The sequence below is a fragment of the Paramisgurnus dabryanus genome, chromosome 14, assembly GCF_030506205.2.
Source record: "Paramisgurnus dabryanus chromosome 14, PD_genome_1.1, whole genome shotgun sequence".
Lineage (NCBI taxonomy): Eukaryota > Metazoa > Chordata > Actinopteri > Cypriniformes > Cobitidae > Paramisgurnus > Paramisgurnus dabryanus.
Genome location: NC_133350.1, coordinates 23,707,122 through 23,995,479, shown reverse-complemented (window position 1 = coordinate 23,995,479; position 288,358 = coordinate 23,707,122). Strand labels below are relative to the sequence as shown.

Sequence of the window (288,358 nt, the reverse complement as noted above, 5' to 3'; positions counted from 1 at the left end):
CAAGACTTCCTTCTTTCATTTGGTATGAGATTTATACCATTTTGATGTATGGTGCTCAGTAAATGTTAGACAGTGTGAAAAGTGTGACAACATACCCCGCTCTCCCCTAATATGGTCTATGTGTAATATGTTTTTTTTTTATATTTGCTACTTACCTGATGAAGTGTTTTGTATAGCCTACAGTTGATGTCTACAAGCCACGTCGGCAAATAAAATATAACACACAATAAAAATAATAGCAACTTGTACCTCTTTGATCTGTATATGTATACAGGAGTTACCAGGTAACTCTTATATTTGCGGGCTGTAAATTGAAGTGGGGCTTATTCCCCGATTGTTCTGTGTATGTACCAGGTAACTCTCATATTTGCGGGCTGTAAACTACTTTGTTCACCTCTTGTTATAGGGTAAATACCATAAACATACAGAATATTGTTATTTTTATTTTAAAACAACTTATTTCAAAACATCTTTATAATTAAGCCAACACTTAATGTTTATTATCACATAACTTTTATTTAAAATAAAAAGTCATGACAATTTTTCATTGTTTTTGCGGCTTGGCTTCCTCTGTTGGTGTTCTTGTCCACTCGGATGATGAGTTGATGTCGTCTCACAAATGCTGTTCTGCATTACATATAAAAAACATAAATGAAAGCCTTCAGTAAATGTTTCTTCACTGTGCCTTGACAGAAACAGAGTTTTCTAAGCCAGTTACGTTTATAAATTTTAGGCTTACTTATGTGCTAGCTAACCGGCTACCGTTAGCTAGCAACTTTCTTGAAAAACATTGTTTGAAATGCGTGAGTCATGTATTAACAAAACCAGTCACCTTATCCAGCATGCGGATCCTGCTCACATCACTCGCAGCCGTACTCCACAGTGTAGAACGTTTTTAAAACCTCTTAAAGAAATTTCACCTCAGGATCGCGTTCCAGCAAACCTCCTGCAGACGGCCGCGCGCTCTACACCTGCGCACTAACCTACGCATGTAGTCGTCTTTTGCTTTAGCGGGAGCTGATATCTGCTGTTGTTTCATTCTGGTTTGCCATTTCATAAATTATATTTGGCTAAAATACTTGTGTTTACAGTAAATAAATTGCAAAGCACCACTTCAAATATGTCCGATATAGGAGTTTCCTGGTAAATAGGGAATAAGTTGCTATTTGTATTGTACTTACCTTAAAAAAAAGATAACCACATTAAATCAGCTGGACTTTTGTTATTAAAAGCAAGTAATATAGGCTACTAAAATAAAAGTGATTTGCTGTTATATTTATTTGCCGATGTGGCTCGTAGACATTGACTGTATACAACATTCAGTAGTCAATATGAAAAATTCTCAATAAAAAATAAATAAAACATAATTTCCCCATAGACTTGACTAAGTCATACATACCACGTAATATTACAATAGGAACCCTGTTGTTATAAAATACTTAGAGTATAAATAATTTAGAATTCTTCATATTCTTACCCCCTTATTACCCCAAACTTAAAATATTATTCCCTTATACCTACAGGTTACCTACCCTGTTGTTACAAATAGATACGCTGTAAATTCGGTTTAATTACGCGGTACTTTGCGGGTCGTAAAATAAAGTGTTACCCGCCTATATTATAATTTCCTTTTGGATATGTGAGTTCCTGTGAATCAGCAGGTGGTCAGCGGCGTAGACACCGACGAGGGCAGCCTTATCTCGGCAAGTCCTTCTGAAATTTGCCGCTATCTCAGTGCAGCTGCTCTGTCCTCTGGTGTCTGATGATCAAACATAAAATAATCCCTTTGGATATATCTGCCATTTTTTGTCTCATCAATTTATTTATCTTTATTATTCATATGAAGTCTGTTATTTGTTATACTTTTAACTGATGGTAAAGTTAAGTTTCATAACTTTAATCACATATATTTTTATATAATCTTAACACTGTAGTAAATTACTGCGCTTTACTTTAACTGGATGTTTTTCTTGTGTTTATTTCATGTTGTACAATCGTATATAGTGTAGTAGTATTCAATTAAATGGTTTTATAAATAAATAAATAAATGTGTTTTATATCATACTTCATTTTGTAATAAATACATTAAAGCTAATCAGCATATTCACATGTGGCCTTAAGCACATATTAGGGTTTTTGCATTTGATATATTTCATAAAAAATTAATTCAAAATAAGAATTGCCAGGACTCTTCTTATTGGTTAGACTGAATGACGACCTCAAGTACTCTGCTGTCTGATCTTGCAAGTCCGAACTACGAAGGACGCAAGTCCGAACTTGGCGTACTTGGTATTGAGAAACGGCCAATGTCAAGGAAGGATCCTCGTTGGTGACCCCAGAATTACGAGGAACGTCATCGGCATCCGTCGAAGGACTGTTCAAATGTCGAGGAACCTCAGAATTTCAACCAAGGACTGAGTCCGTCGTTCGAAAAATATCGCATATACAGGAAAGGATGCATATGTCATACGCTCTTAAATCAACCACAATCCTTTGCGCGCAGCACCAAAAGCACACCTTTTCACTGACATAATGACGCAATGACGTGCACTTGTTAGCCTTTCCATTTACCAGTTCTCCGAATGCTAAAGAGGAGCCTCGCCTAGCCTCCGAAGGAAGTGACTTGGAAGGACCAGTCCTGCCAAGTAAGGATCCTTGACATTGAGAAACACCTTGTGTATATTTAAACTCATTCATATTGCGAAGTATTGTCAGTTTATCTGCGTACCGAGCTCATAGCCATTGCTCCATGTTCAAGTTTGATGTTACGCTCTTTTTGCCTGGTTATTGGATTACTGCTTTTGGATTACCCTTTTGTCTTATCTGCCTGGTTGTTTTTAATAAACAAAGTGACCATTTTTTATCTTTAACAACATGTATAGTGACTAAAATAAGTCTTTTAACACACTAAAGTGACTTTTACTTGTAACTTCTATTTTTATTCTCTCTCTTTAAACCTGTTTTTCTCAAAATGGCATTCCTGAAAACACAGCGATCAGCCGATTTCAGATAACTATAATTTTTGTTTTAGACAAGCTATGAAAGAAACTAATTTGGAAATGGCTTGAATCCACTTTCATATGATATCAAAACCTAAAATTTCACCATGTGATGGGTTTTCCCAGATTGCATCACATTTGTCCACTTCAAAAGTGCCTTCACAACATTGTGGATATTCAGTTTGTGAGGCTTAGTTTCACTTAGTGCACACCAAAACTTTTAAACGCGGCTAAAAACACCTGGAGGACTTTGAATGCCAGCTGTTTTTTCAGCTGAACGGCAACTTTCTTTAGCTGAGTGCTTTTGTAGCTGTGATACTTAAGCTGTGAGCTGGTTGGATGTTGTGATATTTTTCCCACCCTTCCTCTACTGTGATTGAATGGCCGTGTGAGAACTGACATTGAGGAGTGGAGCTTTTCTCCCAGAGCTGAATCTTTTTTCAACTTTCTGTGCTTAGCATTGAATGCGGAAAAAACACTGAACCAGATGCTGGCTGTTTTGAAAAACGCTGTGCTTCCATTGGAAACAATTGAAAACATGCGCCGGCCGCGGGCGTAAAAGCTTTGGTGTGCATGCGCCCTTAATGTACACTGTCAGAAAAAATTGTCAAAAATGGTCCTTAGCTAGGGGTGGTACCCTTTAAAAAAGTACACCTCTGGGTGATTCTCACAAAATCCAGATTTAGAAGGTGTCCAGCATCAGAATTTTTAAAAAGCCCTTGAAGCCATTTTTTATTTTTGCACATAATATGTATAAGATTAAGGTCTGAACTTACTATAACCATTATTTTTACAGGATTTAAAAAAATATTTCCTATAGAATTATAAAAAATTTTAGATTATCATTATCAAAAATTATCATTAGCGCAAAATGATATTACATTAAATATATGCATTTAAAAGCTCATGTTTCGGTAATGAGAACTAAAAAGTTGTCTAGGTACTATGACAAACAAAATTTCAACTTTTATCTGGAGAGAAAAAATAAGAACTGCTTACCTGGTAGCCATCTTGAGTGTCACAGTCAATTATGTCCCTTCCAACTATTTTTTTTTTTTAAATTTGAGTTCCTTGAGGGCTTAAACAATGATTGAAAATTGTTGCGGAGGATGAGAAAATTGGTCTTGGACACATTTATATTCCTTATTTTTGTCTCTACATTTACCAATGATCACCAAATACCACATGTTTCTTTACTGTAAATGTTTATAGTATAACATGCACTGAAGCTTTTTATTTTCTAGATTTTTAATTATAAATATTTTCATGTCAAAGAACCCAAATCCAGTCATGGACACGTTGCGGTAATGAAAATTTCCCCCTTAAATGTGGAAAAAACAACAAAATTATTTAGTATGATGTCATTTAAAATCATGTGCAAAATAGTACATGAAGAGATGTTTGTAACTGTATGCTTCTTATTTTGATACTCTTACTTTGCATTTACTTTTTTTATCAAAATGTTTCATGACACCTCATGAGTCTAATTTCGCGAGAATCACCCATCTGCACCGAAATGGTACTGCCCCATTGACAGCTGGAATAATGTTTTGTCTATTTTTTCTGTATGTTTTAGGTTTTGTGTGTTCATGTTTATAGTATTGCACAATAAAAGATCAATAAAATATATATATGTTTTATGATATGACCACGTTAACAAAAAGACATTCAAACCATTGAGGATTCCAGCTTTTTATTAAATATGAAAACAGCTTTTTAAAATCTCTGAAATTTTTATCAAATGAATAACTGCACTTCATATAGTGAATAAAACAGCACCAAGTCCATTTTTAAAGCATCTAAAGAGTCTTGAATACAAACTAAAAATCTTACCATTGAAACTGGGCATACTTCACAAAGACATCTGTTTCACTGAATGAAGATGTGAAGATTTACTCAAGAACCTTATTGGATACACAACTATGTGTCTCCTGGGTACAACATAAAACTCCTTACGTGACAGAGACGGCTGGCTTCAGGAATCAAGACGCATTTATCAAGGCTAAGAAGACAGCAGCTCTTGCCGACAGGAGCAGACAGGAGGGGCGTCTTCCTCCTGACCGCAGCAGTGCCTGCTGTTGACAGTTTTGTCACCTTATGGAAGATGAATAGGTGAAAGGATTTGAGGGATGAGGGAAGAAGATACTGGAAACATACAGGCCCCAGTAGAGTTCCTGACAGGACGTAATTTGTTCATCAGCAGGTCAACCTTCATTGTTTTAGATGGTGACTAATGCCAAACTTTATTCTCAGGGACAGTGTGAGAAACTTTCTCTCCCTCCTGTCCTTCAATATTAACCATACAAAAATGGGTAAGTACCCTTTAAAAGGTCCTAATATGTATAATTGTGTATACATTTTATACCAATATGTAACTCCCTTTGGTACAAATGTGAAAGGGTACTGCCTATTTTTTCAAAGTGTAATGCTGATCATGTTAATATTTGGTTTTAAAGGTGAACATTGAAAAGCATGTTATTACTTAACTCTCTATGCATTATTAATTTTCATGCTGCCACAAAGAATTATGGGAAATGTAGTTTGGTCAAACAAGCCCCCTCGTAAACCAGCTTTCTCTGCCAAGCTTTATTGAAACCACACCATCATCGTCAACATATTATGATTGAAACTACTTTGGCTCCAAAAGTCAAGGCTTAAAGACATTGCAAACTTTCCTACTGGTAATCTCCTGGTAATTATGTTGGCATTCACGTCCACTCAATATAAATAAAAAAGACCAGTCTGACATGACTTGAATGCACCGTCATTAACGAAAACCGCAGAAAGCAGGTGCTCAAAGGGAACTATCCATCACGGGCATATTTTCAGAGAATACAAAAGCTAGTTAGAGGTCACTCGAGGATCCATCAGGCATTAATTGGGCTGCATTTTATTGTGTTTCGGGAGGAAAAAGCTCTTTCGTCCAATCGGAGCGTTGAAAAGGCCCTTGAGTGTGATGGGAATGGCAGTGGCTCTCTAGAGCTCTGAGAAGGAAACAGAATGATAAGTGGAAAAGCGTTGTCCGTTCGGCCCACTGTACACCTTACAAGTGCAACCAATTAGAGTAATTGAAAACAGGAGACATGTCCAATTAATAGTTCGTTCGGAGAAAGCAAAAATGGGGTAGAGTGGTTTGCGGCGGGGCAAAAACAGGAAGAAAATTGGCAATTATTTACGTCTCACATGCCAACGCCATTATCTGCCCATTCGCTCTCAACAGGGATTCCTGTAAATAAACAAAGGAGCGGGCAAAAAGCGAGGGCTGCTGCGAGGGCAAAATACAAGCAGTGGGGGGAAAAGGCACTCGTGACCGAAGGCGTTCAACCATAACTTTGCATAATACACCTTTAGGTAAAATCGCCAGGCTGATGGGCACCCGGACCGCGGGCATGCCTAACCAGCCAATGGAGCCATTAGGAAGGCCCGGTGCATGGGTTTTTTCTTCACATGTCAAATCATGCATGCTCACTTTTCTTCACCAGACAACACATCAAAACCTTTTCATTTCCATCCTTTCCATTCTGCCAACACCGCACATGGCAATTTATATTGATCACTCTGACATCCGGCACCCGTGAATGCGAGCGTTCGACGGTGTGGTAAGATTCGGGCAGCACTTACGGCTTCCAGGAGATGTGCCATAAGTAGTTTGCACGGTGGGGGGAGAGCGTACCGCTACAAATTTTTATGCGTGTTTTTGTGTATTATGGGCAAGGAGGAAATTAGCATATAAAGTATTCACTTACTAGGTGATTTTTTGCTTTAGTGCACCCAGTCGGAGCGTTCTGCTGACCTTTAAACACACCTCACAAAGTCACTGTAAAATTGTCCAAAGTTAGTTTAAGAGCTTTTCGACTGGCTTTCGAAGTACTTTGGGGTATAACATGAAACAAGTAAGCAATGGTTAAAGGGGTGTTTATGTTATTTTAGCTGCTTTACAGTTACAAAGCTACAAAATAAAGCATAGGCTACACAGTAATAAAATATCATTGTACTGTAATGCAATGAAAATAAAGGTACATGGATAGAAAAAATTTAATTAAATCAAACAAATAAACATGCTCAGAATGCAGATATGCATAACCTCAAAGATTTCACAAAGACTTTAGCAAAAACAGAAATACAGAAGACTGTACCCACACAGCTCCTGTCAGAGATTGAAGAGCTGCATCGTGGGGCAAAAGTTGCCAACGATTGCCCTCGGTTTGACCTTTGCTTTGAGGAGGTGGCAATTGCTCAACACCTAATTCTGTGACAAATGTTATAAAGATGTGGATGGAGATGAGTTTTTGAGCGATCAGTTTGTTCTTATCGTCAGTAGCTAACGACATTCTGAAGATCATCATCATTTCCTCGGCAAAGCCTCGGTTTTCCCGAGAGGCTGCGTTAAATGAACCTCGCTCAGGCCAAATCAGCTTAACTTCCTCTCAGCGTGATAACGATACCATCTCTTGCCCTCGGGATGATTCTCTCGGTGGGTGAGTTATGACAAACACCCCCCATTTCCATCACCCACCGCATCAGTCCCAATCTTCCAGATAAACGAGAGGAACTACAATGGCGGAGTTTTATATCTGCATAAAAACAACAGTCGACGAGAACGAGTTTTTTGAGAACACTTCTCTGTTTTGGTATCGCGCTGGGGCTTCAACAACAAGTCAATAAAATGGACAGTATAAATCCTGGATGATGAATTGTATTATTCATGAGTCTTGTGTTTGTGCATGGAAAACTTTTGTCAAGTGAAAAAAAATGTAAAGTAATAAAAATAAAACCTGTTTGCAATTTTAACTGTTATGTTGTTATAATGTGATTGTTATTCTGCAAAATTAGCCAACAAGTGATTATTAAATACTGTTTATATTGTTTAAATATTTTGTGAAACCTAACAGAAAGTGATCACAATATTTGTTATTAAACATTAAATTAACCGTAATTAAAACCTGAAATTCATAAATATAAATTTGGACAAATCAAACTATGAAGATTAATTCCAGTATGTGTTAGATTTTTAGGATTGTCTTTTTTTTTACATAACATTACACTTATATTGTGTTTTGATAACTTTATTTAAACCCTAGGGGAGATCGGGGTAAGTTGTCACACTTTTCACACTGTTTAACATTTACTGAGCACCAAACATCACAATGGTATAAATCTCATACTGTACCAAATGAAAGAAGGAAGTCTTGGGCACATATGTCGCATTCATAAAATTTTCATCTCATTATGGATTTGTAGACTAATGAATAGAAAATGTTTACTTGTGACAATTTGCCCCATCGGCGGGTAAGTTGTCACACTAGATTATCTAAAAGAAAGAACACAACTTAATGGTGATTATTGATTTTAATTTTTAAATTCAAACCAGAACTGGAAATATTAACTCTACACTCAAAAAAATGATTCAAGCCCTTCTTAGAGATAACACATTAAAATTGTGTTCAGTAAATGTAAAATACCTCATTAAGAGCAATAAGTATATATATTTAATTAGTATAACAGAAAACAAATATGTACTATAATTTATTGATTTCTTTTTAATTGCGTTAACACAATTAGTTTGAGTTTGTGTTCTGGAAAAATAATTTCCCAGCATGCTTTGCATGCAACTGCTTTTGGAGAGTAATTTTTTTAATTAAGTGTTATTTTATGCATTTTTAGGTAAAGAGAAAGACTTAATAGTGTTAAATGTCTGTTTATCTTATTGATTTAGAAGCGTTTGTGTTATACTTTTTCAAATTTTTTGGTTACCATCGTGCAGAAGAGTGGCACTTGTGGTTAGGTTGTGGATGACATATTTCTCTCAATAAGCACTGACTGTGTTAATGCCTGTTTGGAGATCAATCTCTTCTCACATGCTCATCCAAAGTATCATATGTTATTATTATTAGCATGCTAACATGTGCTTATGCTAATTAGTATGGTATAAAAACGTTTTATATAAAATAACAGAATTGAGTTCTTCAGACTACACTACATTGAGTTATTCAAACTACGCTAAATTGAGTTATTCAGACTACACTAAATTGAGTTGAGACAACTAATTGAGTATTGACATTTACTTTAAATTGAGTTAGACCAACTCAACATATTTTTATTGTGTAAAGCAGTTTTTTATGAGTTAGGGGTACACATTCATATTAGATGGAAATCCTGCCCACAATTTTATTGAGTTAATCCAATGAATCATTTTTTTGAGTGTAGGGCTTTTCACACTGCGCTTAAGGATCGTTTCACACTTGTAATTTATAAAAGGGGTTTTCCCTGAAATTACCCAAGGTTATCTCTTAACCTCTGGTTAAATACGAACAGTATGAAACGTGAAACAGATAACCCAGGATTCCCTCATCCTGGGGTTTAGAATTTGTGAAAAGTATGTGACAACTTGCCCCAAACTGACGTGTGCTAATGTCGACCACATCTTAGGGTTAGCTCAACATAGCACGTCAGCTAAAGTATCAAAAGACAAGTTATTGTCTCCTCTATTTTGTGCAAAATATTAATTTTGAACATTCATACCTAACAAAGTCGTATTGCATAAAATATAAAGTGCAATTTTTTTTACTTTTTATGCCAAAAATAAGAAAATTGTCCTAAGACTACAGTAATATTGACCACATCTGAACACGAAGTTGACTATAGAAGTCATCACACAAAGTGGCTATTTGATTTTTGAGAAGGAGCCTCTAGTGTTGGAGTTATGAACAGTGTGACAACTTACCCCGCTCTCCCCTTCTGCTGCCTTCAAACTGTATAAAGTAACACAGTCTCACCCCATTTCGTCAATATTTGACGACACTTGACCATTCGTCATATGTTGACGTGAAGGGTATACCTTTCGCGTCATTTTTTGACGAACTGGGGACTTCAATACTATTACGTCCGTTGCATTCTCTTTCCTATTTTATTACCATTTGCGCGTCGGTTTAGGGTTAGATTACGCAAAATTAAACAGTGTACGCGAAATTAAACAGTGTACGCGAAATTAAACAGTTGTCACCTGGCGTTGGGGTTAGAACCAGTTGTCACCTGGCGTTGGGGTTAGAGTTAGGTTTGGGTAGGGATGTCATTATGTAAATCTAACCCTAAACCGACGCGCAAATGGTAATAAAATAGGAAAGAGAATGCAACGGACGTAATAGTATTGAAGTCCCCAGTTCGTCAAAAAATGACGCGAAAGGTATACCCTTCACGTCAACATATGACGAATGGTCAAGTGTCGTCAAATATTGACGAAATGGGGTGAGACTGGGTTATAAAGCAACCATTTTAGGCCAAGGACCCCTAATGGATAGAGAGGAGAAGCAGAGAACCCCACTGCATTTATCAAATTAAGACAGTATTTATTATTATTATTATTATTATTATTATTGTTTAGTTACAAATATATTAAAATAATATTTTTTTGGGTCACACTTTATTTTACGGCATCACTGTTACAGTGTAATTATACATTTAAGTACTAAGTAATAATCATTAACAACATGTACTTACTATAGGGTTGGGGTTATGATTAGGGTTTGGTTTAGGGTTAGTTGCATGTAACTATGCATAATTACCTTTAATCACTATAATAATTAATAATGTAGCAATGTGTAACAAAGAAACCGTAAAATTGTTACCTTTTTTGCATACACTGAAAAAAATTATTAATTCAATTTAATACATTTTTGTAAGGTAAGTGTTTGCTTTGAATTTATTTAAGCTACATTTAAACAAAAGTTTTTTGTTTGGTTTTGCTTTTCAAATTTTTTTTGTTTAAATGTAGCTTAAATAAATTAATTGCAACCACTTACCTTAAAAAAATGAGTAAATCGAATGAATATTTTTTTTCAGTGTACTAAATACTATTTTTATTGAACTAAATATCAGCCTTTTAATCTGTTTTTGTTTAATTTCACTTTTCCAAAAATATTATTTTGCATTCAAACTATATTTGGTGACCCCTGGTAATACCACCCTGGACCCCCTTCATACCTGTCAAGTTTTGGATTTGAAAATAAGGGAAATTTTCCGGCGCCCACCGCGAACAGTCCCACCACCAACCCAAACAAGCTCCAGTATTCCTTACATTTTAAGACTGGTGAGGGCCGGATAATATTTTTTAAACCTTAGTGCTGATAATTGTGTTAAAATTAACTAAACAAACTAATTCATTAGCAAGAAAACTAGTGAAACACACAGCTCTGTGAAAACTACATTTCTTAAGTCACACTCATACTGTACATACTATACACACAAATTTGCATCTGTACAAAACCCACTGGCATTAGTTTGAAAAGCCTTATTTTAACTTCTTTTGCATTATACCTTAATGCCAAAATTATTTATAAACCATTCACGTTTCTTTGTAATGAGAACAGTCATTTAGAAAATGAAAATGCTAGATGGGGCAGTGGCCCAAACCAAAAAGGGCACTACAGGGGGTGGTACTATTAGTATGGTTTTAATAAAGTATTATAAATAAATGATGTGTTACTATATTACTAGCATCAATTTAGACAAGTGATTACAAGTGATTATAATGGGAAAATATAATAACAAGAATTAAAGTGTGACAATAGATATTCAATATGATTTACCTGCTGGCTTGATGGAGCTTTGAATTAATGTTTGCAATGTTGAACTGCCTTTAGCAGCCTCTCTTTCCGTTCTCTGTCTTTATTTTGTGAAGCCATTGGTGTTTTTGGTATTTTTTGTCTACAAAGTGTGCCAACAACAGCAAATGTAGTGTTTATGTTAACTTAGATCTGACCGGGAACATTTAATGCATTGTAACGATAATAATCTGGATATTTTGTTGCTGTTTGCTTGCTAACTTGTTAGCACTTTTAGAACACCGACAGCAAATCATTAACCAAAGAAATACATAAACAAACTTCCAAATTAGTAATTCTGCGGTTTAACAACTGATATATTATGTAATAAATCTACCTGTTAATGCAACAAACTTCAGACAGAAACTGTCGTCTTCGCTCTCCAGGCAGAGAGTGCACACAGAGATGCTGCGGAGCGGGTGGGAAAACACGAAGTGGATTAGCGGAATTAGTGGATCTTTAGCGATCTGGGATTGGGAATGTTTTTTTTATTACTCCGCCCGGGCATTATTATTTTTGTAATAACGCAGGTTAAAATACGGGAGATTTACGGGAAAATACTAATACGGGAGGACGGCGGGAAAGAAGGGTAAAATACGGGACTTTCCCGGCCAAAACGGGATACTTGACAGGTATGCCCCTGTTGAAGACCCATGGTATAAGTATAAATCACTACAAAAAAGTTTTCAGTCAACTTAATTTTTTTTAATCTGTGGTAAAGAGCATTCATAGAAAAACTCATGTAATCATTTTCATTAAAAAATATAATAATTATAAAATTATTTGCAGCTAATTCTTTCCTTTTAATAATTTTTCTCTCTTTCTTTCATTGATGTCATGTGATGTTGTGTGTGCAATACCGCACTTGCTGAAAGTTCAGACAGGCTTGAAGATGTCAGTAGCAGCGCTGTGGAGACGCTCATTCTCGATGTTTCTTCTGACAGAGTCAGCGAGTCGATGGACTGATGGGGTATAAAACCAGAAAGATGAATGGATGGCAGAGAAGAGCGAGAAGACGGATAGCAAGCGAGAGGAGAAAGATGGATAGATGTCTAAGCTGTCAAACATGTGATGTGTGAGAGCCGTCATTCGTAAATGGAGTCCGAGTTCAATCAATCGCAGCAGAATGTTAAGCGTTCAAGCGTATAATCTTTCAAAACTGCTGGTTTTTGCAACGTAAAGGTTCTTATTGAGGCTTAGACACGGTGTTGCCATTTGCGTCTGCAAAATGATAAAATACGAAAGTAATCGCAAATTACTGTTGCAGTCATACATGCATTTTTCTTTCTTGTAAGTCTAACCCACCTGTCAAGTGCTCATACTTTAGTATTCGATTTCTGAAGGCCTGTACCGCTTTGGTCTGGGTCATGAGGAGAGGCCCACACTTATCCAAACCTTGAGGAAAGACTGACAGCACTTCTAAAGGGAAACTCCAGCAGGGGCTTTGTATCCCCACTGAGAGTGTTGATGGCTCCGGAGAGCCGGGAGGACAGGGGTGGGTATCCATGCAAACATACGGAGAGCCAACAGGAAAAAGCATCTGATAAACACCCCGTCTGAGTACAAATCAATTAGCAGAGAGCGTCCAAATGTTGACGCCGAGTGCGTTCGGAAAAACGTTCTGCAACGCACCCTACAAAACCATTACAAGAAAAAATAGGCGCATCTTGCTTTATTACATTTTCAACACACAGGCGGGAACAGTGGGCACAGCGCAGGGCTTCCATCGGCTTATATGAATAACTTAGAGACCACCGACGGCTGCTCCTGATAGCTGAAAAACTCATGATGGCTTTCAGTGAAAACTCCAGGGCGGAGAAGTGATCACAACATGCATCTCTGAACTGTTGTCAAACTGCTGGTGGCAGCACAGAGCTGCTGCAGGGCCGGCGGCGAACGGGGCAGAATTGCCACAGCCTGGTGCCGCCATCAGACGCAGAGGAAGATGGAGATGTGCCGTTAAGAGCCTCATTTACGGAGGACACAGATGCTCCACCTGCCTCCCATTGTGAATGTTTGAGAGAGGAAAGAAAGAAGGGAGGGAATTTTCACTTTGGGCAGCCACAAGTGATTTGTAACTCGCGTTGTTGGGAAGCAGTTATCTGAACCTTGTGATGCCGTTAACTTAAAGGGACAGCTCGCCCCAAAAATGAAGATTTTGGTATTTGCTCGTGCCCAAATCGTTCCGAACACTGTATGGTTTTCATTCCTCTTCAATCCTCCAACAAGAAAGGAGACACTTTCTTATAAATTTCTTTGTTCTGATGAAGGAAGATATTTTGAGGAATGTTTGTAGAAGCCCCATTCACTTACATGTTATTATTTTTTCCCATTAAAGTCAATTGGGCTTCAAATTGGTTTGGTTACAAACAATCCTCAAAATATCTTCTATGAAGGTATGCAGCTGGAAACTTGTTATTGGCTGTTGTAATTGAATAAATAATGAGGTAAGCCTAAGAAAGGACTACAGGGGCTAGTTTGGGGATGTTTTACTATAAATATTATTTTGTTTTATATTGTTATGTTTTATAATATTACGTTAAATGTAATAATGCGTTAAATTATCTGATTTAAATTTTAAAGATAATTTAAAGAGAGCGAGAGAGAGAGAGAGAGAGAGAGAGAGAGAGAGAGAGAGAGAGAGAGAGAGAGGGAGAGAGAGAGCATGTGTTTGGGGGTGCACTGCCCCCTAATGCCCCCCCCCCATTGGCAACAGGCCTGATGGTGCCTTTCTTTCATCTAAACTTTCTTTCTTACTTTCTCTGTTCTCTATCCTATCAGGTTCTTTTACCGATTGGAAATTGGTTATTTGTTCATGGACACTGAAAAAAATGATTCATTCAATTTGCTCTTTTTTTAAGGTGAGGTAAATGGTTGCGATCAATTTATTTAAGCTACATAAATTATAGTACTGTTATTAAACCTTTTTATTTATAAATCTGTTGTTTATTTTGATTTAATGTTAATCCTTAAACTCTACCTGTTGCAAAACAATATAGGTATATTCTAGCAATGCTCTCCCATATATTTTGCTATCATAACTGCGCTTATTTCCGTATGAGTTGCAGAAGGGTGGTAATTGACAAGAAATACTGTTTTACACCATCATGCTGTTGGTTTCTTCAGTCATATTAGCATTCCTACGGCTTGAACTACTGCAGTAAATCCTTTGATGGGTGAACTATCCCTTTTATGTTGTTACGCAAGTTAACTTTAAGGTAAACTTAATTGTTTCAATGTAAAAATAAACAGTGCTTAGCAAATTTATCAGACCACCTGCCTTGTTTGTCTCAAAGACCATTGAGCATCCTGAAGTGCTTTAATGCAGACTCTTTCCTTTTCAGAAAGTTTTTACCGTTTCAGCATTTTGAACAGTGAGGAATGTCAAATGAATTCGTGTTTTATACCTGAATTTGAGGCGGCACGTTAAAATCTGAAATTAATCAAGCATAACGGACAATTTTTCTATTAAGTACTGCAAATAACTTACTGTTATTGGGCATCTGAACAAAAATATTAAAGTGCTTATAAAAAAAAAAATCGTCCTTTCTTGTAAAACAATAAATTCAAAAATTCATGAATTATATTTGAGCATTTGAGAAATAATACTGTGAGTAAAGGGCTGACACATACTAGTGGATAATCATGTTTAGAAAAAAAACATATTTTGGTTTTTGAGTTTTCCTGTGTCAGATGGGTCAGGATACACAAACAAACTCAGTTTTAATAGAAAATCCTCTTTTGATCTGCTTATATATAATTAAATCTGGACAATGATAAAGAAAAGTATTTCTCTTTTCTGAAAGTGAGTAAAAAGACGCATAGTGGCCAATTTATGGGTTGTTGGCTAGAAGGGATAGAGCAACGACCAAAATCTCATGAAATCTCGCCAGACAAACACTGTTTTATCCTAATCCTACTCCCAAACCTATCACAAAACACAACATTACACAAGATTTAGGCCATAGCTGTATTCCGTCTAGCCAGAACCGCTGTTTTCATGCTAAACTAACCCTAAAGCCCATGCTACAGTCGTACGTAAGGTCTACGCCGTAGGTTATCCGTAGTCTGAGATTAGCTTGACGTACACCTCGCACGTATTTTTATCAACGCATCAGTTCTACGCAGACCACAAGCACTGTGATTGGTCCACGAGAACCCCTCCCATCAGGTAAAAAACTGCATCATAAGTATTTTCGTTTGAGAAGGGTGAGAACAAAGATGGGCCAAGTTGAGGAGTGATTTAACTCAAACTGCAACATAAGTCGCTGTTTGTTTACTTCCATCACTGCTGTTCTTCTCAAAACATACACAGCAAGTTGCTGTTTCTTCTTCGCTTGTGGGTTAAACTGACCAAACTGCTTCTTCATTGAAGGTCGCGCTGCTATACTGTGGTTCCACACGTAGATACTGCCTACCAGCGGTCTTGCATGTGTGTTTGCATGTCGACGCGGATGGCGACGCAGAAGTATATATGAAAACCGACGCGTAACCGAAGTCGTCGCGGATATGCCTTAGGACCTACGCACACCTATAATAAGCCCTCTAATCAAACATTTGTGAGATTTAGGCTGGAGCTGTATCCCATCTAGCCAAAACTCTGCATGTAACTCATCCCATTGATAAATAGTCAGCTATTCAACTACTACAACTTGCTCAAGGCCACCTCAGTCTGAGAATCGAATCGGCAACCTTCGGGTTACAAGCCCAACTCTAAAACCACTAGGCCAAGGGTGCTCAAACTTTGTCCTGGAGGGCCAGTGTCCTGCAGAGTTTAGCTCCAACCTTTCTCAACACACCTGCCTGGATATTTCTAGTAATACCTGCTTCAGGTGTGTTCGATTAAGGTCGGAGCTAAACTCAGCAGGACACCAACCCTTCAGGACCAGGATTGGGCACCCCTGCACTAGGCCATTGATTATTCAAGATTATAGAGCTTAATTTTTGTAACAAGACATAAAACTTCAACATTACTTCACTAAGCGGAGCCGTCGTCCTTCATTGTGCTGCTAATAGGGGCCATCTGATTGTGGGTGGTGTTCACCTGAGTTGACGGCATTTGCCAGATTCACACACGACGCGTCTTGACATGGGAATATCCGATCTGTCCGCTTACATTGTGGATGCGAATGCATGTATATGAGGCCTGAAACCGATATCGGAATCTATGCGCTCTTTTCCTGCTGACACGTTCGTGGGTTAAATCAGATCTGTACCACATCAGGAAAAAAACTGGAATGGAGTCACTTCAAACATGTAAATGCATCCATTTGCGTTGCGAACCCAATGCACCACCAACTAAGCTTCTGAAAGTAATCTTCATATTAGTTTAAACTGGATTAAACAGATTAGCTTGATCTAATTGCTTTGAACAGAATTAAGTTGATAAACAGTGGACAACAAGCTCTTCCATGCACAGCTGACTGATAATGAGCATCCGAGCGTTACCTGAGTCGTCTGGTTCAGTCATTACAGGCCTGCTGAGGGACTTGCCACCGGACATCTAATTACACACACAGGACTGCAGTGTCACTCCTAAACTCCGCTGTCATCGGACACAGATGGGGTTTGATACCTTTAATTAGCGCGCGACGCCTCGCCCGGGTGCTAATCAGAGACAACAGCACGCAGTACATCAACATATGACCCCACCGCGGTCACACTGCGCCCCCGCCGGGCCTCATATGGCAGCGGAGACGCGGGGGAATAATCTATTAAATACTCGACAGGAAATCGAAAGAGATGAGAGGAGAGATGATGGCTTGAACTGTGACCAGAGGAGCATGAAGGAAAAATGAAGGCCCACAGCTCTCTCTCTCTCTTTCTCTTTCTGGAAGGAAGAGATGTTAAAAAGCAATGGGGGACGAGTGAGATGTTGAAATTGGTGCGATGTGTTCATGAGCGTGTGTGTATGTGTATGCATGAGGATGTCATGTGCATAGGCGACACGCATGAAAGGCTACGCTGCAGGTGTGACCGGGCCGAAACGCTCAACGTTTCTTCGGCACTGCTGTGCGTGTCAAGAATAAAGAGAAAAAGATGCAGTGTTTAGTGTAAATGTGTGGGTGTGTTATAATGAGAAAGCGTATTAGGGAGAAATGGCTGCGGTGCACGGGTGAACTGAACGGAGGTACCTTTGATCAATGGCTTGTTTTGGTATTCATCAGGTGCTGGTTGCCCTCACGGTGACACAGATTGTACAAAGGGGGTCTACGATAGCTGGAAAGAGCTGTTTGTTAACATTCCCATGCATCTCAATTGCACTTGCCCGGATGGTGATGGACTCTTTTAAAGACTCACTGAAGTGTCTTGAAATTTGCAGCTGTGTTCAATGCATTGGTGTAATTTCAACATGATCTCACGGCAAGTCGTGTTATAGTCTTTTTCGAGTCAAATTTCTATGAATAGTTTTTTGTGTGTGTGGCACGACTTTCTTTTTCATGTCATTTTATGTATTGTTTTGAAATGAGATTTGAAATGTGCCAACTTTGGCACGCTGTGCCCAACTCGATTGGCTGGTGACACACAGTCTAAAACCTTTTCTAGTGTCTAGCAACAGACAGGGAAACATATAAATCTGTGTAAAAAGGGTACCATTTACTATAATAGCATATCTAATTGCTTGCAAAAATAATGTTATTCAGCATATATTGCTATTTTTAATAGCTGTTGATTGAAGAAGATGCCTTTATACATTGCATCTGTCAGCAGGGGTTAACTGGCCGGTACTTACAAGATAAATATTGACCTCCTTTGACCCTGACCTGGAAAATTCCAAGAAGCAACTGCAGAAATATTAAAACACCAACAGGTTTGTCTGAAACAGGTGGTTTTATGTTTTTTTTGTGAGGCAGAAATAGTGATAACATACAAGCTCATGATTTCATTGAACTTCATTTCCATTTCTTTTTAAACGTGAGAACAAGTGACTTTAATGAAAATGAGGAACAAACAGCCACTTTAGTGAGATTTTTTGTCTTTTTTGGTCTTTGATTATGCCACCTAAAAAAAATTTATTTGGGAGTTGTTACACTTCTGATTCTGTTGCTTCTGTCAATCTTGTGTGTTTTAGCTTAAATGATGCAAACACTAAAAAAAGGTTTGTTGGTTCAACTTTATAAAGTAAGCTACTTGCACTGTAAAAAAATGCATGCAGCATTAAAGGGGACGTATCATGAAAATCAGACTTTTTTATATTTAAGTGCTATAATTGGGTCCCCAGTGCTTCTATCAACCTAGAAAATGTGAAAAAGATCAACCCTTAATTTTGGAAACCATTCTCCACAAGCATTTGAAAAAATAGATCATTGAAATTTGGCTCCCCTTGTGATGTCAGAAGGGGATGATACCGCCTCTTTATCTGCACTATCAAACCGCAGCACTACTGCATCTCAAATGTTTGCTCACACCTACAAAGTGGCAATTTTAACATGATATAATAAATTATCTATATGATATTTTGAGCTAGAAGTTCACATACGTACTCTCAAGTCAATTGAACCTACTATTCTAAGTTTTGACTTGTGATAAGTTGACATAACTTTTAAAAATGAGATTGTTTAACTTAATGTGTTGATTTTTTACAGTGTAGAAACATCTTCCCGTCCCTTTGCATTTTAAGAGGTTAAATAATGCACTAATGTTGCCCTTTACAGTTTTGCTGTAAAGTTAAAGGTGCCAAAGAATGCATTGAAAAATATGTTAAATTGTTCTTTGATATTTACATAGAAGGTGTGTGACTTTATTAAGTGCAAAAAATATCCAGAAATGTTTTTACATGTCCATTTACAACCCTATGATTTGTCCCTAGAATGACATTTTGCCCTATTTGGAAGAGTCATGAATAATAATGTTGAGCTCTGCTCTGATTGGCTCATGCCAGTAGCTCACATTAGTAAACAGATCTCATATGTTTGCACCTGTGTCAGACGAAAATACAGATTTTGAGGAACAAGTAATTGTTTGGAGATTGTTATTGGACGTTTCTGAATGGTAAGTTTGTGTTTTTTCAGTATGGACCTGCAAAACATAACTATAAAGTCAATAGTTGAACTTCAGCCTAAACGCTAGCATATAGCATTAATTAGCATGTAGCGCTAACTCAGCAGTCACATTTGTTTTTAGCATTGTAACAACATTGTAATTAATTAAATGTGTAATAAAAATTTGGGGGCAAACATCTCAACTGTAACGTCACAGTTGGCCTGTTTTCCAGCACTCTTTTGCATGCATGAGGTTTGCATAAAAATGAGAAAACAAACGCGTTTAAGGCTCACGATATGTCATTATGTACACAGCTCTTAATATTCATCTATGCCTAAAGTTTTTTATTCTTTGGCACCTTTAAAATTTTGCATTTTTTAAAGTGGGAAACCCTATAACTTTCATAAAGCTTCTGTGACAACTTGACAACCTCTTCAGCAACTTATACAGTTACATAAACTCTGTTGAACATAAAAGTTCAGGTTTTTACTCTAAACTCTGCATAAAATGTGCACCAACCAATAATCTCTAAGCAAACAAGACTCAGTGGCCTATTTATACCTGTTATGATCCGCAGAAATGCAGCAGCAAACTTTCACACAACCTTCTCCCAACCCAAATGACTTTTTCATGAGCCTAATAAGAAATTATGGCTCATTATATTCTGCCGGCTGACACCCCGGTTATAAAATAGCTCAACACAAAGTACTGGGAGAGAGAAAAAATGAGGAGAGGAAAAATGTGCCACTTTATTTTAAAAAGAATCACATTCCCTAATTCATTACTCTCCCAAGAAGCAATATACACCTCATTACATGACAATGAATGGGGGAAAAAAAATTCCCCGCCTTATATTTGCTCATGACTCTGACCTAATCCTCAAGGCCTGAGGGTAACATACTCTACACCCACCTCCCTATAAAATCTCATCTGCCCTTATTTGCCTCTAATTCAGCTTTCTGCTCAAGTTTAACCATCCATCTGCCCCTCTCAGTCGACAGGGGATGAAACATTATAACAAAATATATACCTAGTTTTACAAGATTTAAATCATCTACATTTGTTACTTCTGTTAAAAGTCTCTAGTGCTTCTTATTCTTAACAGGCACAAATAAGAAACTACAAAACGATTCTTCGCTGGCCAGAATTTAAAGAAATAGTTCACCCAAAATGAAAAAGCAAAATGAGTCGTAAGACTTGTGTGCTATAATCAAGCACCAATCACGACACGTTCAATATTTATATCCGCTTTATGTGCAAAACCATTGACTTTTAGAGTCTCCAGCGGGAAAAAATCAATCAGGCGTATGGGTGAATAAATGAGAAATTATTGAAATTAAATATTTGATAATAAATGCTCCAAAGTCGCCATTTTAAAACTTCAAGGGGCGGTTTCCCAGACAGGGATTAGATTAGTCCAAGACTAAATACATGTAAGAGCTTATCTTAAAATACATCAGTGCTCTTTGTTTTGCATAGAAATGTAAGTTACACAAGTAATGTCTTTAGTAAAGCATGTTTGTTTAAACTAGTTATTTTTCCTTATTATAAGGTTTTTTTAAGATAATCCCTGTCAGGGAAACCACCCCCCCAAAGTGGTTTTACTCTCTGTATAAAGTAACAACACTCCCTAGATTCCACACAGCTTTGTTGGAAGAAAATATTTCATTAACATGTTGAACCTCATGATACTGGATATGGCCATCTTGCTCCAAAGAAGATTTTTGGAAGCATCTCTTGGAAAACTGTACAATTTTCCACATTAATTGAGAGTGTCTCAAGAGAGAGAGAGAGAGAGAAAGGAAGAGAGGACAAATTCATTAGCTCTTTGTTGACTGATGGAGCTCTTTTTCTTGAATTTTTTTCTTCTTTAGTTTCCACTGCTTTTTGGATTTTAAAAGTGTGGTTTGTAGGATTGTTCTGGCACTTCAAAGGACGAATGTGAGAGATTTTAAAGCAATCTGCTTCTACCAGAGAGAACAATATTTCTCTTTTAACTCTTTTTTATTTGTGCTGGCTTTAATTGTTGTCTTAATTATATATATTTTAAAACAATTAAAGAAAAAATATATCGTCGCTGCCCGATGAAACTCATGTATGTCCAAAACGGTTACTTTTCAGGAAGTGAAAAAACAACCGTATTTCAAAAGCAGTTGAATGTAGCGTTGTCATACTTGATACGCCATCTTTACATGTAACCATAATCTTGCCAGTGTAATGATATAATCCACATTTGACCAAAATTGAGTTTAAATGGACATACGTGCATATTTTACAGTAATGGTGGTTTGATACGCGTTCTTCCGATCATTAATTAGAAGGGCCAAGTCACGTTTCATATTGACAGATGAATACGCTCAGTTTATTAAATAGCTTATGTCTTTGTTTATTAAATACGCTTAGTTTATTTAATATTAATTATACATTTATTAAATGTCTCTTGCAAACTATGAAGAGACAATGAATCAATACACTGACATGGTAATGCTAGACAGACACTTTGTTTGCACAGTCCTACCGTAATTTTGTCACTCCTAGACATACATCCGGTGTCAGGGGGGAAACGTTTACCTCAATAAAGGAAAGTCATTGTCTCACCAGGCTATGTTTATTCGGCTATCCAGTGCTGAGCTTCGATGAAACTTCACGAGACCAGCGAGATGCTTCCACAGGGCAGGAGATATGTGGCGTGATTGACAGCTTTGACACCAAATGGATATATACGTGAAAATCAGATGACATGATTTCACAACTTTTCATTGGCCATTTAGATAGCTGTCGACCGAAATGATCCTGGACATTTAATCCGTCGAAAAATCCCAAAATCTGCAAACTGGACATACGTGGTTTTCATCGGACAGTGACGATATATATAAGTGCGTGGTCATTTGAGTGACAGGTGTGATTTGCCATTGCTGTTACTACTGTAAAGCTAGGTGGGCGTGGTTTCAGCAACCAGGCAACTCAGCTTCACCCACGTCTCGCCTCTTTGCCCAATTTTGATTATCCAGGAGTATCGCGTAGTAACGCACTGCTAAGATGGTGATGTCGGCTCCGCCCACTTTGGTCTTCGAAAGTGCTCCTCAGTACCCTACGTCATGTTTTATACTGTTTATGGTTACCACACAACACAAATATTAAAGGTGCTGTGTGTAGATTTTAGTGGCATCTACAGGTGACATTGCGCATTGCAATCAACGACTACGTCGACACTTCTCCCCACCCTTTCAAAATGTATAGAGAAGCTACGGTAGCTTCCACAGGACAAACATGTCATCGTCTGAGACAATGTAGGAACAAAACTCGCTATAGGCGTTTTCATCGGGCGCACGTCCAAACTTTACTTCCGGTTTTAGTTTTTTTAATGGTCTGACTAGTTGCTAAACTGAACTCTTGAACAAATACCTCGTTGAAAATAACAAATGTTTTGGTTTCTTAGGTAATCTATGTGTTGTTTATTTAGCTTGTTATATAAATAAACTACGTTTAAAGTACTTTGTTGTTGTTTATTCTTATCGGAGTTTACCAGAAGTTACGTGTTGACCAAGAAAGCCGCTTGTTTATGTTGTTACTGCTGAAACCGTCTATAGAGCCGTTTGTCTGATTAGGGCTATTGTAAAAACATGATGTCGACTTCTATGTAAGGGGACCTGCGGTGTACGTTGATAAAAACGACTCATTCTAAGGTAATAAAATTAGTACAGTTCATTTTATAAGCTCTTTATACATTACTAATAATATAGTTATGTAGATTATAATGCATTTCTGTCAAGAGATCCTCCTAAAAGTTACACAGTGCACCTTTGTCATATTAACAGAATCTGATAAACTTTTATCTGGGTTTATTTAACCCCATTTCATTTTAACCTCGTCTCAAACATCCAACCGTGTAAAACAAGAGCAAGTTCAAGAGAGCCACAGAATAAAATCACCAGCTTGAATTGTACTCTTGAATCTCTCCGAACTGTCCGTCAACCTCATAGGGAACATGGTCCAATAGATGTGCGTGGTTGGCGGGGGGGTGTTTAGTGAAGGATTATGCAAATGAAATTTGGTAGGAAAAAATCCTGTCCGAAAATGATTCGGGCGGAACGCTCGCTCTGGCGGGGTGCTTGACTAGCATGTGTGACCGAGTCGGCAATGCCCACGCTTTCCCACAATCCAGCTTAGTCCACTGGCATGTCACAGCGAGGACGCAGAGATTCTGGCTGTTGAGAGGAGGAAGAAAGAATACAAAAGGAACAAAGGCGAGGGTAGATAACTAAGACAGGATTGTGGACCATCTTTCCATCTCATTTCGGTAAGATTTACTATACTGCATAAGAGACACCCTTGGGGAAGCAGGGCTCAATAGCTGGACTCGAACCTGCACAATCAGGGCTTCAGAGATGCACGATCATGCATTCTTTTCCATTAACTTCCTAAAGTTTCCAATAAACTGGCAAAGTTGCAAGCCAACAATCAGAGGCGATTATTAAAGGTCAGATGGTCCATTAACAAACTGCTCTGAAGGGGAAACGTTTGAATTCCCCATGGCCGAACCAGAGAATGGCTATGCTGTAAAATCTAATTGGTTGACCTAAATGTACTTATTTGGCTCCGGTAAAGTGGACTTAAGACTTGCATTGCTTTCTCTATTGAAGTACTTGTGTCATCAAGTTTAGTTTAGTGCTCTTCTAAAAGAAGTGATCATTTAAGTAAAGTTAACTAGCTGTACGTAGCCTCAGTCCTAATTCACTTTCATTGGAAACAAAGAGCAGTGCCAGCATTCTTCGAAGTTGAGATGTTTCATTAAAAGAAATTCAAACTAGTGTGTACTGTCAAACCAAATGGCCAGAAATGGTCCCTAGCGGTACTCTTTATAAAGGTACTAATATGTACTATTATGAACTCTTTTAGGTACAAAAGTGTACTTTTTAAAAGGGTACCACCAGTGCTGGCCGGTGACATCTTAATTAAGGGCGCACAATGCGAAGCTCATAACAACATTTATTTAGCCAGTCATGTGTGTGGCTCGTCATTTCAAATATGTGTTTTGCGCGTCATGTAAACTTGTGCATCATGTGTCATGTCAAAATACGCTTTTAAGGGGTTTATGATTAAAGAGACGCTCACGTTTGCCAGATACTCGCTTAATCTCATGTGTAATCAGAGTTTACTGTTAAGTGAGTGTCTGGCGAGTATTTTGTGAATGTGTGCGTTTATCATAAACCCTTTTGACGCGTGTGCATCAGGCTCGTATTTTGACATGATGCATGGTTCACATGAAGCAACAAACAAATATTTTGACACGACGAGCAACACATTCTTTTCACACAGTGTGTATATTTACATTAACATTTATGCATTTGGCAGATGCACTGTAATGCTACGTACACACCATTGCGTTACTCGCTCTAGATTACTCACTGGATTTAACTTTGTGTCATGTGTCAATATTTTCAATTTGAGGCGAATAGCACGCCCATATAGCGTAATTTGCATCGCCCCACGCGAGGACGCATCTGATCGCGTCTTTGAATTGACTTTCTATGTAATCTACTAGCGCAAATCGTTGAACTCGCGTCTGGTGTGAACCCACAGTAAGGGACTTGCATATTGCAATGTTATAATTTAGTAGGGCTGGGTATCGATTCAAATGTTCCAGATCGATTCGATTCACAAGCTATCAAATCGAATTAATTTCGGTTCTTGGTTCGATTTACGGTTTCGATTCTCGGATCGTTTTTCATAGTTGATTCTCGATTCGATATGAATACTATATTTATAAAAAGAACAGTGAACATAAGTTTACAAGTGGGTAATTAATAAAAAGGAAATAATAGTCACAAACATGTATATAAAATTATTTTATTTTAGGTACACTATGGTACATTAAAACATAACCTCTCTAATTTTCAAATGCATACAATTATGTTAAATACAATACAATTTTGATGCAAGATGAAAAATGTATGTAAAAGCCCTATAATTTAGTTTAAAAAAATAATTAAATAATTTGTTATAAATGTGACCCTGTCGACACTGTTGGTTCGACTTAAAAAGTAAGTTACCTGTTCCCTTAACATTTTGAATTAATTCAACTTAAAAATATTAGTTGACACAACATATTTTGCACAACTTTTGAGCTAACTAATATTTTTTAAGTTGAATTAAATCAAAAATTTAAGGAAGCCAGGTAACTTGAACAAACAAATTTTTTTTTACATATTTTTTGAGTCTAAAGTCTCATAATCTAATTACACAAATACATTCAAATAGTATATAGTATTAAAGGCGGGTTGCGTGATTTTTGAAAAACACTTTGGAAAAGGGAGTTGGGCGAGTACCAAAACACACTTGTCCAATCAGCAGTAAGGGGCGTGTCTACTATCCGACACCGTTGCCTGGGTTGCATATGTGTGGGGTGGGTCTATCAAAAGAAGGTCCAGATTCTATTGGGATAGGGGCGTGTGTTTAGGTGATTTCAAATGTCAACATTGGCTTTAAGAGATCATGCACCCTGCATTTATTGTTGTGTTGTTTTTAAATAAGTGGAAGGTAAGGTTTGTGGGACATTTGATATCACATATTGTCCCATAAAACAACAAAGCACACAAAATAGAAATAAAAGAAAGTATGGAGGCCTCTCATCTGACAAAATGACAGAACAAATAATAGAAAAAACAGTGTGAGGTTTCATTCTGCACTTTTGAACTTTCTGGGTCGAGCCACTGAGTGGAAAATCATTTATCAACACAAGAGTGACCACAGGGAAAATCACGGCCCCACACCAGCACCTCCAAAAAAGAGACAGCAGAAAACATCTTCCTGGTCCGTACGATCGTCGAAGATAAGAAAACGTTTTCCGATTGATTTACAAAATGACATGAGCAGTTTGGAAAACGATCTCCTAAAAAAATATCATCCACTTCATCTGCAGGAGCCACAGGTGAGCCCTCAAACTGATGTCAATCAGCATCACAACACAATGCAAAAGCTCCAGCTTCAGAGGAAAATAGCGTGAAACTTCCAGAAGGAATATTTTATGCTTGCTGTGCAGACAATGGACAAATGGTTGAGGAAAGCCAGAGCGACTCAGTGGGGAACCAGGAAAATCTCCACACCGGCCTCCGGATTCCAGACAAAGAGGCACAAAAGGTAATTTTTTATCTGCCGAGCGGCATCTAAAAGGTATCAAGCGGCCGCTGCTTTTCACGGATGGGAGAACAGATGGACTGCTGAATCAAGCTGGGATGATCATCAACAACACACCACTGCTCCTCTGCCTTTCAAACAGTCCGAGCGTAGCTTTTCACTAAGTTGGATTTTCGCTTTTCTTTCTTTTTCTTCCTTCGACTGAATTAATCTCTCTGCTTGCATGGGTTTTCCTTAAACTGGGAAGTCTTAGCCATTGATTTTATTTCCTTTCTTTTTAACTATAATTTTCATTAATTCCTGTTGTGAAAATCAATAGCTTTTATCGTGTGTTTTTCTTTGTTAGGTTGTTTCCGAGCATTCTTGAGGTCTATAAACTGCTTTTGACAAGAGGAAATGACATCGAACTGGCACTCTTACAGGCTTTTTACAAGAAACGATGAAATACAAACTGGAAAAAAAACAGAAGTTATGTTGCAAAAGACTTTTACTATAGGCAAATAAATTGTGCATGTGGTTATGGTGAATATTATAAGAGTTGGATCAAAGTTACCTGTTTGTCTTAAAAATATTGAGTTAATGCAATTAAAAAATATGAGTTGACATAAAAAATTGGGTAAAAATAGTTGTTGTTTTTTTTTAAAGTTGAATAAACAGCATTTTGTATGCAACCAGGTGACTTACTTTTTTAAGCTGAACCAACAAATCTTTTTTAGCGTGTAGCCTACACTGAAAAAAATAAAGGCTGGATTTACTTAAAAATACAGTGCATCATTTTTGCATCCTTGCAATTGCTTGAAATTCCACGTGAAACTTTTTTGTGTGTGTATCTAATGATGAAATTAGGATGATCAAAGTTTGATTTTAATAATTGATTTCACTTTAATTTCCATATTTGACATGACTGTACTCAGTCAAAATTAAAAAAGATCAAGATTATATTTTCACAGCAAGTTCTTTACATAATGCAGGATGACTTTATTTAGTAAAGAGTACATCACAAAAAATGACTTTACCCTGGGTTTCAGAGACACATAGTGAATTATATTTTGTCACATAACTTAATATTAACATTTAAGTGTTTCGAAAAGCTGACTTTTTTCCACAAAAGCCAAACCCTTTCTTAGCATTCAGATTTTGAATTTGTTTTTAACCGAACTCAATATTGCATTGATATTTGGCTGTCAGGGTTGCACATAAACAGTTGGTCGATAGAAACTAAATAGGTTTCTGAATGTGCACATTAACAAGTGAACGGAAACTGACATCATCAACCACCCGTCATATCAATCTGCACTAATGATTATTTCTGCTTGTACCTATTTCAAGCATTTGTACTGAAGGTTTAAGTGGTTGCACATGGCTGAATCATGAGCCAATAAAACTCCTCTGTTATTCCAGCATAATTATGTTTATAATTTTAATTCCCTATGATATTTAGCAGTTTCAATGGTTCAGAGGGCAGGAACGAGGCCAAGCTCAAGCTATTGGGCTTCTCGCTGCTGTTCCCCGTAATAGTTTACAGTTTGGTCTATTAGATAGATAGATGGCGCCATCTAGTGGACACGTATGAGTCATTTCTACAAACATTAAGGTAGGGTGAAAATAAATGTTCGAGGGGCTTTCAGTACCACACTCATGAATTGAAATAATAAAAACACTGACAATTTTAGTCATGTGTAGGTTCCTTTGTACATTGTAGCAACTCAAAATGTAATAGCTGCACATTAATTAAATGTTCATAATGTAATAATTGTTGTCAAAAAGTAATAACATTTTGAGCTCATAATGTAAAATTTTTTTTGTTTTCACGAGTTTCCACAAACTTAAAGAGCACCTATTTTATTGCTAAAACAATGTTATTTGGTATAATACAATGTGTTTGCGTGGTTTATGGATAAAAAAAGACATTATTTTCCAACATACCGTACATTTTTGTAGCTCCAGGTTTCACTCTCGATCTGAAACGCATGGATTTGAAAAAGTTCTGTGTCCCTGATTGGCCAGCTAATCTGTATGTTGTGATTGGCCTGAATACCTCTGACGTCAGCCGGAAATGTGACTCTGCTTACCATGTTTGAAAGATTCGTGTCTGCATGCGTCAACAGGTCCAGGAAGTAAACTGTTGTCTACAATCTGTGTGTGTGTTTGTTTGTTGTAGTCCAAGAAAAGAGATTTACGTTGGAGATGATAACTCACGTCATCATTTACTTTGGGGTTTGTACCTTTTGCATATCATTAACATTTACTAATATACACTTACACAACAAAGGAAATGTAAAATCGTGACTTGGAGGATAGTTGCCCAATACTTTAGGTTTATTTCCATAACCCTTTAATTTCTGAGGGTTTTTTTCTTGTCATTGATATTTAATCCCCGTTTTCACATTCCTTACTGTTGTGTGCGGGTGAAAAAAATAAAAGATTTAGTTTTTTGCTTATTTATATCCAAAAAGTAATGTAACATTTTCTAAAGAAAATGTGAAGCGGTGCTTGCCATGGCAAAACTCTTGTTTGTTTACATGTTCTGATACAGATATAGGTCGCGCTTAATAGTTGCTGGGGTACAGAGAATTGGCATCCACCAATGATTATGCTAAGTGAAACAAGCCCCTTCCCATGTCTCTATGATGTGTAATAATAGTGATGTTTTGCATAAATGCAAGCACCGCTGCAAATAAGCTTGCATATTTAAAATTATTACAGTTATGACAATATTTTTGGTGAGTTTACAATTTTTCATAATATAATTTTTATTATATTATGAGCTTAAGATTTTATTACGGTTTGAGAAAATGATTACATCATGAACATTACAATAATAATGTAATACTTCAATATGAAAAACATTTAACTTAACAAGTATGAAAATAGAGAGCATAGTTGAATTTAATAAATTACAAAAGATCGCAATCAAATTTGATTACAAAAACAGAGACAAATGTCAATAGAAGGCACAATTCAGAAACACAAGACGTATTGATACAGCAATACTTCATGCATCAGAAAATTCAGTAAACCCTCCAGTATTTATTAGGTATAAGGAAAGCCTTATCATCAATGCATCTCTCTGTACAATAACAAGCCTCATGATTTTCAAGATATGAAAGTGACAGTGCTGCGACTGACCCATGTATACTTGCTGAATTGAAAAGCCTGCCACCTTCGCACAATTACTTACAATGCATTTCCTAAAAAACTTGTTGGTTGAAAAAACAGCAGTTTTACAGTGAGACCTCACTTGCCATAATCCTATTAATAATAACTGTAGCTTTTATGTGCTGAAAAATAAATACATTGGAATCTAAATGAAGAATATGGGAATGTTTAGTTTTTAAAAACAAAAAATTGAAATGGATATGATGAAATTTTGGTCAGGAGTGTTGCCTTGATTGTCACAAATTATTATGACTAGCTGATGCTATGTTTCTGCTAGTTTCTCTCGTTTAAGAGAAACAACTAAACCCTCAAACCCTAAAAATCAAAGTGCATCCCCTATATATGCTGGTATTTGGCAAACAAGTCATACAAAATAAATCTGTCAACTTAGCACATTTTTCAAAAGTCACATCTGAAATCAATATCAAGTATAGTGCATTTTGTAGCATGAAAAGAAAGAGTTGAGAGTAAAGAAAAACATTTTTAAAATAACTTTTTGTACATCTAAAACAATAGGAAATGCACAAAGTCCAAACAACATTACAGTCTTATAAATTAGACATCTGTCAGGCTGTGTAGGGTTTGTATTTGAAAATAAGGGGCGGATGTTTACAAAGTAAATTTTTAACAGCCAAGACCCCTAAAAACATTATGCATTAGTAGCTTTGGCACAAAACATCCCGAAATAAATTGATCCTCTAATAACCCACACCAAAACAAAAAGCATGACTTTCTTTGTAATTTCCAAGAAGATCTATTTGGTCACATCAGTACAGTATATAAAGATCCCACAAATTTCTGGAAAAAAGCATCCGGGTATTCGGACTGGATCCTCTTACGGCTGTTGAATATGACAACATCCAACAACCAACTGAGTGGAAATAATGGGATTGTCTTCATCACATTCTTCTGTCTTAAAGCATGAAATACTCCCAGAGACTCATCTGTTGACACAAGCAGATCAGTCAGGAATTATTATATAGATTTCCAATAAAAAGCTTCATAATAATCTCAGTCCAGTGTTTAGACTATAGGGCATCCTAAATGTTTTGACACTGATTGATAAATCTATTGTTTTACCTTCTCAGGGATTGTGCTTCATAAACAGTGTTGTCATCTTCATCGCTTTCCAAATGGCCCATCTCCATTGTGTCATCATAGTTTGACAGTAGACCATATTTCTTTCTCTGAACAGTTTTTTTCTTCATACTTAAAAAAGGGGGCACAAATGCGAGCAATTAAACACTTAAAACATAATTCTCAAGATCCTACTAAACTGTTATAATAAAAATGGTTAATATAACCTCATGGCACTCCATATGAGAAAGTCTGTCTCAACAACACCCGTGACAACCAATATGTGGGCATCACTTTGCGCTTATTGCACTCATCATGTAATGCTCTAAAATGTGACTTTAGTTAGGTTTTGAGATATTTCGCCTACATGAAGGCTAATGTGAAATGTTTTGTATGTTAGACTCACCGGACAGCTCTCATTAAGAAGTACAGGACTCCGATGGCCGTGATGCCGATGAGAACATACAGAGCTCTCTGAATCATTTCATGATCGTCCGAGTCGGGGGTTTTTGCTTTAGGGCCGGCGGTGGCGCGGATTGTTACATGAGACTCGGCTGTTTTGCTGATGATAATGTCAGTTTTTTCTGCGGGTGAATTAGTGGTGTTGGTGGTGGGCTCAGGTTCGTCACGATTCTGTTGTTCGCCATTGTCGGCTAAAGAAACAGTCCACAGTGCCAGAAACAGAAGAGAAAGTCTTAACGATGTCATGGTAGATAAATTCCTGTTTTTGAAGCGCGTGACGAAGACACTCCAACACAAATATAAAGTTGGATAAAGTGACAGGCGAGTTCCTGTTCTTGATTGATGACGACAGCACGCGCGGTGTTACGGACAACTGTGTCCTGAGGGAAACAACAACAACGTTCATGTTTCCCTTGTTTTTCAGCATAATCTAGTTTTTAAAACTGGTAATTTAGTCACCACTGGAACAAGTAATAATTTAAATGATAAACAATAAAGATATTTTAAAAAAAATTGTTTATATGAGGTACTCATATCATTAAAATGTATTGTGAATCATCAAGTGGATCAAAACCTTTCATGAAAATTGCCTTAAAATTCCCGTTCTTGACTTAGGACAACGTTTATGAACTTTTTTGATCCACTTCAAATGTTTACACGTGTATTTCACATGAACCATATTCATTTTTTTTAACATTTTTGTATCTTCTGAACTATATTTATATACAGTACTGTGCAAAAGTCTTAGGCCACAATGCTACCATTAGATTTGTTGTTTATGCAATGTTATAGTGATCATAAATAATTGTTTTTGTCTCTTTATTAGAATACAAGAAGAAAATACAGGAAATGTGTATGTAGTATGTAGTATTAAAAACTGTGTAGCCTATGCTACAAGTATAAGCTAAAGTGTCAAGTATTTAGGGTAAACTCCCCTTCTCTTAAACCTAAAACCTGAAATTAAATCCTCATTTCTAATTCTAATCGAATGACTTCAGGACTTAAGTCTCATCAAAAAAGCTTAAGATGTGTTTCGTACCAAGAGAGGTCACACTAAATACTAACTAATGCCTGAAGAAGACATTTAGTCCTGAAAATTGTTTTGTTTTTAATTATGTGTACATTTTTCCTGTATTTTCTGTTTTTATCTTAATAAAAAGAGTGAAAAATAAATAACGATGGACATTAAAACTTTCCTAAAACAACAAAGCTGGTGGTATAACATTTATATTCTGGACAGCAAACATTATTTTTTTCCATATGGGTTGTAAAATTAGAAATGTATTTGTGGCTCCTGAAATACATTTTGAAATATACTAGTCAACGTTTAAAGTGGATCAAAAACGTTCATCAAATTTGTCCCAAGACAAGAACGGTTTTGGTTTTGAGACAACTTTTAGGAAAGGTTTTTATCCACTTCAAATGTTGACTAGTGAATATGTTAATATATGATCAAATACATTTTCAAATTCAAACATTTATTACAGCTTTACGGTCTACAAAATGTAACTAGCGTATACTTTTTTTGCCGTATGGGCATTTATAAAATCAAGCGTTTGTAACAGTTAACTTCAATGCACCATGAAAAAACATGCATTAATTTTTGTTAATGTTAATACAGTTATTTTTATTTAAAAACTATGTTGTTCATCATTTGTTCATGTAGGTAAATGCATTAATACAAACCTATGATCAAGGGTTACCTATAGGCTTTGTTTTAAACCTTTTTAAATGCATATGCATATAACATGTATTTTTCTTACAACATGAATAAACATACAGAGTTAAGCAAACAAGAATTTATTGAAGGTAAATACATAGAAAAGTACAACTAGGAATGTCATGAAGCACATGATAGACTATGAAACTGTAATCCTGATTGTAGCTATTTTAATTCTTAACTATATTTTTTGCATGCTATTGATCCTTAGCTGTAATATAGCCAAAATATACATGTTTCAAACATATAAAAACCTGTAACTTTTAACATTGTGATACAAAAATAGTATTTACACCTCAACTACAAGTAAAAACAGTTAATCTAAGGCAGATATATCAAGGGTTTGTAAATGTTGTGCAAGGATGCATAATCAGGTTTTGTCCAGCCACTGTTAAGAAAACATTTCTTTTGTTTTACACTTTCAACAATTCTTTTCATTTTTTTTTATTTCCACTGAGCCAAGTACTTAACTCTTTTTAAAGCGCCTGTTTCCTCGGCCTACATTGAGATTGGTCCCACACAAATGGGAAATGTCTAAATAACGAAAAAAATAGCAAATCCTATTGTTATTCCTGTATAACGTCTGGTCCGGATCAGTGCCAAATTTACATCACAAGTCTCTCAGTGGGCCTAATAACCCTAATATCATTTTAAAATCAATGCAGCATAATGTCTCTAAGGATGGACTGCTACACATCTACCAGGACATTGAGCATTTAAAAAAAGGCACTTTTCATATTTTAGTTTTGGGACAATGAAGGCCTTAAGTCATTATTTACAGAGGTCATTGAAGGCCATTGTGTCTGATCTGTTAAGACTTGTGCACTGTGCAGCAGGTGTGATAATGATCAGACATCTGCTGACCGGGCCAACTCACCTGCACAGCCGTTTCCATAACACAGGTGTTCACTACAGAGAAACATCCAGAGCGCTTGGGCACTGAGAGGACAAGTTTCTACAAGCCAATCTGAGGCTATTTGTGTCAGGATGTCCCCTATGAAGGTAAAAAGCGTAAAGACTTTGGTTTTGAGCTGTAGTGTACACGCAGGTACGTGAAAACAAAATACATTGGGCGTTTAACTAGAACAGCTTAAATATTCTGCTATATCGAACATTAATATGAAGCCCAAGAAAACTAAACATCTATTCGAACAATAAACAAGACTGACCACAGCCAACATGCAATGGCCCACAGTATAAAACAATACAAATCTAGACTTCACTATTGGATGGATACACAAACGATTGCATAAATTTGCTTGTAAACAATCTATGTCTAAAGATACAGTATAAATGCTAAAGCTAGAAGATATAAAGAGTATAACTCTACTGGAAAACACAGGATGCAGAGTTTAAGGCCTGTACCATCAGCCGGAACTGATACACGTCTCTTGAGAGCATGACTGATTGATTCTCGAAGGCATGAAATTGATCGCAAACTACAGATTTGCAAACATTAGTTGCAGGTGTTTCGCTGAGGTTCTGGGGTAGTAAGGCACAAAATGGTACAGATTGTGGAATTAAAGGCCTATGGTGGTTCACCTCTGCATCTACATACAGTAAAGCACTTGTGTCTAAAGTTTAAAGAGTCCTAAAAGTGAAAGAAAATGGAGTGACATACAGTTGATGAAATGATACAAAACAACATTAATGAATTTGAAGTATGAAGTTGTGGGCCACACTATTGACAACTGTTGATTAAAATATTTGATAAAAATGTAAATACATTTAAAACCACTAAAAATGCCTCTTAAATAAAATAAATGGAATGATGGAAGTGAGCTTTGTATTTAAGACTCATTAAAGTTTAAAAATAATGGGCAACTTTGGTGCCCTTTAGGTCTGCTGTTTGTTTCAAATGGTGGATTTAGAGAAGGAAACCCTAAGATGGTGGTTTTCTCCAAGGTCATGATTGTGAAACTGAATAAGAGACTCGATTGCTTCCTCCACCGAACCCATCTGAATCAGAGCCATCTTGCGGTCTTTCCTAAAAACAGATTTAGGAAAAGCGTTAGCAAAAAATGGTTAACATTCTAAAGCAGAGGTCTTCAACCATTTTCACTTCATGTATCACCCATTGGGGGTGGTTTTCCAGACAGAGAATTATTAAATAACTAGTTTTAACAAACATGCCTTACTAAAAACATTATTGTGTGCATTTTGAGGCAAAAAAAAAGGGCACTGAGGTATTTTAAGATGTCATTGCAAGTTGTTTTCAGTTTGGGCAGCTCTTACATTTATTTTAGTCCAGTAGTTTAATCCCTGTCTGGGAAACCGCCCCTACATTTAAATACTTTGCTTATGATGATTATGTTTAAAATAATAATTTTTGGTCTACAGTCACATACTGTACTACATAACATTTTAATAACATTTAATAATAATAATAATAATAATAATAAGGGCTGGGTATTGATTCAGATGTTCCGGATCGATTTGATTTCGATTCATAAGCTATCGGATCGATTCGATTTCGGTTCTCGGTTCAGTTTTTATACTCGATTCTCGGTTCAACTCAATGAATATAGATTTAATACAAATACTTTATTTATAAAAACAAAAACAGTGAACAGAAGTTTACAAGTGGATAATTAATAAAAAGAAATTAAGAGCCACTAACTTGTATATTACACTTTTTTATTTTAGGTACACTTGGGTACATTAAAACAGAACCCATCCCAAATTTTCAAATTTATACAATTATGTTAAATACAATACAATTTTGATGCAAGACCAAAAATGTATGCTAAAAAAGTCAAAACAGTCGCATTCCTTGATCAAACAGGATCAGGCAATTTATATATATTTAAAAAAAACACGATATGTGGCCTTAAAGAATCGATTTTTAATCGACCATGTTTAAAAAAACGATGAATCGGAAAATCGATTAATTTTGCCCAGCCCTAATAAGGGAAGGGCACAAGTACTCGATTGCTCGAGTACTCGAACGTGGCATCGATGATCGATCACGAAAACGATGATCATGTGGGTTTTTTTATTTATTTATTGTGGATATGGCGGCATTTGGATGTCTGGTTAGCGTTACAAGCGCATGTGTTAGTAAAGACTGGGTCTGGAGATGCGTGTTTGACGTCGTGTCGAGCTACACAGACCGACGTATGACATCAGTAACATTACCATGCGTGATTCAAAAACAAACAGATAATTCCACGCGACCGCGCCTGGCGCGCAGCAGGAACCTGCCGATCCGCGCAATGCGCAGCAGACTGCCATCACTGAGGCACTATGGTTTAAAAGGATGCCATGATTTTCGGACATACAGTCAGTCAGGTGCAAAATGTATAGCGCCGTCAAAAGTTAAATGTGTTATCATCTCATATTTAAACATCAATTGTGAAGAGATAGCAGAGAGCCATACAGCATTACCATTACATCTTGACTGAGGTAAGAGGACGACACGACACAGCTAAACGCTAAAATGATAGCAAAACACTTAAAGCTGCTTAATGTTGTGACGCTTGAACTTTGACTGGACGTGTTTAAAAGTGCGCTGTTTATGATGCACATCCACAAAGGGAGTTAAACTTTCTTTTTTTTAGATAACTTAGTTGAAAACTTAGTTGAAGTCTTGCATTTTATGCAGATAGATGCACGTTGTACATTTATGTTGTATAAAGGCTTAATATTATGCAGAGTGCGTCAAATAGAAAGCCATTCGGTTTGTGTTTATTAACCCTTTAGTTTCACTTCATCACGCAGCTTTTCCTGTTAGAGGTTTCTGTTAAAAACATTTAATTCATAAAAAATCTAGTATGTGTTCATTGTTCTGTCATAGTTTCTTCAAATTAAGTTTTATTTGAGTGTTTTTAATAAAAATATTTTCATTTCACCATGACGTGTACGCCCCGCCCCTAGTTAATCGAGTACTCGTTCTTCAGACCTATGGATTAATCGAAATGAAAAAAATGACATAAATGCACATCCCTAGCCCTAATAATAATAATAATAATAATAATAATAATAATAATAATAATAATAATAATATGAAGCGACTAAAAGACTTTGTTTGCAAAGAAAACAAAACTAACGATTTTATTCAACAATTTGTTCTCCGCCTTGGACTTTCAGTGCGCATTCACAAGCAGAATATGTAGTTGTCAATTTTTTTTTCCTTTTTTTATTTAACCTCCTAAGACCCGAGCTTTGGTTTGGCTTGCATTTTCCAGCTATATTGGGTTAAGAAGAACCAATAAATATAAACCCAAATATTTTTCTTTGAACATTAAGCAGTCTAATTGTCCACGTTTGTGTAGAACAGGATCCAGTTACACAGGATTAAGAATTATGGCGCAAACAACAAAAAAAGTGATGACACCAGGTCTTAGGAGGTTAAGCCATTATGCAAACATTGTAAACAATACTTGCTTTACAGCCTGTAGAAATGCACAAATTACTGGCTAGCGTATGCTATGATGTCACCAGGTAAAGTCAGCCAAGGAGGACCAAGGAGGAGAACAAATTGTTGAATTAAATCGTTGGTTTTGTTTGTGTGTGCACAAAAGTGTTTCCGTCGCTTCATAATATTATTTTTGAACTACTGATGGCACATGGACCTTTTGGTAATGTCTTTTTTTCTTTTCTGGGCTTGATTGTGTAAATAAAACTGCCGTCTATGGGACAGTCACAAGTAGGGCTGTGACGGATCACAAAACTCACGGTTCGATCACATTACGGTTTTTGAGGCACGGGTCGGATCATTTTGTGTGTATGTGCCCTGTCAAGAACAGAAAGATTTCATGCTAACTTTTGAAACGCATCTCTCTGTATATGCACTACTGAGGGCACTTAAACGCGTGATCACACACAGGCGGAGTGCGAATTTCAAATGGCGCTTCAGGAAGAAGATGCAGCATAAACAGTCGCTTCACATAAAAACGTTACGTTGTTTTTCATTGCTCTATTCAGCAAATGTATGTTAATGGACTACAGTATGAGACACAGTAGAGCAATTCTCTCTATAGTTCACACATGAGGAGTTCTGATCTTTGAAAGGAATTGCATCTGACTGGAGCTGGACCGGACACATTTAACCGCATGTACTTACAGAAATCTGCTCACTTTAGCACCTTTTTGCTGTTAAATTGTTTTAAATCACTTGAATATTAACATTTGCAAGCCTTAGAAACATGTGCAAATGATAAACTTTCCCTATTTAAATTTGCATATTAATCCGTGAATCGCATGCAAGCCGAACCGCAGGTCGTGATCCGTACGGAACAACTGCAATCCGTCACGGCACTAGTCGCAAGCCTCACGGTTTTCATAAAAAATATCTAAAAATGTGTTCTGAAAGCAATCGAATGACTTGGTGGTTAAATACAATACAGGGCTAAGTGATTTAATTTGTATTATTATCCTAATGCATTTTAGTTAAAAAAGTAAAAAATTATTTTTAATTCAAAGAACCCCAGTAATACCACTACGGAGCCTCAAGGGGTGCGGACCCCCTGCTGAGGACCCATGTGCTAAAGATATTAAATAGTCTGTGACAGTATTATAATGGCACAGCCAAACAAACACTTACTGAAAGAACTTGAAGTTCTTGACCAAAGCACCATTGCTAGTGAAGAGCATTTTGAGTTCATCTTCAACAACAGAGGGTCTGTAAAAAACAGATAAACTAGGGATTAAGATTTGTTTTTAAATAATAAGTAACGTGTAAATAATATAACGTGTATAAACTTACGGTATGTTTGAGAGGTGGAGAGTGGATGATGGAGGAAAGATGTTGGAGTAGTTTTTGGACCCTGGCTTCTTAAAGCGATGGAGAGGAGAGCTACTGTAGTCTTTGGTGAGCCCTTGGTCCTCATGTCCCTCTCGTGGCATCTGGACAGCCATGTGTTTGGACAGCGTAACACGCAGGGGCCTGCCATACAGCTTCTGCCCGTTCAGATGGCTCATTGCTAAAAATACATTAGTATTTAAACATTTGCCCACATATACTGCACCATTCCAAGTGAATATTATGATTTTAAGACCGTTTACCAAGCTGTGCCTGTGTCCCATCAGACATCTGTATGAGAGCATTCTCTTTCTTGTTGAACATGATTTTGACTCTTAATACATCCCCATATACACCTACAGTAAAACAGAAAAACGGTAAGGGTGATGTCTCATACTCACATGCAGTATTGCTATATAAAGTCACACCATCATCAAACCAGCTTTGTACAAAAACTTCAGTTCACAATCAAGATACTCCATTATAATCACACCGTCACATGCTTGTTCCTTATACCGGAGACGTGTCTAAAAGCAATATTATCTGGGGCGTTATACTGTTAAAAAAAAAGATGCAGCATAAGAATTGCACTGTAGACTTTTAAGGAAGAAACTGCATTGCATAGAAAAATTGAGTTAAGTGGACAGTTAAAGGGGATATGCAGCTCTTCAGTTTATATTCAGATTAACTGATCGATTGAGGGATAAATCATAACATAAGAATCGAAAGCGAAAGTTTTAAAGGGGGATGAAAATGATATCTTAACAAAAAAACAGGGATGAACTTATAAAATAGCAGGAGTCTTGACTATTAACCAAGTATTTTAAATAGCTTTTCACCAAAGTCATGCAATAAAAAGGTAGTGGAAAGTTTTTCAAAGCATGCAACATTTTACAAGGTGCCAATTTACTTTGTTGCATCATTAAAAACTGCAGTCTCCGTGAAACGCAGAAGGCTGCAGTTTTTCAAAACGCCTCTCATCTCACCACACCAAATACAGCAGAAAACAAGTGAGGCACTCAAAGATTTAGGAAATTAAAACTAATTAAATGAACAAAACAAACGAGTGACAAATAAAGATGCTAAAGGATGACATACCGAAGAGAATAAAGAGGCAATGGGGCGTAACTCTCTTTAAAGGACAGCAGAGGGGGGCAGCGGAGGAAGAAGAGACAGGTAAAGATCGGAGGCAGAGTGGAGGTTCAACATATCCGAGGCAGCGAGGCAGTTCCACAGGAAATGGCAAAAAACGATGGTTGGATCATGAAGATGGTTAATGGATTGGGAGCAGGAGAGAGGGGGTTGGGAGAGGGGAGGGAAAGATGTTCGTGTGCGTGTTTGAATTGATGTTGGTGTGGTGTGTGTGTTTGTGTGATCATGAAATGATGTTGGATGTGTAAGTGTTCAGTAAAGAGAGACATATGGTGCGTGCAGCCAGTTGGCAAAGAGGAACGAGATTTCAAAACAAAAAAGAGGAATGGGATGAGGGGAACGGGGAGGGAGAAACAGGAGAAAAAAAGGAGGTAAAAAACAAGGTCAGTATACACAAAGAAATACAAAAGTAAATATAGTGCTAAGTTAACAGAAATTTCACCAGCAAAATAAGTTATTCTTTAGCAATTAGATACAATGTAGCAAGTTTTCAATGTGAAAAGTTAAATCTGTTTAACATTAGACATTATGCAAATGCATTTTCGCCTTGGTCTGTTGACTTGACTAATCAGTCCTTCCAAAAAAACACTTCCAGAGTTTTTTCGTGATTGTTGCGGGCAAAAATCCTTGATCTTGTGGCACATTTTCTTAAAAAATGCGATGGAGTATGCGGGATATCTAGCAATTTTATTAAATGAAATTGCGGGAACTTGCCAAAATTGCGGGAACTTGCCAAAATTGCGGGAACTTGCCAAAATTGCGGGAACTTGCCAAAATAGCGAGGAACTTGCCAAAATAGCGAGGAACTTGCCAAAATAGCGAGGAACTTGCCACAACTGTTTGCAGCTTTTCATTGATGTTAACGGTACGTAATTTTGTCACATCCTAACATTCCCGTCACAGCGGGTGACATGTCTGCCCATATGTGAAGTAAATGCAAAATTTTTCAACTATCTGCTAAGATATATATGACTTTTTGCTACGAAAATGGGGGGATTATGAAATCATTCAAGCCCTGCATATTTTGCGAGTAGAAATCAGCAATTTATGCTGTGAAAGTGCAGCGTTTTTTAAAAATGCGGCCCCCGCATAAATATGCAGCCTTTGGCTGATAATGCATTGAATCATGCGATCGCATAATCGCGTTTTTCTGGAGGGACTGACTACTAAGTAAACTAAAATTGCTACATTCCTTGAGAACTATTACATTTAATAAATTGCATTAGTTGGCAAAAGAACCAAAGGTATTAAGACATAAATTAACAGTACAGTAAAATAACTACTAATTAAAAACTATTAATTAAACATTGGTTTTACCATGGTTAAGGGGCTTATAGAAAAAGGCCAATAATACCCCTTACCATGGTAAACTCCTTGATTATCTTGTTTATTCATTTGGAGCAGACCATTTCTTTTTAACGCTTAATACAACAAGACCAACAGGAAAATACAACAAGAAATACAGAAAAAAAAAAACATTTTACTATGGTATAATATTTGGAAGAGATGAGTGGAACATGAAGTCAAGCAGCAAAATATTTAAATAAAAGCAACACAAGAAAACAGAATGAAGCTCAACTGAACTGCATTTCCTTTTTATGCGAAACCTCACAATGTTAGAGGAAGAAAATGACAAAACTGAAGTACTGGAGGAGGGGTGAGGACACTTGTGTGAATAAAGAGGCGGAGCTTCTGTTAATGGAAACTCTAAGCAACAGTCTTTTTTTAATTTATTGACCCAAAACTAAAGGACTTTTAAAACGCCATAAAGTATTTCATATTTAATAAATGTATTTGATATCTTTAATCTTTCGCATTTTAACCTAAAAAACAATATTGCCAGTGGCCATGAACTAAATCTAGCTCAGGTGAGGTGTGAGATCTGCTAACCTCAGGGTTCAAGTTGCTGACCAGCATGACGCAGTGGCTGCCAGGGAGGGCGGGGAAACCCAGTCGGCTCGCAGCCGCGGCGGCCGCAGCTGCTCCGGGATTGGCCAGTGAGGCCAAAGCTCCAGGAAACCCATGAAGGGTCAACCCTGATAGATAAAATAATTTACAATAAATGATTTAATCCATATATGATTAACAAAGGTATTGTTCATAGATGTATGCAGATGCAGTCATACCTGTGGCCTGCTGGATGGCGAATGCTTGTGGAAAGGTGTGAGCTCCAGCATATGGTGAGGCGGAGATGATACCAGGTGTTGCTGCAAAAAACAGGACATGAAAAGTTAATTCTTACTAGCGAAGTGCCAAATTTTTTTATATAACTGCATTGAGGAAGGATTTGTTGCTGTACCAAATGCAGAAGTCATTGCGTGATGTTCAAGAGAAGGCTGGCTGTCTCCTGTGGGCAGGTCTGGCCGCGTGTAGTCACGGCTCTTGTCGTTGTTGTATTTCACATTCAAGCTGGTCAGTTTAGAAAAGCTGATTCGCAGAGTACAGCAACCGTTGTAGATGTTTTGTCCATCTAGGGCCTGATGGGAAAATAAAAAGTCCAGATCAAATAAGATACAGTAGATCGTTTATCAGTCTCCAAAAGCGAGCATAATAGGTGTTATTACTGATAATGACTGATAGATGGCGCCACTCACCAGCTTTGCGTGTTGCGCAGTCAGACCGTCAGCAAACTGGAGGAGAGCTTGAAATTGGTTGTTCTTTGTGAAAGTGATCACCTTTAACACTGTGCCAAACTTGGAGAAGATCTGCCAAGAAACCATTCAGCATATTTCAATATCTACCAACATTCTAATGTTTCATCATCTTTGATTAAGAAAACTGAAGGAAGTTTATACCTGTTGAAGGACATCCAGGGTCACAGGGTAGAAGAGGTTTTCAACTATGACCCTAAGCACAGGGCTGGGGCCAGTCATACCAGAAGGGTCAACAGTAGCTAGAGCCATGCCACCGGTCTGAACGGCATTCACTGCCTGCAGTGCAGCCTGTGCCCTCTATAAACACATAAAAAAATGAAGTGTTTAATATGATTTAAAAAGTTAACACCTCTGTTATTTTTCCCCGCTTGTTTATAGAGATCACATTCCTATATATACACACACATATTCATAGACGGTCTTTTAGCAGACAAAAATTCAAACTCGGATTGTGCTGTGTGAAGGCCATTAGCTACATGTTGTGTGTTTACTCAAACAGAAACATGCAAAGTGAATTAAGCAATCCTCCAAACTTGTGCTGATGGGCTACAGCTGTGGAATTTGCTGTTTAAGGCCTTTACAGGCATATAAACAGTTTAGAGAGTTTATAGAGAAAAACAAATGCACACTTATATCTACCATCAAATGCACATCTGTTCCGAATAACTCATCATTAAGGTCTGTCTCTATATTTACATAAACATTTATAAATGCATAAAGCATGTATTTGAGGATTTAGAAGACACAGTGCTGAGAGTTTAAGTCTGCAGGGAAGGTGAATGGAAACAGAGGGTCTTTAAGCACACACCACTTGATTTGGTGAGTTGTCTGTTTTGAGTTCTTTGTGGTTGGAGTATTGCATGAAGATTGGATGATTTCTGATGACTGGTGTTACAGATGAGTAGTACGTGACCATCGTCTGTGCCGCCTCTTCTGAATTCATCTCCAAGAAAGCCTGAGTGGAAAAAAGCATGTTTGTACGCATATATTTTTTGAGGTAGGCAGCTAAGAGTTAGGCCCAATCCATTTTCTCTGTCTTCCCCTTAGTTTCTCACGTTCTCACTATCCCAATTGGGCCTTACTCTCACGTGAATGTGCAAAACTAAGGGGAAGGGGTAAGACAGAGAAATGGGATTGGGCCTTAATAGTGACACGAATGGTACCTGGTTCTTTCCCTTCAACATAAGGAGATTGGTGACTTTGCCGAATGGAAGGCCGAGGGAGATAACCTCAGCTTCGTTGATGTCATTGGGGAGCTTGCGCACATGTATAACTCTAGAAGGCGCACTGGGACTTCTGATGTCCCCTTTGAACTTCTTGCTGTCGTTGCCGTTGGCTGTAAAGAGAACGGAGTGTCAGGTTTGCTCGGACAAAACTTGAGAAGGTAACAATGAGAGGAAGCCTACCTGCTGAGCTCATGATATAGGGCCCGCTGGAAACACAGGAGAACAGCTCGTCAGATCCTCTCTGGAAAAAAAGGAAAGCTCGAGATCAAAGTGTGTTCAAAAATATTTTATTATTTTGTGTACAAGTTACAAAGTTAGAGAAATCAAGTAGATCAAAACATTCAAACTTAAAAGGGACACTCTACTTTTTTTAAAAGCAAAAAAGGCACATTTTTCAGCTCCCCTAGAGGTAAACATTTGATTTTTCACCATTTTGGAATCTATTCATCTGATCTCCAGGTCTGGCGGTACCACTTTTAGCATAATCCATTGAATCTGATTAGACCATTAGCATCACGCTCAAAAATGACTACAGAGTTTCGATATTTTTCCTATTTAAAACTTGACTATTCTGTAGTTACATTGTGTACTAATAACCCAAAAAAGACCCCTGCTATTGAAAGTTACCAAGGGGACAATTTTTTATTTTCCTTTTGTCCTCAATAGACAATGTAACTACAGAATCACGTTTTAAATAGAAAAAATACTGAAAGTCTTTGGTTATTTTTGAGCGTGATGCTAATGGTCTAACCAGATTCAATGGATTATGCTAAGCTATGCTAAAAGTGGTACGCCAGACCCGGAGATCGGCTGTAAGAATTCCAAAACGGTAAAGATTAATTGTTTAACTCTATGAGAGCTGGAAAATGAGCATATTTTTAAAAAAGTGGAGTGTCCCTTTAAATTGGGTACCACCCATAAATGTCCACAAGTAGTGAAAAGAAAATATAACATGAAACGAAACACAGAAATAGGACAATATGACGACATCCAGCATTCCTGTAAAACGGCATAGCCTTAAGGCTAGGCGAGGTTGGAGATCAACCAGTAGACAACATCCCCCAAAAAGCAATAGATCTCAGCAGACTACGGGGAGGGGGTGGCTTTATGTTTCTGGGTTGCTGATCAAGAGGAATCTAAAAGGTTTTTACAGAGGTTCAGCCAAGATTTAAAAATACACTCTAAAAACAGATGTGTTCAAAGCTATTAACATACTAAGTGTGTTGTCCCAAACTACACACATCTCTGTTATTACTGAAGCAACACATTTTGTGTTATTTTTAACACGACTTGAGTTGTCACTTACTTATTTTAACAGAAAATGACATGTAATGTGTTAAATAGCATAACACTTTTTTTTTTTTTTTAAATGAATACATCCTTTTTTAAATCTCACTTCTGCACAAAATGAGACTTTGTCCGATTCAGCTCAGACAACTGAAGACAAATGTTTGTTTGTTGTCTGAATTCGGACAACACTGTAACAGAAGATCAAACTACATTGCGATTGTCCAACGCTCTACAACCACAGCAAGGATAAAATCAGAGCATTCAGCAAAAAGAAGTCCTGGAGCCCACGTAACCACACGCGGTTCTGCCCACCACATATTAACATTCCACAGCCAAACAACTCAATGAGAACCACATGTATACCAGAGGGGGGTGACTATACAACAGGCATCTGGTACGACATCTTAACGTACCAAGTCAAGCTTTTTTCTGTATAAACAACCATTTTGAGAAATAATCTTATAATAAGCTTAATTTGATCTCAAGAACAACTTCATGACCTCTACAGAAAATGTTACTTGCTGCTCTTCTCAACTCTGTGCTTAAACTAAACCCCATCATATTCTATTTTGTGTTAATACAACTCAAGCTTTATTAAAAGGCACAAATTAAAATAGTGGCTTTAAATGCCGATCAACATTCACAATGAAAAATGTCTGTAACTGGGCTGGAGCTCAGGGAGCTCCTCACTATCCATGTTAAAGCTGAGCTCATTCCCCAGCATAACAGTTTATCATCTAACCATAAACACAAATGCATGCACATGGTTTTTCGATAGAGAAATTGCAGATAATAAGCAAACTTAAAAAAAAAAAGGGCTACCAAGTGCATGATTTCAAAACACAATACACATAGTCATGCGTCTTTACGGATCCTTATGAAATGCGTGCAAACACATGCACAGATTTCAGAAAATAATTGATAGTGTGAATGAACCAAATCAAATGACCCACGGACAAACTTTCTGCGTATTTTCAGTAATCTGTGTTAGTGTTGGGCGATACGCCCCATTTTGAGATCGTCCTATCGTCAGCCTGTGAGATTGCCGATATATGATAGTATCGGGGAGGGGGGTTCAGTAGTTCACTCATTTATTTATTTTTATATTTTTTTACTTATTTATGACATGTCACTTTATTGGTGGTCAAAAAATAAGCAAGGGCAATACGGTCATAACTGCAAACGCTTCTTAACACTGATGCCATTATTCCATCCATGTCATTAAGTCCAGGCGCTCTAAAATATCCTGCGTGCCAGGGAGTGGGAACAACAAACTCGCTGGTTTTAACCCTCTGCACACCTAACAACCTCTCTAGTAAAAGGAAATGTCAAAGCTGCGCGTATTACAAGTTCAGGTGCTAGAAGGGGTCGCGTGCATTCAGGTCCGAGCAAGAGTCCAAGACGCCCGCATTGAGTCCACATGCGTGCGAGAGGGAATCTGCATGCATTAAAAAGCTCTCCCTAATCTGTGTGTGAAAAGGGCTTTACAGTGCATCCGAGGTAGATTTTAATATTGTGTGTGTTCACTAGGGATCAAACCCATGATCTTTGCGCTGCTAATGCAATGCTCTACTAACTGAGCTACACTATAACCTACAGCAAACTTTACATTTCCACAAAAAAAAAATTTATGATTTGTAAACAAAAACAAAAAGCATGTAAAACCACTATATTCTTTGGTTAAAATTATGGGTAAAGGTGGGTAAACTGCAAACTTTTGCAAACGAACAGTCCACTGCAATAAATGATTTTGAAGGGATGTACAGAATGTTCGTGAAAAAACTATTTTACATAGCAACCAATCAACCACCATCGAGTGAGAGGCGCACACGTTTTATCTAGAAAACAATATTTAAAAAAATGATTGTTAAATTATCTGTCAAATAAATATAGTAAAAAGCACAGTCTTGATTGTCACTTATGGAATGGTGAAAAAAATAGTTGGGAAAATGGAAAAACATCTTTAGTTGTTTGGTAGGGCTGGGTATCGATTCAGATGTTCCAGATCGATTCGATTTCGATTCACAAGCTATCAAATCGATTCGATTCCGATTCTCGATTAAATTTTCGATTACGGTTCTCAGGTAGGTTTTTATACTCGATTCTCGATTCAACTCAATGAATAAAGATTTAATACACATACTATATTAATAAAAAAGAACACTGAACAGCAGTTTACAAGTGGGTAATTAATAAAAAGAAATTAAACGCCACAACACGTCTTCTTTGCGAAATCTGAAATGCTTCAATTCCTCCGTTCAATGTTTGCGGAAATAAATATGAAAAAAAATCATCGATTCAGCTCTTTGAGAATCGATTTTTAATCGACCATGTTTTAAAAAACAATTAATCGAAAAATCTATTTTTTTGCCCAGCCCTATTGTTTGGTATTCGGCCTTCGGCTAAGCATCTCATATTCGGCTTCTGACAAATATTTTCCTTTCGGTGTATCCACCCTATTTTTTGTGCTTGTATTTAACGGTGTCCCTATAGCTCAATTGGTATTGCATTGTGGGTTTGATTCCCAGAGAACACACTGATAAAAAACAGATAGTCCATTTGAATAAAAGAGTGTGCCAAAAACATAAATGTAAATGCGACCGAGAGACACATGTAAATTATTTTCAGAAGAAACCAGCTGAGATAACTTCAAACCCGTATCCTTTAATTCAAGCCTGCAGACTATGTTACACAACAACACAACTCTGCGTTTAAGCCAGTTAAAGGAGCATTTCACCCGTAGAAACATTAATCTTTATTGAAAGTGTGTCATATTTGTAGTCGAAATGTAACATACATTTAGAATTTGGTGCCTATTTGACCGAGAAAAGGGGGTGTTTGTAGTCTCAGCCCCTCAACAAAGATATCGGACTTCCTTCTTTCAATGATGCAAAATGATGATTTTTACATCATTGAAAGAAGGAAGTGCAACACTGTAATCTGTATTTCTCCTGTCTCAGTGGCAACTGAGGAAATCATGCACGACCATTCAAAAACATGACTGGGGTTCTATCTATACAAAGGTTAATGCAAATGGGTGAAGTGTCCCTTTAATCAAGCATAATGAATACAAACATGCAAAGTGTTAAAATGTGTCGGTGTTGCATGATGGGATACTGGGTTTAACAGATTAGAAAAGGTGTGAAAAGCGGGGAGGATGGGCTAAGACCGAAGCAATTCACATCTTAAAAAAAAAAAAAACGGGGCCCGTTGCCACGGTAGCTTTGATTGTAATGCGCTCACCATGGAGATCTTGTGTCTGCGCTGCAGGTAACTGAAACCCAACCCAGAACTGAATACACAGAACCCATTATCTCTATACGCCCAGGTGTGCCACATACCCACAATTACTGTTCAAACTAGAGCTGTTTACCACACTAACCATACAGGTTATAAGCAGGTCTGAAACCTCAGTTTTACATTACTGCATGCCATAATAGAAACCACCAACTCCATGTACATACAATTTGCGGATTTGTTTGACACTTCCACTAAAAACCAGTCACAATGTGTTAATGGTTAGGTTAAAACCTGCTGGGAATGTTGTATATTCCTTTAATCAGCATGTGTTGCAAACAATCTTTCGACAAGCAAAGATACCAGGATAGAGAGAAAGAGCGACTGATAACATCAAGCAACCCCATGTGACCTCTTAGCACCTCCCCCAGGCATCTTTTCTCTGATCAGCCCTGCTGAACAAACACAAGAGCTACATGTGTGTGCTGAGTGATCAGGCAAACATATTTGCATTTGATGAATGGCCTTCATATCAACAGCCTGAACCAATCTCTCAGGAATGTCTCTGAAACAGGTCCACTTAGAAATCTAACCAAAAGAATAGAAGAGCTCCTCACCTGTATGTACAACAAATGTGACCATCGAAACCCCCAAATAAGCCAATTATCATTATAAAGAGGACATAAAAGCAATTTTAGTCCATTAACTGTCCTTATAAATGGCTCAAGTTGTGTTGGGCACAATATTCTAAAACAAAACAAAAGTTTGGGGGTATATTTTGTCATGATCCAATCAGTAGGTACCAATGAAACCAATATATAATATCAAGTCATGGAGAAATTACTTTTATTTGCTGTATTAATTAAGTCTTATAAAACAAAATGGACCGTTTCACAACACTAAAACTCTGCCTTTGCTCTGTATGAGGAATAAAAAAAACCCAGACAATTATATACTATTATTAGGAGCAAACTCTGAAAAAGTCCCCATCCAGTTCAGTAATCCTCCCTTAAATGCAGTCTTCATGCTCCATACGTTTCTGCATGACCTAAAATGTGTAAGTTTGTAACTTAAATGAGGCCCATGAATGAGCCTTTTGTTCCTCGTGCTCCGGGTTCCTCCTCACAACTCACATACCACAGGAAATAATCTTTAATAACAAAGAGGACTGTTCATGTTGTGGCATTGCAAGGGCTAAGCCCAGCGGTATGTTACGTATTTCTCAACCTTGAATTTCACAACGGCCACATATACAATCAACGGAAATATTGCAAACAAGAATCATGTTTGCATGAGTTAACCGAATCAGTACAGAGTTAAGAGTCAACTTTGTGGTAAATAAAAATAAACTGCATGATGGTGTAATGACACATCTGTTCTTGATTTGCCCTAAAACGATTCACCTCTTTGTTGACAGGATGAATCATATCTAAAAGGGGTGATAGCACAAGGTGTGGACATACATAGCAAACGCCGCTTGAATTTTTTCCAATACGGAGAGCCGTTACATACACAAGAAAATGAAGATAAGGGAATGGATTTGATTTACTGAATCAGGTCAAGCTGTAAAGTGTATGAATGTCAGTTGTACATGCTGGTTGAAGTTTACAATGGGATTCTTACCTTTGTACCAACTGCAATATCGTGAACAACGCTGTTAAAAGCAGAAAAAAAGAAAAATCAAGAGCACGAAACAAGAAATAAAAACAGAATTAAATTGAAATTAGAAAAGGAGAACAGAGTATTAAATAAGCTTAGCGTGTAGCCCAACCTATCCCTCATTCAAACCAACAAGTTTGTAATAAGTTTAGGATGAATGAAAGATAAGAAAACCTTAAAAATTGAATATAATACTTAACTTTAAATAACAATCAATAAAATATAACCACCTTTAGGCTGTAAGCAGTTATATTAACATGGCGTAAATTGTATTTAGGTGGAGCCTATGAGCCATTCATTTGGCCTAAGTTAGTCAGATGTTTATATCCATTAAAGGAATAATGATCATAAAGAAGATTAAAACAATCTAGTTTTTATTTCCCACAGATGCCTCTTAGAGCAAGAAATATGAGTGGTATTTTGGGTCAGTCAATGGTTGAACATTAACCCCCACATCCTGTTTCACATGAACTCACACTAAACCCAATGCCAGAATCAGTTCTCCGTCTCAGATCTTTAACAAGCCCTAATATCAACACAGCACACGGGGCAAGCTTTTTAGTTTGAAAGAATGAATAGTGAAAGAAGCTGATCCAAGTTCTGATACATATTCCCAAGAGGAAATAACAGCATGTAAATAGGTGCGTGAGCTCAAACAGGGGGGCCCTGTGGTCACTGTTTTCATTAAACCAGAGGTGTGGTTGAACTCTTCAGTTTCTGTATATCATGTTACATAGCCCATGTCCTATGCGTCTTTCTGGTTTATCCAGGTCTATCAGTTAGATTGACTGGACAAGCTTTACAGCCACTTACAATGCTACAACTGTTACCATAGTAACAACCTGTAATAAAACTGGTAACTACGTTACTCTGGCGGAAACCATGGTTACCATGGGAATTTCTGTAAGATAAATAACGTGTTTCGAGACGAAATTTGGACCAAACAACTAATACAAATGCAAAGAGCGGATTAGAAAGAAAAGCTTAAAGATTTAAGGAAAGACAAAGTCACCAATTGTTAAACTTTTTAATCACCTGTGAGCTGTAAAATATCAGGTAAACTTACTCTAATTCTGCGTAACTTGATCCCATAGGATACAATTCAGTCTCTAGGCGGCTGCACAGGGAAAAAAATGTCAATGCCATCACACAAACCTAACTATCAATTCTAAATAACCTTACTAAATCTCCTATTATATATTTTACGTTAGTTTATACTTTATCGACGTTTGTTTTCGCGTATTTATAAGTTTTAAAGTATGCTACTCACTACTTTCTGTTCATTACTATTCAGATATTACTGCACACGCGACGCAAGGCATTTTGAGGGAAATCTTGCTAAGTTGGAGTGGAAAGTTGAATTAGTCTAATTTAGTAAGTCTTAAACACGGGCCACGTACAAACAGAAATAAAAAACATAAGGAATTAAATGTTATTATAAAAACTGCGAGCATCAGACAAAAACATGACGTACGGATAAACTACGGGTTTGTTTCTTCGCAACCGATGATGAAAAAGCTCTCGCTGACCAATCAAACAAAAAAGAAACGTAGTTTAATAAACCTTAAGTTAATTTGTGCGGTCATGAAAAATGCTTATCAACAACACTCCCGACTTGTTATCCATTCATATTATTATAGTAGCATCACTTACCCGTCCATTGCACACCGAGGAACAGCAGCTCTGATCTGCAACTTTGTTGCTTGGCTGAGTTTTCTTAACGCGCTACAAAATGGCGGGGAGCGTTGAGTGGCGCCTCAGCGAGGAGCTCGGTGATTGGTCAACTCCTATAAACAATGGAAGAGTGAGACACGAGCTGGATTCTTATTGGATAAGACGAGTTGAAAGCGAAGGGCGGTTACGGTTAAGGGAGTGTAGTGTGTCTCGCGCATCCGAGTATTGTCCAGCGTGTTTGGAAGAAAAGAAGTAGCACACGTTGTAAAAACGAGCATTTGTGAAGCATGTTTTTTTTGTGTGTGCAATTAGTAGGCTAGTATTTTTCCATTCAATTTATAATTGTACAAATTAACACGATTTTAGGTCCCACTATAATGTTTAATAAAGTTGATTATTCTTGCACATTTTGATACAGCACAGTCTGTAATGGTTGGTTGACTGTGGACACAACACAACAGCAGACTGAAAGCTAATATGGCTAGTCACACCAACTTATAAATATTTTAAGTATTGCAAGCCTAGCAGACATCCATTATGTCTGATTAGTGACTTATTGCCTATAGATTGGTGCAATCTAGGCCGGTGTAAATAAAGGGTTGCATCACAGATCACCGGCTAAAGTAGGTTGGATGAGAATGAAAATGATATTTAAGAGTACTTTCAGACAAAAGCACAGTTTGTTTCGCCAGTGCAGACAGAGGGTTCTGATCAGACTTCTGTTTAGTTGAATTGCTTAAACCCTGCTGGCATCAAAGGCTCTCCTTGATGTTTGAGAAGGAATCTCTCGTGGCCACCTGGTTGAGGAGAGTCTTTACTGTCATTTCACTCTATTCACAGACCGTCAAATACAACTTATTTCTGGTTTAGTGTGACAGCCTTTATGTTAAGGGGATTGAAAGGGCATACTTTCATTTAAGGCATATGTGTAATTTAAGGATTAATTCGTCTTCTGGGTGTGTTTTGTCCATAGAAATATTTTAAATAGGCTACACCATATCTAGAATAACAGTAGAAATCCTTTAAAGTTTCTACAGACTTAAAATGCATTGTCCAGACGGACTATAGGAGCAGGAGAACTAGGACTCGGGTATCATCATCAATAATTACCTGTTTATCACACTTAGGAAATGACTTTTCTTGTGCCATGGGAGACACACCTGCTTGGCTAAATAATAGATGGGGGGCTGCAACAGAAACTGAGACTCATTGTCTCCAAGGTAGCCATCTAAATGCATCACCTGATCTGACCAGGTAAATAATAGGCCAGAGCAGAAACCAAACTATCCATTAGGGTTAAACTGAGGAGATTACAGCTGTCAGAGAATTGTTTTTAACAATTAATTAGTAGACTGAAGACTAACATAGAAAGCAACATACATATGTTTTGTTTTTCTTAATACTAAACCTAAATACAAAAATGTTAAGGTTTGTGTTTGACCTATCCTGTGTTATTTTTTATTAAGTGCTTTTATTATAGGACTAGGACTCCTTTGCAAGAACTTGTTTTAGATGAGGTGACACCATGTGGACGCTTTTGGACATTACAGATCAGACATCTGACCAATTGTATCATATTCACGCAAATCAGCAAATAATGTAAAATCTAATCCTCCACAAATACTGCATGATGTAGAGAAGGAAACGTAAGTCAAACCCATTAACTGCCATAAATATTAGCCAAGTCATAGACTAACCAAAAATATTACTTATTTGAATAATAAATTATATTAAAAAATTGTCACCATATGCTCTCTGACAATAAAACATGTAAGGGATAATGTAAGGGCAGCCGGTAGTTTTCGGGAAAGCCCCTTCAGTGTGATACAAGACCCTCCGCATCACACTGAAGGGGCTTATATTCCCGATAACTACCGGCTGACTCTACATTATCCCGCTTATTACACGGCTACTTGCCACATAAGAAAAAAAACTGGACATGAATATGAATTTGAAACATTTTATCGGCATATTTGTTTTAAATTAACATTTTTATCCTTCCGCGAAACTTTGCACAGATGCATAAAATGAGCGTAATACCTTATTAAGATCCTCTGCTTCATACTTGTCTGTCTCCATTTTTTCTGTTTTAGCCAGTCTTTGAGAAGTTTTAATGCCCATTCTGTATTCTGTTTTTCAAATTCTGTTTTTCAATTAAATCTTATTTCATGCACTACTAGAAATCAGTGGAACATTTAGGAAATCATATATAATGTCAATATACACTATATGTCCTCATATAATGTTCATTCTCTTAAATGGCTTCATGTCTTGGGTTCCTGCCATATAAATAACTGCAAAAAAGCAGAGGGAATACTTAGCAGTTCCATAAATTTACACTATATGGTGTATACATTCAATATCATTAGTCCAATGGATGTATTTACAGGCATTTTGCTACTGTTCTGCAATACTCACAGGATTGGGCCAGCACTTATGTAACTAATGCCACCGGAGAGAAGGAAGCACAATCCAGCAAACCAGTCGAGAGTCAGCGGGTAGATGGAGGTGAAAAAGACATTAGACAGAAGTTCAGTCACAGCCAGAACCAGCTGGAGCAGCCCAAAGACTCGGCCTATAACACAGACTCTTGTTTAGTAAGGAAAACATCAAAAGACCAACACTTTGGGGTTTTCCGATTGCTTTACTACACACTTAAAATAAAGGTGCTAAATGGGTTCTTTGGATAATTTAATCAACCACCTTCACCAACTACCAAACAGACAATAAATAGCATAAATCAGCTTTTTTGCATTTCAAAATACATTTTTCTTCTTTTATTTAGTTCATTTTTAGGAGAAGTTGTGATATTACCGTATTGCTGAGGATGCAGATTCTTGGACAGCATTGCTCGCAGTGTTGGCATGGGAACACAGGCTAACATCATGATTCCTCTGGCTGTTTAAAACAACACATCTAAATGCACAAACATGCCAGAAAATCTAACAACTTCAAAAAAGTGTTAGAAAGTGTTTAATGTTATGAGTTACAAAAAATCACCACCCTCACAGTTGCCATGAAGTACTAAATTAAACATATTTGTATAAACATAAAAAGTTAACATATTTTCTACAGTAAAGTTGGGAATTTTAACATGGAAGTCTATGGGAATTGACTCCCTTTTGGAGCCTGCCTCTAGCGGCCAGTCAATGAACTGCAGTTTAAATCACTTCCATATTGGCTTCATCAGAGAGATCCCTGCCTTTTGTATACTTTTGTAAGTGTAATTTATCAGTACACAGTTTCAGTGACACCTGGTGGTTGGGACATTTAATGCATGACATTTAAATATATCTTATATATAAGTGTAAATATATACTGTATATATTTTTTCTCATTCCTGATTCTTAAAAATCTTCAAATGGACTTACCCAGGAAGTAAACCCAACTATCAGTGGCAAATGCCATGATAGCCATCCCAGTACAGTTGGACACAATACCCAAAAGAGTGAGCGCTGTGTCCCCTAACACATTAAACAGAACCAGGACCCCTAGGAAGCTGCTGAGGTACATGGCACTGGTGGCAGCACGGCCATATCCTGCCCACACCGAATCCCAGCTGAGAGGAGGCTTTAGCACATACAGCTGGAGTACATTCTCCGCTCCGATCATGCCTACCATAAAGACCATCATGGCCACCATCAGCATACCTACAGAGATTTTGTCCATCCGGTTCACGCTCTCAAACTGAGACATCAACGGCTCACTCTCAGACTCAGAAGATCTCACATCAGAGAGGAGAAACACGGAGTAAAGCACTGCCACCACACTGAGCAGAATCGCTATAGAGAGGAGAACTGAGGGTCCTATCTGATACAGATACCCAGACAGGAGACCACCCACAACCCCTGCAACTCCAAAACAAAAGTCCACGATGTTCAGTTTAAGAGTGCGTTTGCCCTGCTCCGAACTCAAGGCCGCCAGCGCAGCCACCCCGGCCCAGAACATCGGTCCACCTCCACTCAAACCGTGCAACAATGAACCCAAATAAAGAAACTCCAGAGGAACCTCGCTGTACATGAAGATGAGAAGCATAAACATGCCCAAAACAGATCCTATCTGAGAGGCGACCAGGAAGAATTTAGGCCCGTGACGGTCAGCGATACGGCTCAGGGGTATGATGGACAGCATGGCAGCCACAGAGGACACTAAACTTTGAATAAGAAGGAAGCGTGAGGATAACATCTGTGCACGATCGCTGTCTCCATCTGTTGTCTTCAGCGAGTGGTTGTATATGGTCTGTGTAAAGGCCATCTCGAAAAAAGAGGTCCCCAGTTTATTAATGACCACCACTGGCTCCACGAAAGTCAGAATGGTTCCCATTTGATTTGAAGACATGGAGCTTATGTCTTGAGGATGGGATTGTTTAACCTTTAAAACACATATACTTGCATGTTATTATGTACAGTATAACTTTTGTTGGTTTAAATTTTTGTACTTTTTCATTATTAGTTTAGCATTTTCACTTGAAATGCAAATGTGACCCTATCTATGAAATCCAGGCTAAAGTCTGAGATGAGGAGCATCAAAGTTTATTTTCCAAATGACCCGGCATTGGGTCAAAAAGGGAATTTCACCCATGCTGGGTTATTTCAACCCAAAATTCTGGGTTATTTGAACCTATTATTGGGTCAAATATATAACAATTTAAAGTCAACTGTAACCTAGCTGCTGGGCTTGTGTCTTTTTGACCCAATGCTGAGTTGAAAATAACCCAAGATGTTTTAGAGTGTAACACCTAAATAAATGTAAGCTTTATCAACTTAAATATTTTACTTAAAGTCAGAAAATTTAAGTTGGAAAAAAAATAATTTTCTAGGGTTACCAATTGACGTCATTTTGTTTAAAGTTAATCCAACGTTCACTTTTTACAGTGTAATATAAATAGAAATGTATAAATATTGAATACTTACCTACAGGATCTTATCTACAGAAATATATTTTAAATAGCAGTAAATGTGTGGAAAGTCCCGCTTGGCATTGAGCTAACTTTGAAACCTGATAGAAGCTGTGGATTGAAGGTGAAAGTGATTTTAATGGAAAATTGTTGATGCTTGTAAATGCTTCAACAGGTAGTTTACCATGAGATTGGTGATGAGAATGGGACCAATTCATTTTAACCTTTTAAATACACAATTCACAGGTGGGGAAAGTGCATGTGTAAACAAAGACTCAAACCTGGAGGAAGCGTCACCCAATGAGACACAAATGTTCAGCCAAATTGTCTTCCTGTATTTAAACTTTCTCAAAGGCATTACTACGATCATTACTATCTGCATACCCCCATAGTGGATAATAAACTTGAATAACTTTTGAAAGTAGCCCAGCTAACAATATTTGTTTCCCAAAACGTTTTCCTGACGTTAGTTTTTTTTCTTAAAACGTTCCCCTAACGTTAGTTTTGGGATCCCAAAATTTTTTAGGTTTGTTTTTGGTTAGCCAGGAAAGTTATGATAACGTTAGAATAATGTTAGGGGAACGTTATTTTTAGGTAAGTTTAACTTTTTTAACGTTACACTAACGTTAGAATAACGTTATGGGAACGTTATTTTATGGTTACACAAATAACCAAAAAATAACCATTAGAGAACGTTCTGTATAATAAATTTTTAGGTTATTTTAAAAATACCCACCCTTCAACGTTATGGGAACGTTATTTTATGGTTACAAAAATAACCAAAAAAAAAAAACATTAAAGAACGTTCTGTATAATTTATTTTTAGGTTATTTTAAAATAACCACCCTTCAACATTATGGGAACGCTATTTTATGGTTACAAAAATAACCAAAAAAAAAAAAAAAACATTAAAGAACGTTCTGTATAATTTATTTTTAGGTTATTTTAAAATAACCACCCTTCAACATTATGGGAACGCTATTTTATGGTTACAAAAATAACCAAAAAATAACCATTAGAGAACGTTCTGTATAAGTTATTTTAGGTTATTTTAAAATAACCACCCTTCAACGTTATGGGAACGTTATTTTATGGTTACAAAAATAACCAAAAAATAACCATTAGAGAACGTTCTGTATAATTTATTTTTAGGTTATTTTAAAAATAACCACCCTTCAACGTTATGGGAACGCTATTTTATGGTTACAAAAAAAAAACCATTAAAGAACGTTCTGTATAAGTTATTTTAGGTTATTTTAAAATAACCACCCTTCAACGTTATGGGAACGTTATTTTATGGTTGCAAAAAAAAAAACCCATTAAAGAACGTTCTGTATAAGTTATTTTAGGTTATTTTAAAATAACCACCCTTCAACGTTATGGGAACGTTATTTTATGGTTACAAAAAAAACAAAAAAATAACCATTAGAGAACGTTCTGTATAATTTATTTTTAGGTAATTTTAAAAACAACCACCCTTCAACATTATGGGAACGCTATTTTATGGTTACAAAAATAACCAAAAAAAAAAAAAAACATTAAAGAACGTTCTGTATAATTTATTTTTAGGTTATTTTAAAATAACCACCCTTCAACATTATGGGAACGCTATTTTATGGTTACAAAAATAACCAAAAAATAACCATTAGAGAACGTTCTGTATAATTTATTTTTAGGTTATTTTAAAAATAACCACCCTTCAACGTTATGGGAACGCTATTTTATGGTTACAAAAAAAAAACCATTAAAGAACGTTCTGTATAAGTTATTTTAGGTTATTTTAAAATAACCACCCTTCAACGTTATGGGAACGTTATTTTATGGTTGCAAAAAAAAAACCCATTAAAGAACGTTCTGTATAAGTTATTTTAGGTTATTTTAAAATAACCACCCTTCAACGTTATGGGAACGTTATTTTATGGTTACAAAAAAAACAAAAAAATAACCATTAGAGAACGTTCTGTATAATTTATTTTTAGGTCATTTTAAAAACAACCACCCTTCAACGTTATGGGAACGTTATTTTATGGTTACAAAAAAAAAATAACCATTAAAGAACGTTCTGTATAAGTTATTTTAGGTTATTTTAAAATAACCACCCTTCAACGTTATGGGAACGTTATTTTATGGTTACAAAAATAACCAAAAAAATAACCAGTAGAGAACGTTCTGTATAATTTATTTTTAGGTCAGTTTAAGAACAACCACCCTTCAATGTTATGGGAACGCTATTTTATGGTTACAAAAAAAAGAAAACATTAAAGAACGTTCTGTATAAGTTATTTTAGGTTATTTTAAAATAACCACCCTTCAACGTTATGGGAACGTTATTTTATGGTTACAAAAATAACCAAAAAAATAACCATTAGAGTACGTTCTGTATAAGTTATTTTAGGTTATTTTAAAATAACCACCCTTCAACGTTATGGGAACGTTATTTTATGGTTACAAAAATAACCAAAAAAATAACCATTAGAGTACGTTCTGTATAATTTATTTTTAGGTAATTTTAAAAACAACCAACCTTCAACGTTATGGGAACGCTATTTTATTGTTACAAAAAAATAAAAATAAATAACCATTAGAGAACATTCTGTATAAGTTATTTTAGGTTATTTTAAAAATAACCACCCTGCAACGTTATGGGAACGTTATTTTATGGTTACAAAAAAATAACCATTAGAGAACGTTCTGTATAAGTTATTTTTTAGGTTATTTTAAAATAACCACCCTGCAACGTTATGGACACGTTATATGGTTGCAAAAATAAAAACTTAAAAATAACGTTCCCGGGACGTTATTATTTGGTTCCCAAAGTAATACCAAAAGTTTACCAAAAACTAACGTTAGGGGAACGTTGTTATTTTAATGACATTCAGCAAATACGCTATTGTTCATTTCTATATCAGATAATTACCACGCTATTCAAGGGATTCGGAATCAAATCAAATGAATTTATCAAATGAAAGAATATGTTGTTGTTAACACATTATACGAAATTACAACCTGCCAACCAATTAACAAATGAATGAATTCATATTTAATATCTTCTTGTTCTAATATTACTAGGGCTGTGACAAATAATCGTGCAAATTTTCTCAATAAATGGCAGGTATTTTTAATGGGGAACGCGATCGTCACAGCCCTAAATATTACAATAAGATTAGATTGACTAGAACAATTAGATTGTTTTACTGTTGATTATCATAACATTAGGCCTATATATTTTAGATGTTTGCTTTACCCACATATCAAATAACTATTGAAACAAGAATTGAGTGGTGGTCTGTCAATGTTGATTTGCTTAGAATTAACGACAAAGTGATTTGGAAAAAATGCTGACATTTTATCAAAAATTCAATTGTTATGTTACTCATCATATTTGCACAGTCAAATAAGGTTAACTTAACTCAGTAATGTAAAAAGCAAAAATCCAATGGCATGGCAAGAACTGAGGATCTATAACAAGCATTAACACAGTCATACTCCAGAGGGCGCTGTTGTGTCACGACAGAGCACGTGACATTTCAAAGAACTGCATTGGACTGAGAACATCAGAATATCATTAAGTATTAATTCTTTATAAATTATTATTGCACATGTGTTATCAGTTAAATGATTGAAGTGTATAAATATGGAAGTATGTGAAATGTTGTGTGGATTTAACAATTATCTTGACAACAATACATGAGTTGATATTTAAACAAACAAAAAGAAAATACTAAGACTTTGTATTGCACATTAATCTTTGCTATTTAAAAAAATAAATGACCAAACTTTGTTACATATATCACTGGGATAAAGCTTAAATCGTGAACGTGAAAATAAACGCTAAGACAATGTAAAAAGCATTATTTTTGTCTAAATAAAAATCATGTGCACAATCATAAATATTTTAAAAGACTTAAACCTTTTGTAATATTAATTTCCAACTATCAAATCTTAATATAGATTGTAATATTTTTATGTACACTTCCTATTAAAAATACACCAAAATATAAAAATTAATATTTTATGTTTGTCATCATTCAAACTGTTCTCATCAACATTACTTAGTAGATTGTTAGAAGACCATACTTCAGTGTTATGAGTTGTTCACCAGGTCCAGACTTTGCCAGCTTTATCATCATATTGATGTTGTATTGTCAGGTGACAGACTTGCATTGATTCATAAACTGTGTTTTATATTTTTCATGAGAAAGCAGGTGTGCTGTTTTATATGACATGGTGAGTTAAATGTTAGTTTTTAGTGGTAAAAGTATAAAGAAAATGTCAAAATAGTTCTTCTCTACAGAAGTGAATTTATATCAAATGTCCTCCACACCTGCATCTACTTCCTCCACTCCATTTGTCCCTGAACAACCACCCAAACTGTTACATTGTCCGTGAATGAAACTTTGTGAGCATTGGTGAATTTAACCCAGCTCCACAAATTCTTCTTCATGTGTGATGCTGTTATTTTAGGCCTCCTCGTTTGCATACACGCCAGCCTCCCACTGCAGAGCTCTGCGGTTTTTATGCCTTGTTACACGGGTGGACCCTACGACCTGTGGAGAAACAACAGTTACACAGCGGGATCAAACTGGATCCATTTCAAAATCCAGTAAAGCATGCAACGAATTCAATATCTCACCTCATTATTAATGGCATCAATGGGTTGTATCCCTGCATACTGTGAGACAATAAGGAAAGGGAAGTTACAAACAAATCCATTCCCAGTCCCATTTCTTATCACAGTTTTATCTAAGAATGGGCTAATGCCTGTGTTTCCACAGTGTGAACCAGCGATTACTTCCTAAAAATTTGAAATGAATCAGAGTGAATCACTCACCGCACTTTCCTCCAGCTTTAGCTTGACCCGTCTGTCCTCAAAATCTTTCAGCAGTGTCTCAGTGAGACCTTTCTGAGAGAGAGGCGAGGACACGTCAGCATGCAGGTTTGGGGGTTTGATTGGGGTTACCCGTGGAACAGGGGAGGTGGGGGTTAAGTTGCCCCATGGCTGGGGTGTCATGATGGACACAGAGGGCAATCTGAAACCTAGAGATAAATAGACAATAGTATTCAGTCAACAATGGCTCAATGAGTTATAAAACATGCACCTGATATGCACTTTTGTCTGTGTTATGTTTACCTGATAAAAGTGCAAACCATATTATCTCAAGTATAGATAAAGATACTGAGTGTATTTTGACCTAAATTTATGTGACTTCTCAGCTTTTTAAATTCAGCACTGGTACGACATAACATACATACATTACGGTATCTAAGCAGCGATCTTTAACGGTAAATGTGCATCTATAAAGTGAATGATTAATAGTTTTTCAGTGAAGCAGGATGTCATGCCATGGCTAAAGTTCAGACACTAATTACGTTGGCATTCCTTCTCATTCCTAGGTGCTGCAGACATCCATAAACATTTAACACAAACGTTAATCGGTTATCTATGAACACAAGACGGTTATGAAATACATTTGGCCAAAATATTATACAAGATTCTCACTTATACAAATAAGGACAAAACTGTCAGTGTATCTCCCTTTTCCTGTTTCCTGTGGGTTATTTTCAACCCAGCATTGGGTCAAAAAGGAACAAGTCCAGCCATTGGGTTAAATGAACCCAAGAAATGTTTATATTTGACCCAACAATGGGTTAAACCAACCCAGCATTTGGGGTTAAACAACCTAGCATAGGTTAAACTGCAACTTAAGGCACTGGGTTCGTCCCTTTTTGACGAAACTCTGTATTGAAAATGACCCTGCATCTGTGTATGTTTAGATCCAAGAGACTGATGAGTTTTACCTGGCGTGGATAATCTGGAGGAAGTGTCCTGATTCCAGGAATAACGATAACTATCTGTCTTCAATTTATCTGAAGGTACGCAATCCACTTCTATCAGGTCTTTCTGTGAAGATTGTGATGTTTCCTCACTGGAGGTTGTTGTGTACTTAAGATCCTTATTTGGGTAGTTGTCCAGGTCTCCGTTTGATGAAAATGATTGGCTCCTGTACTCTCTCAGCTCTTGAAGCTCCTGTTCTCGCTTGAGATCCTGTTCGATATCTTGACGGATGTTGTCTGGTAATTGGGATGTAGGATATCTGCTTTTTTCTGACATGCTGGTGCCATTTTGAGCAATCCAGAACGACTCTTTATTTGTTCTTTGAGTGTCGGTTGGGGTCTCAAAAATATTTTCTTTATAAAACCTTACTTTAGAATGGATGTTTCCCATAGGATAATCTATGGCATTGTGGTTTCCAAACCTTCTTCCCTCAGCGTGGTTTCTCTGAAGTGCAGATTCATCTGGATGTCGATGAGGGCAACAAGGTGAATAAGTTTCTTCCAAGTCACAGAGATTCTGTTTATCTTTCTGTACAGGTTCCTCTGCCATGTCCATTTCCGTATCCAGATTGTTTCTCAAAACTGTGACAGAACCTTTATCTGATTGATATGCTTTATCAAATGCCTTCAATTTCCCTTCTTGCTCTTGATGCACTTGGTTATAAAGTTTTGAAAGCCTCTGTTGCCGTTTCTCCAGTTCAAGCTCTCTCTGAATGAGAAAGCTCACTCTGTTTGTATCTTTGGCTTTCAGAGGCTTAATTTGTGGAGACAAATTAGTCAGAATTGGCTTGGCCCTGATCTCCACCATCTCTGAATTGCGTGTGTGCAGGATTCCTCTCGATCGCCGTAGGTTCTCTTCCCGTTCTTGGTTGATTCTTATTTCTCTTTCGATAGGTGTCTCCCCCTCCACTATCTCTGAAACAGAAGGATCATTTGTGACAATCCCATCATTAGTGTAACCTCCACTTCGGTCACCGAGCCCAGAATCCACATCGTCTATAGCACAACTCTGAAGTCCATCTTCTGGTTCCTCATCAAGTTTGATTTGATTCTCCTTAAGGCTTACTTGTTTTGCTTGAAAGATGCTGGCCATTGGGGAGAGAGTCCTTCCTCTCAGTTTCGGGGAATAATGCTGAGGACTCTGCAGGAAGGGATTCGGCTTCGACTGCTCCAACATTAGAAACTGCTTACGTGCGGCATTAAAATCAATTTGCTCATCGTCTATAGTGCCTGCCTCAGCCGTAGCTTCTTCAATCCTTGAACTGACTCGGGTGTAACGCAGACTCAACCCTTCCAAAAGTTTTTGGGGAGTGCGACTAAGGTCCAGATTTTCCAAGGCACTCCACTGTTCTTTGAGAGCAAGGCTTTTTCTCGGTGCCTGGTTCCGGATTATCTCTGTGCGATCCGCGTTGTCCGGGTTATCCTCTTCTTCATTCACTTTGGATGGATCCTGAACGCTGTAACGTTCATCACCGTTAGTTTCTTCAAACAGTCTTCCAGGTTTTCTTTCTTCCACATATCTCTGAAGCTTAAAGGCGCTCTTCTCCTTTAAAGTGTTCAGTTTAGCCTGTCTCTCAGGCGAGAGCATGTAGGCCTCATTCATCTCTGCTTCTGGGCTGGCCGGGTCATCTACGAAGGAATAAAACCCAGCACGTGAGCCTGTGCTGCTTGGGGTTCCTGGGCAGTCTTCAAAGTCACTTCCATCTTCAGACACAGCCACCTGACGAGCCCGAACCACCACATCTGGTGTGCTTTCATTACTTTTGCATGATTGCATCACAGTGGGCTGCATGCCTGTTATTGATATGCTTTCGAATTCGAACTTGAGAGAGTCATCGTCCTGACTGCCGCTCCATGGGTCTGGTGACAGTAAGTAGGACTTAGTAGGGCTCAATATAGAGCGAAAATCGGACTGCTCTAGCTTTGGGGACAAGGGCTTAATCACCCAGCGCTTCGGTGTACTGGTCATTGGGACTCTGGGTGGTGGATGGTTGAGGGCAGGCTTGAGGTGAGGACTCAATGAATGTTGGGAATGGATTACGGCCTCCTCCTCTTCTGAGAGATGTGCACATGCATCAGATATGCTGTCTTTCACAATTGATGACCTCTGGGTAACGAAAAAAAAAGACAACAGAGCAAAAATTTAAAATTTTGTCTTAAATATACAATGAAAGACTATTAGAAATTAAAAAGCTTTAATTCCTGACTGACCATCATATACTGCATAATATTTCATAGTATTAGTAGAATTCTGTTTTACTAAAAAAAGCTAAATTTAGCTTCAGTAACTTTAACATATTTACATTGATCCATTTGGCAGACACTTTTATCCAAAGCGACTCACAAGGTATACATTTGATCAACGTGTGTTCCCTGGGTTCGAACTAGAGGTCTTCACGAGTCCATTTAGATCCGAAAACCTGAGGTCCGACCTGAGGGTCTAAAAGTTTCACGTGTGCCTCGAACATGGGCCAGGTATAATAATAGCGGCATCGGGTCTAGGGTAATTTAAAATGAATGTGTTTTGCCGAAAGGACCCGAGATGACCCGAACTTATCTTTCATACTAAAATTTATTTTAAATCTATGCAAAAACATGAGATCAACTCAGACCACACATATGCAATAACACACATATATAGGGCTCTTTTTCCTTGTTCATGGTTATTGCATGTGGTCTAAGTTGTTCTTACGTTTTTGCAAACATTTAGAATAAATTTTTGTATGAAAGTTTTTGTTGATTCATGATTTGTTAGTTAAAACGTCCGAACGCACATTTCAAGAACAAATTCGTGCATACGCATGCTTAGTAAATGAGACCCATAGTACTGTCAGAACCCTGCCATACTGAACTAGATATTAATACTAAACAAGAATCTGGCAGGATCCTGACAATATAGGAGTGCTAGCATTTTTATTTTGTAACTTATACAGTGTCAAAAGTTAAAACTGCTTTACCTAAAAAACATCAATTGGTAAAAAAATTACATTTTATAAACTTACATGTTCTCACTTCAAGTATTAAAATATTGAAACATTTTTAATTTTAAAATTTTTAGGCATTGCCATTGAATTTTTTAAAGTTGATAGAACTTTTTTATTTTTTTTTGCCTTTACCTGACAGTGATTAAGGAGAGGACAGGAAAGTACAGGGGTATGGGATCAGCAAATGACCACGAGCCAGGAATCGAACTCGAGTCGCCGAAAGTGTGAAAATACCACATGGCGAAGCGCTGCCCCCTACACCATCGGCTCCGACAAGTTGATCCAACTTTTATTTTTTACAATGCACTTACATTTACATTTCTGACTGTCTGTGAAATCTAATTTTAAGATCAGGAGCAAGTCTGATTTCAATAATTGCTTTTACATTGCTCTTTGACATGACCTTACTCAATATTAAAGGGGTCATATTATGAGATTTTTTTAAGATGTAAGTTAAATCTTTGGTGTCCCAAGAGTGTGAAGGTGAGGATTTTACTCAAAATACCCCACAGATAATTAATTACAGCATGTTAAAATTGCAAATTTGTAGGTCTGAGCAAAAGTGAGCCGTTTTTGGGTGTTTCCTTTAAAATGCAAATGAGCGGATGAAGTCCAAACACTGATCACGATGATGGTGATTTGTTGTAATTGAAACTCAATTGTGCTGTCAAGTCCTTCTTTTCTCCCTCTTACTCTCTGAACTAAATGGCAGTGCTGTGGTTGGATAGTGCAGATAAAGGGGGCGGTATTATTATAATTCGCCTTGCTACCTACCTCACAAAACAGGCGAAATCTGAACGACCTAATTTTTCACATGCTTGCAGTAAATGGCTTACCCAAACAAAGTTACTGGGTTGATCTTTATCACATTTTCTAGGTTGATAGAAGCACTGGGGACCCAATTATAGCACTTAAATTTGAAAAAAGTCTGATTTTCATCCTATGACCCCTTTAAAGATAACAAGGTTATATTTTCACAATATGTTTTTACATAAATCACAAAAAGCTGGGTTTTCACAGATTGGGCCACAAATGTTTAAAGACATTCTGCTTACCTGTAAAACATTTGCTATAGTTATGCAGCTGGTTGCCAGTAACTTACTGTGGATTTAAATTTATGTTATTTTCTTCGCAACAGTTTGTTCAAAGTTAAATGAACATTAAACATTAACAAGTCTTTGTCTTTAAAGAATAAAACTATAAAATAACAGCCTCATGCAAAACATTCTGGGAAATAGAAATCCTCATCAACCTTTTTTTGTTTATTTCCTTCAAATTTTGGTTCCCAGAATGCTTTGCATGAGGCTGTTATTTAAGTTTGATTCTGTAAAGATAAAGACATGTTAATGTTTAATGTTCATTTAACTTTAAACAAACTGTTGGCAGTAAATAACACAAATTCAAATCTACAGTAAGTTACTGACAAACAGCTGCCAGTCAAATTCCCTCAAAATGGGTAAAAACGTGCTGTGCATCAAAACAATAGATAAGACGGTCTGCCCAATCAAACAGGCTTACGTAGTTGTAAGGGAGTTTTCACTCATAGACTGCCTGTCAGTGGGTGCCCATGTGTGACATGGTGCACTGTAAACCCCTGATAAACTCAAAGCAGCTCAGTTTCCTGGAAAAAACAGCACTCATGTTGCTGATTGGCTCGGAGTGTTGAAGGGGTGTCCCTAAAACACTACTATGGCTCAATTCTGACACATGAAAAACATGAAACAAGTCTCATGGAAACTAAAGACTTGTGTCGTATGTGCGCAATAATATGATAATATTTAGCTGTTTTCATTAATATGGTTTAAATCTGATTTTGTTATTATAATTTTTAAAACCTAGACAGCTTGAAAATACTAAACATTAACATTAAAGGTCCAACGAGTAAATAACACAATTATTACTAAAATACTTTAAATACTAAAAATACTTTTTTCATTCCTTGTCTATCGATATTTGCCTCTAACAGAGATTTTGAACAGAAAGCAAGCATCACAAGATAGTTAAAATGTATGCAACCTTTAGCCTGCTGTGACAATAAAAAGTTACAGATTTGAAACTTCCCTCTTATAAAGAGATTTTTGTTATTCCCAATATTTTCCAGAAGCTGAACGTTCAACATTTTGTCAGTCTTTACTATTAAACTCTACGCAATAGAAGCAGAAATAATACAAACTTTATCAAAATACTCCAATCCAAGTTTATACTCAGTCAAAACCTCTTGTCTATTACTTACATTCATTCAAGTTAACAGCTAATACATTTACCAAACAAGCAAAGCTAAATAATATGACAAACACTCACCCTCAGACATTAGTAATGAAGACACTGTAGTATCAGATGCATCTGTGAGCACCTCTGTTTTCACTGCACTGACTTTACAGACAAAGTTCAGCTAATATCACATACAGACACACCCCACACCCAGACTGACTAACAGAGTGCAAAATACAGATAGATGGAGGATGGAAAAATTATGACAAAAAGACAACTAAAGCATATTTTAAATCGTTTTACACTCATCCTGTTTTGAGAAAGAATAGGAACGACACATTCATTTTAAAGGTCAAAAACAAACTGTAAATATATTTAATGGACCTGAATAGATTTATTAAATATGTATGTTATAGTTTGGATTTTTGTGAAACAAAAACTGCTGGGAATGGTTGTCAATCTCCCTTTCTCAAAAAATATTTATGTGAAAATATAACTAAATGTATATCATTATATATGTAAATATATATATATATATTTATTTATTTATTTATTTTTTATTTTATATATATAATTCTGTATATATACCTTAATGCAGCACAAACATTCACTGAAGTAAGAGTAACTACAAAAGCATACTTCAAATTAAAGTTTAAGCCTCACATGACCTGATGAAAATCATAAACAAAAGTACAGAGCATGACACTATTTCATCACATTTCTAAGTTTATGGTCAACCCTCTGCAAGTGTTTTTAGGATCATCTATAGTAACTGTTTAACTGATTGTCTTGTTAACAGTGTCGATCCACCTTTTGCACAAATGTTTTGAGGGATTTTAAGGAAACCAATTCTGACATCTAGTGGACATAACCCATAATGGAGGTACGTTTACTGTGCAAGATGGTCCGGTTTCACACACAAGTCTTAGGTTGTTTTCACATATAGTTCATTTTAAAAGAACCAAACACAGTTCTTTTTTTGGTTCTCTTCAAAACTAAAGTGATCTCACACAGTGTTCACATCACAAGAACTCAGGCCCCAGCTTTCTGTGCAGCAGTTAATTTTGAAACACGTCAAAACGACACACAAATGATACCGGGACCTCATTGTTTTCACATGTCAAGAAATCAAACCACAAAAGAATCCAAAAGTGAACCGTACTCGGACCACCTCTGGACATGGTCTGAGTACGGGGTCGCTTTTGGGTTCTCTTAGGGGGGTCTGAGGTCACTTGATTTGTTGAACTGCTCCGAGAGCAGTTGGAGGGCTCAAACAAACTAAGCCAGGATTAGGGCTTCGGTAAATTAGGATTTGTACTATTTTATAAATATGATTTAAAAAAAAAAATTTACTGCACTGTAAAAAATTCCTTGTTGCACTCAAATTTGTAAGTTTAATCAACTTGAATTTACAAGTCATTTCAACATACAATTCTTTTCATGAGTTGCGGTAATTTAAAAAATAAAGTTGAATTAGCTTAAAAAATTTCTACAAAATTTTTATAATATATAATAACTCATACCTGGTCAAGAAAGTTTAAATGAATTATATTTTGAAATAGATCAACTTAAAAAATGTAAGTGCAACCAAGAATTTTTAAAGTGTGCATCTTAAGAGAAAATAATAGTACTGATACATTTTAAGAGATATCAGGGTAAGTGGTTTTTAGTTGGGACAGCTCATACATGCATTTTAGACTTAAATCGGGTCTGTGAAACCGGGCAAAGTTATTTTTTTAATAAACTGTTCAAAACTACAGCTGAACTTGATCTTCAAACTGATCGTTAGATAAACATGTTAAAAAAATTACCTTTATATTAATTGTGCTAAACCTAATTATCAAAGATACATAGATACATTTCTGGAAGTTCTATTAAAAACGCACTTGCCCTAAAAATCTGAGGGGCACATTTGGGCGTTTGACCCCTGGCATAAACACACTGACAAAGGACTGGGATATTTAGATACTGCTGAATTGTATTTCTTTACAAGAGTACATCAGTCTATGTATCAGTCAGTATATTGCCAGGCTGGGTAAATTAACTCCTTAATCTTTTAACAATTTCAAATTTCTTTAAAGCTAGAACACACAAACATTGTGGTTTCCAGGTTTTGTGGGTTACTTCATAGACATAATGTTTTTTATACTGTACAAACTGTATATTAACTCCCACTTACTCCAACTCTTAGAGAAAACTTACTTTAGATTTCCAATAAACCCCATTCTGTTTTATTTATAAGCTTGTTTCCTCATGGGGACCTTGAAATGTCCACACAAGGTCAAAAATATTTTGGTATCTTTGTGGAGACTAGCATGATGATTACCAGCCCAGGTACACACACACACACACACACACACACACACACACACACACACACACACACACACACACACACACACACACACACACACACACATAATTGTACAGTACCTGACAGCAAACTTACCTTAAAACCACGATCCAGAGTGTTACATAGCACCTGCCAGGGAGGAGTGTACTTGAACATGTCTGTCTTGTGTGCATCTGATCAGTGTTTTCCTGCAATATTACCCTGTTTCACAGGAAAACACTAGCATCCCATTAACTCAGTCCTGGTTGATGAGTCCAATCTGAAGAAGATATACATGTTATATGTAACCTTTTAACCTTAATACAGAACCACCACCACATAAAAAATGATTTAATTACAACTAAATATCAATAAAATGAAACACTTCATTGGATATGCATTAAATACAGCACTATTGGCCTCACCTCATTTTCTGGATGCCCACAGAAGACTGTCTAATACTGAGAGTGCAGTGAAAACCAGGCCCAGCCCACCCCTGCAGTACAGCTACAGGTGTCAACCTGGTTCAGACATCAACCAGTCGCGACTCAAATCCTCACCCACCGCCCATAAAACCTGTGTTGTGAATTCAATTGCTCTGGCAAAGCCCCACCTCCAATATGGCTGCATGCTTGTGCTGCTTACAGTTCCCAGCCAAAACATTTGGTGCAAGAGGTATAAGCTTAGAGATAAAAAGGCCAAAAAGATGTTTTGTTTTAGCCTAACTTTCAGTGGAGGCATGCTTGTTTAGGTGTGTGAGTGTGCTGAGGGCAGGGATATATCAGCCTGGAATCCTGCTGTCATCAGCAACCCTGGAACAAAAGCTGAGAATACCCCTCTACTATCCCATAATGCACCTCATAGTTGCTGTGTATCCTTGTCATTTAGTTTTGACAATAGCAGGGACAATATGACAGTGGCACACCGATTAGTTTTGTATGGCCGTAGTGGTGTTCCACAGGTGTTTGTATTAGGCCCAATACTCATTTCTACCTTTGTAGAATTCTGATGTGTGCATGGATCTTAAAAAGCTGTTATAAAGAAGACAACACAGAGGCAGCGGTTTCCATAAAGCACATCACATTTTAATGTCTGTTTCCAACTTTTTCTACATCTCTGTCAGGTTGGTAAAAAGCAGACTGTCACAACACACAGACAACAGTGGCAGTAAGAGCGCATACACACAATTTCAGATGAACTAATGGAAGAGGACCTTTAAGAAAAATAGCAATGGACCCCATCAGGGCTGCCAGTTATAAACCTCAGTGCTCTCATAGAACCAAGTTAGATGTTTTTACACTGTCATACTATGCCTTTGAAACCTACCGTTACAGCAACGTATCATCAAAGGTTTGGGCATGGGGTCCAACCCTGTTCCTGGAGGGCACCTGTCCTACAGATTTCAGTTCCAACCCTAATCAAACACACCTGAACCATCTAATCAATATGTTCATGGCTACCTAAACATTAGAGTCAGGTGTGTTGGAGTAAGGTTAGGGGCCAATGGGTTAGGGGTTCAAGCACAGGGACATAACCTTACATGGAAATGGATATGCATATGTAGATATATGATTTATGTATCTATAAAAGCATGCATCTATACAAAAGAGATACACCAGGCTTGGAGCCAGGCAACAAGGCATTCAGGGGTGGGGAAAATGTCAGAATTGGAATGTTAGTGCTGAATGACAACAGGATGTGCAGGAAAGTGTAGAGCAACAATGAGACGTACAGTGATGGAAAAAAGGGGCATTTATGGACAGTTGCTTGTATAATAGTTGCTCCATCAAGAGAAAGGGAAGAAAGAAACTGGACTATGCGCCCACATCACAGATGCTGCTATGCACCTGATACAAGTATATATACATGGATGTGTATGTGTGTGTATGCAAGAACATGGTAGAAGAAAAATTAAAAGGGTCCAGACTGGAAACCAGCCACAACACGCACAGATTTTCATAAACTACTATGATTGAGATACATAACCTATATAACAGACAATGAATCGATCATGAGCAAAACCACACAGACACACTAGAACGCGCACTTCATCTAGCATGCTAGCACCTCTACGCCAGCCATCAGCACCGCCGAATAAACCACAACGTAATTTAACAGTACATTTCAACACTGAAAAAAAGTTGGTTCAACTTAAAAATGTAAGTTACCTTAAAATTTTGAGTTAATTTAACTTAAACACTTAAACAAATGTTTTAAGTCGAATTAACCTAAAATTTTAAATATTTTTTAATTAAACCAACAAATCTTTTTGTACAGTGCATCTGTTACGGAAAACACGAAGCTAAAATGAAAAGGTTAACACACGTTTTCAATCAGCCATCCACAAAAACAGACTGCTACCAAATGTAGAAAAATCCTGAACGATTTGGCATCTTAGCTACTTTAAGGACAAATCCAATACATCTTTAAATGGGATTAGTATGAAACTAATACTCTTGCAATAGTTACACTTCCGTAATTTCATTACTGGTCAAATAGCAGAGGAAGGGTGGATGTTGTCCTTCCTGTCTTTCCATTCTGTTATGATTGCTGTGTAGGAACTGAGACAGCGTTGCTTATTCTGACTGTAGTTTACATGCATGAGAGCTCTTGCATAGGATTGGCCGCAGCGGTTTGGGGATGTCACTTGATAGGAATGAGCTGTCAGTCACCCTGGCTGATGGCATGCCATCTACGAATACCATCCTGATACTGCACTGCAAAAAAATTATTTTCAAGAAAAAAATTCTTAGTATTTTTGTCTTGTTTTCTGTAAAAATATCTAAAAGTTCTTAAATTAAAATGCCTTTTTCTTGATGAGCAAAACGACCCAAGAAAATAAGTCTAGTTTTTAGACCAAAAATATCAAATTTAAGTGATTTTGTGCATAAAACAAGCAAAAAAACCTGCCAATGGGATAAGCAAAAAAATCGTAAACATTTTTCTTAAACATTAAATTCAAGAAAAAATCCAGAAAAATTAGCTTACCCCATTGACAGATTTTTTTGCTTGTTTTATGCATAAAATAACCTAAATTTGATATTTTTCGTTTAAAAACTAGACTTATTTTCTTGGGTCGTTTTGCTCATCAAGACAAAGCATCATAATTTAAGAATTTTTTGATATTTTTACTGAAAACAAGACAAAAATACTTAGATTTTTTTTCTTGAAAATCATTTTTTGCAGTGTACCCCATTGGCAGATTTTTTGTTTGTTTATAATTTCAAAATCACAATTTGATATTTTTGGTCTAAAAACTAGACTTATTTTCTTGGGTCATTTTGCTCATCAAGAAAAAGGCATTTTAATTTAAGAACTTTTAGATATTTTTACAGAAAACAAGACAAAAATACTAAGAAAATGATTTCTTGAAAATCTTTTTTTGCAGTGTGCAAAATTGACTTTCTTACTTACTTAGGCTTTTTGTATTATTTTCAGTAAAAATATCTAAAAATGCTTAAATTAAGATGTATTTTCTTGATGAGCAAGATTACCTAGGAAAATAAGTCTAGTTTTTAGAGAAAAATATAAACATTAAGTAAATTACTGCTTAAAACAAGTAAAAAAATCTGCCAATGGAATAAGAAAATTTTTCTTTTTTACATAAACACTCAATTCAAGAAATTTTTTCTTATTCCACTGGCAGATTTTTTTGCTTGTTTTAAGCACAAATTCGCTTAAATGTTACATTTTTTCTCTTAAATCTAGACTTATTTTCCTAGGTAATTTTGCTCATCAAGAAAATACATCTTAATGTAAGAATTTTTTGATATTTTCACTGAAAACAAGACAAAAATACTAAGTAAGAAAGTCATTTTTTGCAGTGTGTACATCAGATCAAAGCTGGCGAATGACGTTATTATAAGAAGACTATAAGGCTTAATCATATCATACAGTAGTTTACAGTCATTCTTTACTCTTCATATCTACATCAACGAAGAGCACTTCAGGTGGGACTACATACCATAACAAGCGTATCAATCATATACACTCGGGTGTACAATTACAAACAGATATGCAAGCTCTTATCTGGGGCTGACTATGGGTTACCCTCAGCTCACCTGTCCTAAATTTCAATATGAAAGAGTGCAATCTACTAAACTCACAAGGAAACAAAGATAAAGAACATAGATAAAGAAAAAAGCAAGTTGTTTTATGACTGTGTGTGTATGTCTATGAGTATATGTTAGGGAGTATGAGAAAATAGGCGTTGTAAAAAAAAACGAACAACAAAAACACAAAAAAAATTGATTTAAAACAGAGGTCTTGTATTTAACAATAATCTTCCTTAAAAATGGCAAAACTGACCTGTGTTCTGTAAATCCTATGGTTTGTCTTACTTCCGGATAAAACAAAATAACCCTAACCGAATACTTCCCACAGCTTTATCAGCAATAAATACAGCACAATTTTCAGTGTTTTCAAGTGAGAATATTTTGCACACAACATTATCATGCTTTAAAAATGTTTGGGAAATTAAAATAAAATAAATAGTTTTCAAAAAATAAATGGCTCAGATATGTTAAACAGTTACACGGAGTCTCACATATGCGAGGGTAATGGGGCGTACACACCAAGCGCGAATTCAGCAATTTCCGAGAGTAAATTAGATATTTAATGCTTACTCACGTGGGGCAATGCGAATGAGGCAATTTGGGCGGTATGGTTGCCGCAAAAACATGCGCTATTCACCTCAAACGCGTCTTCGCGCAAGTTGAAAATATTCAAAATTTGCATGATATAAAGTTAAGTCTAATCTAAGAGCGAGGAACATGATGCTTCGTGTTTGGTGTGTACGCAGCATAAGTCTTAAACTAAATAAAGCTGAATGCTGAATAAAGGGGCTTGTTGGACGTTGATCAAATCAGTTCAGTTAAAGGGTGTAGAGAAAGGGTCTTTCATCGTCATACCTTTCTCAGAAAAATGTTGCCACTAATATGATTTATATGACATGATTCTTATAATCCAGAATAAAACCAGATAATAAAAAAGTAATAGAATGCATCAAATTGAAATGTGGTTAGAGAGTATCAAGGGCAAGAAATAAAGTAATATAGAGAATATAAAACGGATAAAAATCAATACGGGAAACATCAGCTTTCTATCAAAAGATACTGAAAGTTTATTCTTCTTTGCCTTGCTGTTGTTTTCTTCATTTGTTCTTGCATTTCATCAGTAAAGTCCGTGTGTTGTGTGTTGGCTCACATGATGGTGCAGCACTTGCAGGGTTTTTTATCCTTGGTTTTGTCCTCAGCAGCGCCCCCCTCTGGCTGCCCTTGTTCTCCTGCTGCTTCGGGGTCTTCAGCTTTTGGTGGATCTGCTGGGCTGCCATTAGGAGGCGGCTGTTCCTGCTTTGTGTCTGTGGTGCTGGTGGTGGTCTTGGCATCTCCATCCTCGATGACCACCACCTCTGCCTTCACGGTTGTACTCTCCATCCCCAGAACTTTCTTTGTTTCATCTTCATCTTCCACGTTCTGATAACCCATGAATACCATGGTAACCGGATGGTCTGCACTGGCCCCGCCCACTTCCGCCTGGGGGGGCGCAGGATTCGCTTCTACACCGGTGATCTCCTTCATGGCGGTGGTGCCAGACACAGCCGGGACTGCATCTTTCATCGCCTTCTCGGTTCCTCGTTCCAGCTTAGGTGTGGTCCTCTCGCTCATGGTCACCTCATCAGCTTTGTGGAGGAGCTCTTCCACCTCTGAGGAGCTGAGCTGGTGAACACCATTGGTTACTGCTCCATCCACAGCATGCACCACTACATAGAGAAAAAGAAGACAGACACTTCTAGTAACGCAAGCTTATCTTTACACATTGTGCTGTGAATGTGTCAGATGAGCAGTAAGTAGGCTGCATCATTCTTAGCGTTGCTGCAAAATATTCATTATGCTCAGTTTTCATACTGGGTTTGAAAACCATCAGGGTAAAAAAAATATGTAAGAAGCATTGGCAAAGGGTGGCAGAGTAAAAGGTATTAAATACAAGGTGGCCAACAATTGTGGCAAACGTCTATTGGAGAAAAATGTATTCAATAATGAGGTTCCCATTCCCCCCATTTTCAATTGTTTTCCTTTAATAAAAATTTAAAAGCTATATGTTTGTGACTTTTTATAGGGAAGGTCGCTTAAATATAAGAGTATGCATCATTATAATGTAAACCTTAACAAAAATAGTTCACAAAAAAGGGAAGGGTTTATAATGAAGTGACTTAAAAAATGATCGTGTGTACCCACTAGCAAAACGCAAGTAAAGCATAGTTAGTAAAGGGTAGTATTTCAAGTGCACTTCACTTGCAAGAAGTGGTCACTTGATTCATAAACTGAAAAGTGTGACAGGTTGGAAAACAAAGCAGAAAGCAAGCATACAAACACAGTGCTTTACTGGTGTTAGTACTAGCAGCCAGTAACATTCGCATTACAAAGTGCCAGCCATCAGTTAAGCAAGTATTTTGTGTCTATATAGACCTTTGCAGGATATACAGTTTGATTGCATTTAAAAGTGCAGGTGTATATGTTCAGAGTCACGATAGCTTGGTGACAAAAAGAAGCAGCCAAGTTTAAAAGTTGCAGGGTGACCATACTGTATGTCAGATTAAAGCGAGACATTGATCGAGTTCAGTGTATGTTATAGAATGGCCAAATGATAGTTTATTGCGGGACATTGCAGGACTTTCATTCGTTGCCAGGAAATGGAAATAAGAATCATTGAAATATCTAAAGCCATGCTTCCATAAATGTTTTCCTTTACGAGAAGTGAGCAAAGTTTGAAAACTTTAAGTGCATTTTGTTGGATTCATATTTCAATAATAAGCTCTAATAGGTTGGTAGAATAGAAGCCAGTGTTGGTTCCCATTAAAGGCATAGTTGATCCCCAATCATTTACTCACCCTAATGTTCCAAACAAAAAACTATTGTGGAATACAATATGAGTTGTTAAGCATCAGTGATCACTCATGGTGAAGCTCCAGAAAGGATAAAAAATAAATAAATGTATAACATTTGCCCTCATCTTCAAAAGGTAACTAAAATTAGTTTTTCACAGAAAGATTGCATACACAAAAATATCCAGTCTGAAAGTAATCACGTGAGGTTTGACGACGATTGTGAATAGCAAATGATTTTACGCGCATTTTATAGTGTTGCATCAAAAACGAAACGTAAAATTTTGAATAAAAAACCCTTAATTCGCAAAAAACTTTTTACGCTCGCTTGAGGTTGTTTTTCACTTTTGCAAAAAAGAGTAAAAATGAATAATGCGAGATGGAAACGCATTTGCCGAATAAATTCTGATGTAGCAAACATTAAACCCACGGGACTGACCGTTTAGCTGTTTCTGATGACGCTGTCTTTACCATATATGGGTCTCGACCTCATCTTAATGCCCTTGCTGCTAGTGCCTGCATCAAAAATGCTGCATTCCTTCTTCTGTGAACAGCATTCAGTTTGATAAATTACAAACTGAACTGCTAGTAAATTTAATAACTTGCCCCATCTTGGCTACATGCAGTCCTGTCTCTATTTTCCAAGGTTGCTAGGTTACTAATACCACCAGAGGCGTCATGCCCATTCAAACTGAGGGGGCACGTGCCCCCATGGTTTTTTGAGCCAAATGAATTTTGCATGCAACCTGAAAATCAAACAAGCGTCCATCAATTGGTAACTTGTCTTTTAATCTGTTTAATATGCACAATATTATTAATTCTGTGCTGCATCCTTGTCACTTTTCTGAGATTTTTGCCGTTATGATAGTGTTTTGAACATGTTACATTCCCTGCGTCCCAAACAGCATACTTCCATACTATATAGTAGGCGAAAAGCACTACTTCTCGTACTCTTTGCATACTATATAGTATGGAAGTAGGCAGTTTGGGACGCACAGATTACTTTCTGGTGGCAGCGCTGCAGTCAGAGCAGCCGCAGACGTCATCAGCGTGAGCGCGCTCACGAGATTTCATGTTGCTGCTGCATTTGGCTATCTGAGGAATTAAAACGTGCAAGAAACGCTCACAACATTTTCAAACCCCAGTACGGTAATGTGCAGTTAACCTCCTCTGTGTAGAAAATGTATGGTTTAAAATGTGACCGTCTCGACGTTATATTAGTAGAGATTTCTAGATTCATCTTCTTGGCACAACGCCAAAGTTCGCCAGAGTTCACGTGGGCGCGGGATCACACATGCTCACATATGAGGTAAAATTTAAGGCAAAAATTCGTTCCTCCAATCATTTTATCTAAACATATTTTTTTAAATCATTATTGAACATTAAAATCAATGACGTTGCTATAGCTTATGTCATTTTCGTTGTTTATATACTTTATGGATTTAAAATGACATTAATTTCATAATGCAGTTGTTGTGCAAAATGCATTAATGAAACAATTAAACAAGTCATTAAACAAAACTTAAATAAATAAAACATGTCGTTTCTGTTTTAAATGTGATACCAATATCATGTTATTATTCCGATTGAATAGTATTTGATATGAAAGTGAGTCAATACTTTTATTTTGGAGTTTTTTACATGAAGGCAGGGGCGCTCATATTGTTAGAAATGTAAGTGCCATGGAAAAGACTGTAAGCTCTATAATATATTTCGTTTGATGTATGTGTATGCACAAATTTCTGTGAACTGTGCACACTCTGCCTGCCCCCTTAAAAAAAAGTGGTGCATGACGCCCCTGAATACCACTGTCATTCGATCAAACAACGTTATTTGCATTTGTTTGTTTATCCTTTTTGCTAATTTTGAAAAGATTCACTTCATTTTTGGATGGAAACCCAGCTGAATCACCTTAATTTCTCAAAACCTCCCATATATCGCAAAATAAAAGTTTTACGCTCGCATGGTATTTCAGACAATTCGAAATTTCACAAAAATGCAATAGAAAAACAGCTCATCTGATTTTCAGGTCAACTGATGTATGTAATTCACATAATCATTATTTGAAGATGACTCGCTCGGTATGTACTAAAACGCCCCAGAAACACTTCATATGTTTTTTAGCTCCCAAGTACAAGAGGCTTTTCCTTGCCAATAATGTTTGAAAAACACTAATACATCTCATTTACTTTAAAATAATGTACTATTACCTCAAAGAAACACCTTGTATTTTGCCGCTCACAATTTTAACATGCTTTTCTTGGCATTAATGTTTGGATAAAACTCCTACGTATCCTTCGATTAAAACAATAGCTCAACATCCGTGGATTGGATGATTGAATTATCACCAGAGGAAAAACTACGTATTAGTCGCATATCATTGTTTAGTGGAAATGCCGTCATTTCAAAAACGTTTTTATTGGCATTGAGAAAACATTGCATAAGTTTTGCGCAAATCTGTAATGAAAACACATAGATTTTTGGAATTAATTTGTAATAACACGAGAGTGAGTTAACAATAATATTATTTCTATTTTTGCCAAAATAACAAGATTTCTATACATATTTGGCCTCAATCACACATATGTGACCCTGGACCACAAAATCTTAAGTCGCATGGGTCCTTTTGTAGCAATAGCCAACAATACCGTACATTGCATGAGTAAAAATCATTATTTATGCCAAATTATGCCAAAAAATCATTAGGAACTTATGAAGATATTTACATTTAATAAATTTCCTACTGTAAAAATATCCAAATGTTATTTTTGTGAGTGGATGCAGTTGCTAAGGATTTCATTTGGACAACTTCTCAATATTTTAATTTTTTTGCATCCCTCAGATTTTCAAATAGTTGAATCTTGGACATATACTGTCCTATCCTAGTTTTGAGGTCTGGTCACATATGGAGAATTTTCTCCTAATAGACTTCTCGTAAAGCAGGCATTATGTAGCAAAGCCATGCGCGCCTGCTCTATAAGCCACCTTTTCGGTCATCCTCATAGACCTTAACCCCTTGCTGCGAGAGGTCTTTGGGTAGCAGTGTGTTAGTGGACAGGACTTTGGTCTTCCCAGTCACCCGGTCCTTCTCAACAGTAATCTCTACGGAGTACATTGCTGCAGTGACAATAAAAAAACATTATCATCCTGCAGTAGTACAATGTCACCGTCACAACAACTCTACAATACAAACACACACATACACACAATGCATGGGCCAACTGCTTCTAACCTTCACATCCACCCCTGTATACTGCAAGCTGGAAGTTACGTGGTTATTGTTTAAACAACATACTGTGATAATGATACAGGAGTGAGGAGCTGAATTATAGGCATTAAGAGTGAAGGTTACACAATAAATGATGGGTATTATTCATAAAGTATTACATGTAAAAAATATACAATGATTTGATAAAGGTAGGCTGTGACTACATGTCTGAATTTCTGATTTGTTATTATATCAATCTTGATTTATTGCTTTGTTAATTCTAGCATAAAAAAATCCATGGTATCATTTCAGAGAAGCAGTGTAACCATGGCAACAGGATATTTCCTAAAAGAAACGTCAGAATAATTTCTAAAAATAATCATTTTTTTATTAGATGATACTTTGCTTTTCAACTTGATTCATGGGTGAGGGATGATCCAATGTGTACTGTACAATATGTCAGACATGCAAAGACACAAACACTAAAACACACTTTAACTAAGAAAACAGAGAGAATTAAATAAAAAGATTAGATTATATCAGCACAGGATTATTAGCTAACAAGTAAAAAACAATGAATTAGGATATCTGTATGGCTTTCTGTCATATATTTTAGTTCAGAAAAACATACACTCTCCTATCCAAACAGAGAGTCCACGGTTTCATGTGTCTGTAAGTATATTTATTATTTTAGCACGTAAAAGCCAGCAAGCTTCTTTTTGTAAAATTTTTTTGCTTGAAAAGTATGCTTGTGCTATCTTTCATGCAGCTTGGTTTTGTTTGAATTAATTCAGATCCACCCCTATAGTTTTAGTGTCTCTTGAGTGTCCATATATTATTGGTGCCAAGGCCAAGTGGTTATAATCTCACAAAAGAGCAAAACTACTAGTAAACTTGACTGGGTATAATGTAAAGAACATTCTGTGAAAAGAAAACTTGATATCTTGATGTAAATAACTAAGATCAGACTGGTTTAGACTGGATTTCACAGACAGATAAAAATCCCAGGAAGAGTGTGTGATCTCTGCGTGAGCCACGGCTGGACCAACACTCACCTGTTTTCATCATCTCAAAGTCACCTTCGTATTTCTCCAGACGAGGGCTGACGTGAACTTTGACCTCTAATAAGGGTCATAAATGATAATATACAAAAAAGATAAGGGCAGAGAATGATAAAAGTAAGAAACAGGAGTGAGGAAGAGAGAAACAGGTGAGAAGATGTATAGGAATGTGCTAGATGCTTCAAGACTAACCAGCAACATCCTAAGGTACAAAAACTTTTGAATTTGTTTTTAGGGATTTAAAAAGGATTTCATTGTACCCGAATTGCTGTTGTTGTCACATTGCAAAATTCAAATCATCACTCAAAACAGTACTAAAAACAAAGAAGAAAAACCATGTACCCTACAATCAACTTATATGCACACCCCAAACTTGCTTCATCATCATGGATTACTCAAACAGAATACTACACTGTAAAAAACATATTGTGAAATTCACAGTAATTAACTGGCAGCAATTGACAAGTAACTTACTTTAGAAAAAGCACAGTAAGTTACTTGTCAATTGCTGCCAGTTAACTACTGTGTTTTTTTTCTATAGTAAGTTACTTGTCAATTGCTGCCAGTTAAATACTGTGATTTTGCCGTATTGTAAGTTACTTGTCAATGGCTGCCGGTTAACTACTGTGATTTTTCCGTACAGTAAGTTACTTGTCAATGGCTGCCAGTTAAATACTGTGATTTCTTTTCCACAGTAAGTTACTTGTCAATGGCTGCCAGTTAACTACTGTGATTTCTTTTCTACAGTAAATTACTATTGTCAATGGCTGCCAGGTAACTACTGTGATTTTTTTCCACAGTAATTTACTGGCAGACATTGACAAGTAACTAAGCAGAGATTATATGTTTTTAATATATAGTCCATTGTGGTTTTCCCTACAGCATTTGATTGGTTAGTTATTTTCTGTAAACATTCATCAATGTTAAAATAAAGTTGTAATGGCCAGCCTTAAAGGTTGAGTTACAATTATTTAAAAACTCAAGACTGTTAAAAGAAGGAAATACAAAAAAACAAATCTAAAACAATATAAAAGTCCAAGCGTGTTAAAAGTCCAAATGTGCAAAGTTTCCACTGTGTATATAAAATCCAAGAAAGTGATATCCAAAGTCCATAAAACGTAACTGGACAGGTACGCCCAAATACACATACTCCACACACCAGCAACCGCTTGTTTTAGCTATAGCGTCAGCTAACCATGTGCTCCTGCTCCTTCCTTTTATACAAAGTTCCATGTCATGTGACCCCTCACATGACAACCAGACGAAGCAAAATAAAAGACATACACACATAAAATAGCAAAAGGATAAAATGGCAAAGAAAACATGTAAAACTAATTTAAACTCAAATATACATAAGTCACAATATAATGAGTGGTAAAACATGTATCTTGTGTGATCATGTCACAACGTTAATGATCTAATTTAAATATGCTAAATTACAAAACAATACAATAAGTTTTCTGATTTGAGGGAAAATGCTACTGTTTCACAAATACGTACTAAATTATTTTTTTATTTTTTACAGTCAAATACATTCAAGAAATGCATGCTAACATTTGTAAAATAAAATTTTAATTTGGATGAAAAAGTATGAATTCCCAAGAAATGTATCTAAAAACATCTTAAACTTTTGTTACAATCTAAAAATAACTAAATATAATTCAGTACAATCTGTAAATAAAACAAAATAATTAATTATCAATCAAATGTACACTAAGTAAACTGTAAGTTTCCTCCAATTCTTATTAAACACAATATTACTGTGAAGTATAATAACTGAAATGCAAAACAAATTTATGTCTACAATATTTTCACTCCAAAATAAATAGTTCTAGTGCACAACACAACCATTGATTCTAAAAATGATTCTAAGTTCAGAATCCTAATTTTACAGTGTATAAGTAACATTAAAATATGCCCAAAAAGGTCAGTAAAACCATACCACAACAGACAATGTTAAGAGATTGAAAAGCTATTTTCATTTAAATTGCTAGTAATCTACTGGATCCTACAGTATGAATACACATATTTACAAGATTTATTAAAAGTTAGAATTTATGTTTTAATTCTATTCAACATGCTTAAACACATTATTGTTTAATTTACATTAAACGTGCCTGTATTGACATTTAAGTACGAAATAATATCAGCTTTGAGTGGACTAGTTATCAGATGTTTAAGTGAATCATCAAAACGTGACTCCAAACAATGGACCTTTTCCTATAGATTATGTATCATATATGTGAACAAAGTTATTTATTAAGTTATTTATACACACTTCACTTTGATGAAACTGTGCAATTTTATTTTCTGTGTGCAGGTTTAGCCACTGGTAAAACTCTAATGGGCATGACTGCTCTCCATTCAGAGGCTTATGTGTTTTCATGTCTCACCAGCATATGGCCAAGATGATTTCAGTGTAATACTGTTTAAAGTATCTATTAGCCTACCATGTGTATTTTCTCTAAAATTAAATATTTTAGCAGCAAAAGAAGTCACAGAAGAAGAAGCTAAGCAAGTTAACCCACAAACAAAGAAGAAACAGCAACTTGTTGTGTATAATTTGAGAAGACCAGTAATGATGGAAGTAAATAAACAGCGACTTTTGATGCAGTTTGAGTTAAATCACTTCTCAACATGGCTCATCTTTGTTTTCACCGTCACAAACGGAAATACCTATGACGCAGTTTTTTTTTACCTGACGGGAGGGGTTCTGGTGGACCAATCACAGCGCTTGCGGTCCGCGTAGATCTGACGCACTGTTAAAAATTTTGTGAGGTGCGCGTCAGGCCTCGCAGAGCTACGGACCTACGCACGACTATAAATCGCCCTTTAAACTGACATACTGGGTGCATCCCAATTCAGGGGCTGTGGCCTTCCAAGGCCGTATCTGAAGGCAAATGACATCACCGGGCTGTTACGAGGGCTGTCACAATTCGAAGGCTCATTCATATAAAAGCCTCTTACTGTGGCCTTTTCCCCACTGAAACCGAGTTAGGGCTGTAACACTATAGCTTGTCCCATTAAAAAGACCTGCCTGATTATGCATCAAAAATCATAATCATTCAAAATAAAACAAAATCATTCAAAATCATTCAAAATATTCTTTATTATCATGAAAATACCTGAAACTATTTGAAGAACAGCAATATAAATATTCCTGTAGACATTTCCAGGAACAGCGTTTGCAATGCTAGCCTACTTCTTCTGTGGCACAAAGGGAGTTTCTGCACGAGAGCGCCCCCTGGCTTTTGGATGTGGCGGCATTTCACCGTAATTCATGCAAATTCATTAATTGACAAAACGCGCATTTGCACGATAAATCGTTACAGCCCTACCGAGGATCCATAGATGTATCCTTCACAGCCTTGGCTATCCCAAAATTCAATATGAAGTCTGGGTATTTTGAAATAAACATTCAAAACTGTAGTTAAATAAAAGTGTATATTTTGCTAATTAAAGGTCCTTGTGTCTGTTTTACTATTATAAATGATGTTTTAGTGATGTAAATTAATATTATTGCTGCAATGTTGTGTGTTGCGTTTTGCTTTTGTATATTTCTAAGGTTGGTGAATTTTACATACTGTTGGATTGTTTAATCTGCATCAATGTGTTATATTTTCTAAAGTAAAATAAAAAAATCTGCCACCATATTTATTTTTAAAAGTCTGGTCTCAGCTTTTGTGTCCCAGTGACAAGCGTAGTGGGCGGGAAAAGCAAGTGATGTAGGCTAGACCGTCTCATTTCATTTCACTTCGTGGCGTTTAGAGGCTGCTGCCTTCAAATATTGAGCCTTGCCTTCAAAGTCCGCGGCCTTTTAAAGGATCCAGACCCTGAATTGGGATGCACCCTTAGTTTGTTCAAACTAAACCAGTGCTCACACAGCAGTCATTGGCCAGTTTACTGAATGACAGTCATATTAACCAATTATACTCAAAGCAACATGACGAGTCAGCCAATACAATTTGGTAACACTTTTTTTTCGATAGTCCACTTTAGACGTTTTACTAATTATAAGTAACTTTGCAACTATTTATCCTACCAATATTTACCGTATTAGTAGACTGTCTGCTTAATATCTATTCACACTTTATTGTGATGATCCCTCAACAGACATTCAACTGACTATAAGTATCTTTGCAGGTGCATGTCAACTTATTCCACTAACCCTAACCTCTTCCCTAACCCTAACAGTCTACTAATACTCTAAGGACAGTTAGACAGTTAGTTGAGATATAGTTGCAAATTAGTGAAAGTTGGTTGACATAGTTGAAAACTTATTTATAGTTGTATAAGTATTAAGTGTAACCTACAATTTATTTTAGTGTGGTAGCATATTTAATGGAATGTTGTGTGTACCATATTGTAGACAAAACAATAATCATAGTGAACTTTCTCCTTTAAAGAAATAGAAAATAAATCTAATTTGTCATTATAGCATAATACTCAAATATAATATAATAAATATACTTTAAAATGTATTCCCAACAAAGATTATTGAAGAAATAATTTTCTTCAATTTATTTTGTGTATCCTGAATAAGATTAGACATCAGCATGTTGCTAACAAAAATTGTTGTTGACTGGACTTAAATACATTTACAGAATGTAAAATGTGCTGCTGTAACACATCATGAAGTTTGATTTCTCAGAGTTTTTAAAAATAAAAGAAAATCGGGTTTAAATGTCAGGAGTTCCTGTCGGGATGAAAGTAACACTTGTTACTCTTCTACCACTGCCAATAAATACTGTTGCATTATGTTGAAAATGTATTTGTTTTTTTATTTGATTTAATTTTATTGTTATCTTGTTCTGTTCTCTTACTTTTGAGCCACCTGTGTGTTACTTTCGTCCCAGCTGACAGAGTCTAAGGCCATTTTGTTTCCAAAATTTCACCTGGAATTCATAGTCCAAACTTGAGTTACTGATCACAGCAAAAATATATCTGTCTAAAACTTTATCTTTTAAAATTAAGTTTTGCTCACCCCTACTGTGAGTCTCTACAGTACAATGTTGGTTACTGTGAGTCTCTACAGTACATTGCTGGTTACTGTGAATCTTTGCAGGATATTTTATTTACTGTGATTTTCTACAGCACATACCTTTTTACTGTGATTTTTACAGTTTTAAAACACTACTGTGATTTCACACTGAATGCACTGTAATCCACTGTGAACTTTATTACAGTTATTTGCTGTGCATGAACACAGTTAATTACTGTAGATTTCACAAGCATTTTTTACAGTGTATTTTCTAAACACTACACAGGGGAAAAGCTTATCCCTTAAAAGACTGCTTAAATGCTTTCTCCATTTATTAAGATGGTACAGGAGTTTGGTTGCAGTGTATTTTGCAGTACATGCAATTGCGGTTTACTTACAATGTACTTACCCAAAAAATACTGGTATCTACATATGAGGAGCTCAGATGCAAAAGCCTCCAAACTACAACTCCGTCAAAATTTTTTATAATGATATTAATCGGATGCTCCCGGCATGTGTTATACGTTCATCAAATACTTTTGCCTCAAATCTGCTTAATCCCAGCCTCAGGCCATTCAAAATTCCAGTTTGTTGGCAAAATCCATTAAGAGTCTGATAGAAAATGCTAATTTACAAGAAAATATGTCAGAGGCACTTAGAGGGTTTTGCATCTGAGCTCTTCGTATACATTATATGGGTTAGAGTTAGGTTTTGGGTTAGGTTCCAGGTTGGTCACTAGATATCACACAGTTACACAGGTAGTACATTCAATAGTATGTACATGACTGTAAAAAATAAAGTGCTAGCCAAAGTTTCCAAAATTTCAAACGCATGTTACCTTTAACAGAGTCTGTCACCACCTGCAGAAAGGAGAGAGAGAGAGAGAGAGAGAGTGTGTGTGTGTGTTTTACTTAAAATGTGTCTATTTATATAAAAAAAGGTAACACTTCATTATAACTGTCATTAAGTGTCATTTGTTTATGTCATTTTTAATGCAAAGATGACATTGCTTGAGATGTCTTTGTTATGACAACAAATATAAACCAATACGCACAACCGGCGCAATGTCTCTGAACAGGTTCACGCCCACTTTTGGGGGAAAACAAACTAGACCTCCTATTGACTTTCATACAAAATAGCGGAATAAAGCAACGTTCGTACACACCCGGCAGGCGTAAATAACTTAAGAAATCACTCAGATTAAACATGACGAGTAATTATCTGTCCACCCTGCCTGCCATTGAGCGCGAAAGATACATTAACACATTTAATTTGGTCATTATAAAAACATGTCTCTTTCATTCTCACAGCGTCAAATTTGTGTAACAACGCTTCCCATTGGCCAGAGGTGTCTTACCCGGATATTTACTCGTACCTCATTGGGTCAACAGGGAAGACAGTAAATGATTTTACTTCGTATTTGAAAGTTACTTCGTATTTATATATTATGTCTTTATATTTAGAGACCTGAGTAAACTTTTCCGTCCAGCCATACAACTAACTGGCTTAGCAATATATTTCCAGCAATCACTGGATGGCGTTGTTACACAAATTTGACGCTGTGAGAATGAAAGGGACATGTTTTTATATTGACCAAATTAAATGTGTCAATGTATCTTTTGCGCTCTATAGCAGGCAGGGTCGACAGATAAATACTCGACATGTTTAATCTGAGTGATTTCTTAAGTTATTTACGCCTGCCGGCTGTGTACAAACGTTGCTTTGTTCCGCTATTTTGTATGGAAGTCAATGGGAAGTCTGGTTTGTTTTCCCCCAAAAAGGGACGGTGACGAAATTTACAGTCAAGTTCCCGGATGTGCCGGTAGTCTGTATACATCATAACTTGTCATGAAAACTTGACATTACCAAGACAACATAACTGACCACTTTTTACCAGCAATACAAATTGAATTTGTCATTTAAATGTCATTAAGTGTTAATACTCTGTCAAATAGTTTTATAACAACATCATGAATATTTTTCTTGACCTCAACTACAGTGATACAAATACAGTAGAATTTGTCATTAAAATGTCATTAAGTGTTAATACTCTGTCAAATAGTTTTATAACAACATCATGAATATTCTTCAGATAATAAAGTTTTTTTAAGTTTCCTCCAGGTGATTAAGAAATAAAATCAAACATTCAATAATAATAATTAAAATTGATAAAATTATATTTTATTGCATTTGAAGACAGATTCACCTAAAATTAAATGAAAACAGTACAATAATAGGTTAAGCCATGCAGCGTTGGGTCCATATCGCTGGAAAACAGTTAATTACATTAAAGGAATTAAATGTTTTGTTAGTTTTTTCTTCTATATTAGAAAATTTCAGAACCCTCTGTGTGAGGAAGAACAAGTTCTGTTAGTTGTACCACTGTTGAGGTCAAGAAAAATATTCATGATGCTGTTAGAAAACTATTTGACAGCGTATTAACACTTAATGACATTTAAATGACAGTTTAAGGTAATGTTAACCCATATAGCTAGGTAGTTTCTTAAGTTTGATCATTATTCTGCTATGTCATGTTTATGACAGATTTATGATAAGTTATGATGTATTGGTTTATGTCAAGTTGTCATAACAAATACAATTCAAACAATGTCATCTTTACATTAAAAAATGACATAATTAAACAAATGACACTTAATGACAGTTGTCATAAATGTGCACAAAATCTCCTTTATGTTCATGACAAGTGTCATGTCATGATTATGAAGGTGTCATGTCAGTCTTATGCACACACCTTCAAGTAAAGTGTTACCAAAAAACTTCATGCATTTGATTATAAAATATCTAAATAAATACATATATAAAAAACAATGCATTTCTTACAAGAAACAATTTTACAGATATTTTGTTTATTTTAGTCCTTTACACTCTGTTTAAATAAGCCAGCATACATTAATTAAAATCCAGTGTTTGGGTTTGTCTATATTTAACAAACCTGCACGAATTAAAAACAACCCAGCATTTTAAAGTTTAAATTTGATAAGGTTATGCTTTCATGTCTTGAAAATATATTTCAAAATCAATATAGCTTGTCTAGCTGTCCTTATTATGTAACACCCTCTTCATGACATACTGACCAGCACAGAAAAGGCCAATGAGAGAAACGAAGGAGATTTTCAGCAGCATCTTTACTGTTACTATGGTTTTAACTCTGAAAGTGGTGAAGAATTCAGCAAACTAAAGCATTCGTTGAAGGCAACAATCCGTCAGTCCCAATTCTTTAGTACATGCATGGCTGCACTGTTAGCAATGAGATCCATCGCTTCCCTTAATCAAAATGGCTTTTGTGTGGCGGGACATGAGATTGTACCCCATTGTGCCAGGCTTGAAAGATTTAATCGCAGCCTGCCGCCCACCCTGGTGTTAAGTTGATGTGTGTGTTTGAAGGTCTTAACTTACCTTTGTTTCAATTATACTGGTGATGTCTTCCTGTACCGCATCTGACAGGTTCTCTTTGGTGGATGTTGCAGACACACCCGTCTCTAGCTCCTCCAGCTCTTTCTCCAGTCTGTGAGAGAGATTAGAAACTGTTCTTTTAAAACACACATAAACAAATGTCTCAAATTTCGATGATTGACATTTGGAGACATTTGGAAACAGAACCTCTAAAGCAGAGCTCCCAAACTGGGGTTCGTGAACCCTGGTGGCTCGTGGGGATTTGCAAGGGGTTCGTGAGTTGATGAAAAATGTATCAATTACAATTAAATCATAAAATGTAAATAAATAACTGTCAAATTAAAAAAATCTTATTACTAAATATTAAACGACGCCCCTTTGAATTATTCCACAATAATGCACACCCAAGGTAGTTATGCGGCACTACGCAAACCGTTACACCGCAAGCATACATTACTTTCAATTATTACACTTATGCTTATTTGGAGACATTGGACATGTCAAGTGTGCATTTATTTAAAAAAATGCATACACGTGAAAAATTTCTCAACCAATCAGAATAAAGCATACAACAGCACCATGGTTGAACAGGTTATAATAAAAATAACTGCAATACTACTGATAAAAATAAATGTTTTTGAACTTAAACATGCAAATGTGCTATAAAATATTTACTTAAAGGGATAGTTCACCTTAAAATTAATATTCTGTTGTCATTTACTCATCCTCATGTTGTTCTAAACCTGTATGAATTTCTTTTTTCTGATACATATAGAATATTTTGGAAGTATTGTGATAAATGATGAAGATATTTTGATAAATGATGGTAAGCACACAGTTGACAGGACCAGAGTTGTATAGTACTTACTTAAGTATGTTTACCTTCTACATAAAAGAAAACATTTTCAATAATTCGTATTTTATTAGTGTTTTTCTTTGGAAAACATACATTCCAAAACATATTATCATAATTTTTACTCCACTACATTTCATAATTTCAAGTTTTTGGTTTATATTTAATATTTAAGTACATTAAACATCTAGTAATTTTTTGTACTTTTACTTAAGTAAAAAATTTTTCGTACTTCTACTCAAGAAAGTAAAAGTACAAAATTTTTATGTAATTAGGCATTAAATCAATTTTAATATGCAATATAAAAGGAATATTATGATTCTATGCTTTAGAATGTAGTGAACATTTTTTTAGTAAAGAAAAGTAATTTTTTTCCCAAGACAAACACTCTGATAAAGCACAGATGCTTGCAAAATGTAACTAAAATACTAAAGTATTACCCCCCTAGAAATTTTACGTTCCCATAACGTTCTCAGAACGACCCTGATGGTGTTAAGGACGTTGCCCAGTAAAGTTCCCAGAACGTTATGAGACGGACGTGTTGTGGAGTTCCCTAAAGGGTTGGAGGACGTTATTTGGCAGACCTCCACGGAACATTCAGGACGTTCTGGAAATGTTAAGGGGACCAAATTTTATGTACACTTTACGTTCCCATAATGTTCTTAGAACGACCCTGCTGGTGTTAAGGACGTTGCCCAGTAAAGTTCCCAGAACGTTATGAGACGGACGTGTTGTGGAGTTCCCTAAAGGGCTGGAGGACGTTATTTGGCAGACCTCCACGGAACATTCAGGACGTTCTGGAAATGTTAAGGGGACCATATTTTATGTACACTTTACGTTCCCATAATGTTCTTAGAACGACCCTGCTGGTGTTAAGGACGTTGCCCAGTAAAGTTCCCAGAACATTCCGAGATGGACGTGATGTGGAGTTCTTTAAAAGGTTGAAGGACGTTATTTGGCAGACCTTCACGGAACATTCAGGACGTTCTGGAAATGTTAAGGGGACCATATTTTATGTACACTTTACGTTCCCATAATGTTCTTAGAACGACCACACTGGTGTTAAGGACGTTGCCCAGTAAAGTTCCCAGAACGTTATGAGACAAACGTGTTGTGGAGTTCTTTAAAAGGGTGAAGGACGTTATTTGGCAGACCTTCACGGAACATTTAGGACGTTCAGAAAATGTTAAGGGAACCATATTTTATGTAGAAATGTTATGTTCCCGGAACGACCCCACTGGTGTTAAGGACATTGCCTAGTAAAGTTCCCAGAACATTTAAGACAGAAAATAGCCATAACTCAAACAATATATAATTATACTGTGAAATTGATACGGTTGGTGTGGTGGAAGATAAAGGAGGAGATGGAGATCATGATGAATCCAAAATGATAATCTTTAATTAATATAAAACAAGGAACATGGAAACTGGTACAGCAAAACACACAACACATCACTATAAACAAGAACTGACCTAGACAAACGGAAAAGTGGGGTATTTAGACAATGGAGTGATGAGGGGGATGACTGTCAGGTGAGGATAATAACAAACACAGTTCAGGTGAGAGAGTGAAAAGGATTATGGGAAATGAAGTCCAAATGGATGATGAACGGGGAAACATGGAGAAACAAGCAGGAACAAATTGGGACTGTGACAAAAATGTATCATTGAAAAACACAGAAAATAATTGAAGTGAGATTACAGGGAAAACAAATAGAAGGTCAAAATCTGGCAAATTAACAGAAAGATAATAAAAACAAATAAATAGCCAAAAAATACAAGAATAACATAAAAGCTAACAAAAACCCACATTAATTAAATTGTTTAAAACAATAAAGATGCAATTAAAACAAAACATTTACAGTTGGAGTGCATAACATGTAATAACAGATTTCAATATACAACAACTGGTTAAATAAAATTTAAAAATAACCCACAAAATATTAAATTTATGTTTACAGATGTGCAAATGTGTATTAGATATATAAATGTAAAAAAATAACACCATGCAATAAGGTCACAAGCTTGATAAACATCAACCTTTAGGAACTTCAATCTCCAGGTCTGGAGCCTGCAGAATAAGAGCATACAAATACAAATCCAGTTAAAAATACATTTACATAAAATGCATAAGTAAGGGCAAAAACACATATTACAAAACATCACAAATCCAAGAACTTTTTTTAACGTTCAAATCGAGATGTGAAAAAATATGTTGGAAGATGTCAGACTTCCAAAAAGATTTTCAAATTACCAACTTAAAGAAAAAAGCAATTACAAACTACAAAAATGTTAAGCTCCAAAACTTGTTGGTCAAGTATTTTTTATTGCTGCTTCATTATTTGCCATTATTCTTTACTACTTTAAACAATCCAAGCCCCAGTACCTGAAACATTTTTAAAACATGCTATCACTTTTAAACCAAAACACTTGTGCTTTTGTATCTAATACTAATATTAGGCAAATTAACCCATACAAGAAATTACCTCATACAAAATTTAACAAATTCAATACATTCAATATTGTAATTTAAATCAAATTACACAAAGATAAATAATGAACATGACTGTTATGTTTTTAAATAGTGTATTAAAGTTACACCTTCTTTACCCAGATTGCAGGAAGATACACTTCTTCAGGTTTGACAATGTGTGGTACATGACTTCTGCAAACAAAGCACAATAATCATTACATTTTTTTTTGTAAAAAAAAAAAGTAAAATAAATGGGTAAGACAAACACTAATTTATGATTCTTAGGTATTAAATTCCTTTACAAAAGTATTTCCAAAAAGTGTCGATTTTTTTGTTTTGTACACAAAACATTTGATCTTCGGTTGGCTTCTTTGTGGGCTGAGCATTAATTAATTTTGTAAAGATCGAACATCTTAAAGATTTTTTTAACATCCTCTTTATTAAAATTGTTTAGCTCACTGTAAGCCTGCATGTTTATCGTTATACTTTAAATGGCAAATAAGAATATATAGCCTAACATAGAAATAAAAAACATCACAGAAAAGAATAGCAAATAAACAGAAAAAACATTCATGTAACTCGCTGTAGAACAACTAGTTAAATCTATGTAGGTTTAAAAAGAAAAGTATCTTAACTTACCTTACAGTATTATATAAAGACAAAACAAAGATCACGCGTCGTCAAGTGTGGCAGTTTGAATTTCATGCGACTTCCGGGTCCTTTTGTAAGCTGTAGCATTATGGGTAAGGTAGTCCTTTTCATAAAGCGGATTGAACGCTGTTGCTGGTAACGGACTACTGTTTCCAAGATGCATTGCCTTCTACATCATCATATTCAGAGAGTACAACATAATTCATATTAGTATAGTATTACTTACTAGTATTTTTGTGCTTGTTAACACAATTTAATGTAAAGTCTTATTTAATTGCTATTTGTCTTTGTCTGATGTAGGATAGTGCAGACTGAATCACTCGTTTATTTTTCTTCATTCTGAAATCATTTATTTATTACTTTGTTTGTATGGTCCACTGCACATTGACACATCCTTTGTATTAACTGCCTATAAAAATAAAATGCTCTAACTGTAATTTCATATTTTGTCCTCCTAGTGATATCAGGAACATTATTAAATGACCAACAGAGGACCATGTGAGAACATTCTAATAATGTTCCAAATGTCCTCTTTGTAACGTTGCCATGTGACCACAGAATAACCAATATGGGACGTCCCCCTAAAGTCATATCTGGAACATTATTATATGACCAACAGAGGACCATGTAGGATGGTTCTGTAAATGTTCCAAATGTCCTCTCTGTAACGTTCTTATGTGACCACAGGATAACCAACATGGAACGTCCCGCTACAGTCATATTGGGAACGTTATGATATAACCAAAATAGTACCATGTGGGAATGTTCTGTTAATGTCTCAGGTGTCCTCTCTGTAACGTTCTTATGTGACCACAGGATAACCAATATGGAACGTCTTCCTACAGTCATATCAGGAACGTTATGATATGACCAAAATAGTACCATGTGGGAATGTTCTGTTAATGTCTCAGGTGTCCTCTCTGTAACGTTCTTATGTGACCACAGGATAACCAATATGGAACGTCTTCCTACAGTCATATCGGGAATGTTTTTATCTGACCAAAATAGTACCATGTGGGAATGTTCTGTAAATGTTTCAGGTGTCCTCTCTGTAACGTTCTTATGTGACCACAGGATAACCAATATGGAACGTCTTCCTACAGTCATATCAGGAACGTTATGATATGACCAAAATAGTATCATGTGGGAATGTTCTGTTGAGGTTCCAAATGTCCTCTCTGTAACGTTCTTATGTGACCACAGGATAACCAATATGGAACGTCTTCCTACAGTCATATCGGGAATGTTTTTATCTGACCAAAATAGTACCATGTGGGAATGTTCTGTAAATGTTTCAGGTGTCCTCTCTGTAACGTTCTTATGTGACCACAGGATAACCAATATGGAACGTCTTCCTACAGTCATATCAGGAACGTTATGATATGACCAAAATAGTATCATGTGGGAATGTTCTGTTGAGGTTCCAAATGTCCTCTCTGTAACGTTCTTATGTGACCACAGGATAACCAATATGGAACGTCTTCCTACAGTCATATGAGGAACGTTTTTATCTGACCAAAATAGTAACATGTGGGAATGTTCTGTAAATGTTTCAGGTGTCCTCTCTGTAACGTTCTTATGTGACCACAGGATAACCAATATGGAACGTCTTCCTACAGTCATATCAGGAACGTTATGATATGACCAAAATAGTATCATGTGGGAATGTTCTGTTGAGGTTCCAAATGTCCTCTCTGTAACGTTCTTATGTGACCACAGGATAACCAATATGGAACGTCTTCCTACAGTCATATCAGGAACGTTATGATATGACCAAAATAGTATCATGTGGGAATGTTCTGTTGAGATTCCAAATGTCCTCTCTGTAACGTTCTTATGTGACCACAGGATAACCAATATGGAACGTCTTCCTACAGTCATATCAGGAACGTTATGATATGACCAAAATAGTATCATGTGGGAATGTTCTGTTGAGGTTCCAAATGTCCTCTCTGTAACGTTCTTATGTGACCACAGGATAACCAATATGGAACGTCTTCCTACAGTCATATCGGGAACGTTTTTATCTGACCAAAATAGTACCATATGGGAATGTTCTGTTAATGTCTCAGGCGTCCCCCTAAAGTCACATAAGGAACCTTGAACTGCAAGACTTTTATAACCAACAAAGGACGTTTTAGGAAGGTACCTAATGTTCTCTAAAGGTTCAGGTCTTTTCATCCTCTTTAGAGAACTTTAAGGGAACGTTGCAAAAGGTCGTGAGAACGTCACCTTCTACGTGGGTATACACCTCTGGACAGGACCCATTAAATTCCATCTCAATTACATTTTATTCCTACTATGGAAGTCAATGGTCACTATCTGCTGTGTGTTAACTGTACCATCATTTCTCAAAATATCTTCTTTTGTGTTCATCAGAAAAAAAAAATTCATACATGTTAAGAACAACATAAGGATGAGTAAATTATGACAGAATTGTCATTTTAGTGAACTATCCCTTTAAAATCGCAAGGGGTGCTTCAAGTAAATAATATAGGTCAAGGGGTTTCTAGACCATTTCCATGTTCTGCATCTCAGATTGCTCTTCTAAGAAAAAGACCCACAAAATGTCCCAATTCTTATCAAATTTAAGCCAAATTATCTGCAATATGCAATTCACATTACTTTCTTTATGTTAACAATTATCTCATCTTTTTTTGAATTACTTATCCAGAGTCAGTAGAATCGGTAGAAATAAGGATCAGTTCTCACATATCTAACATTTGATTATTTTCATAGGCATGGTATGAGCTTTCCTGGCAATGCTTTCTTTGTATTACTCAGTGTTTGGCATGCCAGCATTGCCTGAAGCAGAGATTTAATGAGAGGATGGAGAACCAGACTGACCTGCCAGCTAGCAATAAGACGAATGTCACTTTTTCACCATCAGAATAAACAAGTCAGATAAGAAATGTCATATCCAATAGTTTCAAGCTACACAGCATGGACTAACAGATCCCACGTTAGGGACTGGACTGATAAAGCCTGATATCACAGGGTGTGTTTAAATGAATAGCCCTTCTTAGTGGCTCCTTTAAATTGATGTACAAAACAATACCTAAAGTCCAAAATCCCTGGTGATTAATTCATTAGTTGTCTCTGAAGCTCTGATGTGAAAATCTGTAGTGGTTACCTCATTATAGTTTCTTCAAGGCCTCTAGTTTTGGCTTCGTCCTCACGAAGCTGCTTTGTAGTTTCATCTTCTTCCGGTCCTGCAGTGGGAGCACCATCCAGCAACCATCTTTCCCTTAGTGACTTTGACTACAAGAACAAACAGAAATATGAAATTATATTACTGTAAACAGTATACTGTACATACTGTACAGAATAGTGTATACTAAAATGCAATATGACGAAAGAAATATAAATTGCAGTTTTCTGTAGAAAAATCAGACTGACAAAATCACAACTGGTTACCAAAAACAATAGACAATAGTGGATGATTTATAGCGTTAGGGCTAGGTGTTTGCAACCAATTGTGATTCGTCTTTCTTTATAGGGTTTCAATTCGATTTAGTCCAATATTTGATTAAAACTGTAAGGTTTTGCATACATGGAATTTATTTGGTGCGCTGTCACTTTAAGACCTACATGTAATGCTTGGACCCACCCAATATATGGTTACGCATGTGTTTACTTACTGCATTGTTCACATTTACACAACATACTATGTTTACGAGAATAATCACAACATTTTAAAATCATTTAGTGTAGATATGTCCATTTAAGTGCAAAGAAACGTGAAACCAGTATTTGCGGGCTGTCTGAAGCCTTAAAGGGACACTTTGTTTCAAAATAGGCTCATTTTCCAGCTCCCCTAGAGTTAAACATCTGATTTTACCATTTTGGAATCCATTCAGCTGATCTCTGGGTCTGGCGGTACCACTTTTAGCATAGCTTAGCATAATTCATTGAATCTGATTAGACCATTAGCATTGCGCAAAAAAATAACCAAAGATTTTCAATATTTTTCCTATTTAAAACTTGACTCTTTTGTAATTACATTGTGTACTAAGACCGACTGAAAAAATAAAAAGTTGTGATTTTCTAGGCAGATATGGCTAGGAACTACTCATTCCGACGTAATAATCAAGGACTATTGAAAGTAACCAAGGGGACTATTTTTGGGCGCTGCGTAATATCAATGCGCCTGCGGCTGTAGGGACGAAATGCGCTCTGTAGAGCAGTTTTCTGTTTAGGGCTACTGTAGATGACTGTGATTTCAATGTAAGGAGACCCACGGAGTATAGATAAAATAGTCTAAGGTAAAAAAAACAATACAGTTAAATACGTAAACACCACTGATAATATATGTATATTATATTGTATTTCTGTCAAGAGATCCTTCTAAAAGTTACACATGGCACCTTTAAATTGAAAAGGCCTAAAACACGTGTAAATTTTACAAGTGACTGTCCCGAGCATCGTTCACGTTTGCCTCGAGCTATTATACAAGCAATACCTGAAGTAAAGCATGCACAAGCACGAATCGATTCAGGGATTCACACATCGTTTTTTTTTTGTTCTATTGAGGATCGATTAAAATCGCAAATAAATATTTTTTTATATAGCATGCCATAAAATATAGCAAATATTGAACTGAAGATAAATCTAAACCATGCATTAGAACAAGACAGATGGTCCACACATCGCCCAAAAGCCTTTTATTTCTCATTTTCCAGCCTTTGGATATCTCCTAAAAGAGATCATTACTAACCAAATAATCACTCTGTCCCTAAATTATTCAGATAATTGACACTAAAATCTAAGTGTTGGCACCAACACATACATTGCTCAGAGTTATTCTTTGAATTTTCTTTTTACTCTTAATAGCTTAAATTTGATATAAGTAGCCTTATACTGTTAGTGACAACATGGTAACTGGTTAACATTCAAAACCATAAAGAATGTGTGCCTATTCCCAACCCAACACCAGCAGTCACTGTGCTGAGCACAGTTACAATAAACCTGCAGGGTGCTGAAGATTTACTGGGGGGGTTAACAAACCTTTAACCAATCCAACATCACAGCTGACCCTTAAAAAGTAAGAGTTTTGCAGTAAGTGTTTTATTTATTATTATAAGATCACATCCAAAGTCAAAAGACAATATGTCATAAATTACATTTTGGGGTGTATTAGGACTAGCATAATGCAATACTGAATAAGAATGCAGTAAGAATGAGATTTTTAGCATTGGGGCTGTTGAGTTTGGATCTTTCAGTAAAACGCATGCATATTTGATATCAGCTTCAGCAAGTGCTTACAAAAACAACAAACTTAGAAATGTATGCATTGCACAGAGAAATATTCTGCATTATGAAAGTGTGTTTTATCTGGCAGTTGTCCATCCCCTAAAGGGCTTTTGGCATTCGCTTTCCAATGCACTGAAAGCTTAGGACATTTCAGCTGTTTCTAATCAAGCTTTTGAAGATGCCCATCTTGCCTCTTTCTCAAGTCCAATAATATTACAGTATTAGAGATTTATACATGCATGCACCAGTTTTTATGCATACCAGTTTTGTCCAAAGAATGAATGCTACTTTTGTATATATTTGTATATTTTGTACATATGAAGAGCTCAGATGCAAAAGCAGCTAAACGCCACCTCCATCAAAAGTAAGATAATCATATATGATCGAATGCTCTCAGCACATGTTATATGTTCATTAAATACTTTTGCTTCAAATCCGCTACATATACAATAGTGACCTGCATGTCTTTGGACTATGGGAGGAAAGACCAGTATGTAAACTCACACTGACACAGGGAAAACATGCAAACTTGTGTAACATTTGCAGAACTTGTGTTTGCAGGTTCTGTGTGGACTTTATTAAACCACACCTAACCAATCAGCATCATTAACTTCCTGATCCAATCACCCATGATACATCCTTTAATCAATCTGAACTGAATGAGCCAATCAAAACAAAGGAAACTTTGGAGCCAAAATACTTCGGTGTTAAGTTTACTCTCTTAGACAAAGAAAAAAGTAAAGATATCTAACATATTTTGTACATTTACATATAGTTCAGCAAAATTTGGCACGAGGACTGAAACCGCAGAGCTTCATGCCTCGCGTGGTTTGAATTGTTCTGTATTTGAGAAGAACACTGTAGTCCTTATCTCAGATGCACAAAAGCGTGCTCATATATCAGACAGCATGTGTTTTCAGAGCTAGAAGAGGCCCTCCAATAATTTAGCGGCCCACCATTCAATGGCCATTCATCTCTCTTTCTTTCACTGTTTTGCTGACTCTGAATGGAGGCTCCATAGAAACTGCTAATGAGGAGAGTTTGTGGATTTTATCTCTAAGCCGGCACCGCAAAGTCCCTTTCACTCGCAGCTGATCTGTAACACGTATAAGCTATGAAAACACAGAAAGATCTTCGAATTCATCTCAGTTTCCAAAAATAATTGCAAAAGCATCTAAATGCCACACTGAAAACATGTGAAATGCACTTAGAGGGTCTCTGAAACGTACACATCTTACAGTACAATCTGGCCCATTTGTCATACTAGAAATTACATAGTGTTCGTACAATACATACTTTATTCTACAACAATAGTACAAGTAGGATGATATTTCAAACATAGCCAGAGATAATAAAATGCTTTAAAACGTATACTAAAATTCAGAAAAATGGCTCTCTGAACCAAAACAATTGTGTATAGCTGACCTGGGGGCCACTGAGACAATACAACATATATTTAGCAGAGAGAACCGTTTCCCTTCACACACAAACAGGACGTCCTATCACCCCCCCATGGCAGATTCTTTTTCCTGTGTCTGACAGTGTTCTTGGCTCAGTCTGCACCCTTGAAGTAAGAAGAGGTGTCCAAAAAGACACCAAACAGCAGTGGACTGGACAGCACACCATTAATACAAAGCACCCATCTTATTATTATACTTCTAAAACTCAAATGGCTAAATGTCAAGTTAACAAAGTAATATACTAGCAAGAAAAAAGCTCGCAAAACAAGGCTGGATGTTAGTGTGCCACCTGTGCCAAAAACACAATAGTGCTATGGCTCAAAACACCTGTTCATATATTTACTGAGCTTATCATTGCATAGCACCGATTCCTCTGATTCAAATCCATTTATTTGTTTATTAATGTGGGTAATAAACATACAGTACAATACTGATAAAATACATACCTTGTGAGTCATTTTGGATAAAATAATTTGCCAAATGCATCAATATAAATGTATTTTACATCACATTGTGAATTACATAACATGCCCTTTGTGTTTTACCTTGAGGTGTTGAAGCTGTCGTCGATCATCCTCTAGTTGTCTTTTCTTGTTTTCTATTTCTGTCTGTCTTTTCCTTTTCTCCTATAAAAAGACACATTTTGGAGGCTTTGTTTTTACTTTTTGCAAGTTAACGTCTGCATTTCACTGATCTCAGAAAGTGAATGCTCATATTAACATGTAGACATTTTAATAATCAGTACCAGTGATACACGGGTTGATCCGAAATGAGCGAGTGATTGCGGTCACCCAGGTTACAAGTCATTCAAAAATATTTTTTATGATATTCGGGTCGCCGTCGTTTGGGTTGTTTGAAATAAAGATGCCAGTGAACTATTTTAAACAATACCTACTTTTAAAAAATGCGGGCCAAGAAGCGTGTCAGGTACACTATACATTTTTTTTTTGCGGTCCGAGATTCGGGGGGTTAGTTGAAAACGTCGCTCGGGTGCGGGTTGTTTATACATTGACCCGCGCATCACTGATCAGTACTTATTTTTTCTCAGACACAACTAAAACATTCTGGCTTTTGATGACTACAGCTTCAAGTGCTGTAAATGAACCCTCAAGAGACAAAAATGTGTATATGCTTTGTGTTTTTTAGAGTGTTTTCACATAAGTTGGTGCGCACCTTGGTGCAGCCTTGGAGCGCACCAAAATACATTGTATAATTTTTCAGTTAGTGCGGTCCATACACCATGTGACAACAGTCAGCGCTGTGATTGGTCTCTGACAGCTCTTACCGTCTCATGACCACCCCCACATTTCCACGACAACCAGCCTGACAGGGAGAGCGCAGCTATCAAGATATGGAGATAAACGATGCACGTCTTTGCTAAGTTTCTTTGCTTTAACGCGAAATTGCGTAGCTGTTCTATTAAAGGCTTTTTTCACGGAGCCGTTTGCTAAAACGCCCGTAATGTCACTATTTGTGTGTGGAGGACAGCTATGCATTTATAAAATCATCAGCTCAAACGTAAAGGAGACAGCGAATCTCTGCAATGGACCAGGATTGGCTTGTTTGTTGTTAACCCACAATATAACACCTAGCTTACGTCACGACGGAAGCCCAGTGGCTCAAACATGTGCAGAACTTCCTGTATTTGGTTTGGCCCGAGATCCAGCAGTGTTCACACCACATGTGGGTCACCCCAGAGTTCGGCGACAGCCGCTCCGAGACCACCTGTTTAGAGCGGTCTCGGAGCGGCCGTTTAGTGCGCACCCAAGTGTGGCTGTTGGGTTCACACTGACCCAAACGAACCGTACTCAGAGCGACACGTCATTTGGGCCGACCTAAAAAGTGTATATGTGAAAGCACCCTTAAAATGCCTTCTGGTTTCATGTGATAATAAGTCTTGTTAATTTTGTGTGTTTTAAGTCTATGGGCTCTATCTTACACCCGGCGCAATGTGTCTTCTGTGTCTGTTGTGAACCGCGTGTTTTCAAAGATGAACGGAGTTTGGACTGAGATGAGCATGAGTCATTAATGACATTATTTTCGTTTTAGGGTAAACTATATCTTTAATGAGTTTTTCCACAATATTTTTGACATCCCTATTCAAAAAATGTCAGGTGGTACAACCAATCATTGTCTATTCACCAGATAAGTTTTAATGCGCTCCCTGTGTCATGTTGGTTGTTTATTTATTTGATAGTGGGCTTTAAAATTATAATCCTGCAAATAGTATCATTAAACTAACAGTTGAGAACTATACATTTAAAAACAACTATTTAAAAAAGTATAATAACTATTAAAGACAACCTTAGCTTGCATTTATTAAAACTATTAGCACTTATAAAAATTATTAGCTAAATTATTAGCTTATTAAAATGATTTAGATTGATGTTCTAAGGGGCATTGATAGCAGTTGCACCCTTTGACTTTCTAGTTGCACCACCTGACCTCTGCAATGAATTTACATTTAACAGATTTCTACTTGGGATGCTTTCAGTTTTTGGCTGTGATTTCAAATTCCTAAATATATATTTTAATGTGTTGGATAAAAAAATCTAGTTTTACATTGGTTGTTCCACCTGACTGACACAGCCTGCCCATTATATAACATCCAAATTGTTGGACAAATGTTTTATCAATTATCCTAACATCTAAACAACTACTGATATTCGTGAAATTTGTTAATAGGAAAATTTTCGACCATAAAATAAGTATCTTATTTTTTATTTATTTTTTAATAATTTAAACAGTTCTCTTAAACTGCTAATTAGTACGGACAGTTGCCTCGCCTGCCATTTGGCAATCTTGAGATGCAATTGTTTTTATATTTATTATTAAAAAAACACAGAAAAATGTATGCAAACTTTCTAAGTTTTATAGAATAAAATGACACGTCATAAATGTATCAAGTTATTTATATAGTACATAATGTCAACAGACACAAAAATATGCATGTCATGTCATTGACCCACTGGATAATGAGTACACTAAAACCAGTTAAGCTACTGTAACACTACTTTAAAATGCATTTTAATGCAAGTTTATAGTGTCACTACTTGTAGTTTATTCCTAATGCTGGTAATGACATTAGACGGGACAGTTCTGTGAGTGTAAGTACATGTGAGTATAAGTATTCTGGTGGTGAGAGCAAAAAACTTAATCTTTGCTCATTTAACACACCAGAATGTATAGATTAAACATGACAGTATGGATGTTTTTTGAAAAAAATAAAACATTTATACAGTGATGTATGTCCTTTAGAAAAAGCTTGCTGGCTGGTTTAACTGTGCTGCTTTGCGCTTCAAAACACAGTTCCTAATGGCCAAAATTAATACTTAAGAAATAAATGTCATAATCCAACACTCTGGTGCATTTTAGACACAGAAAGCCAAACCATTTAACAAATCAGTTGTATAGGTAAAAATCTGTGACCCAGTTTGTGATTTATGAAATGGGTTCAATAGGTGGGTTTAGGATTGCCAGGGGAACATGTGGTGGGAGAATCTAACTTACTGCAATAGCCTGGAGCCGCTCCTGCTGTGAGACTGATTCTGACATCCTGTGGGAGAGAGAGAGAGAGAGAGAGAAGAGAGAGAGAGAGAGAGAGAGAGAGAGAGAGAGAGAGAGAGAGAGAGAGAGAGAAAGAATACATAAGACAACAATCGCATACAAATGACAGATTTATATCCTGTTCTGGCATCTTGACCTACTGTAAATATTTCTGCAAATTGAGAGGACTCACATTTCCAAAAATTTCACTGTAAAATTTCATAGTTATTAATGCTGGCTTCAAGTTATGTTGCAATGATGGTATTTATCGATTCAGTGCGCTTAAACGCCACCACAGTGTTGATATTACAGCAGTGTTTATATTACACCACACTGCTGATATTAAATGTTTTCTTTGATCCACATGTTTCAAGAAAATCAATGTTAGGTTTCATTAGAGAACAATTTTTTAATTGTTAATGTTGATACTAGTCCAATGTAGTTGACATCAGATGACATACTTTTGCCAAACTACACTTCCCATAATTCTTGATGAGAAAATCTTCAAACTTAATTCATCTTTGTTGCAATAGCACTTACAGGCACCCTGTCTTTGTCATGATATATTGTAGAGAAGAAATATGGCTTTCTCGTTGCTTTTGAACAATCTGGAAAAGTTTAGAAATTTGATCATAGAGGCAAAAATCTGTTACTAAAATCTGTTAAACATCTCTGAAAAAGGTCTGCCAAGATCCAGGTGATGTAGTGCGTATTTTTAAAAAGAAAGAAGGGAAAAGTTTAGAAAAATAAGAGCTTTCTGAGATTTCTATCATGCTGCGTTTGATTGAGCAAGAGAAAATATTCAGCTCTGCAAAAATTCCTCGTACGGTTTCTGCAAGCGATTCCAGGAAGAACATAAAACTGCTGTAGATCTTTGTTAAGGTTGACCACAGCATCTGAGGATTACAAAGAAAGATCTACTGTATGGACCACGCCAATATGAATATTCTCTCTAATGACAAATTAAATCTGTTTTTCAATTAGAAACATCTCATTTAACTCCTTCATATTTCATCAACACACACACAAAAGACCCTCCAGACAGTAAGATTGGCTTCCCACTGTTAGTCCTGTCTGCTGAAGGACGCAGCTGTGCCGGCGGGCCGTGTGCGGAGCTCTTGGAAGGTGAGGTGAGATTCCTTTAGGGAAAAGAAGAATGTGAGGACTGTTCCTCCGACCCACCACACTGACAGACAACTTACATCCCCCAAGACGAGTAAAACACAGCACCTGTACAAACAGCCTGTTCTGAATCAATGACACAGCAGCTAAGAGCAGAGAGAGAGAGAGAGAGAGTGATGCTAAATGACTCACTATATGCCAGAAATAGGTGATTATAAACAGTCTTATGGAGGGGAAATGTATAAAAAAAACTGTAAGATTAAGCTGATATATCACAAACATTTATTAAAGTTTCAAAAATGTTATTAGTCAAAACTCATCTTTGAGCATCATAAGAGGATATGTAATGTTTTACCTGTCACAGTAATTTCTATATGCTATATACCCTGGCTTTATTTAATATACTCGGATCCATGAATATGCAAATTAGTCCCCATCTCCACTCTTTCGCACCACCTCATGCCATAGATATATATGTATATAGATGCTACATTTGGTAGTGCCATACTGCAATTAATCTACTCTATACGGTGAATGTACAGATCTCAGATACATTTAAAATTGTTAGTTGTGTTTGCAAAGTAAGACGTTTCTTAATAATGTTTTACAAATCTCTTACCATTAACCATTGTGTCCTAACCATTGTGTTTGATGAAGGCCACCTCAAATCATGCAGGATATGAATGTGATTACTTTCTGCAATAAAACTCTGCAGACCTTCAGCATCCAGCAAAATAACTGATTTATATTTGCATTCAAATGATAAAATTTAAATCTGTAAAGATTATAGCCTTTTTATGTCAATTATCTTAATAATACAGTAATAATAAAGTAATACAATAATAAAAACAATAATACATATAATAAGTAATTGAAAGCATCACACTCACAACAAAATGAATTCATAAATAAATAAAAGGAATCAATAAAGCTTGTCTACACTACACTGCAAGGAATATAGTTTTGTTTTGCACCTCTCACTTTTAGTGCAGTCACCTAATTTCATAATAATAAATAATGAGAGCATTCGTTCTACAATATAACACAATGCAATGTTGCATTGTGCCTAGTGATAGAGATTTTGTCGAGGAGTGTGTCTCCTAAAAGCACCATTAGTCAACTATGTTCATAATTTCCAGCTTAGTTCAACAATTCAGTTGTTTCCTCAAAACCATCGTTCCAATGAATGTTCACAAACTGCATCTTAAACTTGCGTGGTTGTAACTACAGCTTTTTTTTAATTTACCAAGAGAATTAAAGCAGCGCTTTTGAAAAGTGTGCATGTGAGAACGTAAGCGGGAAATTGCAATTGAATGAAACTTAGGAAATAAAGCGAAATAGCAAAAAGATTAACAAACATTGAGTGTGTTACATGAACAGAATAAGACGATAATTATCAAAAATCTGCTTATTATAGAAAACTGTTTCATGCGTTTACATGCAAATCAATAAGAATACTGCGTTAACATGGGATTTGAAGATTTTTTCAGGTTTCTTGCAGGCAGTGATCAGGGTTTCCCGCAGCACTTTTCAGTTCGGGCGGCCCACCTAAGTAAGGGATAATGTAGAGGCAGCCGGTAGTTATCGGGAAATAAGCCCCGACAGTGTGATCAGGACCCGACACGAAGCGGAGGGTCTTGTATCACACTGAAGGGGCTTATTTCCCGATAACTACCGGCTGCCTCTTATCCCGCTTATTACACGGCTACTTGCCACATAAGAAAAAAAACTGGACATGAATATGAATTTGAAACATTTTATTGGCATATTTGTTTTAAATTAACATTTTTAACCTTCCGCGAAACTTTGCACAGATGCATAAAATGATCGTAATACCTTATTAAGATCCTCTGCTTCATACTTGTCTGTCTTCATTTTTTCTGTTTTAGCCAGTCTTTGAGAAGTTTTAATGCCCATTCTGTATTTTTTTGTGTGTTGGCTTCGTAGCTGTCATGCTCTATTTTGTCAAGTTCAGTCTCAGTAAGCTCTCTGTGTCTTGTGGTTGTTCGTTCTTCTATCCACTGTTTAAATGTTTTGTTTTTTCCGTACATGTTAAAATTATGGTTGTCCAGTGTTTGTCACAAGATGGCGCCAAACAGCTAGTAATCTTTATTGGCGCGGAGCGATTTTAATCGTAAAAGTAGTACCGGCTATGCGTTGTTACTTTGGAGCAGTTATTATTTGAAAAGAACGAACCTGCAAATGTCTCAACTGACCAATCAGAATCAAGCATTCCAGAGAGACGTGTAATAAGCTGGGATACCCTACCACCTTAACTAGGTCATCCAAAAAAAAATTCCACCAAATGCCACATGGCCGAAATGAAAGAAAGACATGGTCCGTCACTGTCTGAAGGATAACTAGCCTGTTGATAAAACATTTAATTCATTAATAATCTAGTATGTAGGGCTGTCACTTTTGTGAAAAATCATTTTCGATTTTTAATATATAAGTGTTCATTGAATCGATTGTAAAATCGATTTTCCATGTCTAAAAAAGACGTTTCCATTTTCAATGCCAAATAACAGACAAATGTAAAGAGAGCGCCTGAAACGCACAAGTCAGCAATATTTCTTATTCATTGTCATTAAGTTTCGTGCAGAATAAAAAACAGCAACAGTAGTGCAACATTCTCTAAAAAAATATGCAGAGTGGACTGCTGCCATAAATGAAAAACATTACTGCGGGCTTCAACCGGCTGCTTTTATGATTTAGGCAATTCAAAAATTATTTTAAATAATGATTCGATCCATTTCAAACAACTGTTCAAAAATGAAACTTTAAATAGACTTACTTGAAGTTGAGAACATGCTGTGTATTTTTTTATTAAACGTAACCGACACTTAGGCGGGCGGCACTAGGCAGGCATAATAAAATGCGCAAAAAAAAAGACTAGGGCCATTACAAATTATTGGTCAGAAAAACAAGTCAATCAACATTTTAGGGGTCAAGAGCAGAGCGCTTTTCATTCACTATATGTCCATCTGTTGAGAAGACGCACTCCGACCGCACTGATGTCCCAGGGAAACTCGGGTACTTCGTTGCCAGCTGCGTATTTCGTACTGCCAATCTTCCATCACAAAAGCGGGTCGCTGTCAGCTCGCAAGGGTGGCTCCTTGTCATAACTCATAATCTCCTGTTAGGTCACAATTTCGACGCTCTCTCGTGTTGCACAGGTTTATTGACGTTGTCCTCCATTTTCTTTGCAAAACACTAGATGCAGCGATTGAAAGCGTGAAACTATGGGTGCGTAAAATTGCTGGGTATTTTCTGTCTAGCTTTCGCACACCTACTGCACTTTCGGAATTCTTTATTTTCTTTTTCTGCTTATTTGTGAGTTTTGTTACATCTATATTTTAACTGTTTAATTCTTTTAAAATTAATAGTGTACATATTTGGTTAAAATCGATTGCCTATTTTCGTTTTCGAAACTTTTTTTGGTTGGTCCGATCGATTGTGCAATCGATTTTCGAACGAAAAGTGACAGCCCTACTAGTATGTGTTCATTTTCTGTCATAGTTTCTTCAAAATTGAGTTTTATTTGAGAGTTTTAAATAAAAATATTTTTATCATGACGCCCCTTTGATTGTCACGCCCCCGGCCCGCCCACCTGCACAACCCTACCACCTTAACTAACAAATTTTCTGCGGGAAACCCTGAGTGATGTCATCGCCTATAGTACATAATAGTCGTTCAAAAAGCCGATGAGAAATCTGTCTTAAGATTTATTTTGTTGTAACTCTTCTCATGTCTGCAAAACATGTAAATGTAACATATGCTTTTATTTTCGCAGGTTTCTCTGCCAACTGCTTGAGTCGAGACTTTTATGCGTTACTTTGGGCTTACTTGAAAGAAACACGTCACACAAGGACACATGCTCACTTGAACAACACTGCGAGAAAGTTGTTTACATGCAACGCAAAATAGGGGTAATGAGCAAAAATTGCCAGTGCCGATCAGTTTTTGCTTACACTGTTAATGGGCTTTCCCCCGATAAAAAAAAAAAACATTTTATGCGTTTACATGACCTCACATGTTTCAATGTATCAGTTTATTAAGCATAATCGGCGTAAGACTGTGCATGTAAACACACTCATTATTACTTTACCATCTATGTGACGTCATTAACCAACGTGGTTCAATCGATTTTCGAGAAACAGTCTTGACTAGCTAGTAAGTTTCTCCAAAACACCTAGTTTAATTGTTGTATGGGAAACATGTTGTATGTCAGTGTTTAAACTCTTTTCCCGCCAATGATGAGTTATCTTGTCAATTAAGAAAAAACGCTTCCTGGCCAATGATGAGTTTTTACGGCAATCCATATATCCGCTTTTAGGTGGCACTCTTACCCACCTTATAAACACTAAAGCATCCATGGTTTTCAAAACAGTAAAATCTCTGTGTATGTTTTGATCAGTGTTTTGAATCTGAACTCAAACAAAAGTCCTTTACAAACATGCAATTATCTCAGCTTTGCCTTTTTGCTCAAAATTTTGTATTTTTGAAGAAACCTATACCCATATTTGAGAGGTGATCAAAAGGAACAGATAAAGATAGGATAAAACCATTTTTATTTTAAGCAAAAGGTCTGTTCTTTCATTTGATATATTTGTATGTTTATATATTTAAAGAAGAACATTTTCTGGAAGGCATTAAACTTTTGTGAAAATCATAAAAAATGCTGGTGCTGGTTTGAAACTTTAAAAAAACTAGCGAGGAAAGAGTTAAACTGATGTTTGCACAGTCTCTAAAAATCGTCACTAAAAACCTTTATTGTAGTGTAGACAAGGCCACAAATCAATATGAAGCCAAGTTGGCAAGAAACTTTCACAAACTGAAAAAGAGAAAGGATTCCCCTTTACAATGGTAAGTGTGGCATCATTATCAAGCATAAAATTACATAATAAACCAGGACAGTCATAACCTTGTACTAGAGATACACTTTCATAAACCTGTATACAGCTGCAGCCAGGTTCTGTGCAAGCTGTGCAAGCCGTCTGTAAAGTAAGGGTCATATGTCTGGCTATTTCTCCTTGCTGTCACATGCTTATCAGCCATAGCATTAACAACAACATGATCTCAGAGCAGCATGCCGCATATAGAATCAGACTACATTTCTTTTACTAGCTTAACTTTAATAGCTGTCAACAGCATGTCCAAGTTGTCTTGCAATGTTATGGATGAGCATTTCAATGCATGACACAGATTTTTCAAATAAAGGCATGATGGAACCGAGGAATGATGGATGTGACACTCAATAAAGTATGGATAAAAGTTTGAATGAAATATTGAATATGTCAACATACAGCATGTGTGTGAACTATATGACTATCCATATTTCATGCTTCACACTATACAGAGACAATAACACGGCACAAGGCATTGGAGGTAGTGATGCACTGATGTATCGGCCGCCGATATTTATCGGCTGATTTTTGATGAATTTGAAACCATCGGCATATCGGCAATAGCACGAGAAAGGCCGATACCGATTGTTTATTAAAGGGCCCATGTCACAGGACTTTTTTAAGATGTCAAATACATCTTTGGTGTCCCCAGAGCACATGTGTGAAGTTTTAGCTCAAAATACCATATAAATAATTTATTATAGCATGTTAAAATTGCCACTTTGTAGGTGTGTGCAAAAATGTGCCGTTCTGGGTGTGTCCTCTAAAATGCACATGTGCAGATCAAGTGCAAACACTGATCACAATGATGGTGGTTTGTTGAAATTGAAACTCAATTGTTCTGTGAATTATTTTCTCTCTGCACTAAATGGCAGTGCTGTGGTTGGATTAAGGGGTTGGATTATTATAATAAGAGCTCCTTATGACATCATAAGGAGAGCCAAATTTCAACGACCTATTTTTTCATGTGCTTGTAGAGAATGGTTTACCAAAACTAAGTTACTGGGTTGATCTTTTTCAAATTCTCTAGGTTGATAGCATCACCAGGGACCCAATCATAGCACTTAAACATGGAAAAAGTCAGATTTTCATGTCATGGCCCCTTTAATTAAATGCATAAAGAAATCCATTATATGTAAAAAATGAGTTAATGTTGTTAATAAAATTAATGCTGAATACCCAAAACCACCTTTGAAGGTTGTCATGCTGTCTTTTTATATTTGTTTTAGCTTAATTTGTGCCTCTCTTATTATGTTGGTCAGTTGAATGTTAATTAGATCCAATCCATGTTCAGTAAAACATAATTTGATGCAGAAATAAACTAGCTAATAGACCAACTGTATAGTATTGTATACAAGTGTTTAATATCGGTATCGGCATCGGTATCGGCCAGAAGTTGTCTGTTTAAATCGGTATCGGCCCAAAAAAATCCTATCGGTGCATCCCTATTTGGAGGCATCAAAACGGCACAATTTGGTCTGGTATAAAACAATGTTTATAGTCATTTTCACAGATCTGTGTGAATAGTTTTGACAACACTATCATCTATAGAGGGTTTCATCGGACACATGTGCGCTGACGCCATACATGTCTGGATCCAAACTTTACTTCCGGTTTTGTTTGTTTAATGGTCTGACTAGTTGCTAAACTGATCTCTTGAACAAATGCCTCAGCGAAAATAACAAATGTTTTGGTTTCCTATAGGTAATCTTTGTATTGTTTATTTTGCTTGTTATATAAATAAACTAAGTTTCAAGTACTTTGTTGTTATTTATTCTTAGCTGAGTTTACCGGAAGTTACGAGCGGACCACGACAGCCGCTTGTTTATGTTGTTACTGCTGAAACCGTCTATACGCAAAATTTGAAAAAACAATGCTGTTCCGGATTTTTTTGTACAACCTAAACATGCCATACATCTTCACTGAAAAAACTGTCACTTGTAAAACAGTAACTGTATCTAAATTTTGTTCTCTTGGCTGGAAGCGATACAATAATCTGATAGAGTCGAGACTTTATTTATGAACACCACTCCGGGTCAGGCCCTATTACTCAACACCAGCATCTGACCTCAGATGCTTTTGCATCTGAATGGGAACAAATACACATAACATCTAATGGAAAGACTTCTCCGAAAAGTAGAAACTGTTGTAGTAGCAAAGGGAGAGATAAATGTCCATGGTTTTAAATTAAATGTGCAACAAGGGCACCAATGTTTTTTGAGTATCGGCATACTTTTGGACATGTAATGTATTTCAGGCTCTCTTCATTGTTAAACGAATCACATCTTTCACAAATTAAACTGTGTTTGCACCACTGTTCAAAAATGGCCTAGGGACAAAAAGGAATTCCAGGCATCTATTTCACCCTAAAGAAATCACATCAGACATGCAGGAGAACTGAAACAGATGTTTTTCCACTTAATAAAGCACCTCATGTCAACCAACAACACAATCTGAATGTTCTTCTAACAGTTCCAGCCATTAGATCATTTCACGTCTCCAAGCTGAAATGTCTTGAGGTTGTGTGGATGAGCGAAGAAACCTGAGATACAAAGAGCAGCTTTGAGGCCTCGTGACTGCAGAAGCACCCTACAAATAGTGATGTTAAGAGGACCATTCAGGCCAAATTTTGACCCTGGAACTAACTTTAGTACCTTCTTAATGTCCCTGGGTTAACATCCATGTTTCCTGTCTGTAAATCTCACCTTTAAATCTGTCGTTTTGAAGTGCTTTAGGAACAAATTCAGGAAAATCAAACTCAAACTGGGCAAGACTGATATTTGTTGCATAAAATATCATATATCATTTCATTTCAATATATTTCTGCACCAAAAAAGAAAAACATTTTTCCCATTTTGGACCCAAGGAAAAATTCTCCAGAATAAATCATGGACATCATCCCTATGAATTACTACAGAATGGTTCATATGATGAACCAATGAAATGTCATAAAAATGTACGCACCTTTGTACCTAAAGAGTGCATATTGGGTGCATATTGGTGCCTTAAAGGTACCTTTATCTATACCTAAATAGTACATATCAGAACCATTCAATGGGTACCCATTTCATTGACAGGTTTTGTACTATTTATTTAAAAGTGCATTAACTCAAACAGAATGACAATGTTGATGCTGGTCTTCGTCGTACCCAAAGAAACCCAATCAGTTTAATGACCCATGCTCCTACAGTATAATGGTCCTACAAAACTAATAACCATAATTCAGTAAAACGCACTTAAATGTCATGGCAATGTATTAAAACGCATAAAGATTATTGGTTTAACCTTTCTACAGTTGCTTGTGGTGGAGAAGAGCAGTGGTAAGCAGAAGAGAGTTCATAATTGTTAATGTCCTGTTTGGGAATTATTACTTCCGGGCTGCCATGGGTGACTGGGTTATGTTTCAAATGTCTTTGAATCAGCAACTCATAAGTAACACAATGCATTCGCACAACTGTCATGTCTGATATATAAAGATCTCCATTGAAAAAAAATGAGACTTAACAGTGGACTAGGAGGTCTCAAGGCCAGGGAAATTGCATGCTGAGCCTGAGGCATGAGCACAGATTTATAATGCACATCTAAGTGAGGGGGCTATTTGTGCTTAACACAAAAAATGTGACGTCTAATGCGGCATACACACCAGACGAGTAGCATCGCGTTCCTCGCTCTAGATTACTTGCGGGATTTAACATTTTATGTCATGCAAATTTTTCAATGAGTTAAATATTTACAACTTGCGCCAAGTTTTTCGCAGCAACCGCACCACCCAATTCGCGTCATTCCCATTGCCCCACGTGAGTTTATGTCTATTCGCATCTTTGCATTAACTTTGTATGTAATCTACTTGCACAATCATTAAATTTGCATTTGGTGTGTACGCCCCACACGAGCCCCATAAGAAATGGATTTTACTGATGCTGCTTAATTGGTCAGAGAGAATTGTCACTCCCAGTGTCATTGTACAAAGCAAAATTTGCTTACCCTCGTGCGCAGTTGAGCAAACCAAGTGATGATCCCAAACTCCCTTTATAATAATGTAAAACATCCACATGCTGAGGATCATGAACACCATTCCATCGATATGCTTCATTGCTCCTGTGTTGTGTGTTTGATTGTGTTGCGTTTAGGATGATGTCACGGCAGTAGAGGTGGCACAATTGTAATGATAATATACCCAATAGATTATTGATCTATAATCCCACCCACTTGGAAGCGGTACTAAACTGCTGTGGGACAGCAAACCAAAGTAAAGCCAAAGTAAACTGAGCTGAACCACTTCGTGTCAAGCCTATTTGTGCCATGCAGTGGAAAAGTGCAAAATAACATCATGTGAAATCACATAACTGTTACTAGCAATCTCTATTTTGCTCATACTTAAGTTAAGGATATGATCAACAACAATGACAAAATATGGTCCATTTTAACACATACGCAAAGGTCCGCATACAGTGCACGTGATGCAATTTTTGTCATCAGAAAAGTGTGCGCATACTGTACGTGCACCGCCAGATTTTTGAAACCCTGTGTATATTGTACGCATAGGTCGTGCATGCACATATAGGAGAATGTAGTATGTAGTCCAGGAGATGAGTGGCATTTTGTCGCAATGCACGGAAAAGTGTGCTATTACATTAAAGGTGCAGTGTGTAAATTTTAGGAGGATCTCTAGAAATGCTATATACAGTCCTTCCAGAAAAAAATAGATTTTTTGTGATTGTTGTGAGCAAAAATCCTTGATCTTGCGGCACGTTTTCTTAAAAAAATGCAATAGAATATGTGGGATATTTATGCAATTTTATGCAATGAAATTGCGGGAACTTGCAAAAACTGCGTAAACGTGCTAAATCTCTTTTCAACTTTTCATTGAGGTTCACGTCGCGTAATTACGTCACTTCCTAACATTCCCATGACAACAGGGGATATGGCTGCGCATGTGTGACATAAATGCAAAATCTTTCAACCTTCTGCTAAGATATATAAGACTTTATGCTACGAAAATGGGGGGATTATAAAATGATGCAAGCCCCGCATTTTTTGCGAGCAGAAATCTGAATTTTTAAAAAGTGCGGCTCCCACATAAATATGCAGAATTTGGCTGATTATGCATTGAATCATGCAATTAAATACAGAACTACATTATCAGTGGTGTATAAAAACCTTACATAATGAACCGTTATGTTTTTATTCCCAGGTGAAAAGGTAGTACACTTCCATAGTGTACTTAAAGTGCTTTATTTTCGCACACTATTTTTGTACTTAATATACTAAAAATTCATCTTTAGTACTTCTTAAGATGTTCTTAAGATCATCTAAGTGTACTTCACTGTGCTATTTTGAGACACCATAAAAATTAACTAAAATGTGCTAAAAATGTATTTTAAAAATGTATTTAGGTACCACTTGTAGTACACTTTGTATGAAAGTTGAGTTCAAGTTTAGTAAAAGTGTTAACTAAATACATTTTTTAATACAGAGATAGTATGTTAAAAGCGCATTTTAGTTCATATTCATGGTGTCTCAAAATAGCACAGTGAAGTACACTTAGATAATCTTAAGAACATCTTAAGAAGTACTAAAGATTAATTTTTAGTATATTAAGTACAAAAATAGTGTGCGAAAATAAAGCACTTTAAGTACACTATGGAAGTGTACTACTTTTTCACCTGGGTTACCCTTTAGAATGAGCCGTTTTTATCTACATTCACATGGAAGTCGCCGTAATGTTTCTACAGCAGCCCTAAATGGACAAACTGCTCTACAGAGCATATTTTGTCACTATGTTGTCTCAGACGATGACACGTTTGTCCTGTGCTGGCTACAGTAGATTTACTATGTGTCTGGAAAGGGACTTGGTTGCAATTCGCACTCTCACCACTAGTTGACACTAAGATCTACAAACCAGCACCTTTAAAAGAGAGACTCAAGCCACATCTTGGCACCAGGAAACTTAAAGGAGACAGAGAATGAAAAAGCATTTTTACCTTGTCTTTGTTGAATAATGGTAGTCTAGCCGCATTCACGAACATACAAAAAGTGCTAGACATGCTAAACATCTCAGTCTCATTCCTCTTATAGAATTGTCAGCCAGAAAACAGCCCAATCTGAAAAACTGATGCTTATGACATCACAGGCATCTCACTGCCCCTCCACTTTAAAATAATTGGCTACATTTTTTGAGTGGCAGCAAAGTCAGCCAATCAGTAATGAGATTGCAAGTTAAGCCAGTAGGTTTAAAATCCCCCACCCTAATAGAGCTATCTGAGAGAGGTTTTTAGGAAGCTTCTAAGGCATTACAGACCCAAACAAAAAAATTGTCTACATGTCACATCACAGAACAAGGATAAACACCCTGTTCAATCATTTTATGTCACCTTTAAGGCTGTGGGCTATTTTGACTGGTGTCAGTACGCAACCACCTAGAGACCACTATGAACACCCTAGAATCTAGCAATGCATTAGCAATAACCCAGCGCCCCCTTGTAACCACACGGCAACCATCCGCCACATGTAGTTTCCTTTTGTAATATCAGCTTTGCCAATAATCCTGTAATCCCAGAAAAGAAATACAGATTCAGGCTGATATCCATATGAAAACTTGCAGGACTGAAGTCAACACTTCTGTTCAGGGAAACAAACACATCTCGAAGGATTTACTCCTAAACTGCTCACCGAGTTTGACGAATACAGTCTAATTTACATGACCTCACCCCATATTACAAGAAAAAGTAGGCGGCCATGGGAGACAAATGAGATAAAACATGATGTCCCAAGGCTTCTCTTGCAACACTGGTAAATGATAAAAATGAAGATACATTAAAGATACATTATTTTGACTGAATCATTATATGAAGGTGGGATGCTGTTTTGATTTGCATCGGTTCTCTCAGCATTTCTATCTTATGTCTTTAAAGAACCCTGACCAAGCTATTTCTCGACCGTTCATTACAGCTCAGCTCACACACCTATTCAGACCAATCCTTTGAAGCTTCCCAGCATTCCTCAGCACATGTGGCTGAAATCAGCACTTCATAAGCATAAGAGAGAGTCGGCAGGAGGGAAACAGTACACATGCTGAGTTTCAAAGCAACATCAACAGGAACTCATGTGCCCATCAACCTTGTTTGCTTTTCCAGCATTTTCATGAGAGCCAGAGGTCAATAATGCTTCAACTTGACTTTACACTAAAGTGAAAAAGAGCCTCTGGAACAATTCGATTTTTGCTGCAGTGCGTGCTCATAAAAATTAAACCATCCAGCGGCCAAAAAAAATAAAAATACAATCACCAGCACGTATTTTAGGGCTAAAATCTCCTCGGATCATATTCCAGTGAGGTTATTTTCATTGTGCCAATAGAACAACGGCAGATTTTATCCTCCCCCGAACCAAGTGGACATTTATGGGATTTCAGAGAGACCCCAGCGAGTCACTAATGGAGAGGCATGTGTTATCCGATATGGGCAGGGCCCATCATTCAGATTCCAGGAGCAACTGTCAGTCCACTCATATCTCTCTGTCTCTCTCTCGCTCTCTCTCTTTCTGGTGAAGTACATTAGAGTAATTAAGTCTGCCAGCAGTTGTCTCTACTCTTCTAGCTAAAGGTCTACTCATGATGTATGTGTCCTCTCAGAATCACATAGGAATGGAGATTATTATTATTATTACACAAATGAGTACAGTTTACTGCATCCTTACAAATGGAATATAAGGAATTTGTGTGTTAACAAATAAATAAAATGTAAAATGTGTAGCTGAGATTGAAAACACCCTATGAATTGCATGCTCCTGTATAGCTCAGTGGTCATGAGTACTGACAAAGTGCATATCTTGTAATGCACTTTGCTTTGGATAAAAGTGCCTCCCAAATGCATTTGTAAACTCAAAACTGCCCCACTCCAGTCACTGACAAAGTTATCATCCCTCCCTCTCATGGTTTTTAACATGCAACCAATACAATGTATACAAATGTAATACAGAAATACAGTATTGTACAATGGCATGGCATGTATTACATCATGCGTTTTTGTGCGCATGCTAGTGAACATGTTTCTAAGTTTTAATCATTTATTGCAATTATATAGCTTAGATTTCAATAAAAAACAACTGTTTCCAGTGTATACATGTACTGAGAGAGTCAAAGACCTGTTTCTGTCAGTAGTGTACAGTGTGTGTGGCGCGTGCTGATGCTACTCACCGCTGGATGTGATACCGTTACTCCGCGCGCATCGACAAAATATTACAGTACACCGATATACATAGAGAATATATATAACATATATACAGTATATAACATTATTATAGCCACAGCACCGTTATTCATGTGTGAAACTGGCAAAATCAACACAAAAACCATCGCCTTGGATAATACAGATGACCATCGATTTGCACAGATTTGATAAACGCGCGAGCTATAAATTTAAAGCAAACTTTATTTAAACCTCATTTGTAAGCCAAACGCGTTTCTCCACCCGACTGCCTCAATCATAACGATATGCACTGACCGTCTCTAGTCTATCACACACACATATTCCTCCTCTACGTAACATAAACAATCATTTTCTTATAAATAACAATCTCTCTACGCATGCTTTTAAAATAAATGATATAGGTAGGCTATACAGCGCAAGCATGTATGAATAGCAATGACAGGAGAGCAGAGCATGGGATCTTTTGCAGGTGTGGCTCCGTTAACTCATTATACAGCAGGGCCAGAGACAAGCTGGCCTGCGCTGCTATTAGATGAAGTATAGTTAGTATACTCACTCCATAGTGTCCCAAATACTGTTTCCCTCAATTGTTGTGTTTATTCTCCGGGTATTTTATAAATGAAAGACGCCGCAGCATCAGTTTTCAGTCTTGTGTCCTGTCCCTGTGTGTGTGAGCAGTGAGACCGGGAGCTGCTGCTGGCGTCCCTCCCCTGATTCTGCCTCTTTCTCTCTCTGACAACCGCAATCCTCTGAAGAGAAATACATTAGGCAATTGAAAACATTAAAAGCATTTTACATTGCATTTAAAAGTGTGTGATAGCTCGTTTGGTATACATGTGCGGTTTAAAGATTTTATATTTTTATTTTAGAATAATTGGCCCGGTTTGAAAATGTAAAGGAAATATGTCTCCCCCGCGTGTATGTGCAAGGGAATACAACTCATTGTTAGAGCAGAGGAAAATAAACAGACATACTTTTAATGACAAGTTGCGCTATTTTGTTAATATATATAAAACAGATATTATAATGTGACCTTGAAATATAAGTCTTACTGTGTATTCTAAAATTATTCATTTTTTCTTTTGTTCAGACAAAATATTTATTCTTGTTTATTGTGTATCAAATATAATCTTAGGTTAATCTATTAACCTTCCTGCACTTTAATCAAGGAGCGATAAAATATTTTTCTATGCAGTTGAATGTTAACTTCAGTGTTTCATAATTCATTTTTTATTTTATTTTTAGTTTTTTCTAAACCACACATTTTTTATGTTATAATCCCGTGGTTTTAGGCAACATGTACCTTATAACGATGCTTATGTACTGTAGTGATTGTATTATGGCAGGAGCATTGTTGCTTGTCTGTGTTAGGAATGCAGCCTGTAGATGGAGTACCTGACCAGCTCTTACACTAAAAATACTGTACTATATATACTGTACCAGTTACTATAGAAATGTTGTCATGACCACCTAAGTGATTTTATGACTCAAAGACAGTTAGCTTACTATTACAGAAATGTGAATAACATTTTCAATCATGAAGAAGTCTCTTAAATCAATAATAACGTTAATTACGTAAAAGGATAGTTCACCCAAAAATACCCCAAAATAAAAATTATTTACTCATCCTTATCTTGTTCTAAACCTGTATGAGTCTATTGTATGAGTCTATTCTATAACACAAAAGAGGGTATTTTGATTAATAATGGCAAGCGCACAGTGGACGGTACCATTGACCATAGTATTTGTTATTCCCAGTGGCGGCCAGTGACTTCTCTTCCGAGGGGTGCGAATTCAAAATATGTGTTCATTGCGTCATGTGACTCATGTGCATCATGCTTCTTCTCAAAATACGTACCTGCTGCACACGTCAAAAGGGTTTATGATAAAAGAGACGCTCACGTTCAAGAAATGAAGAGTTTGGTCCCAAAAAATGCGATCAGTATTGATCAGTATTGTATCAGTTCAGTATTAAAAAGTCAAATCTTTATTTTACGCAAAATCTGATATTCGGTGTGTTATTCTGTCATCGTTTCTCCCTTTTTTCCAAACCGTGACAAACGCCAGTCCTTCTCTGCAGAATGCAATAAATCCGGTTAAGCGCACCATTCCATGCATTGTAAACAACAAGGGTTTCGCATTGCTTTGAATACACACAGAATCCTAGTTTTCCTCATCTACTTTGTATTTCGTGATCAACAAACAAACAAAACAAAATAGTAATTGTGATGGCATTGATAAACCTGTGGTTTTCTGTGGCAAGGAAGAAATGTAAGCCATCAAAATCGAAGATGACAGCAGCAATGACAGTGTTCTTAATATGACAAAGTAAGTGTCTTGTTAATGCCATTAATGTTATTTTTTTTAATCAGTGTATACCACTAGTCAACTAAATGAATATAACATGACAAAGATGAATGCACATTTATATATTGATTCAATAGATTTACAGTATTTGAAAAAAAACCGTAAGAAAATCAGTTTTTATAATAAATATTTGAAAAATCAATTTATGTATTTGAATTTTTATGTTTTTATAACCTAAAGATGCTATGTGAAAGTTTGTAGTGGTTTTTCATCTTGTCACTTTCTTGGTATAGAAAACACATTTTTACCCAAATTAGTCAAAATGGATTTATTGCGTTTTGGAACCAAACTCTTCAAATACTCGCAAGACACTAACTTAACACTAAACTCTGATTAAGTCTGGCAAACTCTGGCATATCTTTTATTATAAACCCCTTTGAAGCATCTGAAGCAGGCTCTTATTTTGACATCACGCTTGATGAACATGACGTGCAGAACACATATTTTTTGAAGTAACGAGCCACACACATGACGGGCTACACACATCATCTGACGAGTTTCGCATCGTACGCCCTCGAAAAAGAAATCACCATCACTGGTCATAATCATAATCATAATATTGAGAAAATCGCCTTTAAACTTGTCTAAAAAATGTCCTTAGCAACACATATTACTGATGATAAACACATTTTTGACATAATTACAGTAAAAGTTGACATAAAAAAAAAATTCATTTTGACCTATGCAAAGTGTTTTTGGTTATTGCTACAAACCTGTGCTAACATTACTAAATACAGAAAAATCAAGAAACATTGAAGGCATGGCACAATATTGATGCAACGGGTCTTGGTGCTATAATGGTTCAGTGAGCGGTTGGACAACAGTCAGCCAATCAATCACTGCATCAATACTTACTTACCTTATTAAAATTTGATGCACTTTGCACAGTCGACAAAACTTTTTTTGTTAATCTTAAGTTTAGTTTTAGCGTCTAAAATAAATCTCTAAATTGTGAATATGTTGGCAGACACGTTAACTAGAATAAAGTATGCTGTTTGCTTTTGACAGACCGATCTGAAATCATTAACAGCGACTTCTGACAATGGGATGTGGGCGTGTCAAATGACACAACAAAGTTTTAATACAAAGACAGAGTGTTAGTTTATATGAATACAAAGCATTTTTTCAAACAACAATCTAACTTATAAAATGATGTGTGGGAAAATAAAGAAGTCTTGGATTGTAAAAACATTAAACCTGACCCAGAGCTTGAACCATGGAACAAGATAACCCATGATTACATATAGGCCTTCATATGGTTTAAATGGCACATATTTTAAGGATTTCTGCAGCATTTGGGAAACATTGGTACATATGTGACTTTTTGAGCTTATTTAACATAAGCATCCTTTTCCAGGCAAACCTCACATTTTTAAGGAATATTGACACCCACACAGCTACACACAGCTCCACCCTGATGCTCTATCAGTTAGTGCTTCAGCAGTCTGCATACAGAGCTAACATACTGCTGGCCTGCCAGTTGCCGTGGTAACTTGACATGTCTCCATTTGCTCTGATCAATGGAAATGTTGCCTTTGCTGGGGATTGGAGGGCAGCCATCTCTCTCTCTCTCTCTCTCTCTCTCTCTCGCTCTCTCTCTCTCTCTCTCTCTCTCTCTCTCTCTCTCTCTCTCTCTCTCTCTCTCTCTGAGATGGATGACAAAAGAAATGGAGGCAAGTGAAGAGGTGTGGTGGTGTGTGTAAAATGCCAGCTGGGTTAGTTTCTTGGCCTCTTGGTCAGGGTTAAATGATCACTCATGTCGCCAAAGAGCGCTTTTTTTGAGCGCATCAATTCTCTAATCAAAGAAAACAACCATTTGACTTTATATTTCTATTAGGGATACAGTAGATGAGATTAGCTGTGGTACGTGTTATTTATATAATATACTTTTTAACTTTTTTATATTATATATATATATAAACTACAACATTTACAGGTCAGTAATATGACAACATTTTTTTAGTAATGTATGGTAACTAAAATTCCATACATTCTTAAATGAATTTACTCATAATTTTAATATTATTTTCTAACTGAATAAAGTTTTGATTGTGTTCAAATAGCTGATCTCTAGACGAAGGTGTTATTCAAATATAGCTGAGGAACCCTAACAGCCCCTTCACACACAATCATAACACCTTAAAATGATCCTCATGGAGATTAAGGAGGTCTGGGAAAGCTGTTTGGCATTCATCTCTTAATAAGCTAACCAGATAAATATGCACGCAAAGAACGTAACTACTGTAGTTGTCAACAAAACATATTGTAATTTGTTAAACCAACAGAATTGAATTGAACCAGGTTTTATTTGCACTGCAGAGTAGGTTTACTCTTTATAGGTCTGGAGAAAGTGTGATGTTTGGCTATTTAAAGATAGTGAAAGAACCAAGGAAAAGTGCTTTGTAAAATAAAAGCTTTAACACCGTGAGCAGCTGAAGCACCTGCAGATCAAAGGGCCACAGTCTTCATTAAACCTTGTGAAAATTTAATCAGCTTGAGTTTAATCAGGATGAGTAAACTAAATATTAGGTGAGGATGAGGGGAAAGTCTTCTTGGGTCTAATTTACACCAATACCAAAATTGCATTATTTGTTTATTTTCTATTCCAGATTTAAATCTTTCTATAGCCTTTAGGAAGCAAAATCTTACAGCTGAAATGAGTAAACAATCTAATTTCAAGGATCTTGTCTTTCAATAGCATTCAGTGTAAGTTAATGAAGTGAATGTCTATGTAAATGTCTATGTGAGCGTAGTAGGCCCGCCCCCAACATATAGTTCTCATTAAAATGATAAATTGCTTCACACACCGGGTCCCCACTGCTCAGCTCCAGTCACCATAGCAACAGCCAGATCTCTGTTCGTGCTTTTCCAGACTTCACGATTGTTGCTGTAGATAGTGTGGCCATCGCTGATGTTTGAAAAGTGTACTGTTTAGATGTTAGAGTTCCCTGGGCAAAAGGATCATATTCACTGAGGCCATGTTGAACTTTTGAGACCATTGTGGGCCTTTGTAAATCATATTTCAGTGAGAGGTTGTGAATAGAAACAGATGGTTTGGGTGCAGGTGTCACACATCATTACCTGTATACAGATTAGCATTACTGTGCAAGGATCATTTAGGAATGGGTTAATTCCAGTAATTGGGATATCTCTGGCTCTATTACTGTGATTAAGTATTGATTTAGTGGGCTACATTTCTAAAAATATAGGTGCTTCACAGTGCCATAGAAGAACAATTTTGGCTGAATGTTTCTGTGGAAAAACCTTTAACATCTGATTAACCTCTCTGTTACAGATTCTTTGTAGTGAAAAAAGGTTAGCTTATATTAAGATAAAAAGGATTTAAAGGGGAGGGGTCATATGATGTGATTTTATGTTTTCCTTTGTCTTTGGAGAGTTAAAAGCTGTTCGTGCAGAAGATCTATAAAGTCGCAAAGATTAAAGTCTCAAACCCAAAAAGATATTCTTTTTAAAAGGGAAGGCTCATCCACGCATGTCATGTCATGGAGCCGACTATTTCTGCTTGGATGCTTGAGGTATTTGGCCAATAAAAACACACTGGACCCCTTTTTCATTGCTAAAAACAACGTTATTTTGTGTATTTGGTATAATACAATATGTTCGCATGGTTTATGATACAAAAAAACATTATTTTCTACATTCCGTATTTTTGTAGCTCCAGGTTTCCATCTCTCCTTGAAACGTGCAGATTTTGCAGCGATTTTTGTGTGAGCATATCAGTGAACGCCCCTGACCACTCAGTGAGTTTCACGTCTTTGTAAACGAAAGTTTAATGCATTTTAGGAAGGATTGTTCCAGTGCACCATTAAACCCATTGTAAAGGTGGGAGGTGAAACACAAACACCACAAAATTCTCGGGGCAGATGCATATGTCCAAATTTCAGTCAAAACCGTTCTATTTCATCATAAACAATCTGAAAACAGGGCTTTAAGTGTAAAATACCAAACTTGTCCTTTAACAAAAAAATGTCACACTGTAAAAAGTGAAAAGTTTGATCAACTTAAAAAAAAAATCAATTTCAATTGGTTCTTCAACTTTTCACTTTTAACATTTCCACTGTAACATTTATTTTTTATTTTTTTTATCAACTAATTTAACTTTATATTATTTATCTTGACAAGACATGATTTATTACAACTTATTTAAGCAACACCAAAGAGTTTTTTTTCCTTAAAATAACATTTCCAAAAAAGTTTCAGTTGTTCATCCACTCAAAACAGGGTGAATGGCACTTTCACATTCGCTTTGCAGCTCTCTATCGGCCAAAACCGCACTAAAGAAGTTTCCAACCGTCGGGTAGTGGTCCTGTAGTTCGAGTGAAAACTACAAAAACTTGCTTTACGGCAGACCTACAATCCAATCAATCTCTAGTCAAGATAAATAATAGGATGTTAAATTACTTAAAAAAACGAGTTGATTAAACAAAACAATTTAAGGGCAGCAAACAATTTTTACAGTGCAGTGAGCTAAGACAAAACTCCAAAAAAATCCAAAGTCTTATTTTAAGGGTGGAAGTAAGAGGATTTTTACAGTATCAGATCCAGAATTTATCTGAATACATTCAACTCTAGTGTGTTTTTAAAATCTGAATATGTTATAGTTAAACAACTGGCCCTTAATTTGGAATGAAGGCTGACAGGATGTTAATGGAGGAGAACTGAAATAATATCCTTTATATATCTCTGCGGTAGAGCATTGCATTACAACAGCATTAAATCTAGGGCTGTGCGATTTAGGGAAAATATCTAATTGCCCCTTTTCTGCCAGGAATTGCGATTGCGATTCGATTTGCGATTAAATTTTGTAGCAGATGCAATGTGGATCTGCCTCTTTAGATGGTTAGATCTTACTGATACTGCTTATGGGTCTGGTGATTTAACTGTATTCTTATGTTTTTTGTTTGTTTTGTTTTTTTTGTGAAAATAAGGAAACAAAAACAAAGAAATTAAGAATATAATTAACACTTCTTATTGTATGAAATTTAAAATGGTCTTTAGCTTGGACTAACACTGTAACAGTATTTAAATAAGTGAGTTCATTATAGCTGCAACTTAAGTTAAAATATTAAAATGGGTGACTGAGTTTTACTAGAAAGATTTGAATGCATGATTGTTTTTTGTAAACAAAGAACTGTAATACTCAACTTCATAACTATCAAAATATTAAATAGCTACATTTGGGATTTTTAAAATGAATATAAAATCCAAATGCGTTCAATGTCATGTCATTTCATTCAAGTACGTGAGATTAGCAACCCGGTTAAATTGTATTTTAGTTTGTTTTAAATACGGAGCCAGGCTTGTAAGCATTGTTGGGCGTGTGTGTTTGTAAAGTTTTATCGCATCATACTTTTTGGGAGATGCGGGCGGGAAGACTTGCGATGCGGACTTGCGGAGACAGGCGTGAGTATTTAATAAGCATAGAGACACAGGCTGCGCGTGTGCGTCAAGTTTAAACACATTGTCTGTTGTGGAAGACGCGCGCGCAAAGTCTTGCAATGCGGAACCAGGCACGAGTATTTAATAAGCATTGAGAGACACAGGCTGCGGGCATGCTTTAAATTGAAACCCCTTGTCAGTTTAGGAGAAGCGCTGTTTTGGTTGACGTGCCTCTCACGGAGAAAGCACAGCCATACTTGCACTCGCTCAGACTGTCACAAAGCCTCTCTGCATATTTCTCAAATCGCATCATATCGCATCCTTTCGCGTTGCACATCGCGATTGCGGTTCGATTTCGATTAATCGCCCAGCCCTAATTAAATCCCACCTAAAAAAACACCTAAAAATCTAAGCTTTATCAACTTAAATTTTTCATTTAAAGTGGGAAAAGTAAAACTTAAAGGCGTTCTAAGTGAATCTGCGAGACGTTAGTTTTTGTTGACGTTTGAATTGTTTTCAAACAGACAGAGCGTAACTCCTCCCCCTCCCTTCCGTGCTTTCATGAACGCGCCCAACCCCCACCCCCAAATCAATTTTGTCGTTTATTGGCTGGAACACTTTGTTTTGTTTTGTGGTGCTAGGTTTGGCCACTGTGTTGTTATTGCCATTTGTGAAGCCTGGGCTGTCTACAGAGATCGCGTTTTTTTACAGTTTAATCAGCGGACAGGCAGATAGTGAGGAGATGTTTGTATGTAACAAAAAAATTTTTATGGTCTAAAACGCGTCAATTCGCTTAGACCACCTTTAAACCTATTTTTATTATAAAATGGGTCTATAGCAGTTGTTCTCAAAAATGTTCCGCGTAGGGCCCCCTTTGTGTACGGTGCTTTCCTTCGCGGCCCCCCAAAGAAAATTTATGACAAAAACTGTTCTAAAATTTATTTTTTAATTAAACAAAACATATTAAGTTATACAAAGTAGTGCTGTTGGTTAGTAGCCTTATTTTTATTAGGTTTAATTAAACAGAATTCATGATAAATGAATGTATTTTATAAAATTTCAAAAAACTGGGGCCCCCCTGGCACCATCTCGCGGCCCCCCTGGGGGGCCCGGACCCCAGTTTGAGAACCACTGGTCTATAGATTTAAATTGTACTCAACACTCTTTGGCTATGATTATATTCACAAAATAATAAACAAGGTAAACAGCATTATTTATATTAAGTTTAAAATATATTTGCTAATGCCTATGTACCTGGTGAGGGTAGTTGACTAAGGAAAAGTTTTGCTAGTTTAATTAGTTAAAAAGCCCATTTATTGTCATCAGCATCCGTAATTTCATAACTGGTTATTTGCCACACAAGCAAATATTAAGTTATATGTTTAGAGATGCTCCGCACTGCCGGAGCTTTACTTTAATCAGCTAGTAAGTTAACCTCTGCAACATCGTCTTGTATATCCTCTGGACTTTAAATGATCAGCGGCAGAGAGATTTTAAAATCAATTTATTAAAAAATGCTGCTATCAAAGGTCCCAAAAGAAATAAAATGATATTTGAATCAAACTTAAAATTAAGTTTAGTCAAAACACCTAATTCTTTGTTTTTCTATCATGGTGGGGATTTCAATTGCTGTTTTTAAAATAATAAATGACTAATAATATATTTTATTCCCAGACCTTAAAACTAACTATTATATTAACCTTTTAGCATTTTTAGATGATCTGTACACCAATATTGATTGTGTTTCTTAAAGCAATAAGAAGGCTATATTGTGGAAAATAACCATGGCTGAAACGTGTTGCCAAAATGCAAAACCATAAACTGGGTCCATTAATTCATTAAAAAAACATTTAAACAAAAATAGAAATCAGATTAGGTTGCATACAAATAGTGATACTAATAGTAGCTGAAGAGGTCACAGCTGTGCTTTAGCATCAATAAACCACAACTGTTGACCAGTCAGACGACCAGAACAATTAGAAACTTGAGAAACTTTCACTGTAGACAAACCTGAACCCACAATGACACACACGCACCAACAGCTATTACTCATCCCGTTAAACAATAATGTGTCCATCATTTAAACCTATACCTGTTGTCACATTACAATACACTGAGGCGAGTAAGGCAACTAAACCCATCATGTACAAACACTGCACACATTCATCTTCTTTCACAGCATCTTGTTTATTATTATATTTTGTCATGTATTTTGTTTTTTCATAAACTGCATCAACGGCACAAAGCATCCATTACGGACAACCACTTAAAAAAATATTCTGGAGCAGCCCGGAGCACCGTGAAGAGAGAGCTGATGCACACAGATTTCAATCCGCCCTGACAGCTGCACATTTACTTTATAACACATTTCAAATTTTACTGACAAGGCCGAAGTTCCACCTTGACAACACTGACGTAACATGCATCAAGTCCACCTGGGAAACAGCATGACAAAACGCTAACTATTACATATCAATCCCAGAGAGTTTATAGAAAGAGTTCATCTGTGAGTTACACCAGAAAAATGGAGAAATATTTCTCACTGTGACACATAAAAGTGGGACCCGCAGTGAGTTTTTCATTGATCGATTGTTGTTCCATTATAAGGTACATGATCAACAAATCCTGTGAAAATACTTTCCATAAAGAGTACCAGTTCGGCTTTTGATAACAGACAGAGATTGAAAGACGAATGATTTATAAGTGCTTACTTGAAGTGCTTCCATATATTCCACCACACCGTAATCTTCAGTAGATGTCCATACGTGAAATAAGAGACATTTCTCAAAGCAGTTGTTCCCTCCTTCATAAAGAGCCAACGAAATATTCACTGTGTTACTGCAGACAAGGCCATAAAATATTTTCTAATATCATTGTATCACTACAACACTTAACAATCGTGCGTGAACACACATACACATAAAATCAGCTCAGCCACACGTTTAGGTTCCTAAAGTCAAGTATGAACTGAAAAAAAGAGGTACAAACAAAACCAAACCTTATTTTACAGTCTGCCTTGCACGTTTGAGAATATGAAGATTGTGTGAATGCAATAAACACTTTGATAATGTAGTTGTGCTCATGTTTAAATGGTAAAGCAGCATCGTCTTTGTTTAATAGGTCCAGTCATCCCAATACTGAGTCAAGAATGATGCATGATGTCCACCACGCATCTGCAGTTGTGCTCTTAAATGCGTTTCGAGTGCACCGTCACTCTTTGAAATGCCTGCCGCTTTGTATCTTTTTGTAGTAGTTGTCCTGTTCAGTGTGGTTTTGACTGCTCTCCCTGTCCAGAAGAACCAGAGGGGTCTTACGGCGCAGACTGCGTCCTTCTGACGTTTGGCCCATGGGTGGAAGTTGAGGAGGAAGTGGAGGCTGGGGTGGGTGAGGGGGCTGTGGAGGAGCACGGTCAGCGTCGCTGACGGACGAACAAGGAGAGCCGCTCCTGACGTGACGGTAACTGCGGGAACTCTCACGGTTGAGGTTTTTAAGCTCGTACGAGTCGGCCATGCTTCCGTCACAAGATCCTCTCCACTCCCAGGGGTTGTTGGGGTTAGAGGTCATACGAACTACGGGGTGGTGGGGGGCGTGGGCATCCACGGTGATGATGTCACGTTCTGAAGGTGTGCGATTGGGGGGCGACTCCGTGCCCGTGACGGATGACGTGCCAGAAGAGGATGATGTCTCGGAAGATTTGGCCGATCCAGACAGAAGTCCCTGTTGTTTGGACATGGCGATGACCTGCATGATTCGGGGTTGATTTCCTCCTTTTATAGCTGGAATATTAGCACCGGTCTTTTCAGTGATGGACAGCCATTTGGCCCGGGTGCTGGCGCTTTTCGGGGATACGGGTGGAGGGACAGAAGGCTGTCCTGGGGGACGAGGAGGCATCACTACTTTAGCTCCGGCTGGTGGGTTTGGTGGTTTGGGGTGTTGTTGCACAGTTTGATAGATTGATGAATGTGCACTGTCCTCTTCCGTGGTGGTATCGTCATCGCCGTCTGATCCCTGCCCGCTTGTATCCTCATCAGGCAAGCTTCCACCTCGCATCTCCATTGACTTTTGCTTCCATTCAGACACCAGCTGCTGCGATCGCATGGGGTCCATTGGTACAGGTACCGTCACCAAGCGTCTGGTTGGCTCCTCTGGAGCCATAGCACGGGGCAATGTGTTGCTAAAAGTAACCATGGTCTCCTTACCCATAGGGCTGCGGGGTGCAAGCAGTTCCACATCCACGCTGGCCCTCTTTAAGCTGCCCAGCGAGGTTTTCTCACGCTGTACTGGTCGGTTCAGCCCATCTAGAGATGCTGGCGATGTTATTTCCTCATTGCTCTCAGAGGCGTGTCCCTTGTTGTAGACAGAGTCATGACCCCGCTGTGCCAGAGCCCTCAAAGCATCCTTCTGCAATGGAGGTGGTTGCGGGACGACAGGGTCCTCTGGGGATTTGAAGTTGGCAACGGCATGGAAAGCCTGTGAAAAGTTTAAATTGATACCAACATTAAGGCTACAATGACAGAACCATCAGTATAAAACATGACCCTGCCTGTGAAGGCTAAAGTCTTATAATCTAAATGTAAGATTATAACCAACAAAGTCCTAGTCACTCACCAGGTACGCAGCAATACCAGCGCCAATACAGAACCCAACGTAAACATCGATGGGGTGACTGCGGTATTGCGTGATTTGAGTGAGACCCGTCAATGCAGCAGCAATGGCAAAGGCAAACACCAAGACAGGTTTTAGCAGCTTGGTGCTATCTGAGATTGTTGAGTTGAAGTACATCTAGAAGAGCAGACAGCAGCAGAGGTTTTGTCTTGCACAGATTAATAACACATTGCAGCTACTGACAGCCTGACAAGCGCAAGGTGGGAAGCGGCAACAACTTCTCTCTATGCCTGTCGCATGAAGCGGATCCTGCCAAGTACCTAGACATGTAAAGTGCCTACCTATAATTAGACTTTCGCTAATCCAGAGAACAAGTGCAGCTAAGCATTTCAATAATCACAGAATAATACGATAAAATGATGCTATACATCCTTTCTGTCTGCATCTAAACTGTAGTACACTTGTGTTAGCATGGGTTCAATCCAATGTACTGTATGTACCGTAACATGCTTTGGAAAAAGCGTCAGCCAAATGCAAAAAATGTAAATGTAATGCAAATGCAGTAATGTGTTGGTTGTTCACTGTTTCGCAAGTTCTTTGCAGCGATCCATAGGTAAGCAATAAGGTACGAGAGGTTGTGTTATATCGTAAATAAGTCACGGCTGAAGGGCATTGTTAGGCACGACGTTAAGTGAAGGCACGTCATGAAGCAATTACTTATTCTTCACGATACAACACTAGCTTCGAGCACCTTCTTGCTTTTATAAAACAGTTATCACACAATACTAATATTAAAGGAACACTCCACTTTTTTTAAAATATGCTCATTTTCCAGCTCCCCTAGAGTTAAACATTTGATTTTTGCCGTTTTGGAACCCATTCAGCCGATCTCCGGGTCTGGTGATACTACTTTTAGCATAGCTTAGCATAATCCATTGAATCTGATTAGACCATTAGCATCGCACAAAAAATAACCAAAGAGTTTCGATATTTTTCCTATTTAAAACTTGACTCATCTTGATACATCTTGTACTAAGACTGACTGAAAATTACAAGTTGTGATTTTCTAGGTAGATACAGCTAGGAACTATACTCTCATTCTGGCGTAATAATCAAGGACTTTGCTGCTGTAACATGGCTGCAAGAGGCACAATGATATTATGCATGGCCGAAAATAGTCCCCTGCTATTGAAAGTTACCAAGGGGACTATTTTCAAGCACTGCGTAATATCATTGCGCCTGCAGCAGCCATGTTACGGCAGCAAAGTCCTTGATTATTACGCCAGAATGAGTTCCATACAGATCTGTCCATTATACTTATATACTAATGTTGTCTCATTGTTTCTAGTAGAAACTTTAACACAATAATCTTAGCTATTCAACAATCTACTGTAAATTCTTTACTGAGAACAGTCCAAAACACACACACACACACTGATAGGGTGCCGAAAAAAGACTTACTGAAATATAAACAGCAGCAAAAGAAGATAGGGTTGCATGCTGGGAAGGAAAGGTTTTCCTGTCACAAAGGAAAGCAAACATCTAGAGTAAGTCTAGACAAAATATACAACAGAAATTAATATCATTTAAATAAAGGTGAGTACATAGTATCCACCAGAAGGGAGAACAAAAATAGTGACTGTACAAGGTTAGTTTATATCTTCTAACAGATTTAACATGCTATTACCTGGCAGACAGAATGGCATGTTGATCCTGACCAGAGCAGATGTCTTTGGTGATGTAAGGGTTCTTGTCACAGGACACACCTGGGATGGTATAATTGGGTTTGCACACTGTAAGAAAGAACGGCGCGTGATAGCCGGTGGCCAGCTGAATAACATCAGTGACCAGTGCTGTCGCACAAAGACCAAAAACATGGACACCTAGAAACAGACAAATCAGGAGGAGTGAAACCTCAATGATTCATTTTAGCAGCTCCATGTATCACTTTGTGGATGACTCATGTTGCATAACCTTCATCTGCACCATTTCTGCTCAAATATTTAGTTTTGCTGTGTTATTGCATCTCTGGCACTTTTCCACTCATATTTTAGCTTGACTCTCTGGTTGCTGTAATATAAAATTGTAGCCCTAAACTGATAACAGAGTTACATACCGACAAAGCGAACGGTTCTCCGTAGGAATGAGTTGAAGTTACAGCCGCCAGCATTGATGCTGCCCTCATTGCCTGGACGGACCTTTAGTTTGGACTGCATACAGTACAGCAGACCTTCACCCATCATGATCTGACAGGACAGCAATAGAAGAGCACATAAAATTTAGCATCAAAAATATAGATTTTGTTCAGATGAATAAATACAATACACCAGTTAAGAAACATATACATTTTGGAGCTGGTTTAAAGATGCAAAGTTTTCTGACCCAACAGCTTAACTTATAAATTATTATAGGGAGCTCACAGAGGCAGCAGGGCCAGCGAATGCCAAACTCAGAAGCATGAGCAGAGGTATGATCTCATCACCGCTGTCCACAAATGGCATACTGAGAGAGCGGTCATGGCACCGAAATCCCACCTGTGCCGGCTGGAGCACATCCGTAAGCTCCAGGAAATACAGTGAAACCATGGAGGATGCCACAATAGGCAGCTGTGGGCCAGAGGAAAAAACGTGTGAGAAAGTTTTGTAATTACATTGTAACGACTGATTTATTACAATGTAATAAACAACAGTCTTTTTGAATAAGCTGTCTTTTTTCTTTCCCTGTCTTTTCCATATGCAAACTGACATTAAAGATTCATAATTTCACACCATAGCAAAATCAGAGCATAGATTAATTACAGTAGAGTGACTTGAGTTGGCAGATGGCTGTTAAATGTCAGGAACTGTAGTTTCGGGGCTGACAGTGTGCTACACACTCAAGCTGACTGTTATTTGTCAGGGTTAGGCAAGACAAGAACCCAAGCGCAGACGGATGTAACAAAAAACACTGATGACTTTAATAAAGAGACAAAAACAGAAAAAACAAAACCCACGAGGGGGTAAAACATCACAAATACAAGATAACAAAAACACTACTAAACTAGAAAGACTTACAAACAAACTCTACTAAATAACAATAAACTAGACAGGATACACTCAGCACAGGAAACTCTTAACAAGAAATACAACGCACAAGCAAAGAACATCAAACACAAGGACTTTAAATAGGGACAAAATAAATTACATACACCTGGAAATCATTACAAGTAAGGGATCGGGGAAAAAGTGACGAGACCCGGGAAATGCGTGGTCAAAGTAATACACCACTAAAACCACACATTTCCCACATAGAACATGGTACTGTCAGGACCCCGCACACAAAGACTAGATATAAAAGACATGATTCTGACGGATCCTGACATTATTATGTATTTTCAATTATGTCTTCAAAAGAAACTGAGGAAGCCGATTTGTTTGGAGTGTGTAATATAATTATTTGAGACATTAATTGCTCTGTTGAAGTATTAAACTGCTAGTAAATAGTGCCACACATACCTCTACGAAATAAAAGCAGGGTAGCAGCGTCAGGCTGTCTTTGGGAGGTTTCTTCTTGATTTTTTCACATGCAGAAATCATGATGATCCTCTGAAGTCACAACACAGATGTTTATTTTAATTGGTTTAATAGGAATTCACCAAGTAGGAGACATCATTTTTGATCCTGGAACAACATTTCTACTAACGAATCAGATTGCGGGAATAGGTATAGGGTCAAAATTAGACTTAGGTTTAATGCTGCGTTTACACCAACCGCGTTTACCGCACCTAGTTTGCCGCTTGAACAGTTTGAATGCATTCACGCTTGTAGAGTGAAGTAGAAACGCGAAAAAGCAAGCATTTGATGCGCGTCAGAGACAAAGTCCGCTTGTTGTGGGAGGGGCAAGTGCTATGCGGTTGTCTGTTTGCAGGATGGCTGATGTTGATTGTGCATTTATCGAGAAAGTTACCAGTTTGTATTTAGTCACCTTACTATAGGGGGAAAATAAACGTCACGGGTCGATAAACGTCACGTGACTCAAAAGTAAAATGTGTATTTACAACTTACCAGGTTGCCCAATGTCCTCACTGACACTCTTCCAAGCAAGGTCCTATTTATTTCTGTCTCTATATCCGCCAAAGCTCAAATTTTTCTACTCGGTGCCAGCCGCAAATTCGCCTCAAATGCAAAATGCACAAAAAACACCTTTTGTGCATACCGCGACATACGCTCAATTTGCACCATTTGCGTGAACTAGACGTGCAAATGAGGCGGAATTGCGTCTACGGCGCCGCGAGACCTCCAGACGCGCGTCTTCACATAGACTTAACATTGAAATCACTCATGCTTCACGCCTCTACCGTGGCTGGTGTAAACGCAGCATAAGACTGGGTTACAAGCTTGCATACAACACTCTAAAAATGCTGGGTTGTTGGACAAACTGTTAAGTTAAACTGATTTAGAACATTTTACCCAACCATCGGTTTAATCAATCAAGCATTTTGGGATGAAACAACCGAGCACAATGTTAGAAAAAAATGGCACAAATTGGTCCCAAGCTGTCAATGTACCCTTTGAAAAAGTCCTAATATGTACTATTTAGCATTAGATATGTATACATTTGGTAATATGTACCTTTGAGGTACTAAATAATATGCACTCTTTGGTACCAATATGTACCTCTGAGATACTAATGCTGTATGACCTCTTTAGGTGCAAATATGTACTTTTTGAAAAGGTACCGCTACTGGCCCAGGGACAGCTAGGGACAACTTTTGGACCATTTTTCTGGCAGTGCAGAGGTTAATTTAACAGCTGGGTTTGTCAATAGTTTACCCAACCATGAAACAACCCAGCATTATTTAGTGTGAGTGCCTGTTTATCAATATTGTTTCCCTCTGTTTCAAGGCCTACATTATAGGGTTTGAGTTGTAGGTAGGGTTTAGGTTGTTGGAGTATCTTTTTGGGATGCACAAAATGTTTGGCAACCGAAATGACACTTTTAAAATGCTGGGTTATTGTTAGCCCAGCATCGCTGTAATTTAACCTATGCTGGGTTGTTTTAAGCCATTGTTGGGTCAAATATAAAGATTTTCTAAGTCATTTTAACCCAACGGTTTGTCCCTTATTGACCCAACACTGGGATAAAAAATAACCCAGCATTTTTTGAGTGTATCTGGCAAAAAAGCATCTTGCTGTAGTTATAATGCGTGCACACCTCTTACTCTACGCTGGTTGCTATTTGATCGCGTCAAGCTTCGGATGCCGAACATTTGGTGCTTCCCAAGTTTCTTTGACTAGAGATGTTGATCCAAGCAAAATCACAGTGACCAATTTTTGACTTATTTCCTATTCAAACAGGAAGTTGGTGCAACACAACAGAAAAGCTTGATTCTTTTGTCTATATAGGCATGTATAAATATAATAAATACATTTAGTTCACATCACAACCAAAACCTTTCATTTTCTTCCAGTATTACAGAGGACATTTTTATTCTAGAAACACCTGTGCATGCAACATGACTCATAATTATTTATTTATTTGGTCAACTTGTAGGAATACATTTGCACACAGATGGCCTTTAAACTAACAGGCATGCACTAAAGTCTACTGCTTTGTAGTGCAGTAATTGTTGTGAAGCAGAAAAATGGTAAGTAGTGGTCAAATGCTTGCACAGGAAAGGACAACATGCATGAGAAAAATATGAAATGAACATCATCTCTCAAAATATCACATAATGAACAAATGTTGATGGGGGCTATTGTTCAAGCAGGCAGTAAGAGAATGGTGTTTCGTGCTCTCTGCCAAATCAACAGTGACTAAACAAGGCATTTGTCCTAAAGACACTCATCCAACTCTCAAGTGGGAGTGAGCGAAGCTTTGCTGAAATTAGCAGGGAGCCCATTTTCGAAACTAGCTCTGTTTATCTCCAAGAGCCGCATATGCCCCACAGGCAAAACATTTCTGTTTGTGCTTTCACTGTGTATGTGATTTTTGGTTTTCATGGGTGCTTTCTTTTCAATATACTGTACTGACACCTTCATACAGCGAGAGCCTTTGGAGAAACTTAATGTGCTCTTCACACCAGGTTGCTCTCTGTGGGGTTAAAGTGTGCAGTGTATATTCAGGCCCGGCCCAATGTGTCAGAAAAGAAAAGATCCATTCAAATTAACCCACGACACTTCCGAACAATACAATGGGTCGATATGAATTTCAAGCCATGATAAGCAGTCAAGGCAAGTCATTATACACTTGAAGTTAAAAAACCTGTAAAAATCAATAATGTAATCAAAGATATGAAAAAAGGCAAATGTCAGCCACTTAATGATCACAGGGATGATGAGGATTAGATAGATAGATAGATAGATAGATAGATAGATAGATAGATAGATAGATAGATAGATAGATAGATAGATAGATAGATAGATAGATATTGATCAGCTGTCCGTTCAAGAGAAAATCATTGCACTGAATCGATATACACATGGACTATCCTGTGGGTTTTATGTGGGTTTGAGGATCATCATTGAATCGCAAAATGATCACATGGGTCCAAAAGTGTCAAACTAATAAGCCCTGTTAATTCATTTGCCAATCTAAAATCATGTTTGAGTGTCTCTGTATCTGTACACTGTAATGCAGTCAGTGAGAGGCTGTTTGTTATGTCAAACTATCATTGCTGCTGTAAAGGAGCGTCAATGCGACACTCTCAGTGATTATATACAGTCATATCATATACACTGAACGCGACGCGACCAGACCGCCCATATTATAACCACCAAAGCTTAATCGTCTGCGCTTTGTCCAATTTTAACGGAGGCGTTCCAGTCGTGTCGCGTGCAGTGCAGCGTTTATGGACCTGCTGCTGTTTGTCATGCAGGTAAAACGGAAGGAAATCTCACCTTGTGTGTAAAACCAGACGATTCCCTGAATGATCCTGAGTGATAATTCCACGCGTTTTTAATATGGATGAATGATGAGGTTTTTCTTTCTCACTGCGATTTAAATCATATTCCTCTTTCTGCTCACGTTTTCCACGGAGCGATCACGCATCCGTGGACGCGTGTGAGATCCCTGCTGAATCCACGCGCCAAACAACTCACTGAGCTTAGTGCTCTCTGTCAGACATCAGCTTCCTTCAGAAAAAGACCAGAGATGTGATGATGCTGTATAATGTTTAAGATGAGTCCATCATCATCCTCCTCCTCCTCAGTGATGATCAGCAGGTGTGGCAGCATTCCTGAGCATCTTCTTCATGATCTACTGCTGTCATCTCCTCTGCATGTGTGCGCATGTACTGTACAGTTGATGTGAATGCACAGGTAACGTGTGTTTAGATGAGGTGGGCTGAGCAGAGCTTTACTCGGGGTGGATTTTGACTATGGGACTTGAAGGAAATTTAAATACATATGAGGAGAACAGTCATATTATTTAATTTATAATATATTTTTGATAATAATAATTATTATATTATCTAATTATTATTATATAAAAAATATGATTAAGATAATCAAGTCAAGTTTATTTTATAGCCCTTTAAAAACAACATAAATGATGACCAAAGTGCTCCACAACATGAAAAAAACATCCTTATACAAAGAAATAAACATTAAAGGGGACATATCATGAAAATCGACTTTTTCCATGTTTAAGTGCTATAATTGGGTCCGCAATGCTTTTATTAATCTAGAAAATGTGAAAGAGAACAACAAAGTAACTTAGTTTTGGTAAAACCATTTTCTGAAAGCATGTGAAAAAATAAATCATTGAAAATTGGCTCCCCTTGTGATGTCAGAAGGGGATTATACCACCCCTTAATCTACACTATCCAATCACGCTACTGCCATTTAGTGCAGAGTTACATTAATTTGCATATTAAAGGACACACCCAAAAAATGGCACATTTTGGAAATTTTGGAGTTCCATAGCTTTGGGCAGAGTACTGAAAAAGCCCTGTCACCTTTGGATTTAAGTTCTTGGATAATGTGTTCTTTTGGATCTTTAAACAACATCTATGTGGATGATCTAAGCATTCTCTCGGGAGGGTGGAGATGGAAAAGATCCAAAGTATAAGTAGGGGCAAGACCATGAAGTGATTTAAAAAAATACTAAAACCTTAAAATTAACTCTGAATTGGACAGGTAAGCAGTGAAGAGATGCTAACACAGGTGTAATGCTTTGTTTCTTTTTTGTTCCCATTAAAGGGACAATGTGTAGTTTCTTATGTATTTTATTATCAAAATTAGGGGTAGACGATATCTTGATATTCAAACTATGACGGTATATTTTTAAAACACGAAATGGATTTTGACATATCGTATATATCGATATAATGTTTGTACTTAATTCTGATTGTCTCATTTAACATGGCGGCACCCGTCACGGATCAACACCGGCCACCACAAATAGATCTTCCATGATTCCCATTTACATGTATATTTTACTGTTTAAAACGGCTTAAATTCATTGTTTAACTCCAACCCAGGTTAACTCCTAGGTTTAATTTTTTTCCGGAGGTTTTTTTAGGGGGCCTAAAGTAGAGCTTAAATTTGTTAAAAGGTGTATAGAGCTGAACAACATAACTTCTGTCTTTTTCTAATTTAGCTGAAGTAAGTTAGTGTCCATCCAAACCTTAATGTCCTCTAAACAGGCTAGCATTGAGGACACTGAGTCAGTGCATGATTTTAAAATAAAATAGAGCTATGTCGTCAGCAAAAATTTTAAATTACACTTTATAGGATTCAAAAATTAATCAAACAGGCAGTAAATAAAGAGAAATTAGATTGGACCCAGAATTGAGCCATGGGGAACCCCTCAAGTGATTTAAGGTTCTATATTGCTGCAGTAGCCAGGCCTAGTGATAGTTTTGGTTTTATCATAGTTTAGTTTATCCAGTTTTATCCTACAGTAAGAACAGAAGGGATTTTGAATTTGAAAGTGAGATAAACGGGTCCAAAACGGACTAGGTCCTGATAGCAATAAGCTCCGGGACGGATCCGCAACGGATGCAGACCGGAGCTACTGACTTCGGAGTGGTTCCGTTATGGATCCGCCCCGGAGCTTATTGCTATCAGGACCGGGTCCGTTTTGGACCCGTTTATCTCACTTTCAAATTCAAAATCCCTTCTGTTCTTACTGTAGGATAAAATTCGATAAACTAAATGATAAAACCAAAACTATCACTAGGCCTGGCTACTGCAGCAATATAGAACCTTAAATCTGCATTGCCTTGTATTTTTAACCTAACAATATTGTAAATAGGCCTAACAGAAAAGTTTCACTAAAAGATATCAATTTAATGTACAAAAGTAATTACTACTCAATGGAAATATAAAATTGCCATTTACATTTATGGACAGTTATAGGTTATAGCGTATTTTGTTTTTGTTAAAAAAATATTATTTTTGTGGTCAAAACCTAATTTAGTTATGTATAGGCCCGGGTCAATGCAAACATAAAATACTTGATCTATTAGGCTACAACTTCAATGAAATTCTGCACTATGCACAGCTAAAACATCTGACAATGAATAACTGCAGAAAGACAAGTTGTTCAACAAAAATGTTTTTATTATTTAATCATTTCTCCCATTACACGTCTCCTCGTTGCCCGATCTGTTGCCAGGTTGAACACAGCACCTGTAATCAAACAGACAGATGTTTATGGTAGCATCCAAAGTCAAGTATGCTTATCATAGTAACGCCACCGAATGAAGTAAAAGTACAGTTTTTTCACTAGAAATGTACTTGAGTAAATGTATCCTTAAAAATCACTTTAAAAGTACTAGTTACCCAAAACTGTAAATGGAATTCGTTACACACCTCTGGTTAAATCACCCTGTTAATAGACGCTCAAAATAACAGACGAGAAGATTGTCTTTACCAACCACAGTCGCTCTGACCTGCATTGATTAAGTCACTGATTAGGTCACATCTTGCAGTGTGACCGTGAGTCTGAACCAAGTCAACAATGATTAAATTGCCATTAATTTTCATTATAAAGAAGATGGCAGATACACTACACCAAAATTGCCCAAATGTAAACTTAATAATGCTAAACCATTATCCACGACCACGAGTGAGCATGCTAAAGTTTTCCTAATATCAACGTCATTCCAATCATCAGGATGATTAAAAAACAATGTTTACTGCCACAATTATATCAATAAATCAATACTTACTCAAAAGAGGGTTCAGCTCAACCGTGTCCCAGCAAAGAAAGTCTCGATTGACAGGTGTGCATCGTTTAACCGTTCAGTAAAGGCGCGTCCGAGGATCCGACATGGGTCCGTTCAGGATCCGCTGTTTGACAGGAGAATTTACGGCGCTGCCGGAGGCGGAGCTTATCCTCTGTGCGGCTCCAAAACGAATGTGACAGTCACGCGGGTTTGGCGACTTGGACACGGATCCGCATAGGAGTCTCCTGCTGTGTGGGGTGTGTAATGATCAGAAGCTAAGGGTACAGAATAAGAGGAATTGAAAGTTTTGGCCATGACATGTCACATGTTATACGAGTAAAAAGATAAAACACATGACCAAAAAAAAAGAACAAATAAAAGCCAATACACACACACACTTACCATAGCAATGTATATGGCTAACTGGAAATGTATTATAGAACAGCTGTCCATGAAAATAATAGAAAACAAGCAACAACAACATTTTAAATTTGGGGCAAGCATGCAACCTGTAGTGCTTTTGCTTCTTGGGATCCATCTTGCATTTGCTGGTAAGTAGAAGTTTTTAAGTTGATCCCACATGAAAAATACTGTAGCCTGAAATATTTTTGTATTTACAATAGTAAACTGTGGTATACTGCAGCATATTAATGATTGTATTTTATAAATGTATACTACATTGTAGTATTTTCTACAGTAAATTGTACAGACAGTGTGTATAGTAATTATTGTAGTAAAACTCAAAGGTATTATACAATATTTTTCATATTGGCTGGTAGGCAACTTTTCATTGTTTATGCCAATATCGTGTACTGCTAATACCCTTACATAATATTTTACTACAGTTAAAACAAAAAACATGGTTACTGTAGTAAAACCATGGTAACCACAATAAAACCATGGTTAATTTTCATAAGGGTAATAATGATAGTACACGTAAGCCATATATTTACTTTTAATAAAAAACTAAACACAATAAACATAAATTTATAAGCGAATAAGTCTCAGAATTAAATGCATTTTCTGTGCCATTGCCTTGTTTCAAGATGCACCAGTATTGTATGTTATAAGGTTTGTAAAACTACTTAATATAACTAAGGCCTAGACCTGCATTTATTTTAACCCTGTCTGGGAAACTTCCCCATAATGTAGTTTTTAAGATATTTAATTTTAAACAGGGTTGATTTGAGAGCTATTTGCCATTATTTAAGGGAACATTCTTTTTTTTTTTTAAACGATATCTGAATAGGTATCTAAAAAGTTTTTGCAGCCTAACCCTTTTGTTTTTTTCCTGAAAAAGTGACGTCTACTCTGAGACTGATGATGATTTACGGGACAAAGTAGCGAATGTCTCGTTAATCATCATCAGTCTGAGGGTAGACGTCACTTTTTCAGAAACGAAAGTGATAGGCTGCAAAAACATTTTAGATACCCGTTAAGAAATCGTTTAAACAACTTCCTTACAGTGCCCCCCCCCCCCCCCCCAAAAAAAAGTGAATGGAAGAACTGTGAGCTTTCTGCAGAAAATCACAATATAGGTCAACTAATTTCAATAGTTTACAATCTTCGTGGTGTACTTTATTTTTTAAAATAAAGAATTGTGAAATTTTGGAATTTTTTTATTGTGGGGACATCCCTAATGTAACACATGCTGAACTTGAGACTGAACGAGTATTTGATTTGAATCATTGACCAAAAAACCTAAAGTTATATAAACCTAAAGTTGTTTATGGAAATGTTTTTTTTCTGTCATGATTTAACTATCTTTGTCTGCAGGTCAAAACACAGCTTTTTCCCACAATCCAGTGACACAGGGCAGTCAGTCTGTTCACCAATAGAAAATACAGATATATTCCAAAACAAACAATAAAGGATAATATGATAATATGGATCCAATAAAACATAAACAGTTACGGTGGTAAGGTTTTTGTAATGGGGTAAGAAAGTTTTTAGGTTTTTGCGATATGGAGAAAAGTGTTATACAAACGTCTTTATGTCAATAGGTATAGCAACAGTAAACATCATATGAACCTTAAATGGGCTAAATGACCTTTTTATTGTCTGTTGACAGGAACCCACTCTCTTCAATACCTCTACACCCTGGTTTCTGGAGACATTAATATCCCAGAGTTCACAGTGGTTGGTCTGCTCGATGAGGAACAATTTATGAACTTTGACAGGAAGACAATGAAAGTTGTCCCAAAGACAGACTGGAACAATGCAGATCAATGGGACAGACAGACTCAAATTGTTCTTGGTCACTATCAGGAATACAACTACAACATGCAAATGATAAAGGATGTATTTGATCATTCCATGTCAAAAGGTACATTGATACAACCCAACTTGCATGTATTTAAAGAATGGACCAGTATGAGCATTTAGATACACAATTCAGACACAAATGATATATGACTTTATTTGTTTTTTATTGTCCTAATGTTCAAAGTGAGGGTTTTGTATATATACAGTAGATTTAGACAGTCAAACATGGTTTATTACATCTTATGTTGTCTCTTCTCAGGAGTTCACACTCTGCAGGTGATGTACGGTTGTGTGTTGGAGGATGATGGTACCACTCGAGGATACTATCAGTTTGGTTATGATGGAGAAGATTTTATCAGCTTTGATAAAAACAACCTCACTAATATTGCTGCTAATCCTCAAGCTGTTATCTTTAAGAAAAAATTGGATCTTAATAGAGCTAAGGCACAATACTGTAAAGCATACCTGGAGAACACATGCATTGAGCGTCTGAAGAAATACGTGAGCTACAACAAAGACACTCTGGAGAAAAAAGGTTTCTTTTTATAACATTTGTTGTATTTTGAGCTGCCATGAAAAGTTTTTTGTTAGCAGGCAATACAAGAATATACATTCATAAGTTTCATCATTTGTTTCAGATGTCTTTTGGGCCCAATCCCATTTCTCTGTCTTAACCCTTACCCCTTAGTTTTGCACGTTCACGTGAGAGTAAGGCCCAATTGGGATAGCCCTTTCTCTCTTGTGAACGTGCAAAACTAAGTGGTAGGGGTAAGGGTAAGTGGTAAGACAGAGAAATGGGATTGGGCCCTTGGTCTTCTTAGCTTTCATAAGGAAAGGGGAAGCAGTTACACATTGTATAGTATGAAACAACAAAATAAAAATGTGACTTAACTCCCCGTCAGCATTTAAAAAAAAAGTTGCCAGCCAGCGTCAGCATGTTTAATGCCTTCCAGGAAGTGTTCCTCTTTAAATATATAAACATACAATATATCAAATGAAAGAACAGACACTCTCCTTTTAAACAAAAAAGCTTTCATCCTACCTTCATTTGTTCTCTTTTATCACCCTGTTAAATATGTGTAGGTTTCTTCAAAAATTTTGAGCAAAAAGCTGAAAAAATTAAATTTTTGTGAAGGACTTTTATTTGAGATCAGATTCAGAGCGATCCTCAAAACAACAGAGTTTTTACTGTTTGGTCTTAGGGGTTGCTTCCAGGTTTATAATTTTTATAATTTGGGTAAGAGTCCTACCTGGTGGATAATAGCGAGATATGGATTGCTGTAAAAACTCGTCATTAGCGTAATTCTTGCCGTTGTTTTAAATAGGCTTTACACACAAATGATTGCTGGCTGCCAACAAAATAAATGTGCCTGTCTTATCAAAAATCGTTTGTCAAATTTATTTTTCTTCATATTTTTAATACTGAGTGAATAAGGTCATGTCAAAGATTGAAATCATAATAAAATGAACGGCTAAAATCAGACTTTGATGCTCATTATCTCAGAATTTGATTTTGAAAATATAAAAAAATGTTTTGTCATAGTTGTGCTGCTTTTTCTCACATATTTAGACATTTGTATCCATTTATAATTGAACTATTGTTAGAAAAGGTCTGGATGAATGAATACAGTGTGGATACCTGACTATTATAGACAGATATATAAACAATATCCACTTTAAGTATATAGATAAAATAGTATTGAAATATTTGCCTGCAAACTTAATTTTTAGCAAGTGTTACAACTAACCCCCTGCCTGTGACCAGTGTTGGGTAGGTTACTTTTAAAAGTAAGTAATGCATTACAATATTAGGTTACTCCCCCAAAAAAGTAACTAATTGCGTTACTTCGTTACTTTACATGGAAAGTAATGCTCACATTACTTTTAAGTTACTTTCGCGTTACTTTTTCTTACTTGGCTGAGGCTTGGGCTGTTTCTCAATATGCGTTCTTCAGCGATCTTGCGTTCTCGTGTCCTTGCTCTACATCATTAACAGTCGAAGTTCATTCCAATTCTCAATAACGCAAGTACAGATGATACGAGGATGCATCGAATGCAGACTTGCGCGCTGAATTCGCTTCACGCCACAGAAGTCATTGTGGCAAAACAATGGCGGAGGTCAGGTGACCAACGGGAAGATCGCACACATCTCAATTCTCATAAGTGCGTTCTTTGTTCTCGCGACCAGTTCAGAATGAGTCAGAACAAGTTCGTTCTTCCGAGGTCGCCTGGCAAGTTCCATCTCCACGAGGACGCAAGTCCGTTCTTTGCGTTCTTGGAATTGAGAAACAGCCTTGATCTCATTCAGGCCTTGCAGGTGGCTTTTACGACTGAGAAGTTCTGCATTCAAAAATTGCATATTTCCAATCGCAAAAATGACAAGCTCTGCCCTGCCATCTCCATTTCTGACTGAAACTGTTCCCGCTCAGGCGCTTACGCATAGAGTGCGTAAATCTACGTTAATACATTCAGTTTAATGCAGTACATTGCTTTTTTACATCAAATTAATTCAACTCAAAAGTAACTCGCATTACTTTTTTCAAAAAGTAACTCAAATATTAATATGTACATTTATAAAGTAATGCGTTACTTTACTCGTTACTTCAGAAAAGTAATATTATTACGTAATGCATGTTACTTGTAATGCGTTACCCCCAACACTGCCTGTGACAATTAACCTCACCTATGGGGTAAGTTGTAACGTTTGCACTTCTGTCACGTTTGGTGTAATTGTCTAAGAATGGTAAATACTAGAAACAAACTTCAAATGTTCATTTGTAGCAGAGATGTGTGTTGCTTGTGTAAAAATATAATTAATCAAACTCAAATATTTTTTGAATGATTGAGCCCAAACCAAAAAGCATTAGGTTGTGCCCCCTCTCCCCTACTACAATCAAATACTGACACAATGTTGTTGTCAATACATTTGAGGTTCATTCTTCAGTTATCACTCAGTGATACTGTGTAATTATGGTAGATTAGTGTTAAATATGACTTTCTTGCTTCCTCTAGCTCCATCTCAGGTGTCTCTATTGCAAAAGAACTCCTCATCTTCAGTTATATGCCACGCTACAGGTTTCTACCCTAGACACATAACAATGACCTGGATGAAAAACCATGAAGAGCTTCATGAGGATGTGGAGGTCAGTTCAACTTTACCAAATGCAGATGGATCGTTCCAGAAGAGCATCAGTCTCTCAGTCAATCCTGAGGAGTGGATGAATAACCCAGATGTCTACAGATGTGTAGTTCAACACATGGAAACCGAAAAGGAAATCATTGTCTCTTTGATTAGAAGCACAATCAGGACCAATAAACGCAATGGTATGAATTCAGGAGTTAAATCATGTATTTTCAAATTTGATACAGTATTGTGTATGTACGCTTAAGTTTGTATAATTTGTTAATAGTCTATTTTTATCATGTTGTTCATAGAACTTAACACTGTATATTACTTTCTGTTAAAAAAGTGATATTTGGTAATTATGATGGTTAATTGCAGATGACGACATCATTGCAGTTGTTGGATGGGTGGCTCTCTGTGGTGTCTTAATTATCATAACTGGACTCATTTTGTGGAAAAAGTCCTGGCAGTTTATAAGCATATTAAACAGGTGACGTAATGCATTGTTGTTCTGAACTACTTTGGTTTATTGTAATAATTTTTAATGCACATAATATTTCTTTTTTGTAACAGGTTATGTAAAGGGCAGGAGTAAGTAGGGTTGTATGGTCTACTGGTGCTACTGCACTGTAAAAAAATATTTTACTGCCTTAAAATTTTTTGTTGAATCAACTTACTATTATTAATCTTGACTAGTGATGGGTTGTTATAACTACAGATGAGTTGTTATAACTTATAAAATATAGTTGAAAAAGTCAACTTCATTTTATAAGTTGTAACAACTCATCTCTTGTCAAGATAAATAATAGTAAGTTGACAAGACTGAAAAAAATTTAAGGCGACAAATAGGGATGCTTAACGATTAATCGCGATTAATCGTTAGCAGAATAAAAGTTTGTGTTTACATCATATATCTGTGTGAACTGTGTATAATAACTTTGTATAAATAAATGTACACACATGCATGTATATGTTTTAGAAATGTTTACATGTGTATATACATTTGTTTATTTATGTATAATTTATATTATATTTAAATATAAATACTTAATATATAAAAATTGTTTTCTTAAAATTATACATGAATGTGTTCATATTTATATATATACATATTTATTATACACAGTTTACACACATATGTGATATAAACAAAAACTTTTATTCTGCTAACGATTAATCGCGATTAATTGTTTAGCATCCCTAGCGACAAAGTATTTTTTACAGTGTGTAGCATTGCGATGCCAAGGCTTTATTGTTCATTATTAATACTTGTTATGGGTCTGCTAGGCCTGCTATTTGGACATCTAAGCATAACCCTGCTTGGATGTCATTATGCAGTTCAACATTTGAACGTCGGACTTCACTGTAAAAAGTATTTTGTGGTGTTGCTGTTTCAACTTAATTTTTTAAGTAGACATAACTTGCAATTTCTGAATTTGTTCATTCAACTTAAAAAAACATCTCAACTGCACAAAAAATGCTTTCTTTCACTAAAATAATGTTTTCTGTCATCCAAATAAGTACTTAGGGTAATGGTTCACATACATATTTATAACTTGAACCAATGAAAAATAAACAACTTGCCCTAAACAATATCTTCTATGAAAACCTGGCAAACATATATTTTTCTTGTTGAAAAAAGTCCATTAAATGTAATTCTAGTCCAGTTTTTTATTGTTTTATGAAAGTTTTTGTGTAAATGTTAAAGGAATGTTACATTTTATTATTTTGAAAATATAATGAAACATTATTTCTAAATGTTCTGAAAAATATTGCTGTACTAAACACTATTCTTGTACATACTTATGATGTTTAGTTGTTGGTTTTGTTTTATTTAAAGGCACCATCAGTGCCGGCGCCAGCCGAGCGCTGATGAGGGGGCGTCTAAAATACCAGAGGGGGCGATCACATGAATGCATATAATTCCCCCAGCTAGAAAATACATAGGTTTGGTACATTAAGTTTTAAAGTGTTATAAACAAACATCTCTGTAATACAACCACAAAAACTACAGCTATAGTGAGCAACGTACAGAGCTCTGAACAATACAACAACAACAAAAAAACGCATACCTAACGTCACATATTAGCACAACACTACTCATTAGAAGTTCAGACCCAGAGGTAGAAATAAATTTTACGTAATGGTGGGGGGCAGTGTTGGCAAATAGAGTTGATGGTTTTCAGCCCAAAAACGGTCCAAACGCAACATTTTATCAACATTTTGGTTCAATTTGATCATATAACGTAGTTATTTTAACTGCCACAAGTAATGCACCAAGCTAGCGATTAAGCAGCTAGAGAACCACAATAGCAAAATGGCAATAACTCGTTTACATATACAGCTATGCTGTAGGATAGGCTTATTCAAATTCGTTAATTATAAATTTAACAATGTCTGTTTTTTATCTATTTACTCCTGATAAACAGGTGTGTGTGAGAGAGAGATCGTACAGGCTTACCTTTAACGTTAAATGCAGAACAATAATAGGCTGTTGGTTGTACGTTGACTTGCAAGGATGCTGAAGAACATGAACATCTGAACTTTTCAAAACTATGTACAGTCTGGCTGAAGTTCATGGTGCCCGAATTGACTTAATGACAGCCGAATATTTGGATCTTTGCACCTGAAATGCTCCGATAATTCATCCACGCCACGGCATTAATTGATGTGTGACAATCCGGAGTCCGGTTTGTAGAACTTCCAATGCTATTTTCCATATATCCATTGCTACAGGGCAGGCCCAGGTCACTCTCACACTCCTGTCTGTAAATTTTTATATAATTTCCCACTTCGACATCTTGATTTCCCTCTGAGACTCAGAACGCGGGCTCATTGTCGGCGTGCCTCAAGCCGTCAACACAAACTTGTTCAACTTCAGGCGCGGCTGCAAGAACCAACAACCACATGACGTCAAAGTACCGCGAGAACGATTCGAGAAATCATACTAAGTGTCGTTTCGTCTCGCTCTCGCGCCATTTTGACGTCTTCGCCTGATGAATTCGAACAAGCCTATAGGCTATACATGAGTGGGCGTGTGTCACGGTAGAATACATGCACACTTGTTTTTTTGTTTTGTTAAATAATTAGACTTTAAAATTCCCTTTAGGAAGACAATACACAAGGCAAACGTGATTTTTAAATAGCGCATTTTATCATTAAAATCCCATTCAACATTAATGGTGATCTGAGGGGGCGGGATAGTGCCAGTGAGGGGGCGACGCCCCCTCACGCCCCCTCGTGGCGCCGGCCCTGGGCACCATTATGGTGATCAGTGATTGTTTTAGTTGGACACTTGACTCTGAGCTTGTTAGCGTTTCCTCTGGCCGCTACAACTTTGTGTTTAAAACATGTTTGTTGTAGTAAAAAGACTTCAATAATGTAATAATCAGTGGTGGTTAGTATCTGATGCTTTAGATAATCATCTAGTAAGTTGATTTATTTGTTCACTGTTTAATCAACCAAAAGTATATTTATCTGTTATTATTACACGGCTCTCTGGAATGCTTGATTCTGATTGGTCAGTTGAGACATTTGCAGGTTCGTTCTTTTCAAATAATAACCGCTCCAAAATAATAACGCATAGCCGGACTACTTGCACGAGTAAAATCGCTCCGCGCCAATAAAGATCAATAAAGATTACTGTCTGTTTGGCGCCATCTTGTGACAAACACTCGACAACCACGACAAGACACAGACAGCTTACTGAGACTGAACTTGACAAAATAGAGCATGACAGCTACGAAGCCAACACACAAAAAATACAGAATGGGCATTAAAACTTCTCAAAGACTGGCTAAAAGAGAAAAAAATGGAGACAGACAAGTATGAAGCAGAGGATCTTAATAAGGTATTACGATCATTTTATGCATCTGTGCAAAGTTTCGCGGAAGGATAAAAATGTTAATTTAAAACAAATATGCCAATAAAATGTTTCAAATTCATATTCATGTCCAGTTTTTTTTCTTATGTGGCAAGTAGCCGTGTAATAAGCGGGATAATGTAGAGGCAGCCGGTAGTTATTGGGAAATAAGCCCCTTCAGTGTGATACAAGACCCTCCGCTTCGCGTCGGGTCCTGATCACACTGTCGGGGCTTATTTCCCAATAACTACCGGCTGCCTCTACATTATCCCTTACATAATGTGATACTACAGTAGAAGATCCAGCACTCTCATAGCAGTTTATAATACTGACAGATTTTAACAATGGTGACAAAGAAAATAGGAAAAAGTAAATTTATTCACATCGCAGTACATGCTGGGAATCCTGTATGTGATTTGTAATTTGCTGATACGGAGGTCCAAAGAACGTCAATACTTCAGTAGACGTTGGAAAAAAGACGTCATCTGCCGTCACAGTGTGCGCCTTCAGTGGATCAAAATTGGACGTACAAAAAGATGTTCTTTGGATGTCACTTTGCGCAGCGGGATGTGTTTATTTTCAAAAACCTTCTAGGGCCTTGACATTTTCCCCCAGATTCATAAACTTTCAAGGACCCCAGGGAATCCTTTACAATAAAACTGATTAAGAAATTAATAATGTTGGTTGGTATTATTATAATAAGATCCCCTTCTGACAAGGGAGCCAAATTTCAATGACCTACTTTTTCCCATGCTTGCAGAGATTTGTTTATCAAAAATAAGTTACTGGGTTGTTCTACTTCACATTTTCTAGTTTGACAGAAGCGCTGGGGACCCATTATAGCACTTAAACATGGAAAAAGTCAGATTTTAATTATGTGTCCCCTTTAAGAAGCAACCATGACTTGCAAGAAGGAGCTCTCTAAAGATATCTAATTAAGAAACTAGAATTATTTGAGATCACATTTTATGGCAAATCACAGCAGAAATCCAGTTAATTCCTAGGGGTTCACAAACTTTTTCTTGCCACTGTACATAGCACATTATAATTCTTGCAGTTCAGATCTGGTTAACGTAGTGGTCGTATTTATGTAACCAACACCTGATTTAAACAGTAGGAGTGTATATAAATATGCCTGATAGATATTTGAGTTAGTTTTAAAATCTAAAAGCAGAAGTGGCCAGGGGATGCAGAATTGCTTTACAAAGCCCTCTGCATTTAGCCTTCAATTATTTATTATACTACAGAGGCCTGCTTGTTAAATTTATGGTACATTAAACTCAATCTAATGGGCTGGTGTGAGCACAAACAGTTGGGCACCTGTTGTCTCTACTGGTGTGACACATAAACCCCAAAAAAGAGTGATGAAGATAAACGTGACTGAGATTATAAAGTGTATGTCCTTATGGGTGTCAGCGTTTTTATAAAACTGTTTATTTAAGTACTACAAGATTACAAAACAAAATACATTGTTCATATTTACAACAGCACAAAAATATCAGACAAAACAATTACTCTTTTAAAGGAATATTAAAGAAATGTTTGAATGGAATAGTTTTATGGCCGTGTTTAACAGATGTTGGGATTGAAATCTGTACAGGTATATGTGGTCATTATGTTAGTGTGGCTGGGATTTTTCTCCAGAGACCTCCACACAGACAGTTCTTGATCCAGCGCTGCTCCCACTGTCTCATGGCATTGGTATTATTTGGGGATCTCAGCATGGTGGCACATCCACATCTGAACAACACACAGAGCTTACTGAGCAGTCTGGATATATTTAGATATTGTGTAACTAAATGCCAGCATTTCTTAACCAAGCAAAAGGTCAAATTCATCCTTGAGAGCATACTACGATACAAATACTTTTTTTAAAAGTGATTTTCATTTATTCACTAAATCTGAGATAAAGAAAAGCATGTGTGTACCTGGTGCAAGCTTTACTGTCCTCTGTAGGAGTGATGCCTAGATGTAAACATCGCAGGTGGTCCATTCTCTGAGACGCTGGACTTCTGTTAAACAAGACACAAATTTGTTACATACTGACAGCTTAAAGGAATAGTCTACTCATTTTCAATATTAAACTATGTTATTACCTTAACTAAGAATTGTTGATACATCCCTCTGTCATCTGTGTGCGTGCAAAATAAAACGTAGCGCTTTTCTAAGCGGATTTAAAAGAGGAACTATATTTTATGGCGTAATGGGAGTACTTCGACTCGGCGCAGTAACACTCTCCCTCTCCCATTATGAGAGGGAGAAGGGGAGCCGATTTTTCAGGCGAGTTGAAGTACTACCAAAAGTGCTATTACGCCATACAATATAGTTCCTCTTTTTAATCCGCTTAGAAAAGCGCTACGTTTTATTTTGTACCACCAAACTTGCTCGTATAACTACTCGTCTTAAATAGGAAAAACGTTGATGTGTTTGGTCACTTCTAACTTTATCTCTGTTTGATACCATTGAATGAATGGGGCTAAGCTAAATGCTATCGAAGTGTCGCAGCGCGCCTCAGCGCTTACGTGCACACACTAAGATGATAGAAGGATGTATCAACTCTTCTTAGTTACGGTAATAACATATTTTAATCTTGAAAATGAGTAGACTATTCCTTTAATAAACGTTTAACCAAACTTTCATAATGTCTCACCTGAACACCTCCACCTGAGCAGTGGGGTTTAGCCCAGGCAGCGTGTACGGTTTGCCGAACTGCAGTCTTAATGGGTGTTTGCTCTGCATCTTAGTGATAACGCCGTCATTGATGGGCAGCCAGTCCATGTTGGGTACCAGAAGCTGACTGGGGAGCAGACAGCACTCATCAATCAACGTCTCGTCCGGGTCCTGTGGGTGACTTTCATCTCGAGCTGCCGGCAGAGATAAAACAGCAAAACAGACTTGTTTTTAGAAAGCTTTATAAGCATTTAGGGCTGTTTCACAGCATCAGTGTAGGTCCAGAGAGTGATGGAGGGATCGACTCACAGCACAGCCAGAGTTTGGTGAGCAGTCGGAAGAGCAGAAACATGCTGTCCTGGTTGTCAGATGTGGCCGTGAAGATGGGTAAACAGCCGGGCTTCAGCAGGCCCCAAATACGAATCATCACCAGCATCTCTCTGAGCATGCCCAGAGACGCACCGTCCCGCAGGAAACCGAACCCTGGACGCACGATTGAACCCTGAAAACGGAAAATGCAGGATGAAATATTAGATATGCTTACAGGGTTCCCACACCTTGGTTAACTTCAAATTCAAGGACCTTCCAGGTCCAATAACCTCAAATTCAAGGACATGTGGGGACAGATTTCAAGTGAGAGCAAGATGGCATTGTGTTACTTTGAAGAGTCAAGTTTTAAATAGGAAAAATATCAAAACGCTTTGGTCATTTTTGAGTGCGATGCTAATGGTCTAATCAGATTCAATGGATTATGCTAAGCTATGCTAAAAGTGGTACCGCCACACCCAGAGATCAGCTGAATGGATTCCAAAACGGTAAAAATCAAATGTTTAACTCTAGGGGAGCTGGAAAATGAGCCTGTTTTCCAAAAAAGTGGAATGTCCTTTTAAATGCGCTGTGTGTCATAAGGCAGTCCACGTGAGCTTACCTGGTTAGGCAGGTTAGCCAGCAGGTAAAGAACAAAGTCGCCCACCCACTGAATAAGCTGCTGTAAGGACTGAAGAGGAGGACCATCCAGAACAAACTCCTCCGTCTTCAGGTTGATCATCACTTTATCAATATCTGAACGCATGGATCACATATCTCTATTAGTATCAAAACAACAATGAAAGGAGACGAAAGGCTGGATGTATGGATGTTACCCGTGTCAGTGTTTTTGGCACAGATCTCTGTAAGCCTGTCTCCAGGACTCTTGTCAGGCGTGTTGAGCACATGGGGTCTCAGGAGAGATTTCAGCGTTGAGCTGATCGCAATGAGCAGCAGTTTAGCGTGAAAGTCACAAGCTCTCGACGCAGTGGCAGATGAAAGCTTACAGAGAGACGCCTTGACCGCTACTATACGTGTGGACAGAACCTTCATCATAAAGAAAATAGATTAAAAACACATTTACAAATGAAAAAAAATTACACATTTTCAGGGTGATTTACCTGCTGCAGTGCCTGGTTTTGTCTCATGTACTCCTCATGAAGCTTCTCCAGAAGGTTATGGACCATGCCAGGCTGTGCGTGCAACAACACATCCCACCAGTCGTATCCCGTTACCATGCAGTACTCCAGCAGAAACAGGAGGTGCCGGAGGAGTGTGTTCATGTCTAACATCTGGCCCATAGATGGAGATACTCGAAGCATGTGAAGCTAGAGTCACGGACAGAAAGGATAAATTATCAAATGAACTTTAGGAGGTAATTCTTGCTCTCACCCTTCATACCTTTCCATGAGTGTCCACGCCCACCAAAGCCAAAGAGGTCCAGGAGAATTGTAGAGCTTTGAAGTGCAGCGTCGGGCCGGCCGCTCTCTGCCGTTTAATGGCAGGTTCCTCTCCGGCACGCTGAGAGGAACCGGAGGAGCCGTAAAAGACACCCATTATGTGCAGGGAAAGGCGGTGGAGAATCTGAATGCTCCCATCATGGAAAGCGAGAGCAAGACCTGTACACAATTAACAAAATATCCATCACTCATAGAGAAAAAATTTTGGTACTTATGTAGTAAACGTTTTTTATGAGCAACAAAAAAGTCATACCAAGGCCTGGGAAGAACTTGGTGTCTGAGGCGACTTTAAGATCAGTGTTGGAGATGGAAATTGGAAGTTTAGGCAGAGCGATAGCAGACACGCGATCCAGGTCATTGGTGGCAGAGAGAATTCGCCACTTCAGAATCATCGGCTGCTTTTCACCCACTGGAGATGGCAAAAAAAGTAGGGAAACATTTGATTTATGATGACAATATGGACATATAAAGAGCTCAGATGCAAAAGCTGCTAAACGCCACTTCTGTCAAAAATTAGATAATGAAATTAATCAAATGATATCGGCACATATTATACGTTCATCAAATACTTTTGCTTCAAATTTGCTTAATCCAGACCTCAGCCCATTCAGAAACACCTGTATGTTGGCAGAATCCATTAAAGGATTAGTCAATTTTCTTAAAAAAAATCCAGAAAATGTACTCACCACTATGTCATCCAAAATGTTGATGTCTTTCTTTGTTCAATCGAGAAGAAATTATGTTTTTTTAGGAAAGCATTCAAGGATTTTTCTCATTTTAATGGACTTTAATGGACCCCAACATGCAAGTTTTGCAGTTTTAATGCAGTTTAAACTTGCAGTTTCAACAGAGTTTGAAAGGACTCTAAACGAGGCAAAAGGGTCATTATCTAGCGAAACGATTGTCATTTTTGACAAGAAAAATTTTAAATATGCACTTTTAAACCACAACTTCTCGTCTATTTCTGGTCATGTGACGCGCCACCGTGACCTCACGTAATACGTCATCACGTCAACAGGTCACAGATGACCAATGCGAAACTACACCCCAGTGTGGAGAAAGAGGACCGTTCCGACATTGTTGTATATGGAATCATACTAATTAATGTCTGTGTCAGCTTACTGTTTAAAATGGTCCGCAAATGTGCGTTTCATATATGTAACACGTGACCTTTCCACGGCATAACACAATTACGTGACTTCGTGCTGGTGCGTCACAGGACCGAAGATAGATGAGAAGTTGTGGTTTAAAAGTGCATATTTTTTATTTTTCCTATCAAAAATGACAATCGTTTCGCTAGATAAGACCCTCATGCCTCGTTTGGGATCATTTAGAGTCTTTTGAAACTGCATTAAAACTGTTAAGTATTGGGGTCCATTAAAGTCCATTAAAATCAGAAAAATCCTGAAATGTTTTCCTCAAAAAACATAATTTCTTCTCGACTAAACAAAGTAAGACATCAACATTTTGGATGACATGGTGGTGAGTAAATTATCTGGATTTTTATTAAGAAACTGGACTAATCCTTTAAACACAACTTCGATTTTTCAGCAAAGTGCATGGAAGACGAATGTGAATCGACCGTGGAACACATTCAACTTGTAAGTACTTATACCTGAATACAACTGAATATGGCGGCCACATGGATCAAAGGTCCGTGTACTTGGCAGCCAACGGATTTTCCATTTTTTAAATGAGAAAATCAAAATCAGAAATCGAGTTGTTTCATGACTGTCATTTAGAAATAGGACCAAAAAATTCTGTTTCCAGGTTTTTTTTTTTGCAATAATTATAGAAAAAGAAAAAATACCCGTTGTCTGATTTTTGCCGCTGCCAAAGTGAAAGTGACGGTATCATTTTTTGTTTATTATCACAGTTTCTGTGCAGAATTAATTGACTGTGGAAAGCACTTTGGTCAACAAGCGTTGTTTTAAATAAGCTGAAATAAATGTTGTTATTGAACCTAAATATAAGAGTGTGATAAAAAAATACTTATTTATAAGAAAACATGTCAGACACACTTAAAGGGTTTTGCATCTGAACTCTTCAAAAGTATTCTAAAACTAAGTAACTAAAATGTAACAAGTAGTTGTTTTAAAAATTTTGTTTTCCTTTTATGTCAGGACTGCTTAAACGTACCCACGGGTGAACGATGCTGAAAGATGTTATTAACAGGAAGACCCTCCTTACGCAGAGACCAGCACTCTACAATGCTGCCCATCTGACTTGATGCACAAAGTAGCACCTACAAAAACACAGAGATACAGTAAAATTCACGTTAAAGTAAAATAAAGATTGCTGCAAATAAATTAAGCATGCAACTTACAAATTGTAAGTACAGTTTTATGTATGCTAATTATTTACTTTAATAAAATGACAAACAAAATTGAATTTAACACAACAGTTTTTGACATATATAAAGATATGTCATCAATGGTCGCTCTCTCACCTGCTCCGAGTTTTCCCTTGTGAGAAATTTAAGGTGCGTGACGGCAGGGTACTTGTCCCTTCGGACTGGGTCTGTGGTGCAGCGCATAAAAAGCGAAGGCAGAAGTTCGGTGTCGATGCGACACTTTTCATTCACCACGCTTACGCACACTTTATAAAACTGCACCGGAGAAGAGCTGCTGCCATCTGTGGCCGCCACCACGATGTTTCCTCCACCAGTAAAGGCGATGTCAGCCAGAGCCACACGACCTCTCAGCCTGCACAGACTCTCACTTGCTGTCAGCAGATTACCGTTGGGCTTTAACAACGACACTGTGACCAGCCCGCTCACCGTCACTGCCAACCAACCCTCCATGGGCTTCCCGCCAAACAGCGTGAGAGAGGGGGAGAACTTCACCCGTGAAAACTTCTCCCCAAAGTTTGTAGAGCCCGACTGTTGAAAGAATGGAGACATGAGCTGTGTTACCAATACTGGTGTGGATCTCGAAACAAAACAAAGGCACTTATATATTTTCAGATATGTCGGTGTGAGTTGTGGTAAATGAAATATTTATTTTCTTGCCTTTTCAACATGCAGGGCCAGTTTGACTCCATTATGTAACCACGATAGGGCTACGATCGGGTCTCCGTCCACTGAGCTGGTCTGTGTGCACTCCCAGCTGTTCACCAGATGCTCTGTCATACCCCAACACTTAATCTGCCCATCACCATCAGCTGACAGCAGCCTTGAACCTGGAGTACATCAAACCATTACAACTGTGCAACAATCGAGCATAATTTTATCCCTACAAGTTAACCAACAAATTCATGAATAAATGATAAAATTCCACCTGACTGGTCCCATTCCAAACAGGAAATGATCTCAGCATGACCAGAGTTGATAGAGTAAACATCCCAGGGGTGATCACTGTCAATGATGTGTATCATATGACTGAGATCTGCAGCAGAAAATGAATTAGTTTGTTTCCTGAATGAGGGCTTTTTTGACAAAGCTTTAATCCAAATTCGATCTAGCAGCAATTTATGTCATGTAAATGCATACAATGGTATCCATGTTTTAATTTATTACAGATAAGAGGAATATATTTTTATACAGAATCATCAGGTAGCTCACAAGTTATTTGGTAATCTTCTTAATAAGATCAGATTTCCATACCTTTGTCATCTTCCTCGTTTTTCAGATCTGTTGTGAATGCTATGAGGTTTCTGCATGACCAGGCGCACACCAGAGGGATTGACGGACAGTGGTTGCTCTTTGGTCTCTTCTCCCACTCGCAAACATAAGCGATCTCCATCATATAATGAATTAAACTACGGGTCAACGCACATGTATCCACCAAAGTTCTTTAAACGTGTAAATAATCACTGTGAAGGCAGTGGGTGTTCATCAAAAATGATTTAGCTTCCCTGCGAGACGAATACTCAACAAATATGGTACGATGAAAACATTGTTATAAAACTACATGCTGCTGTTTGTTAAGTTGAAATGTTTTAAAGTAAAACTCGACATTGAGAAACCTATTTTAACTACAAAAATGTTTTAAACCAGACGGTTACTGAGCGGCTTTGTTCGTCGATTGTTTCCACATTCAACACTCGATGATCACTGCCGCCCCCTGCTGGACTGGAGGAAGGTGGAACAATTTCAGCATTTCTCTATTATGTACAATTATGCATTAAGTAGTTTTATTTTCAAAGCGACATATTAGGTATAAATTCCATCAATCCATGCACCCTGAAGTTTTAAAATAGATTTAAAATACACCGCATATTTCATTTGCATTTGCTCATCCTACCACACCATGGCGCTGTGAATGACTACAGTGGTGCCTTCACCAGTGACATATGCCGTAGATGTTTTACTGACTAGCCAGTCCACTTTATATTTAACAGTAACATACAAGTTAATTTAATTTACACCAAATGAAATATTTTCTCTACTAAATCATGCTTCTAAACGTATTTTATTAGACTAAAACTGTATTTTAATAAAGTGAATTAGTTTTATTTTTGTTTTTAAAAGAGGCCCACGTTTGTTTTCATTTTTGCAAATGCCTAAAACATCGCATCGCTTGAAAAAAATAAACACATGAGTCATTTGTAACATGAAAATATAAAAGATTGGGACCAAATCTTAAAAGTGAAAAAGAAAATGCATGGATAATAAACTAATAAACATATGAATGAGAACCACATAAATTATAAATTACACCTCCAAATTATGTATATTAAAAATACAGAAGAAAATGTATTTGAGTTTTAAAATGAAGCAGCGTAGACCAGTCAGAAATCATGTGACTCAATGTCAGGTGACTGAACACGGAAGTGACTGAAGAGTGGAAGCTTTTCGCTCGGTTAGAGCTTCATAAATGCTGCTCCCAAGTCCGCTCCACTCCAGAAAATGGTCGTGTAAACAGATGATCGGCAAGACAGGTTAGACGCATTTCTCGGGAAATAATCCAGTCCTGAAAGCATTATTTAATCGACGAGTGTCTGTGATATTGGAGTTATTGTTTGTGTTTATCGAGAAGTAAACGAAACATACGGGTCCCTCAGAGGAAGCTCAGCTAACCTGTTAGCATACCACTGTTAGCAGCAAAAGTAGACGTGCTGTTCCAATTTCAACATCCAGCTACTCTAACGTTATCTGACCCAGCTTTCATTTCCAAACCTCGGTGACTGTTATGAAACTGAGAAATCAGCTGGTCTATAATGTTAGACTTGTGCGTTAATAAGTTTGCGCATTTGGTCGAGTTTCCAGTGGAGTTGCAGGAGGCCTGAGTCACATCTGGAGGACAAACAGAATCTTAAACGCACTTTATCAGCCTGACATGCGTATCTAATCTCTCAGTATATGCTTTAGATGACAACCAGATGTGTCAAATGCTTGAAAAATCTGTTTGTTTGTAAAGTCAGTCATGACATGGTAGATGCAAAGGCTACGTTGTCTTCCAACATCCTTTCAAAATACAGCAAAGTTTTACCGGATATCTAAACATCAGTCCGGTTCTGGAGACGTGAGACTATCAACGGTATGTGCTAATGTTGTGTGACCGGCCTGCATATCTGGATTTGCATAAATTGACATTCCCCTTATAAAGTTACTGTACTGCGACCACCATGTCCGACAACCAGGGCAATCTAAACAACAACGTCCCGCTAAACAACAATAATGGAGGACCGAACCGGATCAGAAACCCACCAATGAACCAAAACCCCCTGATCAATGTGAGGGACAGACTGTTTCATGCCTTGTTTTTTAAGATGGCAGTTACATATGCCAGGCTGTTCCCACCATCCTTCAGACGAATATTTGAGTTCCTGGTCTTATTAAAGGTGAGATTTGCTTTGTGCCATTCTAATGTTTGTGTTGTTTGTCTCAGTCTGATATTGACATCCAGTTGCTTGTAGATAATTGCTTGCCATTAGCGTTGTATGTTTGGCAACCATGCCTTGGAGCTCTTTGTTTTGTTTGTCTTTTTTAATGTATTTATTTAACTGTATTGACTTTTAAAAGACATTTAGGTGATTTTGATGACGGGCCATGTAGGTTTCAATCCTTCACACACCAGTCACTTTCACGTTTTATCCAAAGCGACTTACAGTCCATTCATTGAATCTAAACACTTTTATCAGTATGTGTACTGTATGTGTTCCCTGAGTCAAACCCATGACCTTTGCGTTGCTAACACAAAGCTCTACAAATTGACCTTCGCTTTAAGAATGCAACATGACTTAGTCAAACTCAGGAATAAGTCACATTACAAAAGAAAATTGATTTATTTAAAATTAATACTTCTAAAAATGTATTTTTTCAGTTTTTAACCCTTATGTGTTGTTGGGGCCATTTTTGGCCTTTTTTTGTCTTAATTTGGCCACAACTTTCTCTTTGTTTGAGAGAATGGAATGATTTTTGGTGACAAATCTCATATTTAAACACATTTTAAGATTTTTATCCCCCCAAAAAACTCAACAATTTACCGTGGGCAAATTTACTACACTTTCATGTTGTTAGTGGCCTGGACTGGATTTTATTTGAACTTTTTCACAGTCTTGTCGTTATCAAAACTGGCAAACCTGTCTTCAAAAGTTTGCATTTTTAGGCCCCCAAAACACCACTGTCTTGTAAAGGCAAATGTTGCTGTCCATTTGGTGTCCTCTTTGCAAAAGGATAAACCACCAACAATCAAGAATGTATGATAATAAGGTTTCATGGCTCTGCAAACCAAAAATGTTGTTATAATGGAAGTCAATGTGGCAAATATGGCCATGAACCATAAATGAGGGAGAATTTTTTTTTTAATCTGATGCGGCACAAAAACTAAAAATGACTGATGCCAGTGTTTTTACTAATCTTTGACATGCCCAAGACTGTGAAAAGGGTCAAAAAACAGTCCACAATCACTTTTAATACTGAAAATCAGTCTTTTTTTTGCCAAAATCAGTGACATCACTTATGAACTTGGCAATTAAAGAGTTAAAATCATGGAGTTTTTGTAAACATTTGGTAGTTTTCATCAGTACTGAGGTTGATTAACACATTTATGCCAAAAATTTGGAGGAAAAATTAATCTGATACATTTTTAAAACAGTTACTACAGTTTAATTAATTGTTTTTTTTTTTTGGCCACTAACAACACAAAAGCTTAGTAAATTTGCCCAGGGTATACCCACTGGAGTTTTTTTTATTTTTTTATCTTAAAATATGTGTAAATATAAGATTTGTCACCAAAAATCATTCCATTTGCTCAAACACAGAGAAAGTTGTGGCCAAGTTAAGACCAAAAAAACAACAAATGGCCCCAACAACACATAATAATATATTTTTAGAAATAATTGTATTACTCCTTTTTTTGGCCACTAACAGCACGAAAGGGTAGTGAATTTGAACAATGCAAAAGGGTTAACAGCAAAACTTATTGACAATGCTGTGTTAGACTTTGTAACTGAAACAATACATCTTTGGTAAAGGTAATTTTACAGTGCTTTTGTTAAATGTAATTGTTATAGTAAATTATGCATGATGACATCCAACTAACCCTAAAGCCCAATTTATACATCTGCGTCGATTGTACGGCATAGCCTAGCATGCATAGATGCTTAAGCGCTCATTATAGTTGTGCGTAGGTCCTACGACATAGCCTCGATGGTAGGGATGTGACAGAATTTTCCCTTTGGTTAATTCAAATTTAAAGTTTTGCTAAGGTGTGCGTCAAGCTATGAATAGCCTACAGCATAGAAACTGCGCAGGACCATAACTTGGGCTTTACCCTAGGGTGAATTATAATTCCTACGTTGTACCTTCTACGCAGGTTATTTGCGTCAATGTGCTATTACACATGCAGATCGCAAGTAGCCAATGTCCTCGGGCATGCTAAGGGAAAAGCTGCAACAAAAATTAAATATCACTATGTCTGGGCCTTTCTTTGTTTTTACCATCGCAAACAACTCAAGCTGCAACACAAGTTGCTGTATATTTACCTCCATCACAGCTGATGCTTCTCCAACAATGTACACAACAAGCTGCTTATTCACCAGCTTTTGCATTAACGTTAGGGGTGTCACGGTTCTCCAAATCCTCGATTCGATTACATTTTTGATTCTAAGGAAAAATTGTTTCTAAAGTCTCGATTTTTAAAATGCTATGTCATTTTTAGACTAGACTTTATGAAATATAATATCCGACCTTGAACCTGGAGATGCCCTGCCATGTTAGTCGTGCACCCAGTGGAAAAATATGGTACACGCACATACCCGATAAAACCAAACTTCCTGTCAGATGAACATCTGTCAGTACTTTGCACCTTAAAAATGCGCTTTTATTACCGTCAGACAAGATTGTGAGACTATATCCCAATAAGTCATGTTTAAATCCTGTTTTTATAACTCCTAAGCAACGGAAATAATTTGTTGTGAAACTTAAACGGCCAGTCCTGTCACAGACGCCGTTCTGCTGTGCACGTGCTCCGATTGAGTTCAGCTGAAGGCAGGAGGCCCTTGCTGTTTTTTGTTTCCCATGTAAAGAGCAGCTTGCATGGTGTCTCCTGCATCTGCCATGCTATCTTTTGACTGGCTAGCGAAGTTGGAGGAGTTTGACCAGCAGGACTCAACACGTGTTTTTTTTCCCCACTTGGCAAGCTGACCAGACTTGACATGGGGGCGTGGCTGCATCGAGGATTCCATTTTTTAATTCGAAGTTCGAGGTTGTGACTGAATTGCTAAATCGAAGTCGTGACACCCTTTATTAACATGCCAGTGGACAGTGCCTAGTAGCGATTTTTAACTCTTTCACCGCCAGCGTTTTCAAAAAAAAGTTGCCAGCCAGCGAAAGTGTTTTTCATGATTTTCACAAAAGTTTAATGTCTTTCAGAAAATGTTCTTCTTCAAATATATAAACATACAATATACCAAATGAAAGAACAAACCCTCTGCTTTCAAAAAAAAAAAAAAAAAAACGTTTCATCCTACCTTCAGTAGTTCTTTTTGAATATGGGTAGGTTTCTGCAAAAACACCACATTTTGAGCAAAAAGCTGAGATGATTCCATTTTTGTGACGGACTTTTCATAGAGATCCCATTCAGAGCGATCTTTAAAACAGACACGGACATGCAGCCGCTTGCCATAGGGCAATACTTCTGGGTTTAAAAAGTTGCGGAAGGGCGCCACCTAGTGGATAATATCGGTATTGCGGAAAGACGGAAAAACTCGTTATTGGCGGGGAAGCGTTTTCTCTTGATTGGCGAGATATCTCGTCAATGGCGGGGAAAGAGTTAAGAACACGTTGACGTGAACAACGACGCAGAAGTATAGATGAAAACGGACGTGTAGCCTATGGCATAGAGGCTACTACGTAGGTCCAATGCAAAAGTATAATTCACTAGGGATGTATCGATTCTGTGTTTCATGCACAGCTTGTGCGTGTACTACGGCATTTGGTCAGTAGGAAGTCCTTATCAATCTAAAATCATTATGAGTCGGTCTCGTTTATAACGTGCATTTAAAAACATTTGTTAAAATAAAAATCATTCAAAATATTCTTTATTATCATGAAAATACCTGAAACAATTTAAAGAACAGCGATATAAATATTTCTGTAGACATTTCCTGGAATAGCGTTTGTAATGCTGCTACTTCTGTGGCACAAAGGGAGTTTCTGCGTGAGAGCGCCCCCTGCCGTTCGGATGTGCCGGGATTTCACCGTAATTCATTCATGTTCATTCATTGAGAAAACGCGCATTTGCACGGTTTATCGTTACACCCCTATAATTCACACTTAAACCAAACCCTAAAGTACTTACATGTTGTTATTTATAATTACTCTGTAACTAGGCTTTTTCCACCAATCAAGCAGCTTGGTTATTAGCCAATTAAAAAAATTCAGTAATTGACCTGGAAGTTTTAAGTGGAAATTTAAGAAAAAACTGTGAACGAACCTTTAAAAATTACTTTAATTGGCAACACGTAAACAATTTAAGCTTTTTTCACTTAAAGTTGAATTTTCTTAAGTGTTACCAATTGAAGTAATTTTTTGTTTAATCCAACTTTCACTTTTTATAGTGTATGAAAGGTAATTTACCTAGTCTAAACAACATTACAACTGCAACAGATATTATTACTCATAAACTACACTGTAGCAGGTGCACAGAGGTATGAAGTTATTCAGATGTTGTCGACCTGTGAATCTGCTTCAGGAATTACCTGTTAAGTAACTACTTACATTACATTACTTACCACCTACATGTACCTTATTACAGTAGTACTGTATACAGTATTTCAGTTCCCTACTGCAGAGGGATAGGAGATCCATGTTCATGCATTTTTTTGATTCGATAATTAAGTAGCGCATTACGTACCAATCCAATAAGTTGGAGAACGATCCTGGCTTCAGCACGGATAGTGACGACATGCTTTTTTCCAGTTCGCAGACATTTTTGCAGAAATTGATGTGAATGTTGATCTGCATTTTAAAACCCTGGTCAGTTGAACGATAACTATCAGGGCTCCAGACTGCCCCCAAATGGTGGCATTTTGCCCCCAAAATTTAAGAGCGTGCCACTGAATTTTACATCCAGTTGCACATGTGCGACCACTAAATTTGACTTTTTTTTCCAAAAGTGCACAATAAAATGTGACACTGAATTTGAAACAGCACGTTGTAATTTCTGCATCTATCATCAAGTATTTATTAGTAATACAGTGGAAATTAGTAGAAATGTGAATATTTGGTTAGCATGTTGATTTACGGTGTGTGCCCCTAAATTTTCTGGTTGCGCCCCTAAAATTTTCAGTTGGGGGCCACTGTGCTCCTAGTGAAAAAAGTTAGTCTGGAGCCCTGATTATGTCATTGCAAAGACACATGCCACGGTTCACATATGGCGTATTCTTTGACTGATCCTGGCAATGTTAGATCACGATCCCAGAATTGATCCCGGAATGTGTTTGCATTCAAACAGCAGAAGGCAGTCTAGCAATTATATGGCAACTTTTTGGGATCAACGTTCCGTTAAATGGGTTTTTGCTGACACATCCTTCTATGTTAATTCTTTATTGTCTAAACTGTGGCTTGTTTGCACATTTGTATTTTCAGTCACTACATTGTCATGTTGTGTAATTGGCAGGCGTTGTTCATGCTTTTCATCCTGGCCTACATCCACATTGCATTCTCACGCTCGCCAATCAACTGTCTGGAGCACGTGCGAGAGAAATGGCCCCGTGACGGCATCCTGCGTGTGGAGATCCAGCGTAACTCCAGCCGTGCGCCAATTTTCCTGCAATTCTATGAGACCGATGGAATCCAGGGATTGGTGAAGGAATCGGAGGAGGATGGAGCTGAATCGGGAGAGTTTGTGCTTCAGACAGATGCGGAAGAGGAGGAGATGACCGTGGAGATGTTTGACAACAGCACAGTACGGGTCAGTCCAGTTAAAAATTGCGGCATTAATTCTTTTCATTCATTTATTAAAATCTTTCTAACAAAGTTTGCCCTCTCTCTCTTTCTCTCCCATGCAGTTTGAGCTGGACATCGAGCCGCGTCTGAATCCGTCGGTGAGCGGCGGGGTTCCAGGCTCCAGCTTGAATGAATCGCAGGATCTGTCCTTCAGCCAGGCCTCTTCTAAAGGTATGCAGCCGCTGAGGGAGTCTGTCTCCGAGATTGAGATGCTAACTCGAGCAGGTAAACATCTCAAACTGCGTAGCTTTCTGCCCAACTCCTCCTTCCACTGTGATTATCACATCTTCTCTTTTCCCTCCATCAAGTGCAGCCCTTCACATTTCCCCTAATCTATTTTTATCTATTCCCTTTTCTTATCTTACTCATCCCAAAGGTCATGTCAGCTAGTTCACACAGCATCATGGCCTGACCATGAACAATCAATAGAGCGTAGAGTCTCTGTGTGTTCTTGCTGTTTCCAAACCAATTTGGTTTCAAATTCTCGCTTGTTCCAAACCTTGATCAATATTTGGATTCGGATTAGTTTAATTTGGTAGGATTGTGAAGGGTGTGATTTGCACAAGTTTTGTCAGGGTCCGACCCACTGTGTAAACTTTGAAAGAAAGTAAAAATTAAGGGTTGGGGGTTTCGAAAAGACATGAATGTTTTTATTCCCAATGTTGAATTAGAAAATGTTTCTATAAAGTGCATGGACACCAAATGGACAGCATCATTTGCCTATAACTGGGGAGTTAAACATAGAAACCTAAATATATTGCACACCAAAAATGAACAAATACGGTTAGTTTGTGGACCGTTTTTCCAGTAGCAACAGTATACACTATAAAAGGACATTTCAGGACTTTTTCTAATCCTAAAAGTGTGCACATTTCTTTTATCGTAAACAGTTTGGTTACAGGACAGTGGCGTTTTGGGTCCTTAAGGGTGTTTTCACATATACACTGTTTAGGTCGGCCCAAATGACGTGTCGCTCCGAGTGCGGTGCGTTTGGGTCAGTGTGAACACAACAGCCGCACTCGGGTGCGCACTAAACAGCCGCTCCGAGACCGCTCTAAACAGGTGGTCTCGGAGCGGCTGTTGCCGAACTCTGGGGCGACCCACCTGTGGTGTGAACACTGCTGGACCTCGGGCCGAACCAAATACAGGAAGTTCTCCACATGTTTGAGCCACTGGGCTTTCGTTGTGACGTGAGCCGGGTGTTATATTGTGGGTTAACAACAAACAAGCCAATCCTGGTCCGTTGCATAGAGATTCGCTGTCTCCTTTACGTTTGAGCTGATGATTTTATAAATGCATAGCTGTCCTCCACACACAAATAGTGACATTACGGGCTTTTAGCAAACGGCTCCGTGAGAAAGGCTTTAATAGAACAGCTACGCAATTTCGCGTTAAAGCAAAGAAACTTCGCAAAGACGTACAATGTTTATCTCCACATCTTGATAGCTGCGCTCTCTCTGTCAAGCTGGTTGTCGTGGAAACGTGGGGGTGGTCATGAGACGGTAAGAGCTGTCAGAGACCAATGACAGCGCTGACCGTTGTCACATGGTGTACGGTGCGGCATTTCGAGTAAAGTAAAAAATATATATATGTGAACACGGACCGCACTAACTGAAAAATGATACAATGTATTTTGGTGCGCTCCGAGGCCGCACCACAGTGCGCACCAACATATGTGAAAACAACCTAAAGCGTAACTAAACCCCTGGCTAGAGCCTGACTTCACCCACTGACAATATTTGAAAAATGCAAGAAAAGTGGGCAGATCCCAAGGAGATAGAGGGGACGAACTAAGTGTGTGGTGAGATCGTAACAAGGGCGTGGTGATCTTGAACCTGCTTACGTCACGAGTCATTTTTTGGACCCACCATCCAATAGGAAAATTCAACTGTAGTAGCCACCGTTCAACCTGAAGAGGGCAGCACTTTTTTACGTTTTTACACCATATATTGTAGTATTGAAACACTTTACATCCACATGTCAAAAAACTTACTAAAATCAATGAACAGCACTAATAAAACCCCATTCTTACAGATCATTAACTAAAAAAAGTTGGTTTAGGGTTTAGTTACTCTTTTAAAATGCAAAGTTTTGAAGACAGGTTTGACAGTTTTTGATAACAACGCCTTGTCTTTGTGTAAACTGTGATAATGCTGACGCCATGCACGTGACAGACTTATTAATGCTTCTTTAACAAAAGTGTCAAAAATTTTGGAACTTTAAATCCAGGGTCACTCATAGTAATAAACCTACCTTATCGTTCGTCTTAACAAAACCGTTCAATGCTTTCACCGCATCACATTGATGTTTGTATGTATTTATTGCCCTAAACTGTAAAATTCCTTGTTGCTTTTAATTTTTTAAGTTTAAGCAATTTGTAATTTAGGGTTCCCATGGGTCCTTGAAATCCATGAAAGTTTGTGAATCTGGGGGAAAAATTCAAGGCCCTGGGAAGTTTTTGAAAATATACAGACATTGATACAGGTCATTAAAAGTGCTTGAATCTATTTTATGCAAGAGGTTTTCTGGAAAAAAATCCATATTATTCCCTATGTAGTGTAGGATAATATCCAAAAAATTCTAGACTTTTTAAGCACACGTGCTAAACTGTTAGTTTTAAATGCTTATATCTTCTGTATGCAAATGCTTATATCTTCTGTATTGTGTTTGACACATGAAAACGTCTCAGGTTATGTATGTAACTGTTGTTCCCTAAGAAGGGAACGAGACACGTCTCCCTTGTCATACTTCCTGCGTCCCTGTAAGGCCGTCTTTGGCAATATTTCAGATATTGATATACTTCCTGGCTCCCGCGTCACCCTGTCTTTGTCGTTAAGCCTCACCATTGGTTGAATTACACATTCAGATGCACTTACCCTTGGAGGCGTCCCCAAAGTGTCACTGTAGTGACGCAGCGCAAGTTCCCTCGAAAGGGAACTGTAACAATGTATCTTTAAAGGTAACACGGTGTAACCTTGCTCTCACTTGAAATTTATCCACACATTTAGTCCTTGAATTTGAGGGTATTATTGGACCTGGAAAGTCTGAGTTAGTGAACGTACATCGACACTTACTATGTTTACAAACATTTGATTCATATCACAACATTATAAGTTTTTTTTTTTTATTTTAGAAGTCATACATAGACTATCTCTTACCATTCGAAAGTTAGATTAACTTCAACCACGGGCTTCCGAAAAAGAGCTAGCAACGTTGTTCACCCAGGTTTCGGACACCACTTCAAAACGGCGGACGCCAAATATTATGCACTGAGACGGGACGATTTCAGACATAGCCCTTGTGTTTTGTGTACATGTCATTTTTCAGAATCGCAAATGACAGTTTTTTTTTTTTTAGTTTTTTACTACATTTTTGTCATGTAAACATAGCCTAAACTTGCTTGTTCATAAAATTCAGTCAGACCAATCCTCATATACTATCAATTTCTAGTGCAATATCTTGTGTTAATAAAGTTTGTTTGTATTTATAAAGCTTAAGTTCGCAGTCTTACATAATATAAACTGTAGGGTCCAATTTTTAGATTTTGTTTTGTAATGTGCAAATTTAATGCAACACCGTCAACATTTGTGTTTGTGTAGTGTGGCCGCAGGAGGAGTATATCGTGGAATATTCTCTGGAATATGGCTTCCTCCGGCTGTCTCAGGCCACACGTCAGCGTCTTAACATCCCGGTCATGGTTGTGACTCTGGGTGAGTATCTAACCCCCTTTAATAGTTAGTACATAAGCTAAAAAGCAACGCTCGTATAAATATATAACTTATGAAATCCGTCACATAAATTCCCTAGAGAAGATCCTTTACATATTTATAGTTTAGTGAGTGTCGTAACTTCAGAAGTTGTCTGTGTGCAGACCCCATGAAGGATGAGTGCTTTGGAGATGGTTTCAGTCGCTTTCTCCTGGATGAATGCCTGGGTTATGATGACATCCTGATGTCCAGCGTTAAAGCTTTAGCAGAGAATGAAGAAAACAAAGGTAATGTAATGATTCTCAAGCAGACTCCTTACTTTGCAAAGATGTTTTAATAGCTCACCAGTAAATGTTAACATTAAGCCTGAATGGTGTCTTTAGGGTTCCTGAGGAACGTGGTTTCTGGAGAACACTATCGTTTTGTCAGTATGTGGATGGCTCGTACTTCCTATCTGGCAGCCTTCGTGATCATGGTTATATTTGTAAGCACTTCATTACATGGATTGATTGTGAGGGGTAGCCTCATCTGTGATGTTAAATTTTTGTAATTTACAGAAACCAGTCCCAAGAAAGCCATTACAAGGTGTTTAAACTCTTGCCTTTACACATTGTAATATTTCTGTCATTTTTCAGACACTATCCGTGTCTATGCTGCTGCGGTATTCGCACCACCAGATCTTCGTCTTTATAGGTGAGTTCCCATCTGCCTCTCTCAACTTGTACCTTTTACTTTTGAATAATTTGTGCATCATTCAGTCTGTAACACCTGGTATCTCCTCAAATACATCTCTCTCTCTCTCTTTATAATCTTTTCAGTGGACCTTCTCCAGATGCTGGAGATGAATATGACTATTGCCTTCCCAGCCGCTCCTCTCCTCACTGTCATCCTGGCTCTAGTGGGTAGGTAGAACTTAACTCGAGCTTAAAGCTCCCATAACACACGCTGTTTCTTTAGTTTTTTCAGATTTATAAAAGACAGATCAGCTATAATTCAACTTATAATTCACTATATGTTTGTGTCGTTTACATTATATGCACTTGTGTAATTTGCCAACAAAGCAGAGACATTTGATGCAGTTTTACTTACCGCCTGTGACTCGTGACTCAGTTTTTCAACGAAACCCAGCGTTAAAAAACACACGCACAACTATACCGCTACCCCGGATAAACAAACTATATCCATTATTTCCATAAGGCTGTGCTCTTTGGGAAGCTGAACAAGCTTAAACTTCCCTCACAAACAACAACACACTTATTTGGTGACGTTGATTTCGTGTCCGCTCTTGGTTGGTGTGTGTGTGTGTGTGCGCTATTTCGGTTAAAGTGCCCATATAAGGACTTCCACTGTACTTCCTGCACTGAAATTGCCCATAAAAGAATAAGAGCAGCAAGACGGTTACGTATGAATTACTGTAAATAATACTTTTGATCCTGTCTACAGGGATGGAGGCCATCATGTCCGAGTTTTTCAACGACACAACCACTGCCTTCTACATTATCCTCATTGTTTGGTTAGCCGACCAATACGATGCCATCTGCTGCCACACCAACACAAGCAAACGTCATTGGCTTAGGTAGGTTTGTTGCCACATTCACAAGACATGTTTTTTTATATCCATCATTCATGAGGATCTATTTCATTTAGGGTACTTCCATAGAAGTAAACTTTCTTCATAGAAAAGCATTTTAATTCTAGCGTATTTTGGATCCATGCAACGTTTTTTGTTGCTTTGTTAAAATGTCATCGAGAATGAACTTTCAATAAATCTAAATGGATCTCTTGTGCTGTTTTGCAGATTCTTTTATCTGTATCACTTTGCCTTCTATGCGTATCATTATCGCTTTAATGGCCAGTATAGCAGTCTGGCTCTCGTCACATCCTGGCTCTTTATTCAGGTATCACTATAAGCATTTACTATCAGCACGTACTTTTACCAAAAAAGCAATTTAATAGAACAATAACAATTTTTATGTCTTTCTACAGCACTCTATGATCTATTTCTTCCACCATTATGAGCTGCCGGCCATTCTCCAGCAGATCCGAATCCAAGAGATGCTGCTTCAGAACCAGCAAGTGGGTCAGGGCAACCAGACAGCACTGCAGGACAATCTCAACAACAACACCACCAACGCCGCACCCGCCAACGCGGCCGCCCAGGACCGCCAAAACGCTCCGGATCAGCCCCAGGTCGACACCCACAACGCCTCTGTAAACCTCGGCCCATCCGTCGACCCATCCAGTTCCGTCAGCGACCTCGACTGGATGGCCGAGATAGCCATCGGTCCTGAAGTTCTGACCATTTCGCGCCTCAGTGGCTCGCTTTTAGAACCCGGAGGAATCCAGGAACCAACTGTGACGGAGTCGCAAACCCCAAGCCCAACGAGAGCGAACCAGGAGGGGAACGTCAGCATAGCCGGCCCCTCTTCGGTAGATATCACAGGGAGGGGTTGCGCTCGGGGTTTGGGGCCCCCTGGTGGTGGAGGGCTGATGGATTCGGAAACGGACACCACTTCCTACCCAGTGACCTCACATACAGACTGCAAAGCAGCAGATACAGACTTAAACGGCGAGATGGGGAAGGAAAACGAAACCTCGCCGGACCCCCATTCCGCCCCCGCCTGAGATACACGCGCCCATTCAGAACGAATGAGTCTACATCCTTTGCTCCACAGTCTGTCTCTCTCTGTAAATTAATCCAAAAGGCATCAAGAGGAGAAACCGTGATGGAGCTTTATATAATTACATCCTCGAAACCTCCAGCGCAAGCCTGGAAGCAGACTTCTGCCCGCTCTCAAGAGTAAATGATGACGTGTGGAGTTGTGATCATCTAAAGAGTGTACATGTGATTGTTTGTTTTGTTTTTTTATTGATTTAAACTTTTAATACAGGGAGCATTCGGCTTGCAAATGTGATGTATCGCTCATTAATGGTACCCAAATATAGGCGTGCGCACGGGAGACCTGCTATGAATCCCATCGCACATTTTGGCTTTGTTTCATTCCATTAACGATAGCAAGCACTCACTCCTTTAATAAATAACGCTGCCTACTTGTATTCATTCAAATGTATGGAAGGTGTGAGCTGACTACCGACATCAAGGTCTTGGACACTACAAGGACTTCAGTGTGACTTTGTAAGAGTACCTCCAACATTTGTTTATTGGTGACACTGCTGCAAAGTAACCAGCAGTTAGATATTACATCATTTTATCCGGAAAATTCCCATCTTTTATGTGATCCTAATTGAAAACATTGTCGTGTCTCTCAAAAGTCATTTCTGTGGTTTCTAATCCTCATCAGTAGAAATTTGTCTTGGTTTTTAATTCAGGTCAAGCCGGGTTTAAGAAAGAAGGAGGCCGTTTGAAGATTATTGCCTTACGCTTCTTAAACTGAATATTAACCCAGTATTTCCCTCTGAAGTACTCGAGGGTCGATAGCCTTACTTAGAAGCTTTAATGAGGATACAGTCATGCAAAGCAATCAGCAAACGTATGTTGTTTCTGTGACGGATGTTTGCGATCAATAAAACGGATTCAGGTTGGATCGGATGCAAGCAGTGTGAAGGTCAGACCGTATTTGTGGTGTAGATGCTAATGGTTTCCATCTTAGTCAACATTGAAGCATCACACTACATCAAGGTCACTGATTGATTTGGTCTATTGTCATATTCGGCTTATTAAGATGATAAAACAAACTCTGTCTTTTTGACCGTGTGTCTAGAAGTCTTCACTTAGTGCACCACAAACTAAGAAAACAGGAGTTTATTGTCATGCATACTCTCTTTAACTGTGGATGAATAAACATTGGGGAGGTTCCTTTAAAGGCTATGCAACAATAGGGCAAGTTTTTTTTTTTTGAAATTGTGCAATATTTTGAGGCAGATCTATAAAGGATGTAAAGTCTGAAAGAGCGATTGATTTCAAATGTTTTATGATCAGTTCCTAATTATTATTATTATTTTTTTTTGGTGCCTATTTGCCATTGTGAGAGGCGAATGATTGTAGTGTTAAGATTGTAAGTTGTCTAGAAGACGGAAACTGATTAAAAAAAGATTTTCAGTTCTCTGATATACTAGATTTTGTCTCATTCAAATGTATTTAACTGTAATGTATAAAGGCAAATGCATAAAGAAACTTAATTTCCACTGACATGGGTATGTTTTTTTTTACCTAAATCCTGTTTTTTAAGACTAACGAATAAAGGCAAAAATCTTTAGTCCTATAGTCTTTAAAGTGTGAACTGCTAGATCTACAACCTAATTTAACATACAGTTGGCTTATTTTATTATTTTGTACTGTTCTCTTTGGTCCACTAATAAGTGGTTTTGACATAGATAAAAACAGGAATAATAAGTAATTTGTAGGATTTTTCTTACATGTTCTGAGCCTCTATTTTAAAGGGAAATGTCATGAAAATCTGACTTTTTCTTGTGCCGTAATTGGGCCCCAGTGCTTCTACCAACCTAGAAAATGTGAAAAAGATCAACCCACTAACTTAGTTTTGATAAACCATTTTCTGCAAGAATGAAAAAATAGGTCATTGAAATTTGTCTCCCCTTGTGATGTCAGAAGGGGATAATACCGACCCTTAATCTGCACTATCACGCCGCTGTCATTTAGTGCAGATATCCGCTCATTTGCATATAAAGGGACACCCCCAAAAATGGCACATTTTTACTCACACCTACAAAGTTGCAATGTTAACATGCTATAATAAATGTATATAATATTATGAGCTAAATTCACATATGTGCTCGGTACATCAAAGATTTATTTGACATCTAAAAAAGTCTTGTGAAATGCCCCCTTTAAAGCTTTATTATAATTATTTAAAGCCCCCCCATATTGGAGTGTAGTACATTATCACTTAAAGGGGACAGAGAATGAAAAACCATTTTTACCTTGTCTTTGTTGAATAATGGTAGTCTACCCGCATTCACGAACATACAAAAAGTGCTAGACATGCTAAACATCTCAGTCTCATAGAAATTCCTCTTTTAGAAATGTCAGCCAGAAAACGGCCCAATCTGAAAAACTGATGCTTATGACATCACAGGCATCTCACTGCCCCTCCACTTTAAAATAATTGGCTACATTTTTAGAGTGGCAGCAAAGTCAGCCAATCAGTAATGAGATTGCAAGTTAACCCAGTAGGGGGAGCCAAATAGGTGCAAAACCACTTGTTTAAAATCGCCAACCCTAATAGAGCTATCTGAGAGAGGTTTTTAGGAAGCTTCTAAGGCATTACAGACCCAAACAAAATTTTTTTGTCTACATCTCACATCACAGAACATGGATAAATACTCTGTTCAATCATTCAACTTAAAGGGGACATCTCACAAGACTTTTTTAAGATGTAAAATAAATTATTGATGTCACCAGAGTACATATATGAAGCTTTAGCTCAAAATACCCCAACAATAATTTATTATATCATGTTAAATTTACCACTTTGTAAGTACAAGCAAAAATGTGCAGTTTTGGGTGTCTCCTTTAAAATGCAAATGAGCTGATGAAATGCAAACACTGATCACAATGATGGTGTTTTTTTAATGGAAATTTAATTGTGCTGTCAATTCTTTTCTTTCTCTCTCTCTCTCTCTCTCTCTCTCTCTCTCTCTCATGGCAGTGACGTGGTTAGATAGTGCACATTAAGGGGTGGTCCTATTATAATAAGAATCCCCTAATGATATCATAAGGGAAGCCAAATTCATCTTTAAGCAACATAATAGCATGTGTAAAAGTTGTTTTTGTGATTAGTAATTTCTTGATGCTTTAAAATAGCTTGAATTTCCTTATTCTTTCCTCGACTGCGTCCAAAATCTCAAAAATGCTGCCTTTACTTCTCGCCCCACAATTCTAAGCTTGTGTGTGCGTGGGGAATTTGATTGGTCGAGAAAGACTGGTCGAGTTTTAACAAATAAAATGGCGACCAAGAAAGAATCTGGATCATAAATTTAGTACTATAAATAAGGCTATATTACGTTTTACACCTCATTGCATTTCTAGTGAGAAATTAGTATTGCAGTTTTCAAATATGTGATATGTTATAAGAAAGGCGATCTTTGTTTCTATTTTAAATTGAATTCCATTCCACTGCCTATGAAGGCTGTCCGAATGTGTTTTTTCCAAACTGCCTTCATGCCGCCAAAGTAATTGCTTCATGAGGCAGCAAGGCAACAACTCAGTTTCAGACGCAATCCTCATTTACGTGGATCTATGAATATGCTATTTTAGTCCTCACACTTTACTTAATCGCACCAGCTTGGACCATAGATATATATGTACATAGATGCTACATTCTACTGTTTCAGAAAGTCCAGTTTCACAATGCATACTTGACTTGTGCGTTTGCAGCACTAATATTTTTAGCACTAACAGGTTAAAACATTCACACTGCACTTGTGAGCAGCGCATGATCGCATCACAGAAGTAGAGCTGAAGCAGCTGTTCTCCGATCGTTTCAGCGTCAAGTCTATGCGGCATCCAGACATAACATCTATGACTCGAATTACTGATACTGAATTTAGGGTGACCATACGTGCCATTCTTCCCGGACGCATCCCGTCCAGGATTTTGTGTTCGTCTTCCGGAAGTCGTATTTGTCGACCGCATACGTCATAGAGGATTATTATTATTATTATTATTACAGAAAAGCAACTGTTACATTTTAAGGTAAGAATGAAACTACAATTGTATATCTTATGTTTTTAACTGAATGGCGTATGCGGTCAACAAATACGATTTCCGGAAGACGCACCGAAATCATGGACGGGATGCGTCCGGGAAGAATGGCACGTATGGTCACCCTAATACGGATCCACTTGTTCATCTTGTGATGATGTGATTAGTTTGTGATGTAGGAAACCGGGTTGATTTTAAACTGTGGGAATGAGATTTGCACGTGGTTTTATCTCATTGTATGAAAACCACATAGACATAAACAACAACAAACAAGGTTTGGTGACCGGAAGAGAGATAGTTTTGAGGAGGTGAGGAGATTTGTGTTTTTGATTATAGATTGAGCGCATATGAATAAAAAAATTAAGCTTACAAAAAATACCACAATATTCCAACGATATTTTTACGTTTAAATTTTATTGCAACTTTAAGTAAAATGCCATCCAGAAATGGTTATGATTTGATGACACTTGTGTTAAACATTCATCAGAATTCCCTGCGAATAAAAGAAAATCTATCCTGGATCCCCACATCCAAGAGCTTCAATGGTGTCTAAATGAACTGAAGGTGGATGTCAAATAAATGAAAGATTATAATCTGTTATTGTCGCCTTAGCATTGTAACCAAAATAGATGTTTTTTTTCTCAATACCTGACTTGATGCTGTGCTATGTAGCCTATGTTGTATTGTTTGTTCTCTTATTGTTTTTACTGATCCCCAAACTCCAAAATTGACCAGAATCAAGCTCCAGACATCAATTGTATGACAAGATCAAGTTTATTTCTTTAACACTGAACTTAATTCAAACAAGCAGCCTGGCCATTCATACAGTACGTCAGACCTTATGGAGAAAAATCAATGAACGATAGCAATCAGACACCACAAACAAGCTAGAAAACCATTGCCAAAGCAGCAAACTCCATGTGTGAGGTCCATCAGGCTGTCAGTTCAGGATATGGAAATAAAATTCAAACAGCTGGGCTGAGAAGGAGTTATGTGGATAAATGAAATAAGCTCTCATATCTGGCAGACTTGCTGGTGCTTTCAGCCTTATTATTGTGGAATCTGTCAGTCTTTATCCACAAATAACATCTCAATGATCTGAAAGAATCCTCAACCAGGTGGTTCATCAGTATAGGTGGAAAGTGATGCTGTATAAAATAATCCACGTTTTTAGCATTATTATTAGCAAAACTGCACCAAGGATCAATGGTGCCTTAGCGTTTAAAAGATTCCAAGTATGAAAGTCTTGTGAAGAGGACACACAGAAAATCGTGTCCTTTAATTGAATCATTCAGTCGCCCCGATGTTGTGAGCATCACCTTTTCAGATCCGCTGGCTCTTTGGTGAGGGCGGGGCAAATAGTGGCTGTAACTGTGGGCGGAGCTGTGGTCCCCGTGACAACAGCGGCAGCCGCTCGTTCTTTAGCCAGTGTAGTCTGAAGCTCCGCCCTCCGAGCCAAAGCGGCTTTTAAATTCTCGCGGATCTCCTCGATCTTCGTCTGGAGCTCCTCCAGCTCCCCCTCTTCGGCGGGATTCGAGGAGCTGGCCGAAGGAGTGGGCCGAGCCACGGGTCCTCCGTTTTCACAGACCCTCGCCAGTAAACTTCCTGGCCCCGATCTGAATGAGGCGGAGCTGCCCTGACCCCCCTCCCCCATGACCCGGGGGAGGAGACAGCGCGTGTTGAGGGTCTCCAGGTTGAAATGGACCCTCTTGTTGTCTTTGGGCTCCTCTGCCGCCTTGGTGCTCTCGTTGTTCCATCTGGCAAAGGATCCAAGGGGAGCAGGAGGAGGTGGAGGGTTGGGCTGAGCTTTCTGGATGTTACAACTAGAAAGACAGAGCCAAGATAAGTGATAGGATTAACAAAACATCCATCAGTACAACATCCTTATGCTGTAATTACATCAAACACCAAAAACAGACAAATATGCATCTTAAGTGTTTTGTTATGTTTGCACATATTTAAACTGTCAACCTCCTTTTTGAGTGGTGATCACATTTAAATTATTATAACTCTGATATTCTTTGATCTAGAAGCCCAATCTTTGTCTTTTTTTAACAAGACACACAGTTTTTCACTGACATGTCTGTAGTTCTTAATATTTAATAAAAAAAATGTTAGTCATCATTATTTGGGTCAATGTCGTGACGTTAATTATTTTGTGTCCGTATGGATAAATTAAATGTAAAAGGTAAAAATGTCTAAATAAATTTGCAGATTACTGGCATACATTCTCTTTTTTGAGGACCAAGTCTAAAATTTCTGGTTTTATTTTATTTTGACAGAATATTTGGGGGATAATTTCAAAAATGTCAATGTGGTGTAACCAGTTTGTGTCAATTGGTGTAACTAGTATTTTTTTAAATTAAAATATATTCATAAAAATGTGGAATAAAATATAATCATCTAGTTTAGTTTAATATGATTTTTTTACAAACATTTTTACATAATTTCTCAAAGATTATTAAGAAAACAGAGCTGTTTTAGCATATGTCAGGACAAATATTACAAAAATGCATTAAAGTTTACATTTAGAAATAACTAATAAAATTATATTTTAAAATGTTTTTTTACACTTACATGCCATCAAGGTGGATAAATATTTAATTTCTCTCATTTTTTGGCACAATTGGCAGTAACACCATTTGACATTTTCAGGTTCATTCAGTCTTAACTTCATAAAAATGATGCAACTGCAAATGTAATTTTTTATTGCTTAAAATTAACACAAATACACGGTGCATTGAAATAAACCTGATGCATGTTTTTTTTAAACCATTATTTAAATTTATTTCTCATCTTGCCAAACCGTTTTTGTCACTGATCCATTAATAAAAATAATGCAATAAAATATATATTGTATTACAAAAATGCATTAAAGTTTACATTTAGAAATAACTAATAAGATTATATTTTAAAATGTTTTTTTTACACTTACATGCAATCAAGGTGGATAAATATTAAATTTCTCTCATTTTTTGGCACAATTGCAGTTACACCATTTTCAGGTCCATTCAGTCTTAACTTTCATAAAAATGATGCAACTGCAAATGTAATTTTTTATTGCTTAAAATTAACACAAATACACAGTGCATTGAAATAAACCTGATGCATGTTTTTTTACAATTGTTTTTATTAATTTCTTATCTTGCCAAACAGTTTTTGTCACTGACCCATTAATAAAAATAATGCAATAAAATATATATTGTATTTAAAAAAAAGATCAAAATGAAAATGTTTCATGCCCAAAATGCTAAAAACATTACAAAGCCATAAGTCTCAAATAGTTTTGGACCACATTTCAGGTTAAAATTACAAAATTTTTTTCATTTGTCACATTTTTTGTTTGGTTTGCTACTTACTATTGTCACAAATTAAAACATTACTGTCACTGCATTATTATTATTACTGCAAAAGGTTTTGAAATATAAAAACTCAATTTTTAGAGCTTTCCAGTAATATATATAGGTTGTCAAGATTTTTAAAGATTTAAATACAATATTAGTTTTATAAATATGTAATAATAATATTTGCAAAATGATGATTATAAATATGAAAACTACACTCTTAGAGCTTTTAAACGATATATAGTATGTCAAGATAATTCTAGTTTTAGTTAAATAGTTACATAATCAAGACAGTTAAGGGGTTACAGAGGACAGACGTGAGACAAGCTGTGATAAGCACAAACCAGCTTTTAAAATGAAAAATGAATGAACAGAACAAAGTGGAAACCTTTTTTCTGCGGTTGCACGTTGGCGCTTCACATCCTCGTAAGTCATGTTTAGTGCCCTGTGGATTTTCTGTAAAAAAAATTGAGTTATCTCAGCGAGAGAGGAATGAAAGAGATCAAAATTATGCTTTTGATTTTTTAAATAATCTATATTTCAGAAATGACAATTACTGAATCTGCCTAGCAGTAATCCCTCCCTTAGAGAAAACAGCATTAAAGACCCTGAGAGATCAAACACAGCTTATTTACACATTCAAAGCACTAGCGCCATAAATAACATTTCTGCTTCATTACAGTCTTATTTCAACAGTAAATTAAATGAAACATTTGGATTAAACAGGATTTCTTTAATGAGCAAGTTTTTGGTCAAATGATGCATTAAAGGTCTTCATCACAGCATTGAGCTCAGCATCTGTCTCACCTGACTGGTGTGAAGCCAGTATTTAAACTTCTGTCGACGGCGGATATGTGGCAGAACCAGGCGATAGAAGGCGTGTTCACCAGCCAGGGTGAGTAAGGCTCCGGTCACACCGACACACAACAAAACAAACAGCCCTGAGAAATGACGAATGCCCATCTGTAGCGTCTGAAGAGACAGACATAAAATATAAGTGTTATTAGGTTCCTGCTATTAGATTATGAGCCATATTAACTGTAATTATCAAAGCATTCATTATTCTTTCCATGGGGCGCATTTTCAAATGTGAGTCATAATGCGAGTCATTAAAGCAATATCTTCATTGGTAACTGCATTAAGACTTTCTACTAATCTAGTTTAATGTGCAAGATGCTTATATATTAGCCATAGGTGGTCTGATCTCCTAAAGCTTTCAAAACATCTCTCAGTTTTATAAAATGATTCACCCAAAAACGAAAATTCATTAAGCGCACAGTGGACGGTAGGCCTACCCTGACTTCCATAGTACAAAAATAGTACTATTTTACTAAGTCAATGTGTACAGTCAACTGTGTGGTTACCATTATTTATTAAAATATATTCTGTTGTATGTAACAAAATAAATAGACTCATACAGGTTTAACAACATGAGGGTGAGAATTTTCATTTCAATTTTCAGTTTGGTTGCTAGATGAAGGATTGGGAGTCAGTTCATGTTCTTGTGGTCTCATCAGCCAATCAAAGCTGTCACGATGTAGAATTCCTGCTGGGTCACATCACATGATAAACGGCTCAGGTAAATGATTCAAAAATTGTTTGAACCCATTAGCAAAGATAGCTAAATGCAGGTTGTGTTGTTGCAGGCCATCTGGTAACTTTAATTCAGATGCATGAAAATAATAACAGATTCCTCCAGGTATTGGCACACTGCAGGACTGACAATACATGCAGTTGCACACAAGAGGGCAGTGTAGTACTGCTCATTGACTTTTCAATGCAAGATTTATCTGGACATATAATCTGACCAATTTGAGCTTATTGACCTAAAAATCTTAAAGCAGAAGTCATGGTAATATTACACAGGAAAGTTACTTTACTTTGGTTTAATAACCACAGACACAATATATAAACTAAATTAAAGTTAAAGGTGCTAAATAATAATAAATATATTTAATAAAATCGTAACACTGTATTATGCAAAAAGGGTAATGTAATTTTTCCTGTTTTCTTGTATCAAAGTAAGTTATATTTAGGTTGTCTAAAACTCACCTACCTGCAATGTTCTGGGATTTTGCCGGTTTGCCGCAGTGGTATTTATTGCTAAATTATGACATTTTGCATATATTTACCTTTCTGATATACAATTTTTTATTTATGTCATAATTTTTTTCTTCATTTTATATTAAAGGAAAACACCACCGTTTTTCAATATTTTACTATGTTCTTACCTCAACTCAGACAAATTAATACATACCTATCTTTTTCCATGTGTGCACTTCATCTTTGCACAGCACATTGTTAATGTGTTAGCATTTAGCTTAGCCCCATTCATTCCTTAGGATCCAAACAGGGTTGAATTTAGAAGACACCGAACACTTCCATGTCTCCCTATTTAAAGACTGTTACATGACCTAATATTATTGCAGTAATATTGGCAGAAGTTTGAGCGAGACGGGAAGTAGTCAGGAGTGATGATGTTACTGCACGCCAAGATCCAATTGCTGCAAACTAAGTGTTCTTCCACCATACATAGATCTTATTTTTTATCCGTTAAAAATCGCCACGTTTTATTTTGTGCCACCATACTTACTCGTGTTACTACTCATGTAACAGTCTTTAAATAGGGAAAACATGGAAGTGTTTGGTGGCTTCTAAATGCATCCCTGTTTGGATCCCAAGAAATGAATGGGGCTAGGCTAAATGCTAACACATTCACGACATGCTGTACAAAGATTAAGTGCATGCATTGAGAACAGATATATATGTATTAATTCATCTAAGCTGAGGTAAGAACATAGTAAAATATAGAAAAATTGTGGTGTTTTCCTTTAAGTTTGGTGCTGAAATGTTTTCTGTAATTTTGTGAGAAGTGCTATATAAAAAAATTGAATCCCAGTTTAATATGAAACCCAGGTACATGTCCAAAGCTACATACCAATATATTGGTATTTGATTTGATTAAAAGTAGTGATGCACCGATGTATCGGCCGCCGATATTTATCGGACGATTTTTGATGAATTTGAAACCATCGGCATATCGGCAATAGCACAAGAAAGGCCGATACCAATTGTTTATTAATTAAATGCATAAAGAAATCCATTATATGTAAAAAAAAATAAGTTAATGTCGTTAATAAAATTAATGCTGAATAGCAAAAACCACATTTGAAGGTTGTCATGTTGTCTTATTATATTTGTTTTAGCTTAATTTGTGCCTCTCTTATTATGTTGGTCAGTTGAATGTTAATCCAATGATCCAATCCGTGTTCAGGTAAAAATAATTTGAAGCAGAAATAAACTAGCTAATAGACCAACTGTATAGTATTGTATACAAGTGTTTAATATCGGTATCGGCATCGGCCAGAAGTTGTCTCTTTAAATCGGTATCGGCCCAAAAAAATCCTATCGGTGCATCCCTAATTAAAAGCATATAAATAATACTTTGATCCACTTGTGGTTTAAAAATAAAATTTGCATGACTACATTTTAAGAAGTTTGAGAGACCTTATGCAAATCCAAAATTCCTTGGTGCACTTAAATTTTTAAGTTTAATCAACTTGATTTTACAATTCATTTAAACTTTCTTGACTGTTGAGGAGTTGCTATAAATTATAAAAAAGAAAATGAAATAACTGAAGCTATTTCAACTTAATTTTTATAATTCAACTCCTCACTAGTCAAGAAAGTTGAATTAATTGAACATTCAAGTTGATTAAACTTAGAAAATTGAAGCTCAACAAGGAATTTTCTACACCTACATTTTACCTTAAATAAACTGGACTGTTTTATACCAAATCCTTTATACCATATCAACAAAAACTGTGACTCCAGAAAAGAAAATACATAAATGAGCATTTGAAACTTTTATCTGTGAGTTTTGGCCGTAGGGCATGAATGAATGAAAGAGGCATGTGTACGGTTTTGGTCTCTAAGACAGCTTTGGCAAATTCATATTTACACAACCTGTGTTCTCCAAACTAATCTGAAAACAGACAAACTAGACAAATTCACCACCACACAGTTCAAGATAAAAAGCATTCTGGGAAACAACACAATCTATTAGCTCTAACTGCCACAGTGTTTGTTGGACTGATTCAAAACCAGGCATTTCTTGTGATGGTTTAACATCTCACATCACAATGCTTTGTCCTCATGTTATCATCCTCCAAGAGCACAGAGATTTGAAATGGAAATGAGGAACAATCTTTTCTGCCCAGGCAATGGTAATTTCCCCCCTGAAACTAAGGAAAGACGAAAAACAAGCCCTGCTGCAAATTTAAACCGTTCTGTGAGAGAGAGAGAGAGAGAGAGAGAGAGAGAGAGAGAGAGAGAGAGAGAGAGAGAGAGAGAGAGAGAGAGAGAGAGAGAGAGAGAGAGAGAGAGAGAGAGAGAGAGAGAGAGAGAGAGAGAGAGAGAGAGAGAGAGAGAGAGAGAGAGAGAGATCATTTCTTTATTCTGTAATGGATGTCAAAAAGCCTCATGTAGCCGTCAGCCTATCAGCATGCTCCAAAAGTGTCATTTATTCTGAAATCTACTGAGGGATTTTTTAAGATCCAACACAGACCTCTGACAGTGCAGAGATAATGATTTGAGATAAGTTAGTGAAGTTACTGAGCTGGATCAATGTGTACTAAGAATCAAACCCTTCCTCCGCAGAGAGGTAAAGCAAACAGGACTCACATCAGTCTGTCAGGTTTAAAGAGACTCTGTGGACATGATCAACATCCAAGATCTCAACCGCTTCTCTTTTAAATAGAACGACAGGATAGTTTTGCTTGCATAATTGTATTAATGAACCATATAAAGGGAGTGCATGGCAAGCTCCGCCCCAAGAGCTTTGTTAGATTGGATAAAACATTTAGTAATTGATTATGTAGTAATGTGATTTAGGCCGTCTGGAGATATGGGTGTGTGCACCACTGTAATGGAGGGCTATTATTAATATTAAATTCAGTAATGGCACATGTGGGAACACAAATATTGTATGTGGCTGTTCTGAAAGATTTTTTCTGCACATGATCCATCTGATATGGGTTTAACTTGATTTAAATGCAATTTTTGTGAGATAAAACTGTGTTTTTGTATTATATGGAATTTTTAATTTATATTTCTCAATTGCTTAAAGAGATAGTTCCCCCAAAAATGAAAATTCTGTCATGATTTATTCACACTCGTGTTGTTACAAACCTGTATAAAAAAATTCTGATGAACACGAAGGAAGATATTTTGAGGAATGTTTGTGACCAAATCGATCAGAGGCCCCATTGACTTCCATAATAAAAAAAGAATACTATGAAAGTCATTCAGGGCCTCTGATTTAATTACAAACATTCCACAAAATATCATCTTTTGTGTAAGACATTTATACAGGTTCATAACAACATGGGAGTGAGAAAATGATGACCAAATTTTTATTTTGGGTGAACTATCCCTTTAATAAAACGTGTGTAAAATATAAATGGTTAACTCTAATCCTACAAACTGTATATTCAATCCCCTTCCCCTAACCCAACCCTAAACCTGCTATTTTACAGGTCATTCTGTTTGATTTATAAGCTTGTTACCTCAAGAAGACCAAACATGTCCCAATAGTCAAACAATTAAAGATTTAACAAACTTTTTAGGGACATTTGGTCCCCACACTGTCAGAAATAAAGGTACAAAACTGTCACTGGGGCTGTACCCTAAGTTTCCGTTTGGTACCTTGACATGAATAAAAACAGAATACAATTTTGGGTAGATTACCGTTAGCCTGGTCCAACCAGACTCTCGTACATTCATTTCATTTGTACAGAGAGTCTGGCCACGCTCCATTGGAAAGCGTTACTTCCGTTAAGGAGGGTCCATTGTTGAAGTTTAAAACTATTGGATCTGCCCAGAGTACTCAGGATCTGCCAAAGCCAATCGCTAACGTGAGGTCGTGACGTATATCATGCACCGAAACCGGACGGAAACAACAAGTCAGAATAATCAGACAAACAAAACTTAGCAAACCTGGTTCTTGCTCCGGCTTTAACTTCTGTATATTCGGCAGTTTTGCAACAACGGCCCGAATAGCTTTTCTCACGTCTTTCTCCGCTGCCATTACTGAACTACAACTCAAACTGACGCGCGACCTCAACGTCATCGTTCTTAGCCACCCCCATCTGTTCGCTGATTGGTCCTGCAGATTTTTGCAGGAGAAAACGAAACTCTATAGAGAAATCCCAGACGTACTGCTGAAGGGAAATGAAAATTAAGCGGAAGCACGTAGGAGGGCGGAGCCAGGCTAGATTACCGTACCTTAAGGACCTACATTGTTAGAAAAAAGTCAAAATATGTACCCTAGCTGTCAGTGGAGCAGCAGCACCCTTTACGAAGGTAATTGTATGGACCATTAGGTACAGATATGTAAATATTTAGTACCAATATGTACCTTTGAAATACTAATATGTATTTTTGAGGTACTAATAAGCTCTCTTTGGTCCCAGTATGTACTTCTGAGGTACTAAAATGAAATCTTTAGGTGCAAAGCTGTACTTTTTGAAAGGGTACAGCCCCAGTGACAGAAAAGGTACAGTTTTGTACCTTTATTTCTGAGTGCATGCACCATAGATTATGGGATTACCAGGTACGTACACACACACACACACACACACACACACACACACACACACACACACACACACACACACACACACTATTTAGATCAAATAGCTCAAATGTATGAGAAATGAAAGTGACACCATTAACCATGTATGCATTACATGCTTCTAATCTGCCTAAAAGGATTGAAAGCTATAAGAATTAAGCAAATAAATATTTATTTATTCATTAATATTTAAACTAAACGCCCCGCAAAGAAATTCTGTTTTTAGGCACCTCTAGATTTATTTATCTTCTTAATGTAACTGAATCCAGCTCACCTCTGTAACAGCAAACACTCTCTTCCCGCACGGCACCACCTTGTACCACTTGTCATGTAACATGTCCATGTAGCCGTCAGACTTGTATCGGCTGACGAACTCTGATATATTGGATGTGAGTGGTGAGTTCTGGGGCAGTCCGATCCCGTAACCTGGAGACAAAAATCAGCCCGTTTACAATCATCAGTCCAGTCGCTCAGTCCAATTTATCAAAACGACAGCATCGCAAAGACAAAGCATTTAATGCTTCATTACACTGCCTGTCTCTAAAAACGTTTTCTGTAAAAACTTATTATATAAAGCAGCATCATTATGCGCCCATTGAGCTGAAATAATGACAGGACGCATGAAAGAAATGCATGAAATGCCCTCATATTTCATGTTTTGACAATATAAGTTTATGCAAATAAAAGGGTGCCTGGTTTTACATTGGACAAAAGGGAACTAAAAACAGTACCTAAATGATTTGTGTAATAGTAAATCGAAAGGTCCTTAAAACCCAACATATTTAAAATTGTTTACCGCGAATTGCAAAGACACAACAAAATGCTAAATTATTAACATGATATGCACAACGAATAATCATGTATAGATGGTTTCAGCAGCAAAAACATAAACAAACGGTTTTTGTGGACTGAACGCAACTTCCGGAAGACTTCCATTTAGAATGAATGCCCGTTTCTCAATCTGAAGACTGCATCCTCTGGAGATCGCATATGCAGGATGAATACGTCATCAAGCCTGTTTTTTTTTTAAGTTAACTGAGCATTACATTCGCAAGTCATAAGCATATTACAACAATTAACGATCAACTAAGAGGAACAGTCAACTTTATAATTGTTAATATTCTGAAATAATATATGTCTTGATGACGTATGCAGCCTACAAAAGCGACCTCCGGAGGCTGCAGCCTTCGGATTGAGAAACGGCCAATAACAACAAAAAGTCTTTAAAGTAGTTTATTTCTGATAACAAAGGAATTATTGTTTTTAAAGTAAATTTCCGGCGCTCATATATCATATCTAACTAATATTAACTATTATGCTGAGCTATTGTTACTGTGTAAAATTAATGTAAGCAATGTTAGAAGATCCTTGAATTCTTGCCTGACGCAAACCTCTCCGCACAGTTGTAATCCATGATCGTTGTCTCCCCTCGTCTTTAGCAAAACAAAACATTTTATTTTCAACAAGGTATTTGTTTCAGAAATCAGTTTAGCCATTAGCCTGATTAATAATTATAGGATAGAAGTTCGCTTTGCTTCAGGTGCATAACCGGCAACGCACGTGCGGCCGATGAATCCGGTTGTGACTAGAAGGGATACAGCTACGGACAAAATCTCGTGAAATCTCACCAGACGAGCGCCGTTTTTCATCCAAATCCTACCTCAAACCTAACCCTAAACTTGACATGTCGTGAGATTTGGCTGTAGCTGTACCGATGAAACCGTCTATACGCAGATCCCGTTTGCAAATCTTCATAATATGTTTAGCATATTATAATTAGCATTGTTTGTCCTATTACATCCCATTTTTGGTTTAGGGACCACTACAAAACACACAGAACTGCGAAACTTTTGACCTTGCACATCTCTTCAATTTTTGATAGATTTCTTTTTGCCATTATGCTGATGTGGCTTTCCATTACTTCTCTTTGATATCTAATGAAACATGCAAATTCGATTTTACAAATGACATTACTGAGAACTGTGAATAAAATGACTCTTTTAACTGTGAATAGATTTTCAAATCAGAAACGTGGAGAAAAATGTGATGGCAAAGATGAAGTGATATGATGTTATTACAGGGGGCGTGTCATCGTGGGCAACCACACAGGTGCTTTATGATGTGGGCGGGGCTTATAAGTCATATTATTGATAACAGACATGACATGAATCTTATTCAACCTGCACACGTGTTGGAGATGAATTGACATAGGAAATTAGATAACAGTATGATAATTAACATAGTGAAGGTCTGAATCCTAAACTACTGATCGGCCAAACTATAGGGAAACATTAGGAGGAAATATAATAGAAGGTATCAGTGGGCTGTTTTTCTCTGCAGTAAATCTGTCACTCAGCAGCCCCCACTGGCCCCTAACTGGTTGACAGATCACAGATATTCAAATGTTGACATCTAGGCATTTCATCACTGCCAAACCTCAACACACACACATACACATACAATTTCAAATTCTCTAAAGGATACTTGTCAGTATTTCATACAATATGGCATACATACAAAACAGATACACAGTCCAAAATTATGCGAGTTTGTGACTGCAAGTGCTTCCATTTTGTATTTTTAAGAAATGCAATTTGTTTTGTATTATTACAGATATTATTATTAATAATATAACAAATAGGAAAAGTTAGTTTTTTAGTCAACCAGTTGTTTCAATGATAACAGCACTTGAGCCGGAAAGTTTGTGCAAAACCTGATGATCCATATTATCCCAGCATGATTTAGGAATGTCTCAAAGAGCATCTTATGTGCTTCAATGGACATGAGGAAATCTGACCTTTTCACAATGAAGTTAACATGGTCCATGTCACAAATTTACATATTTAATTACTGGCATACTGTAGAAATACTCCAGAGACCTAGAAATTATTTTTACAGACCATTCATTTTATATCGTAACATTTCTTTTATCTAATCCCTAAAATACATTTATTTTGTGGTTATAATACTGAATCCCAAAGTTTTACTATATGATTGTCTCTGATTTTGGATTATATTAAATATGAAGAGCTCCGATGCAAAACCCTGTAAGTGCGACTGTCTTACATGTTTTCTTTGTAAATGTGCTTTTTTATCAGGCTCTTATGTTTAGGTTCAGTAATTTCCCTTTAATGGCAATGAAAAGGTTATTAGTCAGTAATTGAAATGCCTTACTTTCACAATGTCACTTCAGTCCTTTCAGAACAAATTCTTTTCACTGAAACCCTGAAGTACATGCAAAATCTCCACTTCTAAAAAAGTCTTCAGTTACTCTTCACTGTCTTTACTGAATAATGCCAAAAGCCTAAAAAAATCTGGCTAGTATCCAAAAAAGATTTTTTGTACATTTTCTTTAGACATTTTACAAGACTTTTTAAAGATGTAAGATAAATATTTGGTGTCCCCAGAGTGCGTATGTGAAGTTCTAGCTCAAAATACCATATAATTAATTTATTACTATTACAAGTCAAAACTAAATTCCATCTATTTGCATTTGAGGTCCTCAGTAAAATATTTTCAAGACATCATTCATCATGCTTCAAAACATCACCGCCTCTCTTTCTTTTTAAACACAAAGCGATTTGATATTGTACACATAATTTCCCTCACTTGTGGGCAGAATTAAAGAACAAGACCTGTCTTGTTATTGAATTTTGAATTAGAGAACAATACATCAGCCCTATGAGTGCTTATTAATTCATATAAAACATGCAGAATATTGTCCAGCGTAGACACGTCACGACACAGAGGAATGGGAGACGCCTGGGGGGATGAACAGACATGAGAAATGACACAACAGTCATATGGTAATTAACGGAGAGAATAGCAGGGGCGTGAGCTCAATTAGCCCTGATGCCCAGCTGAGGGGCAGTTCTACAAATGAACAAATCACAGTCTGAACTGAAATAACTTCACTCAATTTTGTTGAACTGCTCTTACTTTCTATTTTACCTCCAGCAAACTTTTCCTATCGCCTTAAGGAAAGATCCGTGACGCCTGTAGGCAGCACAGGAATACAGCCCAGGTTTGCATTTAAATTGGCTTCCCCCACTAAAACGCATGACAGCAGGAGAGATCTCGGCAAGGCCAGCTTCAGTTCTCACTGTTTTTGTGCTTGTCAGCTGTGGATTTGTCAATACACTCCAAAAGATACTTCGCAAACAATTTTTGCTTTGTGTCCCTCAAGCTTGGTCAGTGAATAAGACATGGTTTTGGTGTTATCCAGGGTGTTTCACGCTGTTTTCTGACATATCTACCTCTTGTTCACCTATATATTTTGGTCAATAAATCCTTCTGTGAAACTTTCTTAAAGGTGCCTTCACAAACTTACCCTATAATATACTCACCATAATGCTATCCTAGGTGCATATGACACATTTTTGAGTTATATAAAATAATATCCTGGCTTTTCCTAGACATTTAATGGCACTGAATGGAAACCCATCCATCATCTGATAAAGGAATCAATACAACTCTGGTGTTTAAATAATAACACGAAGAGTTCAGATGCAAAACCCTCTAAGGGGGCATTCACACCAAAGCTTTTAAACGCGGCTGAAAATGGCAGGTGGATGCCGAAAATAGGCACTTGCCAGTTTTTACCTGAACGCTTTGGTTTTTATCATACTTCTGCTTTGTTTATCAGTCGTTCAATGATGAGGCGGTTGGTTGTTGTGATTTTAGTCCCATCCCTTCTCAAATGTGATTGGACTGGTGTGTGGGAACTAACAATAGTCCCTTTCACATATACAGTCTTTACTAGTAATTTACTGGTAAATTGCAGTTAACTGTTCATGTGTAAACACAACCTTTCTGGTAAATCAGTGCTGCCAATTTACCAGTAAGAGAGGTTGTAAGATTACCAGTAATTTACTGGTAAGCGCTATGTGTGAAAAAAAAGATTATCGGCATTTAGAACGGACAACGTCAGACACCTTTGGGCCGATCATAACGTTTTAATACAGATGACGCATTTACTCCCACACTTTTTATGGAAGTTTCCACACACATGCTGATTAAAAGTCGAGCACACCTGAAGTTAACGTCCACATTTCTTCACCAAAGTTGTTTAAAACAGCTTACCATCTATTGCCGAATTGCCAGCGTCCTTAGCACACCCTCTATGAAGCCTAATGTGTAAACAGTACTGTTGTTTAAGACACAGGTTTCGTTTAACGTCGCCTAATGCAATGTTATTTGGTAACAAGCAACTTCGCGAACATTGGCGTTTGCCACAGATGTGAAAACAACAAAATATGGACCGTGAATATGAAGTTATAACCCACCATTAAATACAACACTGAGCTCGCCGCACGCCACAGGTAACTTCCACTTTCTCACCAAGTTTACAGGTATTTTGATACTGTTGTGTGAATGATGTCTTGTTGGTAAAAAGACTGAACGTCACTGGGTGTGTGAACAGCAGATTTTTGTTACTTGTAAATTCATTCTGGCTGGTAAATTCATGGTAATTTAACAAAATTACTGCGTGAAAGAGGCTATTGACGAGCTGAGCGTGTTCTCCCAAAGTTAAACATTTTTCAACTCTTGACGCTCAGTGCTGAACGCAGAATAAACGGCAAGCGGCAGCATTCAGCTCGGACGAAACTCGTCAGTTGCTTTCGTTTTTGAAAAGGCTGTGCTTCCATTAAAAACAATTGAAAACATATGCCGGCGTAAACGCTTTGGTGTGCACGCTATCTAAGTGTATCTGACATGTTTTCTTATAAATTAGCATTTTTTGGGGTCTCATGTTCAGTTTCAGTAATTTCACTTTACAATTAAAAGGCATTGAAAAGGTTATTAGTCACTCAGTAACTGAAATGCCTTATGTTCACAAATGTCACTTCCTTGGCATTTAACATATTTGACTGTCTTTTGCAGATTTTTCTTATTAAAAATATCCATTAGCTAAGGGGCTGTCCACACGGAGACGCGAATCACTGTATACGCATAAATTTGTTATCGTATTGGCGTTTCATCCACACGGATCCGGCGATTTCAGAGAGTGAAACCGCTATTTTTTGAAACCTGGTCCTAAAGTGGATAAATCTGAAACCGACACCCTTGCGGTTTCGTCTGTACAGCCAATCCGTATATTTTGTGAAGCGAAAACGTCATCACATCACGTGTCGGAAGCGTCACACGTAACAGCAACAACAATAACGGCGGATTACGTGATTGTGTTCATGCTACAGAAGCTACTAAAGCCTACTAGCTTTATTACAGCAAAATCTATTGCGTCTATGCAATTGTGGTGACCAACAAGCGATAATGGACAACACCATACGTTGGCTATGCGCATGCTCAAAGTCTTCTTCTCCGTGTATAGTGTATATCTGTGGCAGAATTACAGCGCCCCATACTGGTCCGGCATATATACTACACCGCTTTCAGTCGGTTTCAGTGGTTTCGTGTTTACGGATTATTTTTTTAGAGCAAGGAAAAAAAATGATCGGATAGGGAATGCACCGGCTTCGTGTGGATATAGCCTAAATATTCAAAATTTTCACACTCTGCTAATATTACTTTAACCAGATGACTTAAGCCTTATTCGGGCGGGATTCGTTTTACAGGGGGACCTCTGAGAAAATCTTACTTCCTCTGTGTTTTTAATCCTGTGACGCATGGCCAAGATTGCGATGGAAGACACAGCTTACTTAAAGCTTCAAAAATGATCTTCAGAAACCTATGGGTGACGTCACGGACACTACGTCCATCTTTTTTTTACAGTTTATGGTTTATTAAGCAGCCAGTAAAACATGTAGTTTTTACCATGTTTTTTTTACAAAAGTTATTTTGATTTGTTCAAATTAAATTGATCAATTACATGTTCTGTAATAACTTTACATTTTTGTAATGCCCAAACTCAACGAAACAGACACTCCCGTCTCTGGAATAGCCTGAGAATTTTAGTCCTGTACAAACTGGTATATAAAATCATAGACGTCGTCGGGGGACAGGTTGAAACTCAAACGCAGTTTGAAAAAAATAATCCCATCCAAATAGTGCTTTGAATGTTCAAGAAAACATATACTTATAAGGAAACATAAAAATTGGTAATATTATGTTATTTTAAACCCATCTACCCCCCCAAAAAAAAAAAAATCTAGAGTGCCCTGTTGTGCCATTTCCAGCCCTGTGTACAGTTTAATATATTTTGTTCTTGAGTCAATTACATGAGTCTTAAAAGTCAAGTAACTGACCACTCTACAGTATAACCAGAGGTTTTCTTATTAAAGGAGATTGCAGACTTACATCATTGAATAAAGAATATCGGTCAACTTGAATCACATGCATATATAATTTAATCATATAATGGCCCTGTAATCATTGACCTGCTATACGACATTTGCGGATACCATAGAAATGCATTGGGAATAAAAGGAGTCCTATCTGTCACAATACTGTCTGCTTTTCGACCCGCTCCTTTTTCTAGGTCACTGCTTTGACTGAAGTCTCTGGCCTATGTGCATGCACATGGTTTATTTGTCAGGCTGAAACTTTGTGTGTAAAACTTTATTTAGTGCACCACTTTGTCCCTGCAATTCATCTAAACATTTAAAGCTGCACAAGATTAAAGAGTGTTTTGAGAGCGGTATGATGTCTTACCTTCAATAGCGAAGGGTTTTCCGACAGTTAACAGCTTGCAGTCGGCATCAATCGACACCTCGTAGTCCAGCAGGGCTTTGTCCATGATAAAAGCATCAAGCTGAGGAGGATCTGTCCTTCACAACATAAAAAGAGGAAGGGCTACAAATCTGCACCGACAGGCACGTACACCACAGTTCATCTCATTATACATGCACAGTATGATTTTCATAAGTAAGATCGTGCATCTCATTCTGGTGCAAATGGAACGCAGCCATCGTCTGTCTCGCAGCTAAATGTTCGTAAACCACAGACGTTGCCATAAATCTCCACCACATGCACACTGAATAGACCTTTAAATAAGCACTTTTAATGGGTAGTGATACCTTAATGGCCCACCTTTCTTAATTTACACATAATAAAACATCTCACTTATCGGTGAGTTCACCCAGGGAATTTTAAGTTAAACACGTTCACGCTATTTGGTTTAATCAACTGTTAATATAAAATCTATATATGCTTTAAAAAGACATATTTATATTAAATTTTTGTGTAATATTAAACTGTACCTGTCAAAATGATTTGCAGCATCCATGTTACCGTGTGTTATTAGTTTTGAGCGGTTGAATAACAACCGACTGGCCAATCAGAATCTTTATTATTATTTAAAAACTTAGTTTAGTCTCGTCATGTTTTCATAAGTCAAATCAATCGCGTGTCATCACCTTGGACTTTTGTATGCTGCTGCGCGCGGCTGAATAGACGCGCACGGACATGCATTTGTGCGTGCACACGTCAGTGCGACTGCTGGGTCGCTTTTTCGAACGTGAATTGGGTAACTACATTGCATATAGATCCGTTTTGCCTCGGTTATTTTTGTAAATTAATACACAAGTTAACTGCTAAAATGTAAACTTGAGATTTACACCGGGGCACAAAAGATTTACACTGTGGCACGTGCCCCAGTAAAAGGGGTCTAGCGACGCCCCTGCCTCTAAACTCAACATCTCGCGAGATTTGGCCGTGTAATATCATACATCTCCCAAGTTATTTAGGCCAAAATTATGCTGCGTTCCAGGCAGGCTTTTAAACCCGTGAGTTACGACTTCAAAACCACGACTCTACGATTCTACCGGTGAAAGTGCACTGGAACGGCAGTCAAACCCGTGACTTCCCACCCGTGAACTCGTACTAGATCGATGTACTCCCAGTTCAGAGTCGTGAGTCGTGGTTTTGAACTCGTGAGTTACGGGTTACCGGTTGCCTGGAACGCAGCATTATTTAGGCCAAATTTAAAATTTTGTTAAGAAGTGGGTCATTCATAGCCGGATTATATCGGGTCCATTAACCTGTTCAGTTAAATGCGGACTTTTGCTTGCTGGGTTCTTGCTCACAATTTTCGCCGGTCTAATCTGATTATTCATACATTTCATTGATGTTTTTACCCTTTTTTAAGTGAAACTGAAATATGTAGTGCGAACACCGCTGCTTATAAACACCATCTCAGAGTCTGGAGCAGGCATTTGAAAGTCAAGTGTCTACAAAACGAATGCGCTTTTCTGCTTCTTGTTCTTGTTATGCATGTGGTCACCGATACCTCTGATCTTCTTCACAAAATTAAAAAACGGATTAAAATGTTTTCAGCCAAATGAAATATTTCATGGGGCTTTGACTCTTTTGAAGACTCTGGGCTTTTTTACGTTCTTCTTCCAATTACATTTTAAATGATACATCCAAAAGTATAAAGTGAAGCAACTGTAACTTCCTATTATGTCAGGCTTAATTCTACCATCTGTCGTACAGAATCAAACCTTTACTAAGCAATTATTGAAAGAAATGAGATTTGGCGGCTCTCGGAAATTGTTCATAGTTCTGTCGTTTCTTCTAAATTCATCTCTGGCTTGAGTTAAAGTGAGGTTAGAAGTCTGACAGCTGTTTACATGGTTTGCTTTTAGTGGAAAAGCCTCCTAATGAGGCGTTGATAAATATCCCATAGGTATCTCTCTCTCTCTCTCTCTCTCTCTCTCTCTCTCTCTTTCTTTCTTTCTTTGTCTTTCTCTGCCATAGCCCAAAATAACAATATTAGAATAAAAAAAATAAAAAAAACACTTCACAATTTGGTATGTCTTTGACAGTGGCCCTGCAGCTGGCAGGAAACAACAAACGCCCCCTTGGCGGGCACTTAAAATGTAGACTAAAATATATCGAAAGTAACAATTCCTCAGGTAAACACCTCATTTTAATGACAGCTTTTTCAAGGTGGCAAGAATATTGACACCTTTAATATTGTCAACCAGCGAGTCACTATAAACTGATTTTTTTTTAATTTAACGTAAAATTTGCATTGCTATTTTTTTTCATTAAAAAGAAATTATGTTTTTTGAGGAAAACATTCTAGGATTTTTCTTTATATAGTGGACTTTAGTGGACCTCAACAGTTTACAGTTTCAAAGCAGCTTCAAAGGGCTGTAAGCGATCCCTACTGAGGCATAAAGCCCAATTTATAGTCGTGCGTAAGTCAGCTACGGCGTAGGCTATCTGTAGCCAGCTCTGCGTAGCCTGATGTGCACCTCGCAAAAATTTTAACAGCGCATCAGTTCTATGCGGACCACAAGCGCTGTGGTTGCTCAACCAGAACCCCTCCCGTCATAGGTATTTCCGTTTGCCACGGTGAAAACAAAGAAAGGCCAAGTTGAGGAGTGATTTAACTCAAACTGCAACAAAAGTCGCTGTTTATTTACTTCCATCATTGCTGGTCGTGCTGCTACTGTGGTTACACGCATGGATACTGCCTTCCAGCGGTTTGCATGTCGACACGGGACATGGAACCTATGCTGTCGCGGCTACGACGTAGGACCTACGCACAACTATAATGAGCCCTTAAGGGTCTTATCTAGCAAAATAATCGTATTTTTCGCAAAAAAAAAAGGTAATTTTAAACCACAACTTATTGTCTTGTAGTAGCCGTGTGACGTACCAACCCAGTCTCACCCCATTTCGTCAATATTTGACGACACTTGACCATTCGTCATATGTTGACGTGAAGGGTATACCTTTCGCGTCATTTTTTGACGAACTGGGGACTTCAATACTATTACGTCCGTTGCATTCTCTTTCCTATTTTATTACCATTTGCGCGTCGGTTTAGGGTTAGATTTACATAATGACATCCCTACCCAAACCTAACTCTAACCCCAACGCCAGGTGACAACTGTTTCTAACCCCAACGCCAGGTGACAACTGTTTAATTTCGCGTACACTGTTTAATTTCGCGTACACTGTTTAATTTTGCGTAATCTAACCCTAAACCGACGCGCAAATGGTAATAAAATAGGAAAGAGAATGCAACGGACGTAATAGTATTGAAGTCCCCAGTTCGTCAAAAAATGACGCGAAAGGTATACCCTTCACGTCAACATATGACGAATGGTCAAGTGTCGTCAAATATTGACGAAATGGGGTGAGACTGTGTTAGACGTACCAGCTTGACCTTACGTATTAAGCAATCACATCGAAAGGTCACGTGTTACATATGTGAAACGCACACTTGCGAACAATTTTAAACAATGACACAAAGACATTAATTAGTATCATTCCAAATATAACAACATCGGAACGTCCTCTTTCTCCACAATGGTAAACACTGGAGCGGCAGATTCGCATATGTTATGCGTGACCTTTCATCATTATTGTGTAATTTGTAAGGTCACCCTGGCATATCACAACGCTAGTGCAAAACGAGAAATGTGGTTAAAAAGTACTTTTTTGGCAAAAAGGATGATAGTTTTGCTAGATAAGACCCTTATGCCTCAGTTAGGATTGTTTAGAGCCCTTTGAAGCTGCATTGAAACTGTAAACTGTTGAGGTCCAATAAAGTCCACTATATGGAGAAAAATCCTGGAATGTTTTTCTCAAAAAAATTAACTTCTTCTCTGAACAAAGAAGGACATAAACATCTTGGCTGACATGGGGCTGAGTAAATTATCAGATTTTTTATAAAAGTGGAATATTTCTTTAAAGCTATGCTAGTCAGTACTGCGGCACTTGACACCATCTGCTGAGTCTCTTGTGTTTAGGTGAATTGATCTCTTACTTGAGAGTAGAAACACCATCAGGCGTGGTGGGCTTGTTGAATTTCCTCATGTACTCGTGCATCTCAGGAAAACTTTTTTTCATGTAATCCTCGGCGCTGCTTTCCCGAACAGTGCCGAATCTGAATCCCTGAGATGGGTGATGGAGCTGAGGGCCAAGACACGGAATGTATTAAGAGTATAGCTTAACAATACAATGGCTTTAGTTGGGTAGTCACAATTGCAGCTAACCATTAATGCTTAGCCTCCTCTTAAAAGGGTCTTGCTAGCTTTAAAATTAAAGGGTTTGATGATAACATTAATATTTACAGGAAAACATTTAGGAGATGTTTTATCCGAAGAGACTTATAAATAATATACATTTTACCACAGCTTTACCACATTGCAAAGTTAAGAAGTAAGAGTAGTGCAAAAGCTAGAGCAAGGTCATATAGCAAGGTCAAAATATTTATTTTATGGTTATGAATTTCAGAGAACGCATGTATTTTTCAGCTGTGTTTTTTAGATGAATTAGATTAACTGAGCTCTAGTTAAGGCCATAGAAAGCGACTATATATAAAAACAATATCATTTTAAAGACTATTCAAAAACATTGTTTATTATCAGTAACTGTAACAGGATCTAACAAGCAAGCTATTGCTCCAATAACTTAAAAGATCTTACCTTTGCATCGTGAATTCCAGAGAGCTCTTCAAAGGTCTTTTCCCCGACCATGACTGCAGCCAGGTTTGCTGTGTAACTAGACAAAACCAGCAAACAAAATATGGCCCACAGGTTCATCAAAAAACGTCCAGTCCAGCACTTGGGTGTCTTACTGGAGACGGTGCGTCCGAAAAGGATGGCATAGCAGAGGTTGAGTGCTGAAGAATAAGAGAAGACCTTAACACGGTTACGTCCATGAGGCGTCATACCGAAAGGACTCTTCCATTCATAGAGGGTAAGGAAAAGAGCTGTTATATGTAGTGCTACAAAGATGCCCATCCACATCGACCAATGCAGAGGCCACATGAAGGCTCCAATGGGAGCAGCCGTGTCTTTACTGCGCACCAGTATTCCCAAACTCGTCGAAAAGAACGGACTGGTGAAGTCTATAACTTTGCTGCGAGCCGAGTTGATGCTGAAGCTGGTGACAGCCATGTCGGCCACCCCGCTCAGCAGGTCGCCCACTAATCCTGTCCACTGGCCACCCTTCACTGCTCCATATTTCCCGTCCCCCACTATGTACAGGTCAAACTCGAAGTTCATGTCCTCAGCAAGCTTCTCCAGCAAATCGATACAGTATCCGTAACAACACTTGTTGTAATCCGGTGGCAAGAAGCTACTGTTACCTTGCGCCCGCTCGGTATAGAAATGGTCCAGGGTTTCCGAGCTGTTGGTGCCTGCGTCCAGACAGAACTGCCCAGCGGGACAGTTCCCATCATCATCTACCTCTCGTGTGAAAACGAACGGATGCTCCACCAGCGTGACCACCCGTAGACGGCTCCCTGACACAGGAAAGCCCGCCCGCCATCTCCGGCCTTCCCTGCCCATTTGACCCTCAGTGCGATGACGAGGGGATGAACCCTGCCATAATCCCTGCTCCTCTACATCCAACCTACCACCTTCCCAGCTGCCCACCGTCACCCACGTGGGTTGACCGACGGCATCACGCCGCAAGCTCCATATGTGAACTGTTTGGGAGGTGAGTACACGTGAGATGTTGCGTTGAACGCTGACAGGGCCTGTCAGTCCTACAAAGGATGTGTTTGAGAGGAACCTGAGGGATGGAGAACACAAGAGTCAAACAAAATAATTCAAGGGGAACAGAAAGCCCAGCAAGTCTCCCACTCTACAGGACAGGAGTAGACAAGCAGGAGGCGGTAACAGGATTGGCTACAGGTTAAGCCAACTTTCAGCAGCAATCCAGACAGTAAATATCGCTGCGGCAGAGGGTGAAGGCCTGGGAGAGGGATTGCCTGACACGCTCTGGCACTCGTCACACCATAAACTACAGATGTTGCTTTTACAGAGCAATATATCTGATTGTGAAGCCCCCTCCTACTTTACAGAATTAGAGTCACTCAATTGGCAAGGCAGCAGCTTTGATGCAGAGCTCGGGTCACTTAAGGAAATGCTCAACGTTTGCTGAGATAAATAAAAGATATGACATTTGACTAATGCAGAGCTGGAAAAAACTGCAGTGAAAAGCGTAACATGTAATTTGGCACTAAACCCTTTTCCATGGGTTTTACCTGTCAACGAATGCAAAGGCCCACCTTAGCAAACCCATCACTGAGAACATTTATATTTATATGTTTGTCAGACGCTCTAATCCAGAGTGACATTAAGGAATCATTTCATGGGAATCAAATCCATTTGCACCACTAACACAGAGCTTCAGTGAATCTACAGTGTGTCTTTCAGCTTGAAAACCATCTTTTATTTTGCTACCACTTTATGATCCATCATATATTAAGAAGTGAGCAGTGTGTGTGTGTGTGAGAGAGAGAGAGAGAGAGAGAGAGAGAGAGAGAGAAACAGGACATAATAGAGTACAAGAATATATAGCATAAGCGAGTACAAGAAATGGGCTGATGAAGTCATGCTGACCATTTGTGTGAACCTCAGCATAAAAATACCTTCACTTTAAGATGTACTACTTATAACTGAGTTAAAAGATTATTTTTTTTTACATTTTCTTAAGAAAATGTGAAGGTTTGTTCAAGGTTATGATGCTTTACATTTTTCAAGAATCTGTGTCATCCCATAAAGATTTTGTAAAGACACAAGACATGTAATGTATTTGTAATCGTACACTTGGTGTTTTTTTCTGCAGGGTCTTAAGTTTGCTTAGTATCTGCGATTTTTTCTTGGAAAACCAACCATGTGCACTTTTTTCTGTTAAGCTGGTGTCCGATCTCAGCTTCAGTGCGGATAGTGAGGAGCTCCCTGATCTCTGCTTCATTTCAGTTTGCAGACATTTTTTTTGTCAACATTGGTCTCCATTTAAAACAGCCCTGTCAAATGGCTGAACGAGAACTATGTTGTTGTGATTTGCTCCTGTCTTTTGTTCGGCAATGTACAAGGTCCCCTTTACGGGAGCTATCCCAAGATCAATTCCAGGACATGTTTGCATTTAAAGCAACACTAAAGTGTTTTTACCTTAAAATAACGTTTCACAAAAAAGTTTCAGTTGTTCATCCACCCTTAACAGGGTGAATGGCACTTTCACGTTTGCTTTGCAGCCCTCTATCGGCCAAAACCGCACTAAAGAAGTTTCCAATCAGAGCCAGCTACGCTGCAGTAGGCTAAATGATTTACGACAGTGGTAATGGACAATTCTGCTTCTAACCTGTAGGGGGAGCAAAGAGCAAAAACTCTTTAGTGTTGCTTTAAAATGGCAAATTTTCTGGGATCAACGCAATGTGTGAAAAGGTTTTATGCGGTTGCTAAGGTGTTCTGGGTATTTTTCAGCATGTTGCTAGGCAGTTACTAGGGTGTTTTGGGTGGTTGCTTATTGGCTTAAGTATAAAAGGCTCATCTCAAAGTCTGTACTAAATGATGTATTGAAGTCAGATATCTCAGTATCTTCATGAAATGCGCAACATATTGTAAAATGTTTTTTAAGTTCAATCAAATTGGGTGTGAAAGTTATTTTAATTCACTATTTAAAATTTCAACTACAATTTAATTTATCAGATTAACCTAATTTTTAACTCAACGTTTAGTCAAAATTTCACATAGTGAGCTCAAATAACTTGCTATGGTGTAACCTTTTTACTTATGTCATTTTTGGTGTACTTGTATGAGAATGGTATAGGTTCAAAAAATGTAAGTGTTGCTTGTGTAAAAAAATTATTAACTTTAATATTTTGGAATTATTGAGCCCAAACCAAAATGCGTAAATGTTTTCCATTGACTTCCTCTAAAACCTGTAATGTTTTTTAACGATATGTCTATATCTGATTTTGCACACCCAATTTGATTAAACTTAAAAATGTATGGCATCTAAACTGATTTTTTTCTACATTTATTTTACAGTATACATAGTAAACATCTGTATTTTTTTTGGCACCATACCCATTATATTTGGACTATATACTTATTTCATCGGTTTTACTTATTTCATCTGACATGTGGCTTGTATATTTTTATACTTTTATATTTATCATTTATCTATATAGTGACTGTATTTATTTGGAATTTGTTTTAAAATTCTACTATTTGTGTTTAATGTTATTGGGGTGATTTCCCAGACAGGGTTTACATTAATCCAGGACTAAGTTTTAGTAGAAAATATTTATTAGAATTTTTTTAAAGGGAACATTTTTTAAATCATTAAAATCTGACTTTTTCCATGCGTTTAAATGCTATAATTGGGTCTTCTAAAGTGCTTCTATCAACCTAGAAAATGTGAAAAAGATCAAACCAGTAACTTATTTTTGGTAAACCATTCTCTGCAAGCATGTAAAAAATAGGTCCTTCACTTGTGATGTCAGAAGGGTATAATACTGCCCCTTAATCTGCACTATCCAATCAAGGCACTGCCATTTAGTTCAGAGATCAGCTCATTTGCATTTAACAGGACACACCCAAAAACGGCACATTTTTGCTCACAACTAAAAAGTCGCAATTTTTAACGTAATAATAAATTATCTATATGGTATTCTACCTCACATACGTACTCTGGGGACACCAAATAGTTATGACGATTTTTTTAAAGTCTTGTGAAATGTCCCATTTAATATATGTGTTTTTAAATGAAGGCAGCTCAAACATGCATTTTAGTCTGGGACTAGGATAGGCCTTTTCTAGGAAACCGCCCCATAGTGTTTACCATGTAGTGTTTAAAGTTATCTGTATACATCCACAGAACACATGTAGCAGAATTGACAATAAAAACAGACTTGAAACTTGACTTGGGACTTGAGTAAGTTTACGCAGTCCCTTACAAAAATGATCCATGTTTTTTTGTAATAACCATGGTTTTCAGTAAATTGATTACCATTGTCAATAGTATATTTTAATCATAGCAAAACCATGGTTATTTTGTGGTTTAAGCTTCAATTTCATAAGGGGTGAAACAATAAACAAATTTAAATGATAGGTTTGAGGGTCTGAATATAAGCAATGCTAGGTTTATTATTATATCACTACAGCAATAACAGATTTAAGCAATACTCACTAATTACAATAGACACCCACAGGAAACATCAACTGTCACAAGCAGGCAAAACAAACTCGACAAATTACATCTCCTCAATCCATAAAGTCCTTGAGGTATGACAAATGAGTTCAAATTAGTTTCACACAGAAAAAAGGAAAATTGTTCCCATTTCTGTTATTACACTACACCCAAAACCGCTCTACAGTATGGGTACATTTCAGTCATCTGCCATCATTCAGCATGATTTGAGTCAGGCTGGAAGATGTTCAATCTCATCCTGTTGTGATGAGAGGCACAGACTCCCCAAGCAGCCATTTTTTATTTCTGTTTGTTGAGCGAGATACAGGGGTGTGTGGCAGCGTGCTGGCGTGATCCACACCAAGCAGCGGCTCTGCATGACATGCCGGTGCCAAGTCTTTTGATAAAAGTGATCCCACCTCAGGGAAAGGCAACTGAGGGGAAGTCATAAATAAAGCTCTCTAAAGCATGTCTGAGTGTTTGGGCAAACAAGAATCATCTTCAGCAGCGTGAGTACGGGGCCGTATGTCCTTAAGCATGACACAAGCTGACTCCAGATTTTAAAAAAATACATCAAAGATGGCAGAATGTTTCTATTACAATTAATAGAGAAATGTCAAGCAAGAAAGCTCTTTATCATACAGAATATTCTTGTAATTTGTCATTATTATGCTTAATTATTATTTTTTGAATTGCATGTGTGTTTTTTTAGGATAAACATCAAAGCAATATTATCTCGAAACATGATCTAATACCTAATATAGCGAATCTGACATATTTGTATTCCTGTTAAGCTGTTATTGATGAGTTTTGAAGTTTTTAAATTTCCATCTGATTATTTATGTATGCAATTCTGATAAATTATGAACAAGCATGTACACCCTGCCTACCACAATACCACAGCAAAGTACACTGCTTCCTGGAACATATTATTGTTTCAAATATATAAATCTTTTACTTTTTGGCTTCAGGTTCAGGATGCTTTTGTGGAAGAAACTGAAGACCCCGCTGTCATTTTCAGTCAGAGTACATTTCACAGTTGCCACTGAAGTGTGCAATATGACACATGACAAGCAATAAGGCAAACAATGCACGACGTAAACAGTTTAACAATGGCCCATGACAGAAGAGGTGGCTTTTCTCAAAAAATAATTCACTACCCTACTGAAAAGACCTGAATTCATTGTAATGCTGGTCCATGGCAAGCTGATATATTTATGCATTTGCAAATGCATTCAATCTATGCACCTGGGATCAAACCCATGCCACTTGGTAGACTACAATAGCATTGTTGTGCACCTACGCTATTTTTTTTATTGAATAGATTAAAAGAGTATAAGCTTACCTTGCAATATACTGTCCTGATGAGGGCAGCTCATGTTTGTTGGGTTTATCAAAACAGTTTACCATATTTTGAATGAGGGCCAGATCAGGCCGTACAACCGTTGCTGCAGTAACGGCTCGGTTGATAAGCTGCAGAGCATCCTGAATGTACAAGTGCAGCGGTTTGCGGCCAACCTCACCGTAGGCCAGCAGTCCCAAAGGCAGACCGATAGAATGAAGAACATCCGGACTTAAGGGATATCCCATAATCCAATGCACAGCGGGCAACGTCAATCCCAAGTCATGCGCGCTGCGCAGAACGGACGAGGCACACTCGGGGTCGGCCCCAAAAAGTAGGACCGAGGCGGGTGGTGGATGGTCCTGATTAAAGTGCTCAGAGAGAAATTCTGATATAATGGTGGCGTGAGGTGTGCTGTGGGAGAGATTTAGGGCAGCCCGCAGGTGCCAGTGTGAAGGTCCCCAGCCAGCATGGCCCTGAAGTTTCAGGAGATCTAGAAGACCAGCGTCCTCCCAGCCTTGGCAAAGCACTGCCATGCTTTCCTCCCAGCCGCTCTGCTGTAGAACACCCAGAAGCAACTCTGCTAATCCAGATGCCGGGATACGAGTCGTCATCTGCAAGTGAAATCGATTCTGAAGAAGACAAAAAGAGCGACGGTAAGACAACACGGTCACCAGTGCAGAACTTATACATGACTGCTGTGAAAATACTTGGACATGTTGTTGATCCAACACTTACAAAAACATTTACAGTATGAAAGCTTTGGGGTAAAATGAACCAGTCAGTCAGTGGGGCTTTATCAGTGTGACATCACATTAACAAGAGAATCAAAAAAGTCATGTCTAATGAGACTGCTCTGGTTTAATGGGGATTAAAAAAGGAATACGTGGATTTTTTTCATTGTAGGGTGGTTGTGTTCACAGACTGCCAACACACATTTATTTCCAAACACCTTGTAAGAGTGGATTTTCCATAATATGGGGGACAAACGTTTGAGAGTTAGACCTTTATTTTTACTCTGGTGCGTATAAAAGCAACTTCTGGGAAATAAATGTTTCCTCTAGCTTACTGAGGTCCAAAGTTTACAGACATTCATGCTCTCCAAGATCAGATACTGAATCATATTATCAGTATGTACAGTAGTGCAGTTTTCCTCTTCTTTAAATCCTCTTTTTTCCCTTCTCAGTATGCCACTCACATAAAAGAGCTCTGCATGTCCTTCCATAATATGGCTAGTTGTGCTATTGATTTTATACTCTAAAACCAAAGGACTTAATAAATGTCCTCTCTAGCATGACAGAGACTGCTACACCAGCAGTTTTTATGCCTTACTGAACCAACCACTCATAGCTTTCAACCCACTTAGATTATAAGATACATTTAAAAACAGATCTCAGGATTGACTCATCACAGGATCGACAATCTGATTCAAAAGCCAATGCTGATTCTGTGACCCGTGTACCAAGTTAATGTGACGGCCCTTCTTAGTTTAACATTAAGGTTTTATAAGTCATTTGCAATCTCTTTTCATGAGTTTCTCAATGCAGGTGGCAAAAATTAAAGTGGCTGATATAGGGGCGCAGCAGACACATGGGGATATGCATCCCTACATTTTTAAATGAAAATGATTCCGTCCCATGCACTTTTTGACACACTGTGGGCAGGGTTCTAAATTAACTTTTTTTGACCACACATCTGTTGATTTTCTCAGCAACAATGCAATTCTATAGACTTGACAAAAGTTTTTCCTGAGATTTTCCCTCGAATGTTTGAGACCTGACAGGGTGAGGATGTAGATGAGGATGAGGATGTTTGTCTTACCTCCCTTAAACTCATCATCTCGCGGATGAACGCAAAGACGTGCGTGGACATGGATACATGCATGCACGCGTCAGTGCGACTGCTTCGTCGCTTTTACAATCGTACATTGGGTAACTACACTGCATATAGATCTGTTTTTGCCGCTATTATCTTTGTAAAGGAATACACTAGTTAACTGCTAAGATTTTAACTTGAGATTTACACCTGGGCACAAAAGATTTACACTGGGGCACGTGCCCCAGTAAAGGGGTCTGGCGACACCCCTGTCTTTGTCTATCTTCCCTGCTCTGCCTGTTCGTTCTCCTTCTTCCTCGTGTTTTCTGGTGGACGCGCTCAGTTCGCTTCCATGGTTTCTCGCGCTGGTTTAGCTGCAAACTGTGCGTAGCCAACTGGGATATGAAACATCATCACGTAGCATTATGGCACAGTGTTCATGGGAAATGTAGGAAGGACTGTCAGAGGGATAAATGACCGAGAACAGAGCTTTATGTATCACGCATGCAATGCCTCATGCATCACCGGCCAAACTGGCTAGTAGGTTTTTATTAACACCCGCCAATGAATTTTGTGTTAATTTAGAACCCTGACTGTGGGAATATACTGTATAACATGAACAGAGCAACAAAGACAAGCATATGTGGTAATATGTTTTTACATTGAACTGGAATTATCACAAAATTAGTATTAAAGCTGAGATAACAATAGATACCATTAGTTTCTGAGATAGAAAGAGATAACGATAGTTTCTGAGATAGCAATAGATGGCTATGGTTTCTGAGATATTGACAGATACTGATAGTTTCTGAGATACTGATAAATAAAGATAGTTTCTGAGTTAGCAATAGATGCTGATAGTTTCTGAGATAGCAATGTTTTTTGAGACACCGACAGATACCAATAGTTTCAGAGATACCGTCAGATAACGCTAGTTTCCGAGATACCGGCAGATACCGATACTTTCTGAGATACCGGCAGATACAGATAGTGTCTGAGATCCCGATAGATACAGAAAGTGTCTGAGATAGCAAAGATACCAATAATTTCTGAGATACCGTTAGATCCCAACTGTTTCTAAGATAGCGATAGTTTCTGACCTAGCGATAGCTACCGATAGTTTCTGAGATAGCGAAAGATAACAATAGTTTTTGAGATACTGACAGATACAGATAGTTTCTGAGATACTGATAGATACAGATTGTGTCTAAGATATCAATAGATAACAATGTTTTTGAGATACCGACAGCTTCTGAGATACCGTCAGATACTGATAGCTTCTGAAATATTGATAGATACAGATAGTGTCTGAGATAGCAAAATATACCGACAGTTTCTGAGATATCAATAGATAGCAATGGTTTTTGTTTCGAGATACTGTCAGTCTCAGAGATACCGTCAAATACCGATAGCTTCTGCGATACTGTCAGATACCGATAGTTTCTGAGATACTGATAGATACAGATTGTGTCTGAGATATCAATAGATAACAATGTTTTTGAGATACCGACAGCTTCTGAGATACCGTCAGATACTGATAGCTTCTGAAATATTGATAGATACAGATAGTGTCTGAGATAGCAAAATATACAGACAGTTTCTGAGATATCAATAGATAGCAATGGTTTTTGTTTCGAGATACTGTCAGTCTCAGAGATACCGTCAAATACCGATAGCTTCTGCGATACTGTCAGATACCGATAGTTTCTGAGATACTGATAGATACAGATTGTGTCTGAGATATCAATAGATAACAATGTTTTTGAGATACCGACAGCTTCTGAGATACCGTCAGATACTGATAGCTTCTGAAATATTGATAGATACAGATAGTGTCTGAGATAGCAAAATATACCGACAGTTTCTGAGATATCAATAGATAGCAATGGTTTTTGTTTCGAGATACTGTCAGTCTCAGAGATACCGTCAAATACCGATAGCTTCTGAGATACTGTCAGATACCGATAGTTTCTGAGATACTGATAGATACAGATAGTGTCTGAGATAGCAAAAGATACCAATAGATTTTGAGATACCGATAGATACTAAACATTTCTAAGATAGTTTCTGACCAAGGGATAGCTACGGATAGTTTCTGAGATAACAAAAGCTAACGATAGTTTCTGAGATAGAAATAGATAATGATGGTTTCTGAGATAGCAATAGATAATGATAGTTTCTGAGATAGCAATCAATAACGATAGTTTCTGAGATAGTAATCGATAACGATAATTTCTGAGATAACGATCGATACCGATAGTTTCTGGGATAGTAATTGATAATCATAGTTTCTGGGATAGTGATCGTTAACGATAGTTTCTGAGATAACGATCGATAACAATAGTTTTTGAGATAACGATCGAAGCAATAGTTTCTGAGATAACGATCGATAACAATAGTTTCTGAGATAGCGATCGATAACAATAGTTTCTGGCGATCGATAACAATAGTTCCTGAGATAGTGATCGATAACAATAGTTCCTGAGATAGCGGTCGATAACGATAGTTTCTGAGATAGCGGTCGATAACGATAGTTCCTGAGATAGCGATCGATAACAATAGTTTCTAAGATAACGATCGATAACGATAGTTTCTGAGATGACGGTCGATAACGATAATTTCTGGGATAGCAATCGATAACGATAGTTTCTGAGATAGCGATCGATAACAATAGTTTCTTAGTTTCTGAGATAACGGTTGATAACGATAGTTCCTGAGATAACAATCGATAACGATAGTTTCTGAGATAGCGATCAATAACAATAGTTCCTGAGATAGTGATCGATAACGATAGTTTCTGCGATAGCGGTCGATAACGATAGTTTCTGAGATAGCGGTCGATAACGATAGTTCCTGAGATAGTGATCGATAACGATAGTTTCTGCGATAGCGGTCGATAACGATAGTTTCTGAGATAGCGGTCGATAACGATAGTTCCTGAGATAGCGATCGATAACAATAGTTTCTGAGATAGCGATCGATAACAATAGTTTCTGAGATAGCGATCGATAACAATAGTTCCTGAGATAGTGATCGATAACGATAGTTTCTGCGATAGCGGTCGATAACGATAGTTTCTGAGATAGCGGTCGATAACGATAGTTCCTGAGATAGCGATCGATAACAATAGTTTCTAAGATAACGATCGATAACGATAGTTTCTGAGATGACGGTCGATAACGATAATTTCTGAGATAGCAATCGATAACGATCGTTTCTGAGATAGCGATCGATAACAATAGTTTCTTAGTTTCTGAGATAACGGTTGATAACGATAGTTCCTGAGATAACAATCGATAACGATAGTTTCTGAGATAGCGATCAATAACAATAGTTTCTGAGATAACGGTCGATAACAATAGTTTCTAAGATAACGATCGATAACGATAGTTTCTGAGATGACGGTCGATAACAATAGTTTCTGAGATGACGATCGATAACGATAGTTTCTGAGATAGCGGTCGATAACGATAGTTTCTGAGATAGCGGTCGATAACGATAGTTTTTGAGATAGCGATCGATAACAATAGTTTCTGAGATAACGGTCGATAACAATAGTTTCTAAGATAATGATCGATAACGCTAGTTTCTGAGATGACGGTCGATAACGATAGTTTCTGAGATGACGATCGATAACGATAGTTTCTGAGATAGCGATCGATAACAATAGTTTCTGAGATAACGGTCGATAACGATAGTTCCTGAGATAACGATCGATAACAACAGTTTCTGAGATAACAGTCGATAACGATAGTTTCTGAGATAGCAAAAGATAATGATTGTTTCTGAGATAGCAAAAGATACCGATAGTTTCTGAGATACGGATAGATACCAACAGTTTCTAAGATAGGGATAGTTTCTGACCTAGCCATAGCAATAGTTTCTGAGATAGTGAAAGATAACGATAGTTTCTGAGATAGCAATAGATACTGATGATAGTTTCTGAGATAGTGATAGATACTAGGGATGTCACAAGAACCGATACTTCGGTACCAAGTCGATACAAACAAATTAAACATGAGGGTACTTGCTATCTCTGGTCCTGGAGGTACCGAGGTTGCAATACTCTTCCGGTACTGATGGGGGCAGCATATACGCGTGTGTGTATTTGTCGCTCCACAAGAGGAAGAACGCCTCAGACGAGCACACGGAAATCCCTTCTTCTTGTCGCTATCAAACATAAAATTTGGCAAAGCTCTTAAAAGACAGACACCTCGATCTCTTTAAGGAATTAAAGGTAAGTTTTAATTCATATTAACATCCCTAATAACCGACATCCCTAATATATACAGATAGTTTCTGAGAAACTAATAGATACCGATAGTGTCTGAGATAGCAAAAGATACTGATTGTTTCTGAGATAGCGATAGATACCGACCATTTCTAAGATAGTGATAGTTTCTGACCTAGCGATATCTGAGATAGCGATAGATAGTTTCTGAAATACCGATAGATACATTAATGTCTGATACTGATACATGTACCGTTAGTGTCTGAGATATTGATAGATATGACTAACGGCTGAGATATTGATAGATACTGTTAGTATCAGAGATATTGATAGATACCATTAGTGTCTGAGATACCAATAGATACAGATAGTTCTGAAGTGGTTTAACAATCAGCCGTTGTCTGATAGTGGGGAAAATTGCTTTCAGCCACCAATACAGATTATAGGCAATTAATGGTTGCATCTCTTGTAAGTAGATCTGGAGCAGTTTAATTTCACACTTTGATTTCACTTTCATTTTGACCTGGCCTTATTCAGTCAATATTAAAGATATCAAAGTTATATTTTCGCAGAATATTCTTTACATTATGTAGGATGATTTTATGGAGAAACTAAATCATAAAAAATTGAATGGGTCCCATTTTTCCATGATAAGCATCTGTAAGACGTTACTCATATGATCAACAAAATAACCCACAATTCTTCATCACCCCCACTTTCCATTTTAATTATTATAATGTAAATATATGATTAATTTATGGTTGAGCCACAGAGACCAAACCACCTGTCTCTGGGTGGATGATCAGGATAATTCACTGCTAGCGTCTCGTGCAGCTCAATTTATGGAGTCCAAATAATTTCACTCCAAGTTCCTGCAGCTGTTGCGTTTAGTCACCAGGGGTTCAATACTCATCACCATTATCATCTTCAGTAAACCACAAGCATCCATTGAGAACATCCGCTGCTGTACTGAATGAAGATAAAGCTTTGTGTAGTTGTTCAATCTTTTCATTTGAGATATGTTTTACTGTTTATTAAGAAGTAAAGAAGATGACGAACATGTTTCATGAGTTTGCATTAAAATGTAATTTATAGGGTAATGAGATAAAGCATATTTGGTGGTCACAGGACAGAGATGAGGGACGGCCATATATAGTGACCTTTTGGTTGGATTACATGACCATACTCCTCCTGAACTTAGTTAAATAAACTTCATTAAAAATCAAGTGGATTCAAGATTAAAATCACTATTCTTGTATTAACTGAAGAGCTGGCTGTATTATTTCAAATCTAGCTGTCACCCTACTGTTGCCAGGTATACATTCAGCAAGCATGTCTCAATAATGTGCAGTGAATGAATAAAGTATGTTACACTCATTTTAAAACAGGCATAACACAGTAGCTAGATTTTCTCAGGAAAAAACACTCATTTTGTTGGAATTGATACTTTGCTGTACTGCCGCTGCTGATCATATATGACCCTTGACCACAGAACTAGTCATAAGAGTACATCATATGAAAGTATAAGCTTTCCATTAATGTACTGTATAGTTTGTTAGGATATGACTTAATTTGGCGTCTGAGGGTGCAAAAATCCACTTATTGAGAAAATCGCCTTAGCCACACATGTCTAATGACATACACATTTTTATATACACTCACCTAAAGGATTATTAGGAACCCCTGTTAAATTTTTAAATTATCTAATCATCCAATCACATGGCAGTTGCTTCAATGCAATATAGGGGTGTGGTCCTGGTCAAGACAATCTCCTGAACTCCAAACTGAATGTCGGAATAAGAAAGAAAGGTGATTTAAGCAATTTTGAGCGTGGCATGGTTGTTGGTGCCAGGTCTGAGTATTTCACAATCTGCTCAGTTACTGGGATTTTCAAGCACAACCATTTCTAGGGTTTACAAAGAATGGTGTGAAAAGGGAAAAACATCCAGTATGTGGCAGTCCTGTGGGCGAAAATGCCTTGTTGATGCTAGAGGTCAGAGGAGAATGGGCCGACTGATTCAAGCTGATAGAAGAGCAACTTTGACTGAAATAACCACTCGTTACAACCGAGGTATGCAGCAAAGCATTTGTGAAGCCACAACACGCACAATCTTGAGGCGGATGAGCTAAAACAGCAGAAGACCCCACCGGGTACCACTCATCTCCACTACAAATAGGAAAAAAGGCTACAATTTGACCGAGCTCACCAAAATTGGACAGTTGAAGACTGGAAAAATGTTGCCTGGTTTGATGAGTCTCAAATTCTGTTGGACATCCAGATGGTAGAGTCAGAATTTGGCGTAAACAGAATGAGAACATGGATCCATCATGCCTTGTTACCACTGTGCAGGCTGATGGTGGTGGTGTAATGGTGTGGGGGATGTTTTCTTGGCACACTTTAGGCCCCTTAGTGCCAATTGGGCATTGTTTAAATGCCACGGCCTACCTGAGCATTGTTTCTGACCATGTCCATCCCTTTATGACCACCATGTACCCATCCTCTGATGGCTACTTCTAGCAGGATAATGCACCAAGTCACAAAGCTCGAATCATTTCAAATTGGTTTCTTTAACGTGACAATGAGTTCACGGTACTAAAAAGGCCCCCACAGTCACCAGATCTCAACCCAATAGAGCATCTTTGGGATGTGGTGGAAAGGGAGCTTCGTGCCCTGGATGTGCATCCCACAAATCTCCATCAACTGCAAGATGCTATCCTATCAATATGGGCCAACATTTCTAAAGAATGCTTTCAGCACCTTGTTGAATCAATGCCACGTAGAATTAAGGCAGTTCTGAAGGCAAAAGGGGGCCCAACACAGTATTAGTATGGTGTTCCTAATAATCCTTTAGGTGCGTGTATTTATTTTAGGAAATTTACAAAACAGCCCTATATTAATAACAATATTTTATTTTAGTATATCACTCAGCCATTTTAAACCTACATATAAATTAGAAAAATTACAAATGCAGTTCCATTATTAAAAATATAGGTGCTACACACATTAAAGGTATATAAGCTGTCACTGGGGCGGTACCCTTTTAAATACAGTAGTGCTTCTTTCTACCTAAATGGTGCACATTTGTACATACATGTACCCAAATTATACATTTTAGCACCATTTTAAAGGGTAAAATCCCAGTGACAGCTTTGCACCTTTTATTCTGACAGTGTAGAAAATGTTCTTGGCAGCACTGCCATCTGAAAAAAAAAACATTTTACGCGTTTCAAAAAACCTTTTAAGTCCAAAGTTTTCAAATGAACAATTTCTTTATAGTCTGCAAAGCCTTTTTTTACTACAAGGACCATTTTGTGCAACACTAATGCTGCATTTACACCGACCGCGGTAAGGGCGTGAAGCGCGAGTGATTTCAATGTTAAGTCAATGTGAAGACGCGTTGACGCGCGTCAGGAGGTCCCGCGGCGCGGAAGAGGCGTTCGGCGCGGCGCGGAAGACGCGTTTCCGCCTCTTTCGCGCGTGAAGCTCGGGCGAAAGGCGCGAATTGAGCGTTGTGCGCGGTACGCGCGGTAAGCGCGAATGGTGCTTTTTGTGCATCTTGCGGTTCACGCGAATTTGCGGCTGACGCCCGAGTTGAAAAATTTGAACTTTGGCGGAATTTCGCGCCGCGTTAACCAATCAGGAGCCTGCTTGCTGCTGTGGTGGCAGCCCCGCCCGGAGTCACTCACTCAAGCAGTCACTCGAAGCTATATGACACAAGTTGTTATTTCTATAGTGGAGACAGGAATAAAAAGGACCTCGCTTGGAAGAGTGTCAGTAAGGACTTTGGGCAACTTGGTAAGTTGTAATACACGCTTCACTTTTGAGTCACGTGACGTTTATCTACCCGCGCCGTTTATTTTTCCCCATAGTAAGGTTACCCAATACAAAACTGATAACTCTCTTGATAAATGCACAATCAACATCAGTCATCTTGCAAACAGACACTCGCACAGCAGTTGCCCCTCCCACAAGAAGCGGATTTTGCTTCGGACGCGCGTCAAATGCTTGCTTTTTCCGCGCGTCTACTCCGCTCTACACGCGCGAATGCATCCAAATTGTTCAAGCGGCAAACCACGCGTGGTAGACGCGATTTTGACGCCCAAACCGCGTTTGGTGTAAACTCAGCATTAGCGTTTGTGGGTGTTAAAGGTTTTTTTATGGAACCATATATTTTTGAAACTTTATTTTTATTCTAAAAGTGCTTTACATCAACTTCAGCTTGAATCAACGTGATGATTCATCAGTTAATCCGTCAATAAACATCAGAGTTGGTTATTTAACAGATGACCTTCAGTGGTCCAGTGTTGATCTATGAGGAACTATGAATCAAAACATACAAAAAGAAATGCCAATTTCTCCATTGTCACACAGGAAAAACACATTATTGTCTATCAGTTGTCATCCTGTGCGAGAGGATGTTTGTCCTTTCATCTGTGAAGAAATTACAGTAAATGCTAGGGACACATTCACAGCGCCATTGTTTGTGTTGACGGATACATAAAAACGTACACGGCGTCAAGATGTTTCCTTTAAAATCGTGACATGTTGTGGTCGCTCGGGGTAAACACATATTAGTTTTTTACGCTGCACGTAATGCTGTTTGGAGTAATGATCATTGATATATTATACACAAACAGCATGTCGGAGACGACCAAACCTCATTCTGCATATATAAGTCATTCTGTTTACTTTCAGCTCTTCTTTAGCGCAGAAAAAATGTGTGATGTATTCAGCAGGAGCCGCTGCCATTCCCTGAGGCTGCGGTATAAATGTTTGAAATCAGACGCTCTCAAATTGAGCAATGATGTGATACATCCATACAGAGATTTAAAGAGCCAAATTACACAAGTTTTTCAAATGCCATTCAACTCGAAGAGCACAAACATACTCGAGGTTTGTGTGGATTTTCTCTCATTGTGCTATAAAGCACGGGGCTGATTTTGATCAATGTTTAACCTTCGTTGCCGGAGATTATGCAACCATTTGTCAACGCAGCAAAGTAGATTACTGAAGTCTGTTTTTCTGCTTAGTGATATAAGCATTGAACAAAAGCAGAAAATAAATCTGACAGAGAACCTATCCCTACTGTACCAAAATCACAACACAAAGGCATTTGAAAAGATCCAAGGAAATAAGTAAAAAAAAGGATGTCATTATTTATTCACCTTCATGCTGTTTCATACCTCAACTATAAATTTCTTTGTTCTGCTCAACACAAAGGACGATATTGTGTGCAATGTTTGTAAGAAGTTTTGGAGCACTATTGACTTCCATAGTATTTATTTTCTACTATGGAACTCAGTGGTGCTTCCTGCTTAATAACATATATCCTCCTTTGTGTTTAGCAGAAGACATTTATACAGGTTTGAAACAATATGAGGATGCGTAAAAATAACAGTACTGTATGAAATACGAAACAATATGTTTCAATATAATTTGTTTAAATGGGTGCTTAGTGACTCAATGAGGCAGTAAAGCAATAACAGTTCTGCTTTGAGTCCTCCCTGATGGATAGATCATTCGTTTATAATTATTCTGGTTCATTTTACATTTAGTTGGTAGATGATCTCTCTCTGTATGATACTGACAGTGGCTGTACTGAGATCAGTTTTGTGCCCTTACAAAAACTTCTGCCTGCTTTTTCATTGCCGCTCACCAAAAACACATTTCCATACTCAAGATATGGCATAAGAGAGTATACACAGTCAAGGTCAGCCACAGAGGCTCTTTCAAAAAGTAGAGATGCAGAGAGGCTCTTCATTCATCATGGTAGTTTCCATTAAATTGGTTGTCAAGGTGACACCCAAAATATTTGAGTGTGATTCCGCAAGTACCTCCTGAACACCTAATATGGGGGTTTCTTGCAAAGGCAACGCGTTCTACACAAGACCAACCCAGCAAGATTGTCGACAGATACAAACTTCTAAGAGGATTATTTTGATATTTAAACCTGAACAAAGATAAGCTTTGGCACAAATAAGAAGAAAACATGAAGTCATGAGGCACACAAGAACCAATGAGATTCAAAGTTTGTACCTTTTGCATATTGTTAACACGTACTAACACACACCAAAGGAAATTTTAAAACGTGAATCGGACCATTGATGCTCTTTACGGTTTTTGCCTTGTACTTCTGATTAGACGCATTTAATTTTCTGCATTTGTAAATGTACAAATTGTTTCATAAACATGTATGGTTTTAAAGATATTTTGGAGCATCAAACCCCACCCTTACCCTAAACCCAACCCCTTACCACATAAAGACAACACGCAAGTAAAAGTACAGTCACAGTTATTGCATAAATTGACAAAAAACAACAGTATAAAAGTATTACAAACAATTTGCTATGCAAATAGGGCTGGGCATGGATTCATCTAGATTAATCTCATACAAAATAAACACATTTTTTTGTATAATATATGAGTTTAGCTGTGTGTAAATATTATGTATATTTAAACACACACACACACACACACACATACATAAATATACATTTAAAAAATGTTTTCTTTATATATTGTTTTTTTATTTATATATACTATAGAATATATAAAAATATTAATAAAAATATATACATGTATACACATGTAAATGTTTCTTAAATACATACATGGATGTGTGTGTATTTATATATACATAATAATTATACACAGCACAAACTCATATGTTATGCAAAAAATTACTTTTATATGAGATTGATCTAGATTAATCTATGCCCAGCACTAGTTGCAAACCTTGCGAATTGAAGCCATACGATTACTTTATATGAAGAAATTATTTTCATGAACGCAAAAAGCACACACAGTCAGATCTCATTCAAACATAAACTGGAACCAGTGTTGCCAGATTGGAAATGTCCAAGTATCGTACAAGAACCTCACAATTATTGTATTTGGAAGAAAATGTTCGTACACAAGTCAAATGTGTACAGCTTTTTTCCCAGTAGATAAATGACTAAGTGTACCTTAGTCAGGAGTCAAAACAACTGGAAAAAAGAAAGCCATTCTCAATGATGATTGGCTGAGAAGACATAACGTAAGAAGAGTTGGAGTTGTGTCAAGAAGCGAAACAGCAACTGCCAAAATCACGAAATCTTGCCGAACGAGCACTGTTTTTATACTAATCCTACCCCAAACCTAACCCTAAAGCCAACATCTTGTGAGATTTAGGCCATAGTTGTATCCCTTCTAACTACTCACTTGTAAGTATGATTGCAACGAACATTTGAAGTGTCACAAAATGGGGAAATTATCGTACATTATGAGATTTTTCTCATTTTTGATCATACAGAGGTCAAAATTATGGTACAAATACAATAATTATCATACATCTGGCAACGCTGACTGGAACATTTGAGCATGACGCAGTCGATCACAACAACCAATAACGCTTCACATTCTTAGTTAACATAATGATGCACTCAGTCACGAGACACATGAGAGCCAATGCTATTTCACAATCAAAGATAACGTATCATCACTTCTTCTGGCTGCAGTTTTTGAATCGGTCTACACCAGATCTGATATATACTGTACAGCAGATTGTGATCACTTTTGCATATTTTCTTCATATAAATCCATCACTTGACCTCTGTACACTTGGAATATTTTAAGTAAACTTAATTGACTGTTTTGTATGCTGTGTTTTATACCATATAATAAATAAATGTAATTTTCCCTAAATGCCTGAATAGTGTAATGTGTAATGAAATACAATTAATCCTGGCGGTTTAAATTGAAAATCATATCACCTCATCATTGCAAAATGATACCACAATATATATAATTCATACCATAATATATTAAAGGTGATATAGAATGATTGAACGGGGTATTTATCCTTGTTCTGTGATGTGACATGTAGACAAAAATGTTTTTGTTTGGGTCTGTAATGCCTTAGAAGCTTCCTAAAAACCTCTCTCAGATAGCTCTATTAGGGTGGGGGATTTTAAACAAGTGGTTATGCACCTATTTGGCTCCCCCTACTGGCTTAACTTGCAATCTCATTACTGATTGGCTGATTTTGCTGCCACTCAAAAAATGTAGCCAATTATTTCAAAGTGGAGGGGCAGTTAGATGCCTGTGATGTCATAAGCATCAGTTTTTCAGATTGGGACGTTTTCTGGCTGACATTTCTAAAAGAGGAATTTCTATGAGACTGAGATGTTTAGCATGTCTAGCACTTTTTGTATGTTTGTGAATGCGGGTAGACTACTATTATTCAACAAAGACAAGGTAAAAATGGTTTTTCGTTCTCTGTCCCCTTTAAGTTTCACCTGCTGGCGGTAGAGGCGCTAATTTAGTAAACGTACCTGTTGGTTGATTTGGGAGAATGGACAAACGACCAAAACCATTGTATGGGTTGGAGGATAGGTTGGTACCAAGGGCATTCAGTTAATATCATTATCTAATTTTTGACAGAGGTGGCGTTTAGCGGCTTTTGCATCTGAGCTCTTTAAAAGTCTTTTTAAAGTGAGATTATTACATTGTCAGAAAAAATGGGAATGTTTTAAAACTCCAGATTGCCTTCATAATGTGTGGCACAGGCAACCATAACCACAGCTAATCAACATTTATGAAGCATTACGCATAATACAGGCTCTGCATGAAAGAACCATTTCTTTCTTTTTCCCTGTGTCGAGAAGCATAAATCGCAACAGTCCCTAAACTTCCATAAAACTCTGTTTTAATATTCATTACATGGCAAATGCAGCCCTGAGGATAAAATGTTTCTGAATACTGATTATGAGCAGAATGATATATCTGAGATGTTTATCGTCATGAAAGCCACGAAAAAAGAAAAAGCACAAAAAAACTAAACAAAGTTTCATTACACGAAGTTTGTTTAGCACTTTCAAGGACTTTGATGAAAAACAGGTTAGACAGTGTAATGTGATTTCTAAACATGACAGTGTCATTTGCATGATTAATTCCCATCATCATCAAAAACACATAAATCCTTGATTGCTGGGTTACTTTCTCTGTGCTGATATTACTGGACAGTTTTTTGTCTTGTACCTGACTTGAATCCTGAGCTGCCAGTTTACTTTCATCTTAAACAAAATATACCCACTCACTTCGGTATGAAAACATCTGCCAGGAACGTAAATGTAAATGAGTTTCTCTCTGCCAATTTAGAGTCCATCCTTCTTTATTGCTCATTGTGAATGAGAACACAATTCAGGGAAAAAGTTTAATCAGCAAATACACTTGGATAAAAAATTTGAGTCTTCGGCTAATTCAGTATGTCATGAAAATGCATTATTTAAAACACGTTCGGTGGAACACAGGATTCTCTAGCAGCTGAAAAACTCAATCTACTCCATTAGATGCTGTGATGTCACCGGTAATTACTTATATAGTACAGAAAATACACAGAAGCTCCCCGTGTTCCCAGCCAACTCAGCAATTCAGCACAGCGTCCCAAAACATCATCCGGGACAGACAGGACCCTGGGGCTGGTGTTAAATGTCCAACTTCTCAGACCAATTTGCAAAGACTGTATGGCCATGGAGATTTATGATGAAGAACATCAGAGTTTGCTGTTTTAGTAACAAACTTTTCAACTATGACTGGTGTAGTGTGACAATGACAAAACGTTACATCACTGTTTCTCACACACACACTACAGCCAAATGGTTTAAAGCAATAATCATCAATAATCTGGCATTTCTCTCATAGATTAGGAACTAAAAGTAAAGTTTGTTCTTATTTACTGATTCCATAGCTTTGGGGATTTCTCCTTTTAATTTATTAACATTAAACCATACAAACAAACCTTTTATTAAAATGAACAGTTTTGTTTGTGAAGTAAACTGTGGAACAGTCTGCCCATTTACATTTGGCACGCACCTTGGAGGTTTTTAAGTCACAACTGAACACTCATCTCTTTAGTTTGGCCTTTCAAATAGGAGATTGTGATTTGACCATGGGGACCGTGGGGAAATCTTTTAAACATGGTAAGAGCGTCACATTTCCGGCTGACCTCAGAGGTATTCAGGCCAATCACAACGTACAGATTAGCTGGCCAATGAGGGACACAGAGCTTTTCAGATCGATGAGCTTTGTACAAAATCAGAGCATTTGAGGAAAGCCACGGGAACACATTGTATTAAACTAACTACACAAAATAAAGTTGTTTTTAGCAATGAGATAGGTGCACTTTAAAGGGATTGTTCACCCAAAAAGGAAAATTCTGTCATCATTTATTTTAGTTTTTCCAAACCCGTATAAATTGATTTGTTCTACCAAACAAAAATGTATGGATGTTTTTCTTCCCAGTTTAAATAAATGATTAAATGAAAAAAATGAAAATTACAACCAGATTTACCATTTCATTATAGAAAAATGTACGCTAAATATGTGCCAAAATTGGAAATAAAATGAAATGATTTAATTTTAATTTTCAAGGTGATAATACATCCTCCCGTCAAACTTACAAATAAAATGCAATTTATTATTTGAAATGTAATTTTCCCTACAATCTTGAGGCAATACTAACAATATTAAAATTAAAAGGCAAACGTGAAAAAGAAATTGCAAATAAATTTTACAAGTTTTTTTTATTAATGCTCATGCAATAATACTTAACAGAATGTAAATTAAAAAGTTCCCTTTTTATTTTATGTTTTCTTTAATTTCGTGGTTTTCATCTTCATTTTCAAAATCAACTTGTATGCAAATGATTTGTTAATTACTGGGTGGGGTTTACTTGCATTCATGGTATAAAGTGAAAGTTGTATCTACCTAACAAAAATACTTCAATTGGCTGAACACATTAAAAATATTTACGTTTTTATCAACTTAAATTTTCTCACTTTAATTGAAAAATGTTAAGTGAAAAAACTTTTAAAAATTACAAAAAGTGAGAAAATTTTAATTGAAAAAAGTAAATTTTACAAGTGTTACCAATTGAAGTATTTTTTTTCTTTTTGGTTAATCCAAATTTTACTATTCATCGTGTAATGGAGAGTGTCTAAGGCAGTGTTGCCAATTAACTTACCGACTTAATTGCTAGATTATTTTTAAATCGGCTAACGAGAAATCTAGCAACTTTTTGGATGAACCTTAGCTTTACATCTGTACACATGAAAGGTTCCTTTAAGAACCACTCAGTCAAAAATGGTTCTTATATGGCATTGTGAAGCACCATTATTTGTGTCTAAGCAGTTTCCCCAACACTGTAGGCCAGGGGTCTTCAACGTTTTTTGGGTCGGAGACCCCTTAGATGAGAGAGGCATGGAGCAGGGACCCCCCTAATACTAAATGTGTAAAACAGAGATACTTAAGTAAGCAGTAAGGTACGAAAGGCTGCCTTTTCGTATTAGGCACAACGCAAAGTGGAGTAAAGTACAACTGATGACCACTCAGAATCAAGGACTGGAACTGTTTTATAAATAGAAACAAACCATATTGTCACACAGCCATACTATTAACATGCATAATTTTTTTGTTAAAGTAGATTCAGTTTTTATATTAATATAATAATAATAATAATATAATATTATTTTAATGTATTTGCAGTGTAATATATTTTCATTTTACTGTGAATTGGACAAGGGCTTTCAGTTTATAAAGAAGACTGATCATGGTGAATGGCACAAAGACTGTCTATTCTGGTGGGGATAGAGGTTGTGCTACTTTATAATTCTGAGGTCTGTTGCCTTTCTCGACCGCGGTCAAGCCAGCCGCTGTTCGAAAATACATGGTCAAGCCAGCCGCATTTCAAATTAAGCGTGTGCGCCTATATACATACGGTAATTTCAAGAAAAGCAGAAAGAACGCGCTTTTCAGAGCGCTTGGTTTCCTCTCGCTCGCTTTCTCTCTCTCTCGCTCTCGCTCTCTCTCTCTCTCTCTCTCTCTCTCTCTCTCTCTCTCTTTGTCTCTTTCTTTCTTTCTCTCTCTCTCTCTGTCTGTCTCTCTTTCTCTTTCTTTCTTTCTTTCTTTCTTTCTTTCTTTCTTTCTTTCTTTCTTTCTCTGTTTTTTTCTCTTTCTTTCTCTCTTTCTGTCGTTCTCTCTCTGTCAATTTTCAATTTAAAGAACTTTATTGGCATGATTGTGTCACTTACTATATTGCCAAAGCATTATACATAAAACAAGAAACATACAGTAACACAATATTAACAAACATTAAGGTGCAATTAAGCTAAGGTGCTGGGTGATGGATGAAGTACTACTGCAAATAAAATAAAATAGAATCAGAGGATATTTGCAATATAAAGTAGACTTTGAAATATAAACATATGAAGTATACAAATGTACATTTATGGAGGCACATGAGAGGTAAAATAAAAGTACTGTACAAGATCAGGGCTGTAGATTATTTCTGATGGTGTGTAACTGATAAATGAATTTAGCAGCAGCTGATGGGTGTCTGTCTTCCCCCAGTAACATCTTCATTTGATCTGAATCTGAAGAGCTATGAAACTCTGCTATGAGCTTTGAGATTTTGTCTCTCTCTGTCCCTTTCTCTCTGTCTCTCTCTCTCTCTTTCTCTCTCTATCTCTCTTTCTTTCTTTCTTTCTTTCTCTCTCTGTCTCTCTCTCTCTTTCTCTCTTTCTTTTTTCTCTTACTTTCTTTTTCTTTCTTTTTTCTCTCTTTCTTTTTCTCTTTCTTTCTCTCTTTTTGTCTTTCTCTCTTACTCTCTCTCTCTCTCTCTCTCTCTCTCTCTCTCTCTCTCTCTCTCTCTCTCTTCCTTTCTTTCTCTTTCTTTCTCTCTTTCTGTCTTACAGTATAAACACTTAATTTAAATAAAGTATAAAAAAACTATGATCTGTTTTTGAAGGGGACGTCCCATACAGTATGCATAGCTCATATTTAAACATTTCACTGCATCATTTTCGAAATATATACCATCACTCCACTTCAGAGGCCTATAAACACTTCATTTCAAAAGAGTAGAAAAAAGGATGATCTGTTTTTTAAGGGGACGTCCCATACAGTATGCATACCTCATATTTAACCATTTCACTGCACCATTTTCGAAATATATACCATCACTCCACTTCAGAGGCCTATAAACACTTCATTTCAAAAGAGTAGAATAAAAGGATGATCTGTTTTTTAAGGGGACGTCCCATACAGTATGCATACTTCATATTTAACCATTTCACTGCATCATTTTGGAAATATATACCATCACTCCACTTCAGAGGCCTATAAACACTTCATTTCAAAAGAGTAGAAAAAAAGGATGATCTGTTTTTTAAGGGGACGTCCCATACAGTATGCATACCTCATATTTAACCATTTCACTGCACCATTTTCGAAATATATACCATCACTCCACTTCAAAGGCCTATAAAAACGTCATTTCAAAAGAGTAGAAAAAAAGGATGATCTGTTTTTGAAGGGGACATCCCATACAGTATGCATACCTTATATTTAACCATTTCACTGCACCATTTTGGACATACTGTATATACCATCACTCCACTTCAAAGGCCTATAAACACTTCATTTCAAAAGAGTAGAAAAAAATGATGATCTGTTTTTGAAGGGGACATCCCATACATTATGCATACCTCATATTTAACCATTTCACTGCACCATTTTCGAAATATATACCATCACTCCACTTCAGAGGCCTATAAACACTTCATTTCAAAAGAGTATAAAAAAAGGATGATCTGTTTGTGAAGGGGACGTCCCATACAGTATGCATACCTTATATTTAACCATTTCACTGCACCATTTTGGAAATATATACCATCACTCAACTTCAAAGGCCTATAAACACTTCATTTCAAAAGAGTAGAAAAAAGGATGATCTGTTTGTGAAGGGGACGTCCCATAGAGTATGCATACTTCATATTTAACCATTTCACTGCATCATTTTGGAAATATATACCATCACTCCACTTCAAAGGCCTATAAACACTTCATTTCAAAAGAGTAGAAAAAAAGGACGATCTGTTTGTGAAGGGGACATCCCATATAGTATGCATACCTTATATTTAACCATTTCACTGCATCATTTTGGAAATATATACCATCACTCCACTTCAAAGGCCTATAAACACTTCATTTCAAAAGAGTAGAAAAAAAGGATGATCTGTTTTTGAAGGGGACGTCCCATACAGTATGCACACCTCATATTTAACCATTTCAATGCACCGTTTTGGACATACTGTATATACCATCACTCCACTTCAAAGGCCTGTAAACACTTCATTTCAAAAGAGTAGAAAAAAATGATGATCTGTTTTTGAAGGGGACATCCCATACAGTATGCACACCTCATATTCAACCATTTCACTACACCATTTTCGAAATATATACCATCACTCCACTTCAGAGGCCTATAAACACTTCATTTCAAAAGAGTAGAAAAAAAGGATGATCTGTTTGTGAAGGGGACGTCCCATACAGTATGCATACCTTATATTTAACCATTTCACTGCATCATTTTGGAAATATATACCATCACTCCACTTCAAAGGCCTATAAACACTTCATTTCAAAAGAGTAGAAAAAAAGGATGATCTGTTTTTTAAGGGGACGTCCCATACAGTATGCATACCTCATATTTAACCATTTCACTGCACCATTTTCGAAATATATACCATCACTCCACTTCAAAGGCCTATAAAAACGTCATTTCAAAAGAGTAGAAAAAAAGGATGATCTGTTTTTGAAGGGGACATCCCATACAGTATGCATACCTTATATTTAACCATTTCACTGCACCATTTTGGACATACTGTATATACCATCACTCCACTTCAAAGGCCTATAAACACTTCATTTCAAAAGAGTAGAAAAAAATGATGATCTGTTTTTGAAGGGGACATCCCATACATTATGCATACCTCATATTTAACCATTTCACTGCACCATTTTCGAAATATATACCATCACTCCACTTCAGAGGCCTATAAACACTTCATTTCAAAAGAGTATAAAAAAAGGATGATCTGTTTGTGAAGGGGACGTCCCATACAGTATGCATACCTTATATTTAACCATTTCACTGCACCATTTTGGAAATATATACCATCACTCAACTTCAAAGGCCTATAAACACTTCATTTCAAAAGAGTAGAAAAAAGGATGATCTGTTTGTGAAGGGGACGTCCCATAGAGTATGCATACTTCATATTTAACCATTTCACTGCATCATTTTGGAAATATATACCATCACTCCACTTCAAAGGCCTATAAACACTTCATTTCAAAAGAGTAGAAAAAAAGGACGATCTGTTTGTGAAGGGGACATCCCATATAGTATGCATACCTTATATTTAACCATTTCACTGCATCATTTTGGAAATATATACCATCACTCCACTTCAAAGGCCTATAAACACTTCATTTCAAAAGAGTAGAAAAAAAGGATGATCTGTTTTTGAAGGGGACGTCCCATACAGTATGCACACCTCATATTTAACCATTTCAATGCACCGTTTTGGACATACTGTATATACCATCACTCCACTTCAAAGGCCTGTAAACACTTCATTTCAAAAGAGTAGAAAAAAATGATGATCTGTTTTTGAAGGGGACATCCCATACAGTATGCACACCTCATATTCAACCATTTCACTACACCATTTTCGAAATATATACCATCACTCCACTTCAGAGGCCTATAAACACTTCATTTCAAAAGAGTAGAAAAAAAGGATGATCTGTTTGTGAAGGGGACGTCCCATACAGTATGCATACCTTATATTTAACCATTTCACTGCATCATTTTGGAAATATATACCATCACTCCACTTCAAAGGCCTATAAACACTTCATTTCAAAAGAGTAGAAAAAAAGGATGATCTGTTTTTTAAGGGGACGTCCCATACAGTATGCATACCTCATATTTAACCATTTCACTGCACCATTTTCGAAATATATACCATCACTCCACTTCAGAGGCCTATAAACACTTCATTTCAAAAGAGTAGAAAAAAAGGATGATCTGTTTGTGAAGGGGACGTCCCATACAGTATGCATACTTCATATTTAACCATTTCACTGCATCATTTTGGAAATATATACCATCACTCCACTGCAAAGGCCTATAAACACTTCATTTCAAAAGAGTAGAAAAAAAGGATGATCTGTTTGTGAAGGGGACGTCCCATACAGTATGCATACTTCATATTTAACCATTTCACTGCATCATTTTGGAAATATATACCATCACTCCACTTCAAAGTCCTATAAACACTTCATTTCAAAAGAGTAGAATAAAAGGACGATCTGTTTGTGAAGGGGACATCCCATATAGTATGCATACCTTATATTTAACCATTTCACTGCATCATTTTGGAAATATATACCATCACTTCACTTCAAAGGCCTATAAACACTTCATTTCAAAAGAGTAGAAAAAAAGGATGATCTGTTTGTGAAGGGGACGTCCCATAGAGTATGCATACCTTATGTTTAACCATTTCACTGCATCATTTTGGAAATATATACCATCACTCCACTTCAAAGGCCTATAAACACTTCATTTCAAAAGAGTAGAAAAAAAGGATGATCTGTTTTTGAAGGGGACGTCCCATACAGTATGCACACCCCATATTTAACCATTTCAATGCACCGTTTTGGACATACTGTATATACCATCACTCCACTTCTAAAACCTATAAACACTTCATTTCAAAAGAGTAGAAAAAAATGATGATCTGTTTTTGAAGGGGACATCCCATACAGTATGCATACCTCATATTTAACCATTTCACTGCACCATTTTCGAAATATATACCATCACTCCACTTCAGAGGCGTATAAACACTTCATTTCAAAAGAGTAGAAAAAAAGGATGATCTGTTTGTGAGGGGGACGTCCCATACAGTATGCATACCTTATGTTTAACCATTTCACTGCATCATTTTGGAAATATATACCATCACTCCACTTCAAAGGCCTATAAACACTACATTTCAAAAGAGTAGAAAAAAGGATGATCTGTTTTTGAAGGGGACGTCCCATACAGTATGCACACCTCATATTTAAGCATTTCAATGCACCGTTTTGGACATACTGTATATACCATCACTCCACTTCAAAGGCCTATAAACACTTCATTTCAAAAGAGTAGAAAAAAATGATGATCTGTTTTTGAAGGGGACATCCCATACAGTATGCATACCTCATATTTAACCATTTCACTGCACCATTTTCGAAATATATACCATCACTCCACTTCAGAGGCCTATAAACACTTCATTTCAAAAGAGTAGAAAAAAAGGATGATCTGTTTGTGAAGGGGACGTCCCATACAGTATGCATACCTTATATTTAACCATTTCACTGCACCATTTTGGAAATATATACCATCACTCAACTTCAAAGGCCTATAAACACTTCATTTCAAAAGAGTAGAAAAAAAGGATGATCTGTTTGTGAAGGGGACGTCCCATAGAGTATGCATACTTCATATTTAACCATTTCACTGCATCATTTTGGAAATATATACCATCACTCCACTTCAAAGGCCTATAAACACTTCATTTCAAAAGAGTAGAAAAAAAGGACGATCTGTTTGTGAAGGGGACATCCCATATAGTATGCATACCTTATATTTAACCATTTCACTGCATCATTTTGGAAATATATACCATCACTCCACTTCAAAGGCCTATAAACACTTCATTTCAAAAGAGTAGAAAAAAAGGATGATCTGTTTTTGAAGGGGACGTCCCATACAGTATGCACACCTCATATTTAAGCATTTCAATGCACCGTTTTGGACATACTGTATATACCATCACTCCACTTCAAAGGCCTATAAACACTTCATTTCAAAAGAGTAGAAAAAAATGATGATCTGTTTTTGAAGGGGACATCCCATACAGTATGCATACCTCATATTTAACCATTTCACTGCACCATTTTCGAAATATATACCATCACTCCACTTCAGAGGCCTATAAACACTTCATTTCAAAAGAGTAGAAAAAAAGGATTATCTGTTTGTGAAGGGGACGTCCCATACAGTATGCATACCTTATATTTAACCATTTCACTGCACCATTTTGGAAATATATACCATCACTCCACTTCAAAGGCCTATAAACACTTCATTTCAAAAGAGTAGAAAAAAGGGATGATCTGTTTGTGAAGGGGACGTCCCATAGAGTATGCATACTTCATATTTAACCATTTCACTGCATCATTTTGGAAATATATACCATCACTCCACTTCAAAGGCCTATAAACACTTCATTTCAAAAGAGTAGAAAAAAAGGACGATCTGTTTGTGAAGGGGACATCCCATATAGTATGCATACCTTATATTTAACCATTTCACTGCATCATTTTGGAAATATATACCATCACTTCACTTCAAAGGCCTATAAACACTTCATTTCAAAAGAGTAGAAAAAAAGGATGATCTGTTTTTGAAGGGGACATCCCATACAGTATGCACACCTCATATTTAACCGTTTCACTACACCATTTTGGAAATATATACCATCACTCTACTTCAAAGGCCTATAAACACTTCATTTCAAAAGAGTAGAAAAAAAGGATGATCTGTTTGTGAAGGGGACATCCCATACAGTATGCATACCTTATATTTAACCATTTCACTGCACCATTTTGGACATACTGTATATACCATCACTCCACTTCAAAGGCCTATAAACACTTCACTTCAAAAGAGTAGAAAAAAAATATGATCTGTTTTTCAAGAAGACGTCCCATACAGTATGCATACTTCATATTTAATAATTTCACTGCACCATTGGTATGCATACTGTAAGGGACGTCCCCTTAAAAAACAGATCATCCTTTTATTCTACTCTTTTGAAATGAAGTGTTTATAGGCCTTTGAAGTGGAGTGATGGTATATATTTCCAAAATGATGCAGTGAAATGGTTAAATATGAAGTATGCATACTGTATGGGACGTCCCCTTCACAAACAGATCATCCTTTTTTTCTACTCTTTTGAAATGAAGTGTTTATAGGCCTTTGCAGTGGAGTGATGGTATATATTTCCAAAATGATGCAGTGAAATGGTTAAATATGAAGTATGCATACTGTATGGGACGTCCCCTTCACAAACAGATCATCCTTTTTTTCTACTCTTTTGAAATGAAGTGTTTATAGGCCTCTGAAGTGGAGTGATGGTATATATTTCGAAAATGGTGCAGTGAAATGGTTAAATATGAGGTATGCATACTGTATGGGACGTCCCCTTAAAAAACAGATCATCTTTTTTTTCTACTCTTTTGAAATGAAGTGTTTTTAGGCCATTGAAGTGGAGTGATGGTATATACAGTATGTCCAAAATGGTGCAGTGAAATGGTTAAATATGAAGTATGCATACTGTATGGGACGTCCCCTTCACAAACAGATCATCCTTTTTTTCTACTCTTTTGAAATGAAGTGTTTATAGGCCTTTGAAGTGGAGTGATGGTATATATTTCCAAAATGATGCAGTGAAATGGTTAAATATGAAGTATGCATACTCTATGGGACGTCCCCTTCACAAACAGATCATCCTTTTTTTCTACTCTTTTGAAATGAAATGTTTATAGGCCTTTAAAGTGGAGTGATGGTATATATTTCGAAAATGGTGCAGTGAAATGGTTAAATATGAGGTATGCATACTGTATGGGATGTCCCCTTCAAAAACAGATCATCATTTTTTTCTACTCTTTTGAAATGAAGTGTTTATAGGCCTCTGAAGTGGAGTGATGGTATATATTTCGAAAATGGTGCAGTGAAATGGTTAAATATGAGGTATGCATACTGTATGGGATGTCCCCTTCAAAAACAGATCATCATTTTTTCTACTCTTTTGAAATGAAGTGTTTATAGGCCTTTGAAGTGGAGTGATGGTATATACAGTATGTCCAAAACGGTGCATTGAAATGCTTAAATATGAGGTGTGCATACTGTATGGGACGTCCCCTTCAAAAACAGATCATCCTTTTATTCTACTCTTTTGAAATGAAGTGTTTATAGGCCTTTGAAGTGGAGTGATGGTATATATTTCCAAAATGATGCAGTGAAATGGTTAAATATGAAGTATGCATACTGTATGGGACGTCCCCTTCACAAACAGATCATCCTTTTTTTCTACTCTTTTGAAATGAAGTGTTTATAGGCCTTTGCAGTGGAGTGATGGTATATATTTCCAAAATGATGCAGTGAAATGGTTAAATATGAAGTATGCATACTGTATGGGACGTCCCCTTCACAAACAGATCATCCTTTTTTTCTACTCTTTTGAAATGAAGTGTTTATAGGCCTCTGAAGTGGAGTGATGGTATATATTTCGAAAATGGTGCAGTGAAATGGTTAAATATGAGGTATGCATACTGTATGGGACGTCCCCTTAAAAAACAGATCATCCTTTTTTTCTACTCTTTTGAAATGAAGTGTTTATAGGCCTTTGAAGTGGAGTGATGGTATATATGTCCAAAATGATGCAGTGAAATGGTTAAATATGAAGTATGCATACTCTATGGGACGTCCCCTTCACAAACAGATCATCCTTTTTTTCTACTCTTTTGAAATGAAGTGTTTATAGGCCTTTGAAGTGAAGTGATGGTATATATTTCCAAAATGATGCAGTGAAATGGTTAAATATGAAGTATGCATACTCTATGGGACGTCCCCTTCACAAACAGATCATCCTTTTTTTCTACTCTTTTGAAATGAAATGTTTATAGGCCTTTAAAGTGGAGTGATGGTATATATTTCGAAAATGGTGCAGTGAAATGGTTAAATATGAGGTATGCATACTGTATGGGATGTCCCCTTCAAAAACAGATCATCATTTTTTTCTACTCTTTTGAAATGAAGTGTTTATAGGTTTTAGAAGTGGAGTGATGGTATATACAGTATGTCCAAAACGGTGCATTGAAATGGTTAAATATGGGGTGTGCATACTGTATGGGATGTCCCCTTCACAAACAGATCATCCTTTTTTTCTACTCTTTTGAAATGAAGTGTTTTTAGGCCATTGAAGTGGAGTGATGGTATATACAGTATGTCCAAAATGGTGCAGTGAAATGGTTAAATATGAAGTATGCATACTGTATGGGACGTCCCCTTCACAAACAGATCATCCTTTTTTTCTACTCTTTTGAAATGAAGTGTTTATAGGCCTTTGAAGTGGAGTGATGGTATATATGTCCAATAGGGTGCAGTGAAATGGTTAAATATGAAGTATGCATACTGTATGGGATGTCCCCTTCACAAACAGATCATCCTTTTTTCTACTCTTTTGAAATGAAGTGTTTATAGGCCTTTGAAGTGGAGTGATGGTATATACAGTATGTCCAAAATGGTGCAGTGAAATGGTTAAATATGAGGTGTGCATACTGTATGGGACATCCCCTTCAAAAACAGATCATCCTTTTTTTCTACTCTTTTGAAATGAAATGTTTATAGGCCTTTGAAGTGGAGTGATGGTATATACAGTATGTCCAAAATGGTGCATTGAAATGCTTAAATATGAGGTGTGCATACTGTATGGGACGTCCCCTTCAAAAACAGATCATCCTTTTTTTCTACTCTTTTGAAATGAAGTGTTTATAGGCCTTTGAAGTGGAGTGATGGTATATATGTCCAAAATGATGCAGTGAAATGGTTAAATATGAAGTATGCATACTCTATGGGACGTCCCCTTCACAAACAGATCATCCTTTTTTCTACTCTTTTGAAATGAAGTGTTTATAGGCCTTTGAAGTGAAGTGATGGTATATATTTCCAAAATGATGCAGTGAAATGGTTAAATATAAGGTATGCATACTATATGGGATGTCCCCTTCACAAACAGATCGTCCTTTTTTTCTACTCTTTTGAAATGAAGTGTTTATAGGCCTTTGAAGTGGAGTGATGGTATATATTTCCAAAATGATGCAGTGAAATGGTTAAATATGAAGTATGCATACTCTATGGGACGTCCCCTTCACAAACAGATCATAATTTTTTTCTACTCTTTTGAAATGAAGTGTTTATAGGCCTTTGAAGTGGAGTGATGGTATATATTTCGAAAATGGTGCAGTGAAATGGTTAAATATAAGGTATGCACACTGTATGGGATGTCCCCTTCAAAAACAGATCATAATTTTTTTCTACTCTTTTGAAATGAAGTGTTTATAGGCCTTTGAAGTGGAGTGATGGTATATATTTCCAAAATGATGCAGTGAAATGGTTAAATATGAAGTATGCATACTCTATGGGACGTCCCCTTCACAAACAGATCATCCTTTTTTTCTACTCTTTTGAAATGAAGTGTTTACAGGCCTCTGAAGTGGAGTGATGGTATATATTTCGAAAATGGTGCAGTGAAATGGTTAAATATGAGGTATGCATACTGTATGGGATGTCCCCTTCAAAAACAGATCATCCTTTTTTTCTACTCTTTTGAAATGAAGTGTTTATAGGCCTTTGAAGTGGAGTGATGGTATATACAGTATGTCCAAAACGGTGCATTGAAATGGTTAAATATGGGGTGTGCATACTGTATGGGACGTCCCCTTCAAAAACAGATCATCATTTTTTTCTACTCTTTTGAAATGAAGTGTTTATAGGCCTTTGAAGTGGAGTGATGGTATATACAGTATGTCCAAAATGGTGCAGTGAAATGGTTAAATATAAGGTATGCATACTGTATGGGATGTCCCCTTCAAAAACAGATCATCCTTTTTTTCTACTCTTTTGAAATGACGTGTTTATAGGCCTTTGAAGTGGAGTGATGGTATATATTTCCAAAATGATGCAGTGAAATGGTTAAATATGAAGTATGCATACTCTATGGGACGTCCCCTTCACAAACAGATCATCCTTTTTTTCTACTCTTTTGAAATGAAGTGTTTATAGGCCTTTGAAGTGGAGTGATGGTATATATTTCCAAAATGGTGCAGTGAAATGGTTAAATATGAAGTATGCATACTGTATGGGACGTCCCCTTAAAAAACAGATCATCCTTTTATTCTACTCTTTTGAAATGAAGTGTTTATAGGCCTCTGAAGTGAAGTGATGGTATATATTTCGAAAATGGTGCAGTGAAATGGTTAAATATGAAGTATGCATACTGTATGGGACGTCCCCTTAAAAAACAGATCATCCTTTTTTTCTACTCTTTTGAAATGAAGTGTTTATAGGCCTTTGAAGTGGAGTGATGGTATATATTTCCAAAATGATGCAGTGAAATGGTTAAATATAAGGTATGCATACTGTATGGGACGTCCCCTTCACAAACAGATCATCCTTTTTTTCTACTCTTTTGAAATGAAGTGTTTATAGGCCTCTGAAGTGGAGTGATGGTATATATTTCGAAAATGGTGTAGTGAAATGGTTGAATATGAGGTGTGCATACTGTATGGGATGTCCCCTTCAAAAACAGATCATCATTTTTTTTCTACTCTTTTGAAATGAAGTGTTTACAGGCCTTTGAAGTGGAGTGATGGTATATACAGTATGTCCAAAACGGTGCATTGAAATGGTTAAATATGAGGTGTGCATACTGTATGGGACGTCCCCTTCAAAAACAGATCATCCTTTTTTTCTACTCTTTTGAAATGAAGTGTTTATAGGCCTTTGAAGTGGAGTGATGGTATATATTTCCAAAATGATGCAGTGAAATGGTTAAATATAAGGTATGCATACTATATGGGATGTCCCCTTCACAAACAGATCGTCCTTTTTTTCTACTCTTTTGAAATGAAGTGTTTATAGGCCTTTGAAGTGGAGTGATGGTATATATTTCCAAAATGATGCAGTGAAATGGTTAAATATGAAGTATGCATACTCTATGGGACGTCCCCTTCACAAACAGATCATCCTTTTTTCTACTCTTTTGAAATGAAGTGTTTATAGGCCTTTGAAGTTGAGTGATGGTATATATTTCCAAAATGGTGCAGTGAAATGGTTAAATATAAGGTATGCATACTGTATGGGACGTCCCCTTCACAAACAGATCATCCTTTTTTTATACTCTTTTGAAATGAAGTGTTTATAGGCCTCTGAAGTGGAGTGATGGTATATATTTCGAAAATGGTGCAGTGAAATGGTTAAATATGAGGTATGCATAATGTATGGGATGTCCCCTTCAAAAACAGATCATCATTTTTTTCTACTCTTTTGAAATGAAGTGTTTATAGGCCTTTGAAGTGGAGTGATGGTATATACAGTATGTCCAAAATGGTGCAGTGAAATGGTTAAATATAAGGTATGCATACTGTATGGGATGTCCCCTTCAAAAACAGATCATCCTTTTTTTCTACTCTTTTGAAATGACGTTTTTATAGGCCTTTGAAGTGGAGTGATGGTATATATTTCGAAAATGGTGCAGTGAAATGGTTAAATATGAGGTATGCATACTGTATGGGACGTCCCCTTAAAAAACAGATCATCCTTTTTTTCTACTCTTTTGAAATGAAGTGTTTATAGGCCTCTGAAGTGGAGTGATGGTATATATTTCCAAAATGATGCAGTGAAATGGTTAAATATGAAGTATGCATACTGTATGGGACGTCCCCTTAAAAAACAGATCATCCTTTTATTCTACTCTTTTGAAATGAAGTGTTTATAGGCCTCTGAAGTGGAGTGATGGTATATATTTCGAAAATGGTGCAGTGAAATGGTTAAATATGAGGTATGCATACTGTATGGGACGTCCCCTTAAAAAACAGATCATCCTTTTTTCTACTCTTTTGAAATGAAGTGTTTATAGGCCTCTGAAGTGGAGTGATGGTATATATTTCGAAAATGATGCAGTGAAATGTTTAAATATGAGCTATGCATACTGTATGGGACGTCCCCTTCAAAAACAGATCATAGTTTTTTTATACTTTATTTAAATTAAGTGTTTATACTGTAAGACAGAAAGAGAGAAAGAAAGAGAAAGAAAGGAAGAGAGAGAGAGAGAGAGAGAGAGAGAGAGAGAGAGAGAGAGTAAGAGAGAAAGACAAAAAGAGAGAAAGAAAGAGAAAAAGAAAGAGAGAAAAAAGAAAGAAAAAGAAAGTAAGAGAAAAAAGAAAGAGAGAAAGAGAGAGAGAGACAGAGAGAGAGAAAGAAAGAAAGAAAGAAAGAAAGAGAGATAGAGAGAGAAAGAGAGAGAGAGAGACAGAGAGAAAGGGACAGAGAGAGACAAAATCTCAAAGCTCATAGCAGAGTTTCATAGCTCTTCAGATTCAGATCAAATGAAGATGTTACTGGGGGAAGACAGACACCCATCAGCTGCTGCTAAATTCATTTATCAGTTACACACCATCAGAAATAATCTACAGCCCTGATCTTGTACAGTACTTTTATTTTACCTCTCATGTGCCTCCATAAATGTACATTTGTATACTTCATATGTTTATATTTCAAAGTCTACTTTATATTGCAAATATCCTCTGATTCTATTTTATTTTATTTGCAGTAGTACTTCATCCATCACCCAGCACCTTAGCTTAATTGCACCTTAATGTTTGTTAATATTGTGTTACTGTATGTTTCTTGTTTTATGTATAATGCTTTGGCAATATAGTAAGTGACACAATCATGCCAATAAAGTTCTTTAAATTGAAAATTGACAGAGAGAGAACGACAGAAAGAGAGAAAGAAAGAGAAAAAAACAGAGAAAGAAAGAAAGAAAGAAAGAAAGAAAGAAAGAAAGAAAGAAAGAAAGAAAGAGAAAGAGAGACAGACAGAGAGAGAGAGAGAAAGAAAGAAAGAAAGAAAGAAAGAAAGAAAGAAAGAGACAAAGAGAGAGAGAGAGAGAGAGAGAGAGAGAGAGAGAGAGAGAGAGAGAGAGAGAGAGCGAGAGAGAGAGAGAGAGAGAGCGAGAGCGAGAGAGAAAGCGAGCGAGAGGAAACGAAACCAAGCGCTCTGAAAGCGCGTTCTTTCTGCTTTTCTTGAAATTACCGTATGTATAGTAATAGGCGCACACGCGTAATTTGAAATGCGGCTGGCTTGACCATGTATTTTCGAACAGCGGCTGGCTTGACCGCGGTCTTTCTCGTGTATCATCATTGTCACGAGTTTAAGTAACGCAGGTTTATTTTCTGTATAGCTTCATATCAGACTCAGGAGAACAACATGCAACGAGTCCGAGCGCATCTCTTTGGGGAAACTTCTTGAGAGGCGGATTTCAACCTGACTATGAATCTTGCGCAAAGCACCATCACGGCGCGCGTTTCATTAATTTTTAAATGCGAGCGATAGTTTTGTCACATTTTAAAATGCAGACGCGGTGTGGTGTCATTTGCCTGTTGAATTAGCGCTTTAAATCTGAACCGCCTGAAACAGCCGTACGTTACGTCCAAGTTCAGATATAGATGAGACAACATGTCGCACTGATTCTAAAATGACATTCTGAAAGAAAAACACACATAAGATTTACCTGTTTTATGATGACTTTTCTGTCGCTACTGCTGCTTCCTGAGTGGACATTTATAATCTTTAGATATTGTATTTTGGTCCGCTGGCTAAACTGAACGCGCGCCTTCAAACCTATGCGGCCACGCACGTGCACAACTTAAAGGGGACATGTAACGTTTTGTACATATATTTTACGTTTTAAGCAAAAAATAGCTTATCGTTAAACATCATTTGGCGGACCCCCTGCAGTTCCGTCACGGACCCCCGGTTGAAGACCCATGCTGTAGGCTAATAAAACCACTAAATCTACATTTATCTCCTTTCCTTCAGTTGCTGTATTCATTCAGCTTTACATAAAGAGTACACATAAAGAGTAGATTCACTTTAAAAATAAAAAATACAGTAGGCATTTAAGAGAGGATTATTGATGTTTTTCCCTGCAGATTTCGACTCTTTAGGCGTTCAAGGAGGACTCAGGGTGACGGATGGCAGAGGGCACCTGATCCTGAAAGTTTTCTGATGATTACAGCGATGAGCTGCTGTGTCCCGCCGTCTGATTGAATCCCTCTGATCTCTTTGCTGGGACTCAAGACCGGTGTATTGGTGTAGACAGGAATGAAGTATTGATCAGAGAGTGCACTTCTATTTTTTGTCCTCTACCGACCAACATGCCAGTGATTTTAAGAGCAAAATTACTGAATGACTGTGACTGACAGCTCACCTGTATTGGGTGAGTTGCTGTAAAAACCACAAAAATAAATGAAATAACCTTTTTTGTGTCATCAAATTGCAAAAAACATTAACCTAGAGGTTTTTGTGTCTCTAAAACCTGTCCTTGATTTTGTAACCAGTAATTCAGACTACATGCACCATGTCTCAAAATTTCTTCTGAAGCTTTATAAATTAATGAAATTAATTAGTGAGCAACATGTTTACCCTATCAGAGCAATGGCACAGCAGGTTAAACACTTGCACCTGCTCTTTTGCACTATGGGGTCAGTTAGTCCCACCTACTAGACCATCTTTATAAAAAATATCTTTCTCTATTGATGGATTCTTCTTCTTTTTGTAAGGAGCATGAATTTTGCATAGCACATATTTTTCCAATGCCCCAACATTTTAAAACCATGAAATGACTTTTTTATGTATAGTTGATAACAAAGGGACTGTGTGTATTCCTGTGGTGCCAACAGCCAATCAGCATTGTTATGACATTACTTACTTATGTCCCAAGAGTAATTATTCACATGGTACTATTTAGGGCTTGGGTGATTTGCTCAAAACTTCTGTTTGATCATGAGAGAAGGTAGATTTCAATTTAGATACTTTTGGGTGGGTGCAGCAAAACAACTGCCATTGAGATGAATGTGAATGCTCACAGATAGCTCTCTTCACGTAATACAGACCTCCTGGACTCAGGTTATAGAGGCTGGCAACATTTTCCCATCCCGTTCCCTTTCTTTCTCCCCAATAATTACCTGCCAATCTCTACTATATGTTAAATAAAAAGCAACAGCCCAAAATAAAAACAGTCATTCCACCACCTGAGCTCACAAGCAACTGGAGAAAAAGGCATGGATACAGATATACAACCAACATCTCAATTCAACAAAATCTACTGGGTTCGATTAAAATATAGCTTTTACCATTAAAACCACTACAAAATTCCTTTTTGCAGTGTGTTTTTGGAAATATTCCAGTAGGATTTTATCCAGTAGGATCAATAGAACCCAACACATACAAGTAGAGACCCATGATAAGTTAGGGCCTGAGCACCGTGGGTGCAAGCCCTATTGTTTTTGCTCAGTTTCTTCTTTTTCTTCTCCGATATGAATCGCATTTTTGAGAGCCTAAACATGCTCGAAAACTCATGAAACTTTGCACACACGTCAGAAGTGACGAAAATTTACATGTGGTATAGGCGTCAGAAGTGGGCATGTAGAAATGACTCGATAGCGCCACCTGCAAAATTTCAAAAGAACAACCCACCTGCTACGAAAAACGTACAGATACGAAATTTGGTAGGGTCATCTATCACCTCAAGATAAAAAAGGCCTTTGGAAGCAAGCTCTAAACCCCACAGGAAGTCGGCCATTTTGAATTTTCGCTGTGATTTCTGTTCAAATTTTGGCATTTCCAGACTTCGTACTTTGACAAACTCCTCCTAGAGTTTTTATCAGATCATCATCATATGTTGTCAGTATCATCTAAAGGCCTTTGCGATGTTAAATTGCAGAGCTTTTGACTTTTCGCTGGAGGGTGTGTCCGTGGCGGCCTGACAAATTTCAGAGTTTTCGCCATGAAACAGGATGTTGTTCTAACTCAGGCATACAATGTTCAATCTGACCCATGCTTCACATGTTTGATAAGAGTCCTGGCCTGATCAATTAAAAGAGGTTTTAAATCTGGAGTAATATAATATTGCATTTCACTAAACAGATCTAAATATCCTTTAGTGCCTCTTTTAATTTTTCATCCTAGAAAGATAAACCAAGATATTTAAACTAGCGGATGAGCTCTCGTATCTACTTTAAAAAGAAAAAGTTATTTTATTACGGATGCAAATGCTACTTTAGAACTCATTATGCACATGGAGGTAACACTAAGTTCAGGCTTAATGCCATCATTAGCTCGCAATCAGTCCTTACAGTTACTGTACTGGGGCAAAATGACTGTTTCATTTTCTTTAAATCATTTGCTGTTAGTTAGCCTGACACATTGTTTATTATAGCAGTGCCTTTCAGTATATCAGAAATCTATAGAGTAATAATAACAGCAGATTAGATCAGCCATAATAGTGTTCCTGTAACTCAATTGGTAGAGAAATGGTGCTAGCAACACCAGTGTCATGGGTTAGTTTCCCAGGGAATGCATGGACTGATCAATAAATAACTGGGGTGCACTTGTAAGATGCTTTGGATAAAAGCATCTGGGAAGTGCAATATGAATGTATAATGTGAAATTAAAGAATGAATGATAAAATGAGTAATGAATGATAATAAATCTTTTGTCTCACTGCAAATAATTGTGCACTTTGAAATCAATCGAAAAATATGAACAAAAGCAAATACCAGAAACAAATATTTCACGTACATACAGTATATCATCCTTTGACAGGATCTCAAAAGTAACCCCTTTTTAACAATATTCTTGAAATGGATAGAAATTCACAGTCATAGCTATGATTCTGCCAAGTAAAATGTGTTCCTGGATCAACGTCTTTTGTTTGGTGTCCTAACCTAAACCATCATTCAAATCTTAAATCTAATCCGGGAATCTTGTTCCAGGATCAACACTGATGTTGATCCAGGAATATGTCCAGTCCTGCATATAGTAAGTTCATGTTCACCAATACATACTGGGGATGCTAAATTAAATTAAATTAAAAGTTGGGATTTTCTTGGCCGATATGGCTAGGAACTATACTCTCATTCTGGCGTAATAATCAAGGACTTTGCTGCAGTAACATGGCTGCAGGAGGCGCAACGATGTTATGCAGTGCACGAAAATAGTCCCATGCTATTGAAAGTAACCAAGGGGACTATTTTCGGGTGTTGCATGATATCATTAGTTTTAAATAGAAAAATATTGAAAACTCTTTGGTCATTTCTGAGCACGATGCTAATGGTCTTATTATATTCAATGGATTATGCTAAGCTATGCTAAAAGTGGTACCGCCAGACCCGGAGATCGGTTGAGTAGATTCCAAAACAGTAAAAATCAAATGTTTAACTCTAGGGGAGCTAAAAAATGAGGATATTTTCAGAAAAGTGGAGTGTACCTTTAAAGGGGACATATTATTGAAAACAGGATTTTAATTCGCCTAAAGAATCTAATATACACTATAAAGTCCACCCAGACATCTATTGAAATCAAGATGAAAAATCTGTCATTCAGAAATCATCACGGTTGTAATGTCAAGTATTCAACAACTTGGTCTGGGTGAATGTAAGCGAGATTTTAAAGTTCAGTTGAGAAATATACCAGCAAATAAAGGTTAGGCCAGAGGTCATTTAAAGTACATACTGTATAGTGCTCTTAAAGGTACAATAGCAAACCAATTTAAACTTAAATTAAATTAATTGGTAACGCATACAGACTCAATTCAGTTAATTTATTTGTTTAAATGTACATTTTAAACAGGAAATGTGTTCATAACCATAGATATAGTTAGATTTTGCTGTGGTATTGAGATTTGTAACATTTAGATGACAGTTAAATAAAAATATTCTGTTTATTTACTTTTTTCCTCAGGCCATCCAATGTTGGTAACATTTATTCTTCAGCAGAATAATAAAAACACATTTTTCTAGAAACCCCAGTGCTCAGGAAAACACTTCCTGTATATTCTCTCTGTGTATGTATATCTAAGAAGTGCGCTTTACCCTCCTGATCAATGGCAGGAGCTGGTTTGCCAACTGCCAGCAAACACCACAAGAAGATGATCACACTCATGTTTGGTGGTTCTGACTAGATATGATACAGCTACAGCCTACATCCCGTTAATGTTGGGTTTAGGGTTAGATTTAGTGGTAGGATGTGGAAGAAAACAGCACTCATCGGCGAGATTTGTGCTGTAGCTGTATCCCTTCTAGCCACAACAATGTTTGGTAGAGACTCTGCATTAACGCTAATAATGTTGTAAATAACAACCGATTTCTTGCAAAAAACGATCGATTGGCTTTTACAAGACGTCAACATGTCACCAGGAGGCGTGGGGATTACTTTTGTATTGGACATATCTGCTTTTTGAACTCTCAAAGTGGTGGAAACCACTGGTTCTCAACTCCGTTCCTGGAGGCCCACTGCTCTGCAAATTTTGTTTGTCTCTCTTATCTGACTGACTTAGTTCAGTTCATGGAGATCTCTACTAATGAGCTGATGGTTTGAATCAGGTGTGTTAAATAAGGGAGACATACAAAATGTGCAGAGCAGTGGGTATTCAGGAATAACGTTGAGAACCACTGGTGTAAACCATTGACTTGCATTTTATAAATCACATCGAGGTTTCTGCAAAATATCTTCATTATTGTTCTCCTGCAGAAATGTCACCAAAATATCGTATGGCTTAAAGGTAAGTAAATAAACAGTAAAGTTTCAAAGACATCAAGGGGCTGTCACGCTAGACTTCCAACAAGTGAATTGTCTATAGAGATCCCTGCAAATATGGGTACGATATAACACAGCAAGACTTTGGGTTTTTATCAACACATTACAACATGTGTTTCTCTTTTGATGACGTTTTAAAAATCTTTTTTTAAGCTATGTTGTGTGACACCTTTATTATCAGTGTTTCCTTATCTTGGTCACGCCATGAGGTATCAACCTACTTTTGGTCTCACGTCTTCATAAATTCACTGGCCAGAATTTTGAAACTTTCTTCGCCTGTGTATTAGAAGCAAATGCAATGAAAAGTATAGTGTGGCCGCCTTGGATATTAGGCTGAGGGCAGATGCATACAGAATCGTGAGACAGGAAGTAATTTATATATTCTGGCATTGTGATTGAAATACAATGAACAGACTCCTTTCATTTACAACTCCATTTATCCTTAAAAGTCTTGACATACATTTGAATTGTGATAAGACTGTGAACAGACTGGATTTTAAAGGCTCCAAACGCAACCTGGTGGTGAAATTTGCCACGTCTAGACCATATTTGACCAAATAAAAGCGGGATCATTAACAGCTGCCTTTCCAGTCAGTAAAGCGGATCAGTGTTGAATGCTATCTGGCCTGTGAGTGCTGCACAGCTGCACACTCACCACACAGTAGAGATTAGTGAATGTGTTCTGTACCTCTGAAAGACCATCATTCGTCACAGGACCAGGCAGAGAGCTGCCATAACGATAATGACTATAAAAACGACACTTCTGGCTTAAACAATTTCATTGCACCAGACTCCAACAGTACTTAACTTCAAACCATAATGAAAAGCCCACATATCAACGTACCATATCAAAATCCCTAAGTTCAGATAAAACTGTATTAGTCACGAACAAGGACGCAAAACAAGAATGCTTATTATAGTAGCTATTTTTAGCTAATTAACCAGTTAAGTCTAAATTTAAAAACATAGGACTACACAATCCAGACATGTATCTGAGGTTTTTATTTAAAGCAAGCATAACATTCTTATATAATAAAGTATAGTGCTGAGACAACCTACTGACAATGTCATGGGTTAAATAATTTCCATGCAACATGCTTACTTATAACACAAATTGCACTTGTATACTGTGTAACTTTTAGAAGGACATAATGAACTGTATTGTTTTTATTACCTCAGAATGAGTAGTTTTTATCTCAGCCCATTCTCACCAAAAAGCGTACAAATGACACGCAGTGTGATTATCGTGCAATAGATACGCCAAATTCCGCTTTTGCGTGCATATGATACGCCAGCCCTTCCCATTCACTTATATGGCGAATCGTTTCGTGTCGTTTTATTTATTGTTTTCTCATTTGTTTTCTGTTTTTTTTACCATTTTCGCTTGGGTTTAGGGTTAGAACAACTTTTTGTTATTTAAAAATGACATCCTAACCCAAACCCCATCTCTAACCCCAACTCCAAGCGACCATGGCTTAAATATAGACAAAAACATATAGAAACCTGTATATTTAATAACCTGCTTAAATAAATCTGAAATCTAACCCTAAACCCAAGCGAAAATGGTTTAAAAAACAGAAAACAAATGAGAAAACAATAAATTAAACGACACGAAACGATTCGCCATATAAGTGAATGGGAAGGGCTGGCGTATCATATGCACGCAAAAGCGGAATTTGGCGTATCTATTGCACGATAATCACACTGCGTGTCATTTGTACGCATCTTGTGAGAATGGGTTGTTTTATCTACATACACCGCTGGTCCCCTTACATGGAAGTCGCATTCATTTTTCTACATAAGCCCGAAATGGACAAACTGCTCTATAGAACCTATTTCGTCACTATGTTGTCTGACGATGACGTGTTTGTCCCGTTGCTCCTACCCACTATGCGTTTCGAGGGAGGGGTGAGCTGTGGACTGAGCCGTTGGTTGCAATTCACAGTCTGTCGCACCGCTAAATGCAGCTAAAAATCTACACACTGGACCTTTAAGTTGCCTAAAGCACTAGCCAACAAGGAAGTCTATTTACAAAAAAGGTCTTAAAGGTACAGAAACAAATCCAGGCATGTTAAATGGGGTCATATCATACACAATTATGAAAACTGTGCACTGGGGATGCACTGAATGTTCGGCAACTGAAATTAGCAAAAAATAGCAAAAACATTTTCAATGTTCAGCCAAAAAAGTGAAAAGGCTGAATACATTTTACCGAACAATGAGGTCTTTGATTACACAATCAAATTAACCAACACAGAGTGAGAGACGCGCAAATGCAGCAAACATGTTGGTGAAAGCATTTTAAAGTGTCAGAGAAAGACATGAAAACATACAGCAATGCAAGTTTCATTTATCATTTAAAATCAAGACATCCTGAACACCATATGCAGCGTATGTGAAAGACATGGTGGCGATGGGTATTTATCTGTTGAATGCACAAACACAGAGAACGAGAGACTTTAGAACGATGAAGAATGTCAGCAGTATGTAATAAAAACTTCCTAAAACCAGTAAAGTCCTACAAATACAAACACGCTTATAGTAAATGAGAAATAAAACAATAAGCTTTATGTAAGACCGCTTGTTAAGCACTTTTATCATCTGTCATCATCTGTCAATCTTGCTTCCGTCTCTCTTTCTCTCCCTGTGCTCGTGCTTGACCATACAACATACAGTGCTATATAGACGGTTTCAGCAGTAACAACATAAACAAGCGGCTGTCGCGGTCCGCACGTAACTTCCGGTAAACTCTGTTAAAAATAAATAACAACAAAGTTCTTTAAACGTAGTTTATTTATATAACAAGCAAAAAACAACAACACATTGATTACATAGGAAACCAAAACATTTGTTATTTTCGACGAGGCATTTGTTCAAAAGATCAGTTTAGCAACTAGTCAGACCATTAAAAAAACAAAACCGGAAGTAAAGTTCAGATCCAGACTTGTATCACGTCAGAGCACGTGCGTCCTATAAAACCGTCTATAAGTGTCGCTGCAAGTTTCTTAAGGCAGAGTAATGAATAGGTTATTTATTTGCATTTTGCACGGGAATAAAAGATCGGATTAATATCCGTTTAGCCAAGACTGATTTATGTGGTCGAAGGAAATGGTACCGTTTTAACAAGTCTATAAAGCTATCTGGTCAGAGAAGTGACCAGGTGTAAAAAGGCCCTATAATGACTGCTGGAATGTTAAAAAATGTCATTGTTAAATGATGCGAAATAAATATAGTAAAAAGGACATTCTGAAAATGTAACTTGTGCAATGGTAAGAAATTGGCAAAATAATTTGTACAATTAAAAAAAAAATCAATATTCTGAGTTTTTCAGTTTATTCGGCTTCGGCCAAGAATTTTACTTCCCTTTCAGTCGGTCACTACGACGTCACGTCGTGACCGACGAATTGGGAACTCGCTTAGAGAGACCAATCTGCTTCGAATACTACTAAAACGCCAATGAACTTGGCATTGAGATATTTGCATAATGCTGGCGCCGCCCCGCCAGGTGCGTATATAAGCAGCAGGTGCAAATAGGGAAATTAGCTTTTTATCGCTTCGAAAGCCGGCAGTATCTGCTACTGAGAAGCTACTTTACTCTGTTGGGATTCGATTGCTGAAGTTGGTTGGACTAGCAGTACCACAGCGGACGCTTCGCTTAATTCCACGGCTCTACACCTGTTTGTTGTTTTGAGTTTAGTGTGTGCGTTGCCTTCCCTGTGCGCATCATCAACTGAGCATCTGAGTGAATTTCCCTAAAAGAGTGATACGAGAGAGCTTTGTGCCTTGTTAAAGGCAGCCACTCTCTCGTATATCCGGACATCAGCGTCCTTTTCAGGATGGCTTTTCGTCCGTGCGATCTTGGGTGCGGCAAATACATGGGTCCGAAGGACGGTCACGAGCGTTGTCTTTCGTGTTTGGGCATCGAGCACGCAGAGGCAGCGTTCGCTGGGGGTAAGTGTTCTCACTGCGAGAACATGTCCCTTGTGGATTTGCGGAGACGGTTGTCTTTCCTCCGAGAAAAGCGCAACCCTCGTCATGCGAGTGCTGAACGCCGCCACGGTGCGGCTGTAAAGCTCTCAAGGGACGACCTTCGCATCACTGTGCTGAGCCGGTCGGGGGATTCGTCCTCATGCTCTCAGCCTCCTCATCCACAGCCGGTTGATGTGCCTATGGAGACTTCAGCGTCGTGTTCTACGATGTCTCTAGAATCCATCGTGCCTCCCTCCGGGTCCACCGACGCCGCAGCATCCGAGGGTGGGCCTCCTCCCCCTGACGTGGACCCCGACGCCCTTCCTCCCTCTGGTCGGGTTGGGACGCCGGAGTTCGATCCAGGGATGGTGGCCGTGCTCGCTCGAGCGGCGGAGACCGTAGGGTTAGAGTGGGTTCCCCCCCTCAGCCCGAGCCGTCCCGCCTGGATGATTGGTTCTTTGGAGCTGCCCGGGTGTCACAACCCTCTCCACCGGTGCCTTTCTTCCCCGAGGTGCACGAGGAGCTGACTAGAACCTGGAAGTCGCCGTTTTCTACCAGATTACGGCCGTTTCAGCCCTCCCCCCTCACCTCCCTCACCAGCGGAGCCGCTAAGGGTTATACGGGGATCCCTCCCGTGGAGAGCGCGGTCGCGATGCAGCTGTGTCCGGCTAACGCTCCCTCTTGGAAGGACCGCCCAACCCTCCCCTCTTGTGTCTGCAGACAGTCCTCCGGTTTAACGGGCGCTGCCCACCAGGCATGTGGAGAGGCGGCTTCAGCCCTGCACGCAATGGCGTTGCTGCAGGTTCACCAAGCGAAGGCCTTGAGGGATCTGCACGAGGGAGGACACGACTCGCCTGTCCTTTCGGAGCTCCGGGCTGCCACTGATCTGGCTCTTCGCGCTACGAAGGTGACAGCGCAGGCGATTGGTCGTGCCATGTCCACGATGGTGGTCCAGGAACGCCACTTATGGCTATGTCTGGCGGACATGTCGGATGCGGAGAAGAACAAGTTCTTGGACGCTCCAGTGTCCCAGGCTGGCCTCTTCGGTGAGTCGGTGGAGTCCTTTGCCCAGCAGTTCTCCGCCGCCCAGAAGCAGACGGAGGCGATCGCTCAGATCATGCCCCGGCGCAAGCGACCTGCATCTCGCCCTCCAGCGCCGGCGGGCCCGTCTGCTCCTCGCCGAGGGCGCCCTGCGGCGGCTGCCTCCACCCCCCCACTAGAACATCTTCCAGGCCACGGAGGGGGAACAGCCGTCGGCAGCCCGCCCCGCCCGCCCCACCCGCTTCCCGTGGTAAACGGAAATCGAAGCGGCCCTGAGACGGGCGACCTGGATTTGGATGGGATCACTCTACGGGAGACGGTGACGGCATCGCTCCCTCCACCGGTAGAGGGCCGGGTGGAGAATCTTTGGTTTCGTTTTGTTTCTGTTCCGCCGGCTTCTCAGCCGGCACCCACAAAACCACAAAAAGAGTGCATTCCTATTCCTTCTCCAGGTCTTCAGAGGATCGAGAGAGATGTGAGCGGGCATTCACATGCTCTTCCTCCCTCTCCTCTATCGCCAGCGGGTGTCCTGAGGAGTCCCAGCTCTCCGCTGAGGAGACGGGACCACCAGCACCCTCATCGGAGTCTGTGCTCTCCGCTGAGGAGACCAGACGACCGTCACCCTCAGCGGGCTCAGGTCAGTGTCACACACACACATACTGTAGATACTTATGCTGTCTCAGCAGACGTACCGGCAGTACCACCTGTCCCGCTCCGCCGCCCCCCCGCGGGTACCCCGGTAGTGCCGTTAATTCCCCTCGTACGGTCCCTGGGGGCTTGGCTTCAGCTTCCCAGCCCGTCTCGTTGGGTTTTACGCACTGTCCGCCTCGGTTACGAAATACAATTCAGCCGGCACACACCCAAATTCTCGGGCATTCGTTTCACCACGGTGAGAGCGTCCGATGCACATGTACTGCGTGCAGAGGTCGAAGTCCTGCTGGCGAAGGACGCGATCGAGCCGGTCCCTCCAACCGAGATGAGGTCGGGGTTCTACAGCCCGTATTTTATAGTACCCAAAAAAGGCGGGGGGTTGCGACCGATCTTGGATTTGCGCGTTCTGAACAAATCTCTGCAGAGGAGGTCTTTCAGGATGATAACACCGAAGCAAATTTTCAATTCAATTCGCCCCCAAGATTGGTTTGCGGCAATAGACCTGAAAGACGCGTACTTTCATGTGTCCATTCTCCCTCGTCACAGACCGTTTCTCCGGTTTGCATTCGAGGGACGGGCATACCAGTACAAAGTTTTACCGTTCTGGCTGTCTCTCTCTCCCCGTGTGTTCACGAAAGTAGTGGAGGCGGCGTTAAAACCCCTCAGAGAGAGCGGTGTTCGCATTTTAGCTTACCTCGACGATTGGCTTATAATAGTGCATTCTCGGCGGACGCTTTGCGAACACAGAGATTTAACGCTTCGGCATCTCTTCGGGTCAACTGGGAGAAGAGCAAACTCTGTCCCACGCAGAGGATCTCTTTTCTCGGGATGGAACTGGACTCGATCGATTTATCGGCGCGTTTGACAGAAGAGCGCGTCCAGTCAATTCTGACTTGCCTCGGTTCATTTCGAGGGAAGAATGCGGGCCCGCTGAAACAATTTCAGAAGCTCCTGGGGCATATGGCAGCAGCAGCGGCTGTGACACCGCTCGGGCTGCTCCATATGAGACCGCTTCAGCGTTGGCTTCACGATCGAGTCCCGAGGAGAGCGTGGCGCGCCGGCATCCATCGTGTAACTATTACACCTGCGTGTCGCCTAACATTCCCCCCGTGGTCGGACCCCGCGTTTCTCAGGTCCGGTGTGTCCATGAGACAGATCGCTCGGCATGCTGTTGTACATACAGATGCGTCCGACACGGGCTGGGGTGCCACGTACGACGAGCTTACAGCTTCAGGGGTGTGGACAGCACCCCAGTTGCACTGGCATATCAATTGCCGAGAGTTGTGGGCAGTATATCTGGGACTTGTACGCTTCGCTACGGAGCTGCGAGGGAAGGATGTACTAGTACGCACCGACAACACTGCGACCGTTGCGTATATCAACCGTCAAGGCGGTTTGCGCTCCCGTCACCTGTCGCATCTCGCTCGTCATCTCCTCCTTTGGAGTCAGAAGCATCTGAGGTCCCTTCGTGCCATTCACATTCCGGGCTCGCTCAATACAGCAGCGGAAGCGCTTTCTCGAGCTGCGCGCCCCGGCGAATGGCGACTCCACCCCCAGATGGTCCAGCTAATTTGGAAGAAGTTCGGTCGTGCGCAGATAGACCTGTTTGCGTCGCCGACGTTATTCACTAACCGAGGGCAGCCTCGGCGTGGACGCATTGGCACACAGCTGGCCTCGGGGGATGCGCAAATACGCATTCCCCCCAGTGAGCTTAATCGCACAGACACTGTGCAAAGTCAGGCAGGACGAGGAGAGCCTTTTACTGATCGCCCCATATTGGACGAGCAAGAATTGGTTTCCAGAATTAATGCTCCTCGCGACAGCCCCTCCCTGGCGGATTCCCCTGAGGAAGGACCTTCTTTCTCAAGGAGGGGGCACATTATGGCACCCGCGCCCCGACCTGTGGGATCTTCATGTGTGGTCGTTGAGCGCGCGCAAGGTTTAGGTGATTTACCACAAGCGGTATCTAACACAATCGACGCGGCACGAGCTCCGTCCACAAGACAGGCTTACGCGTTTAAATGGAACCTTTTCGTCACCTGGTGCTCTTCGCAACTCGAGGACCCCAGAGAATGCCCTATTAACATCGTGCTTTTATATCTTCAACATAGGTTAGACGGTAGGCTGTCACCCTCCACCATTAAAGTTGATATCGCTGCTATTTCTGCTCATCACTCACTTATCAACGGCAGATCAGTTGGCCAGCATGATTTGGTTATTAGATTTTTAAGAGGCGCTCGTAGGCTAAACCCCTCGCGCCCTCCTTCTATTCCTTCCTGGGACCTGTCCATGGTGCTGAAAGCCCTTCAGGCCCCCCCGTTCGAGCCTTTGCAGTCTGCGAGTCTGAAGCTTTTATCAATGAAAGCTCTGACCCTGCTAGCATTGGCCTCAGTGAAGAGAGTAGGGGATTTACATGCATTCTCTGTTGACAATTCGTGCCTTTAGTTTGGTCCTGCTGCCTCGAGCGTAACATTGAGGCCCAGACCAGTCTACGTGCCCAAAGTTCCCACCACTCCCTTCAGAGATCAGGTGGTGAGCTTGCAAGCGCTGCCCCCGGAGGAGGCAGACCCAACCATGGCTTTGTTGTGCCCCGTACGCGCACTGCGATTCTACGTGGACCGCACGCAAAGCCTCAGGACCTCAGACCAGCTCTTTGTTTGTTATGGTGGCCAGCAGAAAGGGAAGGCTGTCACCAAGCAGAGGATGTCTCATTGGATAGTTGATACTATCGCCCTGGCTTATAATCTTCAGGGTATTCCTTGCCCCTTTAATTTGAGAGCGCACTCCACACGGAGTGTTGCCTCATCTTGGGCTCTCGCTCGTGGTTCCTCGCTAACAGACATCTGCAGAGCTGCTGGTTGGGCGACACCTAATACGTTCATTAGATTCTACAGTGTTCGTATCGAGCCTGTATCCTCTCGTGTTCTTTCCAATCCTACCAGCCCACGTTTCCCTTAGCAGAGCACTGCTTTGCTTACACAGCCACGGCTGTCTTTATTCCTCAACTACGGTTGACTTTCGCCCACCATTAGCCCTTAAGAGGGGCGGTGGCTTCCGCAGCGTTCCTATCCCGCTCAGGTAGGGCGCTTCCCAGTCGCTGGCACTTCTGTGGGGTTAAAGGAACATCTAGTGCCCGGCCTTCTGCCTTAAAACCTATCTCCTCCTCCTTAAGTGGAACCGGAGGGCTTTACGCAGACACTGGAAGAGGTCAGCCCCTAGTGGCGTTTTGGTAGGGATTCCCAATTCGTCGGTCACGACGTGACGTCGTAGTGACCGACTGAAAGGGAATGTCTCGGTTACGGATGTAACCCTCGTTCCCTGAAGGAGGGAACGGAGACGTCACGTCCCGTCGCCACAGGTGCTGCCACCTGCTGTTACGGCCGGTCACACTTTCCGGCTTTCTCAGCAAAAAAGAAGCTAATTTCCCTATTTGCACCTGCTGCTTATATACGCACCTGGCGGGGCGGCGCCAGCATTATGCAAATATCTCAATGCCAAGTTCATTGGCGTTTTAGTAGTATTCGAAGCAGATTGGTCTCTCTAAGCGAGTTCCCAATTCGTCGGTCACGACGTGACGTCTCCGTTCCCTCCTTCAGGGAACGAGGGTTACATCCGTAACCGAGACGTTTCGGTGTACTAGCTGTGCACTATGTAAAACATGCTTTTACTCTTTAAACCTTCCTTACAAAGTCCTCAAAGACCATTTATTGAAATTAAGCTGCAAGAAAATATTATTTTAAAATGTACTGTATGACATTAAAAGTTGATTATAAAAATTAAAATATAACAAAAAACTGACCAAATTTGCTCATCAACAATGAATATTCAGTGTTCAGAAGCTTCAGCCACATGATGAAGTACTTTTCAATATATGGAAATAATTGAGAATTTAACATATGTAAACCAAACAAAAAAAGGTTTTGATACCAGTAAAGATACTGTATTTGATTGATCAGACTAATTTAACAAGTACAAGTACCTGACTATTTTTCTGAAGGACAGAATTAAGGAAAATGTTCTCTATACAGCACATAAGGTTGGTAATTTGTCACTGAATATGCGTTCATGCTGTGATGAATGACCAATTAATATTTCAGGATCTTAAATGACATTTACAAAATAACCTGTGGTGATGATGTACTGCACCTAATAATCAGTAGAAAACATTAATGAAAGTGTGATTGGACTTGTAAAGTGAAGAGGAGGCTCTTGATTTTGGCTTCATCAACCACATGTCATAAGCAATACATGGTATAGTCATAAACCAATAACTTACAAATTATCGGCATTGCCTGGTATTAAATTCTGTTTTTATTTATATACACTACTGCAGGGGTTCCCAAACTTTGCAACCCACTTAAATGGGTATAATCTATTCTGGGACCCACCAACATATTTTTATATCGAAATATGATGAAGCACAAATTTTTTTCTTTTGTATTCGACTTTCCAACGTTTGTAATTCCCAGATAGCAACCACTTGAAAATAACAACACAGCTTCATCCAGGTACCTTGGGTCCATCCAAGTACTCATCTTGACCAGTGCATTGCAATACTTAAAAATAAATTAAATATAAATGTACATATTTCATAACATAAATAAGATTTTATTTACAAATGATGAAATGAAATACATGTTTGTCTTGTTTAAACTTCAGGTCTTCGTTTAAAGCCACTAGGAAATGGTTTTCTCAGAGAAGGTTGCATTTCTTACAAATGACCAAACACTATCAACCAAAGCTGTTTTATAAGACGTACCTGAATCAAAAAATTGAATAACAGGAAGGAGACTGCTGGGGATTGTTTTCCAGCGAGACAATGCCCTAAGCATAAAGGCAAAATGATATGGGAATGGCTTCAAAACAACAATTTAATGTCCAGAAGATGCCAAGTGAAAGTCGAGCTCTCAATCGTAAGAGAATTTATGAGTGGACCGTCCACTTACAATATCCATACAACATGACTAAAAAACAAGAAAATAAAAGAGGCCAGATGTGTAAAGACTCTTTAAATAGACTCAATGCTGTAACTGTGGGTAAATACTGCAGATAAATACAGAGTTTAAAGGTGCAGTGTGTAGATTTTAGCATCTAGCAGTGAGATTGTGAATTGCAATCAGGGTTTAAATTGGGCCGGGGCCGTCCGGGGCTAAGCCCCGGCACATAGGCTGAAGGTCGCGCTCTGCTCTTGCCAGTGTACCCGCTGCGCTGGTGCGTGTGCACTGATGCGAAGGGAATAATGCGTTTTCATTCATTATGGGACATACTCACCAACGCAAGTTCAACGATTTGCGCGAGCAGATTACATACAAAGTCAATGCAAAGACGCAACCAGGCGCGTCCTCGTACGGGGCGATGAAAATGACGCGAATTGGGCGCCGCAATTGCCGCGAAAACACGCGCTTTTCCTTTAAATGTTATGCAACTCAAGCGAAAAAACTCAGAACTTCAAGAACGCGCTCTCACGCAGGATCATTTGATGAGAGAGAGAGAGAGAGAGAGAGAGACAGAGAGAGAGACAGAGGTAAGAAGGTGCCCACGTCGAGAAGACTAGAAACGTATAAAGGATTAAAGTATGTATGTCACTCATTTAATTACATTATGTTAAGTATAACACTGGATATAACTCATTGTATAGTTTAATAAAATAATGTATTTTGATTACACCAATCAAACCTAACTATATGATTGTTTTAGCTGCTGACCAGCATAGGGAATCTCTATGGCTCATTTCTAAGACATGTTGCTGATACAGTACTGTGTGTTGTACCTTTTCTTGTTAATTGAGTCTTTTGGGGTAGCCTATCTTATGCCTAGAATTATTCAAGGAGGTTGATTCTTTTAACTTCCTTTAAAGTTTGATCAGTTGTGCATAATGACATGTGCAACAAATAGATATAGCGTGTCAAACTCATAGATTTGCATCATTTAAAATTCAGAAGCTCTTCTTAAAATATTTTGGGTCAACCTCTGGCACAGCTTTAAAGCTAAAACTTATCAAATCCTATCAGAGGTCCAGAATGTCATTGAAACACACCAGTGGCTTTGCTGTCATCAGTATTAAACATGTTACCCCTTGAAGTACCCCTCCTCGCAGAGCCCCCCCACATAACAAATCCCAATTTAACCCCTGATTGCAACCAACAGCTCAGTCCACTATTCACCGAAACGCATAGAGAAGCTACGGTAGCTGCCACAGGACAAACATGTTGTTGTACAGTAGTGATAAAAAGCGCTCTATACAGCAGTTTGTCCGTTCAGGGGTATTGTAGAAACATGGCGGCACAAACTGGTGACTTCCATGTAAGGGGACCCGCAGTGTATGTAGGTAAAAACGTCTCTTTCTAAGGTAATAAACACAAACCAGTTGATTATGCAAGGTCTTTATACACCACTGATAATATAGTTATGTAGATTATATTGCATTTCTGTCATTAGATCCTTCTAAAGGTTACACAACGCAACTTTAAATGGATAAATGGCTACAATATGCAAATTTTTATTTGATGTTTTTTTGTTTTGAACAGTTTGTCACTTGACTTGATTAGTGTCATTAAAGGGAAAAGATTAGTACTAACAGCATTGCATGAGCAGCGTAGAGACTGGAGTATAGTATATGTTTTTATGCGTATGCAAACATACGTGCATGGTCAAACACACAGCCTCGCAATTTTATTTTGTTTATTGACTCATAAGTGGGGTGTCACTATATTTCGCCATACACAGTATAATACCTGTCCGATATCAATTCTAAATCACAGGGGTGACATTATGTATAGCTCTTTAATGTACCAAGGCTATTTGATAATTAGAAAATCCTTATCAATCTAAAATTACTTTGAGTCGTTTATAGCACTCGTCAAACTTAATCATTATAAAAAAAATTTATTATCATGAAAATACCTGAAAATATTTGAAAAACAGCTATATAAATATGCTTATACATTTTCTTGAGCTGCCTGTTTAAAGGACAAGTTCGGTATTTTACACTTAAAGCCCTGTTTTTTAGATTGTTTATGATGACATAGAAGCATATTTAGTTTCTGCACGAGAGCGCCCTCTGGATTTTGGATGTAGCTCCAATTGACCATAATTCATTGAAAAACATAGCTAGCAGAATTGTCATGATCCTGTCTTCAGGTCACAGTTTTCTAGTCATAGTGACAGGATCATGGCAGCCCAATGTTTTGTGTGAGAGCACTGGCTTTGTTTTTCCTAGCCATGTGCTTTCTGTCTCGTCTCCTGACCCCGCCCCCTTGTTTCCTCGTTTATTATCCCATTATTGTTTGATTCATGTCACCTGTTCCCCCCTCTTGATTTGCTACCTTATTTAATGCCCTTGTGTTTGCTGTCCTGTGCTCGATCGTCTGTTTATGTGGAGTTAATATTTCTCCTGTTACATAGTCTAGTCAAGTGTTAAGTCAAGTCTTGTTCATTGTAGAGATTATTTTACGTTTATTGTCTTGTTCTCTGTTGGTTTTCAGTCCAGTCAAGTTTATTATCTAGTTTAGTGTTTACAGTAGTCTGTCATTAGTCATATCTTGTTTTTGCCCCCTCGTGGGTTTTGTTTTCAGTTTCATTTAATAAAGTGTTCATTGTTCCCCCATTCTGTCTGTGCTTGGGTTCTGTCTCCTGGCATCCCTGACAAGAATCGCACAATGTATCGTTACACCCTTACTCATAAGTGTACGCAGACTATAGTGTAGACCAGTGGTTCTCAAACTTTTTCAGTGTGCGGCCCTCTTTGTGTACAGTGCATTCCTTCGCGCCCCCCCCCCAAGAAAATTTATGACAAAAAACAGTTCTAAAACTTCACATTTTAATTAAATTATACAAAGTAGTGCTGCCTTATTTTTTATTAGGATTAATTTCACAGAATTCATGATAAATTAATGTATTTTTTAAAATGTCATAAAACTGGGGCCCCCCTCGCACCATCTCACGGCCCCCCTGGGGGCCCCGGACCCCAGTTTGAGAACCACTGGTGTAGACTATACTACTGCCTTGAAGGTCATGGGTTCAATCCCAGACAACACACATACTGATAAAATGTATACATTCAATCCAATGTAAGTCGCTTTGGATAAAATTATCTGCCAAATGCATAAATGTAAATATTCTATATAATTCCTTTGGGATTCAATAATGCACACATACACACATAAAGTGCATGTATCTGGTATGTTGGCTTAAACTTTCTTTTACATTGCATATTCATTCCAAGCAACCCCCTTTATGACCAAAGTGACTTAGCATGCAGTGCTTTTGCATAATTACGTCAAACAATCCCTGGAGCACAAATGAGCAGCATTACAGCAATGACAGCCTTTGCATTAGTTTTACATTCCTTCTGAGTTCCCAAATTCATCCATTACACAAAACAGCAAAGATATTGGCTCTTAATATATACAATATAAATATACTCCTATATACAGAGTCATTTTATGTTCTTTATTCTTAAGAACTCCTCAGCCAAAACTTACTTTAAACAACTTCCCATCATGCTCTGTGAACAGGACACCCAGGAAGATTAAGAGATCTTCTTCTCTCTACTTTCTAAAGTTTATCATTCCCGAATTGCGCTCCCTCATCCCTCAACGCCGGCCCTGACATTCCGAGAGATATAAGAGATTTATCGTAAGATCCCACACCTTTCTCTTTTTTTAATCGGAATGATTGCTGAAGTGTAAATCCTTTGATATTCCCAAAGACGGCTGAATGCAGGGGTTCAAGGACAGAAGGGTGAGAAACAGGAAGGCAGATTTAAACCACATGAGAGCAAAAATTGTATCCCCGGAAAGCAGTAAACACAGCCAAGAAGAATAAAGAGAGTTTTGCTGGATTATAGATGAGACGGGTGATGTGTGTGGAAGTGTGTATGGCTGTTTGCATTGTTAGGGATTATGATTAAGTGTTTTGACTTGAAGTGAAGATGAAACATTTGCAGAAATTTACAGTGGTGCAACTAAAAAGGTAACATCAGTAGAGCAAAAAACTCAAAAAGTTGGCTAAATATCTGATGCATATGGAACACTTTTCTAGAAACACTTCAGCTGATGTCGAAATTGTCCTCTGATCAGTTGATTTATACAGGATTTTCGGGAGATGTGTGTGTTGCAATCTTTAACGCTCCACCCGGAATCAACACAAAGTTGTCTGAAGCTTTCATGTTTACAATATGCTTCCTCAAGATCGATAAAGCAGCAGGCATGTATTTTGACATGATGCACAAAGGTTCACATGACAAACCGAACACATATTTTGACATGATGAGCAACACACATGACACTCCAAACACATATTTTGGATTTGCGCCCCTCGGAAGAGAAATCACCTGCGGACACTGGTTTCCAGGCCTTCAGTGGGAAGAGAGACCAGGCTATAAGTAACCAACTTCCAGCCAAAATAAACCTGAATTTGATTAAATGTCATTTTGCCAAAATTGTGCCGTGCCAAACCAGGCTCAAATGGAAACATAACTGTAACCATTTCTTACGTTCTTAAAATGGTTCATCCTCTCTACTATGGCAGGGGTTTTCAACTTGTGGGTCGGGACCCACTTGTGGGTCTCACAAAGTCGCTTGGCTGTAGCAGCATATGACACAACCCAGCATTCAATTTTGGCTAAAACAAAGCAAAATTTGGGCGGTCAGTGAAAGACGTCTAAACATGCTTATGCTAAGAACATGTCAAAGAAATGAAGGCACACACCTTAAAAACCTGTTGACTTTGCTTAAATGATGGAATATAGTACATCTCCAAGTTATTTAGGCAAAAACATGTAACAAAAATCTAAGTTATTAAGGGTAGAAGTGGGTTATTTAAAACCGGACTATAGGTCTATATTTAGCTGTCATTTCTGTAGCTAAGTTTCCATCCACTTGTCAATCGAATTATCTGAAGTTCGGTAAAAAAACTTATGCGAATAAAGCGGATGAAAGTGTGTTTCCATCCAACGGCTTTAAAGTGAATAAAAACCTGTACGTAATGACGTCACATGCTAGTTTGCGATCAAATTGGTATATCGAATTGATTTGAGACATTTGAAGGTGTTTCCATTCATTTTCGCACTGAATCGCACAATATTCAAGCAAACATTTGCGAACAAAGTTTTGCTAGACAAAATGGATTGCGCCATACCACAAGTTATAAGTGCTTATGTGCCAGCTGAGCTGATAGCGACATATCAAGCTATAATAATAAGAAAATGACGTTAACATCAAATCGCTATGATGATGCAGAATGCCCGATGACAACGGAGGCATTAACGTGAAACGATAGTCCGGATCAATGCTTAACGTAAATGAGAACGAAAAATATCTTTCCTGAGCTTCCTAACCTTAAAAGTTAGGCCTGAAATGACCGGAGCCCGACAGAATGCAACCCGAACCCGAAAGCACATTTAGATTTTACTGTTTCCATAAGGCATTTTTCATTCGATATCACTTAATTCGGATAAAAACATGTTGATGGAAACATGGCTAATGTCTTGGTTTTGCTTACTGGGAATAAACAGTTTAGGCCAAATAATGACAATGATTTTAACTCTTTCCCCGCCACTGACGAGTTAACTGGTCATTTAAGAGAAAACGTTTCCCTGCCAATGTCGAGTATTTCTGGCAATACGTATCCACGCTATTATCCACCAGGTGGTGCTCTTCCGCAACTTATAAAACCGGGAATTATCGCCCTAGGGCAAATAGCTGTATGTCCGTGTAAGTTTTGAGGATCGCTCTGAATCTGATCTCTATCAAAAGTCTTTCACAAAAATGCAATTATCACAGCTTTTTGCTCAAAATTTGGTGTTTTTGAAGAAACCTTCCCATATTTGAGAGCTGATAAAAAGAGAACCAATAAAGGTATGATGAAACAGTGTTTGAAAGCAGAGGGTCTGTTCTTTCATTAGATATACTGGTTGTTTATATATTTAAAGAAGAATATTTTCTGGAAGGCATTAAACTTTTGTGAAAATCAGGAAAAATGCTGGCGCTGGCTGGCAACTTTTCTTAAAAAACACTGGCGGGGAAAGAGTTAATATGATACACCATAAGGTGCTTTGATATTGCAAATAAACGTACATCTCATTAATAAATTGACAAGGAAAATACTCAATTATTAAAGAGAACAAAAAGTCTTTCCTCATATTTAAATTTTACAAGTTCACCTGTTCATTCAGTCATAATTAATAGTAAACAAACGTCGAAGGAAGCTCTGAACCTTTAGAGAGAGCAAACCCCCCCCTTCCCCAGAGGAAAAAAGAGTGCAGTAAAGTAGGAGATGGGGAGGAGGAGGGATGTTGCTAGAATTGCGTGGAGGCATGGGGACTACCTTATACGCTCTTAATGAAGATTGACAGGCCTAAATGTTTAGGCTTCTCCCGAACCTAAGTATAGAACTACATTTAAAAATATGTTGGTGGGTCCCAGGTATAGATTATACCTATTTTAAGTGAGTCGCGAAATGAAAAGTTTCTGTGAAGAACCCTTCTAGCACATGTGTTTTTAAAAGTGCACAGTGATAACTTGATCACGTCTGTTGGTTGTCATCGAGGGAAATGGCTAATCTTAATTAATCCACTCCCTAGACATAAACGATTAAACAGGTGAAAACAGACAGTCATGGTTTACAAGCCAAACAGAGCCAATTACCAACAAACTACTATTTGACCTAAGGAGCTGAAAAGATAAGAAAATCCCAAAGCCAGCTTCCCAAAAACAATCTTACGCTACAGTGGTCTCTGTCAGCGACGCTCCTAATTCAAGGTGAAGGTTAATGACGGCAAACGTTTGAAAAACATACCATCGCCGGATTGTGATGTTTCACTTGATGTGATCATAAAGAGATTTGATGAGATCACTATAATTGTGAAAAAAATATAAAGAAAGAGGAAGTGACAATAAATGTCTACCTTTAAATATCTCAACGGATGATACATCTTTTGGACTGTAACTATCTTGTTCATTGTAGTCTCTGTACTGACACTGTGATCGATGAGAGCAAAGATCAACTCCTGCAGCCCGACACTTCATTAGACAAAAGAGGAAATCCATCAAGAGCCGTATGACAAAGAACCGTGTCAAAACCCGATGTGAAGTTTGTCTTCATCATAGTTTAGATCAAAAAGCGGAAGTATGATTCTGGCTCATGTGGTATAAAACATTTATTGATAACTGAAAGAATCTGACAGACTCTATGAGCATCAGATATATTACCCTTACTTTCATCACATGTATGGCCTTGGATCACAATGTAGAAAGGAAATAACAAGTGTTCGCTGGACAAGCAATATTGCTTCACGGGTGAAAACAATTCAATGGGAAGATGCGTATCTGTAATAGGGAGTACAGTTAATCACACTGCAGCAACAAGACACAAATGAAAAATGAAATTTTCTAAAATAGGAAATTTACCAACATATTGCACCACTTTACAGTATCGCAACGCACTGCATCGCAAACCCTGTATCGTGAGATTCTGATACACAGCCCTAGACAGGACATAGATCTTCCCTTTTGAATCGAATTGGTTTCTTTTTAAATTATTTTGAATAAATACACATTCAGCAATAACTATTGTACACTGTCAGAAAAATTGTCAAAAAATTTCTCCCTAGCTGTCACTGGGTCGGTGCCCTTTCAAAAAGTACACATATGCACCTAAAGAGTTCATATTAGTACCTCAGAGGTACATATTGGTACCAAAGTAAACATATCTGTACCTAAATTGCACACATTGGGAACTTTTTTAAAGGGTACTGTCCCATTGACAGCTTCGGACCATTATCTGAACTTTTTTTTGACAGTTTACATAAACCTTTAAAAAACAGTAAGTTACCACAGAATTTATTATGTTTAAGTAAATTTGAATCGATTCATTTAATCTTTTTAACTTTGTGCTTGGGGGAACCTACCAGCAAACAAGGGTAGAGGAGAACGAGGGCAAAGGGACCGCGGGATGAAAGTAACAAAGCTATTTTGTCAGAACCCTGACTACATTTGCATTCTAAAATATGACAGCATTTTTAGCACGTAACCCTTGACAAAGCTGACAAATATCACGTTATTTTGTCATTGTTTCATACTTGTAGGTCTAGAAAATGGTTTTCGTCATGGTAATACATGACTGCTAATACTGTTGCATTATTTAAAAAAATTGTATTATGGTAATTTGATTTAATTACATTTTTATAGAGGCAGTTTCACAGACAGGGATAAGATTAGTCCTAGACTAAAATAAATGTAAGAGCTGTCCAAACTGAAAACAACTTTCAAAGACATATCTTAAAATACATCAGTGCCCTTTGTTTTGCCCCAAAACGCACACAAGTAATGTTTGTTAAAACTAGTTTTATTTCCTAATCAAACTAAGGCCTAGTCCTAGCTTAAAGGACAAGTTCGGTATTTTAGACTTGAAGCCCTGTTTTCAGATTGTTTATGGTGAAATAGAATGGTTTTGACTGAAATTTCGACATTTGCGGGTGCCCTGATAATTTTTGCGTGTTTGTGTTTCAGCTCAGACCTCTACAATGGGTTTAATGGTGCACTGGAACAATCCTTCCTAAAATGCATTAAACTTTCGTTTACAAAGACGTGAAACTCACCGAGTGGTCAGGGGTGTTCACTGGTATGCTCACACAAAAATCGCTCCAAAAGACGCATTCCAACAGGTTTTATCGTAGTTTTTACCAGCTCCATGGACTTGTATTAGATGTCCTGTGAGGTACGGTTTTACTCCGCGCCGGGAACTTTGTTTCTATTCTTGCAATTGGCAAAGGCGGATTAGCGCCACCACCTGGGCTGGAGTGTCTATTATTCAAGCTCTAAGCGGAAGAATGTACGGGTGTGAGGCGTTTGGAAAAATAGGTCTACAAGTTAACAACAAATGCTAAAACAGCTGTTGGAAAGCATCTTTGGCAGCGATTTTTGTGTGAGCATATCAGTGAACACCCCTGACCACTCGGTGAGTTTCACGTCTTTGTAAACGAAAGTTTAATGCATTTTAGGAAGGATTGTTCCAGTGCACCATTAAACCCATTGTAGAGGTCTGAGCTGAAAAACAAACACGCGAAAATTCTCAGGGCAGCCGAAAATGTCGAAATTTCAGTCAAAACCATTCTATTTCACCATAAACAATCTGAAAACAGGGCTTTAAGTCTAAAATACCGAACTTGTCCTTTAAGAAAGTGTTGATGTCCGGGAAACCACCCCGTAGTGTTCATACTTTTGAAATAATGTTTTATTTTCAATAATTTAAGTTTGTACTGTCGGGTTGCTTTTGAAATATTTGATAAAACTGCAATTCAAAATGAAATTGTAGGCCTAATTTAATTATTTTTCACACTCTAAAAATGCCTGGGTTATTTCTGAACCATAATGGGTAAACATTGGACAGAACACGTGCTGGGTTAACAATTGACCTAATGCTGGGCTATTTAAACCCAACTGCTGGTTTATACCCCATGGCTGCATAACAACAACCCAACATTGGGTCATTTTTGACCCAGCATGGGGTAATTTCTAACCTAGCACGTGTTCTGTCCAATATTTACCTATTATGGGTCAAAAATAACCCAGCCATTTTTAGAGTGCAGTTACATATTAAAAAGGTCATAGTCATTTATATTTACTAAAAACAAGTGTAACACAAAAATCTATCTTGTTCTGTTGTGTTACTTTTGACCCACCTGTGTTGTACTTTTTATCCCAGCTGACAGGGTCGAAAGTAATAATGCGCTACTTGGGTTCAAAGTGAAATTATACTAAAGTCGTTTTACAATTTTTCAGAATTCCACCTGGTATTGATAGACCACACGTGTGAGTTATTAACCACACAAAAAAATATATATCTGTCAAAAACATTGTTTAAAAAAAATAAGGTTCTTTTTAAAAAATTGTACTTTCACTCCTGCATTCCCCTACTTTAATACTTTGAGATTAGCAAGATTAGCAGTGTGGTTTAAATTAATTAAACTATTTTAGCCTTAAAGGACAAGTCTGGTATTTTAGACTTAAAGCCCTGTTTTCAGATTGTTTATGGTGAAATAGATTGGTTTTGACTGAAATTTCGACATTTTCGGCTGCCCTGAGAATTTTCGCGTGTTTGTGTTTCAGCTCAGACCTCTACAATGGGTTTAATGGTGCACTGGAACAATCCTTCCTAAAATGCATTAAACTTTCATTTACAAAGACGTGAAACTCACCGAGTGGTCAGGGGGGGTTCACTGATATGCTCACACAAAAATCGCTGCAAAAGATGCTTTCCAACAGCTGTTTTAGCATTCGTTGTTAACTTGTGGACCTATTTCCCCAAACGCCTCACACCCGTACATTCTTTCGCTTAAAGCTTGAATAATAAACACTCCAGCCCAGGTGGTGGCGCTAATCCGCCATTGCCAATTGCAAGAATAGAAACAAAGTTCCCGGCGCGGAGTAATACCGTACCTCACAGCACATCTAATACATGTCAATGGAGTTGGTAAAAACTATGATAAAACCTGTTGGAATGCGTCTTTTGGAGCGATTTTTGTGTGAGCATACCAGTGAACACCCCTGACCACTCGGTGAGTTTCACGTCTTTGTAAACGAAAGTTTAATGCATTTAAGGAAGGATTGTTCCAGTGCACCATTAAACCCATTGTAGAGGTCTGAGCTGAAACACAAACACGCGAAAATTCTCAGGGCAGCCGAATATGTCGAAATTTCAGTCAAAACCATTCTATTTCACCATCAACAATCTGAAAACAGGGCTTTAAGTCTAAAATACCGAACTTGTCCTTTAAGTTACTCAGTCTACCTATTAAAATATTAAGATCAGACATTAAATATTAATTCTTACCTTTCCAGTCCATTAATAGCTCAGTAAAATCATAATTGGCTCTGGTCTGGAGGGGCAGTGCCCCCCTGGCCCCCCTAACTATGCCTATGCTTGAAAGAGCCTTGTTAAGATCGACATGCACTTTGAATTGTCATTTGCTCTAAGTAAACTCAAATATGAACCATGTCACACACTAAGAAACACAGCAGGAAAGCAAAACTCAGAGAGATCATGATACACCACAAACATACATACAAAAGATTAAAGCGAACAAGAGCGAGACTTTCGATCGCTAGATGATTCAATCTGCTGAAATGAGATGATTCTGCTACACATGAATGGATTGAAAAGAATGAAATTATGAATGAACTACATAAAAAATGTACTTAATTCTTAGCAGATTTCAGCTCTCCTTAATTAAACATTTAGCGTTATTCACTCTCATGTTGTTTTAAAACCAAATTGTAAAACAAAAAGGAGGATTATGAAAAAGTATTGCATTAGCAATGACAAAAGCAACAGACTGTTCTTTCGAGTCTCTTTGGGTTTTTTTTTTTCGGTCAGGCAGAGGTGTGTGAATGATGGGTTGCTGCTGTAGCCTAAAGAACTGAAGTGCATTAATGCACTCTATGTGTGTTAATAATAAAACCTGTTTAAATGTGATGTGTCTGTGTTGAGTATCATTATCAGGACTCCAGGGGATACAGATGTGATATCAGAGGTCTGCTTGCCCTGATGTACTTTTACTATCCAGTGCTGTTGTGCTTTTGGGTATAACACTTATTTCTCAGCTGCTCCACAAGTTATAACATGACTGTATCTGTGTTTCCTTCACCTCACACCTTTAGCCAAGGAGTTGTGCACTTTCTAAACGGCTTAAAATTTGTAAAATGAGAAAACCTGAAGAAGACTCCTACACAGGATATTACACACTTTTAAAAATGCTGGAGCGTTGGGTCACAAAGGGTCGAGCCAAGCCATTGGGTAAAATTAACCCAGAACATTTTTATATTTGACCCAACAATGGGTTAAAAAAAGTCATTTTATAAGTTTGTCAAGATATAAATAGTAAGTTGAAATTACTTGTGAATCTGAGTTGAATAAACTTAAAACTTTAAGGAGGATTAATTTTTTACAGTGTGGGTTGCAATTTTCTACGATCCTGTTATTGATCTGCTATGATATATCCTGACCAGCAATCGATGGTAAGAAGTGATTGAAATGCGGGTATCTGTCATCATACTGACAATCTGGGTCACACAAACCTCTGATGCACACAGAAGCCAATATCTGTGTCACTTGTCTGCCTTCTGATGCATCAAAAACAGGAGCTGTAAGGCGGTGGTAGTGATCAGACAATAACGGTCACGACCCAAACATGAGGAGCACAACAAGACAAGAGTTGGCAAATATCAGACCCTGTGCTGAGTGAAAAGGCTTTGGCAAGCTCCTCGAACCCTGTGAGAATCCAGAGGCTGGTGCTTGCCAAAAGATAGTTTGCAGACAGAGGGAAAAACAAAAGATTAGTTTTAAAGTAGAAGGAAAATCCAGGGCCCATCTCATTCCTGAACCTGCCAGAGTCTACTCAGTCTGTACTCATTCATACCAAAGAGGAATTGATGAATAGGGAAGTGGATGAATAAATAAGAAAGGGAATCAATAAGACATGGAGTGGATGAACAGAGGAGATGTTGAGTATTAGATGAGTGGAGGAGTTGAGGATGTGTGCAATAGAGGAACTGGAATATTTTTTAAACAAAGTAATAATAAAAATACAAAGGACTGGCAGCCTAATGATTAAAAATAGAGGTTATCAATACCAATGATGCAGTTTTAATTCTGAAAAGGGAAGTCGCATGAATACACTTTATTTAAAGGTGCAGTGTGTAGATCAGGGCTAGTCAACTGGCGGCTCACGGGCCAAGTGCGGCCCTCCAATCATCTTTATCCGGCCCTCTGGTCATCTTTGTCCGTTTCTCAATCGGAAGGCTGCAGATGTTGCATACGTCATCAAGTTTAAGTTAACTGAGCATTACATTCACAAATTATGAGCATATTAAAACAATTTATGATTAACTAAGAATAATAGTACATTTTATAACTGTTAATATTCTGAAATAAGACTATGCAGCCTAAAAATGCGAGGCTGCAGACTTCGGACTGAGAAACGGCCATAGTCTGATTTAAAATCAGCGTGGTTTTACACTGTACATGACAAATGATGGCCAAAAAAATGAAAAGGATGTCGGAAATGGGTTGCGTGGGGTGCCAACCTCTGTGGGTGCGTAATTATCCATCCAATTCGAGTTTGTGCGACCACACTGCAGGTGACACATCGACCGAAAGTGATGTATTTCTGTGTGTTCCAATAAAAACACTGGGTGCAAACGGAAAATTATTAAACCGTTTCACTTTATCAGTAACACTTGAATACTTTAAAAACAATTGATTACTGGTAAGTAAATTATTAACTATAAAAATATTCATAGATAAAAGTGCCCATCTTATGACTGCTTTTCCACAAGTTATATAGGTGTATGAGTTCCATAAAGCATGTTTCAAAAGTTGTTTGCTCGAAATAGCTTGTAGGAAAAGATTGTTACCCATCTCTAGTAGCCTCTGTTTCAGGGCAGTTCAGATTGTGCCGTTTTGAGCTAGTCTTATATATTTATGAGCTGCTGCTCCTTTGATCACGCCCCACTACTAACGTCATGTGCCCGTGCGCATGCTCAGTGGTATCGTGAGCAGTACAGACCATACTGTGTTATTATTTTATATATTATTATTATTAACGGTTTATGTTGCCAACAAACAAATCATGCAGAAAAGTATCACTAATAGGTACACTACAGGAGAAGAAACTCATGATGACACACAATGATTCCAGAGTAAATTGTGATGTTACGTTAGCAGTCACAACAATAAACTCGTTTTCCCTGGACAATGCTAACATATTCCCATTATAAAACATTTTCAAGCGCATTATTTTCGCAAATTACAGAAATTAAGACCCGGCGGGGGATGTATACTGCTTGTGGACCGCGTGCTAATTGCTAGAAGCTAGCGGGAGGTCCGGACCGTAAAGTTATAAGAGGCTCGGGGGTTAGCCTCATCAGAAAAGTCGGGGCGTTAAGGCCCGGTCTCGGTGTGTCAAACTCATCATGACACACAAAATTCCAGCGTAAATTGTGATGTAGCAGTCTGAACAATACACTCGTTTTCCCTGGACAATACTAACATATTCCCGTTATAAACATTTTCAAACGTATTATTTTCGCAAATTACAGAAATTAAGACCCGGCGGGGGATGTATACTGCTTGTGGACCGCGTGCTAACTGCTAGAAGCTAGCGGGAGGTCCGGACCGACCGTGTATATATCTATGCGGACCGTAAAGTTATTAAGAGGCTCGCCTCGTCAGAAAAGCCGGGGCGTACGGTCTCGGTTAGTTTGGCAAAAAGCTTTTAGCTATAGCATCATAAATGTAGTATTTTGTGACAGAAGATGACAACATGCAAAATATAACGTGACTTCTTACCTTTTGTGATGAAACAACGCGATCGCAAATCGAATCCAGTCTGTTTCAGATGTGTGAATGATCCATGAAAGTCCAATAAAATACATCCAATTACCATTTTTGTCCACAAATGCTTATAATTCGTGAAATATAGATACATAGTCTGTTGTTTACATCAGATTTCGCATGAAGGTCTTATCGCCTACAATCTGAGGACTGTTTGCGTCGTAACACACTGTATATAAGATTACTCCTGGTTCCAATAACCACACGTTAAAACTTTGTTTTTAAAAGTAGGTGGGAGTATAATCCATAATATCCAAATAGCGCTGTTATTTCCGTGAGACATGATAACAGCACAGAGGGTCTCATTCAAGTGACTGCTCTATGCTCTCTAGCTACCTGGTGGGTGGAGACCTGCGTGTGGGGTGGTGGGCGGGAAAATTCAAACTGAATGTGACGAAACTTTTTGTTACGTCACAACGGAGCTGAGTTTGAACTCCCGCAATCTGAGACTCAAGGCAGAGGACATTCAGAAACCTGTATCTCACTCAAAACAGCATGGATGGATTTTTTTCCAAGTTTGTATGCGTGTGGGAGCATCAGAGACACAAAATAACACCCCAAAACCCAGAAAAAGTGAGTTTTTCATAATACGGGCACTTTAACCAATGACTCAGTCCACTGCTCGCCCCTCATTTTTGAAACACATAGAAAAGCTAAGGTAGCCATCACAGGACAGACATGTCGTCGTCTGAGACAACATAGTGATGAACACACTCTGAAAGCAGTTTGTCAATTTATTTGGGCTACTGTAGAAACATAGCGGTGCAAAATGGCGAAAATTACTTTCATGTAAGGGGATCCGCAGTCAGTGGCGGAGCTAGACTTTTAAAACAGGGGTGGCAAAGGGGTGGCGAGGTATTATTTTGGGGGGTCAATATACAAAGTGTTCAAGTACACTGTATATAGATTAAATTAAAGTTGTTTATTTTCCAAAATGTACACAATTATATATGTATTAAGTATACAGCAAAAATAGAACAACTGGGATCTGTTTGGACCTGATCTGCACCTGACTTTTGCTTCTTTAGAAAGAAGTTGGTAATATCGTCCCTATAGTTACACACCTCATGAAGAAACCAAAATTTTGAACAATTTGCTTGTTATTATTTACCATAAGTACACCGTTACTAATAATACAAATATTAAAATAATACACTACGACAAAATCTGAGTATATTGAGGTCTAGCCTATTTGACAACACAAGGAAAATTGCTTACAGACATCTAGACATGTTATGTTAAGGGAGGAGGGAACTAGTTTCCGTTAACTTTAATGTACTTATGTAAATAGACTTCTGTCCCTCACATTAAGCTATGGAATGGCTTCAGATGACTTTGTGAAATTATAATCCAACCCTCTCAGACCCAAGTCACCCAAACTGACGTTTAAAAAGCGTGAGGCGCCGAAAAGCGTGCTGTTTACATCCCTGTTCTATATCCACGGTCGTTTTATTAAGTTCAATATGCTGCATTACACGTGACAATATGAATAAGCCTACCCGATTGTTGCTGAACATTTGCTAACGACAAGTTTTTTATTGTTTTAAGCATCTTCACGCAGGCTTGACAGTATTAGTCAGTTTCACAAGACTAGTAATGCTCATTGAAGTATTAATGCTAAGCACTACAGTGCAATGTCTTCCTTACTTCCCGTTAAAACAGTACTTCGTTTAATTTAATACCAATAAAAGCCGTACATACCAGCAAAACGCTCTTCATCGATCATGTGCGTGTTGGCGCGTTATGTTTTGGAGTACGAGCTGCGTGTCAGCTTAACCAATAGGCTTGTTCGACGTCATGCGGCGCCGCGAGAATAGACAGCTGCATTACGTCAAAGTACCGCGAGAGTGATTCGCGAAATCATACGGAGGAGTTTGCTTTTAAATCGCTCTCGCGGAACTTTGACATCATCCGGCAGTCGGTTCTTGCGGCGCCGCATGAAGTCGAACAAGCGTAATGAAAAGATAGCAGCAACACCACGCTTGTGCGTGCTGCGTAGGATGCATTCACGTCCGCTGGGAGATTTGAGAAATGTTCGTAAAAATCAAACAAAGTAATGTTTTCAGCGGGGTGGCAACAGGGGTGGCAAGGACTTCGTCTGGGGTGGCAATTGCCACCCCAAATAGCCCTCTGGCTCCGCCACTGTCCGCAGTGTATGTACATAAAAACGCCTCATTCTAAAAACATAACGCTTCATTATATAAGGTCTTAATACACCACTGAACATATAGTTATGTATATTATATTGCATTTCTGTCAATCAAATTTACACACTGCACCTTTAAATAACAACTGAAATTAAAACAACTGCAAGTCATTTAAGTTTTGACTTGTGACAATTTGAAATTGTTAAACTTAATTAAAATTAAAATATATGTTGATTTGACATCATTTTTTTTACAGTGTAGATGAATCTACAGCCATGATCACTCAATTACTAAATCATGTGCCATGGGTCAGTTACTAAACAGCATAGATAAACACATATCAATGCCGACTTAAATAAGAGATTAAAGAGTTTGTGAGAGAGGTTGAAACTGTACATTGTCAATAGCTGATGTATCTGTTTTTCATATTCTTGCTTTGAATAAACATGAACCTTTCTCTATGATTTTACAAATCGTCATTTACCTTCTGTTAAGCACTGAAAATAGTAGTTATTTTATTAAAAGTCCCTGTAAAGTCAATCTTAAAAATAGCTTCTACACAAATTTAAAATGTTAGAAATGCATCGCTGAAACACCCAAAAAGACTAAACTATGTAGTACTGAATTGCAGATCGTTAAACAGTTTTTCACCATTTCTAAGTTCAGGATTGTTTAGGCGGGCCAAAAATGGTGGCTCGATGACGCACTAGTGCCACCGAGCCATGGCCCCGCCCATAACACAATTGCAAGCATCCATTCAGGTTGTAGCGGTATCTGAAGTTACAAGAGACAGCAGCAAACCAATGTTTGAAAGCAGAGAATCCTGCATAAGATTTTGATCAAGTATTTTATTTACAAATTTATATTTGGTTGGTTGGTTAATAATAAATTATTCACTTTAAAACCAAAATTGGTTTTTTTTCCCAACAGCTGGGTCAATATAGGACAGAACACGCGCTGGGCTAACTTGACCCATCAAGTTGGGTTGTTAATTTTAACACAGCAAATGGGTTGTTTTTAAACCCCAAGCAAACTGATTGGGTACATAAAACTACCCATAAAACTACCTATGTCTAAAAAAATACCCAATTTAATAACCCAAAATGCTCAACCCAGCATTTACTGTAGGTAGAAAAAAATAACCCAGCATTTATAAGAGTGCATAGTGTGACAAACTCAGAACACATTTAATATCTGACATGAAAGGGACTTTTTATAGCAGGTATATGCTAAAACACTATTTAACAGAATTGACATTTATTCATAATGTTTAAGTTGTTTTTCATTAACCTAATAAATACTACACGTAAATGTAAATAATGTTGACGTTCAAAAGCATCGCTGTTTAAGTAGTGACTATAAACAACTCACTGTAATGAATGAACATTTTCTCCTTCACGGCGAGACTGTTAAATTCAATTCTGGTGCTTAATCTGAGCAAATTGAAACCGTGTTGGGGTGATAAATGCTCCTTGCTCTGTGTCTTTTAAGGATATCATCAAGACTGAAGTATCAAGCTTTGGACAGCAGTGAGGCCAAATTAAGTGGAGGTTTTTTCTAGGCACTTGCTCATTTTGCACACAGGTAATATGTCACGGTCATTACAGACTACTTTCATGCCAGACCCAGAACCAATTTAAGCCCCAAGAAACGTCAAGTCAGCAGTGGAAAGCAGCATATATCTGAAAAACACATACTGTATAGAGCAGCCTGTCAAGCCAATATTGTTACTTAATTGCGATGCAAATTATTCAATATGTTTGTGTGTTTAGCTAAAGGGAAAGGCTTGTTTTGATGGATAATCCCCATATTTCACAAGCGTATGTTAAAACATAATGCACACATCCCAATGATGTGTTAGGGGAATTAAATTAAATCATTTGGGTTCTTACATGAAGCCGGATTATAAGACGACTCCCACCGTCGCATCCAAACGTCAAGGGTGAAAATCTGCGGGTGAAGTCGTGTACCCAGAAGGCAACGCTGCCTATCACTGTCTCGCACCTGTGCTCTGTTATAACTTATCTCTCTTCTCCTCTACAGCTTTCCTTTTCTGGGACTCCAATTTTGAACTTATCAAGTCTCTTCTCATCAGGTCTGCCGGGCCGTACACAGCGAGGGGTCGCCACAGATGCAGACAGCAGACGGAGCGTCAGGTAGAGGGAATTACGCAACCGCTACGGTGGGGGATGTCAAGGGCACAGCCTCTAATTCACGAGCTTGTTTTGTTATTCCTTGACTGTTACACCAGCCTCAATAGCTAACACAATGTTACAAATACTACAAATATTTATTTTATGAATATATTTATTTAGTGGCTTTCAGGAATACATTTAAATATAAATAAAAAAAAATTGTGTGTAATCAGTCAGGACACATAATGGCCCTACTAAATAAGGATGCATCCTCACCCTACACTGTCAGGATAAAGGTACAAAACCTGTCACTGGTTCCCTTAAAAAAACTATTTAGTGTATCTATGTGTATGTACAGAATAATGTACCACAGAGTCTTTCTGTTAGTCCAAAGTCTTGCTATTTGAAACTAAACGAACCATCATAAACCCCTCAGGAAGTGCATTATTAAACTCCGGTTCACATTAGGATTGAAGTGTCTCCCGGACTGACCTGAGCTTCAGAGATACAGTCAAGGATACAGGTCTTCACTTGAGTGCTTAGGTCGTGAAGGTGCTGTATACACCCCATTAACAGTGAGTAGGGCAGCACGATGTCTCTCAACACACCGTATCCTTCATTCTGATAACTGCCTCTTGGAATTTTGATTAAATTCCTATCGATTTTTACACCACGCTGATCTCTGTATCATAAACGGCTGCTGACTCTATTGCAACATATTGAAATTGGAAGAGTCAATTATGAGAAAAACTGAAAGTTAATCAGTTAAAACCGAGAAAATGAAAGCTCTGTCATCATTAACCACCTCAATGTCATTGCAAACACCTTCCCAAAAAATGATCTAAAGTGCTATAGGGCTGTAACGATTAATTGGTGTCCCATTAAAAATGCCTGTCTGAAATCGATTCAGAATCGATTTTAAATCGATTCTGTATTTCATGCACAGCTTGTGCGTGTACTACGGTGTTTTGGTCAGTACGAAGTCCTTATTAATCTAAAATCATTATGAGTCCGAGTCAATTTATAAAGTGCATTTAAAAAAGCAACAATCGTTAAACAAAAACATTCAAAATATTCTTTATCATCATGAAAATACCTGGTCCAAGCAGACTCTCGTACATTCATTTTATTATAGTCTATTTTCTAGCCTGGCTCCGCCCTCCTACGTGCTTCTGCTTCTGCGTTTTCTCCTGCAAAAATCTGCTGGTCCAATCAGCGAACAGAGGGGGACGGCTAAGAACGATGACGTTGAGGTCGTGCGTCAGTTTGAGTTGTAGTTCAGTAATGGCAGCGGAGAAAGACGTGAGAAAAGCTATTCGGTCCGTTTTGCAAAACTGCCAAATATACAGAAGTTAAAGCGGGGCAAGAACCAGGTTTGCTAAGTTTTGTTTGTCTGATTATTCTGACTTGTTGTTTCCGGCTGGTTTCGCCGCATGATATACGTCACGACCACACGTTAGCGATCGCCTATGGCAGATCTTTGAGTGACTCTGGGCAGATCCAATAGTTTTAAACTTCAAGACCCTCCTTAACGGAAGTAACGCTTTGCAATGGAGGGTGGCCAGACTCTCTGTACAAATGAAATGAATGTACGAGAGTCTGGTTGGACCAGGCTACGGCTCCACCTGACCAAGTGTCGAGGTGTCCTTAAGCAAGACATCTAACCCCAGCTGCTCCTGACGAGCTGGATGGCGCCTTGCATGGCCGACACCGCCGTCGGTGTATGAATGCGTGAGTGAATGGGTGAATGTGAGGCAAATTGTAAAGCGCTTTGGAGGGCCATTGGTCTATGAAAGCGGCATATAAATGCAGTCCTTTTACCATTTACCATGTCAGCTCACTTTACTTTGGCACAGTTAGTTTTTCCATAGAATTAAATGCCACTTCAGATTATAGGTGTGTTGTTATATTTGCCCTGCCTACTGCTGTGACATTATACAAAAAGTGGGAGCGAGCATCATTGAAATGCAGTGTTTCCCATACATTCATTTATTTGTCAGTCCGCCACAAAATCAAATTGCATTTATCACTACCTCTGTCTCACATGATAGTTTCTGTACAAAGAAACTATCATGGTGTCAGTCGATGCGCCCCGCTAAGTTGCAAAAATGTCGTGCATACACTGTAAAAAAAATCCGTAGAAATAACAATGGTATTGCAGCTGGGTTGCCGGTAAATTACCGTAGATTTAAATTTATGTTATTTACTGGCAAGAGTTTGTTCAAAGTTGAATGAATTTTAAATACTAACAAGTCTTTATCTTTACAGAATAAAACTATACAATAACAGCCTCATGCAAAGCATTCTGGGAACCATAAATCATCATCAAACTTTTTCTGTTTTTTGCTTCAGATTTTGTTTCCCAGAATGTTTTGATTGATGCTGTTTTTCTAGTTTTATTCTGTAAAGACAAAGACTTGTAAATGTTTAATGTTCATTTAACTTTGAACAAAATGTTGCCAGTAATAACATAAATTTAAATCTATGGTAAGTTACGGCAACCCAGCTGCAAATTTCTACGGAATTGTTTACAGTGAACATGGACGTGTGCATTGCGGATGTGCCGCTACAAACTGCGAGAAAAACACTAGTATAGTGTTCCTGATTCTCAGCCTGTGGATGTTTTTCACCACTAGAAGGGAGTTTGGGAACTTACAACAACCACAGATGACAAAAGCTTTGCTCGAGACAGCACAAGCACAAAGGTAAAGCTAATCTTGCATTTAGCAACGACGCTGGTAGTGGCGATTCTCTCAGACCAATCAGTGATCTACAATGTTTTCACTTCACGTTTTAGTCCCCAACCGAGGTGGTACTAAAAAAACGTATCGGGTACTACATACCAGTGGAAAAGCCCCAAAAAGTAAGCTGACCCAACCCATGGGCTATTATGCAATGGAAAGGCGCCAGTAGAGGTACATAATGGTACCTCAATGGTACATATCTGTACTAATATTGTACACATTATGACCTTTTCAAAGTCCCAGTGACAAAAGAGGTACAACTTATGTACCTTTTTTCTGAGAATGTATATTAAGGTAGCCTATCTACCATTGTGTTGTTTAAAATATCTTTATGTAATTACACCCCTAACCCTAAACCTATCCCTAACTCTTAACCAGCCCCTAAACCTACCTGAACAACACAAATTCAATATATTGAATGCTTTTTTGAAAGTACACAGTATTTAAAGACACCTGATTGGGACCAAAGCATCTGCCAAATGCACATGGCTGCATTCATGTTAAATTCACACACATGCTAACTGAGAACAGCACCACTCATAACATCATTCATAGCATAATGATAAGTAATATTATTTTAATTTAAAAAGCCCAAGAGTAATGACAGGTCATTCCCTCTGAGCATTTATGACGTTCAGTGCCTTTCTAAAAGGCACAATAATGGCAGTATTGTGATCCCAGTAATGACAGTAAGTTCAGCGAGTTCACCGCTGTTCACCCTGCAAGTTTTGTAACTAAATTTGTATCCACCAAGCTATTGAACTATGCGAATAAGACAAAACTATGCAGTCTTGAAACAGCTTAAATATTCATTGTTCTGCAATATTGATATGATATGGACCTCAATTGCGAATTGTTTCAATGAAAAGCACGAATAACAGGAAAAAGGATGTGACTCAAGACGCCATTGTATCTCCCACAAGCTAATAATACAGATTGGACACTTAAAGGAAAACACCACAGTTTTTCAATATTTTGCTATGTTCTTACCTCAACTTAGATTAATTAAAACATCCCTATATTTTTTCAATGCGTGCACTTAATCTTTGTACAGCGCGTTGTGAATGTGTTAGCATTTAGCCTAGCCCCATTCATTCCTTAGGATCCAAACAAGGATGAATTTAGAAGCCACAAAACACTTCCATGTTTTCCTTATTTAAAGACTGTTCCATGAGTAGTTACATGAGTAAGTATGGTGGCACAAAATAAAACGTGTCTTTTTATGCAGAAAAAAATGAGAACTATATTGTATGGCAGAAGAGCACTTAGTTTGCAGCACTTCGACCTCGGCACGTAGTAACATTATCACTCCTGACTACTTCCCCTCTCGCTCAAACTTTCCTCAATATTACTGTGCCCGAGGTTGAAGTGCTGTAAACTAAGTACAAATTCATCCCTGTTTGGATCCTAAGGAATGAATGGGGCTAGGCTAAATGCTAACACATTCACGATGCGCTGTAGAAAGATTAAGTGCACGCATTGAAAAAAATAGGTATGTATTAATTTGTCTAAGTTGAGGTAAGAACATAGTAAAATATGAAAAAACTGTGGTGTTTTCCTTTAAATGTTCACCTTGCAATTATTACAGTACAGTATATGGAAACGAGAACAATAAACTACCGTTGAATTAAATAGCTGATCTGAATTATAAGCCAAGCATCAGCACAAAGCTTTTGCTTACTTGCCAAAAAAAAGCTGATTCTGGATGAATATCTTTATCTGTTCAGCAACAAGAACTTAATCTTTTTTTTTAGTCTTTTGGCATTTCTGAATCAAATTTAAGGGATCTGAATTGTATGATCTATTCAATATTCAAGTAATAGTCTTCAGTGCTGCCCATGGGCGACATTTGAAACCTTCCATATTATTTTGTTTTAAGCAAACGAAATAGATCCTTGAGGATGGGGGTAAAATATCGAATGGGTCTTGATAATTTAAAGCTGTGAAAAGATAGTTTCTAATTAAACACATGCCAACCTCAATGCTACTGAGCTGTCCATTTAGCAACAGCTACATTAACAATTCATGTATTGGATGGAGATAAACGTTAAGGCATTGTGATCAAATAAAGCAACACTTTTATTAGTTCTGCAACAGCTGCGGTGGCTTCAGTGTGTTTGAAAGCTTTCACTGATTTTATTCAGCATGATATTCAACAGTGAGCATTGCTTGTTTTATTGTGTCTTTACACCAGACAGTAAATCTACTGCGACAAGATCTGCCGTATAATAAAGAGCATATGGTTTCCCTTTCATCCCCTCTGGTCATTCCTCTATTTCCAATTAGAGTTTGTTAAAATAACATTTGTGAATGGATGCTACGTGATTCCAAATAGTTCGCATAAATGTCTTGCCTGTTATGAAAGACTTCTGTTATTATGCTGCTACATGTACAAAACCTTCAAGTCTCAGCAAAGCAAACTGCATCCCACAATGTAAAAAAAACCCTGTGCACTATAATTGCCTTGCGTGTTCTCCGCATGGAGCTCTGTAGCTGTAACAATTGATAAACAGAACACAAAGCAAAAAGCAGACTGCTGAAGAACACACATTTTTCAGCGAGATTAGCAGATCAAGCAAAAGAGGATCCAAGAGCTCCAAAGCCTCCCATAAGCACTAGAGCGGCGGTCCCATCTCAAGTCTATATTATCACCCTGCCTTCATATTTTGCTCGAGCTCTGTCACACGCTAGACCGGACCAGAGCTCTCTGCTGAGCTTTTACACTGATTGGCAGATTGCAGAAGAAGGTTTCCAGCCTTCAGTGTCTGATCTCCTTGGAGTGTCAGTGTGATGACTCAGATGTGTTTGAGAGCTTGTCTGTAATCATTCAAGCAATGAATGGACTGCACCATTTTTACATGACAACATCTTCTGGAGCGGTCGCCGCAGACCTTGGTATGTTCGGAAACCCAGAGATCAAAGTGTTTTTCTTTATTGATTTTTTTATTAGCGCACTGACATATTTTTACAGTTAGCCTCTGAAGTGATTTTAATGGATGGATATTAGACAAGACAAATGTATGCGTTACGCAAGCTGGCTGTAAGATTTACAGTATTCTTCCAGCGTTTTAATTTCTTAAAGTACCTCGTGATGTAAGCACTTTTCATGCCAAATCCTTCAGCATGCATGAAGCTTCTCTACGCAGCTGAGACAGGTGCACAATATCCAATGCTGTATATTAACTCTATATTGGGCGGTATTATTCATCAATAAATGCATGTACTACAATAAACAAGCGAAAGAGATACAAATAAAATCAGAATCATTCATCAAGTTTGTGCAGTCGAAAACAGAGCTTCAGTGCTGTTGTGACCACCTAATGTATTGTCGGTCATATCATTAACTCAAACCATCACATACTGCTGTATGCCAGACCTGACTGAGGCTGTACAACATCAAATATTTGTGCCAGAAAGAACACAAGCATTTTAGAAACATGATTTGGCCTCTAACAACCCAGCTAGCTGTTTAAATGTAATTTTTTACATGCAGAGAGAACATACTGTGAAAAATAACCTTGATTTATTTAATATTGACTGAGTAAAGTCATATTGAAACCAATAAGTGAAATGCAACTTTGATGCTCCTAATCTCATTATTAGATTATAAGACTTTAACCTGGATTTCACACACAAGGACGCACATTTTCTTTTTTATACAGCAGGTGCATTTAACAAATCCAAGCACAAACATAACCCCCAAAGCTGAAGAGGTCTATCATGACCTGGCTGGAAAGACTTGAGTGAGTTCACATCAAGAGGTAAAATTTTGCCACAAAATCTACACCAAAGAGAAGGATAAGGTACCCTATTGACTGCACACTAGATAATACGTAAAATCTTATACAAGCACCTTGGATTGATGGGGGGAAAGCCTGGAATGTTTGGGAATGTGTTTAGTGCGTTGTATTTAGTTACTCTCCAGATACATAACACGTACTTCATCTGCATTGTTATGACATACATATTATTTTATATACATTTTGTTTTTGCCCAGTACCTTGTGACCATAAACGCACAACCACAAAAACCAAACTTTATTCATTTATTCAAGCTCTATCATCACCTGTTAGTTTGTACATACAGCTTTGATTTCTAACGGCAAGAAACAAGCCCACCGCTTGCTCGAAATGACCGGCGCGTTGGAAACGCAGGAAAAAGCGCACCTGGCAACAGTGCGTAAAATGCACTCTTTCAGCTCGGAAATGCACAAGTTTGTGAATACTCTACATGCACAAAGCGTAAAGAATATAATTAACAAATGTTTGCAGGCAGTAAACAGATGCGTGATGCCTAATTTTCCTTAGAAATTTGCGCGTCACAAGTTATGGATGTGCATTACGCGTTGAAAGCTCAACACATAACTAAAATGCAAAAGCTTTTTAGTTTAGTTATAACGCTTTACCTTAGTTTTGAGCGGTTCTCCGTGCTCTATGATGCTTATAAAAGGGATTTCCAAAAAAGAAGACATAAACTCCATTTGTACTATTTCCTCCTGAGTCTGCGGGAAGGCGAGTACAGCCGAGACCCCCTGGACCACTATATCCTGACACACACACCTGAAGAGCGACTCGGGGTCTCCGCTCGGGGCTTCCCGAGCCACCACGTCCAGGCTCAAGTTGTAGGGCAGAAAGTTGTTCCCGCTTTCGTTGAGAGCGTTGAGGGCGCGGCCGAGAGCCGCCCGCACCCGGACCGGCTGGCGGGGAGGCAGGAGGGCACCCAGGCGCACCGTGTGTCCTATCCGGGCTAGGATGTGACAGGGCTGCGGGTGAGAGTGAGCGGGCTGGACGAACAGGGTATGCAGAAGGAAGATTTGCGATCCCAAAGAAAAGTATGCCAAGAATCTGTAGAAGATTAAATTCATCCTGCTTCACTCTCAAAGGTGGTGATGAGGCATTGTCAGAAGATAGCATTGCTCGCCTTGTTTTCTGCTCTTTTCTATAATGTCCTTTATAATTTTTTGTCCAGGTTGGTGTATGAGGAGTGATCTATGGAGTTACTGTGTGAATGTGATACTCTGCTCTGGAGAGGAGGTGGGAGGCGGGGATGGCGTTGCGTTCACACCCAAAGACGCGCTGGAGAGGCGGTAATGGTATCATTGAAGGACAGCACTATAAATACAAAAACCTTTTTTAACACAAGTGCAAGTTTATTACATTTCGATCCTTTAAAGAGAGCTAAATTCATTCATCAACTTCTTATAAATAGCTTCAAATATTTTCAAACGTCTCAAAATTTCATTTACATATTCTTGATTTTTCAGAGGCCTTGGTGAGGGACATCATAACCGGAATATTTAAAAAATAGATTCACGTGCTAAAATTCATTCAGTGTACACATAGTTAAACCATGTTTAGTGTAGTAAAACCATGGTTACTACACTTTTACCACATTAAAACCATGGTTAATTTTCGTAAGGGCAGGACCTTAGTTTAATTAGGAAATAACCTACAAACATGCCTTACTAAAAACATTACTTGTGTGCATTGGCAAAACAAAGGGCACTGATGTATTTTAAGATATGTCAGTGCAAGTTGTTTTCAGTTTGGACAGCTCTTACATTTATTTTAGTCTAAGACTATTCTAATCCCTGTCCAGGAAACCACCCCAAAGAGTTCATATTTGTACCAAATGTATAAACAACTGTACCTACTTTAAATGGACCTTTTAAAAGGACAATGCACCAGTGAGAGATTAAGACCATACTTTTTCTGACAGTGTGGATGTTAGAGGTTCTTTATGGAGCCATATATCCTGACAACGACAATTTTGTGAAAATTTATTTTTAAGAGTGAAAAACAACAAAACAATGCGGGAAAGATAAAGATTGTGTATATTTGTAAAAAATAGAGGGGCTCTGTAAATTCCTCCACAGAAAAAAAAACATTTAAATCCCCCCGCCAAAAAAAAAACATTCAGTAAAAGGTTTTTAAAGGGATAGTTCGCCCAAAAATGATATTAAACCCATGATTTACTCACCCCCAAGCTGTCCGAGTTGCATATGTCCATCGTTTTTCAGACAAACACATTTTTGGATATTTTAGAAAATGTTTTAGATCTTTCAGTTGATTAAATGTAATGTTACGGGGTCCACAACCTTCAAGTCCAAAAAAGTGCATCCATCCTTTACAAAATAAATCCAAACGGCTCCAGGATGATAAACAAAGGTCTTCTGAGGGTAATCCATGCGGTGTTGTTGTAGAAATATCCATATTTAAATACTTTATTAACGAAAATAACTACCTTCCGGTAGCGCCACCATCTAAGACTCCTCTGTATTCAGGAGAGAGTATTAGCGTAGTGTACGCACTTTTCTTAGTGATGTATGACAAATTCAGAGGGCGGGGGCACAGAGCAGCAGCAGAGTAGCCTCCGTAGGCTGCGTAAGCTCTCATCCTGTATGCGGATGCGACTAAGATGGCGGCGCTACCGGAAGGTATTTATTTACGTTAATAAAGTTTTAAATATGGATATTTCTACAACAACACCGCGCGGATTACCCTCAGAAGACCTTTGTTTATCATCCTGGAGCCGTTTGGATTTAATTTGTGAAGGATGGACGCACTTTTATTGGACTTGAAGGTCGTGGACCCCGTAACATTACATTTAATCAACTGAAAGATCTAAAACATTTTCTAAAATATCTGAAAATGTGTTTGTCTGAAAAACGATGGACATATGCAACTCGGACAGCTTGGGTGAAGGGTTTAATATCATTTTTGGCCGAACTATCCCTTTAAAATAACCATTTCTTTTTTCCACAACAAAGAGCCTTTAATGAATCAGAGAAGGCTCTTAATGGACCCATACAGCCAAAAATGTCTGTTCAGTTGCATTGTGAGGCACTTTCATTTTTAAGAGTTTAGATATAGTAATTGAAGATCTGTTGCAGCAGGTCATGCACTGTTTTAACCTGAGGATCAAGGGCTTTAACACGGTCAGTCAAGCGAGAAAAATGGAATCCAATGAAAGTGGACTGAGGCCCTGGCCAATCACACACCCAGTTATAAGCCATAAAGAACGAGACTTACCTGGAATCTAAAGGTAACTTCATATTTCCCTTATTATTAAAATGGCTAACTGTATGAAAAAATCACAGAATTCAGCTGCTGGTTATATTACCCGGTTGTTATTAAAATTCTAAGCAGTGGTGAATGAAAGGTCAGCAAAGAGTAAGTTCCTTTCCTTTTCAATAACTAAAGATAGTATATGGGTATAAGTATTAGTCCAGTCAGCAAATATGTTCAATTGTCTGAGGGAAGAAAACACTCTAAGGTGCCTCAGGATGCTGCCATAGAAACTAAAGAACCTTTGACTGAATGGTTCTTTTGGGAACCAAAACGGTTCTATTGCATCACTTTGAAAAACCTTTATAGCACCATTATTTTTCAAAGAGTGAAGCATCAGCTGTTTATCCTATATCTGTCATGATGAGTTGGATTGTGTTTCTAAGAGCAAGAGACAACACGGACAGCTTTGACGGACAGCAATGACTTTCAACACATTGCCACAGCCTCCTTCAATCTTTAAAAAAATGAAATGTTCTTTACATTGATACCAAAGAAGAACCATTCTGGTTCCACAAAGAACCTTTCTGACAAAGGTCTTACAAGAACCATTTTGTTCTTACCTTTTACAGTCTAAAGAACCTTGTAAATCCACAGGAAATATAAAAAGGACAGCAACATGGATAATATACAAAACTCATCATCGTTATACAGTATCTTGTTTTTTCAATAAATCCTCCCTGGAGTACATAATAGGGTTGGGTGCACAACATGGCCGAGCTTGTACAAACACTGAGCCTCATTAGAAGTCTCTCTGTAACATCTGTCACATGAACCGGTTTCTGTGTGCCACAACTACCCCAGCCAATTTCACAGAGACAGTATTGATCACTGTACTGTATTAACTGATCTGAGCCGAAGCCGTTCCTCTCAGGAGCTCTGCTTATGGATAATACATGTGTCTGTGTGTCTAAAGGTGAGCATTGGTCCAACAGCCCTGCACCTGTGCTGCCTGTTGTTTTAAAATCAGAGGAAATCTATGTGAGATTAACAGGAAGGTTGCGCTGTGATACGAGGACCAACACCAATTAAACTAAGGACTTTATCTTCCTAAGAAAAACAAGCCAGTCTGTCAATGGTTATCTGTTATCTGTGTGCACCTGCAGTAAACAGATAACTGCCTGCTTGTTGGATGCTCTTCTGGGTCATTGTTAATTTTACAAACCTTTGATACACATGGGAGCACTCTTGAGCGTCTCACAAGGGTGTATTAATACCTTTAAAAAATGAAAATAAGGCATTTCGATTGCTGACTAATATCGTTTTCATTGCCATTAGTATAAAATTATTGACCCAAACATAAGAACCCAATTAGAAATGCTCATTTACAACAAAACATGTCAGAGGCACTTAGAGGGTTTTGCATTTGAGCTCTTCATAAAATTATAAAACTTGCTTTACTGTGTCATTAAACAGCCAGGGATACAGTTGACATGTTTCTTGATGACAAACCACCAGCTGGGAACTTTTAGTACAGCCTTGTCACTGCAGGCGACTCAGTCAACCAAAATTATAGACACAAGACCCAGAAAGAAAACCCATATCAGATTCCTAAGGGTCAGTTTCAGACCAATACTTATAACCATTAGACCATGAACAATAGCAGGATCTTTCAGTCCAATAACCAAGATGTCCATTTTAATGTGACATAGGAAAGGCAGTATTTATAACAACATGTATGCGAGTCATTTCAACTCACTATTGCTGTGAGTTAAAGACATAAAAAATAAGTCAAAATGATCGTAAAGGACAACAGGTTTGAAAGTAACAAAATTATTTTCCAACGCTATCTTATGGCAATTCGTACATATTTTTTAAGGTGACTTATCCGCATTAATTCATACATTTTTGTTCATTACTGTTTTTTGTGCGTTTTTGCATGATTAACTTTGTATGAATTCATACGTATTAGACATCTTGTAAAACATCAAGCCTGATCTCACGAGAATTCGTACATATTTTACGAGTTGGCTAATTCGTATGAATTCATACCAAGTTCATCGTGCACAAACCACAACAAAACCCAACCCCAACCCCTAACCCGCACCTAACCCCAACATCACAGGGGTCAAGGCAAATCGTACAAAAACTTAAAATGTGGTGGTATGAATTAATACAAATTAACCAACTCGTAAAATATGTACGAATTCTCGTGAGATAGCGTTGAAAATATGTAAAAATTCTTGTGAGATAGCATTGAAAATATGTACGAATTCTAGTGACATAGCGTTAAAAAAATATGTATGAATTCTCGTAAGATAGCGTTGAAAATATGTATGACTTCTACTGAGATAGTGTTAAAAAATATGTACGAATTCTCGTGAGGTACCGTTGAAAATATGTACGAATTCTAGTGAGATAGCGTTGAAAATATGTACGAATTCTCGTGAGATACCGTTGAAAATATATGTATGAATTCTAGTGAGATTGCGTTGAAAATATGTACGAATTCTCGTGAGATAGCGTTGAAAATATATGTACAAATTCTAGCGAGATAGAATTTAAAATATATGTATGAATTCTCGTTAGATAGCGTTAAAAATATGTACGAGTTCTTGTGAGATAGCGTTGAAAATATGTACGAATTGTAGTGAGATAGAATTGAAAATATGTACGAAATCTAGTGAGATAGCGTTGAAAATATGTACGAATTCTCGTGAAATAGCGTTGAAAAGTATGTATGAATTCTCGTGAGATAGCATTGAAAATATGTACAAATTCTAGTGAGATAGCGTTGAAAACATGTACGTATTCTCTTGAGATAGCTTTGAAAACATGTACGAATTCTCGTGAGATAGCGTTTTAAATATGTACGAATTCTCGTTAGATAGCGTTAAAAAAATATGTACAAGTTCTCGTGAGATAGCGTTGAAAACATGTACGAATTCTCGTGAGATAGCGTTGAAAACATGTACGAATTCTCGTGAGATAGCGTTGAAAACATGTACGAATTCTCATGAGATAGCGTTGAAAACATGTACGAATTTTCGTGAGATAGCATTGTAAACATAGGAATTCTTGTGAGATAGCGTTAAAAACATGTACGAATTCTCGTGAGATAGCGTTGAAAATATGTACTTATTCTCTTGAGATAGCGTTGAAAATATGTACGTATTCTCTTGAGATAGCTTTGAAAGCATGTACGAATTCTCGTGAGATAGCGTTGAAAACATGTACGAATTCTAGTGAGACAGCATTGAAAATATGTACGAATTCTCGTGAGATAGCGTTGAAAATATGTACGAATTCTAGTGAGACAGGGTTGAAAATATGTACGAATTCTAGTGAGGTCAGGCTTGAAGCCGTTCTTTATTTGAATAAAATTACGTGGAAATGATAGACCACACTTGTGAGTTATTGACTACAGCAAAAATATATCTCAGTTTAAAACATTATACAGTTTTCTGAAAAATCGCACTTATTTCTGTTCTCCTCTACTTTTCCCCCTAATTCTACAGAATAGTGCTTGTTGTCACGATCACCTATAGTCTGTAGATACACACTGTTGTCTGAGATCCAAAACCTAGGGTCAATTTCCTCAGATGTTTCCCCTGTAATCTAAAGGTGCCAAAGTTGTTTATCTCTGTTCAAAAGACCCAATTTCACGAGTTTTTGTTTTGAAATAGAACAGATCCATGTCTTCAGTCACCCTTCTGTTTTCTTTCCAAGTCTTGATGATGCAATAAACTGGTCAGGTTTTAAATGTCATGGTGCACGATTCAACACGAGCGTGAAATGTAACGGGGTATTGGAAGGTTTGCTTTGTTAAGTCCTCCAAGCTGATACCTGAAGCAAAAAGAATCCCGAACCTTCAAAGCTCCCGAAAAGGAGATTTTTCACTAAAACTCACTTTGATTGAATGACCCGGGGCGTACTCCAGGGATGGCAGATGTGTAACTGATGGCTTTTAAAGAAATTGACTCAGAGACGTCTTTTTAATGGAAAATAAAATAAACAGATCACTTGTGCTGAATCACCTATGCAGAAGAGTATGAAGTCTTTTCATGATCCTCTCGGGTGACACTGAACAATACTTTCTCTCTCTCCCTCCTTTTCTCTGTTTGTTTGAAACTTTAATTGACTGTGCATCTGTCAGATTCTTCAAGCCCTAATACACACTCTGTCAGATGACTGAACCACCTCAGGTGTTTTAGAGTCTTGAGAATTTGGCAAATGGGTTATGAATATTCTAAAATGTACAAACAGTACCTCCAATCCTCTCCAAAAATGATACTTAAAGGCATACTTCACTCCAAAATGAAATTTCTGTCATCATTTACGATTTAAGTTAGCATTTTTCATATTGATTGTAATGAGATAAAGCATACTTGGCGTTCTGTCCGAGAGGAGGGCTCCAAGCTCGGAATTTTATCTGGGATAGATGAAACTAGCTGAGGGTGAGGTGATGGGGTGGAGGAGGGATGCTGCAAAAACTGTCACAAAACAGAAGTGTGGGACGGGTATTTATAGACATCTCTTTGCACTGACTGGTTGGATTACATGACCATGCTCCTCCAGAACTTAGTTAAATAAACTTCATTTCAAACCTGTTTAAATTAAGCACCAAACCTTAAAATAAACCTCATCTTTCTCAGTCTCTTCCGTTTTAGCCAATCACCTAAAAATCTTGTCCAGTTCTTGTCTGCCAGAGGAGCTCAAGGCAAATCTCTGTAATGTGGACTTGTTGCCAAGTCTTTCCTTTCTAATTCTCTGCCTCGTTACACGAGTGTCTAACAAGAGAAACCCCCTAGACCAAAGACACGCGGACACCTGGTTAACTGTGACTGCAGCTACAGAGCCAGTGGGGAATGAAGGGTGAACCTAAAATAATGAGGCACGAGGGAAACAAAGACCAACCCATGAAATATCAATGCTGTTGTTTTTGCAGATGCAGTAGTTGTACTGGAAAATCTTCAAATGCTCTTCGTAATGAATCTTTTTTCCTTTATAGTTTGTTTGGGTGCGCAGGTATGCCTGCTATCTTCACCATCTTATTTAGCATCGTGTCTGGATTCGCTTTGTCTCTTCAAACGCAAAGTAAATTGGTGATATTCAATCATAATTTTACGGTGGGTGTCTCATTTCCTGTTTCTATTCCTATCTCCCTCTTTATAACACACCACTGCTCTCTTATTTTTCATTTCTCCAATTCATTCTGAGCACAATATCCAAAAGTATCCTTTCTATTGTGTGGAAAGACAGGTACCCTGTATTTCCCTAATTTCAGACTTATGCATGAATGCACCTTTTTAGCGACTCAAAGAACAGGTTCTAAAAGACACGTCTCATTGCATGATGAATAATGTTTTAATCTTTAAAACTGTTTTTTTTGGCACTAGCCAAAGGTTTATTTGATGCATAGTCAATAGGATCTTGATACGATGAAGTGAATTACACTAACAGGTTCACTGATCCACACTGAAATGACTGATTCTTTTGAATTCTTGCTGACATATTCTGCTCAACTCCTACATTGGTACTTAGGCAGCATTAATAAAAGATGTTCAGCAACGCAACCACTTTCACAACAATCATGCAAACATTTCGGTACGGATTCAGATTTAACACAGTTGGGTCATGGAGTGATCGATTGAGCAAAGATATCTGCATTAACCCCTGTATTACACTTTACGTTTTATGCTCAACCAGCTGAATAACACAGTTAACTCGCACTGTATTGAATGTCCTCCTGTGGACAGAAAAAGTTGTCATTTGGGCAGTACAGTTTAAAAAGGTACCAGGTGTACGTTTGGAAGGGGACCGCCCCAGTGACAACTAGGGACTTAAAAGTTTATAAAAAACAATTCACAGACTTGATTCACAATGTACGCTTTGGGACCTCTCTGAAAATCTCATCCACAAGCATCACTGTTCCTTTAAAAACAGTTAAGGCCGAAGTATGGTCAATTTTTTGCGCACTCGATGATCTGTGTAACGTGCTCATGACAATTTTTGCCATCAGAGGAGTGTACTATAGTGCATGTATACTATACATGCACCTCCAGTTTGTTTTAAACCGTGCATACATTGTACACATAGGTTGTGCATGGACCTACAGGAGAATGTAGTATGTAGTAGGGATGGGACAGTGTGAAAATTTCATATCATGATTATAGTGACCAAAGTTGTCACGGTTATCAATATTATGGTTTTGTTAAAATGAGATGGAAATGTTCAAAAAGAACTGATACACACTGAAAACATTTTACTAAGTTTTATTTTTGAAAATCATAATTTAATATTTAATGTCCCTGAAATAATTTCTGCGGTAAAAAATAAATAAATTTGTCTAATAAGTTTACAGTGAATGAATACAATACATTATCCCTTAAATGCCTTCTTGAGCAAAAAACTAAGTTGCATGTCCGCGCCTGCGTCACGATTCTGGCTGGACAGGATTTACCGCTAGTTTTCAAAATCACGATAATCAGACACGGTTGTAATGATAATTAAATTTTAAATATCTAACTAAATTGATAATTCTAACCCTCGGGACATTTTATCGTTGTTAATCATGAAAGCGGTAATCGTCCCATCCCTAGTCCATTTTGTAGTATGTGTTGCATTTTGTCACAATACACATGCGTTGAACATCTGTGTACATGTACAAGTCAAATAAACTATACTTGAGCAAGTACTTATTGTGTACATGACAAAATAACAGTAAATTATAAAAACAGACAATACTCTGGGCTTTATGCTTTAAATCCTGTTTGCAAATGACCACGAGCCGGGAATCGAACTCAGGTCGCCGAAAGTTCGAAAGCAGTACATGTCGGAGCGCTGCCAACTATACCATCGGCTCCGATGTTTCGTTTTATGTTTGTATTGTTATTTTCTCATCCGATTTCTCTCTTGGCCTCCACAGAGAAAACACAGCATCCGTGTGCCATTTTCACTGTGCTGAATAACAATACAGTAGTTAAAAGAAAACATCAAGTTTATATCTGCTGTTTAATGGCGTTTGTGATTGGTTTACAAAGCTCTCCCGTGGTGGATTAAAGGCTTTAGTTTTAACAACAGCTGTCTTAGTGGCATCATGAGACTATTAGCCTCATGGGCAGTTGTTTGCTAAATACAATAAGTATGCACAACCCACTTTATGGAGTGTGAAATATGACATGAAAACTGTGATAAAATATTCCCCTAAAATCAACCCATAAAAGTAAGGACTGTATACAGTAGCAGTGAGGCATGAACTTCTAGTGAAGTTAACTGTTTTATAAAAAACAATATGTCTTTGGCTTGATAAAACATTTAATAGTTACAATACTTATTGCCATTTTACTGTACAATTACAGTACCGGTAATATTTAATCAGAACAATGTTAAAGTTAAATCAACGTTGTATAAAAAACCCAGCTGTGTAATTCCAGCCTCATTCATACAAATTTTACGAGTTTGCTAATTCGCATGAATTAAAAAAAGTGAATTATACAGAACACGCGATTATCATAAACACTAATATACCCACCCCTCAACCCCTGCATAACGGTACATTCACACGAGGCGTCAGGATTAGCGCTTCTCATTTACTTTAAATAAGTGATTTTTGCATTGC

At 37.7% G+C, this 288,358-nt stretch overlaps 10 protein-coding genes and 1 long non-coding RNA gene across 16 annotated transcripts; 2 read left to right on the top strand and 9 right to left on the bottom strand.

The window, feature by feature from the left end:
- Positions 1-29,590: 29,590 nt before the first annotated feature.
- fam174c (family with sequence similarity 174 member C) lies at positions 29,591-31,779 on the bottom strand. Its single transcript, XM_065241702.2, has 3 exons — positions 31,362-31,779; positions 30,959-31,087; positions 29,591-30,822 (listed from the first exon to the last, which is right to left on the bottom strand). Exons 1-3 carry the CDS (start codon positions 31,661-31,663, stop codon positions 30,819-30,821), a joined length of 435 nt encoding a protein of 144 aa, XP_065097774.1. The 5' UTR covers positions 31,664-31,779; the 3' UTR covers positions 29,591-30,818.
- A 1,422-nt stretch (positions 31,780-33,201) lies between these two features.
- ptbp1b (polypyrimidine tract binding protein 1b) lies at positions 33,202-51,833 on the bottom strand. 2 transcript variants are annotated; one of them, XM_065241701.2, is made up of 16 exons: positions 51,752-51,833; positions 51,165-51,215; positions 50,063-50,093; positions 44,093-44,153; positions 43,850-44,022; positions 43,495-43,641; positions 42,828-42,983; positions 42,627-42,737; positions 42,332-42,509; positions 42,159-42,239; positions 41,923-42,068; positions 39,979-40,012; positions 39,144-39,236; positions 38,845-39,061; positions 38,683-38,760; positions 33,202-35,124 (listed from the first exon to the last, which is right to left on the bottom strand). In XM_065241701.2, the coding sequence occupies exons 1-16, from the start codon at positions 51,757-51,759 to the stop codon at positions 34,992-34,994; spliced, it is 1,698 nt and encodes a 565-aa protein (XP_065097773.1). In that variant the 5' UTR covers positions 51,760-51,833; the 3' UTR covers positions 33,202-34,991. The 2 variants fall into 2 exon arrangements, with proteins under 2 accessions (XP_065097773.1, XP_065097771.1); XM_065241699.2 differs by lacking the exon at positions 51,165-51,215 and having other exon boundaries at positions 51,752-51,818.
- Positions 51,834-54,186: 2,353 nt separating this feature from the next.
- Positions 54,187-57,437, bottom strand: LOC135719444 (solute carrier family 46 member 2). Its single transcript, XM_065242128.2, has 3 exons — positions 55,144-57,437; positions 54,587-54,670; positions 54,187-54,347 (listed from the first exon to the last, which is right to left on the bottom strand). The coding sequence occupies exons 1-3, from the start codon at positions 56,108-56,110 to the stop codon at positions 54,187-54,189; spliced, it is 1,212 nt and encodes a 403-aa protein (XP_065098200.1). The 5' UTR covers positions 56,111-57,437.
- A 3,468-nt stretch (positions 57,438-60,905) lies between these two features.
- On the bottom strand, positions 60,906-67,879 carry misp (mitotic spindle positioning). Its single transcript, XM_065241698.2, has 5 exons — positions 67,790-67,879; positions 62,469-64,611; positions 61,501-61,706; positions 61,303-61,341; positions 60,906-61,216 (listed from the first exon to the last, which is right to left on the bottom strand). The coding sequence occupies exons 2-5, from the start codon at positions 64,471-64,473 to the stop codon at positions 61,130-61,132; spliced, it is 2,337 nt and encodes a 778-aa protein (XP_065097770.1). The 5' UTR covers positions 64,474-64,611; positions 67,790-67,879; the 3' UTR covers positions 60,906-61,129.
- Positions 67,880-73,745: 5,866 nt separating this feature from the next.
- Positions 73,746-118,890, bottom strand: palm1a (paralemmin 1a). 4 transcript variants are annotated; one of them, XM_065241693.2, is made up of 9 exons: positions 118,607-118,890; positions 103,779-103,824; positions 100,814-100,894; positions 96,689-96,816; positions 89,582-89,690; positions 87,003-87,024; positions 81,178-81,243; positions 79,900-80,031; positions 73,746-75,792 (listed from the first exon to the last, which is right to left on the bottom strand). In XM_065241693.2, the coding sequence occupies exons 1-9, from the start codon at positions 118,609-118,611 to the stop codon at positions 75,233-75,235; spliced, it is 1,149 nt and encodes a 382-aa protein (XP_065097765.1). In that variant the 5' UTR covers positions 118,612-118,890; the 3' UTR covers positions 73,746-75,232. The 4 variants fall into 4 exon arrangements, with proteins under 4 accessions (XP_065097765.1, XP_065097768.1, XP_065097767.1 ...); XM_065241696.2 differs by lacking the exon at positions 79,900-80,031; XM_065241695.2 differs by lacking the exon at positions 81,178-81,243.
- On the bottom strand, positions 92,191-93,955 carry LOC135719132 (uncharacterized). Its single transcript, XR_010521016.2, has 3 exons — positions 93,544-93,955; positions 93,042-93,096; positions 92,191-92,502 (listed from the first exon to the last, which is right to left on the bottom strand). It is a non-coding gene; the product is annotated as an uncharacterized lncRNA (long non-coding RNA).
- An 8,705-nt stretch (positions 118,891-127,595) lies between the features above and the next one.
- Positions 127,596-137,707, bottom strand: plppr3b (phospholipid phosphatase related 3b). The gene is made up of 8 exons (XM_065241692.1): positions 137,301-137,707; positions 133,917-134,006; positions 132,843-133,028; positions 132,539-132,668; positions 132,110-132,305; positions 131,884-131,941; positions 130,426-130,599; positions 127,596-130,287 (listed from the first exon to the last, which is right to left on the bottom strand). The coding sequence occupies exons 2-8, from the start codon at positions 133,995-133,997 to the stop codon at positions 129,028-129,030; spliced, it is 2,085 nt and encodes a 694-aa protein (XP_065097764.1). The 5' UTR covers positions 133,998-134,006; positions 137,301-137,707; the 3' UTR covers positions 127,596-129,027.
- Positions 137,708-140,878: 3,171 nt separating this feature from the next.
- LOC135719128 (major histocompatibility complex class I-related gene protein-like) lies at positions 140,879-146,751 on the top strand. Its single transcript, XM_065241690.2, has 6 exons — positions 140,879-141,126; positions 142,647-142,901; positions 143,100-143,375; positions 145,853-146,164; positions 146,343-146,454; positions 146,538-146,751. Exons 1-6 carry the CDS (start codon positions 140,985-140,987, stop codon positions 146,557-146,559), a joined length of 1,119 nt encoding a protein of 372 aa, XP_065097762.1. The 5' UTR covers positions 140,879-140,984; the 3' UTR covers positions 146,560-146,751.
- A 4,495-nt stretch (positions 146,752-151,246) lies between these two features.
- med16 (mediator complex subunit 16) lies at positions 151,247-158,352 on the bottom strand. The gene is made up of 14 exons (XM_065241689.2): positions 157,867-158,352; positions 157,541-157,648; positions 157,273-157,442; positions 156,712-157,143; positions 156,402-156,507; positions 154,516-154,671; positions 154,204-154,421; positions 153,924-154,130; positions 153,639-153,849; positions 153,425-153,558; positions 152,806-152,998; positions 152,477-152,690; positions 151,755-151,838; positions 151,247-151,566 (listed from the first exon to the last, which is right to left on the bottom strand). The coding sequence occupies exons 1-14, from the start codon at positions 158,006-158,008 to the stop codon at positions 151,440-151,442; spliced, it is 2,502 nt and encodes an 833-aa protein (XP_065097761.1). The 5' UTR covers positions 158,009-158,352; the 3' UTR covers positions 151,247-151,439.
- Positions 158,353-159,053: 701 nt separating this feature from the next.
- tmem259 (transmembrane protein 259) lies at positions 159,054-173,514 on the top strand. 2 transcript variants are annotated; one of them, XM_065241688.1, is made up of 11 exons: positions 159,054-160,046; positions 165,329-165,622; positions 165,720-165,828; positions 169,257-169,367; positions 169,529-169,651; positions 169,748-169,848; positions 170,000-170,057; positions 170,183-170,266; positions 170,808-170,940; positions 171,163-171,262; positions 171,351-173,514. In XM_065241688.1, the coding sequence occupies exons 1-11, from the start codon at positions 159,831-159,833 to the stop codon at positions 171,987-171,989; spliced, it is 1,968 nt and encodes a 655-aa protein (XP_065097760.1). In that variant the 5' UTR covers positions 159,054-159,830; the 3' UTR covers positions 171,990-173,514. The 2 variants fall into 2 exon arrangements, with proteins under 2 accessions (XP_065097760.1, XP_065097759.1); XM_065241687.1 differs by having other exon boundaries at positions 165,720-165,882.
- Positions 173,515-176,804: 3,290 nt separating this feature from the next.
- Positions 176,805-278,718, bottom strand: grin3bb (glutamate receptor, ionotropic, N-methyl-D-aspartate 3Bb). The gene is made up of 9 exons (XM_065241686.1): positions 278,136-278,718; positions 204,218-204,846; positions 198,372-199,464; positions 197,711-197,856; positions 193,639-193,754; positions 186,302-186,453; positions 180,201-180,365; positions 179,782-179,849; positions 176,805-177,872 (listed from the first exon to the last, which is right to left on the bottom strand). The coding sequence occupies exons 1-9, from the start codon at positions 278,592-278,594 to the stop codon at positions 177,365-177,367; spliced, it is 3,336 nt and encodes a 1,111-aa protein (XP_065097758.1). The 5' UTR covers positions 278,595-278,718; the 3' UTR covers positions 176,805-177,364.
- Positions 278,719-288,358: the final 9,640 nt, after the last annotated feature.

What these genes read in the sequence shown, in the direction of transcription:
- med16 (XM_065241689.2), bottom strand. Translation starts at nt 158,008, where the DNA reads ATGATGGAGATCGCTTATGTTTGCGAGTGGGAGAAGAGACCAAAGAGC. An exon ending in TTTGGAATGGGACCAGTCAG is followed by an intron (nt 157,443 to 157,540) that starts GTGGAATTTTAT and finishes GATGTACTCCAG; the next exon opens with GTTCAAGGCTGCTGTCAGCT. An exon ending in CAAGGGAAAACTCGGAGCAG is followed by an intron (nt 156,508 to 156,711) that starts GTGAGAGAGCGA and finishes GTGTTTTTGTAG; the next exon opens with GTGCTACTTTGTGCATCAAG.
- plppr3b (XM_065241692.1), bottom strand. Translation starts at nt 133,997, where the DNA reads ATGATTTCTGCATGTGAAAAAATCAAGAAGAAACCTCCCAAAGACAGC. An exon ending in GAGAACCGTTCGCTTTGTCG is followed by an intron (nt 132,306 to 132,538) that starts GTATGTAACTCT and finishes GTCTGTTTCTAG; the next exon opens with GTGTCCATGTTTTTGGTCTT. An exon ending in CATGCCATTCTGTCTGCCAG is followed by an intron (nt 131,942 to 132,109) that starts GTAATAGCATGT and finishes CCTTTGTGACAG; the next exon opens with GAAAACCTTTCCTTCCCAGC.
- fam174c (XM_065241702.2), bottom strand. Translation starts at nt 31,663, where the DNA reads ATGACATCGTTAAGACTTTCTCTTCTGTTTCTGGCACTGTGGACTGTT. An exon ending in TTCTTAATGAGAGCTGTCCG is followed by an intron (nt 31,088 to 31,361) that starts GTGAGTCTAACA and finishes CCCTTTTTTAAG; the next exon opens with TATGAAGAAAAAAACTGTTC.
- LOC135719128 (XM_065241690.2), top strand. Translation starts at nt 140,985, where the DNA reads ATGTATATGGCTAACTGGAAATGTATTATAGAACAGCTGTCCATGAAA. An exon ending in TGATCATTCCATGTCAAAAG is followed by an intron (nt 142,902 to 143,099) that starts GTACATTGATAC and finishes GTCTCTTCTCAG; the next exon opens with GAGTTCACACTCTGCAGGTG. An exon ending in TTTATAAGCATATTAAACAG is followed by an intron (nt 146,455 to 146,537) that starts GTGACGTAATGC and finishes TTTTTGTAACAG; the next exon opens with GTTATGTAAAGGGCAGGAGT.
- tmem259 (XM_065241687.1), top strand. Translation starts at nt 159,831, where the DNA reads ATGTCCGACAACCAGGGCAATCTAAACAACAACGTCCCGCTAAACAAC. An exon ending in GGTCATGGTTGTGACTCTGG is followed by an intron (nt 169,368 to 169,528) that starts GTGAGTATCTAA and finishes GTCTGTGTGCAG; the next exon opens with ACCCCATGAAGGATGAGTGC. An exon ending in TGTCATCCTGGCTCTAGTGG is followed by an intron (nt 170,267 to 170,807) that starts GTAGGTAGAACT and finishes TCCTGTCTACAG; the next exon opens with GGATGGAGGCCATCATGTCC.
- LOC135719444 (XM_065242128.2), bottom strand. Translation starts at nt 56,110, where the DNA reads ATGTCTTCAAATCAAATGGGAACCATTCTGACTTTCGTGGAGCCAGTG. An exon ending in TAGTTGGGTTTACTTCCTGG is followed by an intron (nt 54,671 to 55,143) that starts GTAAGTCCATTT and finishes TGTTTTAAACAG; the next exon opens with CCAGAGGAATCATGATGTTA. An exon ending in TCTGCATCCTCAGCAATACG is followed by an intron (nt 54,348 to 54,586) that starts GTAATATCACAA and finishes TCTGTGTTATAG; the next exon opens with GCCGAGTCTTTGGGCTGCTC.
- palm1a (XM_065241693.2), bottom strand. An exon ending in CCAGTATAATTGAAACAAAG is followed by an intron (nt 87,025 to 89,581) that starts GTAAGTTAAGAC and finishes TCCTTTCTGCAG; the next exon opens with GTGGTGACAGACTCTGTTAA. An exon ending in CTTTGAGATGATGAAAACAG is followed by an intron (nt 80,032 to 81,177) that starts GTGAGTGTTGGT and finishes TTGTCACTGCAG; the next exon opens with CAATGTACTCCGTAGAGATT.
- ptbp1b (XM_065241701.2), bottom strand. An exon ending in CTGCGCAACACGCAAAGCTG is followed by an intron (nt 42,510 to 42,626) that starts GTGAGTGGCGCC and finishes TTTTCCCATCAG; the next exon opens with GCCCTAGATGGACAAAACAT. An exon ending in TCAGCAACTTGAACCCTGAG is followed by an intron (nt 40,013 to 41,922) that starts GTTAGCAGATCT and finishes TGTCCTTTAAAG; the next exon opens with AGAGTTACGCCCCATTGCCT.
- grin3bb (XM_065241686.1), bottom strand. Translation starts at nt 278,594, where the DNA reads ATGAATTTAATCTTCTACAGATTCTTGGCATACTTTTCTTTGGGATCG. An exon ending in ACTGGCTTCACACCAGTCAG is followed by an intron (nt 179,850 to 180,200) that starts GTGAGACAGATG and finishes TTTTTTTTACAG; the next exon opens with AAAATCCACAGGGCACTAAA. An exon ending in CGTGCAACCGCAGAAAAAAG is followed by an intron (nt 177,873 to 179,781) that starts GTTTCCACTTTG and finishes CTGTCTTTCTAG; the next exon opens with TTGTAACATCCAGAAAGCTC.
- misp (XM_065241698.2), bottom strand. Translation starts at nt 64,473, where the DNA reads ATGACCAGTACACCGAAGCGCTGGGTGATTAAGCCCTTGTCCCCAAAG. An exon ending in CTCCAGATTATCCACGCCAG is followed by an intron (nt 61,707 to 62,468) that starts GTAAAACTCATC and finishes ATTTATCTCTAG; the next exon opens with GTTTCAGATTGCCCTCTGTG. An exon ending in TTGATGCCATTAATAATGAG is followed by an intron (nt 61,217 to 61,302) that starts GTGAGATATTGA and finishes GTTTCTCCACAG; the next exon opens with GTCGTAGGGTCCACCCGTGT.